We start from the raw sequence: 288,358 nt of genomic DNA on the forward strand, positions 1-288,358 counted from the left end.
AAATAGCTTACAGCACCTTTAAATCTATAGTTCTGATCAGTAAAGTAGATAAAAACTGGGCAGTTTTCCATCATAAAACATGCACAGCTCCAAGTCCATCCACTAACGTCCCTACTTAGAATCGCTACAGGGCACACAGGCGTTCCCAGACGAGTGTGAGATTGCCTTATCCGGATGAGTGATGGCATCCGAGACTATATGAAGCCTGGTGCATGTCCTTCTTTTTTTGGCCCCACAGCCGGCAGCTACATCTGCACATGGCAATTTTATCACTGCTGCAACCTTCATAAAGCTTGCCTGGAAAAAAGACTTGTCTGGTGATAATAAAAACATGTTTTGGAAAGTTGCGAAATTGTTTGGGGACTGTATAATCTAAAAGATTGATGCCATCCGTTGCTCTTATTTTGGCTGCGCCTGCTCTTGTTGCTTTCCTTGGCAGTGAGGGATATGTTTACTGTTGCAACAAGAGGAACGGCACATGATCGTTCAAGATGAGCAAGCTGTGCGTGGACACTTGACACACACACACACATTCATTTTCCAGGCTTTGTGGTTTTGTGGACCCAGATATGCATTGCATTCCTTTCTAAATATTCTAAAAGAAATTAAGCCTTTTTATTGCGACAAAAAACTTAAAGGGTCAGAAATGCACAATTTTGAAACCACAGCACTCAAACAGCAGGTCAAGCCATGGTCACATGATCTACAGTGGGCCAATTAAAGAGCTGTGAACGTAAAATCTCTGCTGCTGAGAGAGAATTTCTCCTGAGACAGACTGTAGCCTGCGGTCATAAATGCCCAGACTGGATGAGGTCCTCAGAATGACGTCTGATATTTGATTTCTTCACTAGAGACCTTCGTTTGATTGACCGACACTGTAAGAGTCAGACGCCTGCAGGCATATGAGTAAAAAAAAACAACAACAAAAAAAAAAACTCTTTGCACACACACGCACAGGTGAACCTAAAATAAATTCATTCCCACATCATTTCACCCCAAAATCAAACATGTTCTTGACAGATTTTGTGGGATTTACCAGTACCCACATTCTAGCAGCGAGTGGTGGACTCCTTTTCACACCAAGATGAAAATTATGTGAACAAATTTGGTTAATTTGAATGAATGGCTATTATTTCAGTTCAGACCGACTCAAAAATTTGCAAGCACTGAAAGGTGTTTTAATTTCTTTTTCAACTAAAAAAAAACAACAACTGCCCAACCAACAAGCTATGCGCTTTTAGTCACATGCCCAGAGTCACTGCTTTAATGTAAAACTTGGTAGTGCTCATGAATAGCCTATTTTGCTAAGCGCCACCTACTGTCAGACTCAAACCGCATGTGAAAATTTAACCAAATTTTCATGTCGAACATTTGTGTTGGTGTAAAATTTGTAAACAGTCTTTTAAAATCATGAAATCAAAATTAACTATGCAATTCCAATGGAATGTAGCAGTGTTTATTTTAAATAATAAAAAAACGTACGTCCCTCCTTCTCGCTACGACTTCTCTGATGTCGTGTATATCTGCCGTGAGGGCTGGGCAATAATGTTGTCTAATAGCCAGGTTAAAATTAACAATAGAGCACAAACTATTATTTAACAGCAATTTATATTCAAATATAATACACTCAAATAAAACTGAAACGTTTGTATACAACACAGTTGCACATACAGTTTTCATAAACACTTGTCTCCATGGCAATATTATTCAAATATACATGTAAAATTAAGAGTAAATAAGCACCTCTGTAGTGAACTCTGAACATTGGATAACTTTCCTGAGGTCAATGCAACTTTAAGTGACATATTGTTCACAAGCTTTGAATTTTTATTGACATCTTTTATTGACGTCTTTCCGCAGCTAAAACACTGGTTGAGCAATTACATGAGACATGATACATTTCAGTAAGTTGTACTGTATCTTTCAACATACCTTTTGATGTTCATTTATGTTTATTTCGTGCTGTGACTAGTAATAAAATGGTGGGAAACAAGGAATCAAGCTCTGCGCTGCCGCTACAACTGGGGCACTACAGCAATCTGTCACGTCACATGTAAGAGCATCAAAACGTCATTTATTGTTTGAATTTTGCGATAAACTGGATAAAATTTGAAAGCTTAGATATCGTTTCTTATCAGAAGTATTGGATGGCAGGCGTTACAAATAATGTCTGGTGTAGAGAAAAACCACGGACTTGGCAACCCTGGCTTGAACTGCAGGTAATTCATAATAAGGTCAAATAGAGCTACACTGTGTGATTTTTACCCCCATCTAGCGGTGAAATTGTATATGACTACCCAGTGAATATTAGTTTCTGTTCCTCTCAATTCCGAGGGCGTTTTCACTCCTACGGTGGCCGTATTATTCCAAGATTAACGTGGCTTCCAGTTATCGACTTCGTCCATGACAATAATAAACAATACGTCTAAAATGAATAAAACTACAGGACAGATGTCAGGAGGTAAACGTCACCCTTGGAATCGGCTATCCCAGCATAATCAGATTAGGCTAACGTTACAATGTGTACAAAGTAAAAGCAATTAAAAATAACTAAAATTTACAGTGTCCTTTTTTTTATATAGCTTAAAAAATTGCGCCTTTAAAACTATTCATCACCTGTGATCCGTCGCAGCACAGATTTATGTTACAAGGTAAACAATACTTTTTCACCATTGACGCGAGGATGAAGTTATACTAGAGGTCGTTCTGCCGTTATGCACAACCATGCTATGGTTAGAACTTAGACAAGCAACTATAAAACTTCGAATTTACACAAATGAATTACAACAGGCTGAATTACCTGTCGAGAAGAAAGCAGGCAACCTCGGCGTCCGTTTTAAAATCTTTTCTCCTCATGAGCTCTTTCCATCTGGGAAAAGTTACTCCAATATTGACTATGGTCTTGCTGATTTGTCTGTCGCGTTGACGTTTTAATTCTCTCTTTCAAATGTGAGTACGCACACACACACACACCACACTATCTTTCAAATCTGCCGGCACTCGCGAGCTCGCGAGTAATCTCCCCCTCGCATTCGTCACAGTGTCACTGAGTGAAAAACGCAAAAGGCGAAGCTTGAATTTACAGGTATGTCCCTCTTTGGCTAATGTAGTTTCAAGATGGAGGGGCAACATGGCGACCGGCATTCGAACCCCTCACCCGTAGGCTATGTACTTTCAATGGCAGATTATAAACTTAAGAGAATACTTTATTACTTGAAAGAGGTAAATATACATTAATGAGCACATATATTTTTGAAAGAACTAAGTGTTTTTTGCTAAGAATCAACTAAAAAAGTTACACAGTGTAGCTTTAACTTTTTTTTTTTTTTTTTTTACTGGTTTTTTTTTTTTTTATTGTCGTGTTAACTTAGAGACAGCCCTAAATTGTACACAAGAGACATTTGTTACACTTTATTTTAAGGTAACATATTTACATTAAAATAAGTAATATGAATTAACTACATGTGCTTACTATAGAGTTACGGTTAGGGTTTGGTTTACGGTTAGTTACCGCGTCACATCAAGTGGTAGATTTACTAAACAGGACAAATTAGCGTGAAAGCGCAATTCCAAAACAGCACCAATGGGAGTGGAAAGTTCTGCGCTTAATCTACTGACGACGTGCAAATGAAAGAACAAGACGCCATCAGATCATTTCCATAATGACCAACACAATCTACCAGGTACTGGTTTAAGACAAGCTTTTTTTGGGTGGTAAATAATGGTGCAAATACCAGTAAATTGACTAGCGCAAACCCTAGTAAATTCATTTAAATACTCTCCTCCCATAAATTTGCGCCTGAAAGGGAAACTCCTACAAATACATATTCAATAAGGTCAGCCGCAAAAATAACTGTCCACACCCTTTCAGCGCTAATTTTTCACTGCGTGTCTTTAGTAAATCCTGACAGTAGATTTTTAACGGCAAAAGAGGGTTTGCGCTGGCGCAAGCTGTTAGTAAATCTGGCCCCAAGTCTATAACCTTTACAAAATGAACATAAAACATGCCTGTGCCTATTATCATTAATATTAAATATTAACAATACTAGGCAGTTGTTATTAGAATTATATTATTATTATTATTATTATTATTATTAATACATCTTCAATATTAAATATTAACAATACTAGGCAGTTGTTATTAGAATTATATTATTATTATTATTATTATTATTATTAATACATCTTCAATATTAAATATTAACAATACTAGGCAGTTGATATTAGAATTATATTATTATTATTATTATTATTATTATTAATACATCTTCAATATTAAATATTAACAATACTAGGCAGTTGTTATTAGAATTATATTATTATTATTATTATTATTATTATTATTATTAATACATCTTCAATATTAAATATTAACAATACTAGGCAGTTGTTATTAGAATTATATTATTATTATTATTATTATTATTATTATTATTATTATTATTAATACATCTTCTCATTTAAATTGTTTTGAGAAAGCGCACTGCCTAACACATTCTTTCACACAAACCGTCGCCTGATGCACTGCCTTCATTTTGCACTTGTTGCCAGTGAATAAGGAAGGCTCTGGTGCCTAAAAGATGAAATATTCTCGTGCAGCCTAAATGTCATTGGTGCAATGCAGGGAGCCCCAGGGCTCTAAAGAGGGGCTGAGAGAGTAAGAAAACAAGTAAACGGCAAGAAAGAGAAGATGGGTAAAGGTGATAAATGATGTAACTCCTGGGTTTATCCCTGACACCACACTGGCACACAGAGTACAGCTTCCCTGAGACGACACATGAGACTAGATGCATTTAGTCACTTACATTTACACTCCAAGTAGACACTTTTTGTTACCAAAGCCATTCATAATGAAGTACACAAGTCGTTCTATTCTAGTCATCCAATTATGAGCGCATTAGTTTGTGAGTGCGCATGTTATGAATCTACTTTTTGATTTTTCCTGGAACTCCTTGTGCTACAAGGATGTACTCCAACAAATTCTCATTAGCAAAACAACAGAAATCTGTTAACAACTGGCAGAATTAGCACTGGGCTGGAGAGGCTCTAACATATGTTTGAGGCGAGCTGGAAATGGAGAGCCAGCTGCTGCAGCAAGGGCTGATGGGTAACAGCCGAGAAGCCAAAAGAAGAGTTTTTGTGCGCAATGGAGGAAAAAGATTGACATTATCTGCAACCAGGATGAGCATATGAGAAATAACAAGTCCCTCCAGCCCCTCCTGTCTGTGGTCATGATATCAGAGCTGATGATTCCATGCTTGGCTTCCGTCAAGTGTCTCTTCGCCAGATGCTGACATTTCATCTGAATGAATTAGTCTACGCTTTCCACAACACAAAATTAATTTATAGATAGAGCGAGTATGAAAACAGGTATTGACCCAAATTATGTGTGCCTCACTATACTGTAGGTGGCTAACTGACTAAAATAGCTGAACATTTTTCAGTGGAATTACAGTAGCTCTAAACAGTGTATTTTCCCCATAACTAACTAAGTTTTCCAATGAATAACAGAAATACTGAATGACTGTTTGTGTCACATTGTACTGCGCATAGATGAGCGAGCAAGGCCGCTATCAATCACACTTTCCTAAAACGTATACTCTCTCTTTGAAGTAGAATTTGCGAAATCTGATTTATTTTAGCGAATCAGTTCGATTGGACAAGTTTCAAACTGGTTCAAAGAAAGAATCACCAATTCATTGGAGTCCCAGTGCAGCAGTTTCATCTTCTTTTTGTTTTGAAATATCCAATTAAATACCGCAGGTCATCGCTGTTTGATTCATATAATTAGGGCTTTATATTTGTTTGTTTTATTAGTTGCAGTTAATGTAAATGTAAAACATATAATTTTATCGTATACTTATATCTAATTAGATATCCCCCCTTATTGTAGTGAGCCACTTTTTCTTAGAAGCTTTTAGTGTAGATAACTTCTTCAAAAGGGATCTTGACTGAAGCTAAGCACTATGAAAGATGTTTTTGGTGAAAAGTCAACACAATTCCATTACTATAAATGTGGTGGTAAAATGCCCTTTTCACAAGATGTAAAATAAGTCTCTGATGTCCCCAGAGTGTGTCTGTGAAGTTTTAGCTCAAAATACCCCACAGATATTTTTATATCATGTTACAATTTTGAGGGTGAGTAGTTTTTGTGTCTGTCCCTTTAAATGCAAACGAGCTGCTGCTCCCGGCACAGGGGGGCGGAGCTTCAACAGCTTGTGTCCTTTTACCTCACGTAGACATGCACTGAATTCCAAAAACCTTTAGCCTTTTATGTTCAAACCAAAGTCAGAAAGATGGAGAGACTCAAGAAGAACATATAGAGTGCAACAGGACATTTCTGAATGGTTAGTTGGTGAATTTATGTATCTTATGTGTAGTTATCTTCTAGTCATTGATTAGCATATTCTATCATGATAATCTATACATCGTGTTAAGGGGGCGGGGTTTATGTAAATTTTAGGGTTAGTGATGTCACTAACCCAGGAGGAAGTTTGTGTAGTCCCAACCAGCCATTTGTTGTAGTCCTTAAAAAGCAATTTCTTTAAAAGCAAATATCTCCCTTTGCTTTGAACGTTGAGCGTTGTGACTTTGCAGATGTTGTTTATGCTCAAAAAGCAACATTACACACTAACTAAAGTTAGAAATGTGAAATCATAATCAACCCCTTTAAGTGAATCCATAAAAATCAGTTGTCAAGCAGTTTTTGCTTTACCCCAATACACTGGTAAGCCTGCAATAATGATTTATATTTTGAGCAACCAGGGAAATTTTTATATTTATGTTGTGTCCATAAACAATGGGAAATACAAGTCAATATGGCGTCAGATATATTACTTCCTCAGTCTCTCTTCTTACTATCAGTAGCTAGTCAAATCTGCTCTGATATACCATGTGTCTACCTCAAATCATCAGATGTCCGTAAATAAACGTTGTTTAAACTAGATGTACCGCATGGCGGTACAAAATATGACCGCCGCTCAGGCCTGCACTGGCTTTCCACAAAAAATATACTTATACATACTAAGTATGAAAAATCTGTGATTTTTTTTTCAAAGGACCCTCCCATTCAATTTCTACAAACCTCTACCAAACGGTTGAGGTACCTGTTGATGGTAAAAGTCAGTTATCTGACTTTGGCATGGGTTTGTTGTGTTTTACTGAAATAAAAAACATTTTTTCCCCAAAAAAGTGGTTTTATCTTGTAGCCCTGGTCCCAGAGTTTTAAAAAAACAATGTTAACAAAATTAAACTCATTCCCACTGTACCTAGTAGAACACTTAAGTAAATGTCCCATTGAAATTAATGGGATTTTATGGATTTAGGTGAAGAAAGTGTACACATAATACATTTTGGTCTGTACCATGAAGAGAAAACTGATTCAACTATATAAACTATATATTTTCTGAAAGCGTAGACTCTCAGGATGTGATCTAACATGGCATGAAACATGTCCCACCCACCTCATTAGTATACTGCCCAAGCATAACACATTGGGTATTGGTAAATCGGGTATATGGCTGATACCTAAAAAAAGTAGTAGTATGTGCATGTCTGTCTGTGTGTGTGTGTGTGTTTGTGTATGTGTGTGTCTGTGTGTGTGTGTGTGTCTGTGCGTGTATGTATGCGTGCGTACATGTGTGTGCGCGTGTGTGTTTGTGTGTGTGTGTCTGTGCGTGTGGATGTCAGTGTGTGTGCATGCTTGCGTTTGTTTGTATTCCTTCATGTGTGTTTGACAGTATCATCCTAAACCAGCAACCCTTCGCTCAACAGCACCATCTACAGGCCGATGAGTGTACAGTCACTAAATGTGCACATAAATGAATTTATTTTATACCCCCCCCCCCCCCCCCCATGGATGAAATTCTACGAAACTTAGCATACCCCCAGAGGATGTCAAGTTAATCATACACATGAAATATGGTGCAGTTCTGAACATCTCAACTGAAGATAGGGGCGATTAAAGCAGAATAATATTGCATTTTCATTTTTTATGGGAGGGGCGCAAATCACAAATGAGTGATTATGGGCTAGGTTGATGTGGGCCCTTAAGACCAACATACCATAAAAATGTATTAGTTATTTAGTAGTTATTTAGGAAAAACTGCATTTTTTGGGTTTGGGGGGGCGAAAATTTTCCGTAAAAGTCTAGTGTGGCTACATGCCCACCAAATTTCATGTTCCCCGGTGTTTCGGTGTCCCTGGTATCGTTGACGAAAAAATTCAGTAGATGACGGGAAAAAAAAAAACTTTGACAATCCCTATATGACCGCTTTCGCTAGCTACGCTAGCGGCGGTCATAATAAATGTTGGGGCAAGGTTCTCTAAAATTGATACAATTTAATTTTTAGAATATTAGTTTAAAGTTATCTAGTCTTTTATAATGTTCTCAAAATGTTAACATAAAAACATTATTGTTCATGGAATGTTTTTTTGTTTGTTTGTTTTTTTCTGAAACGATGGATGTGCATCTAACATTTTTTTTAAATGTTACTACTAGTTTCAGAATGTTCAACATTCAATGGAAATGTTCCCTTAAAGCCCCCTGTGGTGAAAATCAATCTTTTAATGTTGTTTATGTCTATGTGGTGTTTTTAATATGCTTTAAGACAAACCATGTACAAATTCATAAGTCAACACCATTGCTGAGTATTTTCTCCTTAAAACTGCAGTGAACCAAAGACAGTCTCAAAAATACGGTTTGAAATCGCTGGTGTTTCTGTCGTCACAAACTACCTTGTAGTTTGTCAAATCAGTCAAATCAACGTGTGATCATCAACGAGTGGATCTCTGAGCCGGTGTGAGTGAGTGGAGGTGGGGTTAATTTACATATTCATAGAACTGTGTATACTAAATGAGGCAAGGGTATAGAATTACATTCAAGATAATTTAAAGCATGAAGAATTTTTTTTTCGGAAAAAAACATTAAAATATGTCATTTTGGTGATCAAAGATGAGTTTTAAGGGATACAATTATTGACTACAGCCAGGGGGACTTTAACATTTGCATAACCATGAAAAAAACTCTAAAAAACATACAGAGAAGAACATTAATATTCATAACTTAAAGGCAGGGTAGGCATTTTTTTATATATATAAACACTTTTTGTTATACTGGTAACAATAAAGACCCTTTTTGTACATTTAAGCGGATTCATTATCGGATTCATTCATATTCCAAGTTTGAAACAAAGAGGGAAGTCATAACAGTGTACCCAACAGCAAGGTTAGGCATCTCTCAATTGCTTGCTTTTGGCAAAGCCACATGGACTTCTGCAAAACTATCATTAGCATATGTGCATGAGGGCATCAGAACAGACCATTTGAGCCTTATAAATAGTGCAGTAGGTCAGTGCGGCTCTATCTATTATTTTTATGAACGAAGCAGCGAGGACCAACAAGGCTGCAGGTTTAGAATGGACTCAGGAGTGGAGCTCCAGGCCTGTCAGGCCATATGTTTTCATAAAGCTCATCTCAAAGCCTGTGAGCAGTTATTCCACCTCTAGAAATCATAAAAACATAGCCTGGCTAACGTCAGACCACTTTCTCTTTGAGACGTGGTCTGGAAACCACATGTACATTTTCTCGTATTTGAGGCGTGGTTTACGAATGCCCAGAGCCGTTTATTGGGCGCTACGAATGTCTATCAAATGCGCCTGTACGCAGCTCATAGCCAATCATTTCAAATTATACCAGATGACGTAGGTAGAGCGACAGATATTCAACGAAGAAGACGACGATGGGTCAGAGATTTATAGCCGTTTCTCAATACCAAGTACGCAAAGTTCGGACTTGAGTCCTTGGTAGTTCGGACTGACAAGTTCGACTCAGGAGAACGAACTCCCGAGGACGGGAGGACGCGAGTCCGATAATTCTGCAAATGGAACAGCGGCGTACTTGATAGCGTCACTCAGCTCGCTCTGGCTACTCAGGTTATCTCTTTAGGCTACAAATAAAACGAAATATGTTATAAACCACCACTTTGCCTCTTTTCATTTTCATTTAAAAAAAATCTTTAACATAATGGCCACACAAATGTGGTTCAGGAAACGCAATTGATTATCTTCACTGCATATTTACAACAACACGAAATATAAAGCACAACCCTGACTCTTTTTGTTTTCATTTTAAAAATATGATGAATAAAAAACATTATAATATTGATCATTAAAACGAATATTTAGCAAAAAGAGACAGGGTTGTGTCATATATGTATAGCCTATACAGTGAAGAGAATAGGCAACATGCAGACTATAATAAAATATTGTATAGGCTATGTTTTAAATATATAAAATAAAATGACATAACCTTTTTTGTTAAATGTCAGTTTTAATGATCAATAATAGCCATTCTAAAAGTATAAGTAGCCTAAAAGGTATAAGAAGCTATACAACAATAAAGCCAACGATTCAGTCAAACATAAGTCAGCTCTCTAGGCTAAAACGTTAAATTTAAATAGACTAACGTTAAATAAAGCTATGAAACTTCACTTTGCTCTCAGCTAAAACGTTTTGCCAGGGAACAAATTATACATTAATGAGACAAATAAAATAAATAAATCGCCTGTTGGATATACACAAGACGATTTATATCTCATGTTAAACCACTAGACGACATCCGAGCCACCGGCAAGTCAGCAGCACTAGCCGAGAGAGGCTGTTCTCGGCGGGGTACGAGCGCCGAGCGTCCGATTGCCTGGTTCTCAAAACTCCGAAAACGTCAGATCAAATTTTCAAATAGGCGCTATCTTTATAAATAAACCAAAGATTCGAGCTTTTAACAACTACATTCTCGCCTGAAATACTCTTAAAACTACATTTTGTGACACAATTATAGCAGTATTTTTAAATTACGCGGGGTTTCTCCTCTGCTATTGACGCTTGCTGGTTGGTGTGAGATGCATTCTGGGATACTATGGCTGTCTGAAGTCCGCACAAGTCACCTCTCGATGCATCCTCGGTAAAAGGGGCGGATCAAGAACACATCCGGGGATTCGAACTGGACTTGGCTAGATGTGAACTTTGAATTGGAACAGTACTAGGGCAGCGACTGATGACGTTTCACAAGTCCACAAGAACACAAGTACAGACAAGTTCGCATATTGAGAAACGGCTTATGTGTACACCAGAGAGTCCTGCACGGGTCCGATTTTGTAAATCCGCACCCGACCCGTTTTCCAACAGCAGCACTAATAAAAATCTGCACCGACCCGCTTAAAATAGAACCGACACCCGACCCGCACCCGAAATAAAATCAGTTTAGACTATCACATTATAGACACACTTACAAACATTTTTATTGCCAGGTCATACAGAAGTTATTACACGACCATTAAGGACAACTTCAGCCGAAGCTGTCAAAAGGCCGATACATGAAGAACATGGCTAACGTTACCACACAAATCGAACAGACGCGGCTACAACACTATATGCCACACAATTTCGTCTAGCCTACATCTGACAATTTTGGGTTCAAACACACCCTGCACACCACACATACTAACAGTGTTAAATATGAAAAATACCGTTCGATAGAGCTGCTTTGTTACCAGTTATCTGCGTGCTTCCTCAGGGATGAAGTTCCACATTTGCGGCTATCCAACACGAAAATGCATGCAGCAAAGCCTTTCACAATATTTTCTTCAGATAACTCCAAATTTCTCCCACACACTAGACTTGATTTTTGATGACGTATTGTCGACAACTTTACAATCTCCACTAGCTATTCTTTTCTTCAACTCCTCAGCATCCATCTTGACGACTGCAAGCAGAACGCGCGCGCGCGGTTGTGATGCATTTTTAAAAGTGGAAGTAGCCTTGGTAACGTTATAGATCCTGGGAGGGCGTGGCGCGTCGGCACAAATAAACTGATGTGGATTTTAAATTATTTTATCAACTTGAAATACAGGCATATTTTTGTAGATGTGTTCCTAAAAATATGCATATATTTTTACGTCTGTCATGTTGGATCCATAGATAAACAAACTGCTTCGGTGTGTCGCATATACTTCGTCATCGTCTTCCTGCTCCCTCCCCGTTCTGTGATTGGTTCCCTATTTCAGGGGAAAAATTAGTCCATGGTGTCCAGACTACCTTGCAGCGTGAATAAAATCGCGCTGCTCAAGGCAGTATGGGGAAACCCAGGCTAATAAAAACAGGGATTATATAAATTTTCTGTCAGCCTTGGTAAAGTCTTTGCACATCAGAGATTGATTTTTGGTACTTTCACGGTATAGTCAAATAAACTTTAAAAGAGTAAGATGCATTCGTATTAACAGTTTTCAGCTAGATTCTCTCTCTCTCTGCTGAGGTAAGTTGAGGAAGATCTGACCAGAACAGAACTGTCAACCCTCTTCACAGAAAGAAACATTGATTTAGATGTGTTGGTTTGACAGGCACCGAAAACACAGACAAACAGTACAAATGGGGAGTGAATCACACTGCCTTGACTAGACAGGCTAAAAGAAAGACAAACAGAAAAGAAAAAAAAACATATGAAATGTAAAACTGTAACCAGACTGCATGAACCTCCTGCAATACAAACATACAAGAACTATGATGAAAACAATGTTGAAAAATGGAAAAATATATTATGGGAATTTGAAATTATGTTAAGATTTGGATAGGTTTTTCAATAATAATAGTTAAAAAAAGTTAACATTCAAAACAATTTACATATGGAAGTTCGCTTCCTCTTTTTTTAATAAAAAAAGTCTCATTTGTGAGAAATAAACTTACTGTGTGATATAAAGCGGAAATAACAAAATATTTAAAAATATACTAGCCTGGCTAACGTCAGACCAAGTCTCAATGAGACTTGGTCTGGGAACTACGTACGCATTTTCTCGTATTTGAGGCGTGGTTTACGAATGCCCAGAGCCGTTTATTGGGCGCTATGAATGTCTATCAAATGCGCCTGTATAGCTCATAGCCAATCGCTTCAATTATACCAGATGACGTATGTAGAGTGAGAGAAATTCGACGAGGAAAAAGACGATGGGTCAAAGATTTATTTGTACACGATGGCGTTTAGCGAATATTACCGTTTGTGAAAGATAAACATGAGGGTAGAAGGTAACGTCGAGTCTGATATAAACAAACTGCTTCGGTGTCGTCATCATCTTGCTGCTCCCTCCCCGTTCTGTGATTGGTTCCCTTTTTCAGGGGAAAAATTGTCCCATGGTGTCCAGACTGCCTAGCAGCGTGAATAGAATCGCGCTGCGAGCAAGGCAGTATGGGGAAACCCAGGCTAAAAATATACAGTATAATTATAAGAAATACTATAAGAAAAACTGTGAAATTGTCACATGTACATTCTGTTTTGGTTTATTCTAGTTCCTGTTTCCTTTTTTCTCATTTTCCTGACCACTTGTTTGTTTCTATGGTTGTTATTTAGTTCCCAACACTTGTTCTGTTACGACATAGATTACCCTGTTTGTATTCAGTATAAGCCTTGAGATCTCCTTAGTTCTTTGTCCTGTGTCGTTAATGGAAGAGTGGTTGGGTTTCTCCGTGAACTCCTACGTGTTTGTTTTCTTTTATAATAAAGTGTCTCTTTCTTTGGATTCTTCTTCCTCATGCGCTTTGTATACAGCCACTGCGTGACAGAAATATAAAGTCACACTATACAATATAGTCGTAATAGTGAGAAATAAAGTTGCAAGTATTGTGAGAAATCACAACGTGAGATATCCCAATTACAAAGGATGAACATTTGTAGTTAAGAAATTGTGCAGCTAAAAGAAATAAAGTTTAAATTATAAAAAAAACCGATACAAAAACATGGCTGATTTATTCCAAGAAATGGGTAAGATTAGTATGACACTGCTGTAATTGATGTTGATGGTAATTGATTTGGACATATTTGTGCTGGTGTCTTCACTCAGTAAACATCTCTGAAACACATCAAAGGGGATTTTTGCTTTGTATCATCATAAAATGGCAATTTCAGAGCTTTATCAGTTGTTGTGACACTATTCAGAAAAAACTCCTTCAGTAACATTGCCATGCTGCAGTGGGTAGAAGCGGCCACAATAATGAGTTTATTTCAAGTCACAGCCTGCCACAGATTGATCTGATTAACAGTCATATCAAGGCATATGATTGTGCATGTCATACCCTATGACAAATTAGTCACACTATAGTATGTCATTGGAACTGATGACAAATAACTACAATGAAAAAGTAACTAGTCCACATAATTATTTCTTCTCTAGTAGGATTTTCCACCCACCTTGTTTTTTTTCCCAATATAAGGCATTTCCCTGTAGAATTTCCCTCCTACAAATGTAAAAGGGCATACACATTATCTCTCCGAAGAATCACAGCAATTAAATTTAATCTCTTTCTTCATGAGACAAATACAATAAAGCTGTCAAGCGCAGAGAAAACAAGACTGTACAGGGTCAGAATTAACAGACATTATTATAGGACAAAGAAAGAAATTAGTCTGGAACCATTAATACAGGCAACCCACACAACAATTTTCACTCAGAAATTCACTCACTGAAATCATATTTTCAAATGCACTCCAAAAATCTTTGGTTTAGTTTCAACGAAAAATCATTTTTACAGTGCAGTCACAGTATTTTATTATATTGTTAGACTTTAAGGTGTCCTTGTCAGTGTAACAATGCATTTAAGTACTAAGTCATTTAGGGTTGCAGTTGCATGTAATTATGCATAATTCACTGTTTTTACTACTGTAAGGACATGTATCAAATGGAAGCTTGTTTCCACCACAGAATAAAACATTTTAAAAGATAATTGTGACTTTTAATCTCACAATTCTGACTCTATAACTCCCAATTGCGACTTTATATCACCCAATTCTTTCTGAGATAAAACGTCAGAATTGTGAGATGTAAAAAAGTGAGATAAAAAGTCGCAATTACATTTTTTTGTATATACTTTGGCAGAAACCAGCTTCCATAGTAACATATGTAACAAAGACACCTAAAAGTGTTACCGATTATATTACTCAACAAACAGTTACTGATGGTTTTTAGGCAAGCGGATTCATTGATAAATGGCATTTGAATAATTCATAATGGTAAAAATGCAAATGTCTTGCAGCTGTTTGCCTCCCTGCTTAACATCAGCTATACTGCAGTCTTGCACTCAAAAGAGACACAATCTGGGGCGTTACAAACACACCCTCGGACAAGAGTGACTAATCTAACAAGGGGAGTCATACACTGTTGTGCTTATTAAAGCATCTCAACCGGGACAGGGTCAGAATGCATTTTCTTCTGTTTTACTACACTAATGGCAACATCCACAAATACCAAACAGCTGCACTCATCAACACAGCACAGATTTTGCATTCTCTACTCTGAAATACACAGGCGCTTCTGGGTTTGGAGTGGCCCATGACCCATCAGGCCAGTGTACAGCTCAGAGGGGCCATCCATCACTGGGCCACGGCTGCAGCCTGGGGATAGATTTGCACTCCCCCAGCTGACTCATCCATCAGCGCTGGCTCCCCTGCATACGCAAGCAACCTGGAGAGGCCCAGCAATGCCAGCCAATGTCACACGCTTCCAAACCTGCCAAATGCCTTGAGATAAGCTCAGTGAAACCAACGACCTGAGGCTGCTTTACTGTTTTACGCCAACAGGAGTGTAGGAAATATTCTTATATAGTTACTGGATTTATTGTATGGCAGAACAAATGGAATTGGAAAATGACCTGGACAAATCTGTTAGTATTTATTTCTGCACTGCGACAGTTAAAGTCGCCATGAAATCCAAATGGACAATTCTTGTTTTTATGGAATATTGCAGTATGTAATATAAATTATTTATCCGTGCACATCATCATTTTTTAATTTTTTTATTCATGTGCCCTCTTAATCTTAAATCAAAATAACATCCCCTCCCTCTTGCAGCGACATCTCTTCTCTTCTCTGATGATGTGTTTACTGGCGCGGGGGCGGGGCAACCTGTCACTCACATGACATCACTGCAATAGCAAATTACAACCATCCAATGGACAAAATGAAGTCCTGCCCAACATTTTTTCTTGTTTGAGAAGCAGATTTAATTGGATATTCATCACAAATAGCAAAGAAAAACTATCGCAACTTCCGTTTCATGCTGCATTTAAACATAAACCTCATTAAATTTAGTTTGATTTATGGTTTAAAGAGAAGATAAAAGAAGATGATTAAAGATAAAATATTTTTTAAAAATGAACAGTATATCACTACCATATTTTTAGTTTTTAATTTCTTTTTACAGTTAAATTACCTTTGCAGCCAACTTAAAGTTAATCTTTAAAAACAGAAATAATTTATATTTGTACATCCCTGTTAAATATAATCTTTAGCACATTTCAAAATGAATATCCTTATTTCATACTGTACATTCATAATGTGGTGATGCCTAAATTGATTTATGTTCATTTGTAGTGTTATATTCCTAATTTCTTTAGTATCTGTAATATGGCATAACATAATTATCAGCTATTTGGTATCGGCCAGAATTCAATCAGCCTACTTTTTTCCCCTTTTTTGCTTGACTGGTGAATTGATCATGTTTTAAGTATGTTTAGATATTTAAACTGACTGTAAAACAAGATAACAAGACGTTCTGATAAAAAGACATATTTTTGCAGACCTCTCTTTCATATGTTACTGTACTGTTTCTGAAGCATTACAGGAACCATCAGTAGCTCCAACAGACGACCAGAAGCAATCTCTGATGCAATCGGCCTGAAAGATAACGTCGAGGAAGCAGAGAGCACAATTTGCATGTGGCTTAACTCAAAACTAGCACATAGCAGTTTAATGAAGGCACGGTATCGCAAGGTTAATGACGACGCAAACCCATTATCGCAGAGCTGCTCTAAGCTGCCTGCCATGGTGACAAAAGGTCTCAGAGTGTGTGTATGTGTGTATATTCATAATGTTGGCACGCCAGTGTGTCCTCAAGTCTCAACAGAGCGGATGAGAAAAGTATACAGTTGTCACTGTCGGATGACACCTGTATACACACTTTGACTGACAGCAAGAGGCCAGCACCGCTAGCAATTAAAAACTTTAATTAATCAGAGCTATTTAAAGATGCCCATTCATCCCCCTCGGCAGGTGCACAGACATGAACGAAAGATAAACGGCAAAGCCCCCACCCTTCCCCTTCTTCCTATTTTCCTCTCTTTCATCTCTGCCCCTCTCTCTCTCATGCCTCCATTCAGTGAACTAAATCAGGTCTGCCTTACCAGAGTGACACAAAAACAGCAGTGTGAGATTTCCACGGCTTATCTATAACTATATTAATCTTTAACAGCTTATCTGGATCACTAAACATTTACTAACCATTTGTGCTACAGACATGAACAATACATTAAATGGTGCGGGTTGTGATATTAGTTTCACAAGTGCTCCAACATACAGTATGATTTTTGCCTGGTGGATGATAAAACAGGGGAAAGAACCTTTGAAGGAGGGAACTGATATATAGAGAAGAGAATTTCAAAGAAATCGTGGATGGGCTCTTTTGGCCACCTAGCAACCATCCAGAACACCCTAGCAACCATCCAGCAAGCATAACTCAAATTTTCTATGAATAACTGGAGAATTGCAGTCATCCACTTTTATATCTTGTAGAGGTGATTTTTAGAGCACTTGATCTTTTGGAACTGATTTTTTTTGTCATAAAGCACTGGTTTTGATTGAGAGGTCTCTTCAGGTTGAGATTTGATTGAGAATGTCTTGATTGAGAGGGGTTCAGCTTACATGAAGACACTTCTGGGGTCAAACACAATATGTTGGTGGTTCATCACTTACTGGCTGTCATGACTCTCAAATGGGATGTATAGTGACTGATGCGCTCAAAGGCTGATTTGTGCTGCCCTGTGCGTGGCATGCCTCGCAGAGTCGTCTTTTATCTCTGCTCCCTTTAAACAGGGACTTCATGATGAAACTAGGTTTTAATCTTTAATTGGCATTGTTAGGCAGCAAATTAATTGCTTGTTTTGTCGCAACACTCGGTAATGAAAAGGGGAGTGATATGCCACAAACATGAAAACACTGGCACTGAAGAGAGAGATGCATTAAGAACACTGTGAAAGGTCAGACATTAACTTAAACACATTAACTGTGATTTTAACTAATCCATTAATTATATTTTACATGCAAGCACGTGATACATAAAAAGCCTCGTTGATACTTTCAAAATTCCCTGATTTAAATAAGAGACAGACAGACAGACAGACAGACAGACAGACAGACAGATAGACAGATAGACAGATAGACAGATAGACAGATAGACAGATAGACAGACAGACAGACAGACAGACAGATAGACAGATAGACAGATAGACAGATAGATAGATAGATAGATAGATAGATAGACAGATAGATAGATAGATAGATAGATAGATAGATAGATAGATAGATAGATAGATAGATAGATAGATAGAACGAGACAGACAGACAGACAGACAGACAGACAGATAGACAGATAGATAGAACGATAGATAGATAGATAGATAGATAGATAGATAGATAGATAGATAGATAGATAGATAGAACGATAGATAGACAGACAGACAGACAGACAGACAGAACGATAGAACGATAGAACGATAGAACGATAGATAGATAGATAGATAGATAGATAGATAGATAGATAGATAGATAGATAGATAGATAGATAGATAGATAGATAGATAGATAGATAGATAGATAGATAGATAGATAGATAGATAGATAGATAGACAGACAGACAGACAGACAGACAGACAGACATATAGACAGATAGACAGACAGACAGACAGACAGACAGATAGATAGATAGATAGATAGATAGATAGATAGATAGATAGATAGAACCAGACAGATAGATAGATAGATAGATAGATAGATAGATAGATAGATAGATAGATAGATAGATAGATAGATAGATAGATAGAGACGGACGGACGGACGGATGGATGGAACGAGATAGATGGATAGATGGATAGATAGAGCATTTACAATAGCTGTTTTGGTTGAACTGCAGTACTGAAGAATAATATAGTGCTTTTCATAAGTGCCTTATACTAGTTAGGAGACTAATGTTGTGTGAAAAGAGGCATTCAAGTGCTCTCTCAGATGTTCAGATGGGCAATTCCATCCCTGAAGATATCCATACACTGTGATATGAACACAAAGCGGAAATTGGTCCTTTGATAAGCTGTAAACAAACCACTCGCACATATATACAGGCACCGTATGACAGTAAGCAGAAGTGCAGCCACGAGTGTGACATTGAATAACATCAAACATTTACACATAAAAAGCATACATGGACACACACACACTTACACACCTCAACGTCACCAGCAGCTCACTCAGTGAGTCACAAATGCTGACAAGGAAATGGACAAAAAATTGAAAGTGCCAAAACAATTCATCATTCTCCCCTGGGAACGGCCTCCGTCATGCTCATATTTCTGCTCTTTAGTATATGTCATGTTAAATCAATATTTTGAGAGCTCATGTGCCATGTTTTATTGAAGTTAAAATCATTAGTCGTTTACAGATTATACACCAGAGTAATACATGAAACCTCCAGACTAGACGCATCAAAATTATACAGCAAAAAACATCATTAATCATTCCATTAACAGAATGCAGGTATTGCTTCCAAATAGATTTGGCTGTTATTCAATCTAAGTGCAAGTAATTCCTGCTGCCTGAGACATTCAATAAACACAAACCTTGAGGCTATATATAGTTTACAGCACAAATAACGTTGTTGCAAAACTTACAAATATTATCACACTGTGGCTTTTTACTCATCCTGACATTAACAAATTATTTTCTTCATAAGGAACTTTGTTCTGTTTATATTTATTAATTCATTAATCCACTCCTGATATATATTTTGAATTAGGTTTATTTTTCTAACACCATTTTCTTTTTTCTTTTTTTTTTCTTGTTTCAAGCGCAAGTCTTACTTAATGTTTCTGGATTTATGCTATTTAATTTTTTTTGCAGTGTGTGTGAAGTGCCTTGACAATGATAAGAAAATGAAATCAGTTGTTGTATGTCTATTTGCTGAGTACAGAATAATCTAGAATAGTGGAGCTGATGTTTTATGCATTTCCTTTTATAAAGTGCTGGTCTTGCTCTCACCACTCACAGAGTGATGGTTCCAGCGGTGGGGAGGCTTATCTTTGTGAAGGGCCTGTGCACCAGAAAGGCCTTCTGTACCAGGGACCTATCAGTTTCAGCCAGGTTAGCACAGTGTTATGGTAAAACTGACCTTTAATGTGTTTTCGAGAGCAATGTCAAAGCATACAAATGAGGTAGTACACCGCCTGAGGAGCAAACAAAAGAGAGACAATAAAACACAATATATATATAACATAATATCATGTCGAGCTTTGAAAATTTATGCTTTAAGAGAATTGCAATTAAAAACCACTGCATATATGAAATCACAAAGCTTCTTGAAAGTGCAGAAGAATTGCAAAAAAGACAAGCTTCTCAAACTCTCCAAGCCCCGCCTCAAACTCGCGCCATTGGTTGACTCAATGTTATGGTGTTGTTTTGTGCGCGTTTGTTTGACTTAAGGCCCATTCACACCAAGCACGAGAACTATAAAGATAACGATAAAGATAACTATATATGCGTCCACACCAACGACCGATAACGGTCTTTTTATTCTAAGCACGCGCGCGCCCGGATGATCCAGATCCATTTTAAATGCGCGAGACCTTTAAATTAGAGTGGATTCTGATTGGCTGTCAGTGTTTTACCGTTCGACAGCTGGAAAAAAATCGTTCTGAAAGTGATCCCAACGATATCGTTCCTCATATCTTTATCGTTATAGTTGTGGTGTGAACTCTGTTATTCTTTAAAGGAGAACTCCGGTCAATTTTAACATTGAGCTAATTTTTTTGTAAATTTGGAGTGCTGTCAGTACAGAGAACAACGACAAAAATCGGTGTTGCCTACACCGAGTTATCCTCTTTTTAAAATTTGCACCCTGTTGACTTCAATGGGGCAAGTTTTAAACCTGCTTTTAGCCTCTTAACATCCTTGATGTTAACACTCTGAAGGAATCACTCACATGGCTGTGCACTTGTAATGACACATCAAGGATGTTAAGAGGCTTAAAGCAGGTTTAAAACTTGCCCCATTTAAGTCAACAGGGTGCAAATTTTAAAAAGAGGATAACACGGTGTAGGCAACACCGATTTTTGTCGTTGTTCTCTGTACTGACAGCACTCCAAATTTACAAAAAAATTAGCTCAATGTTAAAATTGACCGGAGTTCTCCTTTAATATGGAGAACGATTTTTAGAATTATATCTTTATTGTTATCTTTATAGTTATCGTCCTTGGTGTGAACGGGCCTTAAAGGTTTGTTTTCACACGACACCATTTTCATAAAAAAACGTAATACTTTTTACACGTCAGCGGCGATTTTGGGGGCCTGAAAACTCTAACTTTTTAACAACGGGATGCAAAGTGTAAGTTTTTGGAAACGATACCGTTATCGTCTCCGTGTTAATTACAAAAACTTAACTGAAAACTGACGTAATGCACATGCGTATTACATGTTCAGTCTATTGGCGCGTAGTTTTTTTCCTTACAAAGTGACATCGCCAACTACTTGCCTGGCATGAATAACTTTTTAAATAATTTTTGTGGATCCGTGTGAATGGGGATCGTTTTGACAATGTCGTCTTCTGTACGCGAAAAACGCAAAGGTAAAGCCGATTAGTACATCGTTGTCGTGTAAACGTACCATAAAATAGTCAAGAGGTGTGTTTGACAGACCGATCAGTGCATCCAAATCCAATTCGTAGTGGATGCGTGGTTTTCCCCCACAATCCAGTTCAGCGCAAACTACGCCCACGGCCGATTCAAAAGATTGTATTACTGATGTCAATTACCATGCTGATTGCCTACATATGATTGCTCCAACATATACCCTAACCGGTTTGGAAAAACACGTCCACTACATATCGGATTAAATCCAGTACATCATCGCAAAACAGTGGCCAGTTACGTGTTTGACACCAGCAGCAGCCAATAAAATAACTCCCTAATGTGTGTGCTAGTGAAATCAGAATATTTGTTATTATGTAAGCATGGGTAGATTACACACAAATTGTAGTCAGAGACTGATTCCAAATTACATGACTAAAGTGTAGTTAGTAATGTAATCTAGAGATTACTCATTTTAGGTAAAGTATTCAGACTACTTTTTAAATTACTTTTAACCTAACTCATATAACACATTGATTTGAAAAGGATAATCTTGTACCATACTGCTTTAAACATAAAAAGACAAAGAAAATATATTACATGATTATTTGTTATTAACAACAGTGCATTAAATATTACATTATGTCAGGGTTTCCCAGACGGGGTTCATGATGGAGCTGCAGGGGTTCGTGAGTTTAATGAAAAGCTTTTTTTACATAAAAACATATAAAAAAAAAAATTACATAAACATTTACATAAACATTTTAAAATAAAAACAAACAAAATAAAACATTTACTAAAAAGATATACATATATATATATATATATATGTGTGTGTGTATGTGTGTGTGTGTGTGTGTGTGTGTGTGTGTGTGTGTGTGTATAGCCTATATATATATATAAAATTTTTTTTTTTTTTTTTTACATGCATGTAATGTGTAATGTAACATCAGCAAACTGTAAACTTAATTTTATTATTATTGGCTTAATTTTATTATTGCCCTAACTTATTAACTGAAAATCTCAGGAGGTATTTCAAGTAAATATATTAGGTCAAAGATGTTCAGCTGACGAAAAAAATTGGGAATCCCTGCATTGCATGTAAATATGAAATGATGTGAATTTGTACAATTGAATGTGTATGAAAGACAAAAGCCTTCAAGAGATATAGTAGCAGGCCTACATGGTTAAATGACTCACTGGGTGATAATTCAAATAATAATTAATGTGTTAGTCAGGAGCTGATTAGATATGCAATGTTGCAATGTTAACACTTGTTAAAAGTGAAAATATTTCTTTAAATCCAGTGATCAAAATCCATGTGGGTCTCAGTTTTCAGTGATAGTCACATGACTAGTGGCTGGTCTGTGCGTGCACTTCCACAAACCTGGAAGACCTTCTGAACATAAGCTAGGCTTTTTTTATAAGGAAATTTTAAAATATAACAAACAAGCAGAATCATCGATTTATGAATAATGTATTTCCATTGTGGGAATAACATGTAATCATGAAATCAATAGAAAAGTAACTGTAGTCTGATTTCAAGTAGGCTATTTTAAAATGAAATATAAACTTTTAGTAGGCCTACTTAATTTTAATCTAGCACTGTTAAAATGTTACTTTTTAAAAAAAAGTAAACTCAATAAATATAATGTTCCTGATGTAATGTTTGAACTGATGGACCTAAAAAAAAAAATGAACTGTTCTCATGCGCGGTGTCATTATTTTTGTAAGACATGGCCTGGTTTCACAGACAGGGCTCAGGAGTAGGCCTAGGCACTGAAATATTTTAAGATATCTCAGTCAGTGCAAGTTGCTTTCAGTTAAAACAGCTCAAACGTGCACTTTAGTCTGGGACTAGTCTTAAGTCTTGTCTGTGAAACCGGGCAAATGTATATTTCCTCACGCACGCTCATCTCTCAGCGTGAGAAAACGTTTGTTTTCCGTCTTTATTTTAAGTATGTTCACGCCAGCGTAAATTCGCATAATAAGAAGCGCCATTAAAGGGATAGTTCACTTTGAAATTAAATTTTGGTATGTTTTATATTACCTGAAGGGCATCCAAGATGTAGGTGTCTTTTTTTCCGCAGTAGTTTCAATTTTGATATTTTTAGGTCAAACCGTTCTTGTCTGACAGTCATTTAATGCAGGTCTATGGTCACTGTCTCAAAGAGCATGCACAGAGTCCAAATTAAAACAATTCCCCATCGACCAAATTAAACAATTCCCCATCGTAAGTACACATTGATGGCCTAAGACACGAAACGAGCGGTTTGTGTGAGAAAACGAACAGTATTTATATCGTTTTTACCTCTTATAACACACCCACGTCCAAGTGATCTGAGGGCGCGGGCGCTTCCTGCTGTGTGATGTGTACGCAGACTGGTGCATAGATATATATACACTAGATTTCGCATTAAAGACATTCGTTCCAATGAACTGCCATAGCCAAGGCGACATCTAGTGTATATATTTATGCACCAGTCTGCGCACACGACACACACCAGGATGCCCTTGCGCCCTCAGATCACTTGGACGTGGTGGTGTTATAAGAGGTAAAAACGATATAAATACTGTTCGTTTTCTCACACAAACCGCTCGTTTCGTGTCTTAGGCCATCAATGTGTACTTACGATGGGGAATTGTTTAATTTGGACGATGGGGAATTGTTTTAATTTGGACTCTGTGCATGCTCTTTGAGACCGTGACCATAGACCTGCATGATATGACTGTCAGACAAGAACGGTTTGACCTAAAAATATCAAAATTGAAACTACTGCGGAAAAAAAGACACCTACATCTTGGATGCCCTTCAAGTAAGCTAAAACATACCAAAATTTAATTTCAAAGTGAACTATCCCTTTAAAGGTATAGTGGAGGATTTTCTTTTTCCGGGTGGATCATCAAGACTATTGGTCCTCCTAAGTGTCAATCATTCTGGTGATATGTTTACGTAAGACCGTCGTACGTGCTCGTGCACACGATTCACACGATGGCGTGCGCTCAAAACACAGGTTGGGTTTCCCACAGATGACTCAGTCGCGAAGTTTCTACTTGACAGGTAAAGTTTGGCATGCTATTTGGAGAAATCCATTTAAAATCACTGCTAGTAAAAGTTAATGTAAGCTCTCGGGAGCAGGTAGAGTGTTGCGCATGTGCATTTTTTCAAAAAGTGGAGAGGGCGGTTCTTTTCTAAAATTCGGGCAAATCCTCCGCTATACCTTTAAACAGTATAACTCGATGAACATACAGTAGAACCATACCTGAAACAGAACACTTTGAAAATATTATTCCCTCTGCGCACGTCGGCAACTTCGGGCTTCCACAGGGACGCACACATCAAGGTATCCAGCATGACAGGACTTGACAGGGAAAGTGTGTGGCCTCAAAATTAAAGTCCCCATGAAATCAAAAAAGTTTTTTGGTTTTTAATATGAATATGTTAGTCTTACTGTTATCTATAAGCTGTGCTCCAAACCAATGGTAAAATTATGGTAAAAAAGCATACAAAACTCACTTCTGCCAATACGGATCAATGATTCTGATCATTCTCGGCACTTCAGCTTCTCATCAGATTTTCTGTCCAATCAAATGTTCTCTAGAATCTTAAGCGTCCCGCCCCCAAATAAGAATGAAGCTGCATATAAAATCGGTCACTTGTTCACACATTTACTATTTTCTACATGGTGAATGGCACATAGTGCACTACATAGGGGATAGGGAACGATTCAAACAGTACATGCTTTTCATTTGGGCGAGTGGAGACTGGTTTCATATTAGTGTTACGCGAACCGCCGCAGCACACGCACAGTCTGCTCCGGTCCATAGACAGGATCAATCGAATTCTACACAGAATGCTATATTTTAAAGAGATATAGTCAAGTCAAGTCATCCTCATTTATATAGCGCTTTTAACAATGTAGATTGTTTCAAAGCAGCTTTACAGAGATAAGCGTATAATTTAAGGTAACAGAGATTGTTTTGGCTTTATAGTGGTTCTTTAATAAAGTTATTTTCCAGCTAAAGTTAGTTTTGATTCACTTCCGTCGCAACGATCATTTGTTATTAAATTAGGGGCCGCTAAGACGACACCATTCTCTCTACACAGACTTTAAACGCAAACCTGTGATAAACGCTGATGGCGTTCACATGCGCATTAAGAATTGGTTCTAGTTATGTGCGTTTGAATATATGTGCGCAGGTTTGGAATTCCCTACAGACCAAGCCTAAACAAAGTACTGGTCTTTCCTTATAAAGAGGAGATTAGGAGGAGAAACGATTAGATTAGGAGGAAACTGTGACTTTGCCGGGTTTAACCAATATAGGTCTCTGCCGGACAGTAATAGGAGTTACCAGATCAGTGGGCGAGGCCATAACCAGAGGGGCATTTTCGACCCCATTACCTGATTTGCCCACGTCACAGTGTGGGTGGGGTTTCAGGGTGGGGTAGGGTGAAGGGCATCATTTTCATTGAATGATTTATAAACACCCACCAGTTTGAAAACGCCCTCAAATTTAGAAACGCCCACTTCTGTTCTGCAGAGACCCCATACTTGTTCGACTTGAACCGGCCCTGCACAGGCCGATCGGTTTATGACATCAAAGTACCGCGAGAGCAATTCAAAAGCATAAGGAGCCGTCTACTTTCTATTCGCTCTCGCGGTACTTTGATGTCATTCACCGATCGGTCTGTGCAGCGCCGGTTCAAGTCGAACAAGCCTTTGGTTTAATGGCTCTGGCTGAGCTATTGGCTATTTTTAAAAAGTGCAGGAGTTTTTCAAACGTCCCGCCCTGTCTTCCTGTTTTAGTAGAAATTACATCAACATAAGGCTTGTTCGAGCGCTGCACAGACCAATCAGCGGCTGACTTGAAGCAGTGCATGCCTGTTAGAAATTTTGTCGGACTTGATACAGCACCGACGTGTTTATTCTCACAACTTTAGTTCCACTTAAGCTCACAAATCTGTTTTTTTATTACAGTAAACACTCTTTTCATGTATTCGTGATGTTATATTCTGTCATGTTTATCAAAATAAAACTGATTAAAAAACGTAGACTCCACTTCATTGATAGTATAGGCCATAGGCGCCGATTTATGTTTTCCTCCGTGGGTGCTCATGGGAGCACGCCATTTAAAAAAAAAAAAAAAAAAAAAAAAAAAGGTTTGCATTTCAGAACCTTAGGAAATGGACAGCGGCCGACACGAACACTACACACACCTATTTACTTGATAATAAAGCCGTAAAGTAGGCTATCTTTCAACTCAGGACAGCGCCACTTCTCAGACAGGATTGGAGATGAAAAGTTTAACTGACTCGTAACCGCGATCAGCTAAGCCTTTCACAACATTGTTTTCTTCAGTTTTCACTAGCTATTATTTTCTTCAACTCCTCAGCATCCATCTCGACTGCAAGCAGATCGCGCGCGCGGTTATGATGACTTTTTAAAAGTGAAAGTAGGTATAGAGACTCCTGGGAGGGCGTGGGCTCAAGGCTCAAATAAACTGATGTGGATTTTAAATTATTTTATTAACTTGAAATACAGGCATATTTTTGTACATGTGTTCCTAAAAATGTGCATATATTTTTACGTTTGCACGTGATTGTTTTAAACCCGTGTTTAGACCCGTGTTTCCCCCGTGACCGACCCGACCTGCACCCGTTTGAGTAAAATTTGCGGGTCACCCGTCGGGTACCCGAACCAGTGCAGGACTCTGTCACACAAGTCCACACAGTATAAATTTGATTTGTTGACTCACCATTGTGGTTAATTCTTCAGGAGGAACGTGTCTCTGCGTACAGAGCGGGGTCACTAAAGAGGCGTTTTCATCCGAGAAACGCTGTGATTGGTGGAAAGGATATGGAGCAGGCGACTGACAGCGACATAACCAATCACAGTGTGACAGACGCTTCACATAGCACCAACTGCTATGTTTAATTTTAAATGAATGTAGCCTACTGGCAGTCCGGCACACGTGGGTGCTCGGTATTTTCCGTGGGTGCTCGAGCCCCGGAGCACCCACGGTATCGGCGCCTATGGTATAGGCTTATGTTGAACTTTATTCTTGTTCAGACAGATGCTGTATGCAGTACATGAAGTATTGAATGAAAATATCTCTGAAACATCTGTGCATTATTTGGCAAATGTTGCATTTATTTCACTTCAGCTGTGGTAAATTATGCAAACAGCAGCGCGAGCGTCACTACGGGAAGCAGAAAGTGTCCGACTTCACGTCTGTTTTCTCGACGATCGGTTACATCCAGCCGCAGCCGCAGCCGATGTCGAACACACCTATTGAATAATGCTGTGCGTTTCAAGGCATTTCAGTGGGCCTTTAATGACACACAAGTAACGCCAGCAAACGCTTCATTAAATAAATAATAAACAGCTGATTTTGCTGAAATGCATAATTCATGGAAACGGAATTGACCAATCAGCATCAAGGACCGGAATCCATTGCTATTTTGTATAAAAATGTACTAAATGTAAATTTTATATGTATAATTTCTTTGGATCAGTAATTGTCCCTCATCAGCACAGCACTCTATTTCATTAATAAATGTGTGAAATGTCAATAAAAATACTACTGCATAATTACAGATCAGTTTAATGCTTAATTTTGAAATCCATGCATGCAAAGCACATTTGTTAAGCAGTACAATAAGCCTGTGTCTGTTTATAGCAATGAAAGTGAAAATACTATGGTATACGCCAACCTATTAAGTTTTACCTAACAGGAGTTTTCATGTCGGAAAAGTAACAAAAGCGTCTTTATTGAATAGGCCAGCCATTATCTTCCTTTTCAATACTACAAAAATGGAGACAAATTCCACTTAAGTATGTGTTCTGACATAAGGGATGCAAGAGGAACAGCCCGGATAATTGGGTTAATTGCAAAAAGCAAAAAGCATGCAATTAGCTGTAATTGAAGTAACTGTTGTATTCAAGTACAGACTCACTGCTGAGAGTAGCTATAGTGGATCTATAACAATGTCTTCTAAAAACTGGAAGCAAGCAAGATAGGTGCACTTATAAAAAGCATTTATAAAGGTCAATCAAATGTCATGTTCTGGGCAGGCAATGAGATGTGATTTCTAAAAAAAAAAAAAAAATCCTCAGGGCTGTGGACATGAGGGAATAAAGAAATGGAGCAACAGGTATGTTCCCTGATTTGTGTATCTGTCCCAAATAGCACACAAGAACAGAATGTTTCTGTCTCAAACAGCAGACTTTGTTCAAAATAGTATAAGGTGCTCGGATACTATTTCAGGTGGATTTTTGAAGTCTGCATCCAGGTATGCTTTTTTTTAGGTATTACCCACAATCCCCTGTGCAACAGAAGTGTTGGTAAGGTGATGAGGACTGTCACTGCAGAGCAAAGGCTGCCACACAAAATGTTTCAACCTAAAAGTAATAATTAATTTAATTCAAGTTCGCTTATATGCTAACATAAACAGTGTATAACATTGAAAGTGATCCCAAATACTGCACTTTTTTTCGTTGATGTTTCTTGGAATAGTGCACAGGGTTACATAAACCACAAAGACAAGTTAGTCATCCAGTTTTTTCCCCCCTTTTAGACAGTTCAAATTCAATACTTTTTTAGGGCCCAAGCCTTCCCTATTGTTTCCGGAAGGAATTATTATTATTTTTTTTTTCATTATTTTTTTGTGTGCCTTTTTGCCACTTTTGGGGCCCTTAACATGCTCAAAAACTCTTGAAATTTTGCACACACGCCAGAACCTGCGGCCATCAGGGCCGGACTGAAGCTGGTACCCGGGCGTGGCAGGGGGGCTCGACAGCGCCCCCTGGAATGGTGTCCGAAAACTTGGTCCATAAATCAAACACGCTTGCATATAATAATATGGAACTCAGTACACATATAGATCTCATCGGGCCGAACAACTTTCGTGCTCTAAGTTTTACAAAAGTTTTTTTTAGTCCAAAAAATAAATAAATCATGTCATTCAAAGTGATATACTGCCCTATTGTGTTCAAAATCAGGTAGGCATATTGTATCTATATAAAAATATACTAGGTATGTGATGGTGAGAATATTTTACCACCGGTTAATCAACGGGTTAATCAACGTTAATCAATGTTGTGGAATATTTTGAGTGTATCAAAATCAGAATAAGGTAAGTCAAGTAATATTTTCTGTCTTTTATATATATATATATATATATATATATATATATATATATATATATATATATATATATATATATATATAGCTGCGAGCAGCGATGAAGGGCCAAAGCCAGCGGTAACACCACCCCGGTGCCTAAAGGTTACACAAGGTAACTAAAGGCACCGGGGTTGCGGTGCCACCGGCTTGGGCCCGTAATCGCTGCTCGCAGCTATATATATTTTTTTGTTTTGTTTTTTGAGTCAATTACGTAAAAACGTAGCTTGGTCTAATTTGACACCGAAAAGTAAGACTGACTGCCCCTTGACCAACTGCTAGAGGTTCATACTAGATAGTTCTCCCAAAAATTCTGTCATTTACTCACCCTCAAGTTGTTCCAAACCTGTATGAGTTTCTTCTGTTGAACACAAAAGAAGATATTTTGAAAAATTGTTGGTAACCAGACAGTTGATGGACCCCTTTCGTAAAAAAAATACGATGGAAGTCAACGGTTACTGTCCCAAAATGTTTATTTTTGGGTGAACTATCACTTTAAGACACTGTCTTAATGGCTATGTTTATGTAACTGGCCCCAGAACGCCACTTAGCCTATAGTTTTAGGCTACACGCTAAATTACATACACCCTATTTTAAACAAATTAAATGCCTAAATTAGGTAATGGTCTTACATTAGTTACATGATTGCATAACCTAGAGACAGATGTCGAAGCTGTTGTTTTTTCCTCTTGAGGATTGTATAGGCCTACACCAAAACAAACACTCACATTTCCTGTCAGATGTCAGATATATAAATATCCCACATCTGTCCTGAATGGGTTCAAAAGTAAGCTGTAGTTTTTTATCAGCATACTCATGGTTAATTGGGGGGGGGGGGGGGGGTTGGGGGGGGGGGGGTGATATATGATATGCAAAAAAAGCACACTTATATGTATTTATATTCCACAAATTCAAATAAAATGTATATTTAAATAACTGAGGTTAAGATCACAGCATTTTGGGGAATTTGGAGCTACTAGCTCGTTACATTTCTTTAGATTTGGCGCCCTCTAGACCAGCACTGATACTGAACAAGTGGAAGAAGAAGCAGGGATTCTATTGATTCCACAGTCGAAAATCATTTTTATGAAACGCAAGTCCCTCTCAGTTCAGTCAATGTATTGCGAACACATCCAGACCTTTTATGCTCCTTCATCAAAGGCATTTTGGGCATTTGCATTGTTTTTGCTCTTTAATGCACGTATATTTTCGTTAATGTGTATGTGAGATTATATTCATAAAACGTTTAAGATTTTTAGCAGTTTAATTAGAAGTATAGCCTATTGCAATGAGTCGTTCGCGTATTTGTTGCAATACAGTTTGCGAAATGGAGCTGGAGAAAGCAAGTGCATGATGAGTCCTTGTCACAGCTTATAATAATCGAAGCGGAGTCCTTGAATAGACTAACAGAGACACTGAAGGCTTTAACGGTCTTAGTGTAGCCTACAGCGAGTTGTCAAATAGCTAGTTATTTAGATCTGAGCACGGTGCACCTTACGATCTGTTGCTATCATATTTGGCAGCTATTCAGATTTGCACGTCTATCAAAAGATCACTCTTGCCGTTTGTCAGTCATTTCCAACTACCTTGACTAATTTTAGCTTGACTCCAAGACGTGTCTGGTTTTTTTTTTGGTCTGTACATGGACAACATTATTTCAAATCTGTTGCAAATATATACGAGCGAAACTACGGTCCAGTATAGATTTGTTGTGCAACACTGCCACCTGTTGGAAACCTTCAATAAAACAATTAACCACGAGAGGTCGTGATTATTTTACCACTGTTCAAGATTTTTTATTTTGCACGACGTGAAATTGCTTTTTTGAAATAATAACGTTTAATAATAAGGGCCAATGATCAATAAAGAGATACATTTATTAATTGTAGTAATGATCAGAATGCACCTAGCCGAAAAAGCAAAATCTATATGCGTATCTATACGCCCAATTGTGGCAACCGTAAACAACAAAGTTATGCTTTTTCAAAATAAAGCATATTGTGTATATTATAATAAAATATAATGTATATAATGTATATTATAATAAAATGTCTCCTCAATATTTATTTTACAAATAAATAAAGTCGTAAAACGGGTAATAAAGTTATTACGTAAAAGCATAACTTTGTTGTTTACGGTTGCCACAATTGGGCGTATCTATACGCATATTATTATAATATACATTTCCAAAAAGAACTCATGGCTCGAAGATGATTTCCTCCATGTTTTACGACTAAAAACTGAGCAGTTGTTGCTCTGTTTTCAATAGAAAATGTAAAACTTGTCTAAAGGTTTTTTTTATTTATTTTTTTAGAGATTTAGATTTAGTATTTTTGTAATGATTTACTGTATCTTTAGGCTCTCTTATCCCAGTCATTTTGGATTATTAATGTGATCATTAAGCACTCAGACCATCTAATAGGCTTTATGCCCAGCTCCACTACTTCCTGAACTTCAGCCAGCTCCTTTGTTTCCTGTCTGCCATTATTGGACAAACTGATTAATCCAGGTGTGTCTGACCTCAGTAACAATAATCAGACACACCTGGATTAATCAGTTTGTCCAATAATGGCAGACAGGAAACAAAGGAGCTGGCTGAAGTTCAGGAAGTAGTGGAGCTGGGCATAAAGCCTATTAGATTTCAGAAATTACCCGATTCCAGCTCAAAGAGTTGTCACTATCATTTTCTCACCCTCATGTTGCTCCAAACCTGTATGGGTTTCTTTCTTCTGTTGAACACAAAAGAATATATTTTGAAGAATGTCGATAACCAAATAGTTGATGGACCCCATTGACTTCCATAGTAGTTTTTTTCCATAATATGGAACTCAATGGGGTTTACCCCATGTTCTTCAAAAATTTTGAAAAGATATATATATATATTTATGTTCAGCAGAAGAAATAAACTCATACAGGTTTGGAACAACTTGAGGGTGAGTAGGCCTAAATGATGACAAAATGTTCACTTTTGGGTGAACTATCCCTTTAACAAGCTGCAACCTCCTATTTCCAGCAGGCGGCACTTGTAAGCTATGAAAAACAATTGTATTATGATCATGTGACCACAATATGTGAAATCAATTTTTACTAATTGCAGCTAAAATCAAGAACTCACCTCAAAAGCTATATGGCTTGCTTAAAAATCCATTACAATTGAGAATTTCACCCAAAAACAAGACAAAACATCATGTAAATTTGGAAATGTGCTTGACATTTATAAAGACAATAAAATAAGTGTATTTGGAGTATGGTACACACACAAAGTTGAAGGCACCTTGACTTAGACAAACACTAACAGTTCTGCCTTGGATTCAATCAAAGACAAACAAAACATATTTTGAATTATACCCTTGAATTTAGAACTCTATTCTTAACAATACAATCTTTATTCATCAAGAATAAAAAACTAATAAGACAATAGTGGTGTTGTGATGCCTAAAATATATTATTTCATATATATATATAAATATATATGAAAATCCTAAATTTGCTTTTGTTGCCTAGAATAGTTTTTCTTAGTTGCTAGTACACTGTTGATCTATCTGAAATAGCAAATGTGTGCAGTTACCTCTTATATAAATGTGATTTACTGTTTATTTAATATACAAACACTTATTTATATACTCAATAAATTATATTCTTTTATTGCAACAAACTATTTATTGTACTACGTATCTGTAGATTTGAGAACGGTGGCTTTTCTCTGCAGATTATGAGACTTTGATTGTCATAATTTTGTACTGCTGCTGAGTACATCAACTGTTTGTGCAACAATCTTATGGAGAAAAAAAAAAAAAGGAGCTACTTAATATTACTTGAGCGCTCAGTAATTTCTATACACAGAAATGTTAGGTCTTATCGACTCGTAGATGTGGCATTCGTGTTACTGCACACTTACTGAAGCATTTGCAACACTCGCTGCTGTAAAATATCATGTTTGGCCACTCATATCTTTAAAGCAAATACTTCAAGTTAAAAACGTTGCATTTGAGCTGGACTTCTGCCTGCAGAGATAGTTACGCTTTTCGCTCCAGGTGCCAAATCACATCATCAAGGTGCAGATGGAAGATCTTCGTGGAGGACAAGTTGAGTGGATCATGGCCAGACAAAATACCTCAGCTCTGCTGATAGACTGCTTTTAAAAGTCACCATCAGACAGAGTCGCCACAGGAACTGATGTGTCTGTTGAGCAATAGCTGCGAGTACATGGCACCCTCCTGCATTGTTTTCCATGCAAAACAAGGAGAAAAATTATTCCAACCTTCTCTACCTCACATAATACACACCCTGAGATACTCATTCATCCTTAGAGGAGGAGTGTATTAGCCCATTGTGCGGTGATCCCCCCCCGGAGCAGCAAGCCGTGTTGGGACATAATGAGTGTTAATCTGAAGCTACTCATAGTGTTTGTTATAGTGCATCTCTGCTGCAGCGGGTGGAAAGGGGACGAGGTCATTTGTTAAGCGTGATGGTTGCATAAGAAGTTGGGATGTAGCCCTCGTCCCCGTTGTTGCGGCGCACCCGCGTCCACCCATCGCCCTTATCCTCCTCCACTACAGACAGCACCTCTCCTTCCTGCATGGATATGGTCCCTTCGCTGGAGCCTGTTGACAGATGGATGATGGTGGAGGCGAGTGTCAGAGGGCAAGTGGTGGATATGATACTCGCCAATGCTTGTGCGAAGCCGTTAAATCGTACCTGGGAAATTGTAGAGCGCTGTGCATTGACCAATAGGTGCGGCGAGTTCCTCTTCCTCAAAGTCGTCATCAAACTCGGTGTAGATGGCATGGGAGGGGTCCGTGTCATCTGAGAGAGCTCCAGGACTAAAAAAAAAAAAGAGCACAGGACAATTCTGATTATGTAGACGCAATGTAATCGCCTTGACCAGATTCAAATAAATGTACGGTTTCTAAAAAAAAAACGGAATAAGACTGCTGATATATTTGCATGCTGTGTGTTTATTTATATCTCTGTGTATCCACATTACTAAGTAATTTGAGTAAAACGAGAAGTGAAGCTACGAGAAGAGTTATTACAAACATTTAAGAGGACAAATTATGAGGAATAAAATGTTCCTTAATCATTTGAGAAGAGCTTGCTCTACTATGAAAACATACTATTACTGTCAAAACACATAATTTCTTTCCCAGTGCCTAGATGACTGGGGTGTAGTCAACATCACAAAATAATAATAATAATAATAATAATAATAACAAGAGAGAGCGAGAAAGAAACTAAAGAAAAAAATTACTAACATTTCGGACTTTCAATTTAATTGTGATGTTTTTTATGTAATATCAAAAAACATAACTCAATTAATCATGCCCCTGATGCATAAAATTCCATAATAATACCAAAATACAAGGTCCACTATACAATATATTGACTTCTAAAGCTTGTCTGTTCCAATTGTGTTATATCTTTATTATTTAGGGAATTTTTCTTTAGATTTTTTTAATTTAAAAAAAATAAAATTAACACAGTGAAATCATGTCCAACATTTTGCTATTCATTGCACTCTTGTGTGTTGTTGTCAAGGACACAAATTATAACGAGTTGATTAAATATATAATGGTATTTACAAAAGAGAGTAGAAGGAAAACAACATGCATTTCTTAAGTTTATAAGAAACATGCTGATAGCACTGGTCTGCGTTTTTACAAATCGTCTGCTTCAGAGATAAAAATGTACTATTTATTATGTATTTTGATGTGCTGAATTCAAATATGACAATTAAAACAACTGGCTACTGGTTTTTTTTTACGTCTCTGTGAATTGTGTAGATAGTACCCGTCACCTGTCCTGTTTTTGTAACCCTTTAAAAATCACCAAAGGGTTATATAAATCAAACTTTCTTATGAAACAAAATGTAAAAAAAAAAAAAAAAAAGTGCATAGTTTAGTCCTAATCAGTGTCTACTATGCTCTTCTTGGCTTGTCTCTTGTATTCATTAAATGGAGCATCTCTTTGTCACTGTCCAGCAAGTCTGCCAGCATTGATGGGCTCCGTTTAAGTAATCTGCCCTGTTCACACAAGTACGAGGCATCTCTGCTCACTTTGGCTAAAACAGAAATGTGCACCTTTGCAAAATCAAACACTGACAATTAAGAGAGCAAGGCACTGTATAGCCCCTTTCACACAGAGATTCTGGAAAATACACGGATAAAGTGACCTGGGATTTGACCCGGGTTCGTTTGATTTTGGTTCATTCACACTGCCAGTGATTTTCCGTAATCAGAGGGTGCGTTCACACACAACCCATCAAAATCCCGTAAAGACACGTGACATCAATGTGACTTATAATGTCTCAGCAGCGTCTTAAATTTGCTTATGAGCTGCGATTTCTCTCTTGAGAAACCACGCATGTGCATTTTTTTCTCTGATTCGATCATAAACTTGCGCATTATGTACTGTTTGGTGGCGAACGATCCAGGTGTTGTGCCGAATTTCGACCCCCTGCCAAATTATTACCCCCCTCGTTGAAGTTAGTGCCTAATCCTAACCACACCCCTAATCCTAACTCCTCCCCCACAACTAATCCTAAACCTACCAATACTAGGGGGCTAATAATTTGGCAGGGGTCGAAATTCGGCACAACACCGGCATCAATCCCGGGTCGTGTTTGCGTTCACACAGAAGGCGTTCTGGCAATTTCCCGGCAATTTGCTGGGATCATCGCGCTGTGTGAAATGGGCTATGACAGGAGTGCAATAATTTGGACCACAGCCCTACAGAGTTTAGCTTCAATTCTAATAAAACACACCTGATCCAGCTCATCTAGTCCTTCAGGCTTACTTGAAAACTACAGAATTGCGTATTGAAACTAAACTCTGTAGGGCTGTGGACCTCCAGGAATTGAGTTTTGCACCCCTGCTGTATGATTCCTAGAACTGACACGGGGCAATTTGTTCAGCAGAGTGATCGTTATGATTTCATCATCCATGACTTCTAGGAATAACAGCTGTGTCTTAAATCGCCACCTATACCCTTAAATAGGGCACTATTTGAGGGGACAGCCATTTGTATTGGTGTCCTAAACCATAGTGGATGTTATCGAGTGCACTCATTCAATCCCATAACACACCGCAATAACGAGTACACAACTGATGTACGCTCAACGGCTAGAGAATACCCATAATGCACTGTGAGAGTCGTACGCCGAATGAATTACATCTTCTGACCAGAAGATGGCGCCTGCAGATAAATCATCCATTCATCCATTTTCCAAAACGCTGGTCCAATGTGGCTACAGCGTAATATCACACAGGTGTAAATACATTTTTAATTGATTACTTAATTGTTTAATTAAGGTTTATACATACTTGTTTCCATGACAGAGTTTTACGTTTCATCTTACTACTGGAGCTGCCAGTTTGCTAAGTTTTAAATAATTCTTAAACAGCAAGCACAAACTATTCAAAAGCGGCAGCCCTTCCGGCGCACTCAGTGTCCGAATTGACTCACTCATTTTCATTCACTCCTTCAAGTAAACTATATTAGTGGACTAATGTAGGGAATAGTGAATGAGGGATTAGGGGGCGAATTTTTTGCCTATAAAGCAAGTACTGTCCAAACCAAGTCATATTCATAGATCCAGTCAAAGATGTATTTTAGCCATTTCTGGTTTAAACTGAGATCCCTTCTCTTTATTACTCACTTATCCTCCGCCATTCCCAAGTCAATGTTGTGTATACTAACCCAATAGCATGTCTTGAAAACTAGAGCAATCAACAATTTTTCGGTTTTCGTTCTCAGTGACCCAGAATTAGTGAAGTTTGACTACATTAATTTCAAGAGCATTTTAGTTGTAGACTTCCAATAGCTGTGAAGCAGAAGAAAAGAAAAAACTTTTTCAGAAGGATTAAAGTGATACTTCACCCAAAAATGAAAACTCTATCATCACTTATTCACCCTCAAGTTGTTCCAAACCTGTATGGGTTTGTTTCTTCTGTTGAACACAAAAGAAGATAATTTAAAGAATGTCTGTAACCAGACAGTTGATGGACCCCTTTGACTTCCATAGTAGGAAATACTATGGTAGTTGATGGGGTCCATCAACTGTTTGATTACCAACATTCTTCAAAATTCTTTTACAATTCACACATTTCACAATTCTTTTGTGTTGAGCAGAAGAAACAAACCCATACAGGTTTGGAACAACCTGAGGATGAATAAGTGATGATAGAGTTTTCATTATTGAGTGACGTATCACTTTAAAGGGGTCATCGGATGCCCATTTTCCACAAGTTGGTATGATTCTTTAGGGTCTTCATGTAAAGTTTGTAACATACTTTGGTTAAAATTCCTCAATGGTTGTGTAAAACAACACCCTTTTACCTTCTCAAAAACAGCTCCGTTCACAGCGACCCGTTTCGGTGCATGTCTCTTTAAATGATAATGAGCAACTGCTCACCCCACTCCTCACTTCCATGGGGCGTGTCCACACAAGACACGTAAAGTGCTGCCTTGGTGGACAGTATACAAATGGCTGAGGGCAGAAATATGCTAATACGGGACAGTCCATCAGTGGTCGTGGGCGGAGCATCATATTGCTCAGAAAATCCAAACGGCTTGATTATTGAGAGTGTTAAGGCTTTTTGAGGATTTTTTTCATTGTATGGTGGTTGTGTCCACACACTGCAAAGACACATTTATATGCAAACACCATATAAAAGTGAATTTTGCATCAGATGACCCCTTGAATCCGAATACACCATAATTAGAAATAGAAATTGTTGAAATAAAACTGACCTGCTGGGGTTGTGAGCACCGTTATTGTTCAGAGAGTGAGTGGAGTATCGTATCGAGTCTCCCCGGCCCCCTGCTTCTGCAAGCCAGGACTACAACAAACCAAGAAGTGAGTGTGCTGAGAAAGTCTTTATGAAGCGGATAAAGATTTACAGACAGCGTTAAAAGTGAAACCTCATATTTGTTGAGATCTCCTCGCAGTCTTTCCATGTTTTGTGCCGTCTGAGTGATCTGGGGTGCCAAACTGGCAGGATCTCCCATCTGAGGGTTTTTTTCATATACATCTTTCATTTTACCCAGAGCCTCACTGCAGAGAGATATAAATATACAGTATTTATTTAAGATAGAGAGAGATTGATCGTAAAAGACAAAAGACAAAGGACAAACAGATACGGTTACTCGTGGCACTCAACACCACTGATTCCTCAGAGACCTGAAGAGCTTAGTAAACAAAGCCCAGACCCCGGTAACCCTGAGGATTCAGCTGTGGCCGGTTGCCATGGAGATGGTTGTCGGAGAGGCGACTCACCTCTGATCCATTTCCTTCTGCAGCTCCTTGCTGATGTCATCGATCTTCTGCTGCAAGCGTTTCCTGCGCTGCTCAGGAGGAAGATGGGTGAAGCCCTCCGTGTCCACAGGCTGAGGAGAGATGGGTCGGGGGAGATAGTGTCACTCACAGAGATTCACACCAACACACAACCCCACCAACACCACAAGATAAGCCGTGAAAGACGTCAACCAGAGAGCCAACAGTAAGAGTTCAGGTTTGCAGAAGCAAAAGATGTAATGTAGCAATTCGGCACAAGAGTAATTACACCGTCTGTTGCAATTGTTCCACTTAAACACTACAGGCTGTATGCTTTAACAAGATTTTGGCAACACATTTCTCATTTATGACAAGTAAGACATGCTTAAATGGGTGATAAGCAGTTTTACTCAAAAGAATGTTCTGGGTTAAATAAAACTAGCTTTTTGAACAGAATTTGTGACATGCCGTCGACTATTCTGTAAAGGAACAGTGACCGGAGGGGTTTAAAGGCAGAGTTGTGAAGCTAATATTTATGTTAACACAGTTACATGAAATATTTTTAGTAGGGCTGTCAAGCGATTCATTTTTTTTAAACGAATTAATCACACAATGTGGCGATTAATTAATCGTGTTAATCGCTAATTAATCGTATGTCAAATTTGGCTGAGAAATTACCCCCATAAGATAATTTAAAGTCATAATTGTGTTAAATAGCACAATATCAAATATAAATTACAAAAAGTAGCTTTAGAAAAAATATTTTATTTGATTAAACAGAATTTATTAGACAAACGTTTAGGCTTCAACGGCCACGAGGGTGAGTAAATGATGACAGAATTTTCATTTGATTGGGCTTTTTATTAAAATGGTAACTGAAATGTTTTTTTAAATGAAATGATACTCTAAGTCAGGGTTCACCAATCTCGGTCCTGGAGGGCCGCTGTCCTGCAGAGTTTAGCTCCAACCAGCTCCAACACACCTGTTTGAAAGTTTCTAGTATGCCTAGTGAGACCTTGATTAGCTGGTTCATGTGTGTTTAATTGGGGTTGGAGCTAAACTCTGCAGGACACCGGCCCTCCAGGACCGAGATTGGTGAACCCTGCTCTAAGTAAAAAACTAAAACTGCCAGTAGGTGGCAGTAAATCTTTAAATGAGTAAGTCATTGATTCATTCAAATGGCTGATTTATTCAGGAATTAAGCAAGTCGCTTTCTTTATGAATGGGCTATTGAATCATTGGTTCACCCAATTTTTCACTAAAAACGTGCACCATGACACCCTGCATCATGTTTGCCACCATCAACTGGATGAAATAGGTCTAGGGCGGGGCGGATGTGTTAAATGTGTTCATTTGAATGCGTTATTTTTTAACCAGAACTAATTAATTAAATTAAAGTGTTAAATTGACAGCCCTAATATTTAGTAAAACTACTTCCTTTATGCTCGACATGTGTGCACTTGAAAGTTTGGGCTTTTTCCGCATATACTATATGCGGACAGTGCGTGACGTAAATTTTATCATCAGTATACATAAGCACTGCACTGTATGTGCAAAACTAGATTTTTCTAACCTGCACATACGTGTATATTGAATTTTTGGGGGATTAATTAGGCTTGCTGTTTCACGGTCAAAAAAGAAACAGATGAGACAGAATACAACAACAGCAACTTTAGTTTTAACAAGTACACAAGTACACATAACCTTTGGAGATAGAAGTTACAGTCAATGAGCACAGACAATGGACAAGGATGAAACTTCCTGTTGTGCATGTGTCGAGCGCCTGTGCTAGACTTACATTTTAAAGTTGGATATTACTTAGAGCAGACGGGTTTAACAGCAGCACTAGCCTAATGTTAGTTGAATGATGAAATGTAATGGCTACACTATCAAAAAAGCGCGACAGTTTCATATTTTTAGCTTTTATTCACAGTGCTGTAGACTTAGCCCCATAGACCTCATCCAAAGGTGTATTGCTGTTTTCAATTGTTTCTACAAACCGGAGGGAGAGATGTCGTCAATAGGGTATAGATTTAATTTAACCAGGAATATTCCTTTGAGCAACCCTCAATGCATTTAAACCAACTTTAAAACATGTCCAATGTAGTACACCATAACAGCCTGGCTTAAGCATCATTGCATAGATTATGTGTTTATATGCCTTTGTGTTTGCAGTGTCTCACCCTGGAATAGCTTGTCACGGTTTAAGAGCCATGATGTAGAGTGTACTGTTAATAAGCCCAGAGGCCTCTGTGCCTTTTACTGACAATGGTCACCTCTACAATAGTGAATGATAGAAAATCTGTCATTTTAGAGAAGATGTAGAGGTGGTCATGTGTGAAAATCCTCAGAAGCAGAAAAAAATCCAATAAAGACAGAGGAAGTGAAATATACATGTATACGGCAAGTACGGCCCATACCATTTTAAGCTTCTCTGGAGCAAACTAAGAAAGAGAGAAATAAACAGACAGTGCTTTATAAGCTGGCATCACACTAGTCAATTTTTTCCTTCTGATTCTTAGTCTCTCATGCTGGTCACTTCACTTTTGTCTAGTTCTGCATCTTACAAAAAACAGCTCTGAACGCAGTGAGAAACGCAGATTTCAGATCTTAAGCTTTTGAGTGACCTGCTTCTTATAGGAACCCTGAAGTATCATGCAATATCATGAAACATGATTGGATTAGCACAGCCCTAGTAGATGTGCATAACCAATAAGCTCTGATTCAACAACTGACATGCTTCTGCACTGCTCAAATCTCATCCAAACAGCATAAAATTCCTGACCATTGTCGACCGTGATTGTGTAAGCATGCATTTTTGGCATTCACCCTGAACTTACATGGGCAACAAAATAAGAAAGCAAAGGCAGAACAGTCTACTTTTATTTAAATTAAGCTATGTTTTCACATAAGCTGACAAGTTATGCTGGAAAACATGAACATACTACAAGCTCCAGAGGGACAAACACACAATCACACTCACTCAAAGGACAAAGATTCTACATGAAGCGCATTCTAATTCAGTCTTTGCTCCAGTTCTTATTTCAGCAAGCTTCATGTTGATTTGATGCCAATATGGGACGTTTAAATGCATGGGAATGAGAAAGAAATATCCGAGGCAGTCGTATAATTTGCCACCAAACTTTCATTCTTAATCGTAGAGCTTGAAAGACTCACTGCCAGAAGAGGTTGAGATTTCAGCCACAGCATTCGGTAGGTGACATCTCCTACTGTTATCAGTTCTTTCGAGTTGGCTAGTTGTGATGTCAGCCTTAGCTACAACTCAGTAGGTGTTAGAAGTGTACTAGAGGAGTGTGGTAGGAATAGGTGAAAGGTTGGTGCTGTTGTGGTTGAAGATGAGTGGTGAAAGAGCTGTGATTTCTACTTCAATTCATGTGCATGTGACCACAACTCAGACCCAGATCAATCTAGTGCTGCTGAACGCCTTAAAGAGACGTGCCAAAAACAGCAGCACACAGGTGTAGCAAACTTGCTTGATCCCTGACCGGTCACACTCACCGTTCTCTTGAGGGTCCGGAAGGAAGAGATTCGGGGTTTGACTGTCTTATTGATTTCCTTCAAACAGTACGACAGGGGGTCCCGGCCAAACTTTGGGGAAGGGGGTCCGTTAGCGGGCGAGGGGGTGGGGGGTGTGGAGAAAGGACTGAGCGAGGACGAGGGAAGCTAGGACAAACACCAGGCACAAACCCAGAGGAACACAGGGACAGGACGGCAGGAGAGGGACAGGGGGAAGGGTAAAAACAAACAAAAAACATATATGACAAGGGAAAATAAAGAGACACCATCAAACACCTCAAAGCAACATCAAAACAGCAACGAGGACAACACTGGACCAACCTTAGCAAGAGCCAAGAGAAGCAAGACAAAGAAAACCCAAACCCACAACAGCCCCAAATCCACAAGCCCCAGCAAAGCCAGATGAAGAAGCAAACAATGGCTCCATCAGAAAACAATAAAAGTCTTGGCTTGTTCAATGGGTAATGTGGCCTTCAAGAGATGCAGGAATGATGGTAAGGACATACATGAATGGCACCACAATCTGAGGTCATGTAGATTACACAACTATGGTCTATACAAACTTTGCTTAATGTTGATGAAAAACAGTTACAGTTGGAAATTTTTTTTTTATGTGGCAGCACGAAAACAGACAAAAAAAAAAAACAAGGCATAAATTACACGCCTACAGCGAATCCACTGCTTTTTGTCTTTTCATTTGCTAAAAAGGTTCTGGTCTTTGTCAGAAAAAAAAAGCAGAAATTACACCAAAATGTCCCTTTCATTCCAACCAAAATCTCTTGAGAGCACATCACATTGAATTCATGACAGCCAAATGCATAAGCTTTCCAGAAGAATTTGCACTGTAGGCAGCATAAGAATAATCAATGTAAACAATCTACAAAACTATTACTGTTTTACACCCCACTATGGATGTAATGAGTGGAGCCACTTTTTGCCCAATCAACATTCAGAGGTTTATGTTGGATTGCATAGCAACAAAATGGCCTAAAAATGAAAGGAGCCCTGATAATTCAGTGAATAAGCTGTGCACACTTCCTCTTTTCAAAAGTGAGCTGCCTATAAAGACAACCTCACAGTTAAATCTACAGCTCAGACTTTATTCCAAAAGAAGCTGACAATAGCTAAGATACTAGTTACTCTAATAAACACAAAACGTATTTGAAGCACACAAGAAACTCAATTAATGTTCACATGTTGAAAAAATATATACATTGCAATCTGGGATTATTGTTGTAGGATAAATGTGATGCTAGTAAGACATCTTATATTGCAGCATCATTTTGAAATATTTTTCACATTAGGAGGGCCTATGACCCTTTTCTAAGTTTTATAGGTGGGCAGTTCACAAAGTGGAACAGAGCAAATAAGCTTCACCCTGATACAAGAATTAATCAATCCTCTACAAGTTATATGGCTAAACGAATGACAGTTTGGTGCTAAAAATAAGTATTTCCCCTTCCATTGGTTTTAGCTTCTCAACATTGCGACTGTCTCAGCCGGAAAGCAAACATGCACGGCGAGCAAAAAGTAAAGCGTCAAGGAATAAAGGAAGATGTTTGATCTACACGACAAAGGTAAAGGAAGAGGGAAGTAGATTTGAGGTGCAACTTTTGTAAAACGCAACAAAAACTCCATGATATTTGCTTACTCGCAAGGAAAAGAATGGATCTCCACAATGATTAGGCCTGAAATTAAACAAGACAAGACTAGACATTTAAGCTGGCAAGCTCAGGAAGGCTGGCAGAGGAAGCGCTGAGGGTCATGTGAAGAACGCCAAGCATTGAACAAGCAGGAAATAAGATTATTGGAGGAGCAGGAAATGATATTATTAATATGAAGGTGAAGTGTTCCTAGAAAACACTTCAGACCTATATAGGCCACAGGGACAAAGAAAGATCCATTGAATCCTATGCAGAGCTCTGAATCATCACATGACTGAAAAGAGAATGTTTTTAATGCTTCGCCTCCAACCCTCATTTTAAGAGGATTTTTCTCCTTAACAACTTAACCAGATGCAACCGAGCATCTTTCCTGATGGCAAACAGTGCACAAAGGTGTCATTGTGATGGGACTGAAGGATATTTTATACAGCATATAATAGCAGTAGTGTGTGTGTGTTAAGGCCCATAGCAGAGGCAGCAGTGTCCCAAAGAAAAGCACAGACACAGCAGAATGAGCACTAGGTCACACGCTGAGCTAAACAACAGAGCTGGGGGCTTTTCAATCCCCATTTACAGCCAGACAGCCATGCAAAGGGTGTATACTGGAAAACCGTCTGTGTCGGGTGCATCAGAGAGATTGAGAGCTGGGGTAAGGAAAGGTGACGGATGATTTAAAAATCATGCATCTTTCAGCTGTGGCAGGGAGACGAAGGGTGCAAGAGACCACAGCTCTATACCTTTACTTTACCTTTCTTAGTGACCTTTCAAAGACCTGAAACAATGTTTTTCCCACACATCATCTCAAGCCAACCCTTTGTTACTTTTCAGACTCTCCTCTATCATATTGTAGGGCAGGAGTCTAACCTTAATTCAACTTGAACCAATTATTCAAGGTCTTCAGGATAACTTAAATTTTCCAGGCAAGTGTGGAGCTAAACTTATGCTGGTGGTCCTACAAGAGTGGGATTGGACATCTCTTCAGGAATTGGCACTGTAGAAACCTGTAACAGATCTACGGTTCTGGTGGCTGGGTTCAAAGTTGCCTCTAGATGGTTAAATTTGGTCAAGCTTCATTTAGATCAGGAGTGTCCAATTCTAGTTTAGTTTAGCTCCAACCCAAATTAAACACATCTGAACTAGCAAATCAAGCTCTCCAATAACACTAGAAACTTCCAGCCAGCGAAACTTTGCAGGATTATGGCCCCTCAGGAACAGAATGGGATATCCCTGATTTAGATGGTTGATCAGGTGGACTATCAGAAGTTAGAGCTGTCAGACCAGTAGGACAAGCTGGTGGGATCTGGTTGAGATGGTTAACTAAGCTTTGGCTATTTGTGACTGGTATGACAAGGTTTTTCCAGCAGGGAACTTTACATCTCCACAAAGAACACAGGAATTTCATCAGATGAAACTCTGGTTTCATGGAGTGGTGAAGCCTACCTTGCTCTTCTTATTAAACAACCGGAAGGTTTTATTCTTGTTCTTGCCCAACAGCTCTAGGGGACCTTTAGGAGTGCCAAGGCTGCTGTCCGAGGAGGCCCGGTTGATGCCCTGACTGTAGTCCTCAAACTCCAGATCTCCTGGTCTCTCGAAGCCAGACTTATGTTGCTCTATAACAACCACAGAGTCCTGAATAACACAGAGACGTGTTAGCTACCAAATGTGTCAGTTTGCAGAAGGTTGACTGCTCTCTCAAAGTATTTGGCTTAATGCAGGGGTGTCCAATCCCTCTCCTGGAGGGCTAATGTCCTGCTGAGTTTAGCTCCAACCTGCCCAATCACACTAGTAATCCCTAGTTCAGGTATGTTTAATTACAACTGGAGCTAAACTCTGCAGGATTGTGGCCCTCCCGGAGCAGGATTGGACACCCTTGGTTTAATGAGAGCAGGAAATAAGGAATGTTTTTCTTAGAAACGCAACTCGACTTACGTTCCTCTCATTTACATTCGTGCCAGCTCTGGTAATGCCCTCCAGACACTTCCCAATGATAGGCATGACTTGACGCTCCGTGTCTGCAAACTGGATGTAGCCCTGTGCCATCTTTTTAATTCGCCGTTCATCCATGTCCTGCAGATTCTGCAGAGAAAATAACATGCATATAACTCTAGATATCAGTATAAAGTCTGCAAGACTGTTTGGGATCATTCCCATAGTAAGCTGATAGGAACAGATGCGTCTCGACATGTTAGGACTGAGGCGGGTGCTTCTTACATTGAAAATAAGGGGCATGTCTGTGAAGTAGAACTGATTCTGTTCTTTGTTGTACTTCTGAAGCTGTGCAGCATAGTCGTTTTTACACTCTTCTGCTATGTGTGTTCGCATATGTGCCTGCTGTTTGGCCTATGGTCAGATAAAAAAAAAAGTGAAATCAGACCCATGTACATAAAGAGGAACAAGGAAACAACAATAATGCATTTGGATATAATGGAAATGAGATGGCAGGATGGGAAGATGTGCATACAAAGGTGCGGCAACACCTGTGAAACCTTTTGGGGAAACGAATACCTTCTCCACGTCGGCTTTGGTAGCATTGAGGTCTTGATCTGTTTTCTCTGCATTTTGAGTAGCCTTTTCTGCTTCTCTCCACTCCCTTTCAAATCGTTTTTTACTCTATCAAAAAAAATAGAGAGAAAAAAAACATCAAAGCTATCACTGTTGGTTACTACTTAGACAATGCTCTTATTTTCAGCCATTAAAGGGATAATTTACCCAAAAGTTAACATTGTGTCACCACCAAACCTATATCACTTTCTTTGTTCCTCTGACATATTACTACTGGCTATTACACACAAATAAAACAAGGCATTTAGCATCACCAAATGCAAACCTGCTATGAGTATTCATGCGGCATATTTGAATATACATTTAAAATTCCCTGTGAAGGGGCTTGAGTGTGGTTTTATCAAATGTGGTAAGCATATTTACACTGCCAGAATAGGTCTTTATTTCCTATATAGTGCACTATGTGCCGTTCACATAGTGTGAGTAAGTGTGTGAATAAGTGATTGATTTCAGGCACAGCTGTGGGAAGCTTCAGATTCAAGAGAGCATTTGATTGGACAGACAATATGGTAAGTTCTTCTAATTGTGAATTTTGCCATACTTTTGGAGCACCCTCTCTTATTGATGACCTTTTATTGAAATAATTTTTGGTATTTATAGCTTAACAGCATCTATCCCCACTCACTTTTATTTCTTGGATAATATCAGCATTAATATTCTATCGAACATCTTTTGTTTTCCAAAGAGGAAAGAAAGTCATACTGGTTTAGAACATGATTTCTACGTGAAAGGCGGCGGAGCCTCAGTGCCACACCCACCTAGTACGTAATCGCCACAAACCAATGGTAGCACGAAGGTGTTTACCAGCTGGAGTGAACTTTTCTGGAAAGTTTGCTTTGGCAAGTCGTTTCGAACTCCCAAAATGAACTCCAAACGAACATCATTTGGCCTGATTTTGTTCGAAATGACATCACATCAGGGCTGTGTTTCCCAAAAGCATCGTAAGTTGATCGTAGAGACCATTTGTGGCAATTGTTGTATGATCAACTCACAATGCTTTTGGGAAACGCACCCCTGTTCGTTCTGGTATTTCGTATATTGGGGCCTTAACACTGTTTTTCCTGACCACCCCTGTGTAAATGATTACAACATTGAAAAACAATAATAGTTTTAGAGAGATCAAATTTTGATAAAACATCTAAAACAACTTTTTTTCTTTAAAACAATGTGCACGAAAGAATATAGTGTAACAATGGACATTTATTAATTAATAGTCAATTGTGAATTTGTCATCATTAATGAAGTCTCGTCTAGAAAGTAGCTTCCTAGTCTCATAAAGAAAGTAGCTTCCTCTATTATTGAGCCTGTAACTTATGTTCTCTCTTTGTCACTCAAAACAGGCGTTGTACCAAGAGATCTCAAATTAGCTAAAGTAACTCCCTTGTTTAAGTCTGGGAATTCACATTTATTTAACAATTATCGACCTATTTCAGTTCTACCTTTGTTTTCTAAAATACTGGAAAAATTAGTTTATAAAAGGATATTAAAACACTTGACAGAAAATTTGATCTTATATGATCACCAGTATGGCTTCAGAGAGAACATGTCTACAGAAATGGCTCTTTTACAGTTTGTCGATAAAATCACAAAAAATTTGCATGAAAAAAATAACACTATTGGTATATTTTTAGACTTGTCGAAAGCATTCGACACAGTAAATCATAATATTCTTTTAGCAAAATTAGAAAATTATGGTATTAAACATATAGCCTTAAATTGGGTACAAAACTATTTGGAAGAAAGAGAGCAATTTGTTTATGTTAACAATCTGAGCTCAAGTAGGGGAAAACTTTTATGTGGGGTACCGCAGGGGTCCATTTTGGGACCTCTATTATTTCTAATTTATATCAATGATTTAAGAGTTGTTTGTAAAAATGTTATGCCACTCATGTTTGCAGACGATACATGTCTTCTATTATCTCATTCTAACATTGACACATTGATAAGAGAAACAAATGAAGAATTACAAAATATTTCTGAATGGTTTAAAGTAAATCAACTCTCTCTTAATATAGAAAAAACTAACTTTATGATTTTTAGCACAAAAAACAAAGGAGACTGTCAGGACATAGAGGTATCAATTGATGGTTTAAAAATTAGCCAAGTGAACCAAATAAAATTTTTAGGTGTTATTGTTGACCAAAAATTAACCTGGAAATATCATATTCAACATGTTTGTAGAAAAATAATGAAATCTGTTGGTATACTGAGTAGAGTTCGCTCTTTAATTGATATTTCATGTATGAAAACATTATATTACAGTTTAATCTATCCCCACATTCTGTACTGTAATATTGTTTGGGGTGCAACATGCCAAACATATCAAAATAAGATTTTATTAATACAAAAGAAATTCTTAAGAATTATGAGTAATTCAAATAGATTGTCATCATCTGCTCCGCTTTTCATAAAATATAACATTTTGACAATATTTAATGTTAACATCTATTGTATAAATGTCTTTATGTACAAGTATGTGAATATGATAAATATTATGCCCAGAGCTTTTAATAACTTTTTCATGTATTCTTCGGATGTTCATGCCTACTCCACAAGGCACTGTAAAGATTTTTATCTTCCTTTTTGTAGAACTACAGCCAATCAATCTACACTGAAATACAGAGGGCCTTCCCTCTGGAATCATTTAGACCCCATTTTAAAGACTAAAACCACTCTAAACTCTTTCAAAAGAGAGCTGAAACTAATGTTAACATGTAAATAAGTTTATTTTGTTAATTTGTTATATTGAAATGATTGATGTATTGATTGTATTGTCTTGTTTTGATCATGTAATTTTATGTCCATTTAATGTGATTTTGGGGAGGTGGTTTTATAAGACCTCATGGTCTTCTCACTCTCTCCCGCACAGTATTTTCGTTTTCTTCTTTTATGGATTTGTAAAGTTGTATTTTAAATGTTATATGTGCAAATAAACCTTCAACCTTCAACCTTCAAGTCTGAAATAGCTGCCCGTTGTTAGCTAACTGAAATAGCTAAATTACTCTGCATATCGAAATACTTGAATGTGTTTCTGTTTACATTCCTTACTCTTACCTGAACGAACACAACGGCTACAGAAACAAACGGTAAACAATCACTTTCAGTCCCCCTACAAAAGAGCTCTCTCGCCACAGTCAGCGCTTACGCCACAAAGAGACGTGACGCAAGCCTCTGACAGGGTGCAAGAGCCAGTCAGATCTGGATGCTCAATGATACACTCAAAGACACACCGCCCACAACAGGGTCTCCATCACAACCTGTCACAGAGAGAAACTTACAATGTCGAGCTGCTTGTAGGTGCCCTCCAGAGACTGTTGTGCTTTCTTGGCATCTGACAGATGCTGTTCATTATAGACAGAAAGAGAGAGAGAGAGAAAAACATGGTCATTGTGCTTTGGGCTTTCTGACATAAAATCTAATTTTGAAAAAAAACCCTTTTTTTTATATTTTCTGAAGAAAAATATGAGTGCTTGCTTGTACAAAACGGAAAACCATGATTTATAAGATTAAAGTCTGCATGAAATAAAAATTCATCCCATCTATTTTCTAAATGAATCATTCATAATAAGATCCATAACATGCATCCATTTCTTTTCTTGACTTCAGCATTTTTAAAGCCCCTTGTGGTGAAAACCAAGCTTTTAAATGTTGTTTATATGTCTATGTGGTGTTTTTAATATGCTTTAAGACAAACCATGTACAAATTCATAAGTCAACACCATTGCTGAGTATTTTCTCCTTAAAACTGCAGTGAACCAAAGACAGTCTCAAAAACATGGTTTGAAATCGCTGGTGTTTCTGACGCCACAAACTACCTTGTAATCAATCACGTCAACGTGTGATCATCAACGAGTGGATCTCTGAGCCGGTGTGAGTGAGTGGAGGCGGGGATAATTTGCATATTCATAGAACCGCGTATACTAAATGAGGCAAGAGAGTTATATTCAAGCTATTTTAAGGCATGCAGAACTTTTTTTCTAGGAAAAAACTTTTAAATATGTCATTGTGATGATCAAAGACGAGTTTTAATGGATAAAATTATTGACTTCAGGCCAGGGGGACTTTAAAACATAACTCCATCTTCTCTCGAGTGAAGCTGAACTCTGGTGATGTATGCCGGAGTTCTCTAATCATTCAGTCCGCTTAAACCCCACCCCTTTCTTATTATTCAAATCAGACTCCATCCAATCAACAGCTGATGAACCCTCCTTCTACAAGCGTCTATGTGATTTTTTCCGCCCGTTATATCGTCTGCCAGGCAAAAATACTTTTTTAGTTTTTAGTTTTTAACAGCAAAAACATGTTCTGTGTGAACCTGCCCTTAGAAAGGAAATGGCACACCTCTCTCAAGCAAAGAAAATGTACCTCACAAATCTGAGGTATCATTCTTGTCTATATCAACAACATGCTGGATTGAGTTTAATACTCATGTTTAGTCATTTGTTTAAATGTCTGACTCTAAGTATGAGCAATGGTAATAGTGATTTGTGCCTTAGGAAGCACAAACAATAAAACAGTGTCCCATAAATTCCAAGTGACAAACAAGAGGAGACGGCTGAGGTTATATGGTGAGCTTTAACTGTTGTTTATGAAGATCATCAACAGTGTTGCGCAAATCAAAAAGAGCCTTCCTCCCCAATAGACTATAATGTTTCTTCACAAGTTCTCCACTGCCTTTCCTTTTTACCCACAATCCCCCTCTCGGTGTCCTTCCCAGCCCTCTGTCCCACAGCATGCTTTATTTTAAGCATGGCCCAGTTTCTCCGACGGCCTCTCTCGTTCTCTCACCATCTTGCGCTCCTGTTTGAGATCCTGGAGGTACTTCGTGAGCTCGATGCAGATATTGATCATCATGTTCTCAGCGATCAGCTCCCTTTGGCCTGCATAGTCATTCATCTCATTCAGGATGTCCAGAAAGGCCTGGTGATTGGAGAACCTAAAGAAAAGTGATACGAATGAGATACAATGCAAGAGATCTCCATGACCTTCTTTTAGTCATTTGTGATAACTCATGTTCATTCATTCCCCAATGAATCTTTCATTTCAGACTAATTTTGGGGTGGGGGAACTCAAAAATCAAACCTCATTAGGGGTTGCAAGCAAGTTTTACACTATGCATACAAAATCTGTATAAAACAATAACCAATAATTTAATAGCCCACTTTCACAATCCAATCAAACCCTGATGTTTTACTTGTAAATGCGCCACATTGCAGAGGTTCAATGTGTTGCGAATGTTGTTTCATCACCTGTGGCTGATTCAAATAGTGCCTGATTTCCATGAGTGACTTCATTAGTTTAGCTTTCCAGAGGGAGCATACGTAAAGTCGTTTACACGTGTATGCGCTTGTTTGTTAAACTAATGTGCTTTTGTTTGGAGTCGGCAACGGCCCCACAGGTCCTGCTGCTCAGTCACCGTAGCAACATCAGACATAGCTCAGCGTACCACAGTGAACTGATTATAGTGACTGGGGATTTGTCAGCTTTATTCTCTGATTGCACATTGTTCAGGCTGGATAGTTCAATTGTCATCACAATTGTGAGGAAAATAAGCTTTTGAAATGTGCAAAATTACCTGCATTCCTGCTCTTCTTTGCTGCCTCGTTTAGGGCTGTATTTCTTGGTTAAATTCCTAGCAACCAGAAAAATAATCCACTGGATCAACAACATCATAATACTGTCATTTGCAAGTGCTCAAGTTTCAAAATATCAAAAGGTTGCATAACATGCCACGTTGGAGATCGAAAACTGCAGAGGTCCTGCCGGAGCAGGTGGCCGTGAAGCATTTGCATGGGACATAGTGTTCAGAACATTTGTCCTTTCCAAACACAGACATTTTGGGGTATGTCATCGGGACATTTTCTTTACTCATTTTTCTTACCATAACAACACTAATCAGGCAGAAAGGGAGTTTCCATATCTATATCTGCTGTCTATATCAGGGGTTTTCAAACTTTTAAATGGCAAGGAGCCCAAAACAATCCCCTTGTGAGAATAATATAAGTGAGTGATATGATATGATAATATATGGTGATATATGATAATATATGATATGATATAATATATATGATATGATATATTTGATATATTATATGATATATGCTATGAGATATATAATGATATGATATGAATGATATATGATGTACAGTATCATTATATGATATAATATAATGTAATATTAAAACATTATGTTCAAAATGAACATACTTTTTCTATTATATTATATTATGCGTGAGATTTTTTTAACCCTCTATGGCATGACTTTTTGTTTTTGGGGAAAAAAAATCTTTCACCCCATTTTTTGGGAGCTTGGGGGTCCTTGATAACATATCCATCATAAAATGTGCCCCCCCTCCACCCCTGAACCAGATATGGGTTTGTTGCCTCAGGGCAACACTGTGCTATGAGGGTACTAAAACTCAAAGTTTTTCTACATAAGTGGAATAGGGAAAACAAGCAATATGTGCATTAGAAAATTATTTATTTTGACAAACATCAATCACAAATGGTTTTAACCAATCACAAACATTAAATAATCAACAAAAACAACTATTACTACTAATTACAACTAACACCCCCCCATATGTATGTGTATGTGTAGTGTTTGGTGTAAATGTTCATATGAAAATGAAAATTTATACATAAAGTGTTATGGGGGGTGTTAGTTGTAATTAGTAGTAATAGTTGTTTTTGTTGATTATTTTAGTTTGTGATTGTTTTTTTTTTTATTGTTTTTTCTATGTTTATGTAACGTAGGGTGCTTTCACACTTGCATTTTTGGTGCACACCTGGGTTCGATTGACATCAGAGTTTGGTTTGATTGGATGAAAACTTCTCACCCTTTCCGAACCACACCCCAGTCTGAATAAAAAATGTGGTCTGGTGTTCACGTGAATTGTGGAAGTGACGTATGATTTAATAAAACTTTGTGTTTGTGTGTTCTCACTCCCTTTTCTGGCAAACGTGACTGACGCACTGCATACTTGGGGGTGGGGTGGGGTGGGGTGGGGGGGAATACTCTTAAGCAATTAAAATGTATTTTCCGTTGCTTTTTTTTTTTTAGTTTTTTACAGTTAAAATTACAGGGAAAAAATACAATCACAACTAACACCCCCCCATATGTATGTGTAGTGTTTGGTGTAAATGTTCATATGAATATGAACATTTATAGATAAAGTGTTATGGGGGGTGTTAGTTGTAATTAGTAGTAATAGTTGTTTTTATTGATTATTTGATGTTTGTGATAGGTTGAAACCATTTGTGATTGATGTTTGTCAAAATAAACCTTCTAATGCACATATTGCTTGTTTTCCCTATTCCACCTATGTAGAAAACCTTTGAGTTTTAGTACCCTCATAGCACAGTGTTGCCCTGAGGCAACGAACAAAAAAACACAGTTTTAGTATATAAATTAAAACAAAATAAATCTTTAAACAATCAAACATACTTCTTTACATACTGATGCACATGCATATATTTTTTAATAAAACAATATTTTAACTTAAACATGTTATAAAGTGATATTTATCTTACTAATTGGTGGCACTCCACCCAGCTCCACCCCCCCAAAAAAGGTCACATCCACTTCAGCCCCTCATTTCATTGAACAGACATGTCAGGTGATATTATATATTAAAAAATATATATATAAAAAAATTAAAGGGGCGGTGTGAGGTCCAAAAATGTGGTTTGTTGCCTGAGGGCAACACCATGCCATAGAGGGTTAAATGATTTTTTATAGAATTTCTTGGTAAATGTGCTTCATTTAGTGACGTCTGAATTAACTGCTTGTTTTCAAACATATGATTTAATATCCCTAAGTTACAAATCAAATAGAAATAGCACATGAAAGTTAAAAGTTCCAGCTGCATGATGTAACCACTTTTTATTGGTACGTACGCTGTACAAGTCTGGTATAAAGAATATTTTTGTTTCGGTGGCCAAAATGTCCGCCAATAGAAAAAAGTTTTGTTCAGCAAGAAAAATAAATGAGAGGGAACATTGCAGATAACTAGAACTGTATTAGCGTCCACACAACAGAGGACAATATTGTTCTGTTTATTCTGTTTTCTATATATTGTAATCATTATGTAATTATGCAATAATACATTACTTGTAATAATTACTTCAATGAGCTCATGGTTTCTGCCTAAAATGTATACATGCGTGATTCATATATATGTACATTTTTGAAATATATAACTTACATAATATATATAACAGATCACTCTAAATTGTAATGTAGACAATTAGACTGCTTTAAAACATATATATTGTGAAAAGTGCTATACAAATAAATGTGACTTGAAAATGTATATTTATTTGGGGGGGGGGGGGGTAAAATGTCATGGTGATGCAACTGTTTTTTATCATAATGAAGAAAAAAAGCCTCATTAAAGAGAAAAGCTTATGAAGCAATTAGGCCTAATCTTTTGATTATAGTTTTTTTTAGATATATATATATATTTTTTTTATTGCTTAAAAAATAAAATAAAAAAAATCATGTGGTACGATAGCCAAAGTAAAGTGATGTACGTAAAGTGTAAGTGATGTGTGACCATGTGTCAAGATCAATAGAATATGCACATTTTTATGGGAAAGTTATTTCAGGTTGTAGACCGTCATGTGGTGCGACTCGCCAAAAACAATTATTCTTTATAAATTAATGTTGTTACTTAGGATATATGTACTTTTACTTTAAGTAAATCATTAAAAAAAGCCAGCATAAATGCAAATTATAAATCTTTTAAGGATTTTTCATTTTCTTTAAAGTCATTGGCCCCTTGGTCCTGCCATTTGTCACGGTCAGTAGGGATAGAAGCTCAGACGCACATCAAACACTGTGCCGTGTTTCAGTTTCGATTGACCAAGCACAATTGTGTACTCTCAAAGAGCTGGACTACAAACTGAAAGCATTGAAATGTGTCAAATAAGGAAGGCCATCGTAATCAAAACCAGAGTTCATTTGTTTCCTTCCTTTGCATACGAGAAGCCGAGACAGAAGCCAATGCTAAGCAGCTTTCCACACTTTCACTCTATCCCTCCACATCCCCTCAGTCATATGCTCGTCTGCTCCCACTTCCCCACTTCTCTCAGAGCGGGAGGGAGGGAGGAAAGAAAGAGGTAGCGTGTGGAACTCTGAACAGTCTGGCAGAGATCAAGTAAGTGTCAAGGCATAGTCGTGAATGAGAAGGGGAGCAGGCGCGGATATGCTTATCCTCTGGGCCGAGGCCAACTCTACAGCTCAGAGGTGCCAACAAGTTCAGCTCTGCCCTGTTCAGTCATGGGACCCGAATATTGCACAATCAGCCCCAGCTCTGGATAAACATTCACAAGCATGCATACACATGTACACACTCAAACAGGCCAACAGGATAGCCTAGATATTAAGATCTCTTACCGTAGTTGCTTGGCATAATTCTGTTCAATCTCTGTTCGCTCCTTCACAAACTTCACGTATTTCTCCACCAAGTCCAAGCCAGATTGTGTGTGCTTATCAAGGATGTCATATTGGTCCTGTAATACATAATCGAGACCAGGCTCTTAAATAAAAATGTAAACAATTTGTTTTTTACTTATTTTGATTTGTCAGACACTGATACAAATCATTTGATTGTGGTGGTCTGACATCATTCCTTATTCTTATTCAGGTAGCTGTTGCAGCTCCCACAATGGTTACAATTTATGATATTATTTTAGGGAAGCATAACACTTTCTTCATACTGATTATTACTACGTAATCATACTAGAGATGCAGGTTTAATCGTTAAAATAGCGCGATCTCGATTCAAACACCCACACGATCTCATTCCAAAACGACAACGATTCGGCCATGTTTATTAAACCATTGACAAAATCATATCGGGAAATTCAGATCATGTATAGGTATGAAACAGCTTTTCAACCACACAGTATCATTATTTCTGTGTTACAAATATTCAAATTATCACAGAAGTACTGGGATAAAACAAATTTTTTTAGTTCAGATATAAACACTGATGTCTATGGTAGCAATCAGAATAGAGCTGAACATGGCTCTTCGGATAGCGATTGTATCGTTAACATCGTTACACCAGTAGGTGGCGACAAGTGACTTGTTTATAAAATGTTTTTGTCATTGGATTGATTAAAAAGATTTGTTCAAAAACACTGATTCATCCAGTGATGAACCAAGTATTTATAAGTGAGTCATTGAATCATTCATTCAAAGGGATTTTTTAAAATAATGAATTTAAATTAATTTAACAACATTTTAAATAGACAGCAGCAATTAACATTTTGTCAGAACCTCCAGTAAATTACGTTAAATAAATAAATAATGTTATTTTGATCATGAATCATGGGATCATTATTTGAAAAAATATATATATAAAATAATCGTGATTCATAATTTATCCAGAATCATGCAGTTCTATGCCATATGCAAAATATAAGTATTGTTCACTATATCTGTAAGAAACATGCATTAGAGGAACCCTTGTCAATAGAACCATGTGCAAACATAAGAAATCATTTAGCATGCAAGCAATAAAACAGGAATCTGTGGATGATGATGAGTCTCTGAGTTCATGACCTGTCAACTGGTAAACAGGACACATTTTTTATTAATATTTTTTTAGACACAATGTTTCATTGACGAACTTTAGCGTTACACTACGCAGCATCCTGCGACATTAACATTATGTAGATTTTAAACCTGCACTCTTAGAAAAACTGCTTCAATAGGGGTCTTGACTTAATTTTAAGCCAAACGGGTTCTATGTAAGAAAAAAAAAAAGTCTAATATGATTGCATAATAATTTAATGTTTAATGGGTTATTTGATATAAAGTATTTATTCATAAAAATTCAAACAAAAAAAATTACTAAACTAAAAAAAAAATTAAATCAGTCAAATGATCACATGGTGGTTTCCCATAAAAGGTTTTATGAAGCCAACTTTTAAGGTTCTATATGAACCTTTTCTTCTAAGAGTGTGAAAGATAAAAATTGAGTAAAAAAAAAAAAAAAAAAAATCCACAATTAATTAACCTTTTAATCCCTTAAATTAACTGATGCTATCATCATCCTCTGTGATAAGCAAAGCAAGCACATCTGTTAACATCTCAGAAAATGTTGTTATAGCATTTCCTGACTCTTTAAAATTTGATTGCCCAAAAAAACAAAACAAAAAAAACACTCCTAAGATGTTGAAACACTGCGAAGCAGCTAATATGGAACAGAAAACACTAGAAAATGGGCCAACAACATGTTGGTCAGTTGAAATACTAAAGGTTTAGTTCACCAAAAAATGAAAATGAATTTACTCACCCTCAAGCCATCCTAGGTGTATATGACTTTCTTCTTTCAGCCAAACACAATCGGAATAATATTAAATAATATCCTGGCTCTTCCAAGCATTTATGGGAGTGAATGGTTCCTTAGATTTTGAAGCCCAAAATAGCATATCAATCCATCATAAAAGTAATTTATACAACTCCAGGGGGTTAATAAAGGCTAATAAAGTTTATAAAGTTATGATTATGGATATTTGTCTTACAAAAAAAAACGTTTCGCTTCACTTCAGAAGGCCTTTATTAGCACCCTGGAGTCATATGGATTACTTTATGATGGATGGATGTGCTTTTATGTGCTTCAAAATCTCAGTTAACATTCACTCCCATTATAAAGCTTGGAAGAGCCAGGATATTTTTTAATATAACTCCCATTGTGCTCGGCTGAAAGAAGAAAATCATATACAACTAGGATGACTTGAGGGTGAGTAAATTATTAATTAAATTTTTTTGGGTGAACTAACCCTTTAAGGATGAATCAGAAATGGTATCTTTTAGGTTCATAACGTCTCACTGAACTTTTTTTTAAAACAACATGATTTTAGGTTTAACTTTTTATGAATTAATAAGATATAAATCCTGCAGAAATGAATTTTTAAAAGTACAAATGATTATTACATGCATAGTCTCTCATCTAATATGAGCCAGTAAAAGCTGCATGCATAATAATTGTAAAATGATTATAATATACGCTGCAGCTTTAGGCGAACTTGTCCAAATGAATGCAATCATGAAGATGGAAAGGTATTTCATAAGTTTTACTAATTCCAAACATCAGCTGAAAGCCTGCATCAGATTGTGTGAAGTCTCCTGACTGGAGTTGATCAAACTAATGTGAGAGCAAGTAAAAATGCAAGTGAAAAGAGGAAGACCAGACAGTTTGCCAGCTTCGTTTCTGCAGAAACTCAATGACCAGCTATTTTTGTAAGCCAACCCGGAAATTAGCATCACCCTGGTTCCCCCGACAAAATCCCAATTGGCTTTTGGCTTATTGCAGAAAATAAGGTCTGTGACTAAACAAAAGCTTATGATTCTTACATGTTTTGTTCATCGTGATAATTTTCACAACTGTGAATTTACAATCGGCAGAAGTCCAAGGCTAAACGTAGGCTATAACCGAACTAGAGACGTGCCTGCCCAGTGCCCACACAGAGGACATCCCAGAGATTCCCTTCCCTGTTCGCAACCCTTGACCCTATAACGTTATCTGTGCGAGGCAGAGGGTTCCTCAGGGCTTTAAACGCATCCTGACACAAGTGACTGAGCAGACAGAACACAGGAAGTGGAAGTCTTCCCCACTTCCTGCTGCATTTCAGCTGTGCTCAACAAAAATATGAATATAACATTCTATTTCCTACAGCATACCTGAAGCAAAACAAAAACAGACCTACGGACTAATTTGTCAGTATTTCCCCAAGAAAAAACATCTGAAACTGCCTGGTTTGGCTGTTTTTTTCCCAGTTCCTTATTTGGTGGGGCGCTCTGTTACATTTCAAGTACGGGCCTGACCACTTGAGAGTGATGATATCTTGAAACCCACCCCACCCCCTCAGTGCTACCTCCATCGGCCTGGATGTAGATATGCGTTTTTGAAGTGGGAAGGAGGGAGGTGCCTTTGGGATGACATTCCTAACAAGCCAGGCCATGTCCTGACTCCACCTCCTCCTCCTCTCTCCTCAAAATGGAGTCCATTAATATAGAACAAGAGAAGAATTCCCTGCCCCCTCCCAACCCACTCACTCGCAAAAAATAGAGCACTTTTCAACTTCAAAACAAAGCCTTGTGAGGCAGTTGTTTATGTCCCAAGATAAGCTTCTGTTAGTTTGCGTCTTAAGACAACAGCAAATATTTGAAATATAAAAAGAAAAGACTGTCAAAAAGATTTTTTCATTTTTTTGCATAGTGACATTATTCTTCATTACAAAATTCTCATTATTATGAAGTGAAAATAATCTCATTGCCATTACTGTAAATAATAGTACTTATTTTTTTAACTGTGATGCATATTTAAAATAGTATTTGACCTTTCATAAAACAAGGAACACAAAAAGTGCTGCATGGGGTGTAGAATCCGTATCCCGGTGCTCTTTGTGTGTAGGGATACTTTAAAAAAAAAAACATATCAAGCCAAGGCACTTGAGAGTTTAAGGAAAAAATATAAAAAAGCCTTTATTGAGTCATGGCTCAGGCATTTAAAAACAGGTAACAGGTAATCGCACACTGATGCGTTTATAAATATATATTGAAGTTATAGAGTATTTTGTTAATTTGAACATATTGTGTTTGGTTTAATTATATTTTGGTGAGATATGTTCTCTTTACATTATTAATCATCATAAATTTCTCTCTTGTGATTATTCTATATTACGTAATCAGGTGACTATGCCATATGACTAATTAATTGCTGTTTAATAGGACTCTGGAAATGATTGTTGTCAACACCCTGATGAAGGCTCATTAGTTGCAACGTGTCGGTGTGCGGTTATCTGTTTTAAAATGCCTGAGCCATGACTCAAAGGCTTTTTTCCTTAAACACTCGATTGCCTTGGCTTGATATGTTTTTATATTATTGGACCTTTTTTTGCATTACAGTAGGCTACTGTGAATTTGGGGGTTCAATAAAAATGAAGTAATCTTTTAAAATATCTCAATTGTCTTAAAAATAGGCTACGTTTTTATGTAATTTATTATATACTTTTTTCTTTTAGGGTGAAATATAATGGGCACTTCTTGATAGTTTCAATGAAATTCACAGAAGAAAATTAAAACGCTAAAGGATTTGTTCGCAGACTTCGCACCAAACATTTTATTCTCTCATAATTTACATAAACATTAAAATCAAGTCATAGATTACAGACTTTCGGTAATCATTGGAAACAAAGATGTTTTAATATATTTTCTCATAACTTGTATGCCTATTGAAAATCTAAGTATACAGTAATCAACATTTTTTAACTTCAAAAAGTACAAAGATTTTTGGATCCATGGACAGAAATAATGAAAAGTATTTAAAAAAAGAATCATTTTTGTTTCAAAGATGGGTCAACTAAACCTTTAATGTACAGCCGTGGCCAGCAGTACACAGGCAGTGGCATATATTTTGTGTTTCGCAAAGTTTGCTGCTTCAGTATTTGTAGATTTGTTTTTTTACGTTACTATGTATACAGTAAAACTTAAGCACTTCATAAGCTTTAAAGGTTCTTATTGGCAAAAACATTCAACATATGCAAAGAGTCAATATTTACAGTGTTCTTCTTCATAACCTCTGCAATTTGCTCTGACATACTGGAAATCAGCTTCTGGGCCAAATCCTGACTGTTATGGGCCTTTCACACAGGACGCGGTATGCGCGGCGCTTGCCGCTGGGTCCAGCGTTGCCCTAGATACAACGCGATTTTATATACTTTAATATCTGAATCAAAACAAGAATCATGAAGTCAGCTCTTTTTTAGAATAAAACATTTATTCAAACATTAAACCTGAAACTAAAAAACAAATTATATATATACACACTACTAACCGTTCATCCATTTTGATTTCCGTGCTTGTTTGGATCCCCCGATTCTATTGGCCGCGCTGGTAATCGTCACAGAGCGCAGCGGCAAAAGTTGAACTATTTTGAACTTTGACCGCGGCGTGCGCGTGAGCACGCCAATGATGCGCACCGCTGCGCTTGCGCTTTGGTCGACGCAGCAACAAAACGTCCTTGCGCGGCGCAGGCCATTGAAATGAATGGATTTTATAGCGCAGCGCCGCGCATACCGCGTCCTGTGTGAAAGGCCCATTGTTAAGCCTTGCCTAATTAGTGTTCGGAGTTGATCGCAATTTGTGGGCTTCTGCTTGTCCACTCCCATTTTGAGGCGTTCACCTTCTGCGCACAGTTGGTTGATTTTCAGTTCACAGTTGTTTTGAAGTTCATCAGAGAAAATAACCCTGCTGTCCAGTCCTTTGTACTTCCTGCAGAATTTCAGTCTGTCATTGATGTTTTTCTTGGAAGGAAGTGGCTTCTTTGCTGCTCTTCTTGACACCAGGCCGTTGTCCAAAGTCTTGGCCTCACTGTGTGTGCAGATGCACTCACTCATGCCCAATATTGAGCAGCTCTGCACCGGTGGTGACAAGATGCCATACCCGAATCCTCAGGAGGAGATGGTCCCGGCGCTTGCTGGACACTCTGGGACGTCCTAAAGCCGTGTTCACTGCAGATGAACCTCTCTCCTTGAAGTTTTTAACTCTTTCCCCAGCCATTGGAATTTTCCTTCTTTCCATGCTTTCACTGTTAATCGCTATAACGCATCTTCTGAAAGAGTACCGAATCTCCTGATCAAAACATGTGCGCGAAATATGTAGAAACAAGCGATATCATATGCAAGCAGATGCATATGTAAAATAACACGATCAACAACATTAAACAGCATATAAACCAAAACTGCCTAATGTTACTGAATGAAATGTCGACCCAGGACGAGCTTTAGGACTGTGCAAGCATTAGGGGTGTTGATGGACTCGATCTATTCCATCTATGTTTTGATCATCGTTCTGAATCAGATCTGGATGTAGTCTTTGACAAAAACATGATTTTATCAACTTTTTGATAAAAAAAGAATGCATTAAGCTAGAATGAAAATTGTTTAAAAGCAGAGGCTCTGTTCTTTCTTTTGATATACATGGCATGTTCAGATATTCATACAACAAAATATTCTGAAATTGTTGTGAAAATGAACAAAAAACGCTGGCGGTGGCTGGCAACTTTTTCTAAAAACGCTAGCGTGGAAAGAGTTATTGATTCAGTCAATGGTTCTTTCAAGTGCAATATTCTTTGCAGCAATTTCCTTGCATGTGAGGCCATTTTCATGCAAAGCAATGATGGGATGGCTACACATCTTTTTTTTTTTTTTTTTGGAAGTAACCATTGTTTGCTAACATAAGAACACTGTGATTGGAAGCATTTCCTCCTTCCGTTTATAACCATCAGTCTGCTCTTATAATCCAAACAGAATGATAGAGTGAGTTCACCTGATTATTGCTCGTTCACACTTTCCCATGTGCTGATGATACTCTGGTCATTTTGTGCCAGGGCCAAAAAACAGAGAAATTTGGGGTTTTTGTGATGAAGTTAAATTATTATTTTTGGGGGGTCGATTAAGCTTTTTGCAATTATTTAAAGAGCATCTGATAACTCTGATCAATTTAGAAACAATTTCATCAACAGCACGACAACTGAAGCAGCAAACTTTGCGAAAAACTAAATGTATGCCATTGCCAATACTTTTAGGTCATGGCAGTAGCTAATGCACTAAAGCAACTCCCCTGATTTGAATCAGCGGTGGCTTCAATCAAACTTCACACCAACTGCTATCATCACAATCTTTAAACCAACAGAGATCCCCTCTGCAAACATCCAGTCAATCTATAAAAACAGTCCTGAGCACAATTTACAGCAGGGTTCCTCTTATCCGTAGCACTGTATTCGGCCCAGTCTTGACCCCTCCTCTTGTACTTTACTGCCATCATTAACTCCTCCTCCCCATAGTGCAAACTAAAGCTATTCTCCCAGCCTGAGCAGAGAGTAGCAATCCACAGCCTCCACGAGACGAGAGTACACAGCGAAATACCGCTGTCCTTCGTCATGCTCTTATGACTTATAAGGAGCCTGTTGTGCGGCATTTCTCAAGAAATGCAGAAAGAATTCAAATAAACACTAAAAATCATCCACACTCCCATCGGTACACATCTGAAATCTTGAGCTGCCAAAAATAGCAAGTGGCTTAACAGCAAAGGAGTGGACAGATGCCACAGTGTAGCCATGGGAATGGCACTTAATGACTAACCCAACCAAAACCAATTAGGTTAGACATTGCTAAGAGTGACGGTAAACCAAAGCCAGACTTATGAGAACCAACGCATGCCCTTCCCACCTGGACCGCCTCGAGCGTCTACAGCTGAGAAACAAGTCCACACAAACACCAACTTTCACTTCTGTCTACTACAGGAGATGAAACTACTGTTAATTCCCTGGTTGAAAGTAGCATCCCACAAAAAGCACGCAAAAGGGAAACTTTCTAGTGAAGCGGACCACAAAATAAACAGCAACGTGAAGTGATGTGTTTTTATGAAATTAGGGCAAAACTAATTAGGCTGGTGCAGTAGAAGATGGAAAGGGGACAGCGGACAGAGGCCTAAGGGGAGCAACAACAGCAATGAGGTCAAACAATCTCCACCCACTTCAGAGCAACGCTCCATTTGCAACACTGCAGGCATGTGGAAGGGTCTGTGTAAAATCTGTCTCTTGTCGAAAGAGGTGGGAACCTCTGTGCAGATGGGACATAATGTGATGGCAATGCGAGAACTAAAACAGGCAGGATGAAACACAGCTGATGATGATGCAATCAGAAACAAGCGCTGACAATTTCTCTAAACTATTTCCACCTTTGTGAAAGCGCTTCGGGTGACAAGACTGATGTGTAGCTGATAATTGTGAACAAAAACAAATGCAATTTGTGTAACTAAATAAAGATCATCAATTCAAGAGCTCCTCATTGTCAGATGATACTGATAATGATACTGTACTTTACTGCCATCATTAACTCCTCCTCCCCATAGTGCAAACTAAAGCTATTCTCCCAGCCTGAGCAGAGAGTAGCAATCCACAGCCTCCACGAGACGAGAGTACACAGCGAAATACCGCTGTCCTTCGTCATGCTCTTATGACTTATAAGGAGCCTGTTGTGCGGCATTTCTCAAGAAATGCAGAAAGAATTCAAATAAACACTAAAAATCATCCACACTCCCATCGGTACACATCTGAAATCTTGAGCTGCCAAAAATAGCAAGTGGCTTAACAGCAAAGGAGTGGACAGATGCCACAGTGTAGCCATGGGAATGGCACTTAATGACTAACCCAACCAAAACCAATTAGGTTAGACATTGCTAAGAGTGACGGTAAACCAAAGCCAGACTTATGAGAACCAACGCATGCCCTTCCCACCTGGACCGCCTCGAGCGTCTACAGCTGAGAAACAAGTCCACACAAACACCAACTTTCACTTCTGTCTACTACAGGAGATGAAACTACTGTTAATTCCCTGGTTGAAAGTAGCATCCCACAAAAAGCACGCAAAAGGGAAACTTTCTAGTGAAGCGGACCACAAAATAAACAGCAACGTGAAGTGATGTGTTTTTATGAAATTAGGGCAAAACTAATTAGGCTGGTGCAGTAGAAGATGGAAAGGGGACAGCGGACAGAGGCCTAAGGGGAGCAACAACAGCAATGAGGTCAAACAATCTCCACCCACTTCAGAGCAACGCTCCATTTGCAACACTGCAGGCATGTGGAAGGGTCTGTGTAAAATCTGTCTCTTGTCGAAAGAGGTGGGAACCTCTGTGCAGATGGGACATAATGTGATGGCAATGCGAGAACTAAAACAGGCAGGATGAAACACAGCTGATGATGATGCAATCAGAAACAAGCGCTGACAATTTCTCTAAACTATTTCCACCTTTGTGAAAGCGCTTCGGGTGACAAGACTGATGTGTAGCTGATAATTGTGAACAAAAACAAATGCAATTTGTGTAACTAAATAAAGATCATCAATTCAAGAGCTCCTCATTGTCAGATGATACTGATAGACAGGGACTGCTTATTAAACTAATCTCCAAATCTACAGAAAACATTCAAATCGAGCAACAGAAATGATGAATAATCAGCTAGCAATTCCCATTAGCAGGAGACTATTAAGCCTGTCTGAGCAGATAAACGAAGCCAAAACATCTTAGAGACTAAGAAAAGAAAACAGAGTAGGCCACTAAACACAAAATAGTGACATTTATGGTTAAAGTTGTTGGTTATAGTTCACTCATGTCATATTGAATAAACAACTATCTCCCCAAATAAAAAATGAATGGATGGATGGATACATACATACATAGATGTATCTATGCATGCATGTATGCATTCAGTACCGGAAAAAGGTTTTGAAAAAATTATATTTTTTAATGTTTTTGAAAGAAGTCTCTTATGCTCATCAAGCCTGCATTTATTCAGTCAGAAATACAGTAAAAACAGTAATATTGTGAAATATAATCATTTAAAATAATGGTTTTCTATTTTAACATAGCCTACTTTTAAAATATGATTTATTTCTGTGATGCAAAGCTGCATTTTCATCAGCCTTTATTCCAGTCTTCAGTGTCACATGATCCTTCAGAAATCATTCTAATATGCTGATTTATTATCAATGTTGGAAACAGTTGTGCTGCTTAATAGCCTAATTTTCATAACCTGTGATACTTTTCTCAGGATTCGTTGATGAATAAAAAGTTAAAAAAGAACAGCATTTATTTAAAATATAAATCTTTTATAACAATATACACTACCGTTCAAAAGTTTAGGGTCAGAATTTTTTTATTTTAAAGAAATTAATTACTTTTATTCAGCAAGGATGTGTTAAATTGATAAAAAAAAAAAAGTGATAGTAAAGATTTATATTGTTAGAAAAGATTTCTATGTTGAAAACTTTTTATTCATCAATGAATCCTGAAAAAAAGTATCACAGGTTCCAAGAAAATATTAAGCAGCACAACTGTTTCCAACTAATTGAGAATGAAATCATCATATTAGAATGATTTCTGAAAGATCATGTGACACTGAAGACTGGCTGATGAAAATTCAATTTTGCATCACAGAAATAAATTATATTTTAAAGTATATTAAAACAGAAAAACATTATTTTAAATTGTAATAATATATCACAATATTAGTGGCTTTTTCTGTATTTTTTAATCAAATAAATGCAGGATTGATGAGCATAAGAGACTTCTTTCAAAAACATAACAAATAGTAATGTTTCCCAACCAACTTTTGATCGGTAATGTATATATGTATGTAGGCTATACATACATACTCTGCATACATCAATGTTAAATAGAGATTGTAGACGGTGACTGGGCCGACTCTGATTATATGAAGTTAACGGCGATACTGTTGTTGTTGCTGCTGCTGTGATTCTGCTCAACTTTGTGTTGGAGCGGATGTTCACATTAAACGTGGCAATTAATCGAATTACATGATGACAATCGTGTAGTTCGAAAAATTAGGCCATAAACCTGTTTCACAATCTGCCAGACAGTTTTTTCGTGTATTTATCTTCTTCCAGTTAGCAAAAAAACAATTGTCATAAATCACGCTTACGCCCATGTATTTAATCGAGAAGTTCATCGGTGCCGTTGAATCGGACTCGGACTTTGTGAAACAGAAAAATGAAACATAAAACAGAGTTTATCCTCCGAACTTACCCAAAGCTCAGTGCCCCAGTCCATGTTCAGCAGCTCTCCTACCAGTTTCACCTCCTCTACTAGCCTGAAAAGTTATCCCAATTTACGAGAGTAACAGATGTTCAAAATAGGATCAAAGAAAGCGACTCATATCTTTTTCCCACATTCACGCGCAACACAGAACAAATCGGTATGGTTCTCCAGCGCGAGCTACTTTGTGGCGGCACAAATACTTTTCGTTGCTGAGCAAGAGAAGGATCAACTGGATTTCATTGCCGCGTCACTCCCAGATCCCTAATTCTTAAAGGAGCCGCCGGATCCAGTTTCCAGCTTTCAGACTGCATGTCGATCGACAGACGGAGTGAGAGAACTTCAAAACAGAGGGGACGTTTATGAACATATAACACCTTTATTAAAATATCACCACCACAAGTCAACAATCAATCAATACATACATCCTGAAACCATTTTCCATTCATTTTATTAATCTTAATAGCTTTTTATACTGTATCTAGGCCTGTGTAAGCTGATATCATTTAATGGTCAGTTAGACAACTAGTTTGAATATAAGAAGCCATGCAAAAATACATAAAAATAAGTCAAGTCACTCAATCATATAACTTGAATATTCTTCTAATTAATGTTTTTACTGTCTGATTTAAGAGTAACTTTTACATTTTTTGTTGGGCTTTAAGTTAAAAGTAGTATGTAAGTAGTTTGATCTTTCATTATTATTTTTAAAATCTGCAAATTAAGTTTGCTTAAAAATATTACTCTATTTCGAAACGTTTTGTACAGTCTTTTTATCCTTTATTGCATCATTATTAAAGAACAAAATAGGCATATTACTATCTGCCAATACAGAATTCAACTACAGATCTGCATTTATGCATAAAAATTTCTAACAACTGTAATAAGTTATGTAACACACAAGATATTTTTTCGTTTCACACAGTCTATTCACCCAACTTTAAACCCACAATCTCACAAAATAGTGGGTAACACTTTTTTACAGCAAATAAAAGTTAGTGTGGCATAGGCTAACCAACATAAGATAACTTGATACGTTTTAAACGTTTCTTTTTTAGCATCTAAGACATTCTTCTTTGACACTGACACATAGTCACACACGTGCTATGAGCTTTTACACATTGAAGGCCCGGTTTCACAGACAGGGTTTAGATATTAAGCCAGGATTAGGCCTTATTGCAATTAGGGCATTTAAGTAGCTTTTATAAACGTGCATCAGAAAAAAAAAACATTACTGGTGTTAATCTTGAGACAAAACAATGGCACTGACTTATATTAAGATATACCAGTGCAAGTTGCTTTCAGTTAAAACAGCTCAAACATGCATTTTAGTCTGGGACTAGCTTAAGCCTTGTCTGTGAAACTGGGGGATAGATAGCCCACCCGTTTTTATTGAACGTATGTAATATGAATGATGTTCAATAGGCAATATCATCTTTGTTCAATGTTATCATTCGCCTCCATTGTTTAACGGACGCATTTCATGATTATCTGGCTGTATTTCATATTTTCCAGTTGTTTTTTTCTTTATCCACAGATAGATAATCATAATTAATGCGATGATAACAAACAGTGCAACAACCACTATAATAACTACAATTGGAATGTAGTTTGGAGAGTTGCCTAGAAAGGAAAAAGCAAAATGTAGGTTTAGTTAATAAAGATCTAATAAAAAATTCTAAATATTTAGCATAACATTCATTTTGTGGTGACTCAACAGTAAAATATCACATAACCAAAATCTGTTAATATCTCATGGCATGGGGAATAAATATCAGATTATTATCACAGTTTTAGCCCTAACCTGTTATCTCCACTTCGAAGGTCTTGTTCTGAAGTCCAAATTTATTCATGGCACTGCATGTATAAACTCCAGCACTGGTAGATGTGGCTTTTTTGTTTAAGGTGATTCGGCACCTCCCAGTGGAGATGATCTTATTTTTAAAGCTCCACGACATTTCAGGGTCTGGGTTACCAGACGAATTGCACTCTAGGTTTATATTACTGTCTTCAGCCACAACAAACTTGTCTTGGCTGGCATGAAACACTGGGGCATCTGTGTTGGAAGAAGAACATTGTTTTTTTTTATTTCTGTGTCAAAGGTTGTTAAAGAAATATATAAAGTATTGAAGAACATTTTTTCATACACAGGATAGTTAGAACGAATGTAGAATTCACAGTTCCATGTTTGTTACTTGCAGTTAATTGATAGCAGCCACTATCATTCCATTTGGGATTATAGGGAAGCTCGATAAGTTTTCCATTTTTGTAGAAGGAGACATCAGGCTTTGGTAATCCATTAGCTACACAAGGACAATGGAAGGGTGTTTTCTCTTTTACTTCGTAGCTTTCACTGCAGTTCAGCTTTGGAGGGTCTATTTTTGTGAAAAAATGTTTTTAAAATTTGATAACAGAAAGACAATCAGAGACACAAAACATCAGGTTTTAACGCAGAAGAACTCTCACACTTACACTCCACTGTGATGTTTAGGATACACGTGGAATTGCCTTGTTCATTAATGGCAATGATTTCATATTGGTCAGAATCATATGTGTTAAGAAGTATAGAAGCATTGAGTTGGCCTAGTGATGATTTGCGTCTCCAAGAGATGACTGGATGAGGGTTACCCACAAGAGAATATGAATTTGGATATGAATTCAAGGAGGTCCCTGTCGTTGGAGACCAGTCCTGACAATGTTCAATGTTTGGCTCATCTGAAAAAGAACATTGGAAACATATAACATACTAATCAGTGTATTTTAAGAGCGTTTCTAGTGTTTTTACATGTGTGGAGGATGGAGATAAAAACATTATTTTGTTTACTAACAATATACAGTAATGTTGAGATGTTCTGATGGGGCTGTTGGAGGAGGTTGAGGTCCTTCTTCTCCCAGTTCCAGCTCTGCTTCACACCAGTACTGAGCTCCATCATCAGCTCTGTCTGGACGGATCAGGAGTTTAGATGTTTTACTGACTGGAGTCTTGATGGTGTCAGTGAAGATGGTTTGATCCACCAGAGTCTGTCCTTTGTACCAGTTGACAGTGAGATTCTGAACAGGAGCCACATTGAGAACGTCACACTGGAGCTCATACTGGTTTCCCTCCATCATTGGTCCGTTGTGATTCACAGTGCTGATGGACACACTGTCTGGAGTCTCTGTGGAGGAAGATTTACACACTGATATCTGCAGTCATCAATGTACGGTAGATATTTCTGAGAATGAAAATATAACAATATCAATAACAGAGGAACTCACTGTAAATAGTCACTGGGAGATTCACTGTACACTGTGTCTTATTATAGTTCATGTAGCAGGTTGGCTCTATGACCCATTCTCTCAGTTCTGACACACTCCATGTGATCAGACTGTCTGTGGTCATGGGCACTGGTCCCTCACTGGCTTCCCATCCCATTCCTTTATGTGGGACATAAGTGCTGCAGTCGACTGAGACAGGACCGCCGTACCTCACAACAACTCTCTGTGGGTTGAGCTGAACTGGACAGTCGCTGTCTATAGAATTGGATGTGATTGAAAACTAATGAATCTCTATCACAGAATAACAGCATCATTTATAATCAGTTTGGGCACTCACTCATCTATCTAGTGATAAAAAAAAACTTTCCTTAGCAAAGTGTGAGCAATAAAATAGTAATGCTTTAAGAGCCAATTACATTGCACACATTTAAAAACACGAGATGCAGGGCAGTGGAATGAAAAAACGTGTCTTTTAACTATGTGGTGTTCCTCACACACTTATGATCCTCAGCGTTAAAATGTTTTTTAATTAAACGGATGTACTACAATTTGTTTCAATAATATATTTTTTTTAAATTAAAACATGTATTTTTGAGGGGATTTCATTTTACTAGACAATATTCACCTGCACATGTATTCCTATATAAAATAATAGAAATATTAGAAATACATTTTCATATTATTTTCAATTAATACAGTGATTAAGTTAAAAACAGAGCAAATGTATTCAATATCCAATGCACTGAAGGCAGATTTGCTCCATTTGATGTGAGAACCAAAGAAAATCATATGTAATACCATTGTGCAACCAGATGCCTGTATAGCCCTATATATGTATCCGGTCTGTCCCTATTGCTTAACAAAGTAGTTTCGGACCACTCTCAAAAAATATATTTAAGCGGACCACTCTCAAATAAATATATATTTTTTTTATATCAGACAAACACACAAAAAAATGTGTAAGCCTACAATAAAAAAATAAAAATAAACAGTTCCTTTCTGTAGTATTACTGTCAGTATTTCTGAAGAAAACTGAAACAGCTGTCGGAAATGATCAATTACATTAACTCACTTAGAATGGAAAATAATAGAAATAGTTACCTTGTATGGACACTTTTACACGTCTGGTGGTGATGCCAACAGAACTGTTTGCAATGCAGAGCAGATCCTCAGGTGTTGATTCTGTTACAGTAAGAGTTTCACTATAAACTATATCAGTTGTGCTGAGACTCCAGCTGATTGTTGGTTTTGGGTTTCCCTCGGCTTCACAAACTATCACCACTGGATATCCTCGAAACACAGGCACTATGGAGGGCAGTTTGGTCTCACTGATGATCGGTCCAACTGCAGGAAGGAGTGAAAAACTGTTTAGAGGTTTTGTATCTGCACTGCATCTTAAATTTCTTATGTCAATCCATATTAATTTTAATCTTGTAACAAAACCAACCAAATTTAGAAATTTAACTAGAAAGAGTTACACACTGGCTGTGTCTGAAATCACATAGTCTCTTCTTGAGTAGGTACTTATTTTGATTAAGTATTTACTTCATGGCTGCCAAAAAAGTATTTTCTATAGTATGAATGTGTGTATAATGAATGTAATCTGGATGAGCTACATTTGCCATAATGTCATTATCACATGACCAGCGTCAGTTTTGTCGCTTCACTGCCATTAACAAATCCTCTCCTGTGGCCTCATGGGATAGTAAAGTGTCTATCGTATGCACACTTTTTGTCTACTCTGTAGTGAATACTGTGAATTCAGACATATACTTCTTGGGTCATATACTGTTTTCGCCAACTATATTGTAGGGAAGTGTGCGATTTTGGTTACAGCCACTGTGTCACACGGTAAGTGCTACAACCAAAAGTCTGATTTGGACAACAGATGTTCTTAAAATATTAATAATAGAAACTGATGGATCTTACTTACAATATACAGTAATGGTGAGATGTTCTGATGGGGCTGTTGGAGGAGGTTGAGGTCCTTCTCCTCCCAGTTCCAGCTCTGCTTCACACCAGTACTGAGCTCCATCATCAGCTTTGTCTGGACGGATCAGGAGTTTAGATGTTTTACTGACTGGAGTCTTGATGGTGTCAGTGAAGATGGTTTGGTTCACCAGAGTCTTTCCTTTGTACCAGTTGATTGAGAGACTCTGAACAGGAGCCACATTGAGAACGTCACACTGGAGCTCATACTGGTTTCCCTCCATCATTGTTCCGTTGTGATTCACAGTGCTGATGGACACACTGTCTGGAGTCTCTGTGGAACAGATTTTAGAGGTATTGATTTCCACAGTCCTGAGTGAATTCCAGATAATAATTAGTTTTTCATGATTAAAAAAAAAAACTCACTGTAAACAATAAATGAGAGATTCTGTGAACACTGTGTTTCATTAGAGAAAATGTGACAAGTTAGCTGCATCTCCCAGTTTGTCACATCAACACTTTTGGAGATGTCTCCAATGTTTTCCAGTGTGTCATCAGATGCCTCCCAACTCAAGACAAAATTATCTATCATGGTAGTGGAGCAGTTCACTGAGAATGAAGCTTCATATTGAACCACCACCTCAGGAGGGTTGAGGGAAATGGGGCAGTCTGTCAAAAGAGAACGAAGACAGTGCATTCTGATAAAACTGATTTATGTGAAAAGTAGTATTAGAGTTCATTAAAGATTTAGTAAAGCTGTAAACAAACATTACGCAAACTGAACGCCTAATTGACTCTGCTACAGACTTTTTTATGCTTGATGTGACAAAATCTGTTAAACATCCAGAATTTAGCATTCACATTTCATGAATCGTGTGGCCATATTTACCCAAAGAGAAGAACAGCATATACAGTAACAGTTTATACACCTCATGTCATTCTAAATCAGTATGACTTTATTTCGTCTGTGATGTGATGAGTCATTTTGACTGCAGTGGTTTGGTGTGTTCATAGTGGTTGTTAAGGTCTTTTGCTCATACCTAATGGCTAGGGAACAAACCACCCATTACTCTAAATCTTACTCCTTGGTACGTAAATGACCCCGCAGTTCAGAGATATTAATATCCAGCAAACATTATTGACAAATCATGTGGTTTGTTGAGCAGAGGTGTGCTATTTTTTTCTAATAAGCTGGGAAACAACCACCTACCACCAACCTTTTGAATGCCTTTAAATTATGCCATAAAAATAATTCACAAGACCATAACTGTATCAATCTAAAAAAAAAAAAAAAAAAAAATCTACTTACTAATTTAATCAATATTCAGTTTCTATAAAAGTTCATGAAATTATCTCATTCATATGTTCCCACCCTGAGTACAGAAGAAAAACAAAGGTCAAAATGTGTTAAACTTTTGGGCATTAGAAGTGTGAAACCTACTTGAAGGACTGTCTGCATGTGCTTTAGTTTCTGTTCAGAGACTTAACAACTGGCACACCCTTCAAAATCATATTCATTCTTTATTGTCCTCGATAGAGGAAATTTGTTTTCAGAGACTGTACCAGGAGCAACATTCAACACGCATAACATGCACATACCACACAGAATTTTGTACACAGAAATAGACATATAAAAAAAAAAAAAAAACGCAAAAAAAAAAAAAAACACATTTACAGTAGATAAATTAAGCATTCTGTGAATTCAATGCTCTTATAGCTGAGATTACAAAACTTTTCCCTAGCAGTGATTTTTTATGGGGTAGCTGTCTGTATCTGCGGCCTGAGGGAAGAAGGGTGAAACATGAGTTAAGAGGGTGGCTGGGAGTTTGTACAATGGTGTTTGCTCTACAAATGGTAGCTGCGTCACTCAGAGCCAGCAAGTTGGATGTGGGAAGACCAATTATTTTTGAGGAAGTGTTAATGATTTTAAGGAGCTTGTTTCTATTAGCGAGAGAAAGCATAGTAAAATAGCAGGTGGCACAATACAAGAGGATGGGTTCAATGATACTACGGTACAAAAGAAGAAGAAGGTGTGGTTTGACTGAGAAAGTCCTGAGTTTACGTATGACAAATAGTGTCTGTTGGCAGCGCCTATGAATGTCTGTGATGTGATGGTCAAAACTCAATTTATTGTCCAAAATAATGCCAAGGTACCTGAAACTGTCAACAATGTCTACTGACTGGCCATTGATGGAAATAGGGCAGTGAGCAGTGGAGAGTTTTTTGCATGTGTCCAGGATAAGTTCCTTTGTTTTAGTAATGTTAAGGAGGAGATGAATGTCTGTACAAAGTGTGGCTGTTCAGGGGTGGGTAGGCTCCTGAGCAGTCTTTCACATTCAGTGGTGCAATTCAGGGTGTCAAACCTGGCATAAAATTTGTTCAGGTCTTTAGTGAATGAGCTGATCAGTAGATGTAGGAATGCTGGCTTTCGAAGTGGTTCCAGTGAGTGTTTTCAACTTCTGAAAGGCCTGTCCGGTGTTCATACTGAAATCCTTTTCTAATTTTTCCTTGCAAGTTTGCCTTTTTGATTTCATTTTTCACAGAGCGGTTAATGTCTCTCAGAGAAAGACATTCTTTGTGATTGTTGCCTTGTTGTTTCTTCTTGAGTTTGAGTTTTATTTGGCATGTCATCCATGGTCTCGAGTTGGGATATCTTTTAACAGTTTTGACTGGAATGCTGGTTGCCATGCAAAACTTGATGTAATCAGTTATCATCTCCGTTTTTATATCCAGGTCGCCATAAAAAATTCTCTAGTCTGTACATGCAAATGATCCCTGGAGTTGTGCAGTTCCATCCTCTGTCCACTGGGTGATGCTGTAGGTAGCTGGCTTTTCTCTCTTCAGCATTTGCCTATATTGCGGAAGCAAAAAGACGATGTTGTGATCCGCGGAGTCTAGTTGGGGCTGCCGCTGCACGCGAGCAGTATAAGCATTGTTTCTGTTCCCGTAGCACCGTTCCCTTATCGAGTCGGTTCCTCAACATTACGTATGGGGTACGTATAAAACCCCGCCGTGTGAAGTAATATCCCTGTACACAGTTCAGCAGCACTGAACTGGTGTGATATAGGGGGTGGAAAAAGGCAACAAAAATGTTGGTGCTTGAATATACTGCCGGCCTCAATAAGCAGGCTTAGATAATGGGGACAAAATTAAGAATGTGTTTTATATAAACAGTAGATCATTTCACGGACGCAAGAGAATATACTGTAGCGCCTCGCGCTGCTTAGACGACCAGGTTGAAACCATGGTTTGAAACACGCGCCAGGCGGGGGAATGTCCAAGTTATAAAATCTCGCAAAAGTGTTGTGAGATGACCATCCTGCCGCAAGGCAAATGTCCTGAATAGACATACCTTTAGCCCAAGCCCATGACGATGCCAAACTCCTAGTAGAGTGGGCACTCACTCCTATTGAGCAATCGAGTCCTCGGGAAGCATTAAGCCAGTCGTACAGCCTCCACAATCCAGTGACAGCCTCTGTTTCGACAGCGGGTCGCCTTTCTTAGCACCCGCAAAGCAGACGAAGAGCTGCTCTGAGGCTCGAAACTGGCTAGTTCTGTTCACATAAGCACGCAGCACGCGCACGGGGCACAGGGCGCATTTCTGTGACACCGAATCAGTGGTTTGCTCAGAGGAGCAAAACGCTTGTATTGTGATCACCTGGGCTCTGAAAGGGGTTGAGAGCACTTTCTGTGTATAGCCGTGCCTGGGCGTGAGTCTGAACATGCAATCGTCTGGGCCGAACTGCATACAGGCACTGTTGACTGATAGGGCATGCAAATCACAAACTCGTTTTCCACATGCTAGCGCGAGCAGCAGCGCTGTCTTAAATGAGAGCACTTTTAAGTCGCTAGATTCGGCTGGTTCGAATGGTGGGTCGGATACTAATGATAGGTCCCATTCTGGCATCTGACGAAGGCGGGGAGGATTCAGCCGCCTCGCCCCCAAAGAAAGCTCGTTATTAGGGGGTGTTAACCGACTGAACGGTCATCCAGCATGTCATGAGAGGCGGTGATAGCGGCCACGTAAACTTTCAATGTAGAGGGGGAGCTGCCAGCATCTAGACGTTCCTGCAGGAAGGTCAAAACAGTGTGGATATCACAACCACTCGAGTCTTCATGTCTGCTAGTACACCAGTTTGCAAACACTCTCCATTTCAATGCGTGTAAGCGCCTCGTCAAAGGAGCCCTGGCCTCCGATATCGTTTGTAACACTCGCTGTGAGACGACACGCTGGTTCACTCCATACTGATCTGCCACACATGCAGGTCCCACAATTCCGGCCTGCGGTGCCATATGGTGCCCTTCGCCTGGGACAAAAGGTCCCTTCTCAGCGGGATCCGCCACGGGGGGGACGACGACAGGTTCACCAATTCCAGAAACTGGTGCTACCAGAAGCAGAGCAACCCTCTCTTCCCTGATCTTTTGCAGCACTAGCGGCATTGGGGGAAATGCATACTTCCGACCTCTGGGCCAGTGGCTTGACAGCGCGTCTCCTTTCAGAGGAGCCGTTGTCAGCGAGAAGTACAGCGGGCAGTGGGCGTTCTCTTCTGATGCAAAGAGGTCGATCTCCACTTCACCAAAAAGATTCCAGATCATCTTTATTGTCTGAGGGTGTAATCTCCACTCTCCGTGCACAATGCCCTTCCTGGACAGGGCATGTCCACGCTGCAATTCAAACTGCCCAGTACATGTACTGCCCGGATCTAAAGGAGGTCCCGATCCGCCCACAAGAGCAGGTGCCTCGCCAAGCCCTGCAGGGAGCGCGAGCGCATTCCTCCCTGGCGATTGATGTACGCCACCACCGCCGTGTTGTCCGTCCGGATAAGAACACAATGGTCTTTCATGAACGGAAGAAAACTCTGCAGCGCCAAACGAACAGCTTCCATCTCCAAGCAGTTTAAATGCTAGCGCTTCTGGTCTCTCACCCACACACCGAACGCTTTTCTGCCATCGCAGAGGGCTCCCCAGCCTGACAGTGACGCATCTGTGGTGACCACCATCCATCTGACCACTCTGCCCATAGTAGCACCCTGGCTACATGGCTGTACCAAACCAGGGTGTCAGAGCCTCGAGACATGATCGCGTTATGACAGGGCGCTCTGTCCCCGCTCTCCATGCCTGTGGCTGTGCCCGGCTCTGTAACCATAGTTGCAGCGGTCTCATATGCAGTAAGCCCAGTCGGCAGACGGAGGCTGCAGCTGCCATTAGACCCAGTAGCCTCTGAAACGTTTTCAGGGGGATTGCCTTGCCCAGCACGAAAGAGGCCAGTGTACTGTGAATGGACTGAATTCTCCGTTCTGATAAACGCGCGAGCATTGTGCGCGAGTCCAGGACCGTACCCAGAAAAGTAATCGACTGGCAGGGCTGAAGCGTGCTCTTTTGCATGTTCAGACAAACCCAGACACGCCAAATCCATTTTTTTGTGACAGCCTGTGTTTGTGCTCCTCGAGTACACCTCGCCTGAGCGATGATCAGCCAGTCGTCGAGGTAGTTCAACACACGCATTCCACTGAGCCTCAGGGTGAGGGCGCTGCTTTCATTAATGCACATTGTAAACACCCCCGCGTGGCTAAAGCCAGCCCGAATGGTAACACTTTGAATTGGTATGCAACACCTTCGAATGCAAATCGCAGAAAGCGCCTGTGATGAGGGGCTATCTGTATGTGAACGTAAGCGTCCTTTAGATGCACCGCAATGAAATGGTCCTTGGGCTGGATGTGCACGAGGATCTGCTTCACTGTAATCATTTTGAATGCGCGTTTCGCGAGTGCTTTGTTTAGCAGTCTTAGATCTAAGATGGGATGCATACCCCTGTCTTTTTTCGGAACAAGAAAATAGCGGCTGTACAGCCTGCATTTCCTCTGCTCTTCGGGTACCATCTCTACTGCCTGCTTGGCCAGGAGGGAGGAAATTTCTGCCCGTAGTAGCGGGGCGCTCTGTTCTGATACTTCTGACATAATCACGCCGCCAAAGCGGGATGGTCTGCGAGCGAACTGAAGAATATAGCCGCGCTTTATAGTGTTGATCACCAAATCTGACTCCGCCGGGAGCGCTGCCCACACGCTCAGGTGGCTCGATAAATGGGGCTGCGGTGACGCCTATATAGTGGCTGTCACAGCTAATCAGGCGAATACTCGGACGCCATTGGCTATTTGCAAGCAAAAGAGTGATTCATTCAGGGAAAGGGTTTTCCCCATACGTAATGTCGAGGAACCGACTCGATAAGGGAACGCATAGTCTCTTGAGTAGGTACTTATTTTGAGTAAGTATTTACTTCATGGCCGGCAAAAAAAAAAATTCTATAGTATGAATGTAATCTAGATGAACTACATTCGCCATGCTGTCATTATCACATGACCAGCGTCAGTTTTGTTGCTCTACTGCCATTAACAAATCCTCTCCTGTGGCCTCGTGGGATAGTAAAGTGTCTATCGTATGCACTCTTTTTGTCTACACTTTAGTGAGTACTGTGAATTCAGACATATACTTCTTGGGTCATATACTGTTTTCGCCAACTATATTGTAGGGAAGTGTGCGATTTTGGTTACAGCCACTGTGTCACACGGTAAGTGCTACAACCAAAAGTCTGATTTTTGAATATTAATAATAGAAACTGACAGATCTTACTTACAATATACAGCAATGTTGAGATGTTCTGATGGGGCTGTTGGAGGAGGTTGAGGTCCTTCTTCTCCCAGTTCTAGCTTTGCTTCACACCAGTACTGAGCTCCATCATCAGCTCTGTCTGGACGGATCAGGAGTTTAGATGTTTTACTGACTGGAGTCTTGATGGTGTCAGTGAAGATGGTTTGGTTCACCAGAGTCTGTCCTTTGTACCAGTTGATTGAGAGACTCTGAACAGGAGCCACATTGAGAACGTCACACTGGAGCTCATACTGGTTTCCCTCCATCATTGTTCCGTTGTGATTCACAGTGCTGATGGACACACTGTCTGGAGTCTCTGTGGAACAGATTTTAGAGGTATTGATTTCCACAGTCCTGAGTGAATTCCAGAAAATAATTAGTTTTGCATGATTTGAAATAAAAAAAAACTCACTGTAAACAATAAATGAGAGATTCTGTGAACACTGTGTTTCATTAGAGAAAATGTGACAAGTTAGCTGCATCTCCCAGTTTGTCACATCAACACTTTTGGAGATTTCTCCAGTGTTTCCCAGTGTGTCATCAGATGCCTCCCAACTCAAGACAAAATCATCTGTCATGGTAGTGGAGCAGTTCACTGAGAATGAAGCTTCATATTGAACCACCACCTCAGGAGGGTTGAGGGAAATGGGGCAGTCTGTCAAAAGAGAACGAAGACAGTGCATTCTGATAAAACTGATTTATGTGAAAAGTAGTATTAGAGTTCATTAAAGATTTAGTAAAGCTGTAAACAAACATTACGCAAACTGAACGCCTAATTGACTCTGCTACAGACTTTTTTATGTTTGATGTGACAAAATCTGTTAAACATCCAGAATTTAGCATTCACATTTCATGAATCGTGTGGCTTGTATTTACCCAAAGAGAAGAACAGCATATACAGTAACAGTTTATACACCTCATGTCATTCTAAATCAGTATAACTTCTGCGGTGGCAAACAATTTTCTAATACTGAATAAGAGACAAACAGGTATCAATTATCTTTAACAATTATTTATTCCCTTGCAAGGAAAGGTCAGCAGTCATACAGTCATACAAAGTGCCTGCAGAGTGTGACAACGAGTGTGGGGTATCCTTCATTCTTTATAGTTGTTCCTCCCCCAAGGTTGTTTTCCCGAGGCTACATCAAGATACATCTTAGCCATAACTAACATATTGTTTAGATTTGTCTATCATATTTAATCATATTACACCCTTGAATGGAGACTCTCTGTCTTGGTCATTCATTCAGTCACATTAACTTTTGTCAGGTCCTATACAAGGTCAAGGACATACACATGTATATTCATAAGGGTATGTATCGACACTACATTCATCTGATTATCATCATATTTCTAAGATTCTATGAATATAAGAAAATGCAAACATATAGAACATATTAAATTTCTTCCACACTTTATTTCGTCTGTGATGAGATGAGTCATTTTGACTGCAGTGGTTTGGTGTGTTTATAGTGGTTGTTAAGGCAAACATTAGCTTTTCTTTTGCTCATACCTAATGGCTAGGGAACAAACCACCCATTACTCTAAATCTTACTCCTTGGTACGTAAATGACCCTGCAGTTCAGAGATATTAATATCCAGCAAACATTATTGACAAATCGATACTCGGTTACTCACGTAACCTCGGTTCTCTCTAGAGAGGGAACGAGTATTGCGTAAGGAACTTACGCTACGGGAAAAGTCATCTTTTCTCGAGATACTGAAGCCAAAAAATTATCCTTAATTTTTCATAATTTGTCAACGCAGTGCAGCAGGCAGCACAGCAGAGCTAGAGCGGGCAATACTGCGTGCTCATTGGCTGCCGCGCGGCAACTGCTTAAGCCTACCAGTGAGCCCCGCGTGACGTCACGCCCAATCAGGGTGCGCGCACCCTCGCGCGTCACAGCCCGCCAGAAGGGGCGGCGTCAGAGCGTATAAAAACAGGGCTCGGAGGCTTAATTCTCTGGTTTCTGTCGAATGAAGCGACATGAGCTCGAGGCGCAAGCACGGCAGGGAACGCAATACTCGTTCCCTCTCTAGAGAGAACCGAGGTTACGTGAGTAACCGAGTATCGTTCTCTTACGAGAGGTTCTCTCGTATTGCGTAAGGAACTTACGCTACGGGAACCCTTTGTCAACGCCGTGCGCGCCATGCATCCACACACAACTCCAGGGGGAGGGGACCCGGGGAGTGAAGAGTGGGGAGAGAGGTGGCCAGCAATGCGGGCCAACACATGTACATAAGCACCCGTAGGGAGAAACAGAGCGGCGCAGCCGCTCAGGTCTGTATATAAAAGCTTTCCCTGAAAGTGCGGCTCGACCAGAAGAGTCAAATCTAATATCCAGCCTGCGAAGAGCAGGGCATGAACATGATTTTAGACTGCAAGAAGTTTAGCCTGCAGGGCGGGAACTTCCAGGTTATAAAACCTAACAAATGTAGACGGGGAGGCCCAGCCTGCTGCCGTACAAATGTCATAAATGGAAATCCCACTGGACCATGCCCACGATGAGGCAACGCCTCTGGTGGAATGAGCCCGTATGCCCAGAGGGCACTGCAGGTCTTTGGACGCGTATGCTGTCGCAATAGCGTCCACTATCCATCTGGATAGCGTCTGTTTCGAGGCGGCGAGACCCTTGGTGTGCCCACCAAACGAAACAAAGAGCTGCTCTGAGAGCCTGAAGGCTGCAGAGCGCGTAATATAAAGCCTTAACGCCCTGACAGGGCAAAGGAGGTTATTATCGACCTCGCTGGCTGCCGGCGGCAGGGCTGAGAGGGAGATAATCTGTGCTCTGAAAGGAGTACCCAACACTTTAGGGACATAGCCATGTCTAGGTTTGAGAATGACTAACGAGTCGTTAGGTCCAAACTCGAGACACGACGCGCTAACTGATAGCGCATGCAAGTCACCCACACGTTTTACTGAGGCGAGGGCCAGCAGAAAAACGGTTTTGAAAGTGAGGTATTAGAGACCCACAGAGTCTAACGGCTCGAAGGGAAAAGCTTTAAGGGCCTCCAGGACCAAAGACAGATCCCATATCGGAACCGAAGGTGGCCGTGGAGGGTTCAGCCTCCTGGCGCCTCGCAGGAAACGGGTAATGAGTTTGTTTCTTCCTAGTGCGCGGCCGCGCGCCGAGTCGGCGAACGCAGCAATCGCCGCAACATACACCTTGAGCGTGGAGGGGGACCTGCCCGCGTCCAAGAGCTCTTGGAGGAAGTTCAGAACCTGTGGAACCCTACAGGACTGAGAGTTCAAACTCTTCCCTGCACACCATTTGTTAAACACTGACCATTTAGACGCATAGAGCCGCCTCGTCGAGGGGGCTCTGGACTGCGAGGTCGTGTTAACTACCCCTTCTGGCAGATCAGCGAATATTCGTTGATTACCCACGCATGCAGAGACCAGCGCTCTGGATGGGGATGCAGAATTGACCCTCGGGCTTGAGAGAGACGGTCTCTCCTCGCCGGAATCGGCCACGGGGCTGTGTCTGACAGGCTCACCAGCTCCGGGAACCAGGGTTGGTTCTCCCAGTGCGGGGCTATGAGGAGCACTGCGCAGCGCGTTTCCCTGATCTTTGCTAATACCTGAGGCAGCATTGAGATCGGGGGGAAAGCGTACAACGGGACACTGGGCCAAACTTGGGCCAGCGCATCCTTGCTCTTCGAAAAGAACCTTTTGCACTGAGCGTTCTCGCTTGTGGCAAAAAGGTCCAATTTCGCTTCGCCGAAGCGGCGCCACAACGTCTGTACCGTCTGGCTGTGTAACGCCCATTCCCCTGGGGTAACATTGTCCCTGGACAGTTTGTCCGGGTCGTCGTTCAGGTGCCCGGGCACGTGCGCGGCTCTCAGCGAGCGCAGCGAGCCCTGAGCCCAGACCAAAAGGCGTTCTGTTAGAGCGCGCAGGGCTCTGGATCTGAGTCCGCCCTGGCGGTTCACGTAGGACACCACTGACATGTTGTCTGAGCGAACTAGCACGTGGTGTCCCCGCAAGTATGGGAGAAAATGCTTCAAAGCCTTCTCGACCGCTAACATCTCCAGACAGTTTATATGGAGGTTCCGCTCTGGGCCCGACCAGGGGCCGCAGATTGGTCTGCCCCCGTAAAGCGCTCCCCAACCCATGTTGGACGCGTCTGTCGAGACCACTTTGCGGTGTGAGATGACTCCCATTGTCACTCCCTGTCGGTACCATTCGGGCGCTAGCCAGGGCTGCAGGGCTGAGACACAGACCTGAGTCACGCTGACTTGAGCGCTGCCCGAAACCCACGCTCCGCGGGGTATTTTCGATTTCAGCCAGCATTGAAGCGGGCGCATTCGAAGTAAACCCAGCTGTAGGACCGCTGCGGCTGATGCCATATGGCCTAACAGCTTCTGGAAACGTTTCAGAGGGAGGTATCTGCCCTTTTGGAAGGATGCGGCGAGGTGTCGAACACAGCGCGCGCGCTGTTCTGACAGCCTGGCCGTCATCGCCACCGAGTCCAGTTCTATTCCTAGGAAGGAAATTGACTGACTGGGGATAAGTGAGCTCTTGGCCCAGTTCACCGAAAGACCCAGGCTTTCCAGATGACTGAGAAGCGCTATCTTGTGAGAGATGAGTTCCTCTTTTGACTGCGCTAGAATGAGCCAATCGTCCAGATAGTTCAGAATTCGCATGCCCTGTTTTCTCAGGGGAGCGAGAGCTGAATCCATGCACTTCGTAAATGTACGGGGTGCTAGGGACAGGCCGAACAGAAGGACGGTATATTGATACACCTGGCCGTCGAAGGCGAATCTCAAGAATGGCCTGTGACGGGGTATAATCTGGATTTGAAAATACGCGTCTTTCAGATCGAGAGATATGAACCAGTCCCTCGGGCGAATTAGCGCGAGGATCTGCCTGGTCGTAAGCATTTTGAACGGCCGTCTCATGAGAGCCCTGTTCAAATGTCTCAGATCTAATATGGGTCTGAGCCCACCGTCCTTCTTGGGCACGAGGAAATAACGGCTGTAAAAGCCCGCCTCGGTCAGAGAAGGAGGAACTCTCTCTATTGGGGTTTTTTTTTTTTTTTTTTTTTTTTTTTTTTTTTCGTAGCAGCTTCGCTATTTCTGCATGAAGCAGATGGGCTGCTTCTGCGTTCACTTTCATTTCGGTCCGGGCTTGAAAGCGCGGAGGCCGACGACTGAACTGTAGCGAATAGCCCTGTATTACCGTGTCCAGCACCCATGTCGACACACCCGGAATAGCTTTCCATGCATTCGCACTCATAGCTAGGGGTCGAATGGCCTCTGAGTCCTGCCCGCTGCATAGCGCGGGACGAGGGACCTGCAGTGGCGGGCGCGCGGTGCGCGCTGAGACAGTGCTTCGAGACGGGGACTCGCTGATAGCAGTGACCGGCCGGATTGCGCTGAGAGAGCGCGCGTGAGTGTTTATAGCAGAGTGTGAACGCAGGGGAGCGGGCACAGGACTCTTTATTAAAACACGGCCGGTGGCAGTGGCGATATCTGAACCCTGAACGTGTGAGACAGAGCGAACAGCGTGTGGTTGTGAGCACTCGTGAGCGGGCACCTTTCCTACACTTAACACTCGAGCGGCAAGTGCGCGCTTTATGTGAGTGTGCTCTGTGGGGTACACAGGGGGAATTGTGCTTGTGTGTAGAAATGAACACTGGGTCGTGGGCATATTTACTACACTCAAACACCGTCGGCGTGAGCCGAATAACCAGAATTAACACTCTTTGCCAGATTTTCTGGGCCGCTGTGCGAACAGCGTTTGTGTGCAGGCGAGCGAGTTGTATAACTGACTCATTGGCTGCAATACACACACTTTCTGCGTGTGAGAAGCTGGCCGCGAGCTTGGATCAGCGAACAGCATAAAAAATTTTGCTGCCAGAGCCGGGATCGAACACGGGTCTCTGGTGTGAAAGCCTGTTATTCTGCCACTGAGCCACAGGGGAAGAGTGCATAGGCTATCGGTTCGCTCGAGCATAAGAGAGGGCGGGTCATGTTTTTCGTCGGCGATAGCGTGCAGACGTGCGTGTATTATAACAGGCTCGTTGCTGCAACATTAACATTTTCAGCCGCCTAAACTCAGAGGGGGCTGAGAAACGTATGGGAATTGGAGAATGGCCCGGCCTCAGCGGGGCTACAAACATCTCCCTCCTCATTCCGCCGGTGAGTGAGGCACGCGGGGTGCTGAGCATTACTCGTGACCGTCCGCTCTGACATCCCTGAGAACGGCGCAGTTTGCGCGGGAAGCGGGGCGAGTAGCCGGAGCGTCGTCATGTTTTGCAGGCGAGCGTGTAAGGTAACAGGCTCGTTTACTGCAATATTAATATTTCCAGCCGCCTGAACTTAGAGGGGACTGAGAAATATGTGAGAAAGGCGGAAGCCAAGCCTCGGTGGGACTCGAACGCTCTCTTTCCTCCTATCACCGGCGAGTGACGGACGCGGGGACAGTAGCTTTCTTGTAACGTAAAGAAAACTAACCCCGCGACTGTCAGCTTCTGCAATCCCTTGTGAGCGGCGCAGTCCGCGCGGCTCGAACAGAGGGAGAGAGTGCGGGGAGGGCGAGTAGCCAGAGAGCGTTATCATGTTTGCAGGCGTGCGTGTACTGTAACAGGCTCGTTTACTGCAATATTAATATTTCCAGCCGCCTGAACTTAGAGGGGACTGAGAAATATGTGAGAAAGGCGGTAGCCAAGCCTCGGTGAGACTCGAACACTCTCTTTTCTCCTATCACCGGCGAGTGACGGACGCGGGGACAGTAGCTTTCTTGTAACGTAAAGAAAACTAACCCCGCGACTGTCAGCTTCTGCAATCCCTTGTGAGCGGCGCAGTCTGCGCGGCTCGAACAGAGGGAGAGAGTGCGGGGAGGGCGAGTAGCCAGAGAGCGTTATCCTGTTTGCAGGCGTGCGTGTACTGTGACAGGCTCGTTTACTGCAGTATAGATATTCCCAGTAGCCTGAACTAGGAGGGGACTGAGAAATATGTTAGAGATGGAGGTTAGACCGGCCTTGGCGGGTCTAGAACACTCTTTTCTCCTTTCGCCGGGAGACGGCGGGCGGGGGGGAGGGGGGTAGCTTTCTTGTAACGTAAAGAAAGCTAGCCCCGTGACCGTACGCGTCTGCGATCCCTTGTGAGCGGCACGTTTTGCGCGGCTCGAACAGAGGGAGAGAGCGAGCCCCGTAATCATCCGCATCTCTAACACACCTTGTGAGAGGCGCAGTTGCGCGGCTCGACAGAGGGAGAGAGAGAGAGCGGGGAGTGGTGCGAGGCATTTGAAACAACACCTCGTGTAAAGATACATCAGTAAAACACATAATGAGAAAGGATATATCGCCGGATAGCTGAGCTGACACGGCAGGCTGAAGGCGGCGAAGATTCGTCCGGCTTCCTCAGGCTGTCCTAGGCTGGCTCGTTGCTGGTTTCGACGGCGACGGCTTCTCTCAGAGAGCAGCGATGCGAAGAGCTTCGCTGAAGAGACAGAAATCAGAGAATTAAGCCTCCGAGCCCTGTTTTTATACGCTCTGACGCCGCCCCTTCTGGCGGGCTGTGACGCGCGAGGGTGCGCGCACCCTGATTGGGCGTGACGTCACGCGGGGCTCACTGGTAGGCTTAAGCAGTTGCCGCGCGGCAGCCAATGAGCACGCAGTATTGCCCGCTCTAGCTCTGCTGTGCTGCCTGCTGCACTGCGTTGACAAATTATGAAAAATTAAGGATAATTTTTTGGCTTCAGTATCTCGAGAAAAGATGACTTTTCCCGTAGCGTAAGTTCCTTACGCAATACGAGAGAACCTCTCGTAAGAGAACATGTGGTTTGTTGAGCAGAGGTGTGCTATTTTTTCTAATAAGCTGGGAAACAACCACCTACCAACCTTTTGAATGCCTATAAATGATGCCATAAAAATAATTCAAAAGACCTTAACTGTATCAATCTAAAAAAAAAAATCTACTTACTAATTTAATCAATATTCAGTTTCTATAAAAGTTCATGAAATTATCTCATTCATATGTTCCCACCCTGAGTACAGAAGAAAAACAAAGGTCAAAATATGTTAAACTTTTGGGCGTTAGAAGTGTGAAACCTACTTGAAGGACTGTCTGCATGTGCTTTAGTTTCTGTTCAGAGACTTAACAACTGACACACCCTTCAAAAAGAAGCTTTTGGATAGTAAAAAAATGTCTGGCTTTAGAAATTAATATCATCTCTCAGATAAAATCAGATGGAACACTTTACAAAGTGCCATAGCTTTAAAACATGATGTTGCATGTTCTTTTGCATATAAAAATGTTTTAAAGCTATGGCACTTTGCAAAGTGTTCCATCTGATTTTATCTGAGAGATGATATTAATTTCTAAAGCCAGACATTGTTTTACTATCCAAAAGCTTCTTTTTAACTTTTGAATGATTTTGAAGGGTATGGTGTGTAATATGCACGCCCTCCTCATCCCTAATCCTACCCAAGGGGTTTACAGTGCGTATCATTTGAACGCAAAAACTCGTTTTGGCGTAGGCCAATAAATGATACGAGAAATATCATTTGTGCTATAGATACGCACTTTCATGAGATCGTGTTGGTTGTTAAGTCTCTGAACAGAAACTAAAGCACGTGCAAACAGTCCTTCAAGTAGGTTTCACACTTCTAATGCCATCTCAAGAAAAACAGATTTGGTTTTAGTAGAAATAGGGCTACGAAGACACGAAAGAAACAGGGTTACAAACATAAAGAACTATCTCAGGAGGACTTTTTGGCCCTTTAGCTATGACAAAGCTTAAAGACATGACAGAAACCACAGAACGACGAAATGGTGAGAACTTACCGCCATGAACAAAAGTGATCAGCAAGAGACCTATCAACCGTTGAAGCAGAAGCATTGTCGGCACAAACAAATGATTGGCAGTGATGGAGCGGTAATGCCAGAGATGGATGATAGATGGATGATTGCTGTTAAAAAGGATTTATTTTCTTCTAACTGTCAAAAGCATGGTGTGATGCATCTAAGAAGCTAGGAATTGAACAGGAAATCCTGCTCAGACTCACATTTTAAAAGAGGAAACCCACAAATGTGAGGCAATGTTTTTTTTTAAATAATTTGACGCAGAAAGTTTCCAAGGAATAAAGAAAATAAATAGAAGTTTGGATGATACTCATTTTGTACATATGTACATTTTATATGCAATTATACAAAAATAAGACATTTTATATTTGACAGTTTAAACACAATTCAGTCTAATGCAAATATACCAGAATACAAAACTGCATCAGACAAAATTCAAATCATGTCTTTGTTCTAACAACATTAAGAAAACTTCAAGACTACATCAGCAATGAAATAACCTGAAGCTCATTTAGTGCTCATTGTCACATCTTTGTGAAAAGGTACAGTAGTACTCTTTCTGTCTGCTGAGTTGTTTCAGTTCAGCTTAGGCAGGTTTGATCATCATGGCCACTTTCTTTAGGGCGTACGAGCCTCCGTGGAACTCTGCCCAGTAAACGCCATCCTGGTATCGACTTCTGTAATGGCCGCCTCTGTACCACACACCATTCAGGTTTGAGTGGGCACACATGTGGTACCACCAACCGCCCTTCTGGTAATGAGCGCAGTTACCTATGGAGGACAGAGAATGTGGCTTTTAAAATAGTTTTAAGGACAGAAAAGTAAAGGAAAAAAAGTAAAAATAAATCGACTGATCACCTGAGTAGGCATCCTTATCGCGGTCCAGAGTAGTGAACGCTTTATTGTTGTGCCATGAGAGGGAGTCTCCTGCACTACCTTGGTAACTGCCTAATCGTAGACGATACCAGTCGCTCTCCGCTTCCACCTGAAAGCTGTCGTACTCCGCAAACACCTGCCGTCCTTGCCAGTCTTCCATAGCAACTCGCAGCTTGTACTTGGCCTGAGAGGTGAGCCAGTACAGGTGCTCCAACCCCAGCCAGTATTCTCCATCCAGATTCCCAAAGCCTTGCTGTGTATAAGAAATAGTCATGTATTTAATTTTGCATTAAAAAGTACATTGTGTGCATTAAAAAGGCACATTTTTTGCTCATGAGCGCCCCCCATGGACCCTGTTTTGCCGCTTATGTGGCATTATGGCACCAAAGTGTGGAACGTAAGGGCTGAGACCATCAGTTGTGTAGGGCCATTGAATAAGGGGCCGTTTACACAAGCCATTTTCAACTAAAAATGGAAAAAAATGTATACATTTTGGCCATTCATTTACACGAAAACAGCATTTTGGGGGCCTGAAAACTCAAACTTTTGAAAATGGGTTTCAAAGTGCATGTTTTTTGAAAACTATTTTGTGTAAACTACACAAATGTGAATTTGTGAAAATGATGATGTCATGTGCATGCATATTACATATTCAATCTATAGCTGCGTAGTGTTTCTTTACAAAGTGACATCGCCAACTACTGGCCTGGCATGAATAATACAGTGTTTTTAGTCGTTTTCGCGGATCTGTATGAACGGGGGATCGTTTTGATGTCTGTCCGCGAAAAACGCGGATGAAAATCTTTTCTGTTTTTGGTACATCGTTGTCGTGTAAATGTACCCTAAAACAGTATAGACCATTGTTACCCATGGCTAATAGGTTTGAGATCAAAGATTAATACACTACACAACTTGTAACTTAAAATGTGAACAGATTTTAATACATCATACACTTGCCGTTACAGAGAAAAAAAATGTACATCATAGACTTGCCGACTTTGTAAATAGTTACAAAAATGGAAAAAAATGGACATAATACACTTGACGACTGAAAATGACTTTAAAGCAACACTAAGGAAGTTTTCCTCTTCGGTCGCCCTACAGGTTGGAAGAGGAATTGTCCATTACCGCTGTTGTAAATAATTTAGCCTACCGCAGCCTACTATCGCACGCACGCTCGCTGTTTATCTAGCACCGGCTTTGGAATGAACGATGTCTACAGACAAGGTAGAGTATGTTGCATGATTTCATGAAAGTATGATGTATTGCGACATCAGAAACGAAGAAAAACTAAATAATGACTATTGTAACGCTTGACGTAAAGCAAGTCAAAGTTTTCTTATGTCTCATTCGAACTACAGAAACGCGACCCGGTTTGGCAAACTTGCATAGTTATAGCAGATATAGGGCTGCAAAGCGAATCCAGAAGTGCCTTTCACCCTGTTACGACTTGATGAACCACTGATACGATTTTGGAAACATTATTTTAAGGTAAAAAATGTTCCTTAGTGTTGCTTTAAGACAAGTCATTTCACTCGGCAGCCATCTTTGAAATGCCTCTCGGTCATGCAAGTGCAGCTCCTATCTCTTTGAATGGGGAAACATCAAATTCCCCAAAGCTGTTCACCAAGCTTATGATTAAATTTCATTTTTGAAATCACCAATGAAATCTGACAACAACTGTCTCATAAATTTTATTTCTAAATGCTCGAATCATGACAGAAAACGTCATTTTTCAGGCTGGATCAAGCTAATGCGCATGCGAAAAAGGAAGCGCGCGTCTGACTGTTTCTATAGGAACCGGAGCTTCTAATGGTAGCTGCAGTGACACGATGACTCTACCAATCGGCGATTGGCTCTTATTTAGAAGGCGGGACTTATTCCGCCATATTGAGCTTTGCACTTTTCAAATGACTGATCTCCTCCAAATGGATGGAATCACAGTATGTACTATGTAGATAAAAAAAAAGATATCTGTCAACTCCAACTGCCCCAAAAATCTGCAGACTGGCTTTGACTTTCGACAACTAGCATCAAGTAGATGGCGACAAATAGCTGTCTTTATGAGTGAGCCATTAATTCATTCATTTAAACACAGAGCCGGACAGTAACTGAGTACATTTACTTGAGTACAGTACTTAAGTACAATTTTGAGGGATCTGTACTTTACTCGAGTATCATTTTTGGGGAGTACTCATGACTTTACTCAAGTGCATTTGAGAGGCAAATATTGTACTCTTTACTCCACTACATTTCTATCCATAACTGTGAGTACCCGTTACATCTTCTAAAAAAAAATTTTAAAAAAGGAAAAAATAAACATCTCGGAAACCCTCTCAAATGTGATTGGATTGTGCAGGCACCACTGATTGGGACAGCCTATCAGCAATCACCTTCAGCTTTCCGCCAAAGTCAACTCCATGGTCAGATTTAGATAAGAGACGAAACCATGGACGAAACAATGGATGAAGCCCATCCCGGGAGCGATATTTTTTTTCCCAGGATGGTAGGGGAAGACTCATGAATATTCATTAGGGAAGTCATCCCTGATTGGTCTTAACCCCAGTGACGGGTAGGTTTAGGGGCTGGGTTAGGGAGGTCATAAGACCCCCAGTGATGGGTAGGTTTAGGGGTGGGGTTAGGGGTAGGTCATCAGACCAATCAGGGATGACTTCCCTAATGAATATTCATGAGTCTTCCCCTACCATCCTGGGAAAAAAAAATATTGCATCCCGGGAATGTGCCAACCCGTGGCCCCACCTCGCCAGACTATTTCAATTTTCTGAACAAGTTAATGATAGTTTTCGCTTCAAGTGTTTGCTGTGTTTACCAGTGTAAGCACTGTGGCAGTAGTAATGCAATATTTTAAAAAATGTACTCTTGTACTCTTGATACTCAAGTACTTTTAAAAACAAGTACTTTAGTACTTTTACTTAAGTAGACATCTGACTGTAGTACATTTACTTATACTTGAGTAAAATTTAGCAAGGGGTATCTGTACTTTTACTCAAGTAATGTAGCTGTGTACTCTGTCCGCCTCTGTTTAAACACACTGATTAATTCAGGAACTAAACAATTGATTGTCTTAATACGCGAGTCATTGTATTATTCACTCAAACGATTTGTTCAAACACACTGATTCATTCAGAAACACAACACTGATACTGTGGCTGCATTTGAATATGCATTCTTTCCTACTATATATCAGACACAAAAAAAAAAAACAGTATGTGAAAATAGTAATGTCCAAATTGACAGTATTCATAAAACAGTAGGCAAAAAGTACCCGGATGACCAACTACTTCCAGTGAGATTCTGAAGTGTGCATCTGATTTACTATCCCATGAGGACACAAGAGAGGATTTGTGAATGGCAGTGAAGCAAGACAACTTCTATAATAGCAAGTGTTTTGTTTCATGCACCTTGTACTGATCCCAGGTTCTGAAGAAGTTGACTGAGCCATCCTGTCTCCTCTGGATGACGGTCCAGCCACCTTGAGCTCTGCTCTGGTCACACCAGGCCTGCAGCAGACGGTTAGTGTTGCGTGGTCGCAGCAGGTAGATGCCGCTGCTCTTCTCTCCTGACTCCAGCACATGATGACAGTCATGCCACGGCCCTTTAAAGGAGACAGTGTGCTGCTCATTCATATTTAGTACATTTTCACATCACAATCATCTATACTACCAGTCAAAAGTTTGGAATAATTAAGATGTTTTAATGTTTTCAGAAAAAAATATATTTTATGCTCACCAAGACAGCATTTATTTGATCAAAAATATAGTAAAAAAACAAATGTTGTGAAGTAATATTACAATTTAAAATAACTGTTTTCTTATATATTTTAAAATGTAATTTATTCCTGAGCATCATTACTGCAGTCTCGCATGATCTTTCAGAAATAATACTAATATGATGATTTGCTGCTGTGTTATTATTGTAATTGGTAATCAATTATTAATAATAGTCCTTACTGTTAACAATTTTGGATGATTTAATCAATCCTTGCTGAATAAATCAATTAATTCTATCTCTAAATCTTACTAACCTCAAACTTTTGAATGGTATGTAATCATGATTTCCACAAAAATATGAAGCAGCACAACAGTTTCCAACATTGATTACGATAAGAAATGTTTCTTGAGCGAATCGCCGTATTAGAACGATTTCTATAGGATCCTGTTAATTTGCTGTTCATTTCTCAGAAATATTCCTGGTGTTTCTTCATCGATTTTATTTGTGAATCAAAATGTTTAAAACAAAACATGTTTTCATGGGAATATTGTTTTCTATCTTCTTGGTCTTTTGTATAAACTATAACAATAAATAAATGGCATTATCCTTCCATGAAGTGGCATCATTTGGTGGGAAAACAACCACAAATATCACCATGTATTAGCAATGGATTTGATGAATTTGTGACGATTTGTGTTATTAGTTGGTTTGTCTCAATTCATAAAATCACAGTAATTGATCTTTCGGTCAAACAATCAGCATGATTAAAATTGTAACACTTTACAATAAGGTTTCAGTTGTCAACATTAGTTACCTATATTACTTAACACAAACTAACAATCAAAAGTTCTACTGCATTTATGAATCTGAGTCAATGGTCATTTCAACATTAACTAATTTTTTTAAATCCAAAGTTGAATTTGTTTACATTTGTTAATGCCCTGCAAACTAACAATGAACAGTTAGATTTATGTTAAATGTTAAGAAAGATTAATAAATGCTTTAAAAATATATATTGCTCATTGTTAGTTCATGTTAGCGTGTTTTATTATAAAGTCTTAACATGAACGACAAGTTGGCTCTCAATCACACAGTGAGCCACTTTAGCTATACATCCCTCACCTTGTGACCCTGCTCTTTTTGATTGAACTTTCAGAGTACTAGATAACTTTTAGAGAAGTTAGGAGGATATGGGTGGTTTCAATGTTTGTAAAATTAGATTCAGCATTTGTTTTGAGCACATCAGATGTGTGGAGGAGCTGGACGAATGGTAAGGAAGGGCTACTCTGTTGGTTCAGAAAGCAGCAAGGTCATGATCTGTATACAGTATACAGGCGTCTCTCAGACTTCATTTATCAGCTCACCATAGAGGAATTCCCACTCCCACAAGCCAAAGAATTTCACCTATACAGCACATCACTGCCATCTTCTAGATACAGACTAAAATCTAAAGGAAATCATTTGCATTGTGAGATTTATTTATAAAATATATTTAAAATATATATATGGGATTTTGATCATTAAAATTTTTAATTATGTTATAACATGTTTTTACAGTTTTATAAATTCATTCAGCATTGCCTTTCAGTCTCCAAAAATGTCATAACAGTTCAGTCTTCTGTCAGTGTCTGTCCACACGTGCTCTATTTTCTGTTCATTGCTGACTAACACCTACCCCACCCTTTAACAACTTTTCATAAGTTACAAAGTAGCTTTCGGCTAATGAAATAGTTACTTGTATCTGGCTTTAGAAATTAATATCACCTCTCAAATAAAACCAGATGGAACGTTTTTGCAAAGTGCCATAGCTTTAAAGATGACCTATTATGCTTTTTTTTTTTTTTTTTTTACATTTTCAACTTCCTTTTGTGTGTAATGTTGCTGTTTTAGCATGAAAAGAGTATTCAAAGTTACAGTCACTACAAAGGGAGTTTTTTTCCCTCTATATCAATAAGCATTGTTTCTGAACTCCCTGAAACACCTCCATTGTAGTCTTGAGTTTTCTTCCAAGAACGTACACATCACTATATTCCTCCTTTGAATCATTTTCGTCCCAGGCATATGCAAACAAGACAAAAAAAATGTGCCGAGGCCTGGTTAAGTTAGTGGTGTATGGAGCCCCTAAAAGGACATGGTAATGGGGGGGGGGGGGAATGAGATTGGAGGGGAGGCGGGGGGATATTTCAATGCTTTTGTGTTCTCTCACAAAAGTTTTGCATTCCCCAAGAGACTTTGCATTCCCTCAAAAGCATTGACATATAAGTATTCCTCCCATGTTTTTTTTTTCCACCACCTTGTCCCTTTGAGGGGCTTTGAAGTAGCGTGTTAAACATCGTGGTTATGATAAGGGGAGTGACATTTCTGAAACACACTCAAAGCTGTTGACCAATCACAACACACTGGTCCAGCCGACCAATCAGAGAACACTGCACTTTTCGGAAGGTGGGGCTTCATAGAGACAGGAACTAAACAAAGCGTTACTGACAGACTGGGAAGAGAGGTGCTGCAACAATAGCCGCGTTTCCAACGATATTACCCGGAACAATTTGTCCCAGGAACTTTTTTTTACCCCAGACCTGTTGCTGTCTGCGTTTCCACCGTAGTCTAAAAAGCAGTGGTTCCCAACAGGGGGGTCGCGGCCCACAAGGGGGCCTCATCGAGCTCTGTGGGGGGTCGCGTCGTATTTTGAATAGTTTGGAGCAATGAGCATTAAATAAAAGTCCTTAACTTTTTTTCTGTTCAAAATTGACAAAATGTATATAATGAGCGAGTTCATCATGAATCCATTTTCCAATTCGTGTTTTTGTCTTATCCTGAACCACTATGGTACACCTATAATAAGTGTTTACATTGGGACTATTTCACACTGGTTCGGATCGCTGCCGCTGCGGAGTAGCCCAGTACCTGCGTGACTCGTCATAGACGTACACAGAGAGAAGTAGTTCCGGCTACAATGTTCTTCCGAAAGACGCAAGTTTATTAACGCTCGTTATAGCGCCAAAAGCGTCAAAAATAAAGCCTCACATTGATAAAGCCTCACAAATAACATGCAAGTATTGAGGTCCCAGACAGCAGTCATTTAGTAATAGCCTATATACTTTTTTTTTTTTTTTACCTACACACCAGTGTGAATATTTTTGTTATTGCATTTCAAATAGGGCCACTTTATAGGCTACTCCTAGGCTTACGTTTTTAAATTACAAAGGGCCTACTGATGATTTTGTTATTGTATTTTCAATATTATAGGCTATTATTTGTGCATAAACATATCTGGTTATAGTAAACATACCGTTTGCTTGAAAACAACATATTCTGTCATCCTTTTTGCAAGTTTACAAGAGCGATAATATCATTAAATGTGAAGGGGGGCCCTAAAATATTTTCTTGGGGAAAAAGGGGGTCTCAGACAAAAAAAGGTTGGGAACCACTGGTCTAAAGGACCATGAAAATTAGGCAAATTAGTCCGGTGACATAGGACTGCGTGCTTCTTTACAGTTCCCGCTGGATTTCATCCTCTGAATTTAAGCTTAAGGCGAGACACGGCAGGCAAAAACATCGTTTTTTTTTTTTTTTTACTGGTCAATTTTGAGATTTTTGGATATTTGTCTTCAATAACATGTCTTCTTTCAGACTTGTGGTGAAAAAAAGTCAGAAATACACATTTAGGTCTGTATTTTAATACACTTTGTCTGTTTGCATCTGTAGATTTCTCATAAATTCAACAAAAGTTGGCGTTCTTAATCAACATGCTGCTCCGCGATCGCTGTCTGCTCCCTGTCATCACATGCACCGCTGGAAAGCTCTCTCTCTCCTGTACAATGCTGTCAGATCCAAATATGGTCATTTCCTTTTTATCAGCAACCAATCGTGAAAGTAAAAGGGCTGAATGCGCAATCTCATTGGCTGATGACAAATCTTTAAAGCCCGTTTTCTCAAAATGACTTTTCTCTCATACTCCAAGTCCGAAATCTCCACTTCAGTAGCACCTATATACACCAAACTTCCCAGTCTTGTACCTAGTTATATTATTAAGACATTTACAGAGGGATTTGTAAATATATTATTCCTAGCCTGATTTATATAACATTTTATTCCAAATAACATGGCGAAAATCATTTTTTTAAAGATGCATTAAGCAACATTTAATGTTAAAAATACCCGTTTTTCTAACCCATACATGCTTAAAGGGATACTCCACCGTCTTTTCATATTAAACTATGTTATTCCCTTAACTAAGACGAGTTGATACATACCTCTCTCGTCTCAGTGCGTGCACTCAATCGCTCTGGCGCGCGGCGAAACTTTGTTCACTCAGTTCATTCAATATGGGCCAAGCAGAGAAGCTACCAAACACCTCCATGTTTTCCCTATTTAAACACAGTTACTCGCGTAGTGTAACTCGACCTAGGACGGTGACACAAAACAAAACGTTGCGCTTTTCTAAGCGTGTAAAATGGATAACTATATTGTATGGCGGAATACCATTGCAAGTGCTTGTAAGCACTTCGTCTTGGCGGAGTAATATCTTCACTCGTGAAAAATCCTCTCACCGGCCCCCGCTCCCTCTGGTGAAGATATTACTCCGCCAAGACGAAGTGCTTACAAGCACTTGCTATGGTATTCCGCCATACAATATAGTTATCCATTTTACACGCTTAGAAAAGCGCAATGTTTTGTTTTGTGTCACCGCCCTAGGTCGAGTTACACTACGCGAGTAACTGTGTTTAAATAGGGAAACCGTGGAGGTGTTTGGTAGCTTCTCTGCTTGGCCCATATTGAATGAACTGAGTGAACAAAGTTTCGCCGCACGCCAGAGCGATTGAGTGCACGCACTGAGACGAGAGAGGTATGTATCAACTCGTCTTAGTTAAGGGAATAACATAGTTTAATATGAAAAGACGGTGGAGTATCCCTTTAAACAATTGCCTGATAAGCTGAATGAGCCCTTCTCTGATCACTGCGATTGCCTCTATAATCCTGAACAGTAAAATAAATAAGAGGGATTCGGGACGGAATTTGAGACTGGGCGTGACGTCATGCGCGTTCAGTTGCAGTGTTGCAGTTTCGCTTGTCGCCAGAGGGGGCATAGTTCTGCAAAACTCAGAGACTTGCGCAATGCACCTTTAAGGCTACTGACAGTATATTCTGATTTACAGGATAACAGAAGTAGATATCCATAAATCCCTCTGTAATTTTTTTCCCATCTAATATGTGAACACAATGAAAAAATAATTTTTAACCTGGCTTTATCCAATACTCAGATTTTTAAAAGATATGCAAATTAGCGCATATTTAATTAGATAGTGCCTAATTTGCATATTTAAACATTAAATTACAGAAAACTTGTAATACATTTTTTTCTCATCTTAATGTAGGTAATCAACTGGGAAAGTTTCATGGTGATATCTGCTAGTTAAAATTTTTACCCTATTCACCTGTATTGTCTCGCCTTAATAAACCTTGAACCTCGTTGTCAGTCCATCTGTCGTATTTTTTAAACTCCATTGTGGATTCTAATAGCAAACAACTGTTACTGCACGCACTGCAACAGATTTAAAAAAATGGTGGTTGAAATAAAATGCTGCGTGGAGTCAACCAATCAAAATGCGGCATTAACTCAACCAATCAGAATGTTCAGCGCCCAAGTCACACCCCTAAAAGTTCCTGAACTTTGAAAAAGTACTACCTGCAAGCAGAGACTTTCGGAGGGGGAAATATTTATCCGGAACTTCATCTAGACCCTGATTCCTGCGGTGGAAACACACCGAGTACCACCCCAAAGTCCCTAGTTCCCGGGGAAAGTTCCTGCGGTGGAAACGCGGCTAATGTTAATAAATATGTGTAAAAAAAAAGTTTTTACATTAAAGTACGAAAAGCTATTCTAGTAGTATATGAGTCGCCTGTAATTTATGGGTCAGCTGTAATCGCCGGCTGTAATTTGGGTCTGTTAAATGGAGACGACATGTGTCCTGTAATCTCACACCCAAGATGGTGAAGGCAAAAGCACTGCATTGTAATTCAAGGGTTGTGTCACAAAGCTTTTATAAAGGTGGTGATTAACATGCATGCGTTATGTGCATGTGTGTGTGTGTACTTGTGCTAATACACAGTTTTCAGCCTGAGCGCAGCTCTCACAGTCTGTACGTCTGAAGACTAATGAGGGTCGCCACCTCTGATAAGACACTGTTTGGAATTCTCCGAGATAAAGCTTCCTGACTACAGGTCACTAACACTCAAGGCTATTGAACTCCTACATGAAGCACAGATAGTTTTATATAACCCGTATCTGAGATTCTCACTCTTCTGCTTTTACATTTACATATTACATTTACATTTATGCATTTGGCAGACGCTTTTATCCAAAGTGACTTACACTGCATTTCAAGGTACACATTTTTATTTTTTTCTGCTGAGGCAGTTGTCACTAATTGCTTATACTTTATGTTATAATTTAGAACAAACACCTAACCCTAAATATTAAACTTTTGTGTAACTAATCCAGCACCGTTTGTGCTGCAGACATGAATGATACCTTAAACGTAGTGGCTTGTTGAGGCGAGAAGTGCTATTGCTTTTCCTAAGATTTTCACTTGGTGGTGGATGATAAAACGGGCAAAAAAAATCAATCGAAGGAGGGCCCACATTGGGTGGGCTCTTTCGACTCAAGTCAGTAAGTCCTAGCAACCACTCTGAACGCCCTATAAACAGCATAGCAACACAGTAAGGGCTAGATGTACTAACAGCTTGTTCCAGCACAAACCCTCTTTTGCCGTTAAAAAACTACTGAGACACGTAGTGAAAAATTTGTGCTGAAAAGGCGTGGACACTGTTATTTTTGCTATATATATTTGCTCCAAAATATATTTGGCTAACCTTATTGAATATGTATTTCTAGGAGTTTCACTTTTAGACGAATCACACAATGTGTTTTACTAAGGTTTGTGCTCGTAATTTTACTGCTATTTTCACCATTATTTACCGCTCCAAAAAAAGCAAGTCATTGGTCATTATGGAAATGATCTGACTACGTCTGTGTTCTTTTACTTAGCGCGTTCTTTTACTTGCTTCTGATACATCGGAAGATCACGCACAGAACTTTCCACTCCCATCAGCGCTAATTTTGGAATTTCACTCTCACGCTAATTTGAACTTTTAACATTTATGGAATCTTTCCATTGAACAAAAGGTTCTTTATACTGGAAAAAAAAGTTTTAGATTATTAAAATGTTCTTCACCCTAAGGTTCCTTGGGGAACCAAAAACTGTTCTTCTACGGTATTTCTGTAAAACCACCTTTTGGAACCTTTATTATTACGAGTGAAGCCTTTCGGGATTTTTATGCTACCTGGAGATTTAGTCACAGGGTAACTGATGAAAGGTGTGTCAGTTGGTGGACTGGGAGAGTCATCAAACATCTCCAGCGGTTCTTGAGGACTCTGTTCCTGGTGCAAATGGACACTTTGGTCTCTTTGGACATTGCTGGTAACTTCTTTAGTCTCTTTGTTCTCACTCAAACTACTTGTCTGTTGAACCGGAAGTGGTGTGGCTTCCTGTAAAGAGATTCATAAGAAATTTCACTTGTGGGGCGTTGCGGAAGAGAAAACTGAGAGCTCAGATGGCTCTTACCTGCAGTGTTTTAGCAGGATTCTTGAGCTGGCACTGTTTCTCCAGATGTGCGATTAGCTGGCTCTGGTTGCTCACTAGAGAAGTGAGTGTGTCATACTTCTTTTCCAGGTCTCTGTAACTGCTGGACACCTGAAGCACCTGTCAGGATTTGCCATCAAACAGTTGCAAAGAGTGAACTTCATAAGTGGTCCAAATACAAAATACCGTTCCATAAAAATAACCTTTTCAATACATCCCTTGAGAAAAAGAAATGAATTAAATTGTATTGAATGTGCACTTGTAGTGTACTTCAAATCTTAAAGTGATAGTTCACCCAAAAATTTTAATTCTGTCCTCACTTTTTTCCCTCCATACTATGGAAGTCAATGGGGCCCATCAACTCTTTGGTTACCAAAATTCTTCAAAATATCTTCTTTTGTGTTTGCAGAACAAAGAAACTTATACAGGTTTGGAACAACCTGAGGGTGAGAAAATTTTCCTTTTTGAGGGAACTATCCCTTTAATATTAATTTAAAGGTATAATATGTAACTGCATGCATTTCGCGAAATAAACTTCTTTGAAATGTAATTCCAGCACTACGCTACAACAACCACAATGAAATGACCCTTCACATTAGATAATGCTTTACAATGAACTCTGTTAGAGCATATGGCAATTTATCTGTTTAATAAAATACCTTACCTGTTGAGTAATAAAAACACCCTCTCTGCGTCACTTTTACAATATTTCAAATCCCTCAGTTCTCGCCATCTCCAAAAAAGCCAGACCATTGTTGATTCTTGTTTTATTATAAGTTCTGTTGAGTTCTCTTTTTGCCAGCTGACTAAAACGGGCGGTTCCCCGGAGGTTCAAGATTTAGCAGCTCCGTGTCAAACTTTCGCTCGTTGTGACAACTAACATGTCACTCTTTGTTATCTATCTATCTATCTATCTATTAATTGCCTACAGAACACAAAGGTGAATAAACCATAAGCCAAGAGGAAAAGCCAGGGCCTCACATTTGTCACTCTCACGCTGCATTCCGGTTAGATGTGGGACTTCCAAATTAAATACCCCACTTCAGACCAGTGAGTTCCAGTGAGTTCCAGGGCCCAGTTTTTCAAAAGTAATCCAGTGGGATTTCGGATCACGGATTGGATCAAATCTTGGAAATTGGTTTTTCAAAAGCAAAAGAGGGATTCTGAACTAAGATCAGATAATGTAATCTGATCTTAAATTTGATCTGGATCAAACCTGCCCTTTGGGTTTTTCAGAACTTTGAACTCGGTTTGGGATCTATTTGATCCAAAAAAACAGGATTATCCTGATCCCATCAGAAGGGTGGATTCAGTTGTGATTTTTCGAACCAAATAAAACCAGAGAGGTTTTTTTTTTAAGTGAATGATCACAAAATCAATGTTTACTGATGATACATTTGAAGCATATATGAAGCATGTCACATCTAATGAGATATGGTAAAACAACAAAATCTACAATTTAACATTATAACAAAATAAGGAAAGTAAAATGTTTCTGTTTATTACAGTGTTTCTGTTTCTTAAAATTAAAATAAACAATGGTTATTATTTGTGGCCACCGGTATTTTGCCAACTGTTGTTCTTTGCTAAGCCAGTAGGCTACACTGTTGGTTCCATTTAAGGCTCTAGTAAACAGGATTTGGTGATCCTGAAAAGTTCCTATCCGGATCAGATTGATCCAATCCGATGTTGCTTTGAAAAACTGGCTCAAAAGTAAGATGGATTACGTGATCACGGATCGCAAAAAAAAAAAGGATTACTAAATCATGATCAATTTTATCCGGATTAAACCTTTTGAAAAACCGGGCCCAGGCGATCAGATGTCACGTTTCACATTTTGACCACATGATGTCGCTACACACAACCAGAGCATATCGTGTTTTTGAGTCAATTATGGAAAAACCTAAATAAAAACAACATAAAATCGCTTTTAAAACTGCTGGCGAAAAGCAAAAACGTAGGTATTATTTCATAAACTTAATGTCTAATGTTAAAGTTTGTTTTTACGTTATATGCACATTGGATGGAAGACGTCAAATGACGCGACTCGCTGAGGTAGGAGGGGTTGATCAATGTACCGACTTCACATGTATAATGTCCGATCTGAGTGCCGTTCCAGCCTTTATTTCCAAGAACGAGGTGAAAAAAAATCCAAATTCCGAGCTGTCTAGAACGCAGCATCACGCATGCGTCAAATATGATGATACACACGCCGACGTGCACGGGCGAGTGACGTATGTACGCAATTTCCCGCGAAAACCATCCTGACAGGTAACATATAGCTTTCTTAATAGTAAATTAGGGTAAGACAAAAACATGTTTTAGAAGAAGTAGGCTATTGATGATGTATTGATATGCTAATTTTGAACAAAAAAAGTTATATGGGGTACATTTAAATCAAATTACATTTTAATTTAACTGCAATTAATATGCAATTACTCTTTTTAAAAGCATTCTTTTTTCACAAGGACTTTTTTTTTTGGTTTAAATTAAAATCTATGACTTTTCCTTGCACATATTTTTGGTATTGTAGCAAATCTGTGCACAGTTTGATGTCGTTGAGATGATCTCTGCTGAAGCTTTAAAGGAGACACTCTCAGGGAAAATATGAGATGCTGGAGACTCCGCTTGCTCTCCATTTAATCTCACTGCTGTCTAGGTGAAGCAACTGAGACAATAATCAAACAGTAATTGTTTCTTCACAGTAGGAAAAGCTACCTGGGATGTTGCGTTAAGCACCAAACTCTCGAGCCGCCGTTGCTCCGAAGCATGATCCTTCTTCTGGATGATCTCGTTCAGCAGTTGGGCGTAGAGTTGGGTGATGCGGCCGTTCATGCTGACGCTCTCCCGGCGCAGGACTCTCATCTCATTGGCCAGTGCGCCTTCCTTCTCCAGTTGCCCACGCATTGTATCCAGCTGTTCCTGCTGCCGGTCCAGCAGGGCACGCAGGGATGCCATCTCAGAGCGGTTGACACGGGCAGTCTCAGTGCTCACGCAAAGTGCCCCTGTTAACTTCTGCTGAGGTACAATGAAGGTGTAGGAACAGCGGCTCGGCTTATTCTCTGATGCTCGAGACGGCCTTTTGTGACTGGCATCCTCCTTGGAGGTGTCTGCATTAGAGGCTTCCTTGAGGGCATTTACAAAGCACGCCCCAGCAAAAAACAGCAGGAGAAGAAAGGCACGAGTCACTGGAATCTCCATGAGTGTGCTACTGTTCCAATGAACCGTCCAATAAAATCCTAACAAACAAATAATACAAAGTCTTAGCAATTTACACAATAGCATAAATCTCAAATGAACTCTCTTAATACAGTTTAAATTTCTAGCATCTTTTCTTTAGTAACTCAACGTTTAGACCGAATCTGACTTGAGAAATTGTAATAAACAGTTACTGTATGTCAGATGTGTTTAATTTTTGACTGAGTTTAAACCAGATAGACAATGTAACCCTTTTAACATTGTAGCATCCACAAGTCGGTCAGTCATGAACGGAACTGAAGAGGCCTGCAGTTTTTGATGCATGCCAGATGTTTCTGTTTAACGATGGGGGGTAAAACACAGTTTTGCCTTTTCTTGGGTTAATTAGCATGTCAACAGAAACAGAGCCTGAGTCAAGCCATCGTTTCATCTGATCGTCAATAGCAATTGCTAAAGTCAATATACTGATGAACATGACAGCTTTGGCACACATCATAAATATCATAAGCAATTAACAGTCTAAACACTGACTGATACAACTACTTAAAAACAACTAAAACAAAAGAACTAAAAAGACCATTATTGTCTATGGAATTATAAATCGCATTAAAAAATTACCAAAATTAATAGCAAAAGTATGTTGAAATGTTAATGAATGTAAATGTAAATGATCATAATATATATTTTGAACAAGTTTCACTCATTAAAAAACTCCATTGTTCCACTGTAAAAAATTAGAGGATCGATACGTTGACAACATATGTTTTTACATTACTTTAACTCATCAAAATAAGTTAAGCAATTTTCAACTTTCTTTTTTCAAGATTCAACTAATTTTTAAATCAGTTTAATGTGATTTAAGTTGAAATGACTTAAAATTTTAAGTACAATCAACTTGGATGTTTAAGGCAGCAACTTTATAAATATATAATTAGTGCTAATCGTGATTAATCACATCTAACATAAAAGTCTTTGTTTACATTATATATGTCTGTATCACACACATATATTTATACATACTGTATTTATATATGTGTGTGTGTGTGGTGTGATAGACACACACACACACATATATATATATATATATTTATACATATAAACATAATAATATACACACACAAAGTTAGATGTGATTAATTAATCGATTTAACAGCACACATATACTGTATATATATATATATATATATATATATATATATATATATATATATATATATATATATATATATATACCAAATTTCAAAGTAATACTGAAGAGGAATTCCAACAGAAGCACACATCATTTATGTAAAAAAAAACCTGGAAAAAATAACAAACATTTCTCTTACCTCCTCAGTTCACCAGTATCACCAGATGATCTTCTCTTTTATTTTTGGTTTTGTTTAACTGATTAATTCGTCCTCCCGACTGAAGCAAGCAAAATCTTCTGATCTGTGCGTTATATAACTAAAATATTATAATATCAGTGAAAAATCCCTTTCATAATGAGAAGCACAGTTTAAACATGGCCTTTGCCATTAATAATTGAACAGGAGGACTGAAGCAGTGGATGTCTGGTCGGTGCTCTGGCTGGTCTTCAGTGGAGATCTTCAAAGGCAGTGGGAGACACCCAGACTGACAGTAAACTTTTAAAGCAGGATAATCAGCTCCTGTCAGAGGATCTTTAAACAAAGAAGAGTGTGATTACAAACCATCCTAATGAGACCAGCCCCCCTCCTCTCTGGTCCTGTCCCACACGCACCACCCTCTCCTTCACTCCTGTGACCCCGTCTATCGCTCAGACTGACCATGACTGGAAAATGTGTCGAAATACAGCTTACAGGGTTCTATAAAATGTATTTTTACGTATTTTTTTCCATAACAAGGCAGCATTTTTACAGTATATGTGCAGGAAATTACTAAAATTCATATGATTATTTACATGATTGACATTAATTGAAATAAAAATAACTATTAACGTCTTAATAGCTGATGATATTTTCTACCCTCTAACCTGACTTCTAAAACTTATTATGTTTACAAAAAAAAAGTGAGAGATGAAAACGATTAGGAATAAAAAAGAAACACTAAACAAGAAAAAGAGAAAGATGACGACACTGCAACTTTTTAGATCGTTGTAACTCACATTCGATTTTGAATCAGATCAATAGAGTGATTAATTGAGAATGAAGAAGAGTAATCTGAGATTAGCAGTGGATATTTCCTTAATAATCAAGCATGGATAGTTCACCCAAAAATGAAAATGCTGTCATCATTTACTCACCCTTTACAAGTTTAATCTAAACCTGTTTGAGTTTCTTTCTTCTGTTGAACACAAAATAAGATATTTTAAAGAATGTTGGGAACCAGACAGTGATGATACCCATTGACTTCTAGTCTAGAGTATTTTTTTCTTACTAAATGTTCATTTTTGGGTCAACTATCTTTTTAAACCTACCAATGCATGTGTGTGTAGTAATTCATCCCATCCAAGAGACGGCGCATGTAAATCAAACATGCATCGTGCGCACAGCGTGCAATACATTGCTTCTGCGCATGCGCAACCACGCCACATGGTTAACAGCAGATTTCCAGGATTTTCAATTTCAAGATGGACTCTAGTTAAGAAGACATGTGAGATATTTTAGCAAAGATTTTCGCGTTAAACTCAGGTTCAGTTTTCCACTCTACGTTTGGAAAAGTTGTACTGTTCTATAAAAAATGGGGAAAACAAAGGTATGTGTTTAACTTGCTTCCAGAGGTTACGGTAGACTACGAGACACGGCTAGTCAGCCTGTCTTTATCTGTGCAGTGTCTCTAAACTTCGTAATTGTGACGATGCAAATTGACAGTAAAATAAAGAGAAGAGTTATTTGTTACACTTCTGTTTTTGTCTCATAGACTAAGAACCAGAAGAAAGCCCGCGAGGCTGCCAGCGTTCTGGCGGAGGAGTCTTACTCCACTGTGCCGCACACCTTCGTGTTTCAACGGGGTCAGATCGGCAAGAATGTCGGTCAGCTGGTGTTGGACATGAGGCGAGTCATGGAGCCTTTCACTGCCAGATCTTTAAAGGTGAACCTCGCGATTACTCCTGCTCAGCTCTGCGCTCATTCAAAGGCTCATGATCATACATTGAAACCGGTGACATGTTTTGCAGGTGCGGAAGAAAAACATTTTGAAAGATTTCGTTGCTGTGGCTGGACCGTTAGGAATCACGCACTTCTCAATATTTACCAAAACAGATAATTGTGTAAACATGGTGAGTACAGTTGCATTATGAGGCCAAAATTCACTATCTACTTTCTAAATGCATATTTTTACTCTTTTTGTGAACAATACTTATGTCTATATTTTTTTTGTTTGTTTATTTATTTATTTATTTAACAAAAATGTCAACTCCGTCTTCCAGTGAAATGACAGAATTCTCTCTGATGATGTTTGTCAGTCTTCTCCAATCATTTAGTCTGCTTAAACTCCGCCCCCATCTTACACTTGACTACAAGCTTGCATTAAAGAGATAGTTTAACCAAAAATGAAACTTCTGTCATCACTCACCCTCATGTTGTTCCAAACCTGTATGAACACAAAAGATATTTTTAAGATTATGGGTAACCAAACAGTTGATGGTCCCCATTGATGTCCATAGTATGGAGAAAAAAATTACTATGGAAACCAGTGGGGTCCATCAACTGTTGGGTTACGACATTCTTCAAAATATCATCTTTTGTGTTCAGCAGAAGAGAGAAGTTCATACAAGTTTGGAACAACTTGAGGGTGAGTAGATGATGACAGAATTTTAATTTTTGGGTGAACTATCCCTTTAAGATATTCCACCATCCAATCAACAACCAACACACAGAACCCTGCCTTAAAGTTTTTTTTTTTGATAATGTTTCACTCAAATGTATGTCATAAAACAGAAGAAAAGATTTGTTGCTACTTCTGTTACATTCTGACTTTAATGAATTTACATTTATGCATTCAGCAGATTGTTTTATCCTAAGCCAGGGGTGCCCAATCCTGCTCCTGCCGATCGACTGTCCTGCACAGTTCATCTCCAACCCTAATCAAACACACCTGCCTTTAATTTTCAAGTGATCCTGAAGACCTTAATTGGTTGCTTCAGGTGTGTTTAATTAGGGTTGGAGATGAACCGTGTAGGACAGTCGATCGGCAGGAGCAGGATTGGGCACCCCTGTCCTGAGCAAATTACGTTGAATTATTTTGTTTTTATCCGTTCTTGCTTTTCCTGGGAATCAAACCGAAGACCTTGGCGTTGCTAATGCCATGCTCTAATTTTTGAGCTGCAGGAATGTTTTTTAAAATGATAATAAAAGCAATGAGGTACTGGAGGCTATGACTCTGTAGTATTAAGTATATAGTATGTCTTCCTACATAAGGTAAATGTCTTTTTTGCTGTTTTAAAGTTTATGGCTGGATCATCTTCTCTGTCTTTTTGAGATAAAGTATGTTAACAAACTGAAATGGCTCTCTCTTTCTTCACAGAGGCTTGCTCGGCTTCCCAAAGGTCCAACGTTATATTTCCGTGTTGCAAAGGTATATAAATGCACTATCTTTGGTTTGATTTCTCATATTCGAGGGCACAGATGATGACATTTTAGTATTTTGACTGTTGAGTGATGTCTCTTCAAAGTAAACGTACTGACGTGTCTAGTCTCACTTTGAACGCATTATGAATGCTCTTCTAAATTAATTTGTTCTAAAAGCAAATTGTCTCTTTGTTCCAGTACACACTCATCAAAGATGTAGTTTCATCTTTAAAGAGGCACAGGATGCATGACCAGCAGTTTACCCATCATCCTTTGCTAGTGCTGAATAATTTTGGCATCGAGGGCATGCATGTCAAGCTGATGGCCACCATGTTCCAGAACATGTTCCCCTCGATCAACGTACACAAGGTAACTCGCTCGCTCACAGCTGTAAAACGTTTCTTAACTCATGATGAAAGTATAGTCTTCTGAGATCTGTGACGTGTACAACCAGCTGATATTTTTGTCTTCTTAGTGGTGACATAATATAAAGGTTTCGTGTGTGTTTTAATCATTAACCTCTAATCTCTCAGCTCAACCTCAACTGCATAAAAAGATGTGTGCTGTTAAATTACGATCCGGTGTCTCAGGAGGTGGAGTTTCGTCATTAGTAAGTAGCCTGGATTTGTTTTTGTTTTTGTTTTTTTTGTAACAAAGTAAATGTGCACATGATGAAAATTTGAAACATGACTTTCCTGTGATTGTTTTCAAAGTAAACGCACTGATGCACCCTAAAGCGAATGCTGTGTTGTGAGGTTTGTTACGATGTCTCCTAACCCTTTCCATGTCCTTCTGCAGTAGCTTGAAGGTGGTGCCCGTGGGCATGAGTCGAGGGGTGAAGAAGCTCATGCAGGAGAAGTTCCCCAACATGAGCAAGCTGGAGGACATCAGTGAGCTCCTCATGAAGTTAGTCTTCCATGAGCTGGAGATCATTGGCATAATTTGATGCATATGATGAAATGTATTAAAATTGATGGAACAGTGATGTTTCAAAGTAAACGTTCTGATGCACCAGCTTCATACTTATATTTGTATTTTAAGTAAGTGGTTTTATAAGTCACACTTTCGTTGTCCATCGCACTTTTCAGAGGCGTCAACCTTTCTGAGAGCGAGGCCGAGCAGGACGGGGATCACAACATCACGGAGCTTCCTCAGGTGTACTCGGGTCGTGGGAACATGGCTTCTCAGCAGAGTGCAGTTCGGTTAACTGAGGTGAGGAAACTCCTTGCAAGCCACTAGTCAAGTCGCATGTGATACCTTAAGGGGTTAGTTCACCCGAAAAGGAAAATTATCCCATAATTTACTCCCTCTCAAGCCATCCTAGGTGTATATGACTTTCTTCTTTCAGCCGAACACAATGGGAGTTATATTAAATAATATCCTGGCTCTTCCAAGCTTTATAATGGGAGTGAATGGGACCTGAGATTCTGAAGCCTAAAAAAGCGTATCCGTCCATCATAAAGTAATCCACATGTCTCCAGGGGGTTAATAAAGGCCTTCTTAAGCGATGCGTTTTTGTAAGAAAAATATCCATATTTACATCTTTAAAAACTATTTGCTTGGCTCTACACGAGTCTAGTTCCAGCGGACCCGATGCATGACGTGTTGACGAACGTGGAAGCACAAGGGTAGAGCAAAACGAAACACCGATATATAATTTCGATATAAGAGGAGCTTGAGTTTGTTGCCCAGTCATATTTGTTTGAACTGCGAAAAGCGTCAGCTCTCACCTAAGCTTATGTTACTCCTACATCATGTGTCAGGTCAGAGGTCACTCGACTTGCATACTGCCGTTACCGGAAACCAGTTGTTATACCAGTTTGTAAAGTTATAAATATGGATATTTTTCTTACAAAAACACATTGCTTTGCTTCAGAAGGCCTTTATCAACCCACTAGCTGTATGGATTTCTTTTATGAAGGATGGATGTGCTTTTTTGGGCTTCAGAATCTCAGGTACCATTGCAACTTTTGACATTAAATCCCTTGTTTCTTCTTTTTGATGTAAAATGTATTTTGTGTTTATGTATATTTTTCTATTTAACTATTGATTAGGTATTTAATTTTTTACCTTTTCTACTGCAATGTCTTGCCATTCCTTAGCTCAGTATAAGTGTACCCGGTCAGTGGGTGGCTGAATGGGGGGAATGGGTTATGGGTTACACTTTAATATGTTGTATATCAAAAACAATTGTTCACAAAAAAACAAAAAAAAAAGAATCTCAGGTACCATTCACTCCCATTATAAAGCTTGGAAGAGCCAGGATATTATTTAAGTTAACTCTTGATAGTTTGGCTGAATGAAGAATGTCATATACTCCTAGGATGGCTTGGGAGTGAGTAAATTATGGGATAATTTTCATTTTTGGGTGAACTAACCCTTTAAAACGCTGCCTGATTTGGCCGTTCACTTGGGTTTGGAACATGATGGGTGTCTGTTCTGCTACAGATTGGCCCCAGAATGACTCTACAGCTGGTGAAGATATTAGAAGGCATGGGAGACGGAAATGTGCTCTATCATTCCACAAGTAAGTATAGCTTTCTGTAAGAGACCGTCTAGAAACAAAACGTAGTCATTACTGAGCGTAATCCTGAGCTAGTCCAAATTGTGCTCTGTCTGCAGTCTCAAAAACGGAGGAAGAGCTTCAGGAGATGCTGAACAGGAAGGAGGCCCGTCTGAAAGAGAAAGCAGAGCGGAAGAGAAAACAAGAACAGAACGTTGCTCTAAAAAAAGAAAAACGCGATCAGAACAAGTGAGTAGACCATCCATCTGCTGCTCTTGTGGTGATGAAACGCTAGATGTGTAGTCTTGTGGTAAAAGAGCAGTGGGGTCTGTGTGTGGGAACAAACCTTCCACAAGTTAACCGTGAGAATTTATCATTATTATTGTTTCCTTAATTTGCCCATGTTATGCTCATTTACAAGTTTTTTATTTACCTCATTTTATTTTACGGTCTACTAGAATGCATTTACATGATTAAAAGTAAAAAAATAAATCTTCCACTCTACATTGTTGCAGCCCCTCTTTTCACACTCTGCTTGAAAAGCTGTATTTTAGTTCGTTTCTTTAAAGCCACCTTTCCGAAAAGCCGCCTTCTCAGGCCCGGTTTACACCTGGTATACATTTTGGTGGAAGGCGCTAAATACAGGTGTAAACGGGGTCTAAAACCTTTTGAGCTTGTCCACTTAGTTGAAAGTCCAGGTAGTCGAAAACACATTAGAGCGGATTGCTTTCGTGGTGTAAACGCTGATGTGGTCGAATGATTTCGAACAGCCACAAAAGACCGTTTACTCTTCGCCTACTGACCTAATGAGTAAACATAATGGGAAGTGCGCTAGCCAGAGGGGATTTAAACTTTGGCTTAAAGACTGGAACACACCAGTTTTTGTGCGTCGGCCAACTAAGTTTTCTCAGTGTGTTCCGCACTGTCGGCTGAAATTGGTCCTCGTTGGCTTTTTTTTCCGGCCGATTCGACATGTTGAATCGGCGTCGGGCCGTCAGTGAGAGAGTACTCTGATTGGCTGTTCAGCTTAGTGAACGAGTCAGTGCACGAGAATAATAGCAAAACAGCGAGCAAAGAAGGCAAAATGGTACAGATAGAAGTTCATGTTCATGGCACTAAATGAGAAAGTCACACAATGTCAAGAAAAAAAAAAACATAGGTTAACTGGTATTTCCGACAACTCGAAAATCAAAATTGGTCAAATTGACCTGCAAAATAAAACTAGGTTGGCTGACCCAGTCTGTTGTGATTGGTCAACCACTCGTGTCAGAAACGTAACACCCCTTACTGTAATTGGGTTTCAGCTCCTGAAACTTCATGAACACCTGTAAACAGTATTATATTTATGGTAAATATGGCGTCTTTGTTAATGATATAGTATTTGGTCCTAAAAGTATTTAATTTCTTAAAGGAAAAGGAGCTTGGAGGGAATCAAGAGAAAGGGGCAGCAGGAAGGGCAGGTGTCCGATGATGAAGTGGAGGATCCTGGGAACCAGGAGGACAAGCCTCCAGCCGAGGAGTCTGAGGACGAAGCAGATTATTACAGAGAGGCTGTAGGGGAGGAACCAGATGAAGGTATCATTTCATACCTAATTATTTGCAAAATTTTACTCTTATCATTTGCTGTGGTGGTAATTTTGTTCTTTGACTCCATCTCAGACATGTTTCCTGCTGCAAAAAGGAAGCGCGGCCCTGGAAAGTCACCAAAACCCTTCAAAAAGAGGAAGCTGTCACCGGGGAAGGGCCCTCCCCAAGACAGGAAGAGTTTTAAGTCGCCTGATAGGGGGAAGAAAGCTGGTGGGCAGCGGTTTGGGGATAGAAAAGCTGGTGGGCAGCGGTTTGGGGATAGAAAAGCTGGCGGGCAGCGGTTTGGGGATAGAAAAGGGGTAGAGGGGAGAAACAGGTTTAGGAAGAGTGAAGGAGGCAAGAGGTTTGGTACAAAAGGGGGAAAAGGAAATAGATTTGCAGGGCAGAAAAAAGGAGAAACTGGGAAGAAGTACGGCGGACAGAAAACATTTAAAGGACGTGCTGTTATGAAACGCCAGAAAGGCGCTGAAGGAAAAAAGGACTTCAGGCACAAAAAAGGAAAAAGCTAAAGGAAATGAAAATGAACCACAAGATGGGACTGTTGCTTCACTGATGCGTCAAGTCTGATGTATCATTTCCATGCAAACATCAGCAATAATTCTGCGTAATGTCAGACTTGTGCCTTGTATAAATGTTCAGAGTTGGATGCAATTGCCAATAAATTTTCAAACCGTCACTCAAGCGCACTACTGTGCATGTCTGGGCTTGTGTGAGTGACTTCACACATTGTTCTCTAAAAAAAAAAGTGTACCATTTGCATGAGACAGGAAGTTTGACACAGTTTCAAAGGAGAGTGTCGGAGTACTTAGTAAAGCGGAGATACTTGGTAAGTTTTATAAGCTTGTTTGATGTTTAACTTTAATTTTATCAAATTTTTATTTTTTTTAATGTTTATACACTATTCCATACAATTTTTTTTTTAAACTGCAGAGCATAATATAAAAGCAAGGCTTGTTTCTGTTGTGTTCCTCGTGTATATGTGCTCAGTACAGGTAGCCTATGTTACATTGTATTAACATGTTATTACACGTCTCAGTTGAGTAAAGGGTAATTGATATGTAACTACTTGATGTGGTTTTATTGGTTTGAATACATTAAGGTTCTTGTACTTGAATCGTATTTGGTGAAATTGTTGTAGTCATTTAAACCCATTAAGAGTTCTTAGCCCTATGTTTCCAAATTTGGTGAAATATTGTTTGAATTCGCTGCAAATGATTAAATTCATTAACTTGTATATTAAAACAAAAAATCTTTGAAACAAAGCAATGCACAATGCTTGCACAACATTCTCCATCTCATAAACCGCATTTTGGTGTGAATTTTTGTAAGTCTATTTTTAGTCATCACACTTAGCCAACTGCAGATGTGACACATTTATCTGAATTACAAGACTGTAAGTAGACATCTTTTTTAATCATTACATCTTTTATAAACTAAGCTAAATTTCTAATTGTAAAATGTTATGTAAAAGTATTTTGTTGGTTATAACAAACCATTTTTAAAAATGAATGGTACAAAAAACTAGAATCAGATAAAGAGTTGAATCATAAACAAGGTAGCGATTAATTAACGAACAGTAGTTAATGCATTAGGTGTCAACTAACAATGCAAAACAATTCATGTTCATTTATACAACTTGAAATCTTAAAAAGTGTATATGTAGAAATAAACGAACCAAGTTAAAAACTATAAAAGTATTATTGTTTGTTCATTTTAGAACCTCATAGTTAAATCTTGTATAACTTAAACTTTTAAATTGCTTGACATATTTTAATTGAGTTAAAGCAATGTAGAAACGTGTTAACTTTTTGATCATATCATTTTTTACAGTGTAGACATACTGCTCGGATTCACAAGTTTGTGTCAAACAACCAAATAACTGGTCAAGTCACCTTTATTTATATAGCTCTTTTTACAATACAGATTGTTTCAGAGCGGCTTTACAAATTATGGACATTTTTGTCTTTTTCAGTTTTTGTTTGTGGATCATTTAGTCTGTATTTTGGCACAGGTGTGTATTTTTATTGGAATTTTACTATTTCACCCCTATTTCCTGTAATAAATTTATTTTGCACTAAAATAATTCCAGTCAGTATCTTAAGAGGATGCCCTTATTGAAACCCATTCAAACTGCAATTTTTAATCCTAGGGCCATTTAACTATAAAATGATGCAATCTTTGTTAATAGGCTTTCATTATGTTGGGATATTTTAAACTATAGTTTAAAATAGTAAACAATTTTTTACCAGATTGTGCCATTTCTTTCAGGTTTGGCCTTTAAAGCAAATACTCGCTTTATTCCTGCTTTTTGCTTCTGCATATTATATGGATAAATTTATATTGGATAAATTATGCAGCTATAATTGTGTGGGTGTGTTGGTGAATCATTTTTATAAACTTAAACCACTATAACTTTTTTTGGTTTCACTTTTGTTTCCCAAGGGTCTGTGCTCACAAGCTTCACATTTTTATGACCGTTTTTGACACGGACATTTTTGTCCTCTGTGGACCTATGTGTAACCTTTTTTTAATTGACGCACAAGGGTTAATGCAACAAAGATTGTTTTGGCTGTACAGCAACTCTAGAAGAAAGTCATTGTCTGGCTTAAGGGCACACTATGTGAGATTTTTGGATCAAAATATCGAAAAACCACCAGAACAATGTTATATATTTTGTTGATTTGTGTACATACATTATCCCAAATGTTTCTAAGGATGTTTAAATCCAGAGAAATAAGCAGTTTTAACCAGGACACGGACCGTGTCCGTTCGTGGCCTATCAATGACGACATCATACCCGCGTTACCCTTGATTTATTTTGTAGAAACACCAAAGGCGCTTTAATATATTATGTGTTTTATTAGACCGGTAAGCAACTGTTTGGATACAGTCAGGTCCATAAATATTGGGACATCGACACAATTCTAATCTTTTTGGCTCTATACACCACCACAATGGATTTGAAATGAAACGAACAAGATGTGCTTTAACTGCAGACTTTCAGCTTTAATTTGAGGGTATTTACATCCAAATCAGGTGAACGGTGTAGGAATTACAACAGTTTGTATATGTGCCTCCCACTTTTTAAGGGACCAAAAGTAATGGGACAGATTAACAATCATAAATCAAACTTTCACTTTTTAATACTTGGTTGCAAATCCTTTGCAGTCAATTACAGCCTGAAGCAGGGGTGGGCAAACTACGGCCGTTAGGCTGTTTAATCCGGCCCGCCGAGTATTTAAAAAATTGTCTTAAGATCGCATTAATTTTGCCTTTTTTCTTGCAATACTTTGCCTTATATATTGGGTTGCATATATTTGACAATCGGAATATCAGATATTGCATGCATGCCATAGCTAACAAATGTAAAAAAGGAAAAATGACATAAAAGCTGATCATCATTCATTCAGCGCTGTTGTGGCTGCGGTGCGTCACGTAACAAGCAATGACGCGTCACCATGGAAACCAAACAGACAGCGACTTAAGCCAGACTGGTTGCACGTTAATGTTTTTTCCTTTTTTGGAAGCTCACAGAGAAAAAAATGTTTGGTAACCGCTTGCACACCTTAGTTTTTCCTTTGATTTGTCTGCTATTTATTTTTAGTTATTTTAAATATTAGTTATTTAGCTCCTCTGGATTTGTGGATGTATCCTGACTGATTCCGTTTATCGACCTTTATCGCCCGGCTTTCGACTACGCTGTGTCTGCCATGTAGTGCTACAGAACCCGTTTGTTTTGTTTTTTTTCATTAAATGTTCTGATCTACCTTTGCTTTTTATGTTTTAATTTATTATTCTTAAAATAAATTTGTATTCGTTTATTTCGTTTTTTTTTTTCCACAAATGACTTTTGGAAGTGCAAATTGCCATGCAGTTTTGATAAAGGTGAATTAACGTAACCTTCTGTCATTTTTACTCTTCTAAGTGTACACTTGCAGGTATTTTGTTTCTAATTTACTGTTAGGCCCATGAAATAATAATAAGAATAAACAATATTTAAAAAGTATAGGCTATCTAACATCTGACTAATTAAAAATTAACATCAAGACATAACATGCTAAATGGGGGATATCTAACATAAAAAAAGTATTGTCAGAATATCGTCTCTCAGTTGTTGAATTTCGCGCAGACGTTGCCACAACGTAAATGTGTTTGCTCAGCCCGATCTCATGAAAGTGCGAATACCACGAATTGTATTTGTAGTGCTTATGATACGCAAATTTCGCGTGCATATGATACGCACTTTATGGCATGTAATAGGCACGCACTCCACACCCCTAATCCTAACCAAGGGGTTTACAGTGCAGCATATGCACGAAAAAAAAAAAAAAAAAAAAAATTCCTTTTTGCCATATAAATGGCACGAGAAATAAAATTCGTGGTATAGATACGCACTTTCATGAGATTGTGCTTCATAATCTGCTACTGGGCCGGCCCTCTGTCAAATTTTAAAACCCAGTGTGGCCCTTGAGCCAAAAAGTTTGCCCACCCCTGCCCTGAAGTCTGGAACGCATAGACATCACCAGACGCTGGGTTTCATCCCTGGTGATGCTCTGCCAGGCCTCTACTGCAACTGTCTTCAGTTCCTGCTTGTTCTTGGGGCATTTTCCCTTCAGTTTTGTCTTCAGCAAGTGAAATGCATGCTCAGTCGGATTCAGGTCAGGTGATTGACTTGGCCATTGCATAACATTCCACTTCTTTCCCTTAAAAAACTCTTTGGTTGCTTTCGCAGTATGCTTCGGGTCATTGTCCATCTGCACTGTGAAGCGCCGTCCAATGAGTTCTGAAGCATTTGGCTGAATATGAGCAGATAATATTGACCGAAACACTTCAGAATTCATCCTGCTGCTTTTGTCAGCAGTCACATCATCAATAAATACAAGAGAACCAGTTCCATTGGCAGCCATACATGCCCACGCCATGACACTACCACCACCATGCTTCACTGATGAGGTGGTATGCTTTGGATCATGAGCAGTTCCTTTCCTTCTCCATACTCTTCTCTTCCCATCACTCTGGTACAAGTTGATCTTTGTCTCATCTGTCCATAGGATGTTGTTCCAGAACTGTGAAGGCTTTTTTAGATGTTGTTGGGCAAACTCTAATCTGGCCTTCCTGTTTTTTGAGGCTCACCAATGGTTTACATCTTGTGGTGAACCCTCTGTATTCACTCTGGTGAAGTCTTCTCTTGATTGTTGACTTTGACACACATACACCTACCTCCTGGAGAGTGTTCTTGATCTGGCCAACTGTTGTGAAGGGTGTTTTCTTCACCAGGGAAATAATTCTTCGGTCATCCACCACAGTTGTTTTCCGTGGTCTTCCGGGTCTTTTGGTGTTGCTGAGCTCACCGTTGTGTTCTTTCTTTTTAAGAATGTTCCAAACAGTTGATTTGGCCACACCTAATGTTTTTGCTATCTCTCTGAAGGGTTTTTTTTCTTCTTTTTTTCAGCCTAATGATGGCTTGCTTCACTGATAGTGACAGCTCTTTGGATCTCATATTGAGAGTTGACAGCAACAGATTCCAAATGCAAATAGCACACTTGAAATGAACTCTGGACCTTTTATCTGCTCCTTGTAAATGGGATAATGAGGGAATAACACACACCTGGCCATGGAACAGCTGAGCAGCCAATTGTCCCATTACTTTTGGTCCCTTAAAAAGTGGGAGGCACATATACAAACTGTTGTAATTCCTACACCGTTCACCTGATTTGGATGTAAATACCCTCAAATTAAAGCTGAAAGTCTGCAGTTAAAGCACATCTTGTTCGTTTCATTTCAAATCCATTGTGGTGGTGTATAGAGCCAAAAAGATTAGAATTTGTGTCGATGTCTAATATTTATGGACCTGACTGTACATTCATTGACAGAAAACGAATCATTGTTATATAGCTCAACAGTTAGTATTTTTGCTTAAATCTCGTTTTTGTGTGTCATGCTTGTGTCTCATTAGCAAACGCTCCAGCGTCCTCGTTTTGCTCCAACGGCTTTCGTAACGTTAATAAATGTTTAATACATTACCGGTGTAGCGACAATGGCCTTCTTGTCCCTTAGAGGTGTTGTAGGATCATTTCTGACGCGTGAGATCCAAACAAGATGCTTCCAGTCCAGTACTGCATTCATCCCTTTATTTGTCACAGTTCTGATGCCAAAACACATTAGGCTATAATCCACAAGTTAGCATTTCCACATACGATCCTGACACGGTCAAAAATGGTTTGCCTCCCTCATTAGTTACACCTGACTTCACTTGCTCTCTGGCTACCTATATACCTACTAAACCCACACTCCACCCAGTGTCCAACAGTGGAACTACAACAAATTATAAATAGAGCATAATGGCTCTTACAACCGGTCATCCGTGAATATGATTTCTGCCCGAGTGCCGTTGTATTTTCCACCGGCTGTAGAGGTGAAGACAACAATGATTCCGCGAAATCAAGGCGTCATCAAGCTACGCCTTTGTTTTTGAATAAACAACCTCTAGTGGTGAAAAATTACATAGTGTGCCTTTAAAGGAACCTCCGCTAGCCAACTTAGCACAAAGACTGGAGGTAAACAGCTCCAGCTAGCATACTGCTCCCAATAAGTGACAAAATAACGCCAACATTTTCCTATTTACGTGCTGTGATTTGTATAGTCACAGCGTGTACAAATAACAAGGTCACATGAGACACAGCCACCATCTAACCGTATACATACTGGGAACTATATTCTCAGAAGGCGAAGCACTGCTACTTCTGCGGAGTGATTTGCTCGCAGCACCTGAGAAGCCAGGTGGTGAGGAGCAGAGAGATCGCTAAGAGTTGGAGTAAATCACTCCGCCCAAGTAGCAGTGCCTTCTGAGAATATAGTTCCCAGTATGTATATGGTTAGAAGATGGCTGTGTCTCATGTGACCTTGTTATTTGTATACACGCTGTGACTATACAAATCACAACATGTAAATAGAAAAATGTTGGCGTTATTTTGTCACTTATTGGGAGCAGTATGCTAGCTGGAGCCGTTTACCTCCAGTCTTTGTGCTAAGCTAGGCTAGCGGTGGGTGCGTTAGACAGAGTTACGGCACGCACGGAGATGAGAAGGGTATGTATGGACTTATCTAACTCTGGGGGATACGGTGAATATGCTAAAGTCCCAAAAAGTCTGCGTGTTCCTTTAAGTAAGTTTTTGATTTATTAATTTCCGTTGTAAAAAAATAATGAGTTATTAAGTGACATTACCAACTCTGTTTGTATTTTTTAGGGGTCAGAGAACACCAGAGACAATGAGCAACAGTTCAGACATAGGCCTATATAAGTTTCAAGTCCTCCTCCTCCCCCCCATGTATGGCATTGAGATGTGTATGGCTCTGGTGGGGAATGTTTTTGCCCTGTGGCTCCTGGTGACCAAAGAGAGGCGGAACTGGCACACTGGAGTAGTGTTCTCCTGTAACCTGGTCATCTGTGACATTCTTTACGTCCTGACCTTGCCTTTGCTCATCGTTTACTATGCCAAAAATAAGAACTGGACCTTTGGAGATGCTGCATGCAAAATCGAACGCTTCCTCTTCAACTGCAACCTCTACGTCAGCATATTCTTCATCATGTGCATCAGCGTCAACAGATATGTCGCCATAGTTCACCCATTCTTCACCCGGAGCTACGTGCGCTCTAAACATGCAAAGATCGCAAGCGTGCTTACGTGGGCCATCGTGATCATCGCTTCATCGCCAGTCTTCAAATTTGCTGGAATCGAATTGAAAGAAAACTACATTCTTTGTGTCTCATGCCATGATGAAAACATGTACAATTCCCACTTTAAGTACAAGCTATTTATTATGGTTGTAGGCTGCATGATTCCTATGGTAGTTACTTTTGGGTCTTATTTAGGTGTGATTTGGACCATTCTGAAAAACAAAAACATAACCACTCTTGAGAAGAGGAAATTAGCTCTGTTGGTCGCTCTGGTCTGCATCCTTTACGCCACGTCATTTGTGCCCTATCACGTTCTGCAGACGTACCACGAGTATCTGAAGTCGGAGAAAGATTACAACAACCCCTGGGTGTATAATTCATATCAAGTGTCAAAGGTCCTGACCACCCTGAACATGTGCTTACATCCGCTTTTGTACATAGCTGTGTTTGACAGCATACGGACAGCTTTCTGTGGAAGGAGCTCGGATGACTAACCTTCATACATTCAGTATATCTTTTGCCAAAATCTCACGCAGTGGCATCTTGAATGACGATTTTCTGCTAAAGCTTGTACTCTGTTTTTGAACGTCTGAAAACCACAAACCACATAGACAAATGAGAAACATTTTCCTTGTGTTATTTTAGTATTCAGAAATTTGTATTTGTATGCAAATAAGAACATTTATGACTTTAACTGACATTTAAAATGCTTGATATGTGTTAAAAGCTGCAAAAAATACCAATTAAAGATTTTTAAGAGAAGAGGGAATTGAAGAATTTGTGTGCATAACAGATGGGGATCAGATGAAGCAAACATTGTGCTAAAGCAAATGTATTTAGATCCAAAATGTTGGTGATTTGTGGTGATTTGATATATGTATATATATATATGTGTGTGTGTGTGTGTGTGTGTGTATGTAGGCTATGTATGTATATACAGTGGTGGTCAGAATTAATGGCACCCCTGGTAAATATGAAAAAAAAAAAATCTTCATTGTTTATCCTTTTGATCTTTCATTCAAAAAAATCGCAAAAATCTAACCTTTCATTGAAGTAAAATAATTGAAAGTGGGGGTAAATCGCATTATGAAATAAATGTTTTTCTCCAAAACACGTCGGCCACAATTTTTGGCACCCTTTTATTAAATACTTTTTGCAACCTCCTTTTGCCAAGATAACAGATCTGAGTTTTCTTCTATAATGCCTGATGAGTTTGGAGAATAACTGACAAGAGATCAGAGACCATTCCTCCATACAGAATCTCTCCAGATCCTTCAGATTCACAAGTTCATGCTGGTGCTTCTTCTCTTCAGTTCAGCCCACTCATTTTCTGTATGGTTCAGTGTAGGGGACTGGGACGGTCATGGCAGAAGCTTCATTTTGTGCTCAGTTACCCATTTTTGTGTTGATTTTGATGTTTGTTTTGGACCGTTGTCCTGATGGAAGATCCAACCACGGCCCATTATACGATTTCAAGCAGAGGCTGTCAGGTTTTGATTTTTTATCTGTTGGTATTTGCTAGAATCCATAATACCATGTATCTGAACAAGATGTCCAGGACCTCCAGCAAATAAATAGGCCCACAACACATAAGATCCAGCAGTGTATTTAACCGTAGGCATGGGGTACTCTTCATCCCTGTTTGCACCAAACACATCTGCTGGGTTTGTTGCCAAAAAGCCCTTTTTTAGTTTCATCTGACCACAGAATCCGGTCCCTTTTGAAGATCCAGTCGTGTCTGATAACTGAATATGCTGGAGTTTATTTTTGGAGGAGCGAGGAGGATTTTTCTTGAAACCCTCCCAAACAACATGTGGGGATGTAGGGGTTGTTTGATAATTTTTTTTAGGATTTCTGACCCCAAGACTCAACTAATCTCTGCAATTCTCCATCTGTGATCCTTGGAGAGTCTTTGGCCACTCAAACTTTCATCCTCATCATCCATTAAGACAATATAGACACACGTCCTCTTCCAGCAGATTTGTAACATATTTAGTTGATTGGAACTTCTTAATTATTGCCCTGATGGTCAAAATGGGGATTTTCAATTCTTTAGCTATTTTCTTACAGCCACTTTCTATTTTGTGATGCTCAACAATCTTTTGCTGCACATCAGAACTATATTCTTTGGTTTAATTCATTTTGATGGATGATTCAGGGAATTTGGCCTTTGTGCTTCCTCATATTTAAACTCCTGTGAAACAAGAAGTCATAGCTGGACAATTTCATGTTCCTAGTCACACTGGTGTGCTAAATAAAGGTAAATATTAATGGGAATATACTTCAGAGATATTTTATTCATAAATAATTCTAGGAGTGCCAATAATTGTGGCCGACGTGTTTAGGAGAAAAACATTTATTTCATAATGTGATTTACCCCCCAATTTAAATTCTTTTACTTCAATGAAAGGTTAGATTTTTGCCAATTTTTTGAATGAAAGATCAAAAGGATAAACAATGAAGATTTTTTTTTTCAGCCATTTTTGATCATATTTCCTACCAGGGGTGCCATTAATTCTGACCACCACTGTATGTATATATGTATTTATGTATGTATATGTTAAATGTCATAAATAAATATTAGCCCTAAATTACCCAGAAAAGCACTTCTTAAAAAAAAAAATAGATTTGGGGTATATTGAGCTCCAATAATATTCCAGTACACTGACATTTACAATATTACTTTCATTGGACTTCACAACTATTGTTTAATGTATAACTCAAGTGAACCTTGATCAAGCCTGCTGTATCATATTTACTATGCAAATTTAACTTTGCTGAAAAACCTGTTGCACATAATCTACTGCATGACTTCTGTCGTCGTAATAGTTTTAGTATAAATCTAAAAACGTCCCCCTTCAGATTGTGATAAACACATACAATGATTTTAAGGATTTTTATAATGTAAACATAGGAATAACTTTTATATTGTCAGTAATATTTCAAGATGAACACTTACTGGAATGAAGCAAATTAGGTTTACTTGATTATCCATTTAAAATATAAATAAAACATATGTTAAAATGAGGGTATCAAAGATGATATATCAGGCTTTTGAGGAACAAGTTCATCGCTCAACCATATTGCATTGCATTATATGTTTGTCAAAGCTACAAAGCTTTGATCATAAAAATAGGCATTTAAATATCATCTAAGATTAGTATTTGTATGGATGAAATATGATGCTCAACAAAATAACATACGCAAACCCTTTTTTTATTTTATAGTTTGTCTAGGATCAATAAACTGTTTCATTTCATATTGTCTATTATTACATATGGTCAGGCTTTTGCAGGGTTAAGTCAAGTTTGTTAAAGCCAGTTTCCCAATACATACTGATGTAAAGCAGCTTTAGAGAAAATATTCCCTTCTGCTGTTCAGCTGGACATTTGAAGTTCTGAGGCATATAGGCTGACCTTAAAATAATGTTTTGCATTTCATAGGAAAAGTTGGTAACACTTTACAATAAGGTTCATTATAACATTAGTTAATGTATTAACTAACATGAACTAACCATGAGGAATACATTTGTTACTGTAGGCTATTTGTTAATCTTTGTTAATGTTAGATAATAAAAACAAAGCTGTTCAGTGTTTGTTAATGTTAGTTCATGGTGCATTAAATAATGTTAACAAGATTTTATTAAAGTATTAGTAAATGTTGAAATTAACATTAACAAAGATTAATAAATGCACGAGTGTAGTTCATTTTTAGGTCATGCTAACTAATGTAGTTAACTCATTTTAACTAACGAACCTGTAAAGTGTTGCCGAAAAGTTGTGGTTGCTATTACATTTTTGAGGTTAGTTAACATTTTTGTAATGGCATTTTCGTATGTCCCTACGTAGATAGATTTAATTTTAGCACACTTTCTCTTCTCTTCAATCGCTCTTCTTCACCCCCTCCTCACCCCCTCCCCCTCACACCCGCAGTCGTCCTCCGCGCGCACAGGGGTCGCTGTAGCGCAGCGCGTGCTCTCGACCACCGCTGACTGTCGCGGGAAACGCTTCCTCTCGAGGCTCAACGTTACCCGTAAAGATGCCGTCGATCGAATTCGACGAGTAAGTTTTTCATATCGTTTTTACTGACTCTTACTGCTGTTTAATAGGCATCTAATGACTTGTGTTTTTCGACAGCTCAAAGCCGAGCTGGGCTGATCAGGTAGAGGAGGAGGGAGATGAAGGTACGAGGCCGCAGCGCAGCCTGCGCTTAAATATCATCACACACACGTGTTTAACACACACTCTTTCATTAAAATACACTCATTACATGAAGCCATATGAGAACATGCTATACATATATATAAACACTCTGATTATTGTGAAAAGTACAGGAAATGAAGGAGGATGCCTGACTGAAGAAGTCAGCTGGTGCTTTGTACTGTGGCTGCTATACTAATATATATATAATGCTATACTACATACAGCTATAATATATTGTACTGTACTTCTTTGCCATATTAAACACTGTTCAATGTACTATAATATACTAGTTACTTGTCAGTAGTGACAATTAGGTAAATTGAGAAAAAACTAGATGTGCAAAGAAGGTTAACATTTTTTCCACTATTTAAATAATCTTTAACAAAAAAATACAGTTCACTTGGATATGTGACAACACTAAACATACTAATATTCCATGCAGTCAATTAGTTTAAGGTCATAAAACTTCTACAAGAATTAGAATAATAAAAAAAATAGTATTAGTATTAGATGACATGTGCATAATGTTCTGCTTGACCTGCCATGTGAACTAACCATAGTAACGCATCTATAAGCGATCAGTTTACATAGAATATTTCTCAACAGGTTCGCTTCCTTCGCCAAAAGAGACCGTCAAAGGTAACATCAAGACTGCCACAGAATACAAGATAGATGAAGATGGCCAGAAGGTTAAGGTCAGTGGAGTTTTATATTCTTTATAGTATATAGTACTTGTGAAAAGGTTTCAGAGAAATCAGGTTTCATATTTATTCGTTGCTCCTCTGGTCAGATTATCAGGACGTTTAAAATTGAGACGCGGAAGGCCTCCAAAGCAGTTGCCAGGAGGAAGGTAGGCTATGTCTTCATTTGTCTTTAATATATTCATATCTAGGCCTGTCACGATCATGAATTATTGTGCTGATGATTAATTGTCAAACAAATAATTGCGATTAACAATTTAGTGTTACTTAGTGTAAGCTGAATATATATATATATTTTTTTTACCTTTTAAAATGATAAACTGGGTTCATATGTTTTACTTAAATGGGACATATCATGCTAAATCCATCTTTTTAGCCCTTAAATGCATTTTGTTGTATATTTGGAGTGTTTAGAAGTACAGAAAAGTTGAAATTATTCTCTTCAGGTGCTTCGTTGTTATCTTTATATTCTGTTTTGTCCTTATTTTTCAACCTGTTCCGATTTTTCTGTTATCTATGACATTTTGTGAACTATTACGTCACAGTATTTGCAGCGGAACTGCCAAATAAGGACATCGACTACCGGCCCAACACTTCGAGCAATCCGCCATTTTTATTTCTCGCTGCAATTTTGTAGTCCAAGCTAAAAGATGCAGAAGTTACGAGAGGGTAAGTTAAAATGTTTGGTTGCTGGATGTAGTAACCCACACGCTTCATTACACCGTCTAATGTAGATGAACTGCCGCGCTTGTGACAGGGTGCATGTTTAACTGAAAGAACGAGCAGAGAGAGAGACCCGGTCGCGCGCACGCACTCTCTCTCTCTTCGGAGCCAGGCGAAAATGTAAACAAGACATCACTGTCTCCAAACTAGACGCTGTCTTTCTCTCTCTCCCTCGCACATATTAATCAAAATAAATCGACACGGTGGTAAAAGGTCGGAAGACCAAAGTTTCATGTGTAAATACAGTAACACACCATTGCGATACATCCATATGAAGACGTTGTTCTGCAGGTTCGTCGTCTTCATTTTCATCTCGCTCCGGCTCCGACTCTGGCTCAAACATGTAAGGCTGGCTGGACAAGTCTTCCGTTGTTGACATTTTGTTAATAACGTGTGAATAAAAAGTTTCTGTGCCGCTAGATAATCCTATCTCTGCTATCAGACTACAAAAATGGCCGAACGGGGTGGAGTTGAACCTCTGCATCCTGGAGAGGGGGCGGGGTATGAAGTGTCTCAATTGTATTTAAAGAGACCGCACCAAAACGAGTTGCTCTCAGACGCACATCAGAAAAGGGGTAGAAAAGGGGCCTGTGGAGCTATAATAATGAGGAATTCAGACCCAAGCATTGCAGTTCTGCTTTATATAGACTACAAATGTATGATTTATATGTAAAAAGGAACAATTTAAAAGCATGATATGTCTCCTTTAAATGCTATGAAATTAATATTTAATAACTGAAATAACAGTTAATTTTATATATTCTTTGGCAAAATGTCATTGAAATATTTATACTGCACAATTAGACGATTAATCCATAATCGCGACAGGCCTATTTATATCTCCATTAAACATTTTTGGAGAGATTAATTGTCTTTTCCCAACAGAACTGGAAGAAATTTGGCAACTCTGAATTTGACCAACCAGGTCCGAATGTTGCCACCACTACAGTGAGTGATGACGTCTTCATGACCTTCATCTCCAGTAAAGAGGTAGGATGGTGATGAACTCCCAGTTTTTGCACTGATCCATACTTAGAAACTGAAAAGTGTTTTGTAAGTCAGTTCTGATTTGATGCAAGCTGATATATTTCAGTCCTTTGACGCGTTTCACTTCCCTTTTGTACCGATGCCAACTTGAAGTGATTCTCCCCGCTGTTTTACAGGACTTGAACGCTCAAGACCAAGACGAGGACCCAATGAACAAGCTGAAAGGTCAGAAGATCGTGTCCTGCCGTATCTGTAAGGGGGATCACTGGACCACTCGCTGTCCGTACAAGGACACACTCGGCCCAATGCAGAAGGAACTGGCCGAGCAGTTGGGCCTGTCCACGGGAGAAAAGGAGAAGGCAGCGGGTACAGGTATGTTAAGCACATTTTTGGAGTCGATTATTCTTTTTTTTAAACATTTTTTTATATATAATATATATATAAATAATTTTGTTTTGATATCTAGAGCCCGAGCCTGCCCAACCAGTCCAAAGCAAGACTGGGAAGTATGTTCCCCCCAGCCTGCGGGACGGTGGTACTCGCAGAGGGGAGTCCATGCAGCCTAACCGCAGAGGTGCGTGTTTGAGATTCAGATCTCCAACACTGATGTTCTCAGTCATGGAGGCTAATGCTAATGTGTTGGTATTTTCTCTGCAGCGGATGATAATGCTACAATCCGCGTGACCAACCTTTCCGAGGACACCAGGGAGACGGATCTGCAGGAGCTTTTCAGGCCTTTCGGCTCCATCTCTAGGATCTATCTGGCCAAGGACAAGAACACAGGCCAGTCTAAGGTGAGAGATGTGAAACACGACGAGGAGTAAAAGATCCAAGTTGATTCATTTACTCGTGAACAAAAACAGGAACATGAGCTTAATGGTTCAGCTAAAAATAAACCGATTTGCTCATACTTGTTTTTCTAAAATTACTGTTTCACTGTAAGAAAACACATGAAGCACCCTGTGAGTTATCCTTCTGGAGAAATTCATATGACTTGTTTCCCCATCACTCCAGGGCTTTGCCTTCATCAGCTTCCACCGCCGTGAGGACGCAGCCAGAGCCATCGCTGGCGTGTCGGGCTTTGGATACGATCATCTCATTCTCAATGTGGAATGGGCCAAGTGAGTCCTCTAGAAACTCTTCATTTAAAGGGATAGGGATTAATTGTCATCGTTTTCTCACCCTCATGTTGTTCCGAACCTGTATGAGTTTCTTTCTCCTGTTGAACACAAAAGTATAATTTTGAAGAATGTTGGTAACCAGTTGACGTCCATAGTATTGAAGTCAGTGGCTACTGTCAATTGTCTGGTTACTGACATTCTTCAAGATATCTTCTTTTGAAGAGATTTCCATGTCAAAGAAGTCAGAGATTCAGAGAAAAACCTACCTAGTATGTAATCGCCATTGGCCAATAGTTTGAGGGTGTTTACCAGTCGGAGCGAAGTTTGCTTTGGCAAGCTGTTTCAAACTCTCCAAACAAACTTTTTTTCTTCGATTTCGCTTGGTGTATCAGGGCCTTTAGAGTCTAAATCGAGCAGCAGGTGTGTTTTCTCTGATCTGATCATGTTTTGCTTTGTCTTTCCAGACCCTCCAACAACTGAGGGAGTTCCATAAATATTCCAGGAGGTCTAGAGCTGTTCTCCCAATTGTATAAGGCAGTGATTCAAATAAATGCAAATTGTCTGATGTGTTGTGGCTATGTTCCTTAATTTGTCTTTGATCAGCTTGTTTTTGGAGTACTTGCAATGATTCTCTTACAAATAATAGGGAACTAATGAAGAAATCTGAGGGAAATGCAGATCTGCCTTTGTTAAATGTTCTTAATGTTCAATACTATAGAGGCAGTCTGAAGGTGGACATCACTAAAGACAGGGCTGAAACCACCATAGACATATTATCATACATTTGATATTCTTGATGCTGCACTTAACGTGCTGCTTTAGTTAGGATGACAAAGTTTTAAGTGATGTTTGAGGTGGTCTTCCTCAGCAGTCCATAATTACCAATCAAATAAAAGAAGGTAGGTTTCCGTTCACAGATCCAGAACATTCCAGTGCGAGTGTCAGATTTAATGGTAAAGGAATTAAGATGCAAGTAGTTTAACATTTAATATTTGTGTTTTTTTTTTTACATTTAATACATATGTTTTACGATATAAATGTTAAAAGACAGTCTTAAAAAAAGGCTAGGCTGGTTTTAGAGGGGTTTTGGGCACTTTTTTGTTGTTGACTAGGCTGGTCTAAGCTGGGCGACCAGATGAAAGACAAGCTGAACACCAGTCACGCTGCCTTGGCACAGTTTAGCAAGCCATCAGATAGGACCACAAATGCTCAAAATACAGTGTTCATAAAAAAATCTACATTGTATAATTGTTTAATGTTTTGACAAGCATTAATCATATTATATGTATACTAGAAATTTGCAATGCATGTTTTACTATATATACTGCAGAATGAGTATCGGGAGCAAGGGTGACCAGACGTTCCTGTTTTCTGGGGACAGTCCCAGTTTTTGGTTCATCCTGGCTCTTCTCATCTGGGGTGCTATTGAACTCTCCTGGAGATTTTTCCTTTGGCACAGTCACGCGTCTCATGATAATAAACAACCCCTGCAAGCACAATTGGATATAACATAGGCCATATATTTTCCATTCAAGGCTGTTTTGTCAGGACTTGAATGGAACTCCATCCACACACAGTGATTCACGGCAATGGTTTAACAGAGTGACCAATGGTGTTATAAAAAAATTACACCTGCTAAGTATGCATACGTGTTAGTGACCTTAGACAGTTGTCTTTACATGTCTCATACAGCTATCATAAAAACAACAAAATAAAATGAATACTGACAATTATCTTACTACATATTATGACTCTTTGTTAATGTACTTATATGAGCAAGTTACAAAACAAGTACATATTCATTTTCTGGAAGCTGGACTAATTGAGTAAACACTGTTAGTTTCTGCATTCCTTGGTCAGACCCTCAGATAGCAAATACAGGCACTGCCTCAAAATAAATACCAGAGTATATACCGTTTTAAGGAAACTTATGATTTTCAATTCATTAATACAAGAGGGAATGTAAATCCACCCCTCCACACAACAAAACATTTGAAGCTAAAATTAATGGAAACAGCATATTCAGTTTGAGAGAATAAGAAAACTGTCAGATACAAGTTTTATTTTTGTATCGCTTTCATCTATTTGCAATGGTTAATAGTTTTTCATAGTGATTTTTGGTGAATTACACCAAAATCAGTTAGGGTTTTATTGCAGGCATCATAATAGAATACACAATCGCTGCAAAATTTATTATCCCAGTTTTAAAATGTATAGATAAGTGAGATTTCAATGGTATTGACCACTGAACCAGGAAATGTCTCATTTCAATTCCAAAAATCTCAACTGATTTTTTTTTAAGCGAATCAGACATACCCCATTTATTAGATTTCAGAAAAAAACAAAACCCATATGACAACAATGAAACCATTGAATAAGAGCTTTATTTGAAATATTACAACATATAAAAAACTACATAGAATTTATGCCACTGTCTGAGTGGATAATTGCAAATACACGGTTAAAACCACATTTAGAAATTGATAAAACATCACATAATGGCACTGCACAGACTGTCCATAGAAATGCCACTGAAGCGGCCGGGCTCCAGACTAGCTTATGAATGAATGGAATGAGTTTAATGGGCTGATGCATCACACACACACTCCCAAACACAATGCAAATGGCCTGCTGTTTTATGAGATGGCTTTAGTTTCAAACCTCCATCTTCTCCTTTTTTACAGGCTCTGAGAGAGAAAATGTTGAACAGGAGATTAAAATTTGTTATAGTGAGAAGTACTTGAACAAGAAAAATAAAAAAAAACACCTGCAGCGTTCTCCTTTACTCTCTCCTGCACACATCTCTTGATCTCCAGGCCAATGGCTTTGGAGAGGGGTGGAGGCACAGCATTACCAACCTGAGAAATACAAGGACAGATAAGTGTTACTTTTAATTTACACTTCACAAGATGAGAAGTGAAAGGGTTTAGCTGAAGCATCATACCTGTCTGTGTTTGTCTAGGATGTTGCCGAAGAAGCGATAGGTGTCTGGGAAGCCCTGGGAGCGTGCACATTCCCTGACACTCACCACACGGTGCTGCTCAGGGTGCAGGACGCGTCCCTGGGGAAAACAACAGCTTCATTAACATCAGTACCACTGCAACAGGGCACAACATGGTTTTTAACAGGGAAAGTCAGCTTGTGAACTCAAACTGCTGTAAACTGAAGTTTATAGCCGTTCAATGCAATCATGGTGAGAAGACCACAAAACAGTAATATTGTGAAATATTTCCAATAGTGGTTATCTATTTTCAAATGTAACTTATTTTTGTGATGGCAAAGCTGAATCTTCTACATCACAGGTGTCAAACTCAGTTCCTGGAGGGCCACAGCCCTACACAGTTTTGTTCCAACCCTGCTTCAACACACACCTGCAGTTTTCAAATAAGCCTGAAGGACTTGATTAGCTGATCAGGTGTGTTTAATTAGGGTTGAAGCTAAACTCTGCAGGGCTGTGGCCCTCCAGGAACTGAGTTTGACACCCCTGCTCTACATCATTACTCCAATCTTCAGTGTCACATGATCCTTCAGAAATCATTCTAATATAATTTGCTAAGAAACATTTAATCAATGTTGAAAATGGTGTTTTTTTGGGGGGGGCTCTTTAAATGGAAAACGACACTTAAATTAGAGTTCTCCAACATTAATGTCACTTGATCAATTTCATGCATCCTTGCCAAATAAAAAGTATTAATTAAAAAAAAAAAAAAAGTTTAATTCAAATTAATTCAAAAGTGTAGGGTCAGAAAGATCTGTTCATGTAAAAAGAAAAGTGGTCTCTTTATGCTTCATGTCACGACAGGTTAGCAAATGGCCTATGAAGGCAATACCTGCTTTCCCATAGGCTCAGGATTGGTCACCGTAGTGCTGAAGAAGCCGTCCCATTCCAGACGGCCGTACAGACCAGCCCAGTGATTGTGCCGGTTACCCGTGTGAGGCAGACACCAGGGAATCAATGTGTTGAACTGCCTGTCTGCAGGGTCACATGGTTTTCCTAGTGCAATGAGACAGTAACTGGCAAGTCAGGATTTTGATTAATTGAAAAACAAACAAAAAAAAGCTCCAACTGATTGAATTACAGACCCTCAGCACAGGAACACACTCCTCTTAAAGCACCGGTGCCACTGCGGCCATTCTTTTTGTCGGGGTGGCTGTAGCGAAGCTTTTTTGTGGTGGTGCCGTCCCGCAGCCGCACCTCAATATTAGGCAGATCCCTCCAGTCAGAACCAGGAGCCAAAGGAATGTGGCGCATGCGGGCCGCGACCAGGGCGCTCATGTCCTACAACACCACAAAAATCCAGTTATCAACCTGCTCAGCTTGTGGTCTGAACTATGGTGCCTTCTCTCTTGCAAAACCTAATTTAGCAACATATTGATAAGACTTGAGTGAGCTTTGTTATCTAACCCTTAACTTCCTGTATATCTGACAGGAAATGTCTCAACAGCCGCAGTTTTGGTCCAAGTTACTTGTTACTTATTTTTGCTTTTCACTCATGCAATACATTTAATTCAAAGCCACTGATAAGCAGTGTCATTTAACTATTTTCCGAGTGTCAAAAGGCACCAAGTCAATGCCGACAGCACTGGAGAGGGACTGACCTTACAGATGTGGTCCCGGAGGATGGGCTGGTACTGAGAGCCACGAATGTGTCTCTGGAACCAGGACTGCGGCTCACCATTGTAGGAGATCTCCAGAGCTGCGGCTCCGTTACGAATCTCAGGGAGGTCAGACATGGTGTCCCGCACTGTGATGGTGCGATAAACACCCCCATTTCCACTGGAGAAGAAATAAGTGTAAGATTAGTATAGAAAACTGCAGAATTTACTAAAGTGACTCCAGCATTACTGTTCACAAATGCGTACCGAGTCACATTGCTGACGTATTTCTTTTCGTCAACCGCCACACTAAGAGAACATGCTCGTGGGGCAAACACATGCAGGGGTTCAGGGTAACGGGGCAGCTTTTCACCCGGGGCTGCAGCCAGGATGATCGCCCTGCGTCGGGTCTGGGCCACCCCATACTGTCCAGCCTGCAGAAGATAAGAGATTAATGAATGTGCATGAATGATGAAAGAAAGTAACCCTTTGCTTAGGCATTTTAGTCTGAAAGGAAAAAAAAAAAAAAATCAAAATGATATCTACAGTCAGATGAGGGGGCAAAGGAGGATAAAATGGGCTAGCATGTTGACATCAAATTAGCACTTTTATAATAGATTAACATTTACTTTTTAATACAACAACTTGCCTGTAGCACACCAAAGGTGCACTGGTATCCCATGCGAACCAGACAGCGCAGCGTGAGTTTCAAGACCATGGAGCGCTTGAACGACACAAAGTTCCTCACATTCTCCAGCAGGAAGAACTTTGGTCTGTAATAGTCACAGTAACTGAAAGGAAAGAATGATGCACACAAATGGTGAATATATCCAGCATTTCCAAATATGCAAAGCCTCATTTTACAGAAAGACTCATTGTGCTGACCTCAGATAAGAGACAACCAGAGAGTTCTTGAACTTTGAGTATGTGCGCGAGTTGAAGCGGTTCATTCCACTGAACCCTTGGCAGGGCGGCCCACCACAGAGCATCTCCACGTCACCCTTCTGAGGCAGCTTCTGTCCAAGAGAGTTGGTCTTCTCTCCAGACATGACCAGCTTCAAAAGGACATTACAGTCCTCTGTGAAAACTGTGGTGCCAGGATTGTTCAATCTGAAAGCCTGAGCGGCAGGATCCCACATCTCTATGGCCCAATTAGTCTCTGAGATTCCTGGTGTTTGGGAAAAGAAATGCATAAGCAGGGAACGACATTCTATCAGCATTTATATCTGCATATGTGCCATATACCCCAAGAGCATTTTCTTTTTACCTTTATAAAGTGCTTCCCCCAGATACTACATTGCCACCATGCCCAACCCACCCCTATAGGCACATAGAGTCAAATGAAATTTAGAAAAACTATCTTGCACTTCTTCTTGCTTTACTGCTACTTCCTGAAAGCAATTTCACCTGATGATTTGAATAGCTGTTTTTGTAAAGAATTAATAATTCTAGGATGATTGGGGTAATTGTGTAGGGTAGGCCTAGCCCTAGTGCATCTGCATAGAAACTAATAAACAAAACAAATATAAATACAATAAAACACAAATACACGAGAAATAAAGCAGTGCTTTATGTTTTTCAGGTAAATTAACTGTATTAAGTATTAATAGTTTATCTTTTGACAAAATGTGATTTTTCTCTTTCTCTTTTGTTGTTTGATTAACTTTGGTGACACACAGCTGCAGGTATATTGGGTGCTGTCCCTTTAAGACGAATGCACGTATCTAATACCGGTAATGACACGCATCCGTTTTATTTTGACTGCGTTTATGGGGAAACTCGTTGAGACGGACACTGGCTTATTTTTTCGTGCACATGTCTGTTCAAACACAAATAGATAAGAAAGAAAAGGGAATTCGGTGTTCACGAACTTCACGTGCTGTCTGCGACTGCGTGGCTCTGTGCGCCGACAGACCATCTACATTTGGATGTTAATATATAACTTATAGCCTGATACAGCAAAGACAACGTCGGCAGTATTGACGGCAAAATAGGCTACAGAATATTTCGTTCTGTAGGCCTATTGACAGGGGCAATATTTGAAAATCGATAATTAGGCCTATTTTTTTAAATTACAATTATATATGCATTTGTCAAAACCGAGAGACTTTTAAGCATCAAAATGTAATTTATTAATATGTATTTGCGCCTTCTATTTTGTCTGAAAACTTCCAACACTCTTGCGTGTCGCGTGAAAAATAGGCGTCGGTTGCGGTTCTATTTCTAGCACGCGGTTTCGGCGCGGCTCGAGAAGTGTGTATGTCACGCAGGCATTGTGCTCTAACACAAGCTCTAACCAGATAACGAGAGCCGACATAAAAACGGACACTCCACGCCACGCAGAGAGAAATGTGATGCAGTGGCAGATCCAGAGTAAGACAGAAACACTAGTGGTTCACGCTTGCGCACATACTGCTGGTTTGGCGCGCAGTGTTCTGATTCGCTTATTTCCTATTTACTTGTTGGTGGACGCAATCCAGAATTACTGTTGGTTAAATTATAATCAGACCCTCTCAACCCCCCCCCCCCCCCCCTCCCCCTCCTTCTTAAAAAAACTCTTCGGATCTGCACGATTCACATAAGTCACCCAAACTGACGTGAAAAAAGCGGGAGGCGCCGAAAAGCGCGCTGTTTGCACCCCTGAACCTTATACATTATATATTATCCACTATCAATCACCACTTAATGTAATAAAAATCTGAATCACTCGTCTTCTGGTGATTCTTGATTTTATTAATCAGGCAACTTGTCTGCTTTTACTTGCCCCTTGAAAAACAAACACCTGTCCCTGATAAGCATTAATGTCAAGCCCTGAATATAAGATACATATAATTCAACAGGTCTATAAAGAGGTTTTGAATAGAAGCCCAACCTGCTTGATGGAAACCCTCAGACAGACCACCACAGCCAGAGAACACATCCAGTGTGCGCAGTTTGGGGACTGTCGGCTCTTGCGGCTCCTGATCCGGTGATTCCTGTGAGGCTGATTTACCTTTCCCTTTCCCTGCAAACAATCACAATGCACAAATTATTTGGTTGTAATTTTCCTCCAGGCAGTCGTGATTGTTTTATGGAGGGTTTTTAAACAAAATTGCATCAATGATGGAATTTGTTCTAGTTATCCTGTTTCATTGGCTAGAAACTGGCCAAGGATTCCATGAATTGTCGTCCCAAATTTAAGGCCTGTTCTCACGAAGAATGACTGTAATAAACCATATTCGGGTCCACACCAACACACGATAACATTGCTTATAAGCACGTGCTGCAGTCATGTCCTGTCACCTAATGCTCAAACTCTTTACAGCAGGATGGATTGAGACTGGATGTCTGTTCTAATCATTCATTAGCTGGGGAAGAACAGAAAAAAACCTTTCATGGCTTGAATTGCGCATAATTTTACTCCTTCCCACAGGTTATGCTCTTATAAGGAGAGAAATTCCCACAAACATAACATTAGCTTGTTGGCTGAATGAGCAAATTAATTCACAGATTACCAGATAAAATCAGTAATTATATAATTATATGCAAGACAATTTCACAAACAGTGTGAGAGATGCGGTAGCGCTGAATCACCCCTTCAAAATGCACACATGGCTTCACAAGCAAGCTGCAATACAAGACTTTCACTCGCGCTTCGGGACAGAATTGTCACTTGCCCAATCGGCCTATTGTTGCACCGTTACTAAGTGCACAACTTGCCCATTTAAACATTCAATAGTACCTGCACGCTCTGAGAGATACCCGGAGCTCACACACAAAGCTGCCTCTCAAACAGATGACTAGTACCAAACAGAGCTTTTTAGCAGCTTATTGTGCTTCAAAAGCCAGCAAGAAGAATCAATCTGCATTTAATTTATTCAATTTCTGTATCCTGTACCTGAATACAGTTAGACCAACCTGAAAACCTTAAACCAATCTCATTTGTATTTTATTGCATTTATTTGTGCTTCTGCTTGTAATTTGTTTGTTCTTTTTTATTTTGTGAATTCAATTCAAGTTTGAAATCAAGCTTCCTTGTGCTGTGTAAACAAAGCAAAATTTAGGTGAGATAAAATGTAACAGACAAAATATAATAGTTTTAGTTGTCCTTGGTGTGAATGGAAATTTACACTGTTACCTTTCCCCTTTCCTTTCCCTTTGCCCTTATTCACGGCTGATCGGGCATGATTGGGAGGATCCTCAAAGCTCTTAGTCCTGGCATTATAAGCCTAAAGAAAACAAAAACCTTCAAACAACAGAAAAACCAAGTGGCTAACCATTTAACTCAAATCTGCTTTATTGAAAAATCAGTGCAGCTTAAAAAAAAGGTTGCAAACTCACTCATGACTCCACCACAATACCACTAATTTGCTCTTTAAAGATTCTTACCTCTAGGAAATAAAAGCGATCAGGTCCTCTACTTGAATAGTCCTGCACACTTTCCACAAGATCCTCTGCATACTCCACACGACAGCGGCCCAGCACATCCGCCATGTTCACGTTCACCTCTTCATCACTCCAGTAGAGCTGGTTTATGTCAGAGTGGTAGGCACCCTTTGGTCCTTTATGAGTGTTTTCAGGCCTGAAAGCAACCGTCATCATGGCAGGGGAAGGAAAAAAATAAAAATCAGTTCAGTTTAATGTACAACCTTAAATGGAAACTGGAAGGAAATCAATTTCCTGAAGTACAACATTTAAAAGCAGATCCAGTGGTTAACATGCAAGAGGATGAAAATGTGTCACCTGTAGAATTTATAGAGGCGCAGTTTGATCTCGCTTGTGTCCGGCTTTCCATTGCTGCGCTTGCTGCAAAAGATTTCTTTGATGCGGCCAATACGGAAGGGCTCTGGAGCATCCAGGTTTGAGCCCTTTATGTAATCGGAGGACTTCCTATAGTATTCTGGGTAAAGATCCTCATCAACATCCTCCTTTCTGTGAGAACGCTTCACTGGGCTAGCAACCTTTACCCTAAGAGAGAAAAGACACATTTAATAAAACTCGTTTCAATCTCAAAACATCTTAAGGCTTTAAAAAAAATAAAAAAACTTACACAAAATTAAAAGCCTCGGGGGGTAGATAGACGCTGTCTCCTACTCTGTACTGCTCTCCCTTCAGGCTAGCCAACCCATAGAAGGCTTTAGAGTCACTCTCCTCATCCTCCAGGGGCTCATAGGCATGAGGCGCATCCTGAGCCATTCGTTCCTTAATCCTGGTGCAGCTGGCACAGAACCTGCGATAAAACATGCATTAAAGTGCATGCAAAGAAAGAAACAAACCACAGGAAAGAAAAGGGGCTCAAAAGCAGTACGTACTTATACTTGCAGTCCTCCGATGGTGTGACACTGGGAGGAGTCTCAAAGCGAGCACATTCCCCTTCATACCAGAGCTGATAAAAGAAGCTTTTGCCATCATCCTCGATGACTTTGATTTCATCATCCATGCCACCCTAAAAGCATACAAATATTAAAACTTCTGCCCAGTTCGTTACCAAACAAATGTAGCTCAGACTTCAGCATCTGTACCTCCATGAACCAGTTTTCAGATGGAGCCTTGTAGAGGACGTTGACCTTGCCATGGACAAAACTCAGCTGCATGTCTTCACACTCATCCACAAGAAACAGCTCAAGAGGGTCTGATGACTCTCCAAGCACAGTATCGGTGCCACGGCAGAACCAGTGGGCATGAAACATCTTTTCACCATCCTCCCACAATGCTGTAATCCTACAAACAAAAGGAAACCAATGGCATATCGATTTGAGGCAATAAAAATGTTGCCATTAAAGGCATGTTTGGTTTAACCTCCTTGCAAAAACGCAAATTTGCTTTGATAAAGGTTACCTTGCCAAGTAGAGGGGGTGTGAAGGGTCATCTGGGCTGACAGACACACAATCTCCAACCTCAACCACCTCATTCTCAACACGCACTTTCATGTAGTATTCCTTCTTTCCCTCAGTCTGAAAAGGACAAGATCAATACTTAAAGTCCTAGAAGTGGACATCCAGGTTCTCAATGCAAGTGAAACCACATACTTTGATGGGCTCTCCCACCCAGCTGATCTTATTCTTGGTCTGTTTCTTTTTCTTGGCCTGAGACATCTTCTTTCTCTCTTTAAGAACTGGTAACACATCCTCCTCTTCCATATTCTCATCATCCTCCGCTTCTTTCACTGCCAGGTTGGGACATCTGGAAAAGAGAAGACACCCATTTAGCTTTAACCTGGCAAACAAAACCAAGGCCACAGAGCTGGATAAACTGGCAGGCAATAAAGCGCTTCCTAAAAAGTTTCCTATTCACACTCAATACGACATGCTAATAAAGAGCAGACTCTTGCTTTAGTCAGTCAGCACTGAACAGAGATCTGGCTCATTGTGTCTGTTGTTCCAATGAACAAACAGATTTTCACATCTAGAAAGATTAGCAAAGACAGGAGAGACCAAGCCAAGATCATAAGCAGTAGTCATGTTAAAGATAGAATTCAAAACTAGCTCAGACATTTCACATCACATGGAAACAATATTACATTTCTGCCAAGCAGAATTACAGAAGTATGAAGACTTCCCAGCAAAAGCATACCTCCTCTTCTGACAGGCCTGTTTACTTCTGCCACTGCCACCAAACTTGATCATATCCTTACAGGCTGAACACTTGCCACAATCTGGTGCTTGACACACCTGAAAGATAAACGGAATTATAACAGTCTTGTCACACGGACATTTGCAGGCTTAATTTGGTTGCACTAAAGGCAATTTCTGGAGAACCTACTTCACAGACACCACACCGGTGTCTCTTCACTCCCCCATCCTTATTGTTCTGGTCAATCTGATCGGAGAAAAAGGTGTCAAAGATTAGGTAGACCAGTTTAGTGGTGGTGGCTTTAGTCGGGCCCTTGTTGTCCTTCTCAATCTTGGTGGGATGACGAATGGCTTGTCTTCTGGCTGCTCTCCTGAGGGGAGAAAAAAAAAAAAAAAAAAAATGCAATAAGAAACAAATACACAACATTCAATTTCTTTTACAGAAGCCACTAAACAGCCAAGCGAAAATAGAGCCATGCATGTAATATGTATGGAGGTCACAATACACTGAATGGATTGACAGTTTGTCAAGACTGGGTGATAGTCTATTCAAAGTCTATTTTAAAGATCATTTGTGGAGATCAGCTTTTTTTTTTTTTTTTTAACAGAAAAAGGACATTCAGTTCCTTCAGAGGCATAGTTTCTCCAAATGGGAAACTTGTAAACTCAAACAATGGGAGCGCAAATTAACATCTGTTATGCAGAGCCATGCTAGTTGGGGTGGAAAGAGCTATGGAAAATACTCTTGTTCTCGTCACCCACCCCTTTCAGCTAGTGAAGTAGGTTGCCACCAACACAGACTATTGAAGTTGAGCGTTTGGGAAAATGGATAAAAACCAAGCCACACACTCTGCAGAAACATCAGGTTTTACATACCAGTACAGCTGCCTGCTGCGTTAGGGAAGGTTAGAGGCTCATTAGAAACAGGAGATCATGGAACAAGCACGAGTGAACCCAACAAAACACTGAATGTTCAGAGCCTACCATAGCTTCAAAGTTCACCCAAAACTTAAAACGTTAAGTTAAAGCATTTAGTCACTGAAAGCAAACAAATATCGTTAAAATGACTCCATTAAGAGCAAAGGGTCAGACAGTAGGAGTACATCATAATTTGAGCATCTAAAGCCAATTACAATCTCTACCTGCCAATTAAGAAACCTTTGCACCCCCATCACCTATTAGAGTAACTTAAACATACTTAAACTTAAATATTGCGCAAGTATATATGGAGACAATAAATACAATAGGCAGGCCCTTTGCAACTTTGTGAATGATGGGCATTTCAATTCTTAACATGCAGATATCCACAACCTCTTTCAGGATGGAATATCAGCTCATTATCTAAGAGCATCGAGTTTCAGGCTAATTTAATAGGTTTGAATAGTGTGCAAACCTTGCCACACTGCTCTCTGGGTATAAGCATTTGGCTATTATATTAGTCAAACATGACTCAATGATCTCACTGAAACATCCAAAAGACCTTCACTCTATAAACTCACCTCTTTCCCAAAGTAACACCAGCCAGCTTGATCAAGTCTCGCATACAGGGAGTGACGATGATGGGCTGCTCGTCTGAGTCTCCAGCCTCATCATAGCTCTCCACCTGCTCCACCACAAACTGGGCATGGCGCAGCAGTGTGTCCTCAGTGAAACGGTTGAAGTTGAGCCCAGCAGGCGGAACAGTAGTCTAAAAGACATGGATGAACATCAGCACTGCTTCTGGGGGACAAGAGACTTACTGTGCTTCAACATTTCAATCAGCTTACCTCAATTTTGTTAAGCAGGTCCTCATATGTGGCGTCCTGGTTCTTCTGGAGAAATTCAACCACAATCTTGCTCATGTAGATCTTCTCCTGCATCAGAGCAAAAATGAGCGAGTACTCCTCACTGGGGTCCATTAGAATGTAGTCAGCAAAGGCTGTGGAGGAGAAAAAATTCAAACTAATAAATACACTGTTGGAACTAAATGTGCATGGTGAAATTTAGTTTAGGAGAAAGTTACTTTAGGAAACATTTACCTGTTGTGAAGCCAATTAAAGCTTTCTCTCCACCATCAAAACCAGTGATCCACCAAGCATTGACGGGACCAAGCTTCTTGGCAGGAACCCCGCCTGAAGAGAACAATTGGAATACATTTAATCTACACTGATCAATTTTATTTTGCTAATTTTAGGATTTAAATGTCTTTATTGTAAAGAATAGGGCTGCCCTACAGCTACATTTTCTAGATTAGTCATTCATTGAAGTCACTAAATCACACATTTATATTACTTATATTATATATTAAAGACTATGGTTCAGTATTCCCCCAGTATGTGTGTAATATCTAGCCTATTCCACGCTCAAGCACACACTCAAAGCAGTAAGTAAACATCGTTTTTCAGTCGAATGCACAGCCTTTTGACTCATACGCGTTCGACACATGCAGTTGAGCAATATTTCGCCAAGATACAATTCATGTAAATCTTGATATTCGTTCATGCTAAAGTTGTACAAATGAGGGTACTTTTAACCTCTTTGCACAACCTCTCGTCCATGTGGGCCTCCATTGTTGCTGTAGCTTTCACGTGTTCTGGTCTGTTTATGCAGTTTTCTTAAAAAAACAAAACAAATGCGCATGTGCGACCTCTGGCGTTGCGCATACTCTTCCGATGATGAAATTCACATTATGTGCAGAACGCTGCCCCGTGAGGAAAGTATATGTAGAGTTTGTTTTGTGATTTGCTCCAGTTCACTGAGACAGATGGCAGAAAGCACATCCTGTTTGTAGTTTCTAGTTCATAAACACCAGAGGAGAACTGGCCCCCGACTGAGCCTGGGTTCTCCCAAGGTTTTTTTTTTTCTCCATTGGGTCACCTGATGGAGTTTTAGGTCACCGTCAGGTCACTTGATGGAGTTTTTCGGTTCCTTGCCACTGTTGCCTTTGGCTTGCTCAGTTGGGGATATTTTGGGAATATTAATTTATTTTTATCAATCAATAAATTCCACTAGAAACAAACCTTGTTGTATTATTTTAATTTAATACTGTGAAGCTGCTTTGATACAATTTGTATTGTGAAAAGTGCTATACAAATATACTTGACTTGTTTTTTATTTTAACAATTTTGTTTTTATTTAACAAAAGCAAACGTTTTCTTGTTATTGAGAGGTTACACAAATAAACTTAACAGTTTTGAATGATGTATGACCATTATCTGTATGACCAAAGACGACAGTATTTTAAGTTGTTTCTGCTGTTGTCAAAAAAAAAAAAAAAAAACCAAAAAAAAACAACAACAACAACTAGTAGCAGTGTAACGGTACGTGTATTCGTACCGAACCGTTTCGGTACAGGGCTTTCGGTTCGGTGCACGTGTGTACCGAATGACTGCATGCAATATTTTGTGTGCGGAACATAGGTACATTTTCGTGTTTCTACACGAACATATTAAGTGGCGGAAGTCTCCGCGTTCAGCGCAAATCCCGCCCTGCAGCTGATTCTAATGTTTTACCAGTGTTTTATCCGTCGTCACTGTAACCTAAACCAATAAAATAGACTGCAGGGCGAAAAAAAGCTTTTCCGCTCCGTGTGCGCCGCCGCACTCTCCGTTTCGTGTGTGTGTGTGTGTGTGTGTGTGTGTGTGTGTGTGTGTGTGTGTGTGTGTGTGTGTGTGTGTGTGTGTGTGTGTGTGTGTGTGTGTGTGTGTGTGTGTGTGTGTGTGTGTCGGCCCGCTGCGCTCTCTGCTCAATGTTCGAGTCCGTGTTTGCGCTGCGCGTTCTGCTCTGTCGTTAACGGCCCAAACACTCAAAACACCCAAAACAGGTGAAATTTCTCAGTAGTAGACTTCTGTTTGCTGAGCTGGTTTAGTTATGCTGGCAAAAATGGTAAAATGACCTGCTCTGATCACAAGCTCTGGTAATAATAGCTTTGGACTATATTTTATTTTGATAATTATTAAAAAAGTGAAAAAAAAAAAAAATTCTTAAATTGATTATGTTGATTGATTATTGAAAAATAATAATACATTGATATATTTATGTTTAATATTATTTTAATATAGGGCTATTTTCTGTTCCTTTTTTCCCCGTGTTTCATTTAATTAGGTGATTATAAGTTTAATTATTGATGATTACAAGCTTGGAGGAATTGCAATTAATTACAGCAAATTGTGCAATTAATTAGTTCTTTTTTTTTTTTATCGATTCCCAGCCTTAATTTTTAAATATGAGCAGGCCTACAAGCTGGGATTGGTAATGCTGCACTGTAATCATAGTTATTTATTTATATTTCTCATTATATCTTATTATGTGATATTGGTTTGAGACTGAGAGTATTTTATTTAGTGGAGAACTTTGCAGCAGTATTTTATTTCTTATTCTTTTTTTTTATTTTATATCTATTTTATTATATTTTATTAAAAAGTGTTTAAAAAAAGTGTAAACAAATTGTTAAAAAAAAGTTTATAGTAATAAACAACCTGCAGTTTAATGTTTGCATTTCTTTCCCTTACTGTACCGAAAATAAACCGAACCGTGACTTTAAAACCGAGGTACGTACCGAACCGTGATTTTTGTGTACCGTTACACCCCTAACAACTAGTGATCATACCGGCGCCTCCATGTCATGTAGTAAGAGTGTGCTAATACAGCTTCCACACGAACACTTGGATAAGTGCCTAATAATAGCGCACATTTAACTTGGTTAACGTTTGAGTGAACGGCCAAGTTACTTACGTTTCAAATAAGCTATTTGAGGTCGATAGATAGGTGAACGTTTGGATTTCTGACCGAAACCAATTAACACAAAGACCCGACATTAACAATCTGTCCCTCACGGTTTGCTTGATTCCGACACTGTGGAGTTTTATCTGAGACTGACTAAAATCTTGTTGACTAAGCCTTTTCTCATTGACAAACAATTAGTCGACTAATAGGGGGCAGCACTAGTAAAACTTCGAACATACCATCCATGCATGGGTTGTCATCATAGATTGGCTTAACAGCACAGCTGAAGTACAGTTCCACATTTTTCTCAATGAGGCCAGAGTCAAACGGACACAGGTGCCCATGCTTGTCATACACACTGTGAATGAGGATTACCACATCAGTCAAATCATTGGGGAAATAAATACGAGTAACGTTCAGTTTGATGCATCCCTCTTTATCACCTGAAGTTAGTAATCTTGTGCTGAGGCAGATCTTCATAGCTTTCAAAACCATCCTCATTTGCATCAAAGAGGGAAAGACGCTCATCGGTCAACATCTCTGGTTCATCCAACTACAATATACACCATTTTAAAGTGTTGCAAAGACATTAAAATATCAACTTTAAATTTGAGATATAGATGTGAAACAATTTTTTTAACATGCAATTAAAAGTGATCCAGCAGTTGTCATGGCATCTAGACCGCTTTAAGTTAAAAAAAAAAAAGCTCACAGCATTATCAGGATCTCCCTGGAAGAACTTGAGGTCTGAATCATCCAAAAACTGCCTGCAGTCGGGACATTTCGGCGGAGGCGTCTAAAATAAAAATTAATGGGATTAATTTGGTGCATTAAATCAAGTGGCAGCACAAATGGGGAACAAAATGAGTCACCTTGGCTGTGGACACAGGCTTGATGCTGCCATTAGTGGCGTTCTCAGTGTCAAGCCTGAGAGAGGGGATAAGAATTAAACTCATGTGCATTACCTATGGAGAACAAGTTTTATTAAATTTGCATCAACAGGGAACTCACTTCTCAGCTTCCGTTTTAAGGCGTTTCTCTTCATGGACCTTGACGAAGGGAAAAGCTGCTGTTAAAATATTACTTTCATGGACTTAATAAAATGACATTAACTTGCAAAACAATTTTACCTCCTCTGTAATATCTTCCTCAGTCTTAACTTCTGCATCACCATTTGCTGCTTCTCCATTCAACTCATCAGACTTGCGTTTTGGGCTATTGGAGGAGGGTACAACACCTTTCATTTAGAAATGGAAGTGACTAAACTTTTTCAACTAGCAATTTTTTAATTAAATCAGACTCTGACAAAAGGACACCAATCGGACATTACATTTTCGACTTACACTCTAGAGAACATTGACAGGATAGTTGGCTGTTTCCCGGAGTTGCGTGTAACCCTGCTACTGCCTGGAGATTCTGTGTGGAGGGGAAAGAGTGTCATTAATAAAAACACTAAACATTCAACATCCAGCACACAATGTAGAGCCATGCAACTCACTCTTGGTCTCAGAGTCTGCTTTACTGCGACGGCCACCCCTTCCCTTTGGGGCGCTGGGAGACTTTATGGCATCTCCTTCCTCCCGAGTATCCATGGCTCCTTCCTGCTCGCCATCCTCCTTGTGAGATCCGTTTTCAGAGAAGCCATTTGAATGTCCATTCTGCTCCACTCCATCGTCCACCCTGACAACTCCCAAAGCTTTCTTCAGTATGGCCTTCACCTCCGATGTGTAAACCTCCTAAACAGAAAGACACGAGTTCAAGCTCAAGTGCTCATAACTACTCTAGATGAGAGAATTGAAAGGGCAGAGCAAACTCACAGTGGAAAGCTCAGAGCTCTTTAACTTGTCCTCAAGGATTTTGAGCTGGTCCTGAGTATCAGCGAACAGGAACTCCTGCAGTAACCTGAGCTTTTCCTTTACACACTCCTGGGCAATGAAGAAAGAAAGAGTGCAGTCAGGCTACATGTATGTTCAGTGGACTTTGCTGACTTTCTTTAACTTTTAAGTAGGACTGGGATGGAAAAAAATAAAAAAATAAAAAAATTAAAAAAAAGATTCCTCAATTTAACAAATCTCATTTTGATGAACCTATATAAAATTCCCAATAAATCACAAGCAGCTTTTTTACTTTTGAAATAAAACTCTGAATTTCATAAAAAAGGGACAAATAAAAAAAGATAGTGACACTGTAAGCACCTCAGTTCAAGCGGCACATGATCTGATAATCTCTTCCTCTAAACTGCTAGTTATAGCACGAAAGAAAAGTCAAGTAACATTACACTTGCCTCTATAGCTAGCTAGAAAAATAAACCATAGAGAAGCATTTCACCAAATATGCTCAATTTCTGAAATTTAGTTACATCTGATGTAACTCCTTTAGACACTGTACAGACTATAGGACAATTCTATATAAATCTATAATGGATTTAACAGTATTAAAATGTATCTTTTAATGCAACCTTCCATTAATTTTTTTTGTCTGCTCAAATAATTGATGCAGTTATAATTTATATATATTTGAAATAATTAAAATAGAAGTTTCATGCCAGTCCTTGTATTGTTCAACTAGTTGAGACTGATATGGGATTTATAAAGTAAAAAGTAATGAGTACCACTACTTTATTAAGAGCGTAACCAGTACAGTAATCTATTTACAGTGTTGAAGAGTGGGTTCCACACAGTTTACAGCATTAGTTCAAAGAAAATTGACTTTTTTTGTATGTATATCCCCATGTAATAAGCAGGAATAACCTAACCATTTTATTTGAATACACTTCCGAAGGATGCAATGAAAACCCCTCACCTCATCTGACAGACTGTCATCCCCACCTTCATCCAGCACCTGCAGCCTGGGAACATGAAGGTAAACAACATCTCATTAACATTGCCCACAGATCTCTCCACCCACTTTGAGTGATCAAAATGACGAGAAAAACACGTAACACCATAAATCAGATGCTAATTGTTCATATTTAGTCTTAACTCTACTGTAACATCAACAGCTAATATATTCTTCTCAACAAACGCTAGCATGTGATCGCACAAGTAAACAATCACGCGCGCATTTATTTGCTTACAAACACCACTTCAGATGATCTCCCTTGAGTAAACTACACGAAATGCAGCCGAATTCAGTAGGGATGGGTCTAAGGACTTCTGCAGTGATTGAGTAGAGGGAGACAGGAGGCGGGCTGGGCTTCACTCTGACGGACACATGTTTATTTGGCGCCAAATGTAGTCAGACTGACACCTGCGAGTCAAATCGCATCTAAACAACCAGCCGCCGCCTGTTTTGCCAACTAAACGCGAGCTAATGGCATTTAAAACATTTATAGCATTTGTAACACGGCTAAATGCTAACTAGAGTAAAAAAACAAAACCGTCACGTTTTTAAATCTTCAAACAGCACTTAATACAGCGACCGTTATGTGACGTGATCAATGTGTAACGAGTCGCGAGCAAAGCCCGCGAACTAGCGAGCTATCAAACCCAGTAGTTTGCTTTAAACAAACAGAGCACCGTACCGTTCCTTGACATCCTCTGGCAGAGACAGTGAGGTCCTGGTAGGCATTTCAAGTTCGAGTTTGATCAAAGAAAATACTATTTAAAAACACGATTTAAAACAACAACGACAGATAAAAGCGGTTATTAAAATCTGACAGTGCCAACAGCAGCGCGCGCTAAAGGGGCTCGACGGGCTTTATGAATTGACGCTAGCAGCTGGGAAATACGCGCGGGCCGCTTTTTCGCGCGGAAACGCGAGTTGGACGCTACCACTCTTATTCAAAGCACGGGGGTCAACGGTGTCAAATAAGTTGTGCGTTTCTATTTTGGTTGTAAATGATTCAGGTACGTTCTTATGAGTATATGAAAAGTACATTATTATTATGAAATGTATACTTTAAGAGTGAAGGAATATCAAACCGTACGTTGTTTTCAAGGATTATTTTTATATGCACCCCTTGTACGGCTTCAGAATATTCAACCGATATAGGATGTACCACGTTTGGCCTCGCTCAGGGGTGCAACAAATTCGCCCCAAAGAACCGACGTAGCCTACACTCTTCCGATGTAAATATTTAACTGCCAGTGACCGAATAGAAATCTGAAACCGAGCCGACCAATTCGTTTGATCTATTTCAGTCAAGTTTATTTGTAGCATTAATTTATCACAATGATCACATATTTAATAAAGAAAACAAAGGATCTTCAAGCAAACAGATAAACGCATTAAAATAAACATAAATAAATGCAGAGTCCTGTGAAATAAAAGCACCCTAAAATCAACATGAAACTAATGTTAAAGAAATTCAACAGCAGCAGCATTTCCTGCAGGTTGCATTTTCAGTTTTCAGATTTGTTATTGTAATATATTCATGTTTATATTGAACTTTTCAAAAGAAAAGATAATCACACAGATGCACTGATTTTCAGTAATTCATATGTTTTATGGTCATAACATATATGTAATAATAAAGAAATACAAATTGAAAAGTTAGTTATTTTAAAAGTTGTATTTTTTTTTTTTTAGATTATTTTTATTTTAGATTAGTCTTGAGTAGTAACCTACTCCTGTCACCACACTGCCAACCACAACCATCTGACATCATTCATAGTTTGATCAGCCCACATAATCATCTTCGTTTATCCTACAGATGGCACAATAGGCCAGTACAATGACATAATGAGTTAGACTCGTTTCTTTGTCTGATCACAAGGTGGCACTGTTGTACAGCGGCTGTAGTTACTGCTTTGCATCTGGATGCATGTCTTGTCAGAATAAACGTGTTCTCACATATGCGGCGTGGAGTGGGAGTAGAGAATGAACATAAATCACACAGAATTTACTGAGAACAACTCTATATGTTTGCAGCTGTTTAACCATGACTGGCGTCACTTCCGGCGAACTCTTGGCCATATTCCCAGCTGTGTTGTCTCCCAGGGTGGGTTGCTGTTCCCACTCAGGAATTCTGGATGTTTGACAACAACCAGGCCAGACTATCTTTAAGCCCACTCAGTCAGGGTTCACAATCTTTTACTTTTTTAAATTATTTTTTAGCTAAGAGTACCCCCAGCTTATAGTCATGCCGTCCCAGCAACCCCTTTTCCATAATGCCATTCCCATTGATCTCGTCATACTCCCCTTTTCCTAAGAAACCCTTCGGCTAAACATCTGCACTCCCACAAAACCTTGGAACTGGCACTTATTGGACTGTCAGAAATCAAGGCCAACAGTTGGGCAATGTTGTTAGCAAATAGATTCATGTCATAGCGAGTCTGCCCTTAACCATGTTCGTGCATGCTAACATTTAGTTTCCTTTTTTATTGTCTCTTTAGATTTCTGTAATATGTGGGATAAGCTCTAAGACAGAAATTCAAAGCAAATTGCGTAGTGGCATTAATCATTTCTGTCACGCACACAACAACCACCTCAGAAGTTACACTTAAAGGGACAGTTCACACAAAAATTAAACTTCTGTCATCATTTACTCACCCTCATGTTGTTCCAAAACTGTATACGTTTCTTTCTTCTGTTGAACAAAAAATATATTTTTGAGTATGTTGATAACCTGAAAGTTGACATAGCCATTGATTTCCATAGTATTTTTTTTTTTCCTACTATGAAAGTCAATGGATATCATCAACCGTCTGGTTACCAACCTACTTTTTTTGTGTGAACTATCCCTTTAAAGCATATGCTAAATGCATAAATGCAATCATGATGCAGTCAATCAATCTAGATATCAATCAATAACCAATAATAATTTTCAAGAACACCCTTAAAAATATTAATTAGACAATGACAATCAAGCAATGACTTTTTACATTTTTTTATTTAAAAAAAAAAGGAATGAACTAATGTGTATGTACCTACATTAGTGTTTGGGATTGTACCGATTTAGCACAGGTAGCTTGCTACTAAACACAAGGCTATTGCACACAAGACATTCTACACGTATACACATTACATACATTCTGTACATAGATACATACATACATACATTAATATATTTATCATAAAAAAACTAGCATTGTTCCACAGGGTAGGCAATGTTTTACATTGAACGGAGTGATAGTGATGCTCACACAGGCTTAAACTCTTCATGCATTAAAAAAAGAAAGAAAAACCAAAATACATTAGACTGGCATTGGAAGAGCTGCCAAAGTGCTTTCTCTGCTGAACTAAACCGATCAACAGAGGAAACTAAAACATGTTGGGATCAAACAGTTAATGGGTATGATCATATGAGTGAAAGTGTTGGGCTAATGACATTAACGTATGACAACAATAAGGTAAATTCATAACAACAGGAGGAAGCATAAGAAAACAGCGGACTTCCCGTGGTTGTTTAAATTGTCTTCTGAAGACTTGTGATCCATTAAAAGACAGGGTGACACCTAACATCCTCCATATTTCAGAATGAATATGCCTTCAAAAGACAGAAAGTCATACTCAATTTGTCCCATCAATGGCCTATCAATTTCAATTAACTTTAAATGTTGTTAATACTTCACAGTGTGTGAGCCTTCTTGTTGCTGCAAGCTCAATAATCAACAGGAGAACAATAAAGTTCATTAATACTGTCGATCAGCGAAAATGTTCGCCTGTAACACTTCATTATTCTATTCAGTTCCATTAGTCAAGAGGGCACAAAACGAAGCACACGCTGCAACATCGTCATGCCAACAGATCTAGAATTTACACCGGCTGCAGTGAGAAACTCATTTCAGGATTTCAGTAATCATTTACCGAGTGTGCTTTCCTCTTAGGAAAAATTAGGAATGTAAAAAAACAAAAACAAAAGGGACAGTGAGTTTAGATGGACAAATAGGAGTAACATTGACAATTGTACATAGGTTTGTCATACATATTAGTTTTTACACAGGTTAGACTTTCATGCAATACAATGAAGCGGAATACTTTTCTTGTCGGTAATCAAAGGGTGTTATGTATATCAAGTAATTCGATAAATACATAGGAAAGGTTCTGCAAGCATGCGTGGTGGTTTGGCTCATGTGGAGTGCATTGTCGATCCTTACATTCCATCTCATATTCCTCTCAGTGCATTGTCGATCCTCACATGTCCTCTCATATCTCTGAACCATGACAGTGGCAGCCGAACTTGTGGATAGGATACATCTTGTATTTGACTTCTGGTAGGTTAGTCAGCATTGGAGAAATATACAATCCCAAACTGCCTAGAAGTCTACAAAGTGCAATATTTTACATTTTGGTTTTTTCGTGTTCTGTCAAAGAGCTAAAATACATATTCCCATTGGAATTTGGCTTTCTTTAATTTGCCTGAAAATGTCAAATATGTGATGGTCTTATTCTGTGATGGTCAGAAACCTTTGCGAGGACACAAGTAACAAAGGGCACAAGGGAGTCCAGTACCACACCTGTGATATCTGTTCTGAATGCAAGAGTCCAAAGACGTTGATTGTGATTCTCATTTCATCCATGAGGTCTCCGAACGCTTCTGTCTTCTGTGCCTTGCCTCCAAGATGGAGTCTCCCCTTATCTTTAAGCACCTGGGAACTGTGGAGCCGAAATCAGACACAGGTAGTGCAGTCCTGCATGATGGGAGTCGACTGATGTTCGTGTTTGTTGGTGCAGTGCTCCATTGAGCTCGAGCTCTTGAGTGGCACCATGCAGCGGTGAGGAGGTCTGCCGCAGTAGAGCAGCCCCCAGCAGCACAAAACCCTGAGGAACTCCTTCCTCATGTCCTTACTCCGCAACGTGTAGATCAACGGGTTCAACGCAGAATTCAGCATGGCAATGCTGAAGAAGATGTCAGCTTTATTGAGGATAGGGCATTGCTGGATCGTACAGGAAGTGTCCAAGAGAAGGATGGTGAAGGCAGGCAGCCAACAAATGATGAAGACGCCCAGCACGATCGTGACGGTCTTCAGGAGAGCGTAAGCTGGAGAATTGGTGGCCTCTAGTTGGCTGGTGCGCACAATAAGGTAGATGCGAACGTAAAGGATCACAATGGACAGCAAGATGATGGTAAATATGGTGACGACAAACCGGATGTAGTATCGGGTGTTGAGAGGCAGGACAGTGGAGCAATCGTCCAGGTTGTTAATACAGTTCCAGCCGATAATAGGAAGACCTCCCAGAAGGATGGACATCACCCAGCACGCTCCGATCAGAAGGAACATGCGGCAAGTTTTGTTGGAGCCGTAAACCTTGACCTTGGTGATGGCAATGTAGCGCTCTATAGCGATAGCCAGCAGGCTGAAAACTGAGGCGGACAGGGCGATGAAAGCTGTCCCCTCTCGTATGAACCACTGGACAGGCACCAAACTAAATGTCATAGGGCCTGACAGAAAGATGTTGGCGATATAAGCAGAGCCAGCCAGTAAGTCAGAGAAGGCCAGGTTTCCGATGAAGAAGAACATGGCCGAGTGGAACTTCTTGTTGCGAAACACAGAAATAAGCACCAGGAGGTTTTCCAAGATGATGATACTGCAGATAATGACAAATACAATTTTCAGGGTGTCCAGGCTTTGTTTACCATCCACGCGGTCTCTAAAATCCGCATCGTTCATATGCTTGGCAGATTGATAGTGGACCCGTATGACGGTATTGTTGAAGTACTGTGAGTATTTGCTCATGGTGACAGCTTGGCAAAGCCTTGCAACCGGACGGCCAGTAGTCATTCAGAGGGCAGGTTGTCTGAGCTTGTCTGGGCCAGCAGGGCCACAGGAAACGAGACGCCCAGCCCCAAGTCACGTCTCAGCGGCCCAGGAAGCTCTTCGTTGTCACCTGGAAACAAATACAAAAAAGAACAATTACTGGCAGGCCAAATGTTAAAAAAACGGACCAAATAATAAAAAAAAATCATTTCTGCACCTCATCTGTTTGAGTGGGCAACATTAACAAATTTAGGTGGGATTACTTGTGTGTCCAAACAATGGAAGATTGTTGTTGTTTTTTGCACTTTTGTTGCAGGTAAAAATCTTTCAAACCCATTTTAATGTCAGCTCTAATGATATGCTTCACATAATGCTATGCAAAGTCTTGTCTGACTTAAACCTTAAGGTGAAATCTGGTCAGCCTGTGCACATTAGGTCCTGTTTCCCCCTGGTATAAAGATGTGTTTTCAGTGATCCGTTTCAGAAGTCGTCAGCCTAGCTGCATTACCATTTCCACCTTCTATTATAAAGGTTTCAAATCTCCTGTGATCACTTGTGTTCAGATTTCATCATCAAGATCATCACACTGTACATCACTTTTATGGGATCAGTCTGTGCTGCACACACATACAGCTCAATGCACAAACTCATGTTAAACATCTTACGCGAGTGAGCAGGAAAGGAAGTGAATGAAAAAGATAAGGAGGGGAGCTATGATTTTTGTGTTTGGAACAACACAGTGAAGTTGGAATCACTTGTTTTGGTGTGCTCTCACACACATCCCAGAATACATAAAACATTCAAGAACCCATTTGACTGTAGCTACAATTGCTCACTAACAAGCTTCATCCTCGTAGAGTGCACTAGGCTTTATCTAAGGATCAAGCAGTGGTCCTGCACTGATCAGACACATGTTGGAAACCAAAAATAGCTCTCAAGTAGTGTTCTGGAATTTCCCTACCGAGTAAAGGCGCCATGCCAGAACTGTCCTTCAGCTACAATCTGTTCTTGCCCCATGAACTAAGATAAAAGTGCATGTGACAGACAGTCTTCTACACCTACACATAACTACACTGTATGTAGGACTGGATGCTTAGTCTTAATACTCTCAGACTACGTATTGTAACCTCAAAAGATGTGTAAAACAACGTCACAGAAACCATCAACTTGTCATCTAAATGATCACATTTTACAAGAATCGCCAAGATCTCCAACACAAATGACTAGAGTGTCATTCCACAAGGCCACAAAGGCTATAAACTTTCCCCTAATCTAAAAACCCCTTTCAACTGCTGATGACTATATACATAGGGGAAATGCTGAGATTGACATTCTAGAATGTTTAGTAATTTATGACGGACTGCTGAATGCATAAAAAAATAATGCACAGATTTGAGTAACAAGGCTCTATGTCAGAGACAGAGAATGTGAGCAAACAAGTGTGATTACCTGCGTCTGCCCTGGCCTCAGACATGCAGTCACATTATTACACATAATTACAGTATTTTAGATTTTAGGCTGGACAGTAACCCCAATCAGCTTTTGGCTAGCTGCTAAAATTGCGTAGTTTTGAAATTTAAATAGTTTGTCAAACAGTTTGCTTGCCCAGTGCCTTTTATAATGTGGCAAGTAACGTGCAACTGTAATGCCATCAAGACTGGAACAACTTTATAGCCAAGAAGTTGTGGAAAATGTAATATCCAACATAATATCCATGTGTTTTCCCACTTTTCAGAATGGTTCTACACGCCTGCAGATAATTTGTCGAAGCAGTATTGATATTCAACTAGCCTATAGATGCCTAAAAAATGCCTATTTTCTAAATGTATCTTAACGATCTTACTATGAACAATTCTTCTAAACATATGTTTCATGTTTTAATTTTTAAATCAAACAATTCTTTAATATCCTAACTCCATCTTCTGGTGAAAACAGATTTCTCACTTAAACCTGGTCCCTTTCTTGCTATTAATTGCAAGCTCGCATTCAGATCTGCCTCCATCCAATCAACAAACTATGGATAGAACCAAGTGCATGCCCTACATTGTTTTTGTTTTTTGATAATCCATTTCACTCTGATGTGTCACAATATGGGAAATTACTTTTATTTCATTGTGACTTCAAACTGCAGATTTAAATATTACATTTACATTAAAAACATGAGAGAAATTAAGGTGTCAAATCACATGCAAACAGGCCTTTTGTTTCTATTCAAAAGGGCAAACAAGAGATCTCCAGGAGATAAAGTATTTAGCCACAAGGTGTCTTTGAGCTGTGGCCTAGTGGTTAGGCACACATGCTCACTACATTGAACCCCGGTTTTGTATCATGTCCAGATCTCTAATTTCCTGTCTGCCACCTACTGTCACAAATGACAAAAGACCCCAATAAGTACATCCCATAGTCCTTAGAGTGAAGTCTGAATACAATGGGATGTGCTTTGGTGTATACTTGCATACTTTTGTGATTAAATATAGTAGACGAAGCAAGATATTTGGCTAGAATATCTCGAGGCCAGTGGTTACAAAAGACAACACCACTCACTCACAAGTGGGCTCAAACATAGCTGTTCTTCACTGCTCAAGACACATCATCAGCACAGCCAGAGCAAAGCTGCCAAAGCCTCAACACTGAAAGACGCAAATCCCCCGTCAGGCCAGAGTCACTGTAGAGACTATGCAACCATGTGGAATGGCATCTGGAGACAAAGGCAGGAATCTAAGACATCTGTGTGACGCACACACCTCACTTCGACATCTCTGTTCGCTGAACATAGTTCAAAACCCCTCACATACAGACTCACAGATGCGGACTTATGTAAACATACCAGGAAACGTGTCTCAGTCACCTACAAACACACAATAAGGTACAGCTGCGCAGACAGTGCCACAAACCTGCTGCCAAATGCCAATAATATCCAGCAAGGCCATTTCCTTGAGCAGCAGCGAAGAACAATGGTCTCCTTGTCCAGGTTATGTTTCACTTGATACTCTCCAAAGGCACACTGTGCTCCAAAATTACACCATGCATCAACTACCAAATGCAAGCTCTACAATTCAAACTATTTTCAGTAAACAATCAACAGCTTATAGCATCCGACCAAAACTTCAATTACCAATCAAAATGTGTAAGCTGCCTTCTCAGAAACTGAAGGACGCATTTTCAAAACAGCTCTACATCTACCCACTGAAATTTCACTCTCAGAACAAGTTTAAGTAGGTAGTTTCGCTACTGACAACCTATGCTTGTAATTTCACTGTGTCGTCTGCAAGCTCCCGCTCACATGCACTCTGGTCCTCGGTGTTACCTTGGAGACCTTGCCGACTTTCATCATGGGATTTGTCAGCTTGTGAAACCTGATGGGCTGGTTTGTCGGCAGTGCCGTCTCCGGCCTGCCCCACTTTACAAGCATCCCCGCCCTGTCCTACAACTTGCAGACTGGAAGGGACGCCAGATCGTCCTGTCTGAAATAAATCCTTTGCCTCTTCCTCTACAGAAAACCATATTCATCATACTGAAAGATAAACAAGACGTTCATGTATAGGGCACACAGACAAAACTGTGAATGCATCGCCAGTAGCAGGACTCCTCAGTCCAGCTGGCTAAGAAGAGCAGTCTTCCTGTACACAACTATGCTGTTATAGGCCACAGGAAGTGTTTGTGGTGTCAGAAGACTAACATCCTGTTCAAACTTGAAAGCTGACTGGTGGAGAGCTAGACAGTTAATGTGGGAAAGGTTCAGTGGAAGTGAGAGACGCAAAAGCAGAGCAGAGGAAGTTTATTCGGATTCTTACAGGTGTAATACGTGCGGCAGGAAATGAGCGGAGGCACGGCAACAAGTTTTGTGTCAAATGTGCGACAGACAGATATAACTTCGAGAAACCTTTGTTGTAGAAATCAGAATTGAGTCATCATAAAGGTCACTGTTACAGTTCAGAACAAGGCAAACATATGATTACCATCTCTCGTTCCACAGTCAGTGAAACCTGAACTGATGACCCCAGACTTGGGCAGGACTCCGCCCACATCCCCGTGACAAGTCTACAAAGGCTCCAGGTGTTGTTTGTACTTCCCAGCAATACCTGATAAGCCCCAATTAGTTAGTGGCGTCAATGCAACCGTGTTTCCCACAACGCACCTGTTACCTAGCATCAGTTGGACACCATTTGCCTCTTTCTCTAGAGAGATCTTACATCTTTGCAGCTTGCACAAACCGTCAGCAACCACACACAGTTGGAAAAAACAAAACATCTTACTGACAGATGTTTCACTTCAGCTTGTTATGGCTGGTTCTCATGTTTGCCATCACGTACGTTAAAAAACCCAGAATGAGCTGAGAAATGACCGCGAGACATATGCTTCCTTTAAGTTTCGTTGAGGGAGAGAGGTATAAGAACAGAAAACACAAAGTGCTGTTAGAAACTACGCATACATAGCACACGTTACTTGTGTCCCTGCAACGCCTGTCAGCACGGCGCGTTCTCACCCGAGCATGTGGATATTATTGTTTTTCTCAACATGAACATATGAAACAATATAAACACTTTATTAGCATTTTTTCCCCATTCGTGCTGCTTGAGCTTAAATGCTTTTGCTCTTTATATTTCTTGTTTACACATACTGTTTAAACTAAAATAATACCTCAAGATAAAACGTAAGCTTGTTGTGCACAGTATATTGCCTAATCGTAAGCTTGTTCAGAAATGGTGACAAAAACTTGCTGAAAAAAAAAAAAAGATTTCTTGTTAAACGTCATTTAAATAAACTAAAATGTGAATATAACATGTTTTGAGTCCAAATATTTGAATACAATATTTTTTGAAAAATGCCCATCCCTACTTTATGCCACCTATGTTAGTCCAGCTTGAGTGTCAGCCTTACAGTCTGCAGTAAATAGATGAGCAAAGTTCTCTTTAAGCGCTAATGTTGTTGCTGTGCTCTATAAAGAGCTTCAGGCACCGACAAGCTACTGATACTACATCCTGTCCCAATCGTGATAAGTATCACCATCCACATGACCGCATTTTTTCACCTCCACCACAAATGCACTTAGAGCTTATTCTTGGGGAATTTTATAACACATCAGGCTGATGCAAAAACAGCATTCAACTGCAAATCCTACAAACGTGCTAAAGGGCAGGAGGAAACCTTTACCAGATCATCACACTTACGCACACTGTACATGCAAAAATGTTCTTTCAGGTTTTAATGCATTGTAGAGAGACTGCAAAACAAGTAAAATCAAAATGCAATCAGTTCATAGCACATGATCATTAAACTGATAATACCTTGCCCTGGAGAGCTGTACAATTACGTCATACATAATTGTATTGATTTGCTAGCTGGTTCCATAAAATCAGATGTAAAAGGGTGAAGCAGAGCACTTACAGACGGGTGGGGAGGGAATGGGGGAGGGAATGGGGGAGGGAAATTCCATCTGTTTTGCTAAGCCAAAAGAGTTATGATTCAAAGCCAGTCAATGCAGCGAAGGTGATAGAACACAGAGAGTCCCAAGACCACAAAGCTCTATTCAACACACTCTCATTCCACCATGCTAATGACCCAGGTCGGACATGTACTTCCGCGACTGGAAAAATATATTTTAAAAGTATATATGCCAGTTTATGAAACAAATAGTCCTGGTTGAGGATTCTGATTGGTTAACACAGAATTTCAAGCATGCTACAGGCTTGCTGCAGTAGGGTGTGGCCATACACCAAGTACATTACATGCCCACCGTGGCACCAACCCCACTGTCGTTTTGCTTTTTTATAGAAATTAAAAACATTCAGTTGGACAATGGACACTACAATTATAAATTGAGAGCGTCTGCTCTGCTCCACAGAGTCGCTGCAGATCATGAGCATCATTGATAAATATCTTATCTTGTAAAATCTGCGGTCAGTACCCTATGCACTCCCTATGCACAGAGTAGGCGTGATTGCGAAATTCAAAAGCGATTTCAATACCCTGTTGATAGATAGCGGCTCCCTGATGCCCGCAAATTATAGGCCTATACAGAGAGCATGCGAGAGCACGGATTCGAGAATGCGTTCAAAATATCAGTAATACCAGTTTTGTCACAAGTTTATATACCGTTGTAAAAATATCCTTACATCACTAGCGCGCTATAATCCATAATATAGGCCTGTTCACCATATCACTGCACTTCTCCCATATAATCATTTTTTTGTGATTTTGGAAAAATTCGGTGATATTTTTAGAACTAGTGATGCACAATATAATTGGTACCATATTGGTTATTTGCTGAAATTCAAGTTTTTTTAATTACCGATATTGGTTACGTTTGAATACATATTAATCGATACTGGATATTTAATTGTGTATACAACAAAACAAATGCAGTGTTTAAGAAATTTCATCTGAAAGGAATGTTACAGGTTAAATTCAAGTCAATCTCTATTGGCAGTGTCTTTGGCATGCTGCTGATTACCACCGAAAATAATTATTAGTTTGTTAAAAAAAAAAAAAAACAGGTATACTAATGTTCAAAAGTTTGGGGTTGGTACGATTTTTTTAAACGTAAAAATACAGTAAAAGAATCAAGAATGTACAGTTCTAGGAGGAAGAAAAAAAGACATCAAGAGGGTAAAATAATTATGATTAGTAATCAACTGGTTTCTGACCAGCCTTTAAAAAACAGCCTGAACAATGTCATTTTTTACACTTTTTTCCCCCCTCCTGAAATTTAGGGAGAACCCTGACCACCTAGTAGAATGGAAAAAAAAGTCACATGATCCTTCAAAAATTATTCTAATATGCTGATTTGCTGCACAAGAAACATTTCTTATTATCATCAATGTTGAAATTATGTTGGTTGAGCTGCTTCATATTTTTGTGGAAACCGTGATACACTTTTTTCAGGATTCTTGATGAATAGAAAGTATAAAAGAGTAGCATTTATTTGAAATGGACACCTTTTGTGACATTCTAAACTGTTTTTACTATCTTTAATATCTTTTAAAATCTTACTGACCCCTAATCGTTTGAACTGTAGTGCACAGAAATGTACGTACATGTCAACATATAATTGCACAGCTCTCAATGCATGTTGGAGTGCACAAACTGTGGTACAAGTAAAAAAAAACATATGAAATGTGGTAACCTGACTTGCATTTGCAAGAACATTCCCACACAAATGTGTCCGTAGTGCATTGTTTGTTGGTAGAACAAAGGCTGTGGGTGATATACACTTATATCAGAGAAAACCACAAAGTTTTAATGTCTTCAGATAGCATGCTGTCCTACAATAATACCACCGCATCTAGCCAAGCTGCATCTGACGCTTCATGTAGCCTTATTCTCACGAATCAAGAAGCATGTGGGCAAGCTGAAGCAAGCCTTAACACCAATGCACGCCGAACATCCTAGCGCACCGATGCTGCCGCTCTACAAAGCCTGGGGCCGCCTCTAACTGTTCCACAGAGCGTCTCTCCATCATAACCATGCATCGATCGGCCGTGCGGAAAACGGCAACATTCCTAGAAAGCGTCAGAGTTCTGGAAACCGAGGCAGTACTCCTACAATGCTGACAGACAGACTGTGATGTAAGAGATTGGCCTCAAAAGCCAAAGCATAGATGTTAGTTATGACATAAAACATGCATTATGTCATAACTAACATCTATGCTTTGGCTTTTGAGGCCAATCTGTTACATCACATAATGAGTCTTTGTAGAATACCACATATTAGAGGTTAAATAGATCGTAGTTCAAGGCTTGTCCGCTTGTCCGGGACAAGTGGATTTTTTTGTAGGACAAGTGGAAGAGAAAATTAGTTGTCCCACTGGACAAGTTAAATTTCAAACAAAATAAAATGCCATGTTACTTAACGTTATGTGCCACTCATTACGTCTATAATTTTACAGATTTAATTTTACCGATTTGAGACGTCGCATCACTGCCAGATTCAAACTGTGCTTTCGCGCGTTGCCTGGCGCTGAGCCAGAGTCGGACGCGTTCAGCGCTGTCATATATCACAACTAAGCAGTGTTTTTAACCTCATAATGTTTATTTTAGGTTTCAGATATTTAAATACACATAAGCACGAGTAAAACAATACATTTGGAGTTTGTAAAATACACACTGATGTCTATGGAAGCAGCAATAACAATCTATTCAAATATAATTTGCCGACGTGTGTTATTCATATCAGACAAACATAGTGGAAGTAACTATAAAGTTTACTCTATTCTTCTCAGTTCACCGGCCACTTTCTTGCATTTATTTCGGGAGAAACTGATGAATTCACGTGCTGTAAATCCGACTGACAGGACAACATTGTGGCGCCCATCTCATATAGATCAAGATTATTTATAAAGGTTTTTAAACAACCAAACACACTCACTCACACACACGTATTTGAGAATCGGAATATCAGATAGGCTGATTGATGACATGGTAAGCAAGTTTGTGAATATTTTGAACAAAGGAAAAGCGAAATAAAAGCGACACATCTGTCATACAGTATTATTGTGGCTGCGGTGTCGCGTGACGCGTCGCCATGGAAACATTAAAGGGAACGTTCGCCTTGGAAAAACTCACTCTGGGGGGTGGGGGGGTCAGTTAGAATATTTTAAACTTACGCGTGAAAGGGTTAAAGAAATGATCAAAAATAAATATATGTGTGTGCTGTGAAGTGGTTAGAAAAAAAAAATCGGAATCGGCAGGTCAAACTCAATGAAAAACCGGAATCGGCCAAGAAAATTGAAATCGGTGCATCTCTATGTCTACAAAATTATTTTAGATATAGTGTACAGTAAGTCTAGCTAGCTTCAGCTTGTCTAGCTAGCTTGCAAATTCTGAGGATACCTACAAGAGTCACCACTTCCTCTGGTGATACACTGCACACCAGCGTGCAAAGTATTACTTTGTATTATGGAGTCTGGAGATCTGGAGTCTGGAGATCCTTATTTCTTGTTGAAGGGGAACTCTGTTCTTGGGACACGTTCCTTTCTACTGTTTCAACTGAATTTTATTAATATTGATAGTGTTTGGATGCTTTCAATGGTTTGTTCGAATTCTGCATTAGCAAAACACAACAAAAAAAACAAATAAATGATAAAATTATATATCTTTACCCGGACAAGTGACTTTTGTGCATGGACAAGTAAAACATAAATTTACTTGTCCGAAGGACAAGTGCCTCAAAAAGTTAATGTCAAGCCCTGTAGTTGATATGTGATCCAGGCTCCACGGTTCGGCACGCATGTGATTCACAGATTATTTGCAAAGTTTAATCATCATAGAGTGAAAGTTTATCACTTGCATGTGTTTTGTCTTGCCAGTTTACGCCTTCAAGCAGTTTTAAACCATTCCAGCGTAAGAAGAGGCGAAAGAGAACTGAGTTTGGTCCTCGTACGCTGTTATCTGTGCAGACAGGCGCACACACAGAGAGACGAGCTTCGGATATATATAGCGCACAAACACCGAATTGATTCCTCTTTTGCATTTCCTTCCTTGAAAGGATACATGTACACAAAAATTGTGAAGAAGTGAACGTAAACAGTTGAGTAATACATCGGATGTGTATCATTATATTGGATCCACGCATTAGCTCTTAAAGTGACAGCAGCCTATAAATTCATGTTGCTGTTTATGTCATTAATTTTAATCAAACAACAAGATTAATCTATATTTAATTTATACAGTGAACACTATAGTTTTAATTTACATTTAGGCCTAATTATTACATTTCTGTACCTGAATACACTACAGTTAGACCTTACCTTATTTGTAACTTTGTTATTATACCTTATCTATGCTTGTAGTTAGTGTAGTTGTTATTTTTTTATTGACTGTTTACTTAATCGAACTTTATTAGTTAGGCTAGTAGTTTTTGCTGTGGTATTGAAGGTCTTAAAAGTGTGCGTTTTAATAAACGGAAAGCAAAGTTACATTTGGTACCCCCCGACTATTTATTATTTTTTTCTTGCTGATCTGAAAAATGATCTGATCCATGACTCAAAAACTGATATATGATCCGAACCGCGAGTTTTGTGATCAGTTGAACCACTTCCACATATGATAATCCCCTTAAGCAATAAGTTATATTTTCATCCAAAGTAAAAATTATTTTCATAGTTTTCATAAAGTAAAGTGATCATGTTTTTTTATGTTGTTTGCAAAATAATAATAATAATAATAATATCTATTGGATTTTATATTGTGACTACCAAAGTATTAAAAATCTATTTAGTAAATATTTACTACGTATTAGTTGAGAGATATTTTAGAACTACCAAGTATCTGGATTTTACCTTAACTTTTACAGTACTGTTAAAAGCATGCATTTAGAGAAAAAAAAAATTGGTTTACCATTTTTTCACAATATCTTTCCAAATCCTTTTTTTTTACAGAGATATGATACATTGTAATCAAGAATCTACAGTTCTAGGAGGGTGAAAATGAAAACAGGCAACTTTCTGTTAAAAAAAGACATCAAGAGGGTACAAGAATTATGATTAATCAACTGGTTTCTGACCAGCCTTTAGAAAACAGACTGAACAATGTCATTTTTTTAAATGAATATATTTTTTACACTTTTTTTTTTGTTCCCCTCCTGAAATTTAGGGAGAACCCTGACCACCTAGTAGAAGAATAATAAAAAGTAAAAGATTTGTGCATGAGCAAGTGTTGGGAAAGTTTTAGGGAGTCCATCCTCTATCTGGAGAGATTTTCCTCTTCTGACTCATCTGAATACACTAAAGCACAAAATATCTGTCCTCAGCAGCAGACAACAGCCTCCCTTGAAATGATTTCCACTCTTATCTCCAGGACGTGGATGAGCGCCAGGCATTTAGATAATACAGAAGCTAGAGGGCAGATTTCAAACAAAGCAGAATAAAACAACAAATGATTATCTGTTTCTCATCTGTACAAGCAAACATATAGACAAACACTTCAGTATAGATAGATACATGTACACAAAGCTATGAGGCTATGTCTCAAGACTTCACCCCTGTTCATCAATAGTTATGTCGAGAAGCAGAAGCTATGGTGTCATGCTAGGGAAAAAACAACATTGAGATTAAACCACAGATAGGATGCTAACTTCTGCTGCAATACACACTTAAAAGTCAATAGGAAAGTGCCAAAAAAAATCTTTGAACAGCTCCCAAGTGCAGTGCTTTGTAATGGAGCAGATACGGGTGATTTGATATGGTCTGCCATATCTCACGTACAAAAACTCTAGAGAGGAACTTCACAGGCATTTTATGAAAAAGCATAGCAGAAAAAAAAAAACAGAACATAATTAAGTTGCTTAAGCAAGCAAAATACCAAATAAACCCAAGCACACTAGAAAAGGGATTGTGTAATAATACAAGCCAGACTTGCATTAGCATCACTGGTCAACGTGACAGACAAGGGCCACTTTCAAACAGAAGATAATTTGAGTACATTTGGTTTTCAGAAAAAAATGTGAGTATAGTATGTGTGCCTTCACAATGCAGAGGTGATGTGGGTAGTTACTATGCGGTAGCTGAGGTACGTTTCTAGTTTGTTTGCTAGAGTGTTTTTTAAGTGGCCCCAAGTCAAAAATATCCAAGTCTCTATGTCATAATAATTCGTACTAGATGGTGAAATTGTAAGAAATTGTATGCCCTGATTCTAAACCTGACCATAAAGTCCATTACACAATACCTACACAAGCTATTTAGGGGAATCTATTTTTTAAGGGTAAAAAAACCAAAAAACGTATACAAATCATAATCATTCATATAAGCCAATTGGTACAATATCTTACAATTTCACTCTTTCATGAGAGTGTGTTGGATGCTCTGGTCTATAGATGTGTTGGCCCACATTTACTTCAGTTTTGACGTAAATGCTTTGTGTATGTGTACCGCCAACCGCATTGCATTTTCAAGTATACTCCATTAGATGGTGTGAAAATTGTGGGAACCTTTTAACTCGCTCACACAAGCGCTTGTGCATCAATTGTTGTTGTTCTTCTGTCTCATCCGTTTCTTTTCCGACTGAGAAACAACTAACGGAGGCAGTGCTGCCACCTTGTTGACAAACTAATTAGTGCAAAACAATTTAAAGTGCATGTGCGAGATGAGCGTACTGAGTTTGTACAATTAAAAAAAAAAGCGGCTGTGTGCAAACAACGCATATACTATGCTGATGATGAAATTTGTCACGCGCACTATGCACACCTTAGCGTACACGTAAAAAACAAAGTATACTTTGGGCTTAAGTCTATTTTCTTTCGTCCATTTTATAATCCACTAGGCAAAAAAATCATCTGATCGCTTAGCTATGTAACTCCCCACCTCTCCTCAATAAGCTGCATAATTCATTCATTTTCATAGTTACACTGAAGTTTAATATCATCGCTAATCTTCCTAAGTAAAAGCAACAGAATTGTGATACTTGGATGAGTAGTATGCACAATTAATTACTCCCTCATTTCAATGAAGAACAACCTGATAACAATCTACTTATCTTTACTTCTCTCAATTAATTCCACTAATTAAGCCTTGGTTTTGACTATGTAAGGCCCAGGCACACTTTCACGGCTAGGAGGCAGTGGCGGGGTGTCACACGGACACACGGTGCTCTGCTATAGTAATTCAGGGGGAATTGGAAAGTTGTGTATACGTTCGCCCTCGGCTGCACGGGGGAGGGGAGAAAACAGGCGAGAAAGAGAGAACTGCTTTTCCACTCAACTTACATTTAGCCGCATTATTTCCTCTCAGAACATTGGTCAATATTGTGTGTCTTAAGTCTACTCTTCACTTGTAAGTGTCTTTTCCACCCCTGCGTGGCATACATAAACAAAAGCCCATTAGAACTCATGGTTTACATTTGTCATCTCTGTTTATTTGCCGATGCGTTTCTTAGCATGTGGGCGAAAGAAAGGCGACAGGAAACGAAGAGCTGTGTAAAAAGAAACAGTGGAGTGGAGAAACCCTTCTGCCTCACATTCTGGACATTGGGGGTAGTGCTGGACTATGTATATTGTTATATATTTTTTGAGAAATATTATTACAATTTATTATAATGGTTTTTCTATTTTAATATATTTTAAAATTGTAATTTATTCCGGTGATGCAAAGCTGAATTTTCAGCATCATTACTCCAGTCTTCAGTGTCACATGATCCTTCAGAAATCATTTTAATATGATGATTTGCAGCTCAAGAAACATTTCTTATATACTTGTTTAATATTTAAAATATTTTGTAACATTATAGCTAAATGTCTTTACTGTAACTTTTGATCAATTTAATGCATTCTTGCAAAATAAATGTAATTTTAAACAAAAAAATCTTATTGACCCAAAACTGTATGTGTATACTGTATATATATATATATATATATATATATCGTTTTTGGTGGTGTGGTGAGGATGTTGAAGTGTGTTGAGGTAGCCTAGTACTCTGAGCTACTTACAAGGTTCACTCTCTTATCAATTCATGGCAGCCACAGGCTCTTCACTTCTGATTCAGATTCTTGACGGACTCCTTCCCGCCCCCGCCCCCAACCCCCTACGGTTTAATGTCCACTACATAGATCAAAGGAACGGCCCACAAGAGGGTGATTAAAAACATCAGAAAGGATTAATTCAGAACCACAGCCATGGTCACGCCGTCTCTACTGCTCATTAGATCAAGAGCTAATGCAATCTTACTTCATTATTTAATCCACCAAAGAACCTACTGCTGTGCTGGTTTAGGCATGTCTAGACCTTCGACGTCAAGGATGAGAAGTCCACACATCAGCAGGGCAAAGGAAGGCCAAATAATGGACTAAATAATAACTAATGTTTGCTGAATTATCAATTATCAAATGTCAACCATAAATTGAGTAACAACAGAACTGTCAAACTAAGAGCACTGATAATTTTAACTCTGCAGCACATCCCTGTTATAAACGTGACAATCTGTGAGTTAAATCTTAACCGCAGAAGATCAAGTTTCACACGCACGGCTTTTCTCACACTTTTCTGCTGTTGTCTCCACATAGGAAGTATCTTTTAATGAAAGGTCCTAGAACAGAAATTGCACTTGCTTTGTTCTAGAGCCCTGCTCCTGTTCCCCCATAATGCAAACCCCACCCATGCTCATATTCTTCTGCTTTATCATGGGATGTGTGTGTCCCGTGTGTGTGCTCATGTTCGCGACAGACGAAACACTGCCAGATCTTCATGACAACACTGTACCATTGTGCAAATGTGACCCGCATGTGTTTCTCATATGCGTCAGTTTTGTCATGAGACAGTCGAGGGTTTGGGGGTTGTTGCTGTGAATTAAAGAGGGGGAGACTCCACAAAGGAAACAGGCTCCCACAACGACGAACAAAGCCGTCTTGATTGCCTTTTGTGATACGAAGCTGTATTATGGACTGGTACCTTTCATCCAACAATGACAGATGGGATAAGAAACAGAATGGGGGAGATCTGAAAGTGGACATGTTAAAAACGTGCCCATGCTATAAGAGATGCACTAAGAAAGACTCCATATTTGTGTTTGTGGGTGTGTTAAGATTCAAATATTCTTTGTATTAAATGACGATAAACACAAGAATTGGCTATGTCTCAAAAATGCACAATGATCTTCCATTTTTCCCAGACCCTCCTGACATATTACATGTCCATTTGGGACAATAAAGACTAGATTTCCTCACAGACACGCGCAGAGTGTCTGGCATGGTAAAAATGAAAGTTTTACTTCCCTTCCTGTCTCTCATAACGCCCTACTATAGTCAATTACATCCTCTGCACTTTATCAGAAGCATCATTCAAACCAAAAGAGCATATCCGTCTTTGATTTTGAACCAAGATTTTGAACGCAACTTCAAAAAAACTATGATTTTCTATTAAATTATATAATATATATTAATATAAATTATGAGATATTAAATATACTACTACATAAAATAATAATAAAATGTACACATTTATATTATATTATATATTATATTATCTAAAATAAAGTTGCATGATTATCATAGGTTAAAAAGCAGGAGAAATCCGGCAGAAGTCCCATCTACCATCTACTCCACCATCTACCCACCATTTTTGTGGAACAAAATGTCAAAGCTCCTCTTTTCCATGCACTGTCCAGCCCCCCAAAAAACCTAAACCTTCATGCTAAAAAAACCCAACAAACATGCAAACAGCATGTTGTCTTTATAATATCATGCTTACTATTTTACAGAGTATGATGGCCTTTATACATAAATATATACAGCTGTCTTTAAATTTTAAGCAGCAGGGATTATCATATTTGCTGGTCTTTCCATGGCATCAAAAAGCTAGAAACGCTCATCTTGCATTTGCATTAGGCATTAGTTAAAAAGTGTTTGTTTGCTTCTTTTTTTTTTACATACCTTTAGTTGTGTCTTTTCTTGCTTAGGGCGCCTATAGTGAGCCTGGACTGCCACTAGTGCCCTAAAAAACAACTCATGCATAATGCCCTTTGTCATTTCATTTCCCATAGGGTGTGGTTTAGATATCGATCCAAAGCAGATCAAATTCAACAGGCTTATTAGTGCTGGATATGTTACAGAGGGAAGTCAGAAATCATATCAATGTGGGCCTTTAACTGTATTACTGGCACAGCAAGCCGTAAATCTAATATACAACATTGTCTGACGTATGTTTTTTCTGTAATATTGAGTTTCAGGGGCCAGGCTTTGGCATGTCTGCTCATTTGTGTTTTGACTTGTATCGCCACACATAAGTCTATCAGTGACCCGTGCGTTTGCCACGGGTCACTTCAGAAGACATTTCGTGAAGAGACTTCTCATCGTCGAGGGAGACCAGACCAGACCAGCCGATTACACAACATCAACGATTTATGTGGCTGTTTAAGAGAAGTGAGAACATTTTTCCCCAGCAGAAAATGTCTGAAATCATCTATCTTTTAGTCTAAACGTTAAACCGCCAAGTTATGCAAGAATGTCAACAGTTTCATTTAGTTTCAGTAAGAAGACAAGATGAAGTTGTGCAAGATCTGTTTCAACAAATGATTGCAAAGAGCCAGGCTATTCTCATGCTAAAAGCCCCCATGTGGGCAGGATCCATGTCTTTCTGCCACTCATGGACATTCATGACTTTGCGTTAGCATGAGGATGGGCCTGATCCTATCACAGATGCCACAACTGAAAGAACAGGTTTGATGGACAAAGCCCCCCCTCCACAGTTTAATCTGCCGAGCTCTAGCGAGCAATCCGGCTCTTCATTCCAACAGGGCTTCCTCGGTGGGCTTCTTCCAGGTGCACAAACAAAAGCAGTCAGGGTAACAATACGCTGTCTATCACGAGGGGGAGGGTGTGCGGGTCTGGCATTATCTCTTTCAGTACCTGCTGGAAACTTAATGCAGTTGGACGTACTGATGCCCGGTAGACGCTTGAAAACCACACTGTGACCACATCACTACATATCCACCACTTTATGGAGTACTTCAAGCCACAAATCGTTCAGAAATGTTTTACGGCTCACTAACACAAAAACGATCTCCAAACCTCTTCGTGGCCAGTAAAACGGTTAACATTATCATAGCGCAAGAGAGTGCCAGATTTACAGAGGAAACTATGCCGTTGCAAGGTTTCTTTACTTTTGAAAGCTGCAACATCATTCAGCACACAAAGTGGTTTTACATTCAGCAACACCGTACCAAAATATTCAATTTACACAATACAAAAATGTACTAAAAAGCTTGCAATGAAAATTCTATCATTTACTCACCCTCATGTCTTTCCAAACCTGTGCGTCTGTTTCTTGTGTGAAACACAAAAGATATTTTGCTAAGGTTTTTTTTTTTCTTTTGCCGTTTTTTTTCTTCTTCTTTTTTTCAAAATACCTTCTTTTGTCCTTCTCAGAAGAAAGTAAGTTATACAGGTTTGAAACGCCATGAGGGTGTATAAATCATGAAATTTTTTGAGTGTACTATTTCTTTAAAATCAAACATACATTAAAATGTATTAATATTAACATGCATAAGCTCCTCAATATGCAAAATTAACATTACATAAATGTCTCATGAATTTTAATTATTTCATGCTCTCAGAAGCCAGTTATTCATTGCACATTGTGGTTGACACAAACATGTTTGTCCTTGTTGCAAGTTAACCAGTATTCATTCTAGAAAAGGTCATACTATTTTTTTTAATGCAGTAAAGTTTGATTGGATACACAGCCTTTGACATCATTGATTTTTTTTATGGTCTCATCTTTTTTTTTCTTTTTTTCCAACATTTTTTTTTTTTTTTTTTGCATTAGCAATCACTTTCAGTAACTAATTTGTGACCTGATTTTATGACCCACAAGTTAAGAACAACGGAAACATATTAGACATTAGGCTATATTGCCCAAACTTCAACTTTGTGTTGCTTTTCTGAAGCTAAGATCTGTGTACACCTGCATCAGTGTTAAGCCAGATTTGCCGTTCTACTGTATATGGCAGATTTATATCAGTTAGGCGATGTTTTGCAAAATAAACTCATAAATAGTCATTTTGCACAGATGCTAGACATGAATAGAAAGCGAGACCTTTAGAAGTTCTTCCATGGCTCCAAAATTGTCCTAAAATGGACAAAGTGAAACGCTGCTCAGTAAATATTTAGAGAGCTTCCCCTGAGCCTTGTCTGCATGTGTCTGTGTGAGACAGACAGATTGGGCTAAGTAACTGTGATGTATACAACATAAATTTATGGGATTGTGTTTGTGATTGTCTTAACACTAAATATGCATGCTACTGTTTGTACATAGAGTAAGAAAGTCTTTGTGTGTAAGAAAGTGATTGGGTGTGTGCATTGGAGAAGGTTAGCAGCCCAAGCAAAGGCAAGTCATTACAGCGACACTCCCAATTCTTGGCACAAATACTGCAAGCTCAATATTGCCGGCTGTGAGTTGTAACTTGCTCAGCAGCAGCCTCCAAAACAGAAGGCGTTTATTTTGTTCCAGCTGCCACACCCAGAAAAAGTGTTTTTCGGCTGAGGCAAGATGGCATGCTGCCTTATAATATAGTGCCTAATAATATATATATATATATAGTGCAAGCCCTAAAGCACTGGAAACCCCAGTCTCTATTAATATCACCAAAGATATTGATTAGCATTATTGGAAAAAATGCTGAACTGGTTGACCAGACAATGCATTGATCCCTGAGCGCCAACAGTTCCTGAACAACAAAACATATTGGTTCATAAAAGATGACCGTCTTCCATAATACCTTCCTGTACAAAATGTCTTTTGTTCTTAAAGGAGTACACCCAAAATTGATTGTCTTAACTGCATTTAGTTTCAAACAGAGAACATTGAAGTTTAATTTTTAGGTAATTATCCTAGCCACTCTTTTCAAAATATTGAAAGTGAATGAAAACGATCAAGCTCCAAAATGACAAAAAGCGCCATAAAATACAGAAATTTACATAGTTATTGACTGAAAATCTTGACATGAACCATGCACCGTTTTGTGAACTAATCGTTTATTTGAAGTGTTTTCAATGATTCGGTTCACAAATCCCAAATGTTTCATTCATGAATTTAAGAATTCTCAAGTTCACCGACTTAAAAGAGCACAGAAATCGTTGACTACTTTTATAGTGCTACTTTTTCCCCAGTCCTCATTTACTTTCATTATGGCAGGCCTCCAGTCTGCGATAAGAGCTGCCATTTCACGAATCAGCGCTTCTCGTGAGGTCAGAACAGGTTAGCACTGGGAGATCCAGTGAGAACGCGTTTGAATTCGCCGCAGTATTAATAACTGCTCTTAAATGTTAGTCCAGACTAACATGGGAAAAGAGAGATGGACATGAGCAGTTAAGTGATTTCATTTTTGGGTGGACCTGTTTTAAATGCTCTGCCTGGCTTGAGGGATTCAGTCTTCCTCAGAGAAGGTTCTCTCAGGACGTTCTGCAAGTGCTCTGCGCCTGTTGCCAAAATGCTAAACGCAAAAGTCCTTGAGGAATCGCTCCGCCCACACAGTGACATGGCCCCACCCGTAACCCCTCATGTGACCAAGCCCAAAAATCCCACACTTCCAGTTCCCACCACCGCCTGCAACATTTATTTATCTTTCCGTTTGCTTAGATTTCCGTTTATTTATTCACTTTTTTTTATTTAACTTCGCCTCTCATGCACAATCCCTCCTCACTGACGTCTGCATGCACATATGCGACCTGTGGGCATGCAGAGCCAAGTCATGGGGAACGAACCTCATTCTGAAACATGTGTTTATGGGACAGAGTTGAAATGAAGGTCAGGGAAATTCAGGAGAAAGCGCCAGCAAGTAACAATCAGACAGTCAACCTGTGCGACGCCATCATAATGAATAGTACCACTCATATCTGAAGGCAAAACCTTTGCTTCATCATGAAACTTTGAAAGTGAATACTTGGAGAAAATTCTGAGTGGCATGGTGAGTCATAGCAATGCTTACGCAAAATCCAGGCATGCAAAACTCTGTGGAAAGCTCAGGTAGACTTCCTTGGAATTGGAATGTCTGCCTCTTAATTTGATAACAGTTTACACTGCCAGCTAACAAACTTCAAGTTTGTCCCCAGTAAATGATGACAGAATTGTCATGCGGTTTAAATGCATTCCGCAGAGTTCCAGGGGAAAAAAAGAACAGAAAATACAATAAAAGTCTGGAGAGTCCATGTGGACCAGATGATGGAGTCACAGTGGGTAATGTATTAAATTAAGACCACAGCTGAAGCCTCTCTCACGTAGACATGGACTGAGAGTGTGAACGTGAGTGAAGAACGCCGGTGGTGGTCAGCTGAGACAGCGTGGCTGGTTTTGTTCGGGTTTAATGAAGCATGGCATCACATGATGCCAACGCGGACTACATGCTGCCCATATCAGCTCCGTCTACAGATCGGATCGCAGCGTGATGAAAAGCTGCCACCTCAACACAAGACCCTAGACAAGAATCTCCACAACCAAACAGATCCAACACCTGATATTTCTGCTCATCGTAATTTTCCCACTTTAGTAATGCTGTTTCCATCTAAGCAGTTTAAAAAGCATGCAGAAATCCCCATGCGCATCTGCAAGCACTCTGCATGCAGTCCCAGAACAGACAAGATAATGCAATCATTCCATTTAAAGCTTTTAGAAGAATAACGTAACCTAGCCCACATTTCACACCCACACTAGAGAATGATAGATGGACAACTCTCAATGTGATAATCAGCGTTTCCTCTCACATATCAGCTTATCTTGTAGAGGGAGGCATTGTGTACTACAAAAGCGGAAAACAAAAAAACATCTCGACCCCATCCCCTTTTCTTGTCCTGGAGAGAATGTACAGTTGTGATTCTGAGTCAGTATCTCAGAGAGGTGTTGTTAGTGAATGATTATTCTGGACTTAAGGGACGGGTGCATTTCCATACTATGACCTAAATTCAGAAACCAGCGCAATGGCTTTTCAATGTAGCCTTGGATTCCAGGGGAAACAAAAATCTGTACAATAGAGCTGACCTACATCTGTGCAATTGTCTAGTTTCATAATAAAACAGTCAACACCAAAAAAACAAAAAAAACAAAACCTTAAAGGGATAGCCTTACCCAAAATTGAAAATTTGGTTAAGTTGGTCAAAATCTGAATGCTTTTTGGTTCTTCCATGGAACAACAAAAACCTACATCTAAGAGGATAGACACTGATTTGTACTATCAAGCTTCATAAAAACGCAACTGATTTTTGTATGTCTTGCAACTATTTGTGTACGTGTGTAAGCATGAATGATGTTGAAATCAAACAAAGACTTTCAACAAACTTTGAAAATGAAAACTGTTATCAAGAACCAGGTTTCGGGTAATGTAAGGCAGAAGAACAGCCTCAGCTACCATTGACATTCATTACATGGAGAAAGAAAAGAAAAAGCAATGAAAGTGCCACAAGCTTTTGTGTTTCACAGAAGAAAGGAAATCATACAAGTTTACAACAACATGAGGATGAGTAAATTATGACGAAATCTGCATTTTGGGGTGAGCTATCCCTTTAAATTCCTGTCAGACAACAATATTTCTTGTGTTTTGAGTAAAAATCCCCTAAAACATTTCTTTCTTTCTTTTTGCGTTTCAAGACATAATGAGTAAATGATGACAGAATTGTCATTTTAGGGTGGACTATCCCTTTAAGAAACAAACACTAGACTCGGAGAATTCAGTCCAGCAGCATAATGCCATAATAGAGTCTTTTGTCTTATTAATACGACCTTCAAGAACAATGCCATCCTTTCGGTGACGGATGGACGAATCCCCACGGCGGGTTTTGCAACGGCTACAAATATCGCAAAGCTCCTTGCGTGCAAAGAGCCCAGCAAGAGCCCGTCCCTGTTGACAAGTGAAGAGCTGCTGGAATACACATGAAGTCCAGCAGGTCTGGATGATGCAGGTCAATGTTTAACCGCATGCATGTTACACATTACATCTGTGATTAAACATTTACGGTTTACTTTCTCGTAAATTATGCAAAACACTGGTGCATGTCACACTTAATTTCAACTGACACTAGTGGAATATACATGTGTCGAAAGCTTTGATAAGACTATCTCACAGATTTCATTTTCTGATCGGTGCATGCGTGATGGTGATGTTGATGGTGATAGAAACGTGTCGGTGTTGACAAATTAAAAACATCACAATTTACTGTTAAAGAGTGAATTCCGAGAAGGGGTCACACATCTGTCTTAAACATTTGCATAGGGGTGGTGCTCATTAACTACATTAAAATACAGGTCTATCGCACTCTGGTACGAAAATAAATGAAGACATAAAGCTATTGAAACACCAAGGAACATTTGACTAGCCTATGTATACAGTGCGATATCGTTGGTTAACGTTACAGTGCAGTGAAACTCACCCCATGTGCGATGTCCGGCAGAGAGAAGAAGAGCGTGCCGATGTTTTTAATCTTCATTTACAAAGTTTACATGTAATTCCTAATCGCTTGATCGAGTCTTCAAGTGTCAGTTTGGGAGAGCCCCAACAATGCAAATGATTTAATAAAAGTCAAAACTTTTGCGGAGTCATTTCTTCAGATAATCTAATCATTAGTACAGCCATGGTTAAGATAAACGTCAAAAAAGCAAGAAAAATACTCTGAGTTTGCGTTGACGTCTCTGGGACGCGTCCGTTACTGCTGTATTTTCTGTTTAATAAAAAAAAGTGTTAATTCCACGAGCTGGTCGCCAGAACAACAGCCGCGCGATCTGTGCGCGGAGACGTAATACACACACACACACATAGACGCGCGCGCGCGCGCACGTACGTACTAGCACGCGCTCAACTACTTAGCGTGGAAGAGCTTAGGACGCCTGGCCTGGGTAATGATTTTTACACCCCTAATTTGCCTGTTAACGAAAATAAATGTATTACAAAAACATAATTGCAGACGGTCGTCAAAAAGATGTTTTCTCCACTCGATGAAAATGTTCAGGATAAAAAAAGTCACTTTTATGGTGATATTTTAGCTTCTCTCTCCCCCGGGTAGAAATGAGGTCCAGATGTTTTGTGAGTTCTTTGGCTTTTTTTTTTTTTTTTTTTTTTTGGTTCCACCTCCTCACTTCCTCTCTACTCTGAGTTAACTTTGTTTTGCCTCTTTTTCACACATAGATTGACATGTGTATCTAATTGGCAGAGACCTATTGATTTTCCTACTATATTTCAATATGGCTTAATTAGACGTTTTATAGCGACTACAAAGGCAAATATGAATGCTTCAATTATAGGGTGAGATCTGGTGGTGAAGAATCAACTAGCTTTGGATTGATATTGATTGGATTGCTATCTGTTAGGGAATGTCCTTTGTCATTTTTCACCTCCATAATTGTAGATTGTGGGATTCCCAAACTTCTGAATGCTGATGTTTATGTCTGTGGCCTGAACAACCAGATGCATTTGCAGTTGGCACCTCATGAGAATGTTTTGAGGCAGGAAATTACACTTGGTTTCTTTACACATTACGCATCCTCAGTGCCCTTCAGCGGATGAGTTTACAATCAACATTCAAATCATCTCGTTTCAGTGAGCTATACCACCCTAATATCGAGACTTCATGTGGTCAGGGGAAAATTATACGTCTCGTTTGACATCTGCTCATACATGTGTTAAACACCTTTGCTGATTCACTAGAATACGCTCGGCTCAACGGTTTATTTTTTCCTTCTCCTTTTTCCTATCATCACTGATGTATGTGTTGATATCTGCCAGTATCTTTTTTTTTTTTCGTCTTGATGAACACGTTTAGCCTCAGGTGTGTGCCGTTTGGTCTAGGCTTGTTTGTCATTGGGGTTATGTTGCATCGTGTTCACACAGGGAAGGCAGGTATGAATCATAAGAGATTTGCTTCATTGAACACTACTTTTAAATTCAAGCTTTCTGGCATCAAGAACCCAGTAATAAAAGACATTAATAAGGACCATGTGTTTAATTTCATTCTGTTGAGTAGATAAGCCCCTCGAGCGTGTATGGAAATCAGTGAGTCATCCTGGATAACGACACATCCACCTCCACGTTGTTCCTGTCTCATTTTAAGCAGCATTGTGTGGGCTGATTTCACCGTTTTGAGATGTAAATACTCAAATGATAAATTCTAGAACAGTTTGAATGGCTTCAGAGGTTTCGCTGCCATATACTTTGACGAACAGATTGATGCATCTTACAAAAGTCCAAGAGACTCCGGTTTGAACTCTACATTTCTGTCAGCTCAGAGGAGGGGTCAGGAACCCTGACCTCACTTCCTGTGGTGACTTCACAAGCCGTGCATTGTGTGTGAGAATGTGACAGGGCTCCTGGGACTCCTCCACATCTGGCAGCTGTTTTGACCACCCCCAGTCCTTTCCACCACCACCACCACCAGGAAGATCTATGAATGTTCCTATACTCACCTCAGGAACCCATCTCACACATGCTCTGTATTTTGGTCTGCCACACTCTGGTTTCCACCATCAGGTTTTACCCAAAGAAGTTCCGTTTTGATGTGGTTTATGCCAGTGTCTTTTGCAAGTGCCTCACCCTCCATAGGACAGACGTTAGCGGTCATTGTGAGTTCCTCTAGCTAAAGGAGAACAACTTTGTTATTCAGAATCATTTCCATTGCTATTTTCCCTTCAATGCTTCAGGCATTATTTAGGGACATCAAACATTTTTGTGAAATGCCACATTTGTGTCACTGTCTTTCTCACAGGGGCTTGATGCATGTGGTCTCGCTTGCTGCTCTGAGAGGATGCTGCTAAATTTAGATTGTTTCTAACGTAGGCAAAGTCTTTACTTCCTGTTTGATGTTTGAAAATGAAAAGGGCATATCCTCTGCATATCCATGCACATCCATATCATCATTTCAAATAAGTAATAATAATTTACTACCACTAAATATGATGATGCCCATGCAAGGGAACCTTTCCTAAAGTATTAACATATCAAACACACTTGTCTATATATAAATGTGACATATATCTATGGCCCGGTTTCACAGACAGAGGATTAGACCATAGATCAATTAGGACATTTGAGTAATTTTTATAAACATGCTTAGAAAAAAACATTACCGATGTGCATCTTAAAACTAAAAAGGCACTGATATATTTTTAAGATCAGTCAGTGCAAGTTTATTTCAGTGGAAACAGCTCAGACTTACATTTTAGTCTAGGACTAGTCTTAAGCCCTGTCTGTGAAACCAGGGGTATATCTATTAAAAATATTAAGTGTATGAAAAATATTAAGTGTAATAAGACAACATTTTGGTTCCAAAAATAATTAATTTGCTTTATTATAGAGCTGGTAAGTCCTGCCCATCCGTAAAACCCCCCTGGACCTCTAGATTGAAAAATCGTCAATGCAAGTGAATGTGAGAAAATAATTATTTTCTGGTCTCGTTTGAATTTTGCCATGAATGTGAACATATGTTGTCTGTGAATTTTTAATATAATTTTTCGTGTGAAGAATGCTACAATTTAGCTGGTAGAAGTTTGATACGGTTAGACTTTGTGTGAGAGCACTTTGTGGACTACAACTCTTCGCTGCTTTCAGACGGGAATCTGAAGAAAGAACAGCCCATTTGGTTTAAATGGTGACATTTGGGTACAAAACACACCGGCATCTCGATCTGTCTCCATAGATTATCGCAGCATTAGCACCGTGATTTGACAAGTGGAGGGAAATGTGTTATGGGGTGACGTCACATAGGCGACATGTAGTCTTTCTCGTTATGTCTTTTCCACAACTGCTAGCCGAAGAATCATACAATATACTGTCAAACTCGTAACATGAAAAATTATATAAAAAATTCACAGACAACATGTTCACATTCATGGCACAATTCAAACGGGACCAGAAAATAATTATTTTCTCACATTCACTTGCATTGACGATTTTTCAACCTAGAGGTCCAGTGGGGTTTTACGGATGAGCGGGACTTACCAGCTCTATTGTCATTGTACAACAGCAGATTGTTAAAAATACTAATAAATACTAATAAATACAGTATACACACACACACACACACACATACGCTACAAAATTTACCCCCAATAGTACTTGATTCTGATTGGTCAATTGCAACATTCTGAAGTCAAATATTTTTGTATAATCTATACTTTATAATTGACCATTATGCCAAATAATTAGCTTTGCTGTGTTAGTATCTTGTATCTCATATGCGGTCTCTTCCCACATTATAAAATAATTCAAACTCAAATCAATATTTCAAGTCCAGTTATGTTACTACTGTATTGTTGTTGTACGAAGTGGATAATGTACAGCCAGCCGGCCATTCATTTTTGTAAAATAAACCCAGACAGAGTGATCAGGACATTGATGCAGTGTGATTAAAATGATCAGCTGATTGTACTTTAACCTTTACATATATCTGGAATTGGTATGTGCTAACGGTTATCACTGTAAACAGTTCTGTATTTCACACCTACATTATTTTTCTTTTAAAGGTCTCTGACCAGTAGACACTGGTATACTGTGCGTACCGGTATGTACATATATATATGTGTGTGTGTATACTAGTAAGAGACCTTTAAAATAAAAATAATGTGGGCAATAACAAAAAAACAGAACTGTGCTCATATTTCATTTCCTCTCATTAGAGCGGGAACCTCCAGCATTTGCGCATTGGCGTATACCCTTCCTCTTTTTTCCGTCATCATCACAGATTTATATTTATAGAACATCAGTAGATTCTCTCTCTGTCATGTGGTCTACAGTCGTGTGATCCAGTGAGTCTGATGTCTTATGATGAGTCTACAGTCACGCTCATTGATTTGTTCAATTTGCAGCACGGCATTGCTTGTTTGAGAGAATATTGCTGTCAACATTGCTGTGGCAATGTCAAAAGTGCAGAAAAAGCCACAATGTTTACACTTTTTCTTTTACACATTTAGAGTATTCACAGTGTGTAAGAGTGTTTCAGAAGTGACATTTGGTACTTAGTCTATTTAGTCTACAAAAACTAAAATTCTGTCATTAATTACTCACCCTCAAAAACCCTCATTCCAAAATATTAATCTCAGACTCGCATTCACGTAACAACATCCGCTCTCTTGTTAAACACAACATGCATGCGCCGTGACTCGTGGTGTTCTCGTGAACGCGCATTTGAGATTAATATTTTGTAAATAAAGTGGTAAATTAGGTTAAGTTTTCACAAACAAAGCACTCGCGTCACTTCATAAAATTGAGGTTAAAGCACTGGAGTCGCATGGATTACTGTAATGATGTCTTTACTATCTTTCTGGGGCTTGAAAGTTGTAGTTGTTTAGGCTGTCAATGGAGGGACAGAAAGCTCTCAGATTTCATCAAAAAGATCTTCATCTGTGTTCTGAAGATGAGCGAAAGTCTTACAGGTTTGTAACGACATGAGGGTGAGTAATTAATGACTGAATTAAAATTTTTGGGTGAACTACCCCTTTAACCAAAATAATCATAAAATGCTAATAAACTATATCCTACTATACATTGTTTAGCTAAAATTGCGTGAATCCTAGTAAGGAAATGCTTAAGCTAGCACTTGCCTTGTCAACAGACTTTATCTTACCAACAGACTTTGTGGACAGTTAGACACCATGGGTTTTTTTTCACACAGAAACACTCACTATGGTGAGGTGTCTGTTCTTCCACTTCTTCCCCTTTAGCCGTTACTGAAAAAGTAAATAATGGCACCTGGAGTCAAGATGGCTGATCTCTTCTTCCTCCTAATCATCCATTAGAGGCTTAAGTGTCAGTCGCGCCACATGTCTAACAGAGCTCACAGGTTAAAATCCCTCACGCCCCCCTTCGCTCATACCTTTTATCACCTGCTCATTTTCCTTTTTATAAGACCAGCTTTGTTTTTTGTGGAACGGTGCTTACACCATTTAATGGTTTTGCACAGCTGCATTCAGGATGTTTTCCAGATTGTTTGTCAATGGGAGAATGAACAAACTCATCTAGCAGGTGATGCCTCTTCTTTATCAACAGTTCACCATGCTGTTTTCATTCTTATTTCAGTGACTGCATCTAAACCATTGTATAAAACAATCATTACTTCAATCTTTCTTCACAGGGATGTAGTTGACTTTACTATATTATTATAGAGGAGCACAGAAGTTGGTTCCCATGCTCCAAACTGTGTGCTGTTTGAGTATGTGTGCGCCTGTATTATGTTTATGTTGGGTTTAATTATGTGATCATACTTGTTTGTAACTCAGGGCAGATATAGACAAACATAAGGGCATGTAAGGCCCAAAAAGTGCTCCACCGGGGGGGGCGTCAAGAGGAATAGGGAGTGGGTTTTCTGGCTTCCTGGAGATTAGGCCTTTATTTACAGAGGGGCGCTCAAGTGTCCTTAACACAACACAATACTAATCCACAAGTCCATTTTTACGCTTTTCTTTATTAACTACATTGCTGAGAAGACCATGTTTTCCCTAAGAGGGCCGGTCATTTGTATGGTAATACGAGTCCTATAATGTGATTTAGCTAGGATTTTGAAGTCCCAGCCAGTCAAGACTTGCTGTTGATCGTATCTGGGATTTAAAACGTGTGAAAAGTACAAGAAGGCCGGTTTGTACCAGTTTGAGGAATAAGTAATGCAACAAAAGACATATGGGATGGGAAAAGGGACACCATCTTTTTTGCTGATACTTTATCTTGACAAAATCTGTTGTTTTGACCTGTAACCATATGGCAGCCATCAGTACTTTGGCCCCTTTGGCTTGGAAACCTAACACTGACAGACATTCACTATCACATTGGTTATCTGACTTGTGCTGGATCAGAAGAAGGTACTTGAGTCTAGTTCCTGTGAAAAGACCTGCATAGCTGCTCACCAGCATATGTTGTGTTTTGGATGCTGGTTCCCAGCATGGGTGCTGGTTTTCCCACCAGGCTTCTTAACTAACATATCTAGCAAGACTTCCTTTGACAACTCACTTCACCATGCTGCCAAGTTTTCAGTGACTGTAATTTTTAAAAAGTAGGACGTGTTCCTGGATCATCATCTTTGATGGTCCTGGAACAACATTCCTATTTTAGGGATAGTTAATGGTTAGGGTTACTGTACTTAATCACTATTATAATTAATATAATGCACTGCAAGCACCTGATGAAGCACGGCACATTAGGATTAGTCTTTTTATTTTAAATGTGTTATAAAGCTACTTTAGCCACCTGTATTAGTTAATTAAGTTAAATGATTTTTACCTTTTATTCATTATATTGTAAAATCAGTTATACACTAATTGCAGTTATACGCATGTCTTTAAAGGGGTCATGGACTGGATTATTTTATTATTTTATAATGTTTTCCTGGGGTGCCCTTATAATGTTAATATGATTTTAACATCAAAAATTGTCATAATTTATAAATAAAAGGCATTTTTCCAAGCCTGATTTTAGCCTCTGATTTGAACGCTCTGTTTTAAGGGGCGTGTCAGGTGTGAGACCCACTGCTGTGATTGGCTGACATGTTTGCATATGAAATAGCTAGTATTACACGTGGAACTCTCTCTAAAACTTTTACTACGTTTTTACTATAACAGCTATCGAGATTAAGGAATCGTGAAAAGTATTGATCATAATGATCTATTCCCATCACATGAAAGGTTACAGTGATGAGCATTGAGCAGATGACAAACAGTCTGTTGATCGCGTATGAAAAGATCTTATTATTGAAACGCAATTTCGGCACTCTCACGAAAGCACAAGTACAGGGGTCAGAAAGTAAAAGTCCTGCCATATATTTATTCCACCCATGAACTCAGCCAGCTTATTTCACTAATTAGTTATGTCTCCTGGCTGAAAATGGTGCAAATCCAGGTGATTGGAACAATAGCTACTGAGGAGGACTTTTACTTTCTGAACCTGCACTTTACACCTCTGGCTTTCACCAAATAACAATGCAAACACGATGTAGGCATAAATGCAATAAGAGCTTCGTTGTACAGTACATTGTAACAGCATCATGATTTTGTGATGATTGATTTCAATGAGTTTTGGCAAGTGTCCAGATAAACTTGCGCTGTTTGAGTGACGGCTTGGGCAATTGGAAAGGGAGCATTCTTTGATGCCTTCTTTATATAATTTAATCACAGTTTAAATAAGATTATCTTCATCCTACTAAGAGAAAAGACGTGAAGTTGACTGGCTTGATTTACTGATGCATAAACAGTACTGAACGATATTTTGAGAGATAATTTGTCTGAACTTGAATAATTACATCAGAAATCACTGATCACAGATCAGGCATTAGAATAAACATGACTACTTACATGTTTGTGGCGTTGCTGGCAGATCCATATCGTTTGGAAAGCCTGCACCGAAATTTACCAAATAATCCACAGTGAAATACACCAAATACAAACAAAAACACATTCACATTGAGAAAAACCCCCACTATACTAGCATTAGGATCGTTTGGAAGGATATGATCCTGTATCGATCTTTTCTTGTTCTCATGTCACTGTTCAGTGGGCGGGGCCAAAGCTGCCCTGTGACGTCACACGTCTCCACTTTTTAGATCCTGTCGTTTGCTGGCCTTGGTTTCAATAAAAGCAGTTTTTGGAATAACAAGAAAGTTTTGAGTTTTGAAACTTACAGGGTATTTTTGTAGTATAACGAACTCTTAACTGTCAAAGGATCAAGGAACATTTGAATTCTCAGTCTAATATTACTTCCTCAGTTCAATTCCTCAATCTCAATTCAATTCCAAAAACCATTCTCAATTCCATTCTGAGTGGAACACAGTGTTGGTCTGTGGTTAGTCAACATTCTGACACGCTAACATGCTTCATGTTTACACAACCTTAAGATGTTAAAGTTGGGACTATGTTTGTCGGAAAGAACACAAGATATTGCTAGATTATAGTCACCAACCATAACAAAAAAGCAGAAACCAGCTGGGACCAGCAACAACACTGATGCTGCTCGAAACTGTTTTTATTTAGCAGGGTGTTTAGGTATTAGAGAAATCAAAATATCTCATGCAAATTTCCAGTCTGTCCATATGGATTTGCACTACACTCACTAAGGTGCCCAAGGGCGATTGCACTCCAAGCAAGATCATGTTCACAGCATGTACCTAACATATGGAGCGCTCTTGACCCCTTTGATCTTGCAAACAAATGATCTATAATGGAGATCCTCATGTGGCCTCTTTACATGGATTACCATTAGGAATCACTTCAGCCTCAACAGAGTAATCCAACATGCTCCCAGTGGGACACATTTTTCTCAGAAGGTAAAATGACGATTCTGAGAATCCAAAGGTTCTTTGAGTGGCAAATTTGGTCAAACTGAACCCAGATGCACCACGCACCAAAAAATGTTTAGCTGTTATAATGAATCACGGCAGCATGCAAACTGAGGCATAGCTGTAAAGCAGTCGTGCAATTTGACCCAGAACTCCAGAGAGGTCAGAGAAAGAAAAAAGAAGTGATGGAGGAGAGAATCAAAGAAGGTTGGGAAAGGAAATGAGGGAACAGCTGGACGCAACGTTGTGCGCGTGCAGGAGGAGACGGGAGAGGAGGAAATGCAGTTAGGTGGATCAGTAGAGGGTGAAACAGGCTTTCGTAGAGCAGGTCATGCATATAACAGCGGAATCCAGAACTGCCAGACACGAAGATCACAGAGATGCGTTTTTTAATAATTCAACTCTTGAAATATAAAATATTCTGTGTACAAAAGCAGAAGTTCACATTGTACCGTTTGCTGAATTGCACTGGCCTTCACTCAAGCTGCCCTGAGGGCAGAGCTCAAAGTCAGAGGTCAATGTCAGGGGTCATCTGATAGCGGGGGATATGACTCAGCCCAGTACAGAGGCTTTATTCTGTGTCTGTTGATGTTGGCCATCTTCACTCTGTGGCCTCCAACTTCTACACACACACACACACACACACACACACCTGCAATTACGTCATTATGACCGAAGGCTGCAGTAAAGAAATTATAGCCCAATTGGCAAATCAGTACAGAAAATATACACTTGACATACTGTGCAAATTGTTCAGTTCCTGAATTAAGTATGTAGTTTTGGAATACCTGACTGCCTGATCAAGCTATCTTGTGGAATATGCACTCAAAACATGATATATGCCTAATACTTAATAAAAATCACAGTTCTTGTACATTGTCAGAATTGTATTTCATTATGATCAGTCTGTGTGCATTTGTATTATCTTTTTTTAAACACAATCCCCTGGTTTCACAGACAGGGCTTAAGACTAGTCCTAGACTAAAATGTAAGTCTGAGCTGTTTCCACTGAAATAAACTTGCACTGACTGATCTTAAAAATATATCAGTGCCTTTTTAGTTTTAAGATGCACATCGGTAATGTTTTTTTCTAAGCATGTTTATAAAAATTAAATGTCCTAATTGATCTATGGTCTAATCCTGGCTTAGTCTAAGCAATGTCTGTGAAACCGGGCCAATATCTTGTTACATCAACTGAAACTGGACAGTGGACTTGTAATTCCTCGGATTGAAACAGGAGGGGAAATTTTGAATTTAAGTGTTATTTTTTTAGTTTTTGAGTAAAGGGAAAGCATCTTTACTGTTATCACTGTAAAGATGCTTTGAAATAATCTGTATTGTATAAGTAAGGTACCGTCGGACGCCCTCCGCCGAAGTCCATTAATACCTGACAATGGACACCTCGAAGGGCATTAACCCGCTTATATGGTCACTTGCCAAATAACACATTTTTAAAACATTAGTTTATATTTTAATTAGTTTTACAATCGAAATCTAAAGTTTTTACGAACAATAACTTGGTTTCGGAGATATTTATAGTCCGCTCAGCTCATAGAACCCTTCAGTTTTGTTTTGATACGATAAATTGTAAACGGATACTTTGACTGCCTGTTGCTATGGTTACTCACAGCTGATGTAGCCAGCACATTTATTTATTAATTTCGAACGGTAAACAGTCGGTTTCACCAGAACTCCTTTACTAGGTGTCCTCTATCACTTTTTAATGGACACCCTGCAGCCAATCAGAATAGAGTATTCACCCAGACCATGGTATAAAGCACTATATTAAAAAAATTGACTTGATAAACAAGAGTGGATTATTACTCACAAAATAGCTCAAATGACATTGATGTAATCTCATTAAAGTGAGTTGAATTTTATTTTTCAGCACAATTCTCTCTGTTGGAGGACCTACATTGTGAAAATGTCATAATGAACTAAGCAGGCAAATAAACAACACAGGCTCATTGAAAAACATGCCTCTTCCCACAAAACTCCAAAAAATCTACCAATAAATACATTAGTTTCCATCTGAAATGAACACCGGAGGCATTAAAACAGCAACAACTTTTATTCATTTTCACACAAATTTATGATTACAGGGGCAGATTATCGATTAATAAAGACTTATTTTCATGTGCTCATGAAAATACTATGTTATGACCACAAAACACTTTTACCATGATTTGCAAACGTTTGCAGCACATAACCAGATTATATATGTGACTGTGGACCACAAAACCAGTCACATGGGTCAATTTTCTGAAATTGAGATTTCTACATCATCTGAAAGCTGAATAAATAAGCTTTCCATTGATGTATGGTTTGTCAATATTTGGCCGAGATACAACTATTTGAAAATCTGGAATCTAAGGGTCCAAAAAATGTAAACATTGAGAAAATCGCCTTTAAAGTTGTCCATTTATGTTCGTGATTGTGCTGCATTCACTCACAAAAATAAATGTTTTATATATTTACGGCAGAATGATGAATGATGAAGAGCCTGCGTGCTCGAAACGTCACATACACTATGCGATAGTTGTCTTGAAAATAAATATTTTTGATAATTTTGGAGCTTAGGTGTTGCCGACTTTATACTTTATTTTTTATATATTTACGACAGGAAATGTACAAAATATCTTCATGGAACATGATTTTTACTTAATATCATAATGATTTTTGGCGTAAAAGAAAAATCGATAATTTTGACCCATTCAATGTATTGTTGGCTGTTGCCACAAATATACCCGTGCTACTTGTGACTGGTTTTGTGATCCAGGGTCACGTATGTGTTGCTTTTCTGATAGAAAATGCAGGTAGCTACAAGACCTGTGAAACGCAAGACATGACAAAAGAGCTCAAAGACTTGTAGAAGCTAGCTGAAATGCCATGGTTGCTTCAGCAAATGCGTTTTTATGTCACGTTTGCTTTTGTTAACACTATCAGGTTACGGTTTAGTGTAGTACGTTATTTTCAAATGTGACAGATAGAGCTTTAAACATAGCACACCACTCATCGTCACTCATTGCAATTCAGAACTGCCGCAATACACAGCTAGTACGTCGTACAACCAATGTAAAAAAAAACAAAAAAAACGTTGCCAGATTCATGTTCATCTGTTTAGAATAAAAACTAATCGTGCTTTAAGTGCCACTCACTGGAATTTTCACTTTGAAAGCATCCCAACACGTCCAAGAGGCAAAGTAGCCTAATTTTTTACAGAAATGTCACCACGGGTAGGCCTACGTCTTTTCAATAAGCCTGGGTTGCAAAAAAAAGTCAATACTGTTTGCTTAGCATTTCTTCACCTCAAACTATGCATAAATTTACAATCTATCACAATCTAAAGTGTGATCAGTTTTGACATTAGGAACGGATGTCAAAGTTGGAAGTCATATTAAAACAAGAGATCATTGTGAAGATGACCTGCACACTTTGCAAAAAAAATTAAATTACATAAATATTGACAAGGCTACTCATCAAATAACTTATAGAAACACTACAGCTACAATTAATTGGAACTGGAGCTTTCCAGCTTGATCCAAAAACACCATAAAGCAAAACTACTTTTGGTTACTATTTTTGTCCTTTTTGAAGCTTGAAAATTTCAGTCTCACTTCCTTATAATTTTACTGAAAGAGTGACTTGCACATTCTTTGGAATTTCTCCTTTTGTGTTACAAAGAAGAATGAATGTCAAGCTGGTTTGAAACGTCATGAGAGTGAGAACATGATTGAGATTTGAAACTTTTCCTTTAATAATGTGTGTGTGTGCTAGTGTATAAAATGTTTAGTAATACTTTGCAAGTGTAACCCCCCTGTTTAGCATACCAATAAAACTTCTTTGACTCTTGCAATGTAGACTAATGTAAGTATCATAAAATAACAAAGGCACCGAAAGGAGACAACGTGATGTCTGGGCTCTAAATGTCACACTATCCTGACAGAGCTTCCAACAACCCTGTCGACACTCTGAAGACCTCCAGGGTCCAGACAGTCAGACAGAGATGTGACTAATTCTGCCAACTAAATTCCCTGTGGTGTTTTAGTACAGATACTTGAAGAAAGCTCTAATGCACCACAGTGGGTTTGTGTACAGCATGCTTTTGTTTTTACACAATAAGTGTGACTGTGAAGGAAAAATAAATAAGTCATGAAGTATTTCCTGAGGGCAAACGCACTTCCAGATAAGCCCACAAATAGGTAAAGGCATCTTTATTTTGTAAGCATTCAGTCAGTAGTATCATACTTCTTCTTTTAGGGTTTTAGAGTATCTAAAAATATAGTCAGTGTGATTGTCAAAAAGATCTTTGCACTTTCAAAAATACTTTTTGTGTGAATGCTGAATTATGTGTAGGGAGTGGACACAGCTCTGGAAAAGTTTGCTGATGTTGTTACAGCTGGACCATAACTAGAATATGACTTCACAGACCACAGCCAATCAAAACTCATTGGCCAGATTCAATCAACAGAGCAATAACACCAGCTATTGAAGTCAAAATGATTGCCAGTGTTTGGGGGAAAGTTTAATATCTGAACATTTGGTAGCAAGGTTCCACATAAAACTGAAAAGCTAACTTGCAATTGCTCTGTTTTGACATATGGAGCAACATTAAGGAAGAGTGGACAACATCAGCTTTCACCAAAGCCCTTCTCCTCACTAACATTTAGATTGTGGCAACATTCCTCATGTTTGAGGAGATTATGACAGATGAGTTAAACGTGCAGCCATTTGTTTGTACAGTTAAATATTTGAAAGGACCATAGTGTCAACTAGAGATGATTGCTATAGCCTATGGCTATGACCAAGATGTCATGATGACTTGCATGCTAATCATACCAAACTTCAGTTAGTGGTGCTTGCTAAGGCCATCTTGATTACTATTGCTTTGGTGGAAAAAATCCATAGAACTGGGAAAGTAAGTAACCACTCATAACACTGTAGCAATTACCTACAAACATGTCATCAACCGCAATGCAATCAATGTCCTAGCAAACCATAATTAAAACCGTTAACCAAGTTAAAACTGCCCAGTTCGTTTTATCAACCACATAGCAAGGCCTACAGTTTCTTGCCACTGTCTTTGGTTTGCTTAGTCGGGGACACTTAATATTCAGTAATGTTATTGATTTGACTGCACTGACACTATTGGATGAGAGCAAATCATATGAGCTGAATTGAGCTGAAAGATGACACCACTTTTTTCTACAGAGATGATTCGACTTGGTTCCATAATTGACTAATTTTGCTACATCTACACTCTTATTGAACTGACTCAAAGCGAATAACGACACTATTATCTGCTGTACAGCTGCTTATAGCTGAATTTAATGTATTTCATAATTGATTCATAATTTTACAGTTATTGACACTATTGTTTATCTGACACTATTGTATCACTTTAAAGCTGTTTTGAATTTGTATCGTAGAAAGTGCTATAAAGAAGACTTGACATGCAATACTATTTATGCAACAACGTTGCAACCATATAGTTATCACTCTACACTCTAAAAAATGCTATGTTGGCTTTAATTAACTTTTTTATGTTAACATTTGGCTTTAATTAACTTTTTTATGTTAACAGTTGGCTTTAATTATCTTTTTTATGTCAACAGGTCCCACATAACTTTACGTTGGATTTATGTAACATTATTTATTTCAATTAACTTAAGTTAATTACATAAGGTTAATCCAATGCCGTTTAGTTGAATAAGGTTAACAGTCTTAATTTTGTCCAAAACAATTAAGTTAATTAAGTTCAATTATCCTAAAATTAATATTTTTACATTCAACCAAAACAAATAATCCAGTTGGATTACAAAATTAAGACTGTTAACCTTATTCAACTAAACGGCATTGGATTAACCTTATGTAATTAAGTTAATTGAAATAAATAATGTTACATAAATCCAACGTAACCTAGTTATGTGGGACCTGTTAACATAAAACAGTTAATTAAAGCCAACATAGCATTGTTTAGAGTGTAACACACTAGCTTCTTTATTCTGAAGAAAATATAGAAAAAAATTCTTCTTAGTAGATTTTAATACTAGTCAAAATGCATGGATGTGCTACACTATCTAAAGTGAAATAAATGACCTTTATGCACCAAATCCAGGACTGGGTTAAATGATGATCATTGTTGATGACTCAAAGTTTACAGGGAAAAGAGGCAGAGCACTAATCCCTGTAGACTAATGGGAGTTTCCACATCTGGCAGGTTTAGGAAGGGTGAATTGAAAAACAAGGGGTAACACCTAAATCAGCCCAGTCTTCTCAAGTCTTTTTTGAATTTCAGTCTTGACGTTCTTTGTCTGTTGGCTACATCTCTGTGTTTATGTGTCTGCGTGTGTCTTGTGTTTATGTCATAACACAAGCTTCTTTGTGACCATCTACTGATGAGTTATGCTGAGTAAATTCCAAAGTTTATCTAAAAGTTTGAGTTTGGCATGTTGCAGCTGCTGAGAAGAATGGTTCATAAATTGAGGAACACCATTACTTGATAGCCCCGCAGAAGACTGCTGTTAATCATCTCGCATAGGAATCCTGACAGGGTTGTCTGTGCTGGTGCTAACTGAAAGCAGATTGTTGCAAATGGGCTGAGAGTCCATGTTGAAACAGAGGAACGCCTTAGATTACTGACTGTGGGTGATTAAAAATGGGGGATTGTTATTTTGTTGCGTCATGCATTGGCGTGGATGCTGACAATAATATTTTCTTCTTCTTTTGCCTGATAAACTCAAAGGACGGAGCATAACACAAAGCAGTTGTCCGTACTGTCTTAACATTACAAAAAAGTACCATGGTGGTTCTTTGATGGTATTACCCCATGATACCATGTTCAAAAACTAATAGGACTATCCAGGTGTACTATTTTGTAAGTGTAGCATCACTATCACACAACTGCAAAGTGATCCCAAAAACAAGTATCTTTGTCCTTCAAAAACATCCGACTCATCCTGCTTTTCTGTCTCAAGGGTGGCTGACTCCTTATGTTCTTAAAACCAATGACTCCAACTCAGGAGAATATAATGGTCACTCTTTAAACAAGCAAACCTTTCACCGCAAAGACCTTTACCTCGCCCTTTCTGCCTTTCTGCACTACTATGGGTCACTGCCTTAGGCATGTCAGAGTTTACACTTAGGATATCCGATCTCAAATAACAATCCCTTTGACTCTTCTAGGCTTAACTCGGTGAGGAAAATGGATCCATCAGGAAACAGTGGGTATGTAACTGAAAACAGTGGGCAGGAGGCTGTTGTGCAGTCAGTAGGCCTCAATAAACTCACACATCTGGGAATCAATTGATTTAACGGCCACAAAGAAATATGGCCTCCCTCTTCCTCCAGTGTGTGCTCACACTCTTGAGCGTCCCCACGCGCCTCCAAAAAGACTCCAGATTCCAGGAAAAGTTGAAGTGGAGCTCTCGACTCTATAAATCAGCCTCCCCCTGTGACAGAGGAACTGGGGGTGAGGCCGAGAGCCCTCCACCCCTCTTCTGAGAGGGGAACTGGACGCCTTTACACGCAATGAAATTGCCCCCTCAAACTCTAGTGTGTCTAGTATCTTCAGTGTTACGGTCTGTAAAGCTTTTTATAGCCCTGGCCATATTGCCACAGAGGTGTCAATGTCAAACCCCTTCAAAAACAGACCATATTCTTTTAGTCATTAGTGTCGGTCCATGGCCATGGTGCCGTGTCCACTTAACTGCCTGTAATCAGCAGAGCTCCTGCTCCCCTTTACCAGCTCTGGTATGCCTCACTGATGGGACAAAAAAAGGTGATGACAGCAGCTCCAGACACAAAGGATGAAAGAGGGATAGATGACTAGATGCGTCTGGACGTCCAGGAAGGCTGAGGTTGAATTTAATTGAAGGTGTTTGCGTGATTCGGATTTAGGCCTACGTAAGGTGTATGTGTTTCCACAGGGATAATAGAAGAACCTTCAACTGACGCATTGTAGAAGCCAAGCCCTTGTGAACCATAACTTGTCCTCACATGCAGATTAAACTTCGAGAAGGCGATTAGTAATGGGCAAGATTCAACAGTGAATGACACATCACTCAAAACATGTGCGCTCAATAACACATGGCTGAATTTACACAAATAACCAAAAACAGTGAACACCCGTAAACAGTTCTGAGGGGATTTTGAAGTTCTTTTCTTACCAGGACAGGGGAAAGGGTGGATAGCTTGTGGACCAGAAAGACTTATATTGCAGCTGATATTCTCTGTTACGTAGCCCAGTGTTGTGGAGCCGCTGTGGCCTGCCCCCTCTCTCCTGTGGGACATTCTGCCTGTGCAAACAAACCGACCCCCGGGCCTCTGGTCTAATGGGAACCAGACTTACCCCAGCACCAAGGCCCAGCAAACTCCCCTCTTTTTGCACACACAGTCATCACGGGTTCCAGCTGAGGGATGCAGTCCAATTATCCCTAACAGACCTGAAACTATTCCCTCTCTCGTTTCCCACATAGCAGAGCACCATGATGTTCCACCTTTTAAAGCCACTCAGCCTTGTGACCCCTCAAAAACAAAATGCATGTACAGTGTGTACAAAGGCATCATGGCCATTCAGGGGGCATATGCACCCTCAGATCCGAGCCAAGTCTGTTTGCACAACTTGGTACATTGATAATTGTAAGTTGTGCAAGTATTGCATAAAGATTTTTAGTCTGCATTTGGTTAGTCCAGACAAGTTGTAGCTTCCACAATCCATTTGCATTAAAGGGTTAGTTTACTCAATACAACAACAAAAAAAAAAAAAAAAAAAAAAAAAAAAAAAGTGCAAGGTGCATGGTTCCCCAAACTTATAAATGTAGTGTTATTTATAAATACAGATATCTATCTATCTATCTATCTATCTATCTATCTATCTATCTATCTATCTATCTATCTATCTATCTATCTATCTATCTATCTATCTATCTGTCTGTCTGTCTGTATTTTATCTATCTATCTATCTATCTATCTATCTATCTATCTATCTATCTGTCTGTCTATCTGTCTGTATTTTATCTATCTATCTATCTATCTATCTATCTATCTATCTATCTATCTATCTATCTATCTGTCTGTCTATCTGTCTCTGTCTGTCTGTCTGTCTGTATTTTATCTATCTATCTGTCTATCTATCTGTCTATCTGTCTGTATTTTATCTATCTATCTATCTATCTATCTATCTATCTATCTATCTATCTATATTTTATAAATACAAATATCTATCTGTCTGTCTATCTGTCTGTCTATCTATCTATCTATCTATCTATCTATCTGTCTGTCTATCTGTCTCTGTCTGTCTGTCTGTCTGTATTTTATCTATCTATCTGTCTATCTATCTGTCTATCTGTCTGTATTTTATCTATCTATCTATCTATCTATCTATCTATCTATCTATCTATCTATCTATCTATATTTTATAAATACAAATATCTATCTGTCTGTCTGTCTGTCTATCTGTCTGTCTATCTATCTATCTATCTATCTATCTATCTATCTATCTATCTATCTATCTATCTATCTATCTATCTATCTATCTGTCTATCTATCTATATGTCTATAAAATTATAATTTATATTATTTTACAAATATTTTAAATTCAATTGATCATGTTTGTTGTATTACCTACATGTAGTACTACAAATGTTTTAGCATAAGCAATTGCATGTTTTTTCTTTGATCTTATCTTATCAACATATGGCAACACACGAGTCAAGCCACCTGAATAAAACAAAGGTGCATGATGTCCCTGCACAGAGCCGTCAATCTCTTTCAGTCAGTCAGTCGTCCTAAACTTGTCTTAATGAAATGATTAAAATAATTAAATTATCATGTCCAGTCATTCAAGCACAATGTTCTTTCCTCCATCTCTCCTTTCTTCTCTAATGATTCATCTCTCCAGTTCCAGTTTTCTTACTTTCTCCTTCTTATTCAGCCGTCTCTTTTTCCATCTCACTTTCTTTCTTTTCCACCCCCCACATCTTTCTCGTCTCCTTCATCTCCCTCTCCCCTTTTTTTCCATTCCCGCCCCCATGTTACAAAAAATCAGTTTCAGTTTTTATCACTCTTCCACAATGTGCACTATTGTGTTTGTCCTTGGCCTTAGTGCTGCTGTTACTTTCCTAGTAAGATCATGGGTTTGTGGAGGAGGCCTTGTGATAGTGACTTTCTTTGGCAGCTGCAGAGTAATGAGTTGAGCAGCAATCTAATGTGTAATACAATTCACTAATTTCCTGCTCCAGACGCCCAGGGCACAAGGCAGCCCAGTCCATCATGATTCTAGATTGTTCACTGTTGGATGATACGAGCTGAATGATCTCATTGTGGAGTTTATGGGTTATCTCAGAATGTTCAGCCAGTTTTTGCACTGCTTTTTATTTGAATGGCCCATTTCGCAACAGACTGAATCACAGGACAAAAGAAACTAATATGGAAAGTCCTCCAAAATGCAATAAGCCCCCACATAAGATGTGCCGCTATGCAGACAGAGGGTTTTTCCCTATGTCTTAAAAACAGAAAGTCTTTTATGCAATTTTTTTCACCTAAAAAAAAATCTTTCAGTCGATCAAGCATGCCACTCAATCTGAATGCTTTCACAGATTTTTGGTCAACAGCCCACTCTCTTTCGGTATCTTTTTTTTTTTTTTTTTACACTCATACTGAGTGTGAGTTGTGGTGTGGTATGTCATGTATGTGTGCTCAGTTCAAACAGTGTGTAAGCAGTGGATCTAAAACATATTGAGGTTTTGAGGTATAAAGTAAAATTTTAATGTCAACAAAACTGGGAGATTATGTGTTTTCATTGTTTCCTCTGTATCTGAGCACAGACTAGTCCTGACAGGCTCAGATTGGTGTGTTTTCAGGCAGGGTTTTTTTGTTGTTGTTGTTTTGTTTTAAGCATGGTAGGAGTGGCCTACATCAGACTTTCCCTTCTGGGGAAGTCTGAATGTGCATATCTGCGTCTATGGTTTCTGCAGCATCAGCAGAAAGGCTGATAGAAACTTGCCTGCATGTAATCGCTACAACGCGGCTGTGGTGCATTATCGAATAAAGGGCAGGTGTCTGTGAAAAGACTGATGTGCGTTCATCTGAGCTGCTTCTTTAAGAATGTGAGGTGTAACCCGAGGCTTTGGATACTAGTTGCCTTATTGATTTGTCTCGAAAGTATTATAATAATCTCCTTAAAGCGTCTGGAAACTCATTTCAGATCAATAAATTATGTTTTATTAACAATGTTCGGGAGGAACACGTTCATCAATGATCTATCCAATCAGCACGTCATTCCAATCATCACGTCACATGGGTTCGGGCCAAATCCCGAGCTCGGAGGCCTGTCCTCGGACAGCACGCCAAATACGCATTCTACTTTACTCTGATCTGATTATTTGTGTGAACAAACATGTGTGAACTTGTGAAACTCCTTTGTCTCTTTCCTGTTTGCATTGTCTGTTTGCCTTTATGCAGCATTTTCACGTCACTCTTTTTTTTTACAAACTGTTTTCTTGGATTTTGAACAGCCTTTAATCACTATAATGTAATCTTCAATATAAAGATTTTACCTAAAAATGCGGATGCTTAAAAGTGAAATTCGGGACTGTTCAATGAAAGTTTAAGTTGGGGGTGCTTTCAATCTTTTCCAAATTGAGTTCCAACGAATCTGCCAAGAAAAGGATTCATGCAAGCATTGCATATAAATGTGTTTTGGTAAATAGTTTGCATGTGTGTTTTTCTCTTTATCCATTATTTTCTTTCTGCATTTGCAGCTTTATGAGATTCTATACGGCATACAAAAATGAACGACATGTCTCACACCCATTAGACTTTGGTGCATTTTAGCTTAAACTGATGCCGCTAGGTCCATTTTGAATGAGTGCAATGCTCCCCCAATGACATTTTTGAGTCATGGATCCCTGGCAGAAACAAACGCAACACAAACAAACAGTCTTGATCACCATCAGCAATTGGGAATGAAGCTCTAGACGTTCTGTTTCTCTCATCAGGGTATTATTAGACCAGACGTGCTCCATCAGTGCAGCGTGAATACACAGTATGATTTGTTCAGATTCGCTTCCGTAGAGAATACAACTTCATTACACCATGTCTTCTGGCCTTCCTTTGTCATTCTTCTCTTTTACAGGCCTCTCTAACTCTCACCACATCTGCTGCCACGTTTCCATATGCTACGGGCCCAGTGTTGAAATCATTTTCTTTATGAGGTGAAGAAAAAAGGAATTAGCATCCAACACTGACGATGTGGCAAAAGTGAGAAATAACAGAGTTGGGGCTTTCTAACACCCCCAAATCCATCTCCCAGTGCTCTACTCCCTCCCACCACCACCACCAGCTGAAATATTCAGGGAAGTGTGGGATTACTTTCACAAGGAGAACTTGAACCCCTTGACTTCCTGCCCGCTGATGAGGTCACTAGTCTCTGAGGGAGTGTCTGTGAAATGCCTCCCGCTCAATAATAGCCCAGCCAAGGCCAGAGAAGAGCGGGGGCTGGTGCAGTCAGAGAAGCTTTGGAAGCAGATGAACGAGGGAGGGGGGGGGGGGGGAGGGGGGGAGGGGGGGAGGGTGGAGGAGTGACGGAACTGGGCACGGCAGGGGGGTCTGGAGGTGATGATGAGGAGGACTGTATCGTCCAGGGTCTGGGAACTCAGCCCAAACACAGTGTGATTTCAGATTATGGCACGTTTATGGGGGTGCCACATGGGAGAATTCTTGAGTAACAGTGAGTGTTAGATCAAGTTGTGAGCGTCCGCTATCGCAGATGGGTCCTTGAGTGATGCTTTACTGGAGGGAGAATCCATATTTCTGATAGATGTGCTGAAATAACGTTGTTTTGCTGTCTACCCTTAGGCTCTGGGCTTTTGTTGCAGATGGTGCTGAACGCTTGGAGGGAAAAAAAATGAGAGAATAAGCCTTTTGACAAATCCAAACCAGATAAAGGCCAAAACCCCTCGTATGAATGTACTGTCTGTGCAATGTTCAATGAAATAAGCCCAGTTACAGACTTTGTATGGGGCGTCCCGTCGCAGCTGGCCTGATGTCGCAGAGGATGAAGGCCGAACACCTGGTACGCCACACCAGAGGCCGGCTCATTTTAGGTGGGGGCGAGTCGCACTCACAAAGCCATCTTGTTCGAGCTTGTGGTCCAGATGGAACAGCTCTTTTGCCAAGGATGCCGCTTTCCACTTCCTGTACCGAAATGAAAAGGCCAGTCCTTTGAACAAAGAGTCATACACAGACGCTTTCATATCTCTTCATCTGTTTCGTACACTAGCTGCCTCTCATGCATGCATGTTTAACCTCACACTATTTCACTGCAGTGGAATAATGACGGGAGAGAGTCACACTCTCCCCATGAGATAGGCTTTTCTCTCAGCCCTGCATGGGCAATAATAGACTAATGCTTTCCAGATGCGGTCTGCAATGGCCGTACCCAACAGTAGAAGTGCCCCTCTCGCGGGAGTCCTAACGACGCCTTGGGGGCCTTTGAGAGGGAAAGGTTTGAGTCTGTAGTCCCCCCACCCAAAGCCTTTCCCGTTTTACATACTCGTCTCCCACCGCAATCACAAGCTGCTGATCCCTGATTCTTTTTTCAATCTAGTTCAATTTGTATTCCGATTCCCATGCCATTTACACCACAAAGTGAACTAAAAGTGGTGTAGATGTGATTTTTAAAAGGATGGGACTCCTTATTAATTGCTTAGCTTTTCAACAGGCCAGATCTCTAATCGCCAGATAAACTCATGGGAATGTGACCTGACCACGTGACCTGTTTGTTTTATTAAGGCAGCGGGGAGGGCGATGAGAGGCTGGGAGGCAAGGCACGGGTATCTGAGCTGTGCAAAGCATCCTCTCATGTTTCAGGACTCAAATGGTGTCCATTTGCCTCAAATTCCTCCAATTCCAAAGTCGAGTACTTTATGCAAGCTCTTGTAGCAGGGCCCCAAGTTGATATTTTGGTGATGCTGCTCTGGCTTTTCTCCTGGGCCCGTTTCCATGGTCTTTCTGAATCTGAGGGCTGTATCACCAGAAACAAGTACCGCATGTTCCCCAAGGGAGAATCCACAGCAGCTCTCAAGTGCAGGTTCGCTTGACCTAACTTTCTCCCTTGGAGAGAGCGCGAGATCTGTCTGAGACAGACTGTTCTCACAGGAAGAAGAGAGGGTGGGATTTAGTCTGAGAAAAACAAGCCCGATGGCTTTAATCTCTGCCTCAGCGCAGGGCTGGAAGGGCCACTGGGGAACAACCAGAGACGCAAAACCTTTAGTCTGTTGGCCTACCATGTTAGTCCTTCTGATAAAACCAGCACTTTTCATTACCGAGTCTTTATATTTAACTTTGAATTGGTTGTAGGGAGGCATATCAATGAGCATTTGTCTTAAAATCGAATTGAGGTGGGCCTTCTCAAATTAAGATTAAACAAAACAGGGTATACAAAGACCATACAGAATAGCAACTCTGAGTAAAACTCAGGCTCTGTTCAGGAACAGGATGGAGCAACTCCGTGAGAGTATGTCCATCTGCAACACATACACTGTGGAGACCACCCAAAACAAACAAACAAATGTTAAAGACACTCTCTTTCTCTCTGAGTTTAAAGTTTTAAGAAAAAAAAAAACAGTTCACCATGTTTATCATCCTGTGACAAAGTCCTCCTCAATAATAAGGCATCTAATTGCTGTTTTGGATAAAAAACCTTGTACCTGGATTCTACCTTTGTAACTGGATACAGCTAAAACCTCAGAACTTAATTTCAGTATACTAGCATATAAAGCATTTACATGTAAAACCTGAAAACATTTGTTGATGAATCACTAAAGATGACAGGCTTTTGAATAGTGTCTCTCTGGTAACTCATCGTTGAGGTAGACCAAAAAAAGATTAAAGACACGAACAACTCACAGTAAAGAACCGGACAAGTCTGTTTGACATACTTAATCATGTCCTCATGAGCCTAACCACACTTTCACAACCAGTATGGTTGTCTGAGGTTCTTGTGGTTGCCATTGCTGATGTTTCCTAAATCCTGGAGAAACATGAAACTGTTGGACGTTTGGATCACTTTAGTATTGGGCAAGCTGCCTGTTAGCAACCACCAATGTACCAAATCACAGAAAGTACTTTTATTTGTTTACATTTTTTTTGCTGTGGACTGAACGTTTTGGGTGTTAGCTTTATGCTGGCGCCATCTTGTGTTGTGAAAATTGTATAGCAACAACCTCAGCTTTCATTTTTATAAAGGCTTGCTAAATTGCAAACAAAAAGTTGGCGTTTGTTGTCATTATTCGAGTTTACAACCTGCTGAATGTAACGATATGGATTAGCTTTAAGTAAAATGGGGCAAAATATACATTTTTAAAAACTATAATGTTTCTAGTTACTATTTTGTTAGGCCGCCTACCACATCCAAAGCAAAATAACTTATTTTTGGTTTAACTTACACATAACCTAATACACACACTTAGCCTAAATAATATTTCCCCATTTTTACATCTATAGGGTTAATTCTGAAAAACTACAGCTTGAGAAGAACAGTAACTTGTGTTAAACTGGTAGTCCTTGTAAGACAGTAGCCGCGTTTCCATTACCCTTCAAATTGCGCAAATTGAAATTGCGAATTAAAAATACGCTCAATGGAAACACGTCAATTTCGCAAAAACTCCCGTTTATCGCAAAAAAGTTTTAAGTTATCGCAAAAAAGGAATATTTCGCAAAACTGCAATGGAAACAGTTTTTGCGCATTTACAGTCACCTGACTTAGAAGACGCGGTGTGTTTGAGGTCCATGTATAGCTACGCAAATAGGCCTAATAATTATTTTATATTATTTTATTTTAACATTTAATAGGCTATATTTAGAAGACGCTTTTATGCAAAAAAAGAACAAAGCGTGAGGAGCGCGCACTGCATGGCACAGAGGCGCGGGCGTGAACACTTGCATTTTCCTATCAACAGTGGAAACAACTTAAAAATACTCTATCATTTCTGGCCATACAGAAAATAATAATACATTATTCTCAACTACTTTTATTTGTGTAAACTCACAATAACAAAATAAAACGTTGTGCTTTTGTAAAGTAAAAGAAAACAATCAGACGCACTTTCATGATCTCCGTAAACTGGAGCGCGAGAACTGAAACAAAATATAGGCTAAAGCTTGAAATGTCCACTTTAAAACGAACAAATTCGAATCGAAAGCTAATACCTTCTGATTTTGTAATTCGTATGAAAGGTGCATTTCTCTCTAAAACATTTCTCTGCTTAACAGCGGAGATGGAGATGTGATTTTAGCCAAAACAATAGTTTATTAATAATATTAATGGCTCTTCTCATTCAGCACTGCGGGAAAACATCAATTCCAGGTTCTAATTTGGCCTTAGAAAACCAGTAAAATCGAGATGTTTTCCATATTAATTTGTGACTATTTTAAATGTTTAATAAAGGGGCAAAAAGTCATAAACAAAAATCTGAAAATTCTTCGATATTTACTTTTTTTTGCGCAGCAGTTGGTGTAGCCAGTTCAAATTAAAATTTTGGTGTTCAACTTTGCGTTTTAAAAAGACAACAACCGTTCATTTTTCGTTTTTCAACTACGGGTTAAAAAAGGAAAAACGAATGGACACAAAATAGCCTACATGGATCGTTTGGACAGATTACGAGACAGAGTTCTTTATTAAATTCATTAAAAAAAAAATAATAATTAGACTATAGGAATACTGGATTCTAAATCTCAAAGAAATGCCACAATCAAAACCTCGGAGCAGAAATGAGGGCGAAACACCCAGAAACTCCATGTGTCGTTCGCATTATAAGGGTCTTTCCCTGATGCTTGGATAACACGCCACGTACTCCTTCCATTAATAATAATAATGTCTAATGCGTTGGCTGTGATATTTTATAAACCAACGTCAGTTGCCGTGATTTTTGGAATGACTTATCGCGATAGAAAAAAGGACGTTTTAGTCGCATAACATCGGTTAATGGAAACGCCGTCATTTCGCAATAGTTTTTTATCGATATTTAGATAATAGCGCAAAACATTTGCGCAAATCTGTAATGGAAACGCGGCTAGTAAGTCTTTGTAAGACAATAACATCTAAACTAGCCTACAAAGGCATTAAAATAGCTTAAATGATGATGGTAGCCTACATGGCAAAAAAGTTTAGTTTCACATACAAAGATTATTTTAGCACTCACTTTGAGTAGAAATTCCCCGTCAGATGTAAGAAAGAAAAACTAGAGAAAAAGAACTTTGTCGGGGATAAGTGTAAACGTTCATGATTTAGGCATTGCTTGCCTAGTCTATAAAGCTTGTAAATATAAATGTTTAACTGTAACCACTAGATGGCACCCTTTTTCTGAATATGCTTACAGTACAAGGTTTTTTCATGAACAATTCTTGTATTCTTGTGCCTTATGGGAAATGCTCTGAAGCCGAGCTGTTTTGTGAAACTGAAACATCTTAAGTTTTGCTCCAGCTGTTGGGTTGCAACCTAACACAATAAAACCCCTTTTAGACATAGTCAACTAGCCGCTATATAGCCTAATAATGAAAGTATAACTATGAACGGTGAACTTTTTAGATCAGTCACTCTTAGAAGAAAATGTTCTAGACCTATATTGAACCTTAAAGGTTTCTGCCAGGCACTTCAAATATAGAACCTTTTATGGGATACCCTCATGTGATCATTTTATGGGTTTAGTTTAAGTTAATTAGTTTTGCTTTAATTAATTTTTAATTTTAATTAAATTGTATGAATTAAACTGCTTGTAAACATACTTTTATCACTAGAATATTGTGCAATTGTTTAAGACATAGCCTATGCCCTTATATATAACTTTTTTGGGTTCTTTAAAATAGAGTTCTTTAAAATAAAGCCTGGGGTTCTATACAGAACCTTGCTTTAGATTTAAATAATTCAAAGACTTCAAAGACAAAATAACTTTTGTTTTAATCTGTATTAAAGTTCTTGAATATACACTGAGAAAAAAGTAAATGGTGCAATGCAATTTAACTTTTACAATTACAAAGAAACAGTAACACATTGAATTAAATGTGAAATTTCAAAGTAGAAAAACTGCCATTCCACCGAATGGGAGACATTTGCTTGTTGTTGTTGTTGTTGTTGTTGTATAATGTCCTGGGGACAGCAATGTCACCCATACGGTGGAATGGCTCTAAAATGTACCACAATAATCTTTGTTTTATTTACTACTTTGGGGATTAATTAATTTTTTTTTTTTTTTTTTTTTTTACAGTGAATGTAAAAGTGTTTTTAACCTGAAACTTTTTTTTAATAAAAACGTTCCCTTACAAAAAATGGTATTTATTAACCACAGTTTCCTCTAAATATCATAGAACAAATAAAGAACTGCAGTACTGTACTGTAAAACTATAATAAATGAACATGAGATCCTCTCCAAACAATCTCATTCCAGCACGGCGGTAAATCATTACATTGTTTGTGTTGGATGGCTGACAATCTTTTCCTTTCTTTGGGGGAAGTAAAACATGTTTGGGCTTATAGAGTGAAATGGAAAAAATGAAACGTCATGACAATTATTTGAGTCCTCATTAAGGAGAAGTCTAAACGAAAGGGGTTTTTTGGTAGGATGCGGGGAAGGGGTTGAGTATTGCTTCAGAGCTTGAGCTCATACCAGAAGTCATGTGATCTCTCAGCAAACCCCTTCTTGGCTCGGCCAAGCTTCTCTTCAACGCTTCCAAGAAAAAGAAAAAAAACGGGAAAAGCGTGTCCAAAAGCCCGTAAATCAAAGGCATGCCCTAAAAATATAAAGGAAATGCAACATGGGTTTAAAAAGCTGATGACATTGTTTCTATTACTTTTCAAATTCAAGGACTTTTTAACATTCATCATGGGGAAACATTGAAACTTCCTATCACCTCAGACCTTTTGTTAAATATGTGTCCGGTCCGTCTTATCCAGCCATTCTGATTACTTTGTTTCCTCAATACATTTCATTAATGTAGTATGGGAAACGTTTGTTATCTTAAAATAAATATATATATTATACTGCACAAAGTCTAGTGCAGCACATCTATACCTCTAAGTGCTGGTCTTTTCATAGCATATTGTAAACATGACATTCCTGTTTGCATCCTATCCTACAGAAACTATGTGTGGAGGCAGGAATAGCAAGCTGGGATACTCACAGGACATGTATGCTGGAGTGTGTTTGTGGAAATAGGGCTTTTCCTGGAAGAGATATATTGCACTGGCTTAATGATGTAAGTCTCTGAGGGATCCCCCCACCCACACCCACACCCACACCTTTTATCATTTACCATGTAAAAATTGTCAGAGTTTGATTGCTTAGAAAAGTAATATATTTTTTTCATTAAAGGGGGGGTGAAATGCTATTTCATGCATACTGAGTTTTTTACACTGGTAAAGAGTTGGATTCCCATGCTAAACATGGACAAAGTTTCAAAAACTAAGTTGTACGTTTGAAGGAGTATTTTTGTTCCAAAAATACTCCTTCCGGTTTGTCACAAGTTTCGGAAAGTTTTTTTCGAGTATGGCTCTGTCTTACGTAAGATAGGGCGGAATTTCCTTATACGGGTCCTAAGGGCACTTCTCCGGTAAGCTCGCGGCCGCGCGCGCACTCGTAGACCAGAGCAAGAGAGTGAAAGCAGTTCGCCATCAAAGCGCCCTGCCCGGCTTTTGGGAAGTCAATGTCACCAAAGAAGTGTGTTTTTGGTTGCCAGGGCAAGACAACCCTGCACAGATTCCCAAAGAACCCAGCGTTAAGGAACCCGTGGATGGAGTTTGTTTTCCAGAGCATAAACGGAGTTGTGTAAAGACTGTTGTTCCCTGCATTTCGACGATGATTGTTTTATAAACAAAGCCCAGATCTACGGATTTGCAGATCGTCTAATGCTTAAGGATCGAGCAGTCACAATGATAAAAATTCGCGGCCGTGCGTTGGAACCGGACGGTGAGTAAAACTGTTTGTTGAACAAATGTCTCTGTGTGTTGTCACTAGCTTGGCGCGTTAGCACAGCTAAGCTTCGCCCACACGGCCCGCCCCCAGCCGCTCGGTTTTTTCCGGAAAGACTCGGTACAGCCTATCTTTATGTTAAAAATTTAATAAAACAAAATACTTTTTGGAGATATGAAGGATGCAATATTACTCTATAGGTACTCAAGATTAACAGGAGATTGAGTGAAAATGAGCATTTCACCCCCCCTTTAAATATAAAGGATCATCAATTTTATTGTTCATTTTTATTATTGTCAAGTTTTGTTACAGTGTATGAATGCAGGTCTTTAAAAATGTTACATAAACTAATTAAAAACAAACAAGAGCAGTAAGCATAGAAAGCTGTGGGAAACAAAATGACTGACACTGATGGTGGCTGTTTGCGCTTATCACTGCTGTGACCTCATCCAGTGGCCTTCAGATGGCTAAAAGGGACATATTTGTCAAGGCTAGAATACACTACATGACTTTTGTTTTGCCTCACTAGTCGATGCTAGGTGATATAAGTCAGAGTCAGTCAGTCTGCAGATTTTGGGCAGTCGAAGTTGACAGATATAACAGAAAATGGGTATATGTTGAGCAGAGTCTCTGATTTTTTACCTTCATTATATGATTCCATGCAGATGCAGGATATAAAACATGTTTGATCATTCACGTGGATTTTAGAACACATGTTGTTTTCATGTTTGTTGTTGCGGTCTTTGTTAGCGCGCCAGAGGCACGGGTTGGAATCAGAGCGGGTCGAGGAGGACCAGTTACATTTAGTGTGTGATGCCAAGTTTTTCTCTGTAACTATTTACAAAGTCAGCAAGCGTGTGATGCATCGTGTTTTAAAACCTGTTCAGATTTTGAAAAGTTGTGTAGTGTAGGCTATATTCAGCCTTATGTCTATATTAGTTATTCCCTACCTCAGTTCAGGCTCGTAGATTAACGATTTATATGATGTTTCATTAACAAAGTTCGGGAGGAGCACGTTTAAATAATCAATCAATCAACTCGTCATCAAACAATTACCATGTCTACCCTATCAGCATGAGAGGAAGCATATATATATTCACTCTGTCAACTCACCTAACATTCCTTTTCAGTTTTCAGCATCCCTCCACCACCCCGACTCCTCACTCTTGGCTTGTTCTTCCACAGAATACGGGGGGAGTACTCTGGGTTCGGGCCAAATACCGAGCCCGGAGCCCTCTCCTCAGACAGCACGCCAAATACACATTTATTCTATCTGACTTATTTGTAAGTGTGAACTCGTGAAACAACAGTTATTTCCAGGCCTCAGATTTGATCCAACAGTGCTGGATTCGCACTGTTTTCACTGCTTGTCTGTGTTTTTGGCGGGGATTTTTCAGTGACTCTCCAAGAGATGACACAGGTGTTCTTTATGAGTAAAGTTTGTTTTTCTTCATCGTTAAACAATGTGTTACACATAAGTGATTCTTGTCACGTTTATTGATTATAATTAAAGTCTTTATGAATAGGCTAAGTCATTGAATCATTCATTCAACCGATTCATTCAAAACGCTGATTCATTAGGGAACTATAACTGTGTCTCAATTCAGAGGCTTCAAATGACACGGTTATATTCCACTGTCTGAAAACAAAGTTGAAACCCGATACTTACATTTAAAAGTGTAATCTGACAATTTCTCTCAAAACAAATCCCTTCATCACCGGTGCAAGGAATCTTGGGATAGGCAAGGCTGCGAAGGATCCTCTCGTTCTATACTTCATTGCTCGAGGAACAAAGGACGCATTTGAAGGAACCTTCGAACTGGGATAGCCTTCATCACACCGATGTGACGCAACCGGCCTTCGAATACAGGCTTTGTAGCGTCTGAATTGGGAAGCAGCTTATGTTTTGTTAGGAGATGAAATGTTTATTCTGTTTTAGAACTATTTACATTGCCAGAGTAGAAATAGAGTAAATAACTGTAATATTGTATCTGAATATAAGTCACACCACTGAATATATAGTTGCCTTTATTCAGAATTTCACCTCTCTCGCTAGTGTGCTTATAAACTGAGAGGAATTCTCTCTTGGTATCTGCCATCTATCCTGCAGTTTGAACACATTCCATTCTCTCCCCCCCCCCACAGACTATAAAGCCCTCCTCTCCCTGACTTTAAAGAAATAAACAATGTCATGCTACAAGTCTCTTCAGAACAGAAGTCTCATTAGTAATGAGGTTTTTTTCACCAACACACTTTAATCTTAAGAAAAATGTCATATTGACATTATTATCATAAACATGTTAATGAAAAAAAAAGATAAAAGATACAGTGCATTTACCTAAATGTGAAGTGCTCCAGTCCACTGAGAAGACAGGGATCTCTGTTCTTCACTGAGAACTCGATACCCCAAGCTCTCGCACAATCTCAGATTCTTTAGTGCTTCCTGACTTCTTATCAGGGTCCCAACAACTTTCTTTCCTTTCCGGATGCTTGTGGGGCACAATTTTACTTTTTATATACCCACTGAAATGAATCACAACTTATGGAAACATGTTTGTTAGTTCTAGTGTGCTTTAATTTGTTAATTTTCTTTTTATTTAGATAAATCAAAACAGGTGGCCAATGGATCAACAAACACTGCAGCAACCGTATGTCTGGCCAACACTGATTTAAAGAACATTGCATGCGCAAACATACTATGTAAATCTCAACATTTATTAACACTTGAACAAGCTCAATATTGTCATTAAATGGATCTCTCTTCGAATTCCTAATAAACAGGGAGACCAAGGGTATAGTTATCATGCTTTTTTACTCCAATAAATATTTTTCTTTCTTTCTTGAAAGTCTTTTTTTTTGTACATGTTAAGGTATTGGTGGTGGGACATGTTGTCACATCATATGAGATAAGATGAATGCATGTCAGTGTGTTTTTGTGTTCACTTGTATACCAGAGAGCTTTTACAAAAATATGATTTGGGAATTTTAATTTGCAGGATAAAATGAACAAATATTATCCTAATTTAATAGAGTTCTGAACTTGTAGGATGCCAACATACTGAAACAAGTAGGCTACTTAAGAGACTACTGGTCAAAAAATAAAGACTGCATGGGAACTCTCGGTAAATTCCATTATGTCACTAAGGGTCATTGTGAATGTGTGTGTGTGTGTGTGTGTGTGTGTGTGTGTGCGTGTGTGTGTGTGTGTGTGTGTGTGTGTGTGTGTGTGTGAACTCTCGGTAAATTCCATTATTATGTCACTAAGGGTCATTGTGAATGTGTGTGTGGGGGGGGGGGGGGGGGATGTGGGGGTGTTTAAACTGCAGTACAAGTGGAAGTGGAAATGAAAGGTTAAGGAAAGATAGATAAGTTAGTTACTTAGCTACGAATTAGTAAGAAGCTATTCCCTTAATAACACGGGGCATTCCCGTAATCTTCCTCAAATCTCTACACAGAGGAAGGGCAGAACTGTTCCGCTGACCTAACACGTGGTCTGGTCAGTCACTCTCATTTTCACTCACCCACTGGGCGAAGAACGCAGATCTAGCCTACCACAGGGGAAGGACATCTCATTTCTAAAGCCCAGGACTAAAGTTTAACATTGTTTTAAAATGAAGAAAGGGGCGTTTTTTCTCACCACATCTTTTCGGATTTTCTATATGCGGCTAATCGGGTGCTGTTTTCTGTACTTCTCACTAGTTGCAGGTAAGTGTAATTGTTTTCGAGAATAAATGTGCCGCTTATTAGTTTGAATGTTTTGTAGTTTATGACACCGGTTCAACCCAAGAAAGTGCTGAAGGCTACTTAATCAGTCAGATGCGTATCGTTAGGGGAAAACCAGAGATTGGTGTTTAGAGATTGTACGTTTTAAGCTTTGAACCTTTAAAGATTTGTAAAATAAAATAAAAAAATCGTATGCATTTAAAAAAACTGACCTACTTTTTACGTCTTTACCCCCCGAGTAGGCTAAAAGTCGTTTGATTATTCTGCGTTTGGCTACGGCTCGTCATCATCTGTACGCCAGATGAGGGCGCAATAACGTTTTTACAAAACGTTTTCTTTAGAGCGCTTTTGTTTTTTGATGTTCCCAGGAATGCAGGCTTTTTTTTTGTCAGTAGACCCAAGCTGCCAACGCTGTGAATGATATTGTAAGAATTATATAACAAGATATTTCACAAAAACCCGTACACCGCATGGACGATAACTAAAGATAACGATAACGATTTAGTTTTAAAAATCGTTCTTAATATTAAAGAATTGCAAAGCACACCACCGATATAATGATAACGGCACAAAGAAATTATATCGTTGGAATTTTGTCCAGCTGATGAACGATATGCTAGCCTATATATCTCACAGCCAATCAGACTCTTACGAAAAAGAAGTATAGGCCTACTTCAGGTTCATTTTATGAAGTAGGCTAGGCTAAGTTACTTAAGTAATGTTCAAGTATATTTTTATGTATATTTTATGGAGTAAGTATACTAATATCAATGTGTAGCCTACTTGTTGTAAACTTAAGTGTACTATTTCAATGCTGTTTGGGACTAAATTGGCCCACTTTTAGTAAATATAAAAGTATACGTTTAAGTGTACTATAAGTGTAAGAGTAGTAAACTAAGTAACGTTACACAACTAACGTTAGGTTTCTCATTTGTAATTCATCTGTACTACAAGTGAATTATAAGTATAGCCGTGTAGAAGTAGTAACAAATACCCTTCTCTAACAAATATCAATGATAATGTTGTGGTCAATAAAAAAAATGCATTTGATTATAATTAACATGACAATGTGTACGAAACTAAAGTAGCCTAAATTCACGTTTATTTTTGCGTTTCTGTCAGTCTGAGGTGTCGTTGCCATAACGCGTTGCTATGGGTTGCGTCACTTGCGTGTGTGACTGTCTTGCTTCGGACTTGACTGAAGAAGTCAGTCTCCGTTTTCGAAGGTCGAAAACTTCGGGAAAAATGTGTGTGGACGGCACGCGCAGGCGCAACCATTAGCGAAGGTTATGCGTTTTAAAATGAAATTGCACTGGTGTAAACGCCTAGGTATTCCAGTCTGCTCAGGAACCGATGCTCTCGAGCCAAATATGGTTATTTCAGTGAATAGGCAGAAACTTCAGCAGCGGGATACACATTATTGATAATCCAAAACTAAATATCCTTTATTTTAGGTAGAATATTGGCCATTTAAGGCAATTACAGATTTTTCTGAAAATAACAACATTTTAATACATTCCCTATTACTTTGTGATAATTATTTTTTTGTCTCCAGTATATAGGCTACTTCTCCAATCTTTAACTCGGGCAGTTTAACAGATACCTTTGAATATGTAAGAGTGTTTTGTATTAGTTGTTTTAAAGCAAGAGGGATGGCTTTGCACAATGTATTACATTCTTTAAAGGAACATTTTATCTCAAATTTCTCCATGAATGCATTATGCTGAATGATTTGACCTGTTTTATCTAAAAGATCAACAACATGTAAAACATTTTTTTCGTACCACTCTTTTTTGAATACTGTCTTTCTGTTTATTGTAATGGTTCTGTTATTCCACAATGTGGAACAATGCGGTGAATCATTTTGGGTGAATATCATTTTCCAGTAGTACAAAATCTGTTTGTGGAATTTTGAAAGCTTAATTGGCAATTTGGAAACCTCAAAATCACATTTCAGCAAAAAATACCTTTTTTATCAGTTGAGGAGAAACATAAAGAGAGTAACATGGGTAAATAAGTTTAGATATGCCTTCTGCTTTGGTCAAGATTATTCTGCCCATAATAGACAGATCTCTCATAAGCCAATGATTAAGAGATTTTTTCATATCAATTCTCTCTTCTATATTTACTAATTCTCTCATATGAATTTCTTTAAACATTTTTAAACCTAAGTATTTCACTTCAGATTGAACAGGAATGGATTCTATATTTTCTTCATTACATGAAAACAGAGGAAAAAGTTCACATTTTTTAAAATTTAGGCATAAGCCTGATGCTCCAGAAAAAACTGAAATAATATTCAATTCAATATTCAAAAATATTACCGATATTCATAATCAGAAATGGTTATTCCTTTTAATTGAGGATGGTTGACAACTAAATAAGCTAACATTTGAGTGCATAGTATAAACAGTAACGCAAAATGTCAATTCTAGGAGTCATGCCTGGATTAAGGGATATATAACTATAAATTTTAATAACCTTGCAAAACCCTTCCCCAAAACCAAACATTCTAAGCGTCATAAATATAAATTCATGCTCCACAGTGTCAAATGCTTTAAAACAATCTAAAAACAAAATGAGGCTTTCTGATTGTATCAGTGATTGATAGTTGATCATAACCAATATTAGTCTAATATGGTTTTGAATATATCTTCCCTTGATGAATGCTGATTGATATTCCTCTACAAGTTTCCCAAGTACCAATTTAAGACGATTAGCATACACCAGGGCAAGTCATTTATAATCTGTACATAACAGAGTTATTGGTCTCCAATTATCTAATAATAACAACTGTTTTTTAGGTTTAGGTAGCAAGGTTATTAAACCTGTTTTCATAGTAGGTGATAAACTTTAATTCTAAAAATGCATTATATAATCATTTCCGAATATCTTTCCAAAAATGTTTGAAAAATTCAGTAGATAAACCATCAATACCTGGTGATTTACAATTACTCGTTTGTTTTAAAAAGCTATATCCATTTCCTCTAAGGTCAACTCATCATCAATTAAGACTTTGTCTTCCTTTTTCAGTTTATGTATTTGATTTCTTATATTCCCAAATAAAGAATCACAATCTGCTTTATTATAATTGGATTTATAAAGGTTAGAATAGAAAAGCAAAATTCCATTCTGAATCATTTTTTGATCATCTGTTATAATTTCATTAATCTTAAACTTGCTAATCTTTTTCTTTGTTTGTCTTTGTTTTTCAAGGCCAAAAAAAATGATGAACTTTTTTCCTCCCTCCTCAATCCATCACGCTCTCGATCGAATATAAGCTCCATTTGCTTTTTCTGAATACAACTCATAGTTGAGATTGCAGTGACTGTAATTTTGCTGAATTTTCTGGTGATTCTTGTATATTAACTACCAAAGAGTTTATTTCTCCAATCAATTCCCTTTGTTTCTGTTTTCTCCTCACTGATAAAAATGTACCTGTATCAGTTGCTATTTGTTTAACTTTAAATTTGAACCATTCCCATTTATTTAAGTTAGACATATCTAACTTATCAATCTCCTCAATAAGAGCCAACACTTGTTGGTAAAATCTGTCATTCTTTAACAAGTCATTATTAAACTTGCAAATATTAGGAGAAATTTGAAGTTTCTTAAGGACTGATAAAGACAGAGTAACCATACAGTGATCTGTAAGTGGGGAAAACGACTTTTATTTTGAAATTTATGGAATTGTATATCATATTAATAAGGGTGAGTTGTGAGGGTAATGGGTTTGACACTTAAAGGAATAGTTCACCCAAAAATGAACATTCTGTCATTAATTACTCACCCTCATGTCATTCCAAACCTGTAAGACTTTCGCTCATCTTCAGAACACAGATGAAGATCTTTTTGATGAAATCGGAGATATGTCTGTCCCTACATTGACAGCCTAAAGAACTACCACTTTCAAGCCCCAGAAAGATAGGAAAGACATCATTACAGTAATCCATGCGACTCCAGTGCTTTAACCTCAGTTTTATGAGTTGACAGGAGTGCTTTTTTTGTGCCAAAAAAACAAACAAACAACATTTACCAATTTATTTACAAAATAAATGATTAATCTCGGAGTGCAACTTCTAAAATATAAATAAAATGTTTATTTCCTGCAACAACTTGTGCTTAATTACTAAAAGAGAAGTTTGAAACGGGGTTTAGACGGGACAAAATGCATATAAATGGCGAAATAATAATCAGATAAAATAAAAAAATGCTTTCTTTGACTATTTTAAGTCAAATGTCTTATAGCGTAGTAAAAACTGGTGCCCGGCTGCCTGCTTGTCATTGTAAATGGCTTACAAATATGTGAATGAGGAACAGGCTTTTGTGGAATGACCCTGCTGTGCATGTCAGTGATGTTCATTAGTTTGATGCCAGCATGATGAGAATTGATGAGCCTCTTTGTTTTAAACAGTCATTGTTAGACTTATGGTCTTCTACAAGACCAGATCCTGACCATGAATCTAGACCAGTCCTTTTTCTTAACATGTGATATTTGCTGTCATTGTTAGTCTATCAAGTAAATAATACCTGTATGCCATTATTCTAAATTCTTCAATGTGTTTAACAGGTACATATGCTGATGATGAATGTCCTGTTCAGATCAACCCACAGAGAGTTGTTGTGAGGTACGGCGGTCCTGTCTCAGCCGACTGCAGCACTTCTGTCACACATAGAGGGATGGGATGGGAAGCCAGTGAGGGAGCAGTGCCCATGACCAGAGACAGTCTGACCACATGGAGAGTGTCAGAACTGAGAGAATGGGACATAGAGCCATCCTGCTTCATGAACTATAATAAGACACAGTGTACAGTGAATCTCCCAGTGACTATTTACAGTGAGTTTCTCTGTTATTGATATTGTTATATTTTCCTTCTCAGAAATATCTAATGTACATTGATGACTGCAGATATCAGTGTGTAAATCTTCCTCCACAGAGACTCCAGACAGTGTGTCCATCAGCACTGTGAATCACAACGGACCAATGATAGAGGGAAACCAGTATGAGCTCCAGTGTGAAGTTCTCAATGTGGCTCCTGTTCAGCATCTCACTGTCAACTGGTACAAAGGACAGACTCTGGTGGATCAAACCATCTTCACTGACACCATCAAGACTCCAGTCAGTAAAACATCTAAACTCCTGATCCGTCCAGACAGAGCTGATGATGGAGCTCAGTACTGGTGTGAAGCAAAGCTGGAACTGGGAGAAGAAGGACCTCAACCTCCTCTAACAAACACATCAGAACATCTCAGCATTACTGTATATTGTAAGTAAGATCCGTCAGTTTCTATTATTAATCTTTTAAGAATATCTGTTGTAAAGTCCAAATCAATCAGACTTTTAATGGTTGTAGCATGTGACACAGTGTCAAGTTGTGTGGTGATAGGGATTGGATGCTGTATGTAACTTTTTCTTGTCAAATTTCTAGATTTGAGTAGTTTTGTTGAAGCGCACATTACTATACTTGTGGTGAACAATAAATCTGTGCAAATTAATACACAGAAAAAAAAGTCTTATCTTTAATAAGTCTAATCTTTAATAAAATTCGGAACATTTGCTTCCGCTCTGGAATGGCGTTCCTTCTCTGATGACGTCAGTTTGACGGCTTGGCTTGAATATCCTTTAACCACTCTCCTCCAACCATCAGTTTTCTATGAGCGAGGGAGGTGCGCTAAAGTAAAACCCCACCCTCTATTCAATATTCCGTTTCACTTGGAAATATATCACAACTTTTGGAGAAAAGTTGGTTGCGACTTCCGGTTCACAGGGACTTTAATAAGACACTTATCATGTATATGTAGGAGAAACACCTCTTAAACTGTTTTTCTTTCACGCCTTTCTGCAGTTGGACCGATCATCAATGAGACCAAACTGCCCTCCATAGTGCCTGTGTTTCCAGGATATCCAGTGGTGATTGTTTGTGAAGCCGAGGGAAACCCAAAACCAACAATCAGCTGGAATCTCAGCACAACTGATATAGTTTATAGTGAAACTCTTACTATAACAGATTCAACACCTGAGGATCTGCTCTGCATTGCAAACAATTCTGTTGGCAACACCACCAGATCCGTAAAAGTGTCCATACAAGGTAACTATGTATTTTTGTATAATTTTCAATTCTAAGTGACTTAGTTAAATTGGCAGTTTTAGTAATACACTACAGAAAGGAACTGTGGTTGTTTTTTTTAAAAAAAAGATTTTTTTTTGTATTTGTTTGTCTGATATTAAACAATATTTATTTTAGTTGTATTAATTATGCAAATGATTGAGAAAAAAACACACAATTTAGTAGTCTAAATGATGTTGTCAGGATAGATTTTATGCAAAGTCATTTGAAGTTCCTCTTTTAGTCTTTTGCCTTTGATTAATCATGCAAATTTCCTTCATCCTTCTTAAAACAATTTCGGCACAGCTTTCAGATTTTAGCATGGCTTATTTTGTGGTTAGTGTTTTGGCCTTTCACAAAGTTTTCGCACTTTTGTAAGAAGCTGTTTGGTTTGTTGTTCTTGTAACGCTCTGCTTGCAGTCAGAATGTCAGAGGATGTGTTATAGGAACACTATTTAAGCGAAATGGCTTGTGGATCGTGTCACCATAGTTGATCTGCATGGATTTTTATTTAGATTAGCTGCTGACTTTGGATATGTTGAAGGCATTATGCAGGCTTGATATCTATCCCCAGTTTTGCTTGCTTGGATATAATTCCCTAAATTGCTGATTTTAATTGCTGATATATTTGTTTCTTTTGACACAGAGAATTGCGTGCCCATAATAGTAGGCATTATTGTTGCTGTAGTGCTGTTCAGCACAATGATCTTCATCTACATCTACTACACCAACTACAAAAAAAACAGGACGGGCCATTATAATTTGAGGAAGCCCAGAGCACATAATGGACTCTTAGCACAGTCCCTATGAAGGAACTCAATCTGCTGTCAGATCAGTCGGTCTAACTGTAGGATTTCTTTGTGACCAACTGATGTAAATGATCTCAAGCCTCCCTGAAAATAGAATCTCATTTCTTTGTGTGGAATACAATTTTCTTCTATGGAATTCACATCATCAGTCCTATTAAACACAACTTACACATGACATCATGTAAATAACACTTTTTTTAGAAAACCGTTTTACAGAAAAGTTAAAAAATAAAAATAAAAATGAAACTTTCTGTTTTCACTGACTATTTTTTATTTGAAAACCATGCTGAGTGTAAAAATCCTGTCACCGCAGTAGCTCTACATTAGCTTATTATCTTAGCAAAAATGGCCATAGTCATTTCTAACGCAGGGGAACAAGTGACTTGTCGGTTTGCTATTAACTTACTAGTATCCTGCACCAGTGAAGCATTTCTGTTTCTTGCCAAGATGATAAATATAGATCTCTAAACAGGCTGATGTAATCGGAATCAAGCCAGAATCATTTTTCAGGGGTGTGTGTGTGTGTATGGCATTGGTCAAAGCACAAAACTGGCTGACAGTTTGTAAGCCTCAAGACAGAGTACACAAATTTTTGATTTATGTTTTGCTGGCTGATAAAGCAGTGGTCTTGGACTTTGTATTGACATCTGTTCAAATGTAAATGCGTGTTTTTAGTTGACATTGTCATAGAAATGCCCTCTTTACAACTGCAAGTGTCCTTGTACACTTGTTTGATTCTATAGCTTCATTATTTGTAAACCACACACTTTTCTTCAATGTGTGTCAAGAACACAACTGATTACCCTATTTAGCTCGACCCGTGGAGTGTTGTCTGCTGGTGCGACAGATCTGTTTCTGTTAACTGCCACACTTCAGTCACAAAGATGCAGCGCTTGTGACCACTGCACCAGATAACAGCGAACATTCTCAGAACATTCTGGCAAGGTTCTCTCAAAGTTTTGAACAAACATTCTTACAGTAACGGTGATAGAATGTTCGTTCAAAGTTATCTGGTCTTTAATAATGTTCTCGAAACGTTAGCACATAAACATCATACATCGTTCATGGTTTCTACTGAAACATTCTAGTTTTTTTAGAATGTTCAAACAACATTCTAAATTGTCCCAGAACATTCAGAAATAACGTTTTTGTAACTTAATATGAACATTAGCAAAATGCTTAGAGCATAATTTTGTTTAATGGGGCCAGTCTGATTATCTTGTGATGCACTGGTTACTCTTAGCATCACATGTATGAGTATATCTCACCTACCATGTCATGCTTCTCCTTTCTGCATACAAAATGTGCTTATTCAGACAGCGAATGTCCATCATGCTGTGGATTACTCATGAATCATGACCAATGCCCGAGGAGGTCCATCATCACTTATTAGGGAGCATGTCTATGTTCCCACAGCCCTATGTTCCCACAAATGGCCTACCCCTGACCCCACCCCTAAACCTACCCGTAACTGGGGTTTAGACAATGTTCCCACAAATGGCCTACCCCTGATCCCACCCCTAAACCTACCCATAACTGGGGTTTAGACAAATCGTAAAAAAAAAAAAAATTCTTAGAAATGTGGGAACATAGGGCCGTGGGAACATAGGGCTGTGGGAACACAGGGCTGATCCCACTTAGGGTGACTCAGACTGTGACACATAACATAAGAGATATCAAACAGCATACAAAACGGTGTTTTTATACAGACCCACCCTCGTCTGAGCTCGAGGATATGATGACAATCCAGGGAAATGGGGTATAGGTAAAGAGTTGTGGCTTTTCAACTGTGGTCTTTAATGTTCAAAACATTACATTGCCTGTTCTAATTGATGAATGCGCTCTCTTTTCCAAAAAAAACCCGTGCAAATGAATAAAGTTGGAATACGTGCACTTTATAGAGATGTGTGGGGGAGGGTTAACATTAACTAAAGCAGGCAGCTATGCGAGGGCAGGCAGACTGGGCAGTGGTTTCCTGCGATAAATGAGGGGTCCGAGTCCGTGTGTTGTGTTATCGCCTGAACAATTAAACACTGTTAGCTGGTTAAACAGTGTCGATACAGCGCAAACACTGCTAAAATGACGGCGCGGAGCGATCGGATACTCTTCACGTGTCTAATTTTGGATCTGCTGTCGCGGTGGTATGCGTTGGATGGTAGGACATTTATATAACGAATCTTGTATCTATCCAATCCTGAAGGGGAAAATAAATAAATATTCAGAACAGTTTTCGGTGTTAAACTTGATAAAGCTGTCTTAAATACGTCAAGGGTGATTAAATAGTCGCTTCTGAAAAGACTTTTGTGTAGCACTGTTTAAACAGCGATAGTAACATTACGTTGTCAAACAAGATAAATACAGTGTTTTTGTTATCATTGGAAGTAACCACAGCCAGCCATAACGGTAGTCCGTTAGCCAGTTAAGTCTTTCAGTAAGGTAGAAAAGGGCTCCTGAAGCTATTCACCGGGAAACATCACAGTTTTTGTTTTAGGGTGGTTTCTTAGCCTACTTTCAAATGTTAACTTCATTTCCCATGTTAGTTTTGACTGGCAAAAGTATCACCCAACTTGCTGATGATGGTCTTGCTTCAGCAACAACTACTTGCATACACGGAGTTTGGATTCCTGCAAAAAAAAAAAAAAAAAAAAAAAATCTTAAACCTAAGCTGGTTTACTGTTCTTAGGTGGTTTCCTATGTCTGGCTAGTTTAGAGGGGTTTGGGTCTGTACAGCTAAACACTAGCTTAGCCAGGCTACCCAGTGTAAACCGAGACCATCGCAGGGATATATAGAAAACGTCTCCATGAAGTCCAGAACATCACACTGGAAATACCACACTGCTCACAATACAAAAAAAGAAGTTAACCATTTCACAGAATGGAAGCAAAGGCCAGTGTGTTGGAATATAGCCTACATCTTAAGATGGTGACTGTGCTTTGAAGCAGGGCTAATGGTCATTGATGGTCAAAGAGCAATAGTTGCAACATACAAACTACATATAAAGTAGCCTTGTGTCTAAACCGCACTCAGCTAAAGCAGGGACATGTTTTTAAAAACACATTTCTAATGTTTTTTTTTTTTTTTTTTTTGTTTTGTTTTTCAGTAAATGAAAAACATTATTATTATTTTTGCAACTTTTTTTAAGTATGTGAGATGCAATTTTGTGATTCATTTTTGTTACTCTATTATTATTGCTTAATGTGTCTTCCAGATGTTTCCATCAGCACTGCTGGGAATCACACCGGACCAATGAGAGTGGACAAGGTGTATGAACTCCAGTGTGACGTTCGCACTGTGGCTAAGAGTGTTGTCGTGAGATTGTACAGAAGACAGCATCTAGTGAATGAAACTATCTTCACTGACTCCTCCAATAGTTCAGACAGAAAATCATATAAATTCAAGATCCATCCAAAAAAAACGGATGATGGAGCTCTGTACTGGTGTGAAGCAGAGCTGGAACTGGGAGAAGGACCTCAACCTCCTCCTAAAGTCACATCAGAATCTCTGAACATTACTGTACATTGTAAGTATAATAATTTGTCCACTTCTCATGTTTTCAGACATTAAAGTTTATTTAGCAGGTATTATATTGGTCTTAATTATTAACATGTGAAACCTGTTTTTTGCTCCCTCCTGCAGTTAAACCGATCATCAATGAGACCAAATTGCTTCCCAAAGTGCCTGTGTTTCGAGGCTATGAAATGGTGATAGTTTGTGAAGCCGAGGGAAACCCAAAACCAACAATCAGCTGGAATCTCAGCACAACTGAAATAGTTTATAGTGAAACTCTTACTATTTCAGATTCAACACCTGAGGATCTGCTCTGCATTGCAAGTAATTATGTTGGCAACACCACCAGTCGTGTAAAGGTGGTATTAAAAGGTAACTATGTATGTTTGCATATTTTTTGGTGTACATTTCCAACAGCTGCTTCTGCTTCCTTGCCCTATCAAAATATGGGAATGTTGGGAACTGTAGAATTTTGATCAGTCCAAAAACATTTTAAAAATAATGTTTATGATGTTCACCTCACACTAGTTCAAATATGCAATGATAGTAGCAAATCATGATGAACAAAAAAAACATTTTAAATAATGTGAATTTAAGTAATTTGATTCAACAAATGTTATTTACCAAAGCAAAGGCAATGGAAATGTACGGCTTACAACATCGACATGTGATGTATTCCCTCATCTCTAACTCACGAAGACAACATACGATTAAACAGTAATATACAATGAAAAGTAATATGAAAAAGTAAGGTAATACACCTCCGTGAAGTTGGCACCCCATAAAACGAAATAATTTCCAAAACTATGCCATTCGTTTGTGCTGTGTTTGTGCTGATTTGTGCCGCAAAAACGAATGTTTGTGCTGGTTTGGTGTTTGAGATATTGAACATTATTTTTTGGGTTGTGTGACGTCACTCTCATGTCCTTCAAATCGCTCCAAACCGGTGTCATTCGTTTGTGCTCGGTTTGTGCCGTTAAAACAAACACTTTGGACGGCATGGGGTGGAGAGTGACGTCACTGTCCCGAATCCAATGTGTTATTTCTAAGGAGGGGAAAAAGATACAATGGTCATCGTAACGGCACAAACCGGCTCAAATCGAGCACAAACGAGCGGCACAGTTTTGCAACGATTTGGACCATATGGGGTGGACAGTTATGTAACTGTACTTAAAAAGTTTCTTTTTTTATGTTTAAGAGGGGATCGTAGTTGCAGTGTTTCTTTCAACGGCACAAACCGGCACAAACCGAGCACAAACGAACGACACCGGTTTGGTGCGATTTAGATGAGGTGGGGTGGAGAGTGACGTCACTACCCCGAATTAAATTTGTTATATCTGCGAAAGGAAAACAGATACAGTGTTTGTTTTGACGGCACAAACCGAGCACAAACGAATGACACCGGTTTGGAGCGATTTGAAGGACATGGGGTGGAGAGTGACGTCACGCAACCCAAAAAATAATGTTCAATATCTCAAACACCAAACCAGCACAAACGTTCGTTTTTGCGGCACAAATCAGCACAAACACAGCACAAACGAATGGCATAGTTTTGGAAATTATTTCGTTTTATGGGGTGCCAACTTCACGGAGGTGATGAACCTCGATATAAAATGAATATTAGGAAATGGGTAAAAATGCAGAGATCAAGATAGGCCTACAGCATAAATGAAGTACAGCACAGATGTGTGTTTACAGTTTAAGCCACACAGACTCATAGGCTGCTTTGAAAAACTCAGTTTAGATCCTTCATACAGCTTCACTTGTAGTTTATGGTGATAAACACACATGGTTTAAATGTTATACATAATTTTGTGTGCTTAGGTGTTATAGCTGGTACTTTACTTATGATCCGCCTTTTCATTTTGCTTGTTTTCTTCTTATATGGCAAATATTGTTTTCTTCAGGTCCCTATTTAGCACTTCTTAACTGTGTTATTCGTTTGCTTGGATTGTAACTGATTTTTTGATGTGCTTTATTTCTCTTGACACAGAGGATTACCTGCCCTTAATAGCAGGACTTGTTGCCATCACAGTGGCGTTCATCTCTGTCATCTTCATCTTCATCTACTCTATCTACTACAAAACAGCCAAGATGGGCCGTTATAACCTGAAGGATGCCAAACTTAGTCCACAAAATGGAGACATAGCACAGAATGGCAAAGACAACTCTATACCTATGAAGAAACTCTCTCAGTCCAATATCCTTGCTTAGGTTATGAATCCCTGGGTTTGTTGCATCTGCCCCGAGCCCCACTGTCCACATTGGGCAAGGTTTTATTTTTTACACTGGAAGTCTCTAGGCCTCTGTTCTGGGGCTAGTCTCTTCATGGCTTCATTATATTTATTTTATAGAGCATTAGTGCATTCACTTCTCTCTTAGATCCAGTTTTCATCAACTGATATTTGCATCACGAAATAAACTTTTTAGATCATTTAGCAATGTAGCAATCTGCTGTTTAAATGCCCAACGGAAAATATCTGACAGAACAAATGTTGAGGTGATGACAAAGAAAACCTGAATGAATTTCAAGTTAAAGGACCTGATGCCTGCGTTGGACATTTTCAGGATCTTGAAGATTCTTGACATTCTTCGACTACAAAGGGAAATTACTTGGTTGATTTAATATTTGCTTTGTACACTAGTTTAAGGGAATAACATGTTTTACTGTTCTTTTGTATATGTCCCAGGCACATTGATCAGATTATGTTTTGTCAAATGCTATACAGTATATATTGAGAAAAACACAATAGTTAGGAGGTGGTTGACTGTGAAGAAGTGAAAGTTTGGTTATGAGGTCTCTTCTCTCATGTTGAACCTGTGGGAAAGTATCTTGATGTATTTCTGAAAATTCTCTCAGGCCTCATACTCATAGTCTGTAAAAAATACACCAAACCGCTAGACATAAAATAAGTGTGCCAGTTTTATGGCTCGAGCAGTTTAATGATGTTAAAAGCATAGTAAACTCAAAAATGACAAGTCTGTCATCATTTCCTCACCCTCATGTCTAAAGCTGTATGGTGTGTGTGTGTGTGTTTTTTGTTTTAAATTTTTTATCAGAGCACAGAAGTAGAAATTTATGAAAAAAAATATTTTTGCAAAGATATTTCAAAGTTTTACATTTTGTGTTCCACAAAACACGAGGGCGGAGTAAAGGATGACAGAATTTTCATTTTTGTTTGAACTGTGTTTCATGTAGACTGTAATCTCGTTTTCTTGTGGGGTTTAAATGATATCAATGGAATTTACACTTTCTGTCCTTATAAACACATGACATATGTGATTTGAATTTGTACAAGCAATTGCGGAGAACATTTTAAGAAAACATAATTTGTTTAAAAAAACCTAAAATAAAAAAATATTTGTACTTTTTACTCATGATGCAAAATAATTGAACATCTTATTGTGTATTGAACAACTATGCATTGTATCAACTAAACAAAAGTATGTTACCTACCTTTTCTGATTATTTGCTTCTTGTTATTTACAGAATTATTTCATTGTGCACAACTGTGTCATTTAATGAGACATGAGAAATGTGTAAGATGAACAAAACAAAACAAACCAATACGTTGTTTCTGCTGTTATGAGTTATAACAATATATAAATTATATAAAATAGCCTACATTAAAACTATAAAAATATATAATAGTAACCGTAAAATAATAGGCTACAAGAGCAGATGCAGTGTTTGCATTCTTATTTGAGTAGATTTTTTATTTTTATTTTTTACCTCAAACATTGACAAAATGTATATGACCAACGTTGGCTACTTTATTATTATTATTTCAACGTATAGAGTAAAAATTCTTCGACCAGACGCGTCGATAATCAACTGTTCCAACATTGAGATGTTTTATTACGACCAAATAACGTTGTGATGTGCCAACCAAACAGTGAATGCTCACCACTAAAATATCGTATTCTGTCGTCGGTAAGACGGTTTGTATCACTTTAATAAGAGAGTCTGATGTTTGAAGTGAAAGGCTATCTACATGAGAACCGCGTACGAGACTGTCTCGCGATTATAGCCACTGTGTTCTGAGCTGAGGATCTTCCCATGTGATCTGCGTAAATGGTTTAATTTCTATAGGTACTTCTGTGGGGAAAAAAAAACATATCCAGTTGTGATCTGGGTGGGGTTTTGCTTGAGAAACCACTGGACAGTCACTCATCTGATTACAGTGTCGGGCGACGTAGCCTATTTATTCATTCACCAGCCTTTTAACCGCGCCTTTACTCCGGTCGACGTTTTCCTTGAAAACATTGAATATGCTGCAGTATTTCTTTGGACTTCTTTATCTCTTTTCGGTTTTACTGTTTGTGACTCTCACAGGTTTGTATTGACTACCCTTTTCATTCTACCGATAGCCTACATGAAGCGAAAACTTTCATTTACTGCCTACGAGTTTAAATATAATTTCGAATTTTAACGTACTTGTTTCCGAGCAACGTTTTCCTACGGTATATTTTCTTTGTGTTTAAAGGTTGACATGTTTGAAAGCTAATTCATTACTGTACACAGTCGCTATAGGCTACAAGCGCTCGGTACAGTAGCCTACTCTTCAGCATGTAATCTTTGGATTTGTATATGACCTTTAAAATGTAGCCTAATACAGACAGTCATGAGTTATGACAGTGCAAGCTTTTTATAATGCTGATATTTCTACAAATATCCACTTTTGTGTACGGACAAGCAGCAACATACAAAATTAAGCGATACAAAAGTAAACACGTGTCCTTGAAGAGTTCACATGGGCTACTGTAGCAGATAATAGATAATTATGACCTTTTTTATTTATTTATGGAATTGTATATCATATTAATAAGGGTGAGTTGTGAGGGTAATGGGTTTGACACTTAAAGGAATAGTTCACCCAAAAATGAAAATTCTGTCATTGATTACTCACCCTCATGTCGTTCCAAACCTGTAAGACTTTTGTTCATCTTCAGAACACAGATGAAGATCTTTTTGATGAAATCTGAGAGCTTTCTGTCCCTCCATTGACAGCCTACACTACTACCACTTTCAAGCCCCAGAAAGATAGGAAAGACATCATTACAGTAATCCATGCAACTCCAGTGCTTTAACCTCAATTTTATGAGGTGACACAAGTGCTTTTTTTGTGCCAAAAAACAAACGAACAAGATTTACCAATTTATTTACTAAATAAATTATTCATCTCAGAGCGCAACTTCTAAAATATAAATAAAATGGTTATTTTCTGCAACAACTTGTGCTTAAATACTAAAAGAGAAGTTTGAAACGGGGTTTAGACGGGACAAAATGCATATAAATGGCGAAATAATAATCAGATAAAATAAAAAATGCTTTCTTTGACTATTTTAAGTCAAAAGTCTTATAGCACAGTAAAAACTGGTGCCCGGCTGCCTGCTTGTCATTGTAAATGGCTTACAAATATGTTAATGAGGAACAGGCTTTTGTGGAATGACCCTGCTGTGCATGTCAGTGATGTTCATTAGTTTGATGCCAGTATGATGAGAATTGATGAGCCTCTTTGTTTTAAACAGTCATTGTTAGACTTATGGTCTTCTACAAGACCAGATCCTGACCAAGAATCTAGACCAGTCATTTTTCTTAACATGTGATATTTGCTGTCATTGTTAGTCTATCAAGTAAATAATACCTGTTTATGCCATTATTCTAAATTCTTCAATGTGTTTAACAGGTTCACATGCTGATGAATGTCCTGTTCAGCTCAACCCACAGAGAGTTGTTGTGAGGTACGGCGGTTCTGTCTCAGTTAACTGCAGCACTTCTGTCCAGCATAGAGGGTTGGGATGGGAAGCCAGTGAGGGAGCAGTGCCCATGGAAAAAGTCAATCTGACCACATGGAGAGTGTCAGAACTGAGAGAATGGGGCATAGAGCCAACCTGCTACATGAACTATAAGACACAGTGTATAGTGAATCTCCCAGTAACTATTTACAGTGAGTTTCTCTGTTATTGATATTTTTATATTTTCCTTCTCAGAAATATCTAATGTACATTGATGACTGCAGATATCAGTGTGTAAATCTTCCTCCACAGAGACTCCAGACAGTGTGTCCATCAGCACTGTGAATCACAACGGACCAATGATGGAGGGAAACCAGTATGAGCTCCAGTGTGAAGTTCTCAATGTGGCTCCTGTTCAGAATCTCACTGTCAACTGGTACAAAGGAAAGACTCTGGTGGATCAAACCATCTTCACTGACACCATCAAGACTCCAGTCAATAAAACATCTAAACTCCTGATCCGTCCAGACAGAGCTGATGATGGAGCTCAGTACTGGTGTGAAGCAGAGCTGGAACTGGGAGAAGAAGGACCTCGACCTCCTCCAACAAACACATCAGAAACACTCAGTGTTGAAGTTTACTGTAGGTTTACTTATTGCTACGCTTGCAAATTTGATTCAGTTTAATTCAGTTTATATTTTTCAGAAGGGCCTTCTAGTGTGAAGGATAATTCATATTATGAGGATTATTCATATTAATAGGATGTTAATTCACTTAAATGAATTAACATTATGAATTAAAATGTTCCTCTTTCCTCCTCAGATAAACCAAAACACTCCAGTTCAACAGAGACCATCAATATAAATGATAAGCTCACACTAAACTGTACAGTGAAGGCAAACCCGGCTCCTACGTACTCATGGCACTCAGAACATCTGAAAGAGACGATCAGCTCCTCAGTGCTTCTGTCCTCCACGCTCAGCTCAGGAAACTACACGTGCATCGCCACAAACTCTCAGGGAAGTGACAGCAAAGTGTTCATCCTCATATCTACAGGTCAGTTCTGAATAAACACTAATCTGCCTCTCAGTTTAAAGTTACAGTTACTGATTTCTGCATTCTTACTGTTCAATAAAGCGCTGCAGTGATGATGTATTTTTGTAGGCCAACTCGGAAGTTAGGAAGTTCACAAGGGGGTATACCGGTAACTAATGTATTTTATAAAGATTTTTTTTTTTCAATTATCTTGTGATAAACACAGACCTTATTTCAGGCATTTAACCAACAACCCATTTAAAAAACCCATTGACTTTGGGACGATAGAACCAGAAATGTTAAAATGCTAACCCTTTTCCGTGTTTGGCCTATAAAAATACGTCATACACTCCTAAAAATAAAGGCTCTTTATTTTTGCAAAAGGTTCTTCAGATTTTTAAAATCACACTAAAAGGAAAATGTTATTATGCTATTTTTATTATGCTATTCTATTATGCTAGGTTCCTAATTTTGTTTTGAGGTCTCCTACAAAAAAAAACTTTATTTTTTTCGTAATGTACATTACACATCATCTCTTTACTCAGAGTGTCTGAAACGACTCAATAAAGAATTCAGTCTCTCTAAACCCCTCCTTTCCGAGAGCTTCCTCTGCTCTGATTGGTCAGACGGCCCAGTCTGTTGTGATTCGTCGACCGCTTACAGAACGCGAAGCGAAATGTCCATTAGCATATCTGAATTTCAGCTGCATATCTTTCTCAGCACTTGATACACAGTGATACGAACAGTAACGATGGAGTCGGTTTAACCAGAGAATGTCTAATATGGCGAGAAGTTTCACTCTCACTACACTTCCGGCTTCTGAACTGGTTGCAGTTCCACTCTGATTCCATATGAGGGCGCTCACAGGACGAGTGCAGAATGAATGGAGGTCAATGGCGGTATACCCCTCATTTTTTGTCTAGTAATTTGAATGTTGTATTCGAAAGGAGATGCGAAGAAATTACACATTGCTGGGTGTTAGATTTTTTAGAGTCACTTATTTGCTTTAAAAAGTCTTTCAAAATGTCAATGACGTCAGAATGCTGACGTCATTAGCAGAATGCTAGCGTGTTATGGGCAACAACAACTCAACCTGTAAGAAATCAAAACAACATAAGTACTCGTTCATTCAACTTTCGACCTAAAACCCATGTTGAACTTGCAAAATCTACAATCAGATCTGAGATTTCTCAACGGCAATCGGGTGAAAGAGACAAATTTAGCCGTCTAGCCCCATTGACTCCCATTCATTTTGCACTCATGGCGATCGCCCCCAGTGGAACTCTGGTGGTACTACAACCAAAATTCGGTACAATAGGGCTTAATAGGGAGTGGGCAGGCTCTCCGTAGACGGGCTCTGGTTTAACCTTATCAATTCGAGTCCTCATCCTTTGGAAGTGCAGCAAAGTGTATTTGCTTTGGCAGCACAGAAAACAGTCAGTGTCTTCTCGACAACACAAACCAGACCTCAGCTACAACCACAGGGTTTGAAGGCGGGGCAAAGTAGACACTGTATGCAAATTTCAGACAGTTTAGAATCAGTTCTTTCATTTAGGAGACAATAACGTCATTTGTCGTGCACATTGACCTTTGAAACTTTGCGGACCTTTACATTCACAAACAGCTTCAGTATATTAGGCACTACATGAAATGTACTATCTGAAAATGCATAAACCAGGCAACTAAAAAACAAAAGTCATCAAAAACAAAACAGCTTTCTATTGGTTATATAGACTACAATATTATTTTTTTAAAGAATCAATCTGAAATGAAAACCCTTACTATGAGGAAGGAAACAAGAATTTGTTTGATTGATTTGTCACAATTGCAATTTTGCCCCATTGATTTGCTCTCTTGAATCATTCATCAGGCATCTAACACAAAATGAGCAATAGGGCAACAATAGTGTCTTGTAGTCTCCCGTACACTGGTGTTGTGTTCCCGCCGAGCCGCTCCAGGACGCCTGCTGGTAGTTTGTGTGTCACGCTTCTGTTGCTGAAACTGTTTAAGGATTCATCTGTTTCTAAAATCATCCATGTCATTTCTCCCACAGGCAGAACCACATTCTGGGTTATTATTTCATGCGGTGTGGCAGTGGCAGTGGTGCTAACCCTCGCTTATGTGATATACAAATGCAATGCTTCCCCGAATTCTGTCATTTGATGGACTTGCAAGAGATGACCTCAAAACAGTACCTTCTCCTCAGGGAGATTGTGAAAAACTTGATTATTATGGATTATTCTTTAAATAACTGACTTGATTGTGCATGGCTTGGGGTGTTACGGTAAACCAGAAACTGTTACAATACAGCACTTTTTTTTTACATCGACAAGTTAGATTTATTTTTATGTGTGTTTACTGATTATTCTGGTCCTGAAAGGACATAATTATGACTTAATAATTTTATATAACCACTTATTAAATATAACCACTTTTTGTGGAAATCCCATTACTGTACAACACTATATGAATGCTTTTTGTCTTTACATATATTGTCATATTTTAATTATTGTCATAATGTCCTTGCTCTGGTCACATTTTTAGTGTCTATGTTAATTAGGCACTGAGTATGTACTGTAAAATATTTATAATGCAAGTAGTGGATGTCATATTACATGCCACATGTGTAATAATACTAATAATACTGTTTAATTAGTCTGTATTTTACTTTAGTCCTGAATGTAAGACATCACTTTTTTTACTCATTGACTGTTTTATTCATAGCTAAAGTGCACTTGTTTTTTATACAGCCTCACATAATCTTTCATACTGAGGTCGGGACATCGGGCTCAATACGCTTGTTACTATTAAAATGACCTGCGTGCCTTTTTTCTATGTATTTTCATAAAACATCAGAAGGATTGATAAAACATTTTTATCTTGTGGTGCATAAGTGATCAAGAGCATGTTATAAATGATTTACATAAGCTATATATTTATTTCAACTAACCCTAATCTGTCATCCTAACATCAACTAACTGAAAACTGATAGTTAACTTATGAACTTAGTTAACTGCTGGCTAATAATAGAAACATTAACACGAATCTACTTTTTGGGAATTAAGCAAAAAAATTGATGTCAGTAGCCAACAACTTCAATCACAAAGATTGCAACAGAAAAGGATGTTAACTGAACTAACTATTATCAGGTAGGCTACTAATCAAGGGTGTTTAACATCCTGACTACCTTATGATGTCTAAATGTGTTCAAAAATGTTGTAGGACACACGGTTGTTGTAAATGTCTATGTTGCTTCTTCTGAATGTATAGTAGCATTACTTTTTCATGTTAGTTTTATTTTTGTGCTTTGTGTTTTTTTTATGAATACAGAAACTGGTTGAAATGCTTGTTGTAACTTGTTGCTTCAGATGTTTTTGTTTGGTGTTTTTAATATTCTTTAAGAAAAACCATGTGCAAATACATAAGTCAACACCATTGTATTTTCACCTTAAAACTGCAGTGAACCAAAGACAGTCTCAAAAACACGGTTTGAAATCGCTGGTGTTTCTGACGTCACAAACTACCTTCCCTGCAAACACATTTACGTTGTGGCAACGTCTGTGGCACGTTGCATTTCTGCTACTATGGGCCTAACAGTAAATTAATTATAATCAACACCTGCAAGTGTACACTTTGAAGAGTAAAAATGACATAAAAGGTTAGCTAATTCAATTTTATTAAAACTGCACTTCCAAAAGTCATACATTTGTGAGAAAAAAACAAAACAAACACATTATACAGGGAGTGGACTAACGTTAACTAGCATGAGCAGACATGAGAAAATCTAGCAAAGAAACCAATGAGACAACAAATCAAAGGAAAAAAATAAACAGGTGTGCGAGCAGTAACAAACATCTTTCCCATTTTTTTCCCTCTGTGCGTTAGCAAAAAAAAAAAAAAAGGAAAAAACATAAATGTGCAACAAGTAGGCTACGCGCTAGGCTAGAGTCGCTGCCTGTTCAAGGAGTGCTGAAATCAATTACTCATCATTAAAGTCATTTTGGCTTCATTCTTTTGGCATAAAATTCAATATTTCTCATACCTGACCTGGGGCCGTATTCACAAAGCATTTTATCTTACCACTAAGAGTACTCCTAAATCGCACTAAAAGATTTTAGCTAGGAGTTTTCTCTTAAAAGTTATTCACAACGCCTTTCAGACCTACTCTTAGTAAAGAAAAATGACAACTCCTAAACTAAGAGTGAGTCTTCGTTGCTATGGATGACGTCATTACTCATGCACGAGCTTGACTGAAGTGACCACCTTGATTGGCTGATGATTGTAACGCGGGAATGATTCCAAACACCTCCCCTACGATGATGAGTGACAGGTGACAGGTCTGAGAATGCGTGCGCTACACAAGTAGTGCGAAGGATGGAAGATGATGAATAACTGAATAAATAGCCTAAATGAATAAAGAGTAAGGCAAAACAAATAGCCTAGTAGCCTAATGAAACATATGGATTGATGCAATATCTTTGCAACATTATTGAATTAATCTGTCACTATATGCCTCTGCCTACGTTTGCAAAGAGAAGAACATTTTAATTTGATTCACAATGAAACGTTACAATTAGTTTACATGCAATGAGTAGCCTAGTTTTGGTTGTTGTTGGTGGCGTTATTGCATCCCTAGTTATGCCTACAATGCAGAATTGTTCCCTCGCGATTGGAAGCTCCTGTAGCCGCCGCATACGCATTTCAAAACATCGCAACGTGAAATGCCACAAAAAGCGGTTTGTGAATAGGTCTTAGTGAGTTAGGAGTCCTCTCGACTTCTTTTAAGCTGTCCCAGGCTTAGGTGCTACTTTTAGGGCTAAAATGCTTCGTGAATTACTCTTAGTCAAAAAAATTAGGAGTCCTAAAGTTACGAGTGACACGCCCATTATTTTTAGGAGTTGCTCCTAAATTCGCCAGTTAGGAGCTACTTTTAGCCTTAAAATTCTTTGTGAATACGGCCCCAGAAGATGTTCAAATAAATGTCACATTAGATAATGAAGTTGTTTATTTAGCCGAGTTAAATTAAACGTAATTCTCATGTATCCTTGCTTGATGAAGAATGAGAGACGCCCAACGGTAAGTTGAAATTTATAAGGCTGATTGATTCACGCTTCAGGGCAGTGACGAGTACATATGTCGTCCAGTGGTTGACCAGACACCCTTGGCACAACCTTAAAGCAATGGCCCTGAACGGTGGTTCAATGTCAACACTGTGACAACGCTGTAACAACCTTCACCACACAACATAGTTATAGCAACCTTTTGGCCATGTTGTTAAAACGTTGTTAGAAGGTTGGGTACGTTGTGCCAACGTTCTGTGTTTGCTGGGTTGTAACCAATCATGTCTGAGCTGGTGTGAGTGAGTGGAGGCGGGGCTAATCTACATATTCTACTAAATGGAGCAAGGGTGTAGAGTTACATTCAAGCTATTTTAAGGCATGCCGATTTTTTTTCAAGGAAAAAACTTTTAAATATGTAATTTTGGTGATCAAAGCTGAGTTTTAAGGGATAAAGTTATTGACTACAAAGGGACTTAAAATGTTTTTTTGTCATGTTCTCTCTTGGCATCGATGGTCCCATAAAGAATCTTTAACACAGGGCTCTACAGTGCGACCATTTCATATTTACTACAATGCACCTTCAGCTGAAACTAATAATAGCATATGTGACCCTGGATCACAAAACCAGTCTTATGTTGCACAGGTATATTTGTGGCAATAGCCAACAAAACATTGTATGGGTCAAAATTATAGATTTTTCTTTTATGCCAAAAATCATTAGGATATTAAGTAAAGATCATGTTCCATGAAGATATTTTGTAAATTTCCCACCTTAAATATATAAAACATTTATTTTTGTGAATGGATGCAGCACTATCACCAATAGAAATGGACAACTTTAAAGGCGATTTTCTCAATATTTCGATTTCGGCCAAATATTGCCCTATCCTAACAAACCATACATCAATGGAAAGATTAGGTATTCAGCTTTCAGATGATGTATAAATCTCAATTTTAAAAAAATTACACATAAGACTGGTTTTGTGGTCCAGGGTCACATTAGTGAAACAGATGGCAAACGACCTAGGGCGTATTTGTGTTTGCATTCTGGATAGCGTCAAAGATTCCTATATACACCATGTTTTGTAGTGTTGATCAATGTAGCCAATCACAGGCATGTCTGTTGATTTCTTGAACGCAATGGCCAATCCAACCCGATCTCACAGCAATTTGTATTTTACAGGTGGCTAATTCATACCTCATTTCATACGAATTTGCATGATTTTTGCTAAATCGTACATATTTTACGAGTCGCCAAATTCGAATGAATGACCTAACCTCTGACCCCGCCCCTAAAACCAACCGTCACTGGGGTTTAGACAATACGTTCGAATCAGCCACATTTTACTCACTCGTACAAATTGGTCGTGAGATAGCGTTGGCCAATCAGAGGTGTTTATTATTGTGAATAATATCATTGTCAGAATCCTCACCACTCAAAACACATGAGTTTTTGTTCAGTACTGAGTTCTGCACGCTCACAAATCCTCTTTTTATAACAAAGTGTAGACACCACGTAAATAAGAGATTCATTGTGCAGTGTAGACAGCTTTATTGATTATACCAGAAGTTTGTGAGATCACGATGAACTGAGACGAGTGACATCTTTTTAACTTTATAAAGGGAGCTGTCTTTGTGTGGTTTCTATGATATGATGATATTCTTCACAATAAAGATTTTATTTTTATTTTAAGGACTGTTCACTGAAGGGTATCTTTGGGGAACCAACCAACACATTTATTTCTATGGCCTCTCTGCGAAAACCCCCTGTTAAAACCTTTGTTTTTAACAGTGTATCACTACAAAAACTGGGGTTCAAAAACACTACAAAAAACAATTACTAATACAGTAATACATTGCTGCTGGTAGACCACAAGACAAAACTTGTTCATAAAAATTCCCTGTCTGGAAAAAGATTTAGTTATGTGTTAGTCAGTTTTGTACAAGCTTAATTTCCCAAAAAATGGCATCATCCGTTGTCTATTGCTCAAATGTTATTCATGGCTCTTGCGCTGCACCTCATGGAAATACACTGGAACTATGACACAGTTTATCAAATGAACTCTTTTTGTGTAGGCCCGTTTAACAGAGACCTGAAAGGCTTTACTGCCAAAAATGTGTGCAGTACAGTGTGTTTCTATAGCAACTGCTCTACAGGGAAGAGCCCTAAAGCCGCTCGCCAGGACTCAACTGAGTTTCCTCAACCAGAGACACACACAGCAACACATTTCGTGAGAAAGTAAACATGGGATTAAGCAGTTTAAAACTCCTATATGAATGATCTTGATGAATTCAAGAGCACCATTTTTATAGACTTCCAAAATAAACAAAAATACAAAACCCAGAAGCAAGGGCGTAGATTTGGTTTGAACATTGGGGGGGTTGAAGTTTGGGTCTGCATATTTTTCATGTGATCATGGTATAAATATTGGGGGGGTTGTAATGCATAGATTTAAATATTGGGGGGGTTATCTCCCCCCCAACCCCCCCACAAATTACGCCCCTGCCCAGAAGATAAATGTGACTCAGCAAAAATCACAATGAATCATAAACCATTCAACATCTGCCATTGCACATTCAAGACTGCACATGTTTATAATAATTAGACATTGCATTCTACCTTAACATACACTGTTTAATAATGATGCAATGATTAACTAATATGTGAAAACAAGGGACATGTGTGAGCAGTTAACACTCAGAGAAAGAGAAAGGAAGAAACTTGAAACCATGAGCAAGACACTTTCGAACTTAGGCCAGTCCTCGTCCTGTCCACTCTTCAGAGCATTTACACAAAGATCTGTCACTGATATTTGATTTTCAGTTGGAATATTATTTTGAACAATGTAACTGTTGTGGCAAGTAACATGTTTTTAGTGTTTAATTCAGTCTGAGTAAAGAAGAGACAAGTGGTTGAATGCCCTCATTTCTCTAAATGAGTCACGTGACGGAAACCACCCAGGATCACATACTGTAGGCTACAACAAAAATACCTCATGAAATCCATCCATTCCAAACTAAAGTTTTGTGTCTTTTAGTCTGTGTGTGTGTGAACCTAAATCTCGATGAAGTTCGTTTTTGTCGTACAAGCAAGTAGCAGCAAATCATATTCATGGCAGTTGCATTAATCATTTTTATTTCTTTTGTGTTTTTTTAAAATCTGTCCAGACTATAAGTTACAGTTAAAAGTAGCATACTTCATTAATAGTATTAATAGCATCATTTCTTAGAGTAAGTTTGCTAATGGGTGTTGTGGAAGGGGGTTTCGTGTGCCATTCAAGAATAAAGTACAGAGAAAACGCAAAACCAACACTTTGCGACCTCCACTGGTCACGAATGGAAATGCATTGCTTCAATGCTAATATAAAAACAACTGAAGGGAATCGCCCACAGAAATAGTGTAACATGAAACAAATGTAACATATAGTTGTATTCTGTTCTATTTGTTATTTATTTATTAAATGGTAGCATGTGTTTACATAGATATTTTTGAATAACTAAACAAAATATGTTTGTGTAGCCTACCTCATTTCATATCAATTTCTGGTTAAACCTTTCCCTGTGGATTTGATCCCAGTCAGGAGATATAGATTTCATTAAGCCCAAACCAGTATCTTCAAAAACTTCATCTTTGTTCATCTTCAAGTCTTTTTTATATACATTTTCATGTGTATTAATTACTTGATTGTTTTTATTTGTTTAAAAGCATGTTTTATGCTTCTGCTTCATGGATGACCTTGACTCATATTTGAATCGGTTGCACATTTGCTAGTAATATCCTGTTTTCTCTCTATTGCCCTGATTTTATGGAAAGAGAAGAGAGCACTTATAAGAGAGCAAAGATAAGCTTGAAATCTGTCAGGTCTTAATAATCTGATATAGTGCAGCTGTACAGACAGTACATTCATGATCTATTCTACATGATAAACATTGCTTTCTATCAGACAAGAAAAATGGTGTGAAAATGTGCTAAATAAATATTTTGAGTTGCACCAGATGAATAAAAAAATTTTTTTTTCAAAAACATTTTTTAATCAAATGTTTTTGGAGCCAAAACAAATTAACAGTTGAAGAGTTCAGATGCAAAAGCCTCTAAGTGCCATCTTAAGTTTTCTTATCAAGCTCGTATATTTAAAGGAACACGCCGACTTTTTGGGACTTTAGCTTATTCACCGTATCCCCCAGAGTTAGATAAGTCCATACATACCTTTTTCATCTCAGTGCATGCCGTAACTCTGTCTGACGCACCCACCGCTAGCCTAGCTTAGCACAAAGACTGGAGGTAATGCGTAGGCCATGCGTGACGCGCCAGCAGCAGCGCAAAGACAACAAGCAGCGCAAAGTCTCTCACCTCAGAAAAACGGACTTTCCTGTCCTCTCAGCCGCTATACTGCAGTAGCGCGCACTCTTCAATTGCACGCGCAAATGCGGCGGAGCGCGCTGTAGGCCTATATCGCTTCACTATAAAGCACAAAATAAACAAGCATGCAACGTCGTTACGTTTTAAATTAGAAACACGTGTTGTCCAGATTCAGTTTCTGCGGTCAGGTGATGTTGTCAGGCTATATGTCCGTGTCATTATTCTATCATTATTTTCATAACTTGTAACGAAATAAAGTCTCTCACTTAAGAAAAACGAAATTTCATGTCCTGTCATCGTTATACTGTGCTCGTAGCGTCTTTAATTGCACGCACAAATGCGCCGGCGCGCGCTTTATCACTTCACTAAAGCGCAAAAGAAATACGAGCATACAACGTCGTAAATTAGTAATACGAAATAAAAGTAAAATACCAATAAATTACGTTATTGGTACGTCATGTGTGTTGCTATTTATCAGGAGCAGTTTCCATGTTTCTTTAGGCTACCAGTTCTTCTAAGTATTGTGTATCACCATGGTAGCCTAATTGTTGTTTGTTTCCATAACAAAATGCCACTTACTGGTTATTTTGTATATTTTTATATGACTGTGGTGGCTCAAGATTGTATTAACAAAAACTAGTTTGGTACTGCTATTTAATAGCTTAACCTCGCAGTGCCTACTTTTTATCAGTATTTGTCATATTCTTACAATTTTTTTGTATGTTAAAGGTCCCATTCCATGGATTATTTTTATTATTTTATAATGTTTCCAGGGGTGCCCTTATAATGTTAGTATGTTTTTTAGATAAAAAATTGTTATAATTTAGAAATAAAAGGCATATTTCCTAGCCTGATTTCATTCCCTGGTTTGAACACTCTGTTTGAAGGGGCGTGTCTGCTGTGAGACTTCAGTGTAAACGCCCTCTGCTGTGATTGGCTGACATGCTTGCATATGAAATATCTGGCATTACATGTGGAACTATCTGGAAAACTTTTACTATTATTATACGTTTTTACTATTACAGCTATCTGGATTAACGAATCTTGAGAAGTATTTAGATCTATTACCATCACATAAAAGGTTGCAGTGATGAGCACTGAGCAGATGACAGTCTGTTGATCGCGTGAAAGATCTTATCATTGCAACGCAGTTCCTGCACTCTCACTAATGATTTCACCAATGCAAACATGAGGCATATAAATACAGTAAGAGCTTCGTTGTGCAGTGTAACAGCGTCATTGATTTCATAACGAGTTTTGGCAAGTGTCCAGATAAACTCGCGCTGTGTGATTGACAGCTTGGGCGATTGGAAAGGGATTGTTCTTTGATCGCTTTCTGTATATTAATCACAGTTTAAGTAAGATTATTTTCATCCTACTAAGAGAAACGAACGATGTGAAGAGTGATCGCTACTTCCATATTAAATCACTAGCCTACTTACCGCTTGCTGGAATATAGTTGAAATAGTCCCCTTCGTCAGTATGAAACGCTGAGAGAAGCCTGCTTGATATTATTCCAGGTTAGAAAAACTGTCCGTGGTGAAATGGACAGAGCAAACTAACAACTTCGAATTAAACTTTTGCGGTATCCGATTATAGATAAACATCAACCACGTCTGTTGACATTTCGCCATCAATACGCCTGTGTTCCTGTGGGCGGAGGTTACGGTTCTAGTGACATCACTAAAGAAGGAAGTAGAGGGGTGTAGTCCAATCCAGCCGTTTTTTGTAGTCAACTTCTGTTAAATAAAATATCTCGCTTGGCATTGAACTTTGAGCTTTATAATTTTACAGATATTATTTATACTCTAACAACAACATTACACACTAACTAAAGTTTGAAACATGGGATCACATAGAACGGGACCTTTAAGTAAAGGGGGACAGAACTTGTGTGTCAACAATTTTTTTTGTAAACAAATGTATTATAATAGGCCTATAATTCCTAAAAAGGTGGGTCCCGGCTTGATGACCATGGGGAAATGTGGGTCCCATGGCCAAACTATTCAAAACATCATTCAATGTTGTAATAATCGCAATTACAGTTCCAATCGACAATTATGATTTTTGTCATAATCGTGCAGCCCTACTTTATTCAAATAAAATGTGAATGCATTTGACATTAATTGTTGTTTACTTGTTTGTTTATATCCATAATTAATTGATACCTGATTCCCTTACAAGAATTTTTGGCAAGAATTTCAAGTCACTGAATCGTTTCGGATCGTAGGCTATCGTTCTAAATGAACCAATATCGTCCTCGAATCATATCGACAACCACGAATCGCGATACAAATCGAATCGTTGTTAAAATGAATCGTTACACCCCTACTTCATATATATATATATATATATATATATATATATATATATATATATATATATATATATATATATATGCAATTTATCAAATCACAATGTGGCATATCAGAATGGCCCTTGTTTGCTGTTAAAAGCTTGAGTTGACAGTCAAGTCCAGACAAGCCTGCAGCAGCCCTTCACTACCAGTGGGTATAAACCATAAACACACAAACACACACAGTCAAGTCACAGAAATAGCAGACGGCCTCCACACTGCTGCTGTGAGTCTGAGATAAAGCAGCTGGTCTCACTTAAGATGTTTCACCCGAGGTCACACTTGTGTGTCATTTAACAGTTGTTTACAATTAAGGCCCGTCCACACCAAGAACGATAACTAAATATAACTAAAGATAAACTATTTGCATCCACATCAGTGGACGTTATCGTTCTGTTTATTTTAAGCGTGCGCTGCAGTTCTGTCGTCTGCTGCTTAAAACTATGGGATGAATATAGTATCAAAACACGTGCAAGCACATCAATGAACTTGATACATGTTGCAAAAATGTTTTATCCATGCCTTTCAACTTGCGTGTGCAAAATTCAAAATTGAATGAATGTGTAGCAATTTCAAATAGAGACATTTTTGTGAATACAAATGTTTTCTTTTGTATTAGAGTATCATAATTTGCGCATGCAACAAAGAAGATGTGCATGTGTGGATCAGGTGACGCGCGTGCATTCATTGATGTCTTTTCTGAGTCGATCTCATTTGATTCATTTGGATTTTGAGACTTTCTTTTCGCTGTTTTTAAGCATTTCACAACCCACACACAAACAACTACAAATTAATAGGCCTGGTGCTAATTATTAATGTGTGCACAACTACCCATCTATTTGACAAATTCACAAATGTGCGTCACTTAAACTAATACAATACAACTTGTGTGTGCAAAATCCATTTTTTAAATGACCCTTTTATAGCCATCCAAATGCAAAAGTTAAACTTTTTTTGATAATTATTGATCTAGAGAGTCCAGAGAATTGTCCTAGACTGGTTTGGTTGCGATCGGGCGAAAACGCCTAGGACTAGTTCGCAAAAGTAGGTTTTTGACATAATCATGAATATTCAATGAACGGTTTGATTGACAGCAGTGGTTCTTGAGGCAAAGTTGTTCAGGATGAGGAGATCTATCAAATGATATGCATATTGTGTGGATGTGTGTAACACCACGTGATTACAGAGGGCGTAAACCTCGTTAGCGCCAACTAGTGGCCGATTTCTTTCAAAATTCTTAGAGACCTCTAGGACCATGAGTTGAACATGCCCACCGAGTCAAACTTCATTGGCCGATGGCGGCCATGCTTTTTAAAATACGCCAATGTCCTCATATACATACGTGGCACTTTGGACCAAGACACTGCATACCAATTTTCAAATCAATCGGACGACTAACGGTCAGGTGGTCATAGCCCTTTTTAGGTTTTTTTAGGTTGACCAAATACTGAGCCCGTACATATGTGTACCGAATTTGGTGAAGCTATCTCATTTGCTTCTCGGGTTATTGGCATTTTAGTAAAAGTGGCTCCGCCCACAGCGTACGTTTTGGTGCCCCTTAGCGACCGTGAATCGAAATTTCAACTTTTTTCGATAATTATTGATAGTCAGTCTACAGAGGATCTTTCTGCACTGGTTTGGTTCCGATCGGGCGAAAAACCTGGGACTAGTTCGCAAAAGTAGGTTTTATATATACGTTAGATATACAGAGATATACGTTATGTCTGGCTTGAGCCAAGGATCACAGGGATATAAGACACTTGAGTTTAGGACAAACCATCTAGGAGTTATGAGCAATTTCATACTTTTGCTTGCTGTAGCGCCACCTATTGGCCAATCGGGGTCATACTTTGATAGGTTCTCCCCAAACTGAGGACTACCATTTGGCCAAGTTTCAAGACTCCAGCATTTACGGTTTGGGCTGCACGATCAGTTTTACGGCGGAATAATAATAATAATGAAAACCCTAACAATTACAATAGTCTTTCAGCACTTCGTGCTTGAATCCCTAATTAGGAAATGATAACCATCACAGTCCACAAATATTGTGGAGGCAGATAATCTATCAAAATAAATAGTAGGAATAAAATAGGGGTTCATGATAAAATCAAGTGCTGAGCAGAACCAGAGAATTTAACATTCTGGGTATGAAACGCTTCGTATTGCATTATGTTTTTTTATATAAAATGCCAATTTACTTCATCTCAGAGTCATAAATCAGTCAATAATTACAGACCAGGCCAAAAGATCATATGATTGCTGCAGTAAACCTGTTGAATTCTGAATTCTGATTGGCTGTCAGTGTTTTTATCATTCATCAACTGGAAATAATCATTGCGAAAGTGATTCCAATGAAAACCATCCAATGAATGAAAGAGGTGCTAAACAACTGCTGGGAAAGGAGAAGAGGAAGAAGGAAAGTTTTGGCTGGACAGGAAACTTAATAGCATAAATGGAAATATATGACAAAGAATTTGCTGCTACTGTGGTGTGGACTAACAAACCAATCTCGACACTGGAAATTCTGAAGGTTGACATATAGCTTCTAATAATCAAAGACAGGAGCATATATAGTCAGTGGATATTATGGACTATATGTAAGATACCATTACAATGTTTAAAGATGGGTCAAAGGATTTACAAACAGAAACAACAGGATCTGCAGTATATGTCCTTAGATATCAAGTGGGAGTTAACAAAATAACATCTGACAGCTTAAGTGTGTATAGTTGAACTGTGTGCTATATTAGGCTCATTGCATTGAATGGATTGAACAAATCATGTGTCACAAGTTCTGACAAAGTTTTAATAAGTAGTGATTCTGTATCTGCCCTTATGAGTATAAAGTCTGATATAAATAGAAACCATCAATTACTTGATGAGATTTTATTTAGCAAGGGATACGCATCACATTCATGTGGGTAGCAGCGCGTGTGCCTGGGAATGAGAAAGTAGATAGACTGGCAAGAACATGTTGACGAACAAATGAAATAATCAAAAGCAGAAGAGAAGAGTCTAGTGCGGAAAAAAGATAATGCAAAAATGGCATCAGAAATGGGATTATGAAATTAAAGGGAGACATCTGTACATGATCCAAAATAAAGCAGGTATGGAAAGTAAGACGGGAAATAAAAGGAAGGAACAAGTCATAAAAGGTTGACTGAGGATTGGACATTGCAAGTGTTAGGGCTTAACAGTTTAAGGACCCAAGGACCAGATGTTTGTAAGAAGACAATCCACCCCCTTCACAAGCTAAACAAAACTCTTCATGTGGAAAACATCTGACAGGACTATATAATGAATACAGGAGGAGAAAAACAATTAAGTGAAACAGCAGGTGGTAGTAATGCAACATTATGGATGCCAACTGCCATGAAACACCAAAGAAGAAGAAGAGTCTGAGAAGAAAAAGTCCAAAAAAATCCCATTTCAAACAGCATTTTTGTGCCCTTGAAAGGTCCTTCGGGAAGGGGACGCCATTTGTAGGGGTGTTCCAAACGAAAAGTGAACAACAAAGTCCCCACTTGCTCATAAGTAGGGCATAGAGTGCTCACTTCCGTTTGGAATTTGGCCTTGATTCTACACGAGAACAGCGCATAATGAGATTCTTCTTTCGCGATTAGCCACTGTTCTGAGCTGAGGATCCTCCCATGTTATCTGCGAGAATGGCTTCATTTCTATAGGGGCTTCTGTGGGAAAAACATCCGGTTGACAAGGGCGTAGGTTTGATTTTGAAATTGGTGGGGACGAGGACATCTCCTGAAGCTGAGCTGCATCTGTCATTAAAGGGACAGTTCACCCAAAAATGAAAATTATGTCATCATTTACTCTCCCTCAAGTTGTTTTAAACCTGTATGAATTTCTTTCTTCTTCTGAACACAAAAGAAGATATTTTGAAGAATGTCGGTAACCAGGCAGTTGTTGGACCCCATTGACTTCCATAGTAGAAAAAAAACCTCAATACTGGTTACTGACTTTCTTCAAAATATCTTCTTTTGTGTTCAGCAGAAGAAAGAAATGCATACAGGTTTGAAACAACTTGAGGGAGAGTGAATGATGACAGTATTTTCATTTAAAAGTGAACTTACAGAAATTAACTGTTGGCATATGAGATATGTTTCACATCAATAATGTCCAGTTTATCCTGTTGGACATGACACACAGCAATACTGTTAAGTGTCACTTGTGCCATTGTTCTGAGCCATGTTTTCAGTGTCCTAAGAGCACTGACACTTCTTTCAGCCTCAGCTGATGAGACTGGGATGACAAGGGTTTCAACTTCATCAAACATTCCTCTCATTTCAACAAGACCAAGCAATGTTGTGTTTTTATGTTTTATGGGGACTTTTTACAGACAATGATTTTATACTGTACAAACAATTGAGCATTTTTCTCAGAACGCTCTTGTAAGAGATTTTAATTTAAATAAGATGTTCCTGATTAAATAAAATAAGCCTAATACATAAAAAACACAAGACACAACCGGACAACAGTGGTTAAATATAAATATATTTTAAGTTTTGATCGAAATTATTGCTAGGCGGCTGCTGGTCTTTCAAAGAGGGGAAGCTCATTTTCGGCCTACATCATAAAAATTGTCCATTTATTTATACGTAAATTCTGCCCAATGTTCCTTTTCAAGAAAATGCTCCGTGACCCTATATCGTTCCAACTAGGTGTCTTTTCCAGTGACTTGACCAGTGTGTCCTCTCAATGGCCAGCAGAGTTAGGTATAATTGTATAAATGTAATAATATAATAAAGGTATAAATAACAATATAATAAAGTATAATAATAATACTACTAATAATATATAGGCTATTTTTAATTATTTTAATAATTATTGTTTTAATTATTACTAATAATATTATAAAAATATAATAGGATATTAAGTAATAATATAATAAAGGTATAAATGTATAATTGTGTGAAATGTATTATTAAAATGGCTAGCAATTTCGACAAGCAAATACCAAGAAAGAGGTAGCACGGGTAGCAGCAGTTTATCTTTTCTTATCTGGGACTGAGCTCGAATAGCTTCAGCGGCAGCGACTTTTTATTGTATGAAATCGCTGTCAATCAAAAGGAGATGCAGCCCCTCCAATCATCACGCGGAAGCCCAGAGTCCGGGCCAGCCCACTCCTCATTCACCCCCAGAGACGCTGAGCGTCCGTGGGCGGGACATAATCGCAGCATTTATCCAATGACCGTCTAGTTTCGAAGCGCTGAAAAAAACTGTTCAGAGGAGCAGCCCCATTGAAGTCAATGGACGCTGAAATGCACTGTCTGTGACGCTACGGGAATGTATGAGAAGGAGATCGAGTCAGCCGACCTGCTGTATGTAGCTGATTCTGAACGAACTCGTCTTGAATTGACGTTTTCTAACGCATTTTTAGTCAATAAAATGTTAACACAATAGTACATATTTGACCATTAATTTTTTTGACATTATAGGGGAAGCCGAGCTTCCCTTGCAGTCACTGCTAGGGACATATCAGTGTCACTGGATATTGGTAGGGACACGTCCCTAGCGTCCCTAGCGTCCCTACTAAATTCTACGCCCCTGTGTTGTGATGTGATCTGGGATTTCCTGTGGTAGATGAGGAACCACTGGACAGTCACTAATCTGAGTCTGTCTATGATTTGATTACAGTCTCGGGCGACGTATTTATTTATTCACCAGCCTTTTAACAGCGCCTTTAATCCGGTCGACGTTTTCCTTGAACAGTTAATATGCTGCAGTATTTCTTCGGACTTGTTCATCTCTTTGCAGTTCCCTATCAAGGCTACGGAACTCGACATTACGGATGTCGTATATGGGAACTCCTCTCATCCTTCACTTCTGCTGAAATCTTATAGGCTAACGCCAGCAGAGCTGGCCAATTGACGCAAATATGCAAATACTGAAACACCGTTGCAGTTATAATGCAAGTGCAGCGTCAATTCCTTCAGAATCTCTCTCTTCACGCTTAAATCGTGTGCTAGAAAGCTGATACTTCAAAATACTGGAATATATTCGCCGTCGTCGAAGTTGCGTCGGAGATACTTACACTGTCTCCTGCATCCGATGGCAGCTACCTGTAACCTGTGCTCGGCCCCCATCGCCCCCACCGACACGCACCTGTTTTGCATCGCGTGCTTGGGGCTGGCCCATGCCGAGTCAGCCCTCGGGGACGGAGGGTCCTGCGACCTCTGCGCGGACATGCCCCTCCGAGTCCTCAGAGCCAGGAGGGAGGAAGCTCGCGCAATAGCGGGGATTGGGCCTACCGCCGCCTCCGAGCCGCTGGTAGCCCCCCCCAACCGCGGAGTCGAGGTCCGCTCCCCGGTGAGCTTCCCCGACCCCACCTTTCAACCCCCACGCGACGTCGCCGACTTCATTTCCTTCGGGGTGAGTGAGGAGGACGACTCCATGTCGCTGTCGGCCTCCGAGATCGACTGGGGTGCGGAGCAGGCCGCGCCCGGGGCCGCGGGGCAGGACTCCCCGGCGGACCTACAGGACGAGCTCTTTCGTGTCCTCTCGAAGGCCGTCGAGGAACTGGACCTCGAGTGGAAAGCTCCTGATGAACCATCAAAGAGCAAGCTGGATTCGTGGTTCCTGCAATCGAGCCGCCGCCAGGCCGCTTCGAAGAGAGGAACACCGTTTTTCCCCGACGTGCATGAGCACGTGGTGAAGTCGTGGGCGGCCCCGCAATCGGCGCGCACCCTCACTTCCACCCAGGCCATGTTTGCCCCCGTGGACGATGCGGGGGACCACGGTTACCTCAGCATCCCCCCCGTCGAGGAGACCGTCGCCGCTCACCTCTGCCCGTCGGCTCCCGCCCTGGGCTCGGACCGCAGCCTGCCGTCCCGAGCCTGCAGATTTACGGCCCACCAGGCTAACAAGGCCTTCGGTGCCGCGGGGGAGGCGGTATCCGCGCTGCATGCCATGGCCCTTCTCCAAGTGCTACAGGCAAAGCAGCTGAAGTCTCTGGATGGCGCCGCCTCTATTGACGCTGACGCCATCCGGGATCTCCGTTCGGCCACGGACCTCGCGCTCCTGGCCACGAAGCGCTCGGCCCAGGCGATCGGCCGCTCTATGGGCTTCCTCGTGGTCCTCCACAGACATCTGTGGCTCACTTTGTCGGACGTACAGGAAGCCGACAGGAAGACGCTCCTGAATGCGCCCATTTCCCCTGCAGGCCTGTTCGGTGACGCGATGGAGAAAGTCACCGAGCGTTACTCGGAGACGCAAAAGAAGGCCAAGGCTATGAGCCACGTTATTCCCCGGAGAGCGCCGCCGCCGCCGCCGCCTCAGCCGCGCTCACGTTCGTCCTCAGCCTCAGGCCGCCAACCACAGGCTGCGGCCAGGAGACAAACAGCGCCTCGCCCGGGACAGGACGCCCGTAGGGGCCGTAGCGGTCAGTGGCAGGGGGCGGGTAACAGGAGGACGCAGAGGAGCCCGCGCAGGAAGCCCACCGCGTCGCCTGCGAGGCCCAAGCAGTCTTCCTGACCGCTCGGGCAAGAGGAGGAGAAAGCGCCAGTTCGGCCCCGCGTCCAAGCGGCGCGCTCTAATGCACTTGGTCCCTCGGAGTTCTGCGAGCGACGCGTGCAGTTGTGTTGTGAATGTAAATGTAAACAATGCTGTTGCAATAAAACAAATCACTACTTCACAAACAGAGCTTTTTTCTCCTCTTGCACCACACACTGTGTTACTCCCCCTGCCTTCGAGCAGCGCAGAGCCACGGTCAATAGCTACCCCCAGCACTCACACAGCGGCCATGACCGCAGCGGCGATGACCGCAGGTTTAGATCAGCCCACGCTCAGTCGTTTTCAGGCAGCATGGGAAGCTATTCCGGGCATTTCACCGTGGGTGTTGAATATAATTCGGCGCGGGTACACGCTTCAGTTCAAACGCAGACCACCCCGCTTCCGCGGCGTAATTCAGTCATTAACTTTGCCCCAAAACGCTCATGTGCTGAGGCAGGAAGTGTGCAGCTTGCTCGAAAAGAAGGCTATAGAACCAGTTCCCCCGAGCGAGCGGGACAGCGGGTTCTACAGCCGCTACTTCGTCGTGCCGAAGAAGGGAGGGGGTCTCCGTCCCATTCTGGATCTGAGACCTGTCAACAGAGCGCTTCACAAGCGCGCCTTCAGGATGACAACACTGAAACAAATCCTGGCGCAAATTCGCCCCGGGGATTGGTTCGCTTCAGTGGATTTAAAGGACGCTTATTTTCATATTCAGATAGTGAAGCGTCACAGACGATTCCTGAGGTTTGCGTTCGAGGATTCGGCGTACCAATATACGGTGCTTCCGTTTGGACTGGCCCTAGCCCCCCGAACGTTTTCGAAATGTGTAGACGCGGCACTTTCACCCCTCAGATCGAGCGGAATGCGCGTCTTGAACTATCTGGACGACTGGCTAGTTCTCGCTCAGTCGAGAGAAACGCTGATCAGCCACGTGAATGCCCTCCTTCGACACTTAGAGATGCTTGGTTTGAGGGTGAACGTCCAAAAAAGTGTGCTCACACCGAGCCAGACGACAACATTCCTGGGAGTGTGCTTGGATTCGGTGAGAATGAGAGCGCGCCTCTCCCCCGAGCGAGCGGAGGCTCTGAGCTCTTCTCTCGGTCTCTTCAGACCGGGCAGGCTCGTCCCACTGAAAGAGTTTCAGAGGCTACTGGGACGGATGGCAGCGGCATCTTCGGTATGTCATCTGGGGCTGCTGCATATGAGACCGCTTCAACTCTGGCTGAAAGCGCGCGTTCCCCCGAGTGCGTGGTATTCTGGCCACAAGCGCGTCATGGTCACCGGCGGATGCGCCCGTGCCCTGGTTCCTTGGAGGAACCCGGATCTCTTCAGCGCAGGTGTCCCTATGGGCTTAGTGACACGGCGAGTGGAGGTCCTGACGGACGCTTCATCCACCGGATGGGGAGCGGTCTGCTTAGGCAAGCCCGCCTCGGGTCGGTGGTCAGAGAAGCAGACGGAGTGGCACATAAATCGCTTGGAGCTAGAAGCGGTCGCTCTAGCTCTCAGAGCCTTCCGGTCTCAGCTGGAGCAGCAGCATGTGTTGATTCGGACCGACAACACTTCTGTGGTCTCGTACATAAATCGCCAGGGCGGTGTACATTCCAAAGCCCTATTCAGGCAGGCGGAATCCCTTCTGCTATGGGCGGACCGGTTTTTCCTCTCGGTGAGAGCGGCGCACATCCCCGGTGTTCTAAATCGCGGGGCGGATATGCTCTCGAGAAAAGGGATTCCCCAAGGGGAGTGGAGGCTTCACCCCGGGACGGTTCAGCTGATATGGAATCGTTTTGGCAGGGCGGAGGTCGACCTCTTTGCGACGAGCGAGAACACGCACTGTCAGATGTTCTTCTCGCTGTCCCGTTCCCCTCGGGAGGTGGACGCGCTGACTGCACGATGGCCGAGAGTCTGTCTCTATGCTTTTCCTCCGGTGAAAGTTTTGCCCATGGTGTTGTGCAAAATCAGGGAGGAGAAGGCGGCGGTGACTCTGGTAGCCCCGAACTGGCCGAATCAGCCCTGGTTCGCGGATTTGATAGAGTTACTAGCAGGGCAGCCATGGGAGATTCCGCTCAGGAAGGACCTTCTGTCTCAGGCGGGCGGAACGATTTGGCATCCCAGCCCCGGGCTGTGGAGCCTCCACGTGTGGCCGCTGCAGGGTCGCTGAGCGAGCGGGACGCGCTGCATTCGCGAGTTTTGAATACTATCGCAGAGGCGCGAGCTCCGTCCACCAGGCGTTTGTATGCTCTGAAGTGGGGTGTATTCTCTAAATGGTGTCAGGATGTCGGTTTAGACCCAGCGGACTGTTCTGTGTCGGATATTCTACGCTTCCTTCAGTATAGGATGGATGAAGGGAGCCTACCATCCACTCTGAAGGTATACGTGGCCGCTATTGCCGCGTTTCACCCCCCTGTTGACGGACAGTCTATCGGTAGACATGCGTCGGTGACACGGTTCCTCAGGGGAGCTAGGAGATTGTGCCCTGCTCGGCCGCCTTCTGTGCCGCCGTGGGACTTAGCTTTGGTCTTGGAGGCTTTGTCACGACCGCCTTTCGAGCCCCTTGCCGCGATTGCCATTAAGGAGCTATCGCTAAAAACGGCTCTGCTTCTCGCTCTCGCCTCGGCGAAACGGGTCGGGGATTTACAGGCTTTCTCTGTAAGTGAAGATTGTATTCGCTTTGGACCGGGAAACTGTAATGTTATTCTCAGACCGAGGCCGGGTTACGTTCCTAAGTCGCTCAATACCCCGTTCAGAGCGCAGATCGTTTCTCTGCCTGCCCTGTCCGCTGAGCCATCAACCTCTCAGGGTTCGGATGCTCAGAGTGCTATTTGCCCAGTCAGAACGCTCCGAGAATACATTTCTCGCTCGGCCGCGTTTCGACAATCGGACCAGCTGTTTGTGTGCTTTGGTGGATGCAACAAGGGACGGGGGGTCTCTAAACAGAGGCTTGCTCACTGGATTGTGGACGCTATTGTTTTGGCTTATGATTGTCTGGGACAGGAATGTCCCCTGAACATCAAGGCTCATTCGACTAGGGCGATTGCCTCCTCGTGGGCTTGGACTAAGGGTATGTCTATTCAGGATTTATGTCTTGCGGCTGGCTGGTCTTCTCAGAACACGTTTGCCAGATTTTACAAGTTGGATTTGCCCTCTGTAGCGTCTCGAGTGCTTTCGGTGAGTTGATCATTTACACAGCATTAGAGAGCTGCTCTGCGCTTTGCTCATGAGTTGTTCTGTGTGCTATTGTGTGTTGTACTATTGTCACCGCTATGCGTTGGCTTTCTCTGTTGTTGTTGCCCTGTTGGTCTACAGTGCAACCTTCCCCCATTTATACTTCCCGGGATATGCAAATTCCGGTAGTGTTTTGTGAGCTTGTGATTGGTCCCTTTGGACCTATCGGAGGTTAGAGGTTCACTATTGGTCAATCTCGGCCTATCAGGCGCTTACATTCTGGGGGCGAGGTTTGTATTGGGTCTGTTTTCAGTGGTTTGCTGCCACGGCGGGATTCTATGGGGATGGCTAGTGCCTACGTCATCGTAGCCAAATACGTCACTTCCGTGTCCAAACCGAATTGGGCTAGAATGGTGCAGTGCTGTGTCCCAAGTTGTAACAACAGAAATGATGTCAATAAAACGATTAGTTACTACCGCTTTCCTTTGGATGACAACGAGAAGAGGAGATGGCTTAAACTGATACGGTAAGCTGGATATCTAACCATGAAAAATACATTTAAGTGCGGGCTAGCGCCAGTATTTGCGCTAAACGTTAGCCGAGATAACGTTACCTGTTGCTGTTAACGATGGAGTGGGGCCACATAAAATAATCGAGATTAAAGTCATTATTTACGGGAATAAAGTTGCCATTTACTAGTTTAATGTGACTGAGTTTAAAGTCGTTATTTATGAGAATCAACTAGCTAGTTATTTATGAAAAGTCATATTGTAAGATATTAAACTTTTTTACAAAAAACAAACATTTTACAAGAATGAACGAGATTAATTACGAGATATACGTAATATTTTACAGAATTAAGTCGTTTACAAGTCCTTTTTTTAGATTTACGTGACAATTTACCAGAATAAAGTCAGTATTTACATTTTTGAGAATGAAGCCATTAACAATATAAAAGTCACTATTTATGTATATACAGTTGCCAAATTGTGTTGCTTTTGTGGAACAGGGGTGAGAGGGACAAGGGTTCTGCACTGGCAGAACCTACTTCTTTTTGTTTATCGCCACAGAGTTCTTTATGTAATGTTTTTTTCTTTTATCCAGGCGTAAAGATTTCACACCTAACTACAACTCAAGGGTCTGTGGATGGCATTTTCCACATGGCAAAGCAGCGGGGCCCACACGGTTTGCCTGGAATGAGGGAAAGGCTTTTCCTCACATCAGCCAGCCGACCAAACGGCAAAAGAAAATGCTCCCGGCGACTGTAGAGGACGAAGGAGGAGCTGAACCAGGCCCAAGTCACCTTGACACTGCTCAGAAGACCCCAAGTAGTTCAAGTGTTTTGGTGCTTGAAATTGAGAATAAGATGCTCAGAAAAGAAAATGACAAACTGAAGAAAGAATTGGAGAAACAAAAACAAACATTTTCATTTAGTCAAATATCCTCCCACCCAGACATAGTCAACTATTACACTGGCTTGCCAGATGCTGCCACAGTCTTATTTTTGGAGACCCTTCTTTCCAAATTTGATCTCCAGTATCACTTTGATTGGAACGTCCAAAAAATGCCCTTAATCGATCAGCTGCTCTTGACTTTGATGAAACTCCGACTGAATTGTGGTCTTGTTGACCTTTCTGTGAGGTTTAACTGCTGCCGGGCCACAGTCACCAACATCTTTATCACCATCTCCAGTGCCCTGTATGACATTTTGTATGTCGGCATGATGGAAAACAAAATTCCTTCCAGATTCAAGAACCAAACCTCCCTGCCACATTGCTTCCAACCATTTCCCAATTGTCGGATTGTGCTCGACTGTACTGAAGTACCTGTGTCCAACACAGAAAGTTTGGACACCCAAAGTCATCTGTACAGTCATTACAAAGGAGGTACCACGCTTAAGGCTCTGATTGGTGTGGCACCTAATGGATTCATTACCTTCGCCAGTGACCTGTATGGTGGAAGCACATCGGACAAAGCAATAACAGCAGACTGCGGAGTACTTCAACAGCTAGAAGCAGGTGACATGGTGATGGCTGACAAGGGCTTCACTATTCGTGACATTTTACCTGCAGGTGTTTCACTGAACATCCCAACATTCCTTGTCAACGGACAGTTCACAATGGAGGAAATCAACCACAACAGACTTATTGCCAGTGCAAGAGTTCATGTGGAGCGTTCTATTCAGCGCCTGAAAACATTTCACATTTTGTCATACATTCCGTACCAGTATAAAAAGCATGCAAACAAGATACTGAAAGTGTGTGTTTCTCTCACAAATTTACAGACACCCATCCTCCGTGAAATAGCATGAATTTCCTCTCACTGTTTGCCACAATGCCATCATCAGCATTGAATTTTTCTTTAACTGTATTCCATATGAACTGTATCAATGTTGTTTTTTACTTGCTAATCAATTTTCCTAAACTCACATGTTAAATGTTATATTTTTTTAAAGGTTTGTTATACATATTATCAACACAACTGTGTTTGATCCTCCATAAGCTGAATGAATAATTTTGTTCCGTTTGACAGCCTGGATGCAACTGAAGCTGAACAAGACAATTAAAAAGTCTTCACACTGATTATGTTGCTCCCACTCAATTTATTTGAACTGCATGTTACTGCTTTTCTTTTTCTTTTTTAGAATAAATAAAACAACAAAACACACAAACATCATTTTAACTGGTACAAATGCACAGATATTGATATATACAAATTGGGAGAGGCTACAACATTCAAACTGAAAATAATGCTTTAGAACTAGGAATGTCAAGATTAACTGATTTTTACAATAACCGCGGTCCATAAATCCACTCAAACGCATGAAGTCAATGGCAGGTTCATAAGTTAAATGTGAAAATCTTATTTTCATAGCGGCCAAAGGAAGAGTTTAAAAAAAAAAGGATCATGTGCAGCCGCGTTTGTCACGTAAAAATGGACATGAACCGTGTAAGCACATGGAAAGACATAGATCTTTCAAAAACATCCACATAAATCTGCTTTCTTATAGCTAGCTAGGTAGGTATAGGTATTGCTAATAATGATAATAATAATAATAATAATAATGATATTCTACTGCCTATTTATAAGTTTACTTTTTATTATATTACTTTTTTATATATATTTGAATCCTGACATCCCTATTTAGAACATGTAAACAAATGCAGGGTTAATCATTTAATATCGGAGAGAATATGGGGCAGGAAAATGTCCTTATAAAATATTTCTAAAACACTAATGTTGTTTGCCCAAGCTGGATCTTTATGGATGAACAGAATTACAACATCCAGCGGAGTCCATACCACCAGGTGGCATGTGCCAGCTCCCGTAAGGTACAGGTTGCCCTGAATTTGATGCCAGTAGTTGTGAGTCGGCTTCATTTTCAGTAGGCCAGTAACTTCATCCAGTTTGAGATAAAAGTCCTTTGCCTCTGCTGCCTGAATTATGGTCTTGTTTCTGGCTGCATAAGGACATTTCACCTCAATGATGCAGTCAGCAGATACTGTCCCATCTGGAGAGCCACCAAGCAGGCCACTGTCAGAGAGAAACACTCCGCTCTCCTGGATGGTCACACCAGTGCGCTTCATGTACTCTTCTTTAGCCTTTGGCTCATGAACGATTCCCCAATCACAAGCCTGGGGGTTGAAAGGGAATTTCATACACAATGGCATCACAAGGTGCTTTATAAAGGGAGAGAAGGAAAGAAATATCAGCCCAACCCTTGTAGTACAATCTTTGTTTACACTTGTTTGATTTAAAAATTACCCTAGGGTCTCTATGTGGGTTTTTTCTGCCACCAAAGGGTGATATGTAGAACTAATTGACAATAACCTTCACTGTATTTGAGAGTAAAAACATTTTTGGTGAAGAAACTTAATTGTACATAAATTTTGAATATGTGATAAAAAATAATGTAAACGGTCTAAAATACACTGTGGGCAAATTTACAACCCTTTCAAACCTAGTTTTGGCTGTTTAAAAGCCACAACCATTACAGCTGAAAAAACCTCTGATAAAAAAATTTGATCAACCTTTTTTCCCCAAACACTATTCATCAAGCTCAGACCTGATCAAAACAATTATTTTTTTGTTTTTAAATAATGGATTTTAACCTTGTGAATGCCTTTCATATGTGATTTCACTGCAGTGTCATGGTTGAATGAAAAATTGTGGTTATAATGGGAGTTGCTGGGGAGTATTACTTAAAATTTGATGCTGCAGAAAAAGTAATGTGCCAAAGCAGATGTTTTCACAAGTCTTTGGAAGATCCAGGAGTGTGATAGCATATAACAAATATAACTAAAGGATATGTTTTATTACAGTACCCAAGGGTTAAAAGAACTTTGTGTCCATCACTTACATGAGCTCCTTGCTTGAAGTTGTAATGACCAAGCAGCGTTTTGAATAATGAAGGAGGGTAAGAGTTCCTCTTCACTGCCGCCAACACAAGACCAAAGTTGCTGGCTGTAACTCTCTTCTTGCGATATGCCATCCTGTTATAAAGAAACACACAACAGTTAACCTCACAGTCACTAATGACTTTTAGTACACATGAAATCAATCGATCCTTGTATGTATTATTACCATAAGTCATTCTGAGTTTGCCCAACTGTGGCCCTCTCGATGGCTTCCTTTTGTTGTGGGCTCACAGCAAGGGATGAAAGGAGATGTTGAGCTTTGTCCTCACAATACCCGGAGTTGGCCAATATCCCATCAAAAGTTTTGACGTGATGGCAGGGGTCAAAAGTCTGTCCCAACAAATATCATTGAATCAGAATAACAACAATTAGATCCCTTCATGTCAACATTGTTCACAGACATACATATATTGAGTTGCCTTGTGTACGAAATGCGCGGTTTGAATAAAGTTAAAATTAAAGTCTGAACAGGTTTATGTCTGATTTGCAATTTAAATCTGTGGATATGTCAAACTAAATTTACCATCTTACTAGGGATATCGTCAATCTTTGTAACTGATTTAATGTTGTGTACATGTGAAGTTTCTGATAAAGCAGGACATGAAACAACAAAACACAAGTCAAACCTGAGGCAGTGCAGGAGGTTCTGGAGCTAATATCCAACCCAGACCTGTAAAACGGTCAAGCTGTGCCAGAGATGACGATGCCCATTCTCTGTCCTCCGGGGTGACAGGGCGTTTAATTCCAGCTGAAAAAATAGCATAAAGGATATGATGGTAACTGCTATCTAACCCAGGCTTAGATTTTACTATGAAAAGAAAACATATGGTCATTGTTTTTCCAATGATAACAAAACAGAAAGCATGACAGATATTTCCAAGTTACTCGAAGAACTAACCTTGTGATGTGGAAGGTGCAATCACAGACACTTTCTTGGCCGTGATTTGCTCTGTTTTGGGTGTCGTGGGCCTCTTCCACATACACTCGACATCCGTGCGGGTGAAGTTCTTCTCAGCCCAAATGAGGAGGGCTGCAACATGGTGGCACTTGGACCTCCCGATGGCACAAGAGCAAGAACTTGCCTTCACTTCCTGTCCCTCAACGTGTACCTGAGTGAAATCAACTTTGCTAACCCTCACAAAAAACTCTTAACAATGCTAAGAGGCAAAGCTTTGTAGTGCACTCTGTAAGCCTGCACTGCTAACTTTTTTTTATTATAGTATGTTTATTTTTTTATTGTTTATACTTTTTGCCCCCTGAAGTCTGGTAGTCACTGTATAAGATACCTCCTATATTTACTATTTAATTGTTCGTTTCCTGTCTATTCTGCACACCCTGAGTGTTTTCTTGAGAGCTGAATGTAACAAGTGAATTGTGAGATCAATAAAGGTTTTTCTTATCTTTGTGTTGCACTAGGTGGAGCCAACAACTAGTTAGGTAACGTTAACGTCTAATCTGTATTGGGCGAGCAATACTTTTCCAGAGTTTTAAGTTGTCAACAAACCATAGGTACTTATTCTAACATAGCTAAGTACAATAGTTAACGTTACACTTGTACAGTAAAGTTAGCTTGGTGGCCGACAGCCTTATGTTAGCGAGGTAACGGTAGCTACTAAAAACTTGTAACGTTTGAACCGTGACAAATGTACAATCTTTTTATGGTAAAGGGCGACAGCTTAATGTTTGATTAACAATTTGTTTTATGCTCATATAAAACAACAAAAGTCATAGAAATTTGTGCCATTTGACGAGTCACTCAAGAGTCGGGACCTCACCTCAACCTCGTAAACTTTACTTTTCATTGAAGCCTGTACTTTCCCTTTCAGACTTCCACCTGCCAGCACACTAACATTTACAACTCTGTTGGAGTTGTACGAGTTCAAACCCTTTTTCACGGACTTTGGGGTGTCCGCAAAATACGATGTCACCGTAAAAAAAGTGACCGGTTCCTTAGCTACTGCCATTGTGTTTACATTAGACGCAGCGGCTTGGACACGGAAGTGATGTCGTGACGTCACACTAGCCATCCCTATACAGTTCCCATATACGACATCCGTAATGTCGAGTTCCGTAGCCTTGATAGGGAACGTCTCCGGTTACTTTCGTAACCTCGGTTCCCTGAAAGGCAAGGAACGAGACATTACGCTCGCCGCCGTGTTCGCTATTGATTTAGCGTTTGTTCGATTCTGAAGGAATTGACGCTGCACTTGCATTATAACTGCAACGGTGTTTCAGTATTTGCATATTTGCGTCAATTGGCCAGCTCTGCTGGCGTTAGCCTATAAGATTTCAGCAGAAGTGAAGGATGAGAGGAGTTCCCATATACGACATCCGTAATGTCTCGTTCCTTGCCTTTCAGGGAACCGAGGTTACGAAAGTAACCGGAGACGTTTTGTTTGTGAATATCACAGGTTTGTATTGACTCCCTTTTTTATTCTACCGATACATGAAGCGAAAACTTTCATTTTGAATTTCGAATTTACTTCCAAACGTCGTTGTCGACCTATTTTCTCTGTGTTCAAATTGTTGACATGTTTGAATTTGAAAGCTAATTCATAACTGTACACTCGCTAGAACCAGTGAGCGTTTGTAATGTGATATATGACAGTGCTTGAGTAGGCTACACAGTATTTTTAGTGCTGGCATAGCCTGGCAAATTTGTATTTCTAGACCTTATGCGCCAGAGAAACAGGTGCGCAGCATAGACAGTATAATCGGGCGCGCAGCCATCTTAAGAACATTGTCTTTGAACTTCCGTTTTTGCGGTCGCTCTGTATATTTCTATGGCATCGCTGTCGAGGACGAGGAGTAATTAGCTGGCGAAGTGGATTTACTTATTGTAGAGTTAACGAAAGTTATCAGGAGCATTTGTAATGTTTAAAGCAGATGTCTTAGCAAATGTTAAGGACGAGCTGTTCATTCACAAAAACCGAAAGAAGACAACGAGCACAACGCTGAAAAGGGGCGTGGCTGCATAAGGTCTTATGTATAATTATGCGTATAAGAGGTCGTTGATTTTACTTTTTTAACTTTAGTTAATGTGTAATGTTGCTGTTTGAGCATTAAACAACATCTGCAAAGTTAAGTTCAAAGCAAAGGGAGATATTTTCTTTTACATAAACCACAGTTTACATAAACCACATTTTAAGGACTACAACAAACGGCTGGTAGGGACAACAGGAGAATCCTCCCAGGGTTAGTAACATCACAAACCCTAAAATGTATATAATCCCCACCCCCAGGAACACGATTTATAGATTATCATGACAGAATATGCTAATCAATGACTAGAAGATAGTATAACTCTACATCAACTACATAAATTAATCAACTAATCATTCAGAAATGTCCTGTTGCCTTCTACATGTTGTCACTTCTTCTTGAGTCTCTCCATCTTTGTCTGGTTTGAACATAAAAGGCTAAAAGTTTTTGAAATGTTCAGTGCGTGTCAGAGCTGTTAACACACATGCAAGCTCTTTAAGCTCCGCCCTCTATGCTGGGAGCAGCAGCTCATTTGCATTTAAAGGGACACACATAAAAAAAAACCTCAAAAAGTGACAATTTTAACATGATATAAAAAAATATATGGGGGTATTTTGAGTTTAAACTTCACATACACTCTCTGGGGACATCAGAGACTTATTTTACATCTTGGGAAAGGGGCATTATACCACCCTTGTCGTCACAGTCATGAACCATGTACGGTGGCCGAGAGAGAGCTTTACGTGCTCCAAAGAGCAACACGCTGCAATCTGCAACTGAAGAAATAGATATAGAAAAAATACCAGTAAATTAAGGAAACCAACATCATCTTCAGTTTGACAACACGTGCTGCAAATACTCACAATGCTACCAAATACAGAAACGTGCTGCAAATAGCATTTATTTTGACCTGGTTTTAATCATTAATAAAGTAAGCATTACAGAATTTATTTTCATGAACCTTGAAGGTTATTTAGTTACAGTTGTGAAAATAAGCCAGTTTACATAACGTTTCACAGTTGATTGTGTATTTTGTCAGATTACTTGGGCTAATAGGCTAATATCCAAAAGGCTAGCAGCGTGTTTCTGTATTCGTTTGCATTGTGAGTATTTACAGCACACGTGTTGTCAAACTGATGAAGATGTTTTTGTAATTTGCTGGTGTTTTTTTCTATTTGCATGGGTTTTCGTTCCGTTGCAGCGCATTGAGCTCTCTCGGCCACAGTAGGCTCATGACAATGCAATCGGTTAATTAAATATAATATGAAGCGATAAATAATTAGACGTAGCCTACTTGTCCTTGTTCAGATACTGTAACTGATAATGATGATGTCCTTATGACTTTTTTTCATATTAATAATGATGAGTTGGGAGGGTACGGTTGACACCATAACCTTGGGAAACAACTTTCAAATAAAATTGTCTTTTAAAATAAAATAAAATGTTTATTGAGGCTGAGTACAGGTCAAAAAAGATTCTTAGTTTAAGAAGTTTCTTAGTTTAAACGCACAATATGTAAGATTTAAATACCCAAAAACCACTAGCACAGTTTTATATATTTTGTTGACATGTGTACATTATCCCAAATGTTTCCAACAATGTTTACATCCAGAGAAATCTGAAATTTTAACCAGTGTAATCATATTGGACACCAACAAGTGCGAACGCACAGTAACATTATAACAACTTTTAACACACTCAATTTATTTTTATTAGGATTGTTTTGACCAAGTAAAACAGTACTGCGTTACCCCACAATCTTAATTTGTCAAATAAAGTTTATTGTAAAATAAACAAACTACAAAATGTGTTTACGGGTGTCATCAAGCCACACCTTTGTTATTGTTTTTAATAAGCGACCTCTAGTGGGGAAACTTCCGTACTGTGCCTTTAATGCCAAGATGATAAGAATTGATTTGCTTCTTTGTTTGTAAACAGTCATAAACAGTTACAGACTGATTGTCTTCTACAATAGCTTTGTCTTGCATAGTTGGTCAATAAACACAATAAAATACCAGATCCTGACCACCAATAATCCAGACCAGTCATTTTATCAACCAGTCAACATGTGATAGTTGCTTATCAATGTTCAGTCTGTCAAGTAAATAAATACCTGCTATTATGTATGCCATTATTCTGAATTCTTCAATTTGTTTAACAGGTTCACATGCTGATGAATGTCCTCTTCAGCTCAACCCACAGAGAGTTATTGTGAGGTACGGCGGTTCTGTCTCAGTCGACTGCAGCACTTCTGTCCAGCATAGAGGGTTGGGATGGGAAGCCAGTGAGGGAGGAGTGCCCATGACCAGAGACAGTCTGACCACATGGAGAGTGTCAGAACTGAGAGAATGGGACATAGAGCCATCCTGCTTCATGAACTATAATAAGACACAGTGTATAGTGAATCTCCCAGTGACTATTTACAGTGAGTTTCTCTGTTATTGATATTTTTATATTTTCCTTCTTAGAAATATCTACTGTACATTGATGACTGCAGATATCAGTGTGTAAATCTTCCTCCACAGAGACTCCAGACAGTGTGTCCATCAGCACTGTGAATCACAACGGACCAATGATGGAGGGAAACCAGTATGAGCTCCAGTGTGACGTTCTCAATGTGGCTCCTGTTCAGCATCTCACTGTCAACTGGTACAAAGGACAGACTCTGGTGGATCAAACCATCTTCACTGACACCATCAAGACTCCAGTCAATAAAACATCTAAACTCCTGATCCGTCCAGACAGCGCTGATGATGGAGCTCAGTACTGGTGTGAAGCAGAGCTGGAACTGGGAGAAGAAGGACCTCGACCTCCTCCAACAAACACATCAAAAACACTCAATGTTGAAGTTTTCTGTAGGTTTATTTATTGCTACGCTTGCAAATTTGATTCAGTTTAATTCAGTTAATATTTTCTGATGGGCCTTCTAGTGTGAAGGATTTTTCATATTATGAAGTGAATTAACATAGATAAAAAGATTTACTGATCAGTATTTTACTGATCTATTAATAAGAGCTGCTCATCATGGTGTTGTTGTGCTGAGAAATGTTCCTCTGTCCTCCTCAGATAAACCAAAACACTCCAGTTCAACAGAGACCATCAATATAAATGATAAGCTCACACTAAACTGTACAGTGAAGGCAAACCCGGCTCCTACGTACTCATGGCGCTCAGAACATCTGAAAGAGACGATCAGCTCCTCAGTTCTGTCCTCCACGCTCAGCTCAGGAAACTACACGTGCATCGCCACAAACTCTCAGGGAAGTGACATCAAAGTGTTCATCCTCATATCTACAGGTCAGTTCTGAATAAACACTAATAAATAGTTAAAACACTAATTTAAAATTACCGTTACTGATTTCCTCCCCGGATGTTAGCATCACTCTGGTTCCCTCAATAAAAACTTAACTGGATTTTTCCATTGGCTTTAGAGAAAGCATGCTCTGTGACCAACAAAATATGATTCATACATGCTTTGTTCATCATTAAAATCTTCACAAATGAACACAATTTTTATGAATTTTGAAGCCTCAATACAATCACCAGAAGTAAAAAGCTAAACATAGGTTATAAATAAACTACTCCACGGTCACATGACTTCAACATCACCATCACCCAGCTTTCAACAAATCTTTCAGTCTTTATTAAAAAAAAAAAAACATTTTCCTATGAGTGTTTGAGTTATAATAGTTTGCAATAGTTTGTGACACAGGTAGGCTGTACAAGCAGACTATGGTGAGTAGATGAGTTTAAGTTGTTTGGTGTAATTGTCTAATGTCCCGGCGACAATGTCTGTAGTCCCGTTTTACCACTTGTTAGCAACTGCTTTTTTCAAGAAAAGCAAAAGCTTAAAAAAATGACAAGGGGGTATAACTGATGTATTTTGTTATTGAAATTATCTTGAGCTTAATTATTGAAATTATCTGATAAACACACACCTTATTTCAGACATTTAACCAACAACCCATTTCAAAAAACCATTAACTTTGGGACGATGAAACCAGAAGTGTTAAAATTCTAACTGGTTTCTGCGTTCGGCCTATAAAAAAAATACACCATACACTCCAAAAAATAAAGGTTCTTTAAATGTTCTTAAATGTTTGCATGAAGAACCTTTAACATCTGAAGGGTTACAAATTTAAGAATCTATTTCAGATATGCTTCCTTACATAACATCACGGTGAAGAATACTGATTTTAGCTTTTAAGGTTAAGATCTCAGCAAAGTTGCAATTCCTGTTTTCTTTAATGGCTCTTCGAGCCCCAGTTTCACTCAGACTGATGGGATTAGCACACGAATGATTCACTGAGAATCTCACCTTTTGTTCTGCAAATGGCTTTCGGACCGAAATGGCTCTTGGAGCCTTATGCTGATTGAATTAGGATTGGCCAGACCCTCACAGTCTAGGGTGTTACCTTAACCTGTATACTCATTTACATGCTTTGTTTGAATTTGTCTCCACCCCCAAAAGTCCCTCCTCCTAAAATGCCTATAAGATACCATGTAAAGTTATGTTAGATTAGATCATGTTGCAACGTACAGCGGAGTTCTCAATAAAGAATAACTTCCGTTGAACGTGATCCCAACTGTCTCCTGGTCTTGCGTCGATGAAAGAAAACTTTACAACACATCCATGGAGCCTTTCCATTCCACAAAGGACTGACTCAGTCCAGTCTGAGTTTCACAAACAAAAACCGCAGACATGCTGAATGAAAATACAAATCCACTCTCTGTCAGTAGGTGGGGGGCTTATTGAGCAGCAGAAGTAGAGCTGTTTCCCCGGTAACTTCTGCTGCTAGTAGACTGTTGCTTAATTTGCTTAATACCATTGCAGTATTTTACCATGAGTTTTTCAAATCCTGGAAAACAAATACATTTAAATGACGATTAAAATATTAAACTGTAATACGTCAGAAATTGCATTGTGGTTTATCTTCAAACTGGTAACTGTTTCATCCCTATTCCTCAAACTTGGAGTGAACTTGCCGACTCCTCGTAAATCTTTAGCATAGTGGCGGTCTCGACCCCCAGGTTGGGAAACATCTGATTATAAGTGTGAACTAGTGAAAATTCCTTTTCTGTGAGCCTACTCAGGACTCGATACACAGTGAAATGAACAGTAACAATGACTGTTTAACATAATCAATTCGAGCCCAAGTCCTCATCCTTTGGAAGTGGATTTGTTTTGCTTTGGCAGAACAGAAAACAGCGTCTTCTCAACATGTCGAAAACACAAACCAAACTCTTCCAGACTACAGTGTTTGAGGGCGGGTCAAAGTAGATGTTTGCAGGCAGCCAATGAAGACCATAGGCTGGATTTATGCAAATGTGTTACAAACATAGGTTTGAGCAGGAAGTGAGACTGGAATTACTGACGACTCGTTTTGGCAGTTCAAAATCGATTCTTTCATTTGCAATAACATAATTTGTCATGCACTTTGATATTTGCAGACCTTTTAAATTCACAAACAGCTACAGTATATTAGGCACTGCATGAAATGTAATATATGAAAAAGCATAATAAGGAGGGGGGCACTTTAAGAGTGTAGCACTATACTGTAACAGTGAGATCTTCTGATACAGAGTAACCTAGGTCTATGTGTATGTTACAATTCTGCTAGTGTAATTTATATAAGCATTTTAATTAGAAGGAGCAACTAGAACACAAAAGTAAAAAAAAATTAAACAGCTTTCTGTTGGTTATATAGACTGCAATATTATTAAAAATCTTTTCCATTTGAAATGGAAAACCCTAACTATGAGGAAGGAAACAAGAATGCGTTTGTGACATTTTAGCCAGTTGGTTATATTAAACTCTCAATATTTATTTATCCCAAAGTTTATTCTTTTTTTTGCATTCTTGAATAAGCTTCGCATTTGCATTTAATCATTCATCAGGCTATTTTATCTAACACAAAATGAGGAATAGGGCAACAATAGTGTCTTGTAGTCTCCCGTACACTGGTGTCGTGTTCCAGTGCCGAGCCGCTCCAGGACGGCTGCTGGTAGTTTGTGTGTCACGCTTCTGTTGCTGAAACTGTTGAAGGATTCATCTAAAATCATTCATGTCATTTCTCCCACAGGTGGAATACCAGTCTGGGCTATTATTTTAATTGTCATGGCTGTGGCTGTGGCAGTGGCAGTGGCTGTGGCAGTGGGGTTAATCGTCAAACGCAGGACCTCCTCAAATGCTGTCATCTGATGGACTTGCAAGAGATGACCTCAAAACGGTAGCTTCTCCTCAGGGAGATTGTGAAAACTTTATGATTATAGATTATACTTTCTATAATATCTATACTTAAGATAGATATTTATTTATTTGTCCTCTAAGAGGAAATTATTTTCCACTGTAAGAATTGAGAAATTAGGAGATGCCGGACAGTCTGTTTGAAGAGCGACCAGACCCTGAGAGGACAAAAGGACCTCTCTGGAAATTACCATTTGAACTCACCATTTGAGAGGCAAAGTCTCACCTCAGAATATATCTCTCCCCCTCTTCCCCACTCCCCCTCTCTCATGCTGAGACCACATGTAAATCACCCAGAAATCCATATGGTTTAATGTTAACAATTATCATCCAGTTTTATACATGTTTGGTATCATTTAAAATGTCACAGTGCGACTGGTACAAATGTCTCATTTCTAAATAAGTAAAACAAGGTAATAAGGTTTTTAAGAGTTTAAAGATAACTGACATACAAAGAAATGTGATCTCCTGACAAATGGTCACACACCCCCAAAAGGTGCAACCTCTGAATACAAATTTCTTTTGTTAGTACATGTTTCCATGTGAAAGAGGTTTGTCTATATAATGAAATGCAGCCGGTGATTCAGGGCCTTTTCTGTACTTCAGATTAGCCCGTGAGGCTGAGACCGGCCAAAACTCTCAGCCTCATGTATTTCTTATTGTTGGGTTTGCATCTCTTCTCATTTTCCAGAGTATTTGATGTTTTGTATCGATTGTCTTTGAACTGATTATGAAATTGGCATGATACATTTACCTGACATAATTGTTACATTTGATTATTCTAACTGACTTTGGCATTATTTGCATTAAAGAGTTAAAAAGAATAGTCAAACATTCACTCACATTTAATGATGCACAGATATCATTAAAACCTTTTCATTTATGGAGTCAGATGAAATAACGAGAGAATACATATTCAAATGTATTGCATTTAATCAAAAAATACTTTGCCTCGAGAAAAGGACAGTAACACATAAAGACCTTCCGCGTTGGTCGGATGCCGGTTTTGGGCCGATCGAGCGCGAGCTTACACCACAGTCGTGCATACATTACAAAGACACATTCAAACATGGTCAAAATTATACAATAATAAGCATACCAAATCAAAACAATGACAAAGGCATATAGCTAATCCTCTAATGTGCATTGAAAGGATTGTTTGTTTAAAACCCGTACACCCGTATGGCTGTATAGGGACTTCAGTTTAAACGGCCACTGCTGTGATTGGCTGACGGCTTTGCATATGAAATAGATAGTATTACATGCGGAACTCTCTCTAAACAAGCATGTTTTTACTATTACAGCTCTCGTGCTTAACTAATGTGAAAATGTGTTAACTTAACGTGAAAAGAGTTGTTTATAGCATTATATTTAGATGGTGGCATGAAAGGTTGCAGTGATGAGCATGTAGCCGATCACAGAAATGTTGAGCGCATGAATGCAGTGATCTCATCATTGCAACTTGATTTCTGCACACTAAAGAATGCTTTCATCATAAATAACAGTGCAAACATGATGTAAATAAGAGGTTTGTTGATTATAACGGGAGTGTATAACCCAGTGTATTAATGTTGAAGGAACTTGTAAATGCTGCAATTTCTTGATTACCTGATGACATTAATCAGAACTAAATAAAGAGAAGAAAATTGACAGATTAGATTAATAGTAAACTTTATTTTATATAGTGCCTTTAAAGCAGCTTCTCAAGGCACTTTATACAATAAAAATACAAATAAAATAAAAATACACAAATAGAAATACAAAGAGTACAAAAAAAAAAAAAAAGAACAGACTGGAATACAAAATAATTAAAACCGTCAAGAAAAAGCTAACCTCATTTTTTTTACACGCATTGCAATTTGGTGAGTGTGGTTTTAGGAACCCCAGAAAGAAGTGCAATGCAGTCGTCAATTCGGGGAAAAACAAAACCAAAGTATTGATAAGCCTTTCAGTCACAGGAAAAGATAGCATAGGGCGAAGTCTACCCTTGTGAACAAAATAGGATACTTAAGCACACATTCCCCCAGTTTCACAGAAAAGGCTTAAACTAGTACCAGACTAAAATGCATGTTTAAACTGTTTTAACAGAAAGCAACTTGCACTGGAATATCTTAATATATGTCAGTGTCATTGTTTTGTCTCAAGATGAACACCGGTATGTTTTTTTCGAAGGCATGTTTATAAAAGCTACTTAAATATCCTAATTGAAGTAAGGCCTAATTATTGCTTAATCTAAGCCCTCTCTGTGAAACCGGGCCTTTATTCAATAAACGTAAGGCTTGGTTTCACAAACAGGGTTTAGATTAAGCCAGGATTAGGCCTTAGTTTAATTAGGGCATTTAATTAGCTTTTATAAACATACCCTATATATATAAAAAAAACCATTACTGGTGTGCATTTTGAGACAAAACAATGGCACGGACATATATTAAGATATTCCAGTGCAAGGGTCTTTCAACAGCTCAAACTTGCACTTTAGTCTGGGACTAGACTTAAGCCTTGTCTGTGAAACCGGACGTAAATGTGTTGGTAGTGCACTATAAATTGGTATACTTCAAGTCTACTAAACTAAAGTTGTGTTAAGTATACTTTGTTGTGCTAAAGTGGAACTATTCCAAGCATACTTAAGTACAACTTAAATATCTAACCTAATTTTTGCAATATACAGAATACAATGTGAACTTCAAATGTATTTTGGTGATATTGAAATTGCACTTTATAAAACTTTTGGACTTACATTTATTGTTATACATTTACATGATAAGTTATACTTATAATAAACTGAGGCCATACTACTCTTTTACTAATAGTGACATTAAAACACATTTTAGGCCTATAAAAATTGATTGAAATAACACTTTGAGTGGGATAGAGCTGCACTATATATATATAGGAATAGTATGCTGAATACATACTTCAAATTACTTGTAATGACAAAGTACCTGTAACTCAGGCTTCTATTGTATTTTAGGTATCACTGAAATGTGCTGAAGGTGAAATTTCATTTAACTTCAAGTGTCATTAAAATGCACTTTATTCACTCTAGTACTACTTGGACCTTGAGAGAGCATTGGAAACTTATTAATATTTATGTTGTGCTTATCACCTTACAGTGGTCAACACACCAGAATTGATTGTTTTATAGGCTACTGACAATTCATAGAAATTGCCTAATATACCAACAATTCACTTAATTTGTGAATGTAGGATCTGGATTCAAACTCGATTCCCTCCCGTACAAAGGAACTGTCTTTACCATCAAGATTGTACTTCTTTTCTGGTCTTCCCATAATGGGAAACGTGTTCCTGGTGTGTAATTATCTTTCATAATTTATTTCACTATTTCAAACTGATTACACATGATATGTATAAAATGTGCTTATAAATGACGGTATGACTGTAAAAACTGTATGAATTTGTATGATGTTAATAAAATTGTGTAACGACACTAAATACCTTGTCATTTTTCTTATGTTGAAAATGCATCTTGATTTAAGAATATTTGGATATTTTGACCAGAAACAACAAGACAAAAATACTGAGTAAGAAAAGGCATTTTTTAGCAGTGCAGGTACATTCATTCATTGCACATATTTTCATCATGTAGACAACATCAAAGTGACAAATGACAAAAACGGCCATTCACTGCCATTATAAAGCTTGGAAGAGCCAGGACATTTTTAGTATAACTCCGATTCTATTTGTCTGAAGGAAGAATGTCATATACACATATGATGGCTTGAGGGTGAGTAAATCATGGGGTAATTTTCATTTTTGGGTGAACTATCCCTTTAAGTTTGTCTATTTTAGTCCATGTGTGTAAACTGAGGTCACCAATATGCTAGTGAACTCAGTGACTCTGAAATATATCTTGACGAAGTTCGTTTTTGTCGGACTAACAAATAGCAAATAACGTTCATTCCTGTTGCATTATTAAATCCCATTACTTTCAGTTAAATTGGCATATTCTCTGCATCGTTTTTTTTATATTTATTTTTTATAGAGATTGCAATCACAAGGAGGTTTTTAGGTAATGAAATTACTTAGAGCTGCTAACAACTAGAAAAGCTGATATTCACTCAGAACAGAAACTTCCACAACTTTTAAGCTGGTATTAATTTAACTGTAAATCACACACTTACTAAGGTTTTCCTTGACTTTGGGATCTCTGTGAATTAATTTGTTAGATAATGTATATAATACCTATTTTCTTGTATACCGACCAACTTTAAGTATATTGTACAGAATTTAAGGCAAATAGTGTTATGAAATTAAAAACAAAACACAAAGGTATAAAATGTGAGCTCAAAATCAAATGTAATTATGGTCAATATATGGAAGTTGAATCGGGTTGATTGTTTGCTGAATTAAAGTTACCTCTGGGTCTGTGTAATCATTTACCATGGTATAAAAGGATACAAAGGTCATACATGAAGTGACGCCAATTACACTATAAGGAAAACAGACGTAAACTATTTTACTATGCTAACATGAACTCCACCACAACGTGTTTTGCAATATATACAATATTTATTTAAAAACACACAAAAAAAGGATATGATAACCATCACAGTCCACAAATATTGTGGAGGCAGTGTGAACACAGTTACAGGGAGAAGATCTGTCAAAAGAAATAGGAGGAATATAATCTCATTTTATATATAAATAAGGGTTCATGATAAAACAGACAAATGTGCTGAGTAGAACCAGAGAATTTAACATTCTGGGTATGAAACGCTTCGTATTGCATTATGTTTTTTATATAAAATGCCAATTTACTTAATCTCAGAGTCATAAATCAGTCAATAATTACAGACCAGGCCAAAAGATCATATGATTGCTGCAGTAAAACTCAAAAATGAACATTGTCATTATTAACTCTTTTCATTCTAAAGGCTTGTTTACATCAGGAACGATAACTATAAAGATAAGCTATATTAGCGTCCACACCAGCGGATGATATGGTTCTGTTTATTATAAGCGCGTGCTGCAGTTTTGTCCTCTGCTGCTTTAAATGCTCAAGCTGACTGAATTCTGATTGGCTGTCAGTGTTTTTATCATTCATCAACTGGAAATAATCATTGTGAAAGTGAATCCAACGATGTTGTTTCTCTGTGCCGTTATCGTTATAGTGTGAATTTTTAAAACTCTTATCTTTATCGTTATAGTTATCTTAAACCCGTATGACTTTCATCTGTAGAACATAAAAGAAGACACTTTGAAGAACATTTCAACTATTTTTGTCCATAAAAAAGCAAGTCAATGGTGTCCATTTTAACAAAGTCATACAGGTTTGGAATGACATCCACTGCAGGTTGAGTAAACTGTGCAAAACAGAGTGTTCACTATTACTTGAGAACTGCTGAAATCAACAATATTTTAGTAACACATTCATTTGTCTGAGGTCATCGGTGAATATGCTACATAATTGCTCTTTCTGTCCATCTTTTTGGCCAAGAAAAGCTTTTGTAAAAGAGTCCCAGATCTCCAGTGACCTCCGAGAAGAGGACATGTGCTGTTCCACCACCAACGATCTCCCATACTGTTCACTTCAATTCAGTTTTACATCCACAACTGCCGAAATCATCCAGAGGAAGGTCCATTCTCCTCTTCCTGTAAGGTGTGATGGCTAGTTCAAGCAGTCTCTATCTCTCGGCCTCCATGACAATAATAGTATGCTCAGCGGAGGCTTGCTGAGTCACAGCTGCGGGCCAGCCTGAAGAGACCGTCTGCGGCACGAGCTGACCCGGAGTCCATCGGCCCTGCAGGCCAGGGGTCGCCGGAGGGCTCATGGCCCAGTTGGTGTGAGGACCTGGTGATGTAGCCATAGGAGAGATGGGACTGCTGTTGCCGAAGCTCTCTGAGGCTTTAAGATGAGAAAACATGGCTAGGGCATCTGGGAAGTTGGGGGGTGTCGCTGGTGTGTTGGCTGGAGTGCACATCTGGAAACCAAGACAGAACCAACTTAATCATTTATAATGAACACTGCAACATTCTGTAAGAACTATCCATTTTGATATCATGCTGACTTTAAAACTGGTACGGTTTCGACACACAAGGGTCAGTTTCATAAAGTAGATTTTTACAGCTTTATCCACACTGAATGGAAATCATTTTCTAAGAATTGAGGAAGTAATTGAGGAAGTCTCAGAAATGTGACTGAGGTTGTAGACCTTTGGAGTTGTTTTAATAATGATTGGCTACCTTCCCTGAATAAACACAAGACCTGATGCACCGACACAAATGCTACTATAGCAACGCTTAGTCTTTCAGAGGCCAGCGCTAAGAAGAAAAACAACACCTATGACGTCTTCTGTGACATGTTGTGCTCCCGTTTAAAACACACTAGAATTTAAAGAATTAAAGCCTTTTTTTGGGCTTCTGACCTAAGACACATTTGCAAATTCTATTAACAATATACAAACTATATTCTCTATATGTTAAATACTTTTGAAATTACTTCTGTGTACCATTACTTCTGTGTAGACATTTATAATGTTACAAAAGATTTATTTTTTAAATAAATGCTGTTCTTTCAAACTTTCTATTCTCAAAGACAGTTGAAAAAAATGTGTCACAGCTTCCACAAAATGATGAAGCAGCACAACTGTTTTCAACATTGATAATAATAATAAATGTTTCTTGAGCATCAAATCATAATATATTAGTGATTTCTGAAGGAACACGTGACACTGAAGAAGTGACGCTGAAAATTCAGCTTTGACATCTCAAAAATACATTACATTTTAAAATATATTACAATAGAAAACTGTTATTTTAAATGTTAATAATATTTCACAATATTACTATTTTTTATCAAATAAATGAAGCCTGGGTGAGCATGAGACTGCTTTCAAATATATATATTTTTTAATCGACCTAAGTAGAACTGATTTTCTCAATAACTGCTAGTTTCTCACATCACACCACAATATGTTTCTTCTAACATAATACAATAATTTCAATGCAAATTAATACCATTTATTTGGTAAGTAGTCATGTAGTGGAATAATACAGTCGGTTGATCGTTAACACAAAAAAAGAGAAGCTTTTATAAGCAATTAGTTCACTCAGCACAGCAGGTCTGAGGGTTTTCAAATACAAATATTCGCTATGGTTTGGGTTTTAGTTTCTGCACTTGTGGGTGGATGGCACACCTACACCAGTATATGGTCAAAAAGCACATGTCTCCATTGACAGTCATTCATAAAGTTCCTATGTCTGACAAACATTTTGTAAACAATGTGAAAAAGATCAGCTGAATATCAGCAGTCAACTGGACCAAACATTGCGCACACTGGGACACCCTTACTGTTGAGCTATTACAACTAGTACAGTAGGACTTTTAAACTGAAACCTGTATATGTGTAAAGGCTATTTCTATGAATTGCTCACTCAAACAATACCGTCATCCGAAAATGTAAATCATCTCGGCTTTCCAGTCACACACAGATCATTCATAATTCATCTGTCTGCTTGCAGCCTTGGGGACCCAAACATTTTAAGCAAACAGAAACATGCCCATGTCCACCAAAACTGACATTGCACAACATTCCCTTTCAGATTCATTTTCACTATAATCAGGAACTGATTTGATTGGGGTTTTTTCTCCTCATTGTCATATCTTTTTTTTCTCGCTGTCATATCCTTTGATTTGTTTGTTTAGATGTACTTTCACATTTACACCTTGTAAAGCACATTGAGAGCTGTATGTGAGGCAAATGCATTATTATTTTAATGTTAGTAATTATAACCGCCGTCAACTGCATGTATGAGACTGGTGACGTCACCATGGCAGCGCCCATAAGGGTGCGACCCGCTCCCCATAGAATAAAACTGCCTTTTCTGATTAGTCTTTATCTCATGTGGCTGTACATCATAATAATATTTGATTTATTTATTTTATGTGATGTTTGAGTAAACCATTTTAAAGTGCAAACATTTTAAGTGCACTTGAGAGTGAGAGACAAACGAGGTGCTTGCCAAGGGTTAACTGACTTCGCTTTGCATGTGACCGGTAGTACTACAGTACAGTCTACTTCTGAGTAATTCCAAACAAATTCCTTTAATTTAAGATATCTACTCAGAATTAATAAAACGCGTTTTTTAAGCACCTGATGTTTTGAACACCGCGCGTTCCTAACGTTACCGTTATTTTTACTGTTATAGGGTGTAAACATCGCAGTGTCAAGCGCGTGCTCTCTCCGTTTCCTGGAATCGCCCTCCCCCACACATTTGGACACGTTTACAAAATCGCAACTCCCATGAGTCCAGATTATTTTATCATCTTAAATATTTACATATTTAATTAACCACCTACGGGAGACTATATGCGCTTAAAAAGACAAAGTTGTGAGTTTTAAACGACATAAAGGTAGCCCTCGCGAGAAAACATGCCAGCCTGTGTTTATTTTTGTCTGACTCGTGGTTTCAACATGGCGGAAGTCATCATAACAGATATTAAAAACTATCAAGACAAAATAACAAGAGAGACAAAAAAAAAATATATATACTCACCATTTGATGGCTGTAAGGAATATTAGCCTCTTGGAAAAAAGTACTGAGTGCAGTCTGCAACATCATAAAATAGTTATCAGTTATTCATAAACACGTGAGAAAGCAAGCAAATGTGTATTGTAGGGCTCTGAACATAAATTTAAATTTATATATATTTATTTCGCTGAAGCCAACGAAATATCCCGTTTAAAATACTTTATAAAAGTATTTGATTGTCCCATTTGTTGGCTTGTTTTGCTGTCTGTTGCAATGAGCTTGTCTCGCATTGTTTTAAACTACGTCAAATACATGAAGGGTTAATTATAGTGATTTGTATAGATATTACTGTGCAACAGGACATTCAGTTTTCTGTTATTTGCCCCACCAAACAAACATACCTCAAACTGCCAATGTGAAGCTTGTAGAAGCTGCTTTGCTTGATCCGCCGCACATCCGGCTGTAAGAACAAACTGATTTATCATAACTTGATGCCTTAGTTCGTCCATATCCAGTTAGGAAAGCTGTGTTATTTCGTACGTTCAAAGTTACAGCTCGCAGTCTTTCAAAAACGCCGCACTCGAACATCAACTTGTCGGGTAGAAACAGAAAATGTTGTGAGTTGAAGCGTCGCACTTAGCGCCCCCTGTCGGACAACTGCAGTGAGTGCAAGAGCAGATGAACTCTGGGATTTGTAGGCAAGTATGCAAATGATAGCTCGATGGACTCAAAATAATTGATAACAAGACAAGCATTGATATGAAATCTATATTGAATTCTTACAAACGCACATTAAATTAAGCTTCCACCCCCTTATCGTGTTATTAAGATTTGTCACTTTCATCCTGTGATGTACCAAGATTTTAGATACACTTAGTTGTACCCATTTGCGTATATATTTTTGTCCTTCGTTCCTAAAGTAATTCCCACACAACCCAACTAAACAAATACACATGCAACAGTTGAATTTGCAGAAAGCACATATTTTTTGCCTTCAAAATGAGCTTGAAATGAAAATATGTAGCCTATTTTGGCATTATAAGTTTAGTTTCCAAAAGCACAAACATAAACTAGCATTTGAAAAGACTGTAATTACTGTATAGAGTACGATAACGAAAATATTAAATACGATTAGAAAATGCTAAAAAATAATTGATTTTTGTAATGTTTTTTTGTTGTTGTTGTAAAGTCATTATTTTGTTATAATATAATACTGTTTTGATGTCTTTGCTGTTTGCAATGGTTGCTATTTACTATTTATGATAGTGTTTTTTTTTTTTTTTTGTGAATTGTATTACAACCAGTTAGGGTCAGCGAACATCATGATAATTATTAATTATACTACCAGTCAAAAGTTTGGAAACATTACATGTTTTTTTTTTATTATGATTTATTATCATAATACATTTATTATATAAATATAAAAAGTATTTCTTTCTTTCTTTCTTTCTTTCATGAATAATTTTTTTTTTTTTAAATAAAAAATGTTTTCAACATTGACAATAATAAGAAATTAGAATGATTTCCGAAGGATCATCATGTGACACTGAAGACTGGAGTAATGATGCTGAAAATTCAGCTTTGATCACAGGAAAAATACAATAAAACTGTTATTTTAAATTGTAATAACATTTCACACAGTATTACAAAATTTACTGTATTTTTGATCAAATAAATGCAGCCTTGGTGAGATTAAGAGACTTATTTCAAAAACATTAAAAAACCTTACTGTTTCCCAACTTTTGACCGGTAGTGTATAATAATAGTATACTGAGCCCACGACATAAAAACAGATACAATAATATATCGTTTTTTAATTAATAGATAATAACAAGTGAGATTCAATTATATTTTGACCACTGAACAATTCAGATAATATAAATATTTGTTCATTTCTATAGATATATAATTAGATATTGCAGTTATTTTACGGTTACCAAAAACATATGATCTTCTATGCCAGTGTGAGATAAACAAAGCTTGTGTTCTTTCGACTAGATGAAAACAGACTTCTCATGGTCAGCGAAGCTTGTGATTGGACGAGCATTCATTTCTCGTGATGAGTTCAGCCAATCACGTGGCGATACGCTACAACCATCGCGGGATCGCCTCGCAACAACGATCTCGGATTTCCTTGTGTTGTATTTTCACGAAGAAGCTGCTATTACTTCGAGGAAACACCAAACGGTCTTTTTTCTTGCCTATCATAATTTACCTTTGTTTGTTGATGTACCCGTTCACATCTTGTTTTATTGGGTATCCGTTCGTGACAGGCGAACTAACTAGCTAGGCGCTGTCTTGCTAGTCAGTTAGCCAAGTGTCAAGACTGATCCAGCTGACTGCACTGAACATCACATAATACGACTGTACGAGACACATCTGATCCGACTCAGAAGAAAAGAAATGTCGATCAAACTCGTGTCATGTTAATTTAACGTTAAACACTTCGGTCGGTTCGGAGCGGTTGCTGTTATTACGCGGCTAAGTTAGCTGGTTAGCTGACTTTAACAGCCGTGCTATTGTAGTGTTCACCTTAACAACTGCCTATTTGTTCTGATCGGGCTGTGTTGGAGAAATGGGTTCAATTCTTAGTCGAAGAATCGCTGGTGTTGAGGACATCGACATCCAGGCTAATTCTGCCTACAGATATCCTCCAAAGTCAGGTAAGGGTTATACAAGGTGGCGTTTATCTGCTCATGTTTTGTAAGCACTTATCTCTGATGGATTGATATCTTGAGCTCAAATAAGAGGAATTTTCTTAAATATTCAAATGATAAGTTAGCCAAATTATTACTGTCAACAAACCATTTAAAGCTGCAGTCCGTAGTTTGTCGCAACCTCTTTGTCGCCATCTCTGTTCAAAATCTGCAATTGCAGTTATTCGCGGAATTATCAACTTTCCGTGGGTTGTGCCTCGGCATGGATGACCGGATGAATCCAGTGTTTTGAGGAGAATGTGAGGCTGTCAGTCACTGTGGATACTGTCATTCGCAATCACATATCCCACTTTTTGGAAGTATGACCAACATTTTTTCACTGGAAAATGTCATCTGAACAACTAAGTAACATCCACTGTTCTGACCAACTAAGTGAAATTTAAGGCTGATTAAATCTAACGACCGCTTATCATATCACGTCAAACCCTGCAAATTATACTTTGTTCTTAACATCAGCATTGCGTGACTACATTTAATGCCCTTCCGATATTATCCTAGTTTTCGCATGGGCCTGATTGCAGTCTCTCTTTTTTTCTGTAGCCACTCCGAAGTCCGAACAAAGTCTTTTGCGTTTTACAATGGTTGAATCTCCAGTTGTCACTGGTTTGAACCTTTCTGGATCCGCCATCAAATTGATAAGTTTAATTATATCAAGTGCTGTGAGAAAAGGCTATAAATCTCCACCTCCAACATCTTCACACGCAGTATAGCCTACTAGCCGGGACACCTTGTTTATGTGTACAGATGTGACGTAATGACGCAAAGACATGCTCGAATTTCCTGCGGAAATCCACCAGTACCACTGGAATTAAAAACATTATTACAAACTTACGGTTTTGAATCGAGTTAAGGCAAGCAGATAGTTTTGAACACTGGCTGGTTATGTACTTGCTCAGAAATTTATTTTGGATAATTTTTTAACCCAAAAAAGTTTGCAGAATGGAGAAGTTTCCGGAATGCAGCTTTAAATTATTTGGTCAAAAATCGTAATGATATGAGACATATCAGTACTCTCCAAAATTATAAAGGATGCCTTAATTTATGTTGTTACCGGTATTCTGTTTAATTAGAGGTATCAGATTGGCTAATTACTATTTTCCTTTCCTAAGGAAACTATTTTGCCAGCCACTTTTTCATGGGAGGAGAGAAGTTTGACACCCCTCATCCAGAGGGTTACCTTTTCGGGGAGAACATGGATCTCAACTTTCTTGGTAACCGCCCAGTGCAGGTACAGGAAAAGCAATCCATCAGAACATAGCTGAATATTGAATGTCTTGTTTTGCTGTGCTTCTGATCTCTTTTGTTGTAACTGTATCATCGTATAGGCTAAATATATTAATAAAATATTGTTATTTTTTTGGTACCTGCCACAGTTTCCCTATGTTACTCCAGCACCCCATGAGCCAGTCAAGACTTTGAGAAGTCTTGTCAACATCAGAAAAGACTCATTACGATTGGTCAGGTACTGATTCAGGAATATGAATGACCAAATCATTGAACACCTGAGAACAAATTATCTCAGTTAGTGCTGCATGTAGTGGCTTTTATTCTGTTATTGATTTGATTTACGTGCTTGATTGTTTATGTAAATGTGTGTGATTATAGGTATAAAGATGATACTGATACTCCTACCGAAGAAGGAGTGAAACCAAGGGCCTTATATGGAGTGGAGTTCACCTTTGACTCGGATGCACGAGTGGCCATCACCATCTACTGCCAGGCTTTTGAGGAGTTTTCCAATGGGATGGCAATGTAAGGACTTCCGTCGTACAGTTAGAAAATCTTTAAAGTCACGATAAAACAGAGGTAGTGACAGATATTTTCTTATGTATTGTGACGTACTGTATATCCGATTGGCTGTTGCTTGCAAAAGTGGAGGCAGATGAACGAGAGTTTATCGGACTAAATGATTGGAGAAGTCCTGCATACGTCACCAGAGAGAAGTCGGAAACAACAGATAAATGTTTGATTAAACATTACAAGGTCAAAATCTTCTATTAAAAAAAGACACGAATGCATGGGTGTATTGTTTACAGTAAGATCTATAACATGCATTTAGAAAATAGAGAGGGTGAATTCCCATTATCCATATAAATCAGTGTTCTCGTATTAAGTAAACAGTAATTCGCAACCATTCTTTGATATAGTTTCTTAAAAAATGTCATTACAGTTTATTATCAGTGTTCAAGTAATTCTACAATATTAAAGTTCATATTATTTACAAGTATTTTTGTGTTAAATGGACAGTTCATTAAGGACTCACCCTTATATCATTCCAAACCCATAAGACTTTAGTTCATCTTCGAAACACAAATGAAGATATTTTTAATGAAACTTTAGAGATTTCTGTCCCTCCATTGAAAGTCTATTTACCCAAAACTGTGATGGTTCAAAAAGTCCATAAAGAGATCATAAAATAAATCCACATGAATTGAGCGGTTTAATCCAAGTCTTCTGAAGAGACACATTCATTTTATATGATGAACAGATTTAATTTAGGCTGTTATTAACATATAAACATAGATCAGAGAACACACTTGGAGCACTCAAATATGGTAAACAGAAGGTTAACTCTACATACTTGATTTATATGATCTTTTTATGAAGATATTGAACTGTCAGAGTTTTGCGTGAATAGATTTTCAATGGAGGGACAGAAATCTCTCAGATTTCATTAAAAATATCTTCATTTGCAGTCTGAAGATGAACGAAAGTCTTTTGGGTTTGGAGGGAGAGTAAATGATGACAGCATTTTCATTTTTGGGTGAACTAACCCTTTAAATAATGGTTGTTGGAAGGCTTTAGTGTAATTCCTCTGTACACTTGTCTTTGTTTTATTTTGAAAGTTCATTTTTCAAAGCTATGAATATCCAAAAGCTAAGTAATTACAGTTAACAATCAGTCACTGGAGCCAATTGAGCTATAGAGAAAATGCATTTAAATGTGAAAAACTTCTATAATTTATGTAATTATTATAATTTGAACTCTCTGAAATGGCGTTATATGAAAAAAAGTATTTTGTTGGTATATTTGTGCACTAACAGTATATATTTGTTTTTAAGATACAGCCCCAAAACCCCTGCGTTGGTCTCTGAAACTGTATATTACAAAAGAGGAGTTAGTCAGCAGTTTACCCTGCCAGCCTTCAAGATTGATTTATCTGAATGGAAGGAAGAAGATGTAAGTACCATCAGTCTAGTTTAGCGCTGTCAATCAATCAATCTCCTCTGATGGCCAAATCCATACTGGCCTCTAAGATATTGATTTTGAACTCTTTGCATTATTAGTTTACACGCATTGAAGAACAAGATCATGCAAATCCAATAAAATGAAAGTGACTGACCTGAATGTAAAGTTGACTTTTCTCGTCCTTTTTTTCTTTTCTTTTTTTTTTTAGCTCAACTTTGATTTGGACAGAGGTGTTTTTCCCATGGTGATTCAGGCTGTGGTCGATGAAGGAGATGGTATGTTGCCATGACTTCTTTATAGCTGAAGAGTGTAAAAGATCTAAGGATTTGCTCTTAATATCAAAATCTCTTTGACACTACACTGCTGATACTTGTGGCTGGTTGAAACCAAAAAAGTTGAACGTGGAAGATATGTGATTTAATTGCTCTACTCTATATTGTTGTGCTTCTAGAGATTGGTGTCTACCAACCAACCAGTGTGTCTGTGTAGTGCTGTCGTGAATGTGCATTTTTAATGGTAATTGTCTATTTCAGATTGTTTGGGTCATGCACATGTACTGCTGGCAGCATTTGAAAGAGTGAGCTGAATTTGATGTTTCATATTATTCATAATTTCCGAAGAGGTTGTTTGTAGTAGTTGTGTATTTATGATTTTTTTTTTTTTTTTTATTTACAGCATGTTGATGGCAGTTTCTCAGTGAAACCTTTGAAGCAGAAACAAATAGTGAGTCCTAAAGATGCACACTTTGTCCTGTTTTTAACATTAAGTACAAAATTTAGATAGTAATGTTTATAATGCTTATAAACAGGCTGTATTTCTAAATACTTCCCTTTACACTACAGGTGGATCGCGTTAGTTACTTGTTACAGGAGATTTATGGAATTGAGAACAAGAACAATCAAGAGACAAAGGTGAAAAGATGATTGTTGCTGTTCATTACATTTTCTATATATTTTTATATGTCTGTATTATTATTATTATTATTATTGAAAAATCTCATTGTGATTTTCTCCCCAGCCATCTGATGATGAAAACAGTGACAACAGCAATGAGTGTGTGGTGTGTCTGTCGGATTTGCGGGACACTCTGATTTTGCCCTGTAGGCACTTGTGTCTGTGTAACTCCTGCGCTGATACTCTACGCTACCAGGCCAACAATTGCCCTATCTGCCGACTACGTATGTAACTGTTGTTAACAGTCCCACACACTGTAAAAATTCATTTGTTGGTTTAACTTAAAGTAGGTACCTGGTTGCTTTCAAATTTTGAGTTCATTGAAACTAAAAATTTGAGTTAAATTGTAACTTGGCCGATTTTCAACCCACTTTGTATTGGTACAATATAGGTACAGTAGGATATAAATGCTCAATGTTTACTTGTTCTCTGTGTTACCTGGACTGAGAAATTAATGTTTATTTGGCAGCAAATGTCCACCGGACTTTTGACAGTGCCAGGGCTTTCGTGAAAACTGCAGATTATACTTCCGCATTTTTGTATCCCAACCCAGAGACAGTCGGATCGACAGAGAAAACAGTTATTGTGGGTATTGTAATATCACTAAAAACTGTATCATACTTTGTCTACTTTTTGAACAACCGGGGAACAATACAAATCGACACCATTACAACTAAAAGTTTGCTAAAAAGTATTTCCTTCTAAAGCAAGGTGATTTTTGACTCTGGTCAAGCGTATTCATAGCAGACTGATGCAAGTGGCCTTTGATGGCAACAAGCCCAGTGCATTATGGGTGTTTAAGTTTCCCTGCCTATTTGGCAAAAGGGAAGACGGCAGTCTTTTTTTCTCTGCTTTCTCTAGTCAGCACCGAATGAAAAAAAAAAATCTGCATTTCCTTTTAGTGTTTTAGTGAAAGCTCATTTTGCCAGCGGTGATATCCCCTTTTAATACAAAGAAAGAGAGAGAGAGAGAACAAAATCTCTTTCTTTGTATTATTAACTAAAAAAAATTCTCAATGAACTCCAAAATTTAAGGCAACCAGGTTACTTTAAATCTAACCAACAAATAATTTTCTACAGTGCAGTTGTGTTTCATTTGAGTAACAGCCCAGAATGCCTGCTTAGATGTAAATTTTAATATATTTTGAGACTCTGAAGTAGCTTTTTGTCTTTCTCCAGCGTTTCGAGCTCTTCTTCAGATTCGAGCTGTAAGAAAGAAGCCTGGAGCGCTTTCTCCTGTTTCCTTCAGCCCAGTGCTGGCGCAGAGCATGGACCATGATGAGCACTCAGTATGTCACATATGTATCTGTTTTGTCTCTTTACAAGACAACATGGTGTAACTCTCATTCTCATTGTATTGTCCCGTCTCTCAGAGCTCAGACTCCGTTCCCCCTGGCTATGAGCCCATCTCCCTGCTGGAGGCTTTGAACGGTCTTGGTGGCGTGTCCCCCGGCATTCCGTCTGCGCCTCTGTATGACGAGATCAACTTCTCTGGGAGCCTGAGTGGAGAGAGCCGGCAGCTCAGTTCACCTGACCACTCTGGAGATAGTGGCGAACAGAAGAGCAAAGTCAGCAAGTCACCAGACAGGTAAATCTGACACGCTGCATCTGTGGTTTATATCAGGCTTTGTTTTTGGATGCACACAATTGGATCTAATAACATGCTAGACTAGAACTTAAAGGTGCTCTAAGCGATGTCACACGTTTTTTAGGCCAAAACATTTTTTGTCACATCCAGCAAACATCTCCTCACCATCCGCTAGCTGACTGTCCCCTGAACACACTGTAAACAAAACGCGGTCTCTGTAGACAGCCCAGGCTCCACAAACAGCAAGAAAAACAAACTGGGCTAACCCGCACCACGAAACATAACAAACTGTTCCAGCCAATAACCGACAAGAAGGATTTGGGGTGGGGTTTGGGGAGTTTTTGTGCGGATGAGGAGGAGGGAGGGTCTAGCTAGCCTCCGTTTTGTTTGACAATACAAGAAGTGACGTCACCCAACATCACTTAGAGCACCTTTAAAATACTATTTATTTCTCTTTGTGTGGATATGTACACTAGAGTTCAAAAGATTCACCAAGGCGACATTTATTTGTTCAGAAATACAGTAAAAACAGTAATATTGTGAAATGTTATTACAAATTAAAATAACTGTTTTCTATTTTAATATATGTTTAAATGTAATTTATTCCTGTGGTCAAAGCTGTATTTTCAGCATCATTACTCCAGTCTTCAGTGTCACATGATCCTTCAGAAATCATTTAAATATGATTTGCTGTTCATGAAACATTTCCTATTATTATCAATGTTGAAAACAGTTGTGCTTCTTCATATTCTTTTCCCATGAGTTAAATAAGTAATTTAAATTAAAATTCTTACTGACCCTAAACTTTTGAAGGGTAGTGTTTAATGTTACAAAAGCTTTAGATTTCAGATAAATGCTGTTCTTTTGAACTTTCTATTCATCATAGCATCATGATAAAAATGTAAATAACTGTTTTCAACATTGATAATAATCATAAATGTTTCTTGAGCATCAAATCATCCTATTAGAATGATTTCTGAAGGATCATGTGACACTGAAGACTGGAGTAATGATGCTGAAAATTCAGCTTTGATCACAGGAATAAATTACACTTTACTGTATATTCACATAGAAAACAGCTGTTTTAAATTGGAATAATATTTCACAATATTACTGTTTTTGTTTGTGTTTTTAATCAAATAAATGCAGCCTTGGTGAGCAGAAGATACTTATTTTAAAAACATTAAAAATCTTACTGACCCCAAACTTTTGAACGGTAGTGTATGTATAATGGATTTACAATTTAAATCAAGAAATGAATGTAAAAGCCTTTATTAATTTAATGTGCCCTTGCACATAAAGGTATTTGTTTAAAAAAACAACTTTTGAATAGTAGTGTATATTTGACAACAAATTGTCTTTTGAACATCAAAGTCAAGTTTCACTGCACTTACGAATTCGCATTTTCAAAGATTTTAGCTTAATACGTTCTTTAGAAAGAGAATATCGCTTCGCTTTTGAGACTATCTATATGTCCAAACTTCCTGTTTTATTTAGAAACAGGAAACGCATTAACACAGGAAAGAAAACAGCACTTGTCAAACTATTTCATGGCATCTTTAACACTTTCAAAAATAAAATAATGCTTTTGGCTTATTTATCTCATGTGAGACATTTTAAATTTATGCTGCTCATAAGAAATCACTGCCACTCCTGACTGTAATAATGGCTGGCTAATGGCCAGTCAAGAGTGGAACTTCCTGTTTTGGCCGGTCTACATGTCACAGCGAGAGGTCATAACCTTCTTTTCCATTCACCATACATCATTTGCCCTTTTCTATCCGTCCTGTTCACATTGTTGTGAATGCGATTTGGAAAAAATTCTCAGTGTCTCAGGAAGCATGCATGTGTTGACTCATTCCAGCTATCAGATAATTATGTTGAGACTTCTAACACAAATAACACTCAGAGGCTTGATTACTTGACGACAGCATTTTTTTAAAAAATTTTTCCTTCCTGCATTCTTTGGTTTGCGATCACATGACATCATGCAAATACTGATATCAAATGTTTTAACTAGTAAATTTCTTATTGTGAGAATTAATGTGCAAAATAAACTTAGTAGGGCAATATAAACTGACAGCTCTCATTTAAACAGAGAGAGTTGATATTTATAGACAGAAAAATCACTATATTACCACTAAATATTCACTAATTACAACACTATATTAAAGTTGGCATGAAACGGAAATTGTAATAGTCTTTTCTGGATGGTTGTGGTTTGCTATTGGTGGATCTATATAGATCTATATCTATATATCTATATATATATATATATATCTTTATATACACTACCGGTCAAAAGTTTGGGGTCAGTAAGATTTTTAATGTTTTTAAAATAAGTATCTTCTGCTCACCAAGGCTGCATTTACTTGATTAAAAATACAAACAAAAACAGTAATATTGTGAAATATTATTCCAATTCAAAACAGCTGTTTTCTATGTGAATATACAGTAAAGTGTAATTTATTCCTGTGATCAAAGCTGAATTTTCAGCATCATTACTCCAGTCTTCAGTGTCACATGATCCTTCAGAAATCATTCTAATATGATGATTTGATGCTCAAGAAACATTTATGATTATTATCAATGTTGAAAACAGTTTTTTACATTTTTATTTCATGATGCTATGATGAATAGAAAGTTCAAAAGAACAGCATTTATCTGAAATCTAAAGCTTTTGTAACATTAAACACTACTTTTTTGAGCATCAAATCATCCTATTAGAATGATTTCTGAAGGATCATGTGACACTGAAGACTGGAGTAATGATGCTGAAAATTCAGCTTTGATCATATATATATATATATTAGTGGTGGGCCGTTATCGGCGTTAACGTGCTGCGTTAACGCGAGACTCTTATCGGGCGATAAAAAAATTATCGCCGTTAATCTATTCTCCAAGTTGGGTTGGGAGCGGGCTCTATACTACACAAGCTATGATGACGCAATCTACCCGCGGCCGCGAGGAACACCCGGCTGCAACGCATCATATTCGTCGTCATCTTAAGTAAACACGGCTGAAAGTGAAAGCTGGTGAAAAAGATCGGTGCAACGAGCAGCAGCAAACTATATAGACAGAGTGTGTGGGGTAACAGTTCGGTAAGTTAACACACGACTAATCCGTTCTACCACCTCAAATTCAAAACGAAACATATCACTGAATACCAGCGCGCGCGTATTATTCCCAATATATCTTAGTGGTGTAGCACATAATCTCTGTCTGCGCCCGATTTTAAGAATCGTTGTTGTGTTTCTTTTTAACTGAAAAGACATCAGTTAGACAATATTCTAATTTTAAATTTGGGGTTTCATAAACTCCAAGCCATAATAAACATTAGACCTACTTAAAGGGGCTATATGCATCTTTTTCCCCAAAATAAACGTAACATTTAGCCTTTTTATTTGACCATGTATGACTCAAACATCTCCTGATGAGCATACTGACACCATGTCAGCTCACAGTGGGTGCACCTATAAGCCTGTATCCTATTTTTCCTATTTTCTGTCGGGTCGGATTTTTCGCGCGCTGTCTCCGGATGTGACGTCAAGCGCGTTCATGTTAAACGTTTCAGATCACTCTGCCACCACCGCTAGTCAGCAAACAAACTTAGTTTCTCAAACAATATATGTATTTGACTGTTCTTACCTCTGTAAACATAATGTTGACTTCTTTGCAGCGGATGACTTGTGAAGTGTGCACGTACGAGAGCGAGCAGAAAGGAAGAGCAGTTCCGTTTTTTGGCCACAGGTGTCAGTCGCAAGTTTAAATTTCAGAAAAAAGCATATAGCCCCTTTAAGTCTCTGCAGCTAGTGTACTTAAATTTTATTTATCTGCAAAATTATGTTGTATACTTACAGTTTTGCACAATATATGTTCTCAAAACTACATACACCCTTTAAAAAAAATAAATACATTTAGCAGTTGTTTAGCAGGGTCTGTGTAACCTTTTCTGAAATGGTTTTATTATAATATATATCGTTATCGCAAAAGGCTGCAATGTATATCACAATATGGATTTTAGGCCATATCGCCCATCCCTAATTGATAGCCTATAGTAGTTGATAATAACATAGGCCTACCTAATGTTGCCTACAGACGGTAACAGTACAGTAACCTTTTACAGTCTATGAGTAGAACAGCTTTCTCAAGCAGTTTGTGATGCATTTTGGAAACAGGAGATGAGCCCCTGGTCTAATGCGCCACCTGGCTTGAGAAACCCGTTCTCAAAGACTTACTTTTATAGTCATTATTTGGGTAGCACACATATTCTGAATGCCTTCGGCAGAATTCAAATGAGCCATTTTAATCTAGATTAATCTAGATTAATTTCAAAATTAATCTAGATTAATCTAAATTAAAAAAATTAATCTATGCCCACCTCTAATATATATATATATATATATATATATATATATATATATATATATATATATATATATATATATATTTTGCGCTGGTGGATCATAACCGGGTTGTAAGTACTGCTTAAAAATGCCAAAAGAAGAAACAGGAGCAAGAGACAAAAAATAGAGGGTAGGCAATTTATTGAAAACTGCATTTAAACTCAAACAGGCTGTTCATCAGCTGATCAAAAGTTTAAGACCATAGCCGTAAAAAGGTAAAATCTGCACAAAAATATGGCTTTAATGTCATTGTTCTTCAGGCAGTCACACTGTCTGTCATGATCTCTGGATCTCCTTGTTTTTTTTTTTTTTTTTTTATCCTTTATTTCATTGGAGTTCTATTAGAATGCATAACACATCAAACGAAAATAAGGAAATTATGATAATATTACTAAATATTATTAACTTTACCAAACAAAACAGTGAGAATCAAGAAGGTAATTATGAGGAATTCATGTTTAGTTTTGTTGATGTTGTAAATGTTATGTATGTATTCATGAAAGTGTTAGCGATAATGAGATCAGTAACACTTTACAATAAGGTTTCATTAGTTACATGAACTAATAATAAACTGCTCTTCTACAGCATTTATTAATCTTAGTTAATATTAATTTCAGCATTTACTAAAACATTAAAATCAAAAGTTGTATTTGTTAACATTAGTTAATGCACTGACTGTGACATAACATGAACAAACAATTAACAGGTGTATTATTATTATTATTAATAAATAGTTACAAATGTGTTGCTCATGGTTAGTTCATGTTAGTTAATACATGAATAATAAACAAATTAACCTTATTTTAAAGTATTACTATGATTTCAAATATATAAATTCCTTACAATTTAGAGTTGGACATTGACTTTAATTTCACTAGATGTATTTCCCTAAGCTAATAACACTTGCCTTGGATAAAAATGAATGACATTGTCAGACTCAGAATGCGGCTGAAATTGAGTTATACTTTTATTATAGTTAAGCATAACTTGCATGCTGCCGCAACTTTTACAGTAGCATGGTTGGATAAATGTAACTTTTCCATATTAGCTAAACGTTACCTGGCGCCGAGGCGCTGCAAAGGAAACTCCGCCTGCCACTTCACCTCCGCCAAATGCTTCCGCCCAAAAAATTTTTTTATATAATATTTTTTTGTATTATTATTGTTAGTGGCAATAGTGTATAAGTGTATTGTTATCTATTATAATATTTATAATAATAATTATTATTATTTACAATTATCAGAGAGGGTCACAGTACATTTTGAGACAAAGGGGGCTTGAGCTCCCCTGTTTATATTTATAGTCTGCGGTGGAGACAGTGTGCTCTGATGGCACAAAGATTACAGAGACACAGACACCGCTCTGGTAAGCGTCCAGATTTTTTGAGAACATGAGCTGCTACTTTCCACCATAAAAGCAGATCCTCATCCTGTGGGATGCGTGACACTTGACTAGGCAGAACCAAATCTACCAATATTGTTATAAACATTTCCGTACTTAAATCACACCAGCTTCACATATCCACAGCGCCACCTAGTGCATTCAGTAATGTGTTTAGGTGAGAAATGGGAAAGATGTTTCATGGTTCCCTACACTAAGGTACAAATAGCGAATATGATTTGTACTAATAGTAGTTGGCGTGTTGCCTGTGCACATCAATAGTTTTGACAGTTTGTGTGTTTGCAGCACTCTACGCTCTCCATCATCACCGATCCAGGAGGAGGATGAAGAAAAACTGTCTGAGATGTCTGATGCACAAGCTCACATGCTGCTGTCCAGCAGTCCCGCCCCCACTGAGGTCAGCAGCACAGCCCGTATGACACCTTCCACACGGCCTGCCTGATGATGGGCATGAGGTTCTGATGTTCTGCACTGTCTTTGTATTCTCAGGGTACGGCTGGGGAGGACGCCCCCGATTCACTGTCTCCTGAAGATGGTGAGTAACTCCACTCTTATCACTGTCTGATTGGAAATAGCAAACTAATACCAATCCTTTATTGCCTCATGTCTATCATATTATGTAAGGGCTTTTTATCACAATAATGTAGTTTTAAATTAATGTAGTTTTTTTTCTTCTCAGTAAATATTGATGAAAATGTGATTAATTGGTATTAATTTAGTGATTAATAACAATTTTTTTTTTTTTTTATAGATTTAAATCTATTGACAGCGGTAGTTGAAAGTATTGAACCTGGTGGGACTCATTATAGGGGCATGTTCAGATGCACCAAGTCATGTTGTTTGCCACTGTGGCTACATATTTTGGATGGCCATCTTTAAATATCTACACAAAGGCCATACATATGTATATTGTATGTATACACTCCCACTTTATTAGCTTGTATTTTAGAACATTTGATGATTATCTAATCAAAATAACAGAATAAAATAACACATTGTTTTTTAGTTCATGAGGCACTACTAATGTTAGCGTCCTCTCAGCCTTGACGGAAAACATGCTGCAGTTCTTTACTATTGCAGCATCTAGTCCAGTGGTTCCCAAACCTGTCCTGGAGGACCACCAACACTGCACGTTTTCTTTTTCACCCTAGTCAAACACACCTGATTCAACTCATCAGCTCATTAACCCATGTGATAATGAGCTGATGAGTTGCATCAGGTGTGTTTGACTAGGGAGAAAAAGAAAATGTGCAGTGTTGGTGGTCCTCCAGGACAGGTTTGGGAACCACTGATCTAGTCAACAAATGAGTTACTTTATAATAAGATGAAATCATGTACTGTATACTTACCGTTTCGCTGTCTGTTTAAAACTTTTAAATCCATTTCTGAAGCGTCCCTCTCAGTGCAGCGTGTCAAAACAAACACCACAAGCCGTCAGTAGCCGCGTTTCCATTACCCTTTAAATTGCGCAAATTGAAAATACGTTCAATGGAAACACGTCAATTTCGCAAAAACTCCTATTTATCGCAAAAAAGTTTTTACTCTCACATGAGTAGGTTTTTCAGGCAATTCGAAAAAGAAATATTTCGCAAAACTGCAATGGAAACAGTTTTTGCACATTTACAGTCACCTGACTTAGAAGGAGCGGTGTGTTTGGACAGAATACGAGACAGAGTTCTTTATTAAATTCATATAAGACAAAATAATTACAGGAATACTGGATTCTAAACCTCAAAGAAATGCCACAATCAAGACCTCAGAGCAGAAATGAGTGAGAAACACCCCATACACAGTAAAAGGGTCCTTCCTTGCCATTAATGCTTGGATAACACACCTACGTCTCTTTCCATTAATAATAATAATGTTTAGTGCGGTGGCTGTGATATATATATATATATATATAATATGGCATGATTTTTGGAGTGACTTATCGCGAGAGGAAAAAATGACGTTTTAGTCGCATAACATCGGTTAATGGAAATGCCGTCATTTCGCAATAGTTTTTATCAGTATTTAGAAAAAAATCGCAAAAGTTTTATGCACTTCTGTAATGGAAACGCGCCTACTGTTTTTATTTCGCCTCTAGAGGCCGCTCTCATACTGTATATAATGTCAGCAGACTCTGATGGACGGTATGGATTTTTGCAGATAACGGATTGTTCTAGCGATCAATCGGTGGACCTCTGATTAAAATTGACAGTAAAGACATTTTTATTCATTTATTTTGTTTTTCCACAAAATTTCTTTAGGAAACAATCTTACTGACCCCAAATTTTTGAAGGGCTGCATATATATTACAAATATTTTGAAAACAAGTGGGCGAACATGTATTCATTAATATCATAGACACATTTTTACTAACAATGGAAGAAGCTTTTGAGCAATTACAGCTTTTATTTCTGTTATTTGTGAATCTATGCAGAGGATGGACTGAATCTGGAGGAAGAGGCCATGAATGACTGTAGCAGTGAGCACAGCAGCTTTACCAAAACTGATAGTGACGCACCTGGAGACCTGTCCCTCCCTGGTGAGTGCATCTGGACACAAGAGCCCACTCTGCATGCTTTGAGTGTGTGGTTCACAGAAACGCTATAGCCTCGAGTGTGCGTGCACTCATCGAACAACACTGTTCGTTCTTACTCTTTTTTTCGAGTCGTCAAACGCTCTATTTCTGGCTCTCAGTCATTCAGCTTGTCTAACCTGTGTGCCCTTTATTCCTCGACTTCCTTCCCCTGCCTTCCTGCCTGCTCTCGTGGTCTTGCTCTGGGCAGCTCTAGGTCCTGATTCCTGCTCTATTGGTATGGAAGAGTAACTGGTATGTAGGCTTCTGTGTTCTTCTCTCAGCCGTTCCTTCATGTTCTTGTTCTCAGTGCCATGCAAACCTATGCGGCACAAGAAGTTTCTCAGTTTTACTGGTTTAATTGATCATCAGATTGTTGCTCATTACAATTGACATTTTTATTAAACTCCGGCATGTTATTTTATGTTTAGATATTAGTGAAGAACAGTGGTTCCCAACCCTGGTCCCGGAGTACACCAGCACAGCAGATTTTTGGGGCTGTTTTATACGACACCATTTTCAACTAAAAACGGAAACTTCTTTTGTGTTTTGGCCGTTCATTTACACGACAGCGGCGTTTTGGGGGCCTGAAAAAGTTCAAAGTGCAAGTTTTTGAAAACGATACCATTATTGTCTCCGTGTAAACTGCAAAAACGTGGATTTGTGAAAACGTTGACGTTAAGCGCATGCGTGTTACGTGTTCTGTCTATTGGCGCGTAGTGTTCCTTTTCAAAGAGACATCGCCAACTACTGGCCTGGCAGCGTAATATAACGTTTTTAGTCGTTTTCGCGGATCCGTATTTAGTTTAACGTGTAAACATACCTTTAGATGTCTCTCTAATCAAACACACCCGATTCAAACCAACAGCTCATTAGTAAAGACTCCCAAGACCTCAGATGGGTGTGTCAGATAACAATGTGCAGTGTTGGTGTTCAGTACTCCAGGATCAGGGTTGGGAACCACTGGTGTAGAGTACTTTTTTTTTCTTCTTTTTTTTAACTGCAGCGTCTGTCGTTTGTGTAGGATTGTCTGGCTCAACTGAAAGTCTGAACACTCAGAGTACCTGCTGCTCCAGCCAGCCGCTCCTCGGTCCCTCAAGCCATTTTCACATGGACGATGAAGAACTGGATTTTTAACCATGCAGGTCCATCTCCTCTATGTACAGCCCGACATGAACTTCACTTCAATGTTCCCACACTGAAGTTTGATGCAGTCCCATTCCAGTATCCAACTTTAAATGAGATTCAGCCCTTTTGTTTTTGAATATAACTGGCTGAGGCTGATGACTTTTATTCTGGTGATCTTTCATTTTTCATTGTGCTTGATTTTTAGGGCTCTTAATTCACACCGAAGTGTTCGCCCTCACGTTATTGCATGTATTATGCCTTACTTTCTTCCATAATTCCGCAAGGTGAAGTTAGGCAGAATGTCCAAGCTTCTCTTATCCATAATTTGAAGGGGGATGGTGTTTTGTACTACTTGATAAACTCCAAAAAGCAATGCTAAATAAAAATATCATTAGTCATATCAAGTAGTCTATGACTTCTGTGCTATATGTAAGTCTTCTGAAGCCATATGATTTGTGTGATAAAGAGACTCTAAACCATCTAATAGTATTCCCTTCAATTTAAAAAAAAAATCCTCCATGGACTACTTATCAAACTTTTGGAGCTTCACCATCCATCTTTTCATGGCAAAAGACATAATACTGGTTTAGAATGACATGAGGGTGAATAAATGATGATCATTTTCCTTGGTTAAAGGTGTAATTCATGCTGATTTGTGTATACACTCAAAATAAAGGCTCTTTATTGGCATCTAAGGTTCCATTTAAGAACCTTCACGAGTGTGTTCACACTTGGCATGTTTGGTTCGATTAAAACAAAGTCATGATTCATCTGAATCCTGGTTCAAGTAGACCGAGACCCCTGAAAAGATGGGTCTCAGTCCACGTCTAAAGGAAATGAGCGCGACACGGACCAAAGACATGTAAACAAACCCAAAACGGGACATAATGTCACGTGATGCGACCCTAAAAAGGACAGATCAAGAATCAGATGTGAATTCTAAGCGGACCATAAATGGTTTTTATGTTGTTGTTGTTTTTTTTGGTCCGGACCAAACGAACCAAGAGAACTGAACTGCAAGTGTGAACACACCCTAACATCCAGAAATCTTTCCATTGCACAAAAGGTTCTTCACGTTAGGAAAAAATAAATGTTATTTTAAGACCTGATCACTGAAAGATTCTTTGAGGAAACAAAAATGGTTCGTTCTTTCTATTGCATCGCTGCAAACCCCCCTTTGGAGCCTTTATATTTAAGAGTGTAGTTAAGGAGGTTGAGGGAGAAGAACACCATCTCAGTGCTTAATATAGAGCTTTGATCTGGACCATATTATAACATTATTGACACACAGCAGCTTGTTATGGTTAATAGACAAAGCACATTTCAGTAAAACTCACTTCAGGACATCTGTTTGACTAAACATAAAAGTGTTTACTCGATAAATGATCGTATTAAACTCACTAGTAAATAATACAGAAATATAACTGTGCAGTTGAAATGTTTTTAGTAAGTACTTAAATGTCCTGAACTTATTTTTTGTGTGCCGACTGAAGACGAGCAGTAAAAAAAAGCACCTCAGAATATATATATTCATGATTCCAAATGTAATATTTATAGTGATCAAATAATGTTAAAAATGGTTGACTTCTTGTCAGTTTAATGACAAAAATATTGTGTGGTCTAACAGTGCTTTAAATGTGCTTGCTTGTTTAGCTATTTATGCTCTTTAAGGACTAAAAAAAGCCATGCTGGACTCTGTTTACCTCTTTATTTGCTTTATAAATATTGTAATATGATCTTTAAATACTTCAACATGTGAAGGCATTCCTTTCATGTGTCAGTTCAAATGTTAGCTTTGTGAATATTTGACACGTTGTATTTCAAAGAAAGGAAAGAACAGCTAAATGAACAAGTCACAAGAAGCATTAAATCTCATTGTTCTCCTCAAACATGCAGATATGCCGTGTCTTGTAGCATTATGCAGAGGTTTATGTGCCTTTAAAAAACAAAGCAAGTGTTGCTACAGCTTTTTCCCATAGCTGTGCTGTTCATCTTTAAAGCTGTAACCTTTAGCCTTGATTTACATCTATGTATTACATGTGTGGCTACTTATTT

General features: G+C 38.9%; 11 protein-coding genes and 1 long non-coding RNA gene across 23 annotated transcripts; 5 read left to right on the forward strand and 7 right to left on the reverse strand.

Moving 5' to 3' along the window:
- Positions 1–33,718: 33,718 nt before the first annotated feature.
- trip10a (thyroid hormone receptor interactor 10a) lies at positions 33,719–67,823 on the reverse strand. Of its 3 annotated transcripts, none has more exons than XM_079891133.1 (15): positions 67,549–67,791; positions 56,326–56,441; positions 52,501–52,557; positions 51,714–51,861; positions 50,204–50,266; positions 46,869–46,973; positions 46,575–46,703; positions 46,293–46,439; positions 45,804–45,992; positions 41,583–41,606; positions 39,166–39,275; positions 38,811–38,943; positions 38,640–38,728; positions 34,587–34,711; positions 33,719–34,492 (listed from the first exon to the last, which is right to left on the reverse strand). In XM_079891133.1, exons 1-15 carry the CDS (start codon positions 67,570–67,572, stop codon positions 34,341–34,343), a joined length of 1,611 nt encoding a protein of 536 aa, XP_079747259.1. In that variant the 5' UTR covers positions 67,573–67,791; the 3' UTR covers positions 33,719–34,340. The 3 variants fall into 3 exon arrangements, with proteins under 3 accessions (XP_079747259.1, XP_079747258.1, XP_079747260.1); XM_079891132.1 differs by lacking the exon at positions 41,583–41,606 and adding an exon at positions 42,682–42,846; XM_079891134.1 differs by lacking the exon at positions 41,583–41,606 and having other exon boundaries at positions 67,549–67,823.
- On the forward strand, positions 38,273–38,495 carry LOC307170135. The gene is made up of 2 exons (XR_013823299.1): positions 38,273–38,324; positions 38,366–38,495. It is a non-coding gene; the product is annotated as an uncharacterized lncRNA (long non-coding RNA).
- Positions 67,824–67,911: 88 nt separating the features above from the next.
- On the reverse strand, positions 67,912–88,257 carry LOC307167761 (vascular cell adhesion protein 1). 2 transcript variants are annotated; one of them, XM_079887051.1, is made up of 12 exons: positions 88,183–88,257; positions 79,802–80,044; positions 79,376–79,705; positions 73,171–73,413; positions 72,749–73,078; positions 71,917–72,159; positions 70,816–71,070; positions 70,386–70,715; positions 70,030–70,272; positions 69,705–69,932; positions 69,362–69,613; positions 67,912–69,180 (listed from the first exon to the last, which is right to left on the reverse strand). In XM_079887051.1, the coding sequence occupies exons 1-12, from the start codon at positions 88,235–88,237 to the stop codon at positions 69,008–69,010; spliced, it is 2,925 nt and encodes a 974-aa protein (XP_079743177.1). In that variant the 5' UTR covers positions 88,238–88,257; the 3' UTR covers positions 67,912–69,007. The 2 variants fall into 2 exon arrangements, with proteins under 2 accessions (XP_079743177.1, XP_079743178.1); XM_079887052.1 differs by lacking the exons at positions 72,749–73,078; positions 73,171–73,413 and having other exon boundaries at positions 67,913–69,180.
- Positions 88,258–88,438: 181 nt separating this feature from the next.
- angptl6 (angiopoietin-like 6) lies at positions 88,439–105,326 on the reverse strand. The gene is made up of 7 exons (XM_079887324.1): positions 104,978–105,326; positions 103,170–103,690; positions 100,434–100,571; positions 100,153–100,357; positions 92,499–92,692; positions 89,059–89,329; positions 88,439–88,971 (listed from the first exon to the last, which is right to left on the reverse strand). Exons 2-7 carry the CDS (start codon positions 103,650–103,652, stop codon positions 88,787–88,789), a joined length of 1,476 nt encoding a protein of 491 aa, XP_079743450.1. The 5' UTR covers positions 103,653–103,690; positions 104,978–105,326; the 3' UTR covers positions 88,439–88,786.
- An 870-nt stretch (positions 105,327–106,196) lies between these two features.
- On the forward strand, positions 106,197–120,916 carry LOC307166893 (suppressor of SWI4 1 homolog). 3 transcript variants are annotated; one of them, XM_079885645.1, is made up of 13 exons: positions 106,197–106,364; positions 106,530–106,700; positions 106,786–106,887; positions 108,135–108,185; positions 108,377–108,547; positions 108,712–108,788; positions 108,977–109,084; positions 109,267–109,390; positions 110,627–110,705; positions 110,801–110,930; positions 112,093–112,256; positions 112,341–113,094; positions 119,516–120,397. In XM_079885645.1, exons 1-12 carry the CDS (start codon positions 106,350–106,352, stop codon positions 112,775–112,777), a joined length of 1,629 nt encoding a protein of 542 aa, XP_079741771.1. In that variant the 5' UTR covers positions 106,197–106,349; the 3' UTR covers positions 112,778–113,094; positions 119,516–120,397. The 3 variants fall into 3 exon arrangements, with proteins under 3 accessions (XP_079741771.1, XP_079741772.1, XP_079741773.1); XM_079885646.1 differs by lacking the exons at positions 106,197–106,364; positions 106,530–106,700; positions 106,786–106,887; ... (6 more) ...; positions 110,801–110,930; positions 112,093–112,256 and having other exon boundaries at positions 113,033–113,094; positions 119,516–120,916; XM_079885647.1 differs by lacking the exons at positions 106,197–106,364; positions 106,530–106,700; positions 106,786–106,887; ... (7 more) ...; positions 112,093–112,256; positions 112,341–113,094 and adding an exon at positions 119,336–119,356 and having other exon boundaries at positions 119,516–120,916.
- A 2,962-nt stretch (positions 120,917–123,878) lies between these two features.
- On the forward strand, positions 123,879–127,684 carry eif3g (eukaryotic translation initiation factor 3, subunit G; the record flags this gene model as incomplete). The annotated part of the gene is made up of 9 exons (XM_079885675.1): positions 123,879–124,007; positions 124,083–124,129; positions 124,755–124,843; positions 124,939–124,998; positions 126,458–126,562; positions 126,736–126,931; positions 127,026–127,133; positions 127,217–127,353; positions 127,574–127,684. The coding sequence occupies exons 1-9, from the start codon at positions 123,985–123,987 to the stop codon at positions 127,682–127,684; spliced, it is 876 nt and encodes a 291-aa protein (XP_079741801.1). The 5' UTR covers positions 123,879–123,984.
- A 2,360-nt stretch (positions 127,685–130,044) lies between these two features.
- Positions 130,045–147,311, reverse strand: dnmt1 (DNA (cytosine-5-)-methyltransferase 1). Of its 4 annotated transcripts, none has more exons than XM_079886926.1 (35): positions 147,055–147,292; positions 146,334–146,379; positions 145,349–145,456; positions 145,030–145,267; positions 144,875–144,947; positions 144,662–144,746; positions 144,543–144,580; positions 144,404–144,458; positions 144,244–144,327; positions 143,975–144,084; positions 143,771–143,889; positions 140,846–140,938; positions 140,594–140,745; positions 140,327–140,514; positions 139,704–139,718; positions 139,018–139,198; positions 138,829–138,926; positions 138,285–138,438; positions 138,094–138,209; positions 137,778–137,976; positions 137,568–137,701; positions 137,306–137,485; positions 136,999–137,223; positions 136,645–136,837; positions 136,394–136,484; positions 135,149–135,274; positions 133,162–133,444; positions 132,926–133,067; positions 132,544–132,710; positions 132,280–132,457; positions 131,764–131,959; positions 131,511–131,674; positions 130,625–130,741; positions 130,448–130,538; positions 130,045–130,367 (listed from the first exon to the last, which is right to left on the reverse strand). In XM_079886926.1, exons 1-35 carry the CDS (start codon positions 147,099–147,101, stop codon positions 130,336–130,338), a joined length of 4,518 nt encoding a protein of 1,505 aa, XP_079743052.1. In that variant the 5' UTR covers positions 147,102–147,292; the 3' UTR covers positions 130,045–130,335. The 4 variants fall into 4 exon arrangements, with proteins under 4 accessions (XP_079743052.1, XP_079743051.1, XP_079743054.1 ...); XM_079886925.1 differs by having other exon boundaries at positions 135,149–135,280; XM_079886928.1 differs by lacking the exon at positions 139,704–139,718 and having other exon boundaries at positions 147,055–147,311.
- Positions 147,312–149,909: 2,598 nt separating this feature from the next.
- s1pr2 (sphingosine-1-phosphate receptor 2) lies at positions 149,910–182,088 on the reverse strand. 3 transcript variants are annotated; one of them, XR_013822509.1, is made up of 3 exons: positions 174,017–174,682; positions 149,973–152,303; positions 149,910–149,937 (listed from the first exon to the last, which is right to left on the reverse strand). XR_013822509.1 is itself a non-coding variant. In XM_079883459.1 (2 exons), the coding sequence occupies exon 2, from the start codon at positions 152,195–152,197 to the stop codon at positions 151,085–151,087; it is 1,113 nt and encodes a 370-aa protein (XP_079739585.1). In that variant the 5' UTR covers positions 152,198–152,303; positions 181,911–182,088; the 3' UTR covers positions 149,910–151,084. The 3 variants fall into 3 exon arrangements, 2 of the variants coding, with proteins under 2 accessions (XP_079739585.1, XP_079739584.1); XM_079883459.1 differs by lacking the exon at positions 174,017–174,682 and adding an exon at positions 181,911–182,088 and having other exon boundaries at positions 149,910–152,303; XM_079883458.1 differs by having other exon boundaries at positions 149,910–152,303; positions 174,017–174,683.
- A 24,096-nt stretch (positions 182,089–206,184) lies between these two features.
- On the forward strand, positions 206,185–261,613 carry icam3 (intercellular adhesion molecule 3). Its single transcript, XM_079893210.1, has 12 exons — positions 206,185–206,562; positions 211,151–211,417; positions 211,518–211,847; positions 212,427–212,669; positions 216,706–217,017; positions 217,134–217,376; positions 218,998–219,152; positions 221,205–221,340; positions 222,695–222,955; positions 223,056–223,385; positions 223,566–223,799; positions 259,706–261,613. The coding sequence occupies exons 1-12, from the start codon at positions 206,469–206,471 to the stop codon at positions 259,822–259,824; spliced, it is 2,724 nt and encodes a 907-aa protein (XP_079749336.1). The 5' UTR covers positions 206,185–206,468; the 3' UTR covers positions 259,825–261,613.
- Positions 249,306–251,576, reverse strand: LOC307167965 (uncharacterized protein). The gene is made up of 4 exons (XM_079887352.1): positions 251,267–251,576; positions 250,807–250,970; positions 250,583–250,715; positions 249,306–249,857 (listed from the first exon to the last, which is right to left on the reverse strand). Exons 1-4 carry the CDS (start codon positions 251,471–251,473, stop codon positions 249,396–249,398), a joined length of 966 nt encoding a protein of 321 aa, XP_079743478.1. The 5' UTR covers positions 251,474–251,576; the 3' UTR covers positions 249,306–249,395.
- Positions 261,614–263,868: 2,255 nt separating the features above from the next.
- On the reverse strand, positions 263,869–269,026 carry ubald1b (UBA-like domain containing 1b). The gene is made up of 3 exons (XM_079865967.1): positions 268,764–269,026; positions 268,387–268,440; positions 263,869–265,811 (listed from the first exon to the last, which is right to left on the reverse strand). Exons 1-3 carry the CDS (start codon positions 268,869–268,871, stop codon positions 265,515–265,517), a joined length of 459 nt encoding a protein of 152 aa, XP_079722093.1. The 5' UTR covers positions 268,872–269,026; the 3' UTR covers positions 263,869–265,514.
- A 1,402-nt stretch (positions 269,027–270,428) lies between these two features.
- On the forward strand, positions 270,429–287,165 carry mgrn1b (mahogunin, ring finger 1b). 2 transcript variants are annotated; one of them, XM_079887244.1, is made up of 17 exons: positions 270,435–271,025; positions 272,189–272,307; positions 272,453–272,541; positions 272,685–272,831; positions 274,142–274,259; positions 274,477–274,543; positions 274,802–274,845; positions 274,944–274,991; positions 275,111–275,179; positions 275,286–275,445; positions 276,400–276,509; positions 276,594–276,808; positions 282,901–283,012; positions 283,105–283,150; positions 285,038–285,142; positions 285,387–285,430; positions 286,200–287,165. In XM_079887244.1, exons 1-16 carry the CDS (start codon positions 270,938–270,940, stop codon positions 285,425–285,427), a joined length of 1,578 nt encoding a protein of 525 aa, XP_079743370.1. In that variant the 5' UTR covers positions 270,435–270,937; the 3' UTR covers positions 285,428–285,430; positions 286,200–287,165. The 2 variants fall into 2 exon arrangements, with proteins under 2 accessions (XP_079743369.1, XP_079743370.1); XM_079887243.1 differs by lacking the exon at positions 285,387–285,430 and having other exon boundaries at positions 270,429–271,025.
- Positions 287,166–288,358: the final 1,193 nt, after the last annotated feature.

Source organism: Squalius cephalus, assembly GCF_949319135.1.
Source record: "Squalius cephalus genome assembly, chromosome: 1".
In the NCBI taxonomy this organism is placed as follows: domain Eukaryota; kingdom Metazoa; phylum Chordata; class Actinopteri; order Cypriniformes; family Leuciscidae; genus Squalius; species Squalius cephalus.

Coding starts and splice junctions, on each gene's coding strand:
- trip10a (XM_079891132.1), bottom strand. CDS start 67,572: ATGGACTGGGGCACTGAGCTTTGG. Junction 56,442..67,548: donor ACTGGGGCACTGAGCTTTGG/GTAAGTTCGGAG, acceptor TATGTATTACAG/GACCAATATGACATCCTTGA. Junction 38,944..39,165: donor CAGAAGGAAATGGATCAGAG/GTGAGTCGCCTC, acceptor ATCTCTCTGCAG/TGAGGCTCTGGGTAAAATGA.
- LOC307167761 (XM_079887051.1), bottom strand. CDS start 88,237: ATGCTTCTGCTTCAACGGTTGATAGGTCTCTTGCTGATCACTTTTGTT. Junction 71,071..71,916: donor TGTAAAAGTGTCCATACAAG/GTAACTATTTCT, acceptor CCAATTCTATAG/ACAGCGACTGTCCAGTTCAG. Junction 69,181..69,361: donor CTTCGAAGTGGAGATAACAG/GTTAGGGCTAAA, acceptor TTTCCTTTCTAG/GCAACTCTCCAAACTACATT.
- angptl6 (XM_079887324.1), bottom strand. CDS start 103,652: ATGGAGATTCCAGTGACTCGTGCCTTTCTTCTCCTGCTGTTTTTTGCT. Junction 100,358..100,433: donor ATCCTGCTAAAACACTGCAG/GTAAGAGCCATC, acceptor ATCTCTTTACAG/GAAGCCACACCACTTCCGGT. Junction 89,330..92,498: donor GAACCTGGGATCAGTACAAG/GTGCATGAAACA, acceptor TCTTATACACAG/CAAGGCTTTGGGAATCTGGA.
- LOC307166893 (XM_079885645.1), top strand. Junction 106,701..106,785: donor TCACTGCCAGATCTTTAAAG/GTGAACCTCGCG, acceptor CATGTTTTGCAG/GTGCGGAAGAAAAACATTTT. Junction 108,789..108,976: donor GAGGTGGAGTTTCGTCATTA/GTAAGTAGCCTG, acceptor GTCCTTCTGCAG/TAGCTTGAAGGTGGTGCCCG.
- dnmt1 (XM_079886925.1), bottom strand. CDS start 147,101: ATGCCTACCAGGACCTCACTGTCTCTGCCAGAGGATGTCAAGGAACG. Junction 144,581..144,661: donor AGGAAGATATTACAGAGGAG/GTAAAATTGTTT, acceptor CCCTTCGTCAAG/GTCCATGAAGAGAAACGCCT. Junction 138,439..138,828: donor CAGGCCTGTCAGAAGAGGAG/GTATGCTTTTGC, acceptor TCTCTTTTCCAG/ATGTCCCAACCTGGCAGTGA.
- s1pr2 (XM_079883459.1), bottom strand. CDS start 152,197: ATGACTACTGGCCGTCCGGTTGCAAGGCTTTGCCAAGCTGTCACCATG.
- icam3 (XM_079893210.1), top strand. CDS start 206,469: ATGAAGAAAGGGGCGTTTTTTCTCACCACATCTTTTCGGATTTTCTAT. Junction 206,563..211,150: donor GTACTTCTCACTAGTTGCAG/GTAAGTGTAATT, acceptor TGTGTTTAACAG/GTACATATGCTGATGATGAA. Junction 217,377..218,997: donor TGTAAAGGTGGTATTAAAAG/GTAACTATGTAT, acceptor CTCTTGACACAG/AGGATTACCTGCCCTTAATA.
- LOC307167965 (XM_079887352.1), bottom strand. CDS start 251,473: ATGACCATATGTTTTCTTTTCATAGTAAAATCTAAGCCTGGGTTAGAT. Junction 250,971..251,266: donor AACCTCCTGCACTGCCTCAG/GTTTGACTTGTG, acceptor TTGTTGGGACAG/ACTTTTGACCCCTGCCATCA. Junction 250,716..250,806: donor CAAACTCAGAATGACTTATG/GTAATAATACAT, acceptor TCTTTATAACAG/GATGGCATATCGCAAGAAGA.
- ubald1b (XM_079865967.1), bottom strand. CDS start 268,871: ATGGACGAACTAAGGCATCAAGTTATGATAAATCAGTTTGTTCTTACA. Junction 268,441..268,763: donor CTTCACATTGGCAGTTTGAG/GTATGTTTGTTT, acceptor ATGATGTTGCAG/ACTGCACTCAGTACTTTTTT. Junction 265,812..268,386: donor TTCCTTACAGCCATCAAATG/GTGAGTATATAT, acceptor CTTGGTTTCCAG/ATGTGCACTCCAGCCAACAC.
- mgrn1b (XM_079887243.1), top strand. CDS start 270,938: ATGGGTTCAATTCTTAGTCGAAGAATCGCTGGTGTTGAGGACATCGAC. Junction 275,446..276,399: donor TTGCCCTATCTGCCGACTAC/GTATGTAACTGT, acceptor GTCTTTCTCCAG/CGTTTCGAGCTCTTCTTCAG. Junction 276,809..282,900: donor GTCAGCAAGTCACCAGACAG/GTAAATCTGACA, acceptor GTGTGTTTGCAG/CACTCTACGCTCTCCATCAT.